The 248474-nt window shown below is 36.9% G+C and overlaps 1 protein-coding gene across 1 annotated transcript; it reads right to left on the reverse strand.

Annotated features, from left to right (window-relative positions):
• Positions 1-6100: 6100 nt before the first annotated feature.
• Positions 6101-235176, reverse strand: ADAMTS6 (ADAM metallopeptidase with thrombospondin type 1 motif 6). Its single transcript, XM_070411450.1, has 26 exons — positions 235094-235176; positions 226687-226825; positions 221967-222331; positions 211832-212000; positions 208132-208143; positions 207852-208042; positions 207262-207345; positions 206386-206531; positions 146313-146356; positions 141751-141856; positions 126017-126163; positions 116699-116840; positions 109975-110082; positions 98902-99047; positions 96724-96787; positions 76790-76892; positions 70104-70237; positions 67573-67699; positions 66310-66390; positions 60454-60617; positions 59940-60078; positions 41200-41329; positions 31846-32050; positions 26133-26309; positions 23158-23314; positions 6101-6737 (listed from the first exon to the last, which is right to left on the reverse strand). The coding sequence occupies exons 2-26, from the start codon at positions 226781-226783 to the stop codon at positions 6628-6630; spliced, it is 3348 nt and encodes a 1115-aa protein (XP_070267551.1). The 5' UTR covers positions 226784-226825; positions 235094-235176; the 3' UTR covers positions 6101-6627.
• Positions 235177-248474: the final 13298 nt, after the last annotated feature.

Consider the following 248474-nt stretch of genomic DNA (forward strand, 5'->3'; position numbering starts at 1 on the left):
CGCTAGTCATTTTGTCAGTGGACATAGAAACTTTCATAGTGAACACCACCACCTACCAAGACAGGAGGCCAAAGTTCTCCCTTTTCCTGACCCCTGAGGTCCCTCCCAAGGCCTTGGGCCCACTGCTTCCCAGGAAGAAGGACCCCATTTCCTCTGGCCTGGGGAGTTGGTGTCTCCCTGGTGGAGGAGCATCCTTCTTAACTTCCCTGTCCCACATGCAGACCAGGCAGCTCCCTTCGGAGTGCCAAAGAGGTGACGTCCCCCTCCTGGTTCTGTGGCCCTAGGCAGCTTAGCCTCTGTGAGCCTCAGTTTGGGCACCTGCAAATGGGGATTAATAGCATTGTCCTCACAGTTTTGTTGCCACCCATTCAATGAGAGAGCATATATTAAGTGCCTAGCACAGGGCTTTGCACAACCAGCACTCAGTAAATATTGGTTGTATGAATGAATGACCATGGCTGATGCCACTCGTAGACACAGAGGCCACACCTGGCCCTGAACTGGAAATTCCTGCTGCTACATTTGCTTGGGATTTTAGGGGCCTCATCTCACAATTACTGCTTACAATTGCCCTTGCTGGGAGACACAGATCAGGCCCCTCCAAGACTTTTATTGGCCTGGAGCTAGTAGAAGCCACCCCCTACTGAGACATTGACCAGAAGAAGGCATTTTGACTTCTGGGAGGTCTGGAGCTGGTGGGTTAACTTGCCCCTTCTCATGTGCAACTTCTCTGTAAGGCAAGGCATCCAAGCCAAGATCCAAGAAGAGACATCTTCTTTCTTTCTCCTCTTTCTCTCTCTTTAATTTTAGAGAGAATAAGGGAGAGACAGAGAGAGAGAGAGAGAGAGAGAGAGGGAAGGAGGTGGGGGCAGGGCAGAGAAAGGCACATTGATTGGCTGTTCCACTTATTTATGATTCATTGGTGATTCTTGTATGTATCCTGACCGGGGATCGAACACTCAACCTTGGCATATCGGGGGTGACACTCTAATTGACTGAGCCACCCGGCCAGGGCCAAGAAGAGACTTCTTGATTGAACGTCACAAGCCTTAAGGTCTTGGGCAGTGGAATCTGACTGGTCATGATGTTCTATCACCTGGGGAGCTTGTTCCTGCCTGGTGCTCCCAGGCCTTTGTGTAACTACAGTGTCGTTCCAGTGAACACAGGATGCTGCCGTGGACAGTAGCTGTCATCACCTCTGCAGCTCAAAGCTTCCAGTGGGCTAAGGAGAGCCATCCACCAAAAGACAATACAGGCCTAATCTTGGTTCCCTCTGAGAGTGAAGCCAGTCCTCGAACCTGTTCCATTTCTGGCCTCAGGTACTATCTATTTGAGGGTAAAACGAGGGCCAGGGAATGCCAGAAATAACCCCCTCAGGAAGCGATGGGAGAAAAGACCATTTTCCTTTTAAGTCCTAGCTTGAGGTTTTCAAGTCTGAGGCATAAAACCATTGTGAAACAGCTGTTCTTTAAAAAAAAAAACAACAACAACCTATGTTAGTTTATTCCACACATTCTAATCATACATACTAATGAGACAGAATTCCAAACACAGCTTCTCCGTCACTTTTTTATTCCATGGCTGATCTTTTCTCTTTCCTGTGACCACTTACTTAGAATCTTCCAGTCCTTGTGGGCTGTGACCATTGTTTTTCCTTCTTGAATTACACTTCTCCCCTCCTTTTAAAAGTAATGGAAGTTCGCCCTAGACAGTTGGGCTCAGTGATTAGAGTGTCAGCCACAGACAGAAGGGTCCTGGGTTTGATTCCTGGTCAAGAGCACATACCTCGGTTGCAGGTTCTGATCCCAGCCCTAGCCAGAGAGCATGCAGGAGGAAGCCAATCAATGTGTCTCTCTCACATCTATGTTTCTCTCTCTCTCTTCCCCTTCTCACTCCTTTCCAGTCTCTCTAAAAAAAGTCAATGGGAAAAAATATCCTTGGGTGAGGATTAAAAAACAAAGTAATGAATCTTATCCTAGTCAAATAAGTGCACACATTTTTTCTTGCCAAGATCAATACCCAACTTACTTGCTAATTTCCTTGAAAAAAAAGTCACCTGGCCTTTTGGAGCATAAAGTCTTAAGGGATGGTCTTAGTGCCCTCCAGAGAGTGGCAGACCTCCAGGGAGGGAGGGAGGTTGTTGTGGGGTCACTGCCCTAAGCAGGATAGTGCCCTTTAGTCATTTCAAAGAGGTGGCGGGGGCGGGGGGAGGGGGGGGATAAAACATTTAACTGAAAACTTGAAAACCACTGTAGGTGAAAAGATAGACTCAAATCTGCGGAATCTAAGCTAAGGCAGGCCTTGTTTCTTGGTATTCCCCCTCCCCACCCCTAGCAGAATTACTCTTTGAAAATGCAGTGGGAAGTTAAAACGGTGGGTCCCAGGGTCTTCTCATTCATTGAGCTTTCACAAAACTTCAGCCACTTTTGGCTTCCAGGATGACTTTGGGGAAATACTCCCCAAGATGACCTATCATCTCACCTGATTTCTTCTGATGTGTAAGATTGAATGTTTATGTATGAGGCTTGGGGGTAAAAGGATTAAAGCGCCATCATGCTCAGGTTTTCCGCATCTTCTTATGTAATCGATGGAGCTGTCGTTATGAAAGGACTCAAATAGCTAAGCAGCATATTGGCTGCTGAGTTTCCTTTGCATAAGACAGTGAGCCAGCTCAGCGAAGACTGCATGTCTGAAGGTGGGAAAGCACACCTCTCATGCTTCTATGCTCCCCTCGTTGACTATTAGTAGAAACCTTCAAGTATGCATTCTTCTGTTCGGCATGCATTCTTTATTTACATGGAAGGCAAAAAGGAGGGGGCAAAAGAGTTGTAATCCAAGTGACCGAAGGTATGTGGCTGTGGCCAATCTGGACTTCTCTAGTCTTAGAATAGCTGATTGATGGCATCTGACGATATAGCCCTGCCAAAAATATCCAAAGCCCTTGCATTTAGATATTACTGAAATACAAACAGGTGCAGCCTAGCCAGCATGGCTCAGTGGTTGAGCATCGACGTATGAACCAGGAGGTCATGGTTCAATTCCCGGTCAGGGCACATGCCTGGGTTGTGAACTCAATCCTCAGTGTGGGGCTTGCAGGAGGCAGCCAATCAATGATTCTCTCTCATCATTGATGTTTCTATCTCCCTCTTCCTTTCTATCTAAAATCAATAATAATAATAAATAGGTGCAATCTCTGGGGAAGGTGACAAGGACTCAATAAATTAACTCAATCCTGGATAACTACCTGGAAAACTAGGATAATGTAGCTGTGGTATTCCAAGGGATAGCTCCTGCAAGTTTGATACCAGCTGTTCAAGAAATTGCCCTAACCGGTTTGGCTCAGTGGATAGAGCATCAGCCTGAAGGGTCCCAGGTTCGATGACGGTCAAGAGCATGTACCTTGGCTGCGGGCACATCCCAGTAGGGGGTGTGTAGGAGGCAGCTGATCGATGTTTCTAACTCTCTATCCCTCCCCCTTCCTCTCTGTAAAAAATCAATAAAAAATATATTTAAAAAAAGAAAGAAATAGACAACTTCCATTGGAATCATTCTTACAAGCTGAATTTTTATTTTTACTAAATTATCTATGTTAATAAAAAATCTGTGCCTGGTGTGGAATTTCACTCCATCAAGTGTTACAATGACTTTTCATTTTCATTACAAGCAGGAGAATGAATGAAGGACAAGTGTTAGGAAACATGGCAATAAATTAGAATATAATTTACAAAAGCAAAAAAAAAATAAGTAACAGTGTACCACATTAATACTGAGTACAAAATAATAAGCAACAACTAATCACAATAATACAAAGGTAATTTCATTCTGTATTATTATTAAGAATACCTATGTGACATTCACTCAAATAAAAGATTCCTAATGAAACGAACTGATCGGGGAATCATATGTGTTTCAAGGGGTTTAATCAGTTGGGGATATTTCCCTTTCAGTTTTGAGTAGGCTTTTCTGCCAGTGGCAGATACTGCTCTCAGCCATGGGGTACCAGCTTCCTTGGGGTTCCCTAAGTAGTCTATAGAGCTCACTATTTTTGGAGGGCCTGCCATGGGGGCTCAGCTTCCACCGATGATCCTGCTGTTACTATTTAGGAAAAGAGCGTATGTAGCCACGCGGTTGACTACAGAGCAGCAGCGGTATTGTGGTGTGCTATGGAATGTGACATTTTTCCTCACTCGGATTTTAATTCAGGGCCTATCTGAAATGTTTAGTCCTGTTACGTTCTGTGCTTGGTTCCTTCTGAGAAGGTGACCTGTTGCTGGCCCTGGGAGCCCCCTGGTGCTGTGCACACCCCAGAGGGCACTGGCTGCCCTCCTCTTCCACAACCAGTCAGGGGTGCCTGGTGCCCGGGAGGATGGCCCTCGCAATGTTCGTTTCCAAGTGAGGTAAAAAAAAATAGCCCTTCATCAATAATGTAAGAAATCTGTTTAAATAAACATATGAGCTGATATTTATGTTGGAGAAAAGCAGATCCTGATGGCAAACCTGTGCCTAAAATGCCACAGAAACCACTCATCTTTTGGCTATTTCACCAGATTAGCACCAAGTTAACTGCTCTTTGCAAAGCACCACGGGAATTCAGTGCTGGGGCCTCTGGCCCTCCCTTTGCTGAATGGCTAAGACGGCACCTGGGCAGTATTCTGAGGCAGCATGGACAGGGGCCCTGGCAGCAACTCTCAAGTATTGTCAACAGCTCTCCCTGGAAAGCGCAGGGACATGAGCTGTGGGGTTGAGAAAGCAGGTGATGAGAGACAAATGAGCACGACTGAGTGTGCAGAACCCCATCCCACGCTGATTCTCCACAGCACAACTGAAATCTAGGTTCGTTTTTGGTGTCTGTGAGTTTCTCTTCCTTTCTGAAAGCACCTAATCACCCCCATCAAGTCATGGTCTAGGTCATACACCTGACGTGGAGTCTCAGAGCATAGTGATGGATGTAAGTCAGATATGCTCTTCAACTGCAAGTCGTATCTTTACAGAGTAGCCATTTGGCTGGAGTGTGAGGTGTCGGTGTAGCATGGTGGACACATGTGTAGGGCACAGAGCACATTCAACGGAACCTGCTGCAAGCTACAAGTGTTCAAGTACAAAATATTCATATAAACAAGTACCCTTTTTCTTCTTTCTTTCTTTCTTTTTAAATTTCACTGTCATGGGTTTTGATGAGCATGATGTGAAACTTGTGGATAGGGAATGTGTGAGCTAGTCAATTTAAATTAGGTGGATTTGATTCTAGAATTTGACCTGCTCAAGAAACTGGGTTTCACATTTAGTTGCTGTTCAGAATAACCATAAAAATATAAAATACTTGGTTGAGTGACTATTAAAATTAGGATTTATGATCTCTAGTCCTCATGAGTTTTTCTTCTTTGGTTGTTATCCCTTGCCTACTTTAAAACTCAGAGAAATAGCACGTTTACGTGCAAGCACACTCATCTTCCCACACACTCAAAAGCGCTCACACACACACACACACACACACACACACACACACACACTTGCTCCCATATAAATAAATGCCCTCCTGCCATATCAAAGAAGGGACATCTGGAACCCATCGTAACTGTCAGCAAAAGGGTCTGCCTGGTTGTTACTGAGCCAGTCTATCTTTTTTGCCTGGTATCGTCTCAGTAAGCTTAGTGTAGGTGCAGCCACCCAGTGGGGCAGAAGCCGTCCTGTGGCTGTAAACCCGAGTGAGTTGGAGTGACTCCTATTAAGAGCTGAGGCATCCCTATGTGATGGCAGCACAGGACCTGGTACTTGAGTCTCTACCATACCCCAGGTCTGGCTTCTGCATGACATTGAAATGTTTTTCTCTTAAAGTGTTAATGAGAATCTCAGCTTCACTTGCACAATGGCAGGCGGGCCACAGTCTTTTAGCACTGAATTTATAGAGCTGCACAGCTGCAGTAACTGAGGCACTGCTTTCAACTAAGTCCTTCACTGTCGTTCGGTTTAATGTAGTTTTATATATGGCTCACAGCAGTGTTCAGAAAAGGGGGATTATTCCTAAGGTAATTAAGTAGAAGGAAGAAAAAAAATCATACAAACTTTCATTAGTCTTGATTTATAATTGCTCCTTAAATTACAGGTTAAAGCCCAGTTTAGAATTTAAATGGTGGTGCTGTTGTAGTGAGATAAAGTATAGTAAATATTTTTTAAGCTATGATTTAAGATTTCTGAATCTTCTTTACTTCCATAGTTGACCAAATCATACCAGCTACATTTTTAAACAGTTTTAAATACAAATGGATTCAGTGTCATTGCTAAGTCTATAATAAAAATTATCTTAATGGTCCAAGGAGGTAAACAGGCTATTGGATTTACTCGAAAGAACACAAACGTTCCACAGTAAGCAAGTCTCCCTGTGTTGTTTGGATCTCTCCAATCTGGCATTCCCTCCTAAAACTGTGTCCAGCACTTTGGATCAATAAATCCTACTTCACAGAAGTTAAAATAATATTGAAATCCTGTCAGCTAGGGCTGACCAGTGGTTACGTTTTCCACAGGGTAATGCATCTGCAAGGACACCAATCCTCTTCCTCCGGGTGGCTCTCTGTGATGGACACGTTTCCAGGATGAAATGACAAGGCTCTCTCTCCGGCTTTCCGTGGGTCACTGTCCTTGGCAGGTCTTACAACATATCTGTCTGAAGTATGCTCGATTGCAGAACTGGAACTTGTACACCAGCGGGCAGTAAGCCACTTTGCTCACATCTTTGCACTCTAACGAATGGGGGCAGAAATGGAAAACAATTAGAGGTACATAAACAAGGACATAAACAAGCCAAGGAGCCCGGATGCTGGGCAAGGACCTCCCCTTGTGCCAATCCACCTTGGCTTTCGCATGCATGTGGTTTTTGTTTTTATTTTTAAGCATACCCGGTCTGGGACAGCCTACCAGAAACATTCTTTTGATAGATTTTAACACAAATTTAAAAAAAAAATGTGCAAGGCTTTTCTCCCAGACTTTTATAAGCATGGTGCATGCCCACTGTGTCTTGAAAGAATTACCATTTGTTTGGATAAGTGATCACTTTAGACAGCTTCGAAACATGAGTCATTTTTCTTACAGCGCTTTTATTGCTTCTTTCTCAAGGGTTATTTTATTCACAGTGCAAGGTTATCCAAAATCAAACATGAGTTGCATTGTTTGATACCAAAGTACACATGTCTCAAGAGAACCTCTGCATCTGTGAGGCGTGGGGCTGGGCCCGGGTGAATGAAAAGGATTGCTGACAGTGGCCTAGATTCAGCAACTACACTAGACAAAGAGGGAAACTTTGAGGGGTTGGCCTCAAATGGCAGCAGTCTGTGGGTTATGGAAACATGTAGAAATGTCTTTTTTTAATTTGGAAGTGAGACATGGCCTTCTTTTTTCCTATGTGTATTTTCTCCTCGGTGCTAGAATTGCCACAGCTGCAGCCTGCACTTCTTGCAGCCAGAAGGTGAATAAATGATTCTTTCTCCATCTCCCCTTGAGGCTGGTTGCAGAGGATGGGGCTGAGAGCCACCCCATACACACACACACACACATAACCCCACTGCTGCGAATAATGATATTCCTCTCCAGTCCTCTGGTCACTTTTATCTGGGGATTTTAAAATACTTTGTAAACCTAGTAATTAAATTTCCATATGCCTCCCAGAATCAAAGTTCCACCCTCATTTTTCCAGGTGGTTACACTGAAGCATCCTGGGTAAATTGTTGAAGGTAATTAGAATCAGGCAGAACACTGGGTCAGGTTTAGTGGAACAGAAGAGTGACTGGTTGTTGTTGTTTGCTTGGTTTTTTCCTGGCTTCAGAAATTTTCTAAAGTTCTAAGAGATCATGTCTATGGTACAGAGCCATGTGATAAGCATGGAAAATTAAATGCAAAGGAATGGGCAAGCTTACAGTTGTTATTATTGAAAACCAGGTAACAATCGTGTTGATCACACTTTCAAGGTTCTTTCAGTGAAAGACTTAACACTGTAAACTGTAAGCCCCAACCCTCTGGAAATATAAGCTCTGCTACCACTGAACTCGTACTCAAGATTCAATTTACAGAGAGAATACCAATGAGAAATTCAAATTAAAACTTTCCACCATAGGATTCTCAATAAATTTAAGTTTTGGCTGAAAGCAAGTAGCAGAGACACAAAAACTTTCTGTAAACTTTGCACTAAAATAGACAATTTAGTCAATATTTGGTCTATTGAGTTTGAATTTGAGGTGAAAAGATCCCCATGTATTTTAATTTGGAGGTCACTTGTTATTTTAGTGGGGTGTTTTTTTTTCTTTTCCTCTCTGTCATGACCTTTCAAAAGTACCCAAAGAAAGTTTAGACTAAGAATATTTTTTGTGGAAAAAAAGTTGTATCAGTGTAACCAAGAGGAGCATATTGTCAAGGTAGTGCAGTTATTAGAGTGGTGAGAAACGCTGGCACAATTCCCCTCATCTTTAGTTCCAAGTCACCATCCTCGTGGGCAGCCCGCCTGGGAGACTACTGCGCTCACTCTCTGCAATAGGGCTTCGTGAGCTGCTCAAAGTACCAAATACACTTTAGCATTGGCCTTCTTTGCCAAAATATAAAAATGATTTAGTTGATAATCAGATAGAAGAAGACTGGTTGTTTTAATAGTACAAGGAAATAAAATTAGAAGCCAGACTGCCTGGGTTTAATCCTAGTTTTATCATTTACTAACTTTATGGCTCTGAACAAACCACTTAACCTCTCTGTGCCCAAGTTTCCTCATTGTAAACAGGGGTGACAAGAGTGCCCACCCCCATCTGTAATAGGTAGAACCTGTGCTATCACCTAGTGCATGGAAAGCCCTCAGTAAGTGTAGAACAATGAATTACTGTTACTGTGACCACTGTTAGCTATTATCTCTTACTACCTGATGACTGTGAGTTGCGCTCAATGAGGATGCAACATTTAGATTGCTACTGAGAAAATGCTGTTCTACAGGCACACATCAGTTTGCAGACCAAACAAAGAAGAATATTTCCTGGGAATATATACAACTTTATTGGGAGATTCATTACTCCATTTTTGGAAGAGTTGTTGCACAAGAAACTTCACAGATTTTTTTTCTTTTAGATTTAGACTTTGGAATCTGATCCAATAATCTTACCTAATAATAGACAACGATGCTAATTGACCATACCTTCGCTACGCTAACCAGCCAATCAGGAGAGTATGCAAATTAGCCTAACAAAGATGGCGGTTAATTTGCATACATAGGCTCCAAGCGGTGGAGCGAAGCCTGACGGCCCTGGGGCGGAGCAGCGAGGTCTGACGGCTCCGGGGCCGGCTCTGGCCAGAGCCCCAGTCAGAGTGAAGGCCTGGGCCCCGGGTGCCGGAGGAAAACCGGTGCCAGCAGCCAGGGGAAAGGAAGGCCTATTGCACGAATCTCTTCGTGCAACAGGCCTCTAGTAGATAATAAATGCCCAGCCAGTGTGGCTCAGCAGTTGAGTGCTGACCCATGAACTAAGAGGTTGATGGTTCAATTTCTAGTCAGGGCACATGAATGGGGTGCAGGCCTAATCCCCAGTAGGGGTTGTGCAGGAGGCAGTCGATGGGTGTTTCTCTCACATTGATGTTTCTATCTCTCTGTCCCTTTCTCTTCCTCTCTCTAAAAGTCAACTTAAAAAACATATAAAAACAAAAATAGATACAGAGTCAAAGAAGCATCGAACAGACTGTCAAACTACAGTGGGAAGGCAGGGGAGGGTTGAGGGGGGGGATAAGAGATCAATCAAAGGACTTGTATGCATGCATATAAGCATAACCAATGGACGCAAGACACTGTTCGGCTGGGGGGGGGGGGGGGGGGGAGGGGCGGGGAGTGCCAAAGGGTAGGGGAGGCCAGGGGGAGGTCAATGGGGAAAAAAAGGAGACATATGTACTACTTTTTGTAATACTTTAAACAATAAAATAAAATTTAGACATAAACAAAAATAAAACACATCAAGCTAAAAAAATAATAATAAATGATGAATATAATAAAATATTCATAAATAGTTTTCCCCTCCAACTATTCCTCCATCCATCCATTAGGACCCTTGCAAATATAGATCCTGGGGAATCTGGTGTTTAGGTGGGTGCTGGAAATGAGAAGGCAGCCTGGGCATGCAGAGGCCCCGAGTCTTCTAGGCCAGGAGCAATGTCTAGCCTAGGGGTAGACTGGAGGCCAGCGGCCAGCGTGTCTCTCTCTGACCTTCCCAATACCTCTGTTCATTGGTTCCCAACTAATTTGATTGTGACTAACTTGATTGAAAGCAAGATGTCAGTTGGGTCCTGGGGGCAGGATCAAGCTTAGGGAGGTTGGAACTACTCATGAGTACCCAGGACCTGCCTGTACCAGCAGCACAAAACCGTGAGGAGCAGCAGATCTGGGGTCAGGCAGGCCTGGAGGTGAATTCCAGCACTGCCTCCTCCCAGTGGATTGGTTGTCCTAGGCCAAGTTACTTTACCTCTCTAAACCTCAGTCTGTTCATCTGTGAAACGGAGACAGTGATAAGACCTGCTCACGGGAAGTTGTGGGGCTTACGTGAGATTATACTTCTAAAGCACGGGCCATGGTGCTTAACACAGAGGAAGCACTCAGCTTACTGGCTCCTGTTATTATTGCCACGGACACATCTGCCTGTGTAACAACCACCTTGTATTAATTCTCTGGGATCCACCTCAAAATGTGCTCAGGCTCTGAGAAAGGGTTACACGTCAGCACACATGAGCAAATGAATGCAAAGATATTAAACAGAGAGCAGGTAAGTTATGATGGGTGGGGTGGGGGTGAGCCGGGGAGGATCCAGGGTTGGGGACTGCCAGCACTCGGACCATGGGCATTGATGAGATGCTGAAATGGTGACTCCTGGGCTGTAGAAGGACGTTCAGCCTCAGTGGAGTGTAGGGGGTTCCCACAAAGGAGGGAGTGCAAGGACCATCAAACTCCCACTTTTTGGTTTTGCCTTCTAGGGACTACCCAACTGGAAGAATCAGTCTTTGGATTGATGAAAACCTATTCACCGAAACTCAACTATTAACTGGTCTTTTATTCTCTTGGCCTTTTCACGCCACAAGAACTTAACCTAGTAATAATAACATTAAAAATAATTTGCCAAATGCCTCCTATGTGCCAAGCACTGCCTTAGTCCTTTTAAATATATAGAACATCAGCTTTGCACAGATGGAAAAACTGAAGCTCAAAAAGGTTAAGAAACTCATGCTGGGTCATACAGCTAGTTGGTCTAAGAACTGGGACCAGAACTCAGGCTTGTCTGATTCCAAAATCATCTATTTTGGCAGCATCTTAACGAAATAAAGGTTTCTGCCTGTCAGTGCTTCTGTGTTCTTGGCTGATACCACTGATGATAAGTCAACCTTTGGGTACACTGTCAGGAGGTTTGCTCTGCCACCTTAGAGAAGGGGAAATGTTTTTGAAAGAGGGTTCTAGGTCACAGGCATTCAGAATAGCCCAATACTTCTCTTCAGCTATTCCTTTTTCCCTAACTGTTGTAAAATTATGTGAGTGAAAGGTGATTTTAGACACACCAAGACATTTTAAGGCTCCATTATTACAGAAAGCTAAATGTAATCTTAACAATATTAGTACCAGTTTTAAATGATATGGGTACACTCAGCCCATCTGTCACTTTCCGAGCTTAGTTAGAGGATTGATTTGTTGAGCACTTGGAGTAACTCATTAACATTTGCTGATGTAGTTGAGGCCTTAATTATAAAACTTATCATTTACTAGTGTGTCACATCCTCAAAGACCACTGAAAACATGAAATAGTCATTTTACTCCATTGAGCCGCTACACAGCTTACAATGGTGCTAACACCATTCTGGAAGAGTTGTGCACAAATTAAAGCACAGTTTCCCACTGACCTCAAAACAACAACAGGAAAGTTCTGCTTTAATTTCTAAATGATCTTCAGTTGGCATTGATTTCTAGCTAATATCTAAAAAGTAAAAGTCTCTCTATACCCAAGTAATACATAATCTGAAAATAATTAATTAGACTAGGAGATCTATTGAAAGGAATCCTTTAGTTGAGGTAGAATCTTTTGTAATAAAATCTCTCTGTAATTGATATATTTTGAAGATTTGGTTTTTACTATCCTATTTTCTTCATACAATACACATATGTCTACTGCTTTTTAAGTAGTGGATTCTGAGCCAAGAGAGTCAAGGATGTTAAGATGAAGGAAGGAGCCCGATTTTCTCTTCTACTATCATCATGTACAGTTAAGTACTTGCCTTTTCTCGTGAGGCTGCTAGAAGGGTGAGAGGTCCTTACTGTGTGGTTTCTAGGAAATATTTTGATGCTCTAACTAGTCTCTCCTTTTTTTTTTTTTTTTTACATAATCATCCCAATCCAAAAATAAAGTTTCACTTTACCCAGGGCCAGAGACTTCTGGTGGGAATGACAACTTAAGAAGAAACCCTAAATTCTTCTTAGGGAGACTTGGGAATATATCCAGGAATAAAAGCCAGCCACTAGGCCCTGCAATGTGAACTAGAACCATTCCTAGAGTCTTAAGTAACTTGCCAGGTATCCTGGAGTGGGTCTCGATAGTAATCTGGGTTTTGGTAGAGTTGAATGATAAAAATTAGACAACCTGTTTCACAGGCAACACATGACTCTACTTATCATTGATATTCCAGTGGGTTTTTCCCCCCAGGTGCTTTACATTAATCTTTCAAAACCCTGGACCTAAAAGACATAATTTCAAAATACTCATACTGAACGGAGGCTTATGAATTTAGGATGCCGATAGATTCAGATTCATTGTGACTCTGATGGCTTGGCTTTGTCCAAGGAGTACAAGGACAACTCCCAAAATGCAGTGCTCTTGTATTTAATTCGTAAAACATTGCAAAGCCTGCCTAAATTGTATCCTTGGAGTGAGCTGGGATACACAGGGACATATCTTCCCATGACCCAGTTGGACCATTCAGCGTCTTTCTTTGGAGAATGTGTGCCCTCTGTAATTGTAAGTTGTTTATTATATTCAGAGAAAGAACACAGTGAGTAGAAGTCATGACATAAGCACCCAGGGATCTACCTTTGGATATCAACCTGTCCATGGAGATTCAGAGCTTGGTGAGAAGGGAGATAGCAAAGGCGTTGCCTGTGCATGTGTGGTATGGGTGGGGATGTGAACTCAGTGTACTTTTCTTAATAAAATTGTACTTGAGCCCTGGATATTTTACATATTCAGATGGGAAAAGGATGAAATAAGTTGTGCTTGGGAATTTGATATTATTTGTTGCAATGAAAACAGTACACTAACTTTTTATTCTCGAAGCAAGGTGATATCAACTACAGAACTTTATTCCTATTTCATCCTACTAGACTAAGCCTCTCCTTTTTCTTCGCTTTCTCAGATTCTTTTTACCCAGTCTCATTCCCTGGTTGCCACCTACATGTAACCTTGAAGTGGTATGACCCCAACACAAATCCAGAGTTCCCTCTAAACCAGACAGCCAGGATTGTGTACAAGAATGCTAAGGGGGATTATGAGCTCTTTAAAATGGCAAAGGAAAAAACAGGTCTACCTCACCTCCTTGAAATCAAAGTCTTCACTTTCACCATTCCTTTCACTGATTTTAATATATCAGATGCCATTTAAAAACCCAAATTCAGTAGATGTTTTGTCCTAGAAATTTTGTGAGATTTTCTGGAGCTTCCCAGGTTTTCTCAGAGTAATTTCCCTGAGGAGACTGAGACCCACCAAAGCCACCGTTAGACAGCTGGGCTGCGAAACCAATGCACACTAGCCACACCTTTCCTGGGTTGGTTACCAGCTCACAACGCGCCATAAATCATTACCTGGCAGCAATAAATACTAGATGACAGAGTGCCTTGTGCTACTGAGAAGCTGAAAAGACTCATCATATAAACTACAAGGGAACTTGAAACTGCATCAAGATGAATAAAATGGCATTTGGGGTAGAATTTCAGGTGAGCTGGAGTAGGCTAGTCCCAGCTGCCAGATGTACTTTAAAAAATTACTCTGAGTAGTATTTCAAATGCAGTGATACCCAGCATGCCTATAATTCACTCTCGGCAGCACCGCCGTGTTACCCTCGCCAGTGGCAGTCTGTCAAGATCAAGCCTATAGTGCTTTAACTCTCAGCTGAAGGCTTTCAGAAATAGAAAACTAAAGCAGATGTGGAACATGGCAGATTTTATCTCCCTTATTCCTCCTCCTATTTCCTTCCTACTATTTACTTTTCATTTTGTGATGCTACACTTCTGATTTTCTTTCTCTTACTATCTGCCTTTTGTTGCTTAACCTCCCTCCATTTCTTCAATTTCTCTCCATTATTTATTTTTTTATTGTTTTTTACTTTTTTAATTGAATTTATTGGGGTGACATTGGTTAATAAAGTTACATAGGTTTCAGGTGTACAATTCTGCAATACATCATCTGTATATTATATTGTGTGCTCACCACCCCAAGTCAAGTCTCCTTCCATCACCATTTATCCCCCCTTTGCCCTCTTCTACTCTCTCCATCCCCTCTTCCCTCTAGCAATCATCACACTATTGTCTGTGTCCATGAGTCTTTCTTTTTTTTTCTGAATCCCTTCACCCTTCTCACCCAGCCCCCAACTCCTGCCCCTCAAATTCCATTATTTTATGATGGCTTTGAGATACTAAGGTGCTTAATTTCCCTATAGATGCCTAAATTTCTTATCATAATTAAAAGTACCATGATTAATGAGTGAATTTGAAACTTGGGAGTCATACTGACCACCTCCATGTCTACTTGTGCATCGGGTTCTTTTTATTCTCCTTTCTATTCATTTTCTTTATTTTCAATTTGTTACCCTCCTTTTGACCCCTACTCTATCTGCCTTAATGCAAGACTTCATCATCTCTACCCTGGTATCTCAGAACAACTTTCTAACTCTTCTCCCACACAAGGCTGCCCTCTCTCAGCCCCTTGACACTCTTGCCATTCTAAGTGTATCATTCCCCAATTTCCTGTACTTGTTTCCTAGAACTTGTGGGCAGAGTGTCCTAACTTCCTTCTTCTGCATGCAGGACCCTCCAAAACTAAGTCCCCCCCCCCTCTCTTTGTAGCTTCATTTTCACGGCTGCTCATTGGCCAGCCCATGACAGCCATGTTGAGCATCCTCCACACCACCATGCCTGCATACTCTTGTCCTCTGCCAGGAATGCCCAGAATCTCAACATCTTCTTGGCAGACTGTTCCATACCTCCCAGTGCCCCGCTTAAGCTTGCCTTCTCCATGATACTCTGCTGATTACCCCGTCCTCTGTAGACTCCTGGTAGCTTCTTTCCCCCCCTGTAACACTACTGCCTATATGGTGATGATTATTTCTTTGCATGCTGCCACCCTTTCTAAACTGCGCTCCACTTGGACCTTGTCGTATTCCTTTCATAGTATCTTCCCCTGGCACACAGTAGGTATGTTTGCTATGTTTGATAAGTAAATTAATTAATGGTTAAATAAATGGATCATATTATCTAAAAACCTTTACCTTGAGGGATGGACAGATAGATAAAGCAAGTTCAGTAAAATGTTAATGCTAGAACCTAGATGGTGGGTGTTCAACTTGGCTGTGGGATACTTAAAGAGAATATATTTTCTGTAGTTTTGGGGTGAAATGCTCTGAAGATATCAATTAAATACAGCTGATCTAGTGTGTCAGTTAAGGTCACTGTTTCCTTGTTGATTTTCTGTCTGGACGATCTAGCCATTGATGCCAGTGGGGTGTGAAAATCCCTTACTCTAACTGTATTATTGTCAATCTCTCTTTTTCTGTCCATCAAAAAAAAATTTTTATGGATGCATTCTTTTTTATTATTATTATGCAATCTCAGGGTAGCTGTGGTCTACTGATAATCTCTCCAACCTTCCAGTTGGAACTTGGTACACTGGCCTCCCTCATGAGACTGTGGACTCCTTAAGGGCAGGAATTTTGGCTTTTGGTCTTTGTATACCAGTGTTTAACTTTGTATTTCTTTTTTTAAATACATTTTTTATTGTTGATAGTATTATAGATATCTCCCATTGTCATCTCCTCTTTCTCCCCTCCTCCCAGCCTCTCCCCACCCCCCAGGTCTTCACTACCTTATTGCCTATGTCCATGGGCTATGCATATAAGCATGTAAGTTCTTTGGTTTATCTCTTCTTGTCCCCCCAACCCACATCGAGGCATGTCAGAACACCATGCCTCCCTGCTTTGGGTCTTATTTTGTTGATCAATTAATTTTGTTCATTGGATTCCACAAATAAGTGAGATCATATGATATTTGCCTTTCTCGATTTGGCTTATTTCACTTAGCATAGTATTTTCCAGGTCCATCCATGCTGTCCCAAAGTATAAGAGATTCCTCTTTTTCACAGCTGCACAGTATTCCTTAGTGTAAATGCCCCAATACTTTTTTATCCATTCATCTACTGATGGGCACTTGGGTTGTTTTGCTTTACATATTTAGGTGCTCCTATGTTGGGTGCATAAATGTTTACAAGGGTTATATCCTCTTGTTGGATTGCTCCCTTTATCATTATGTAGTATCTTTCTTTGTCTTTTACTATAGCCTTCATTTAGAAGTCTATTTTGGCAGATATAAGTATTGCTATCTCAGAATTTTTTCCTTTCCATTTACATGCAATATCTTTTTCTCCCTTTACTTTTATCCTATGGGTATCTTTCATTCTGAGGTGGGTCTCTTGTTGACAGCATATATATGGGTCTTGTTTTCTTATTCATTCAGCTACTCTGTCTTTTAAATATATTTTATTGATTTTAAAATATATTTTATTGATTTTTTACAGAGAGGAAGGAAGATGGATAGAGAGTTAGAAACATCGATGAGAGAGAAACATTGATCAGCTGCCTCTTGCACACCCCCTACTGGGGATGTGCCCGCAACCAAGGTACATGCCCTTGACCGGAATCGAACCTGGGACCCTTCAGTCCGCAGGCTGACGCTCTATCCACTGAGCCAAACCGGTTAGGGTTACTCTGTCTTTTAATTCGAGCATTTAAATTATTTACATAAAGTGATTATTGATAGATACATATTTATTGCCATTTTATTCTTTTAACATGCCTTTCTTCTTCTTCTTCTTCTTCTTCTTCTTCTTCTTCTTCTTCTTCTTCAAGAAGGCCTTTTAATATTTCTTGTAATACTGGTTTGGTGGTAACAAACTCCTTTAGTTTTTTCCTAACTGGGAAACTCAATTTTTCTTTCAATTTTAAATGATAGCCTTTCTGGGTAGTCTTGGTTGTAGGTCCTTGCTTTTCATCACTTTGAATATTTAATGCCAATCTCTTCTGGCTTATGGATCTCCCATAATGGGGAAGCACTGGTCAGGTTCACAGGGAAATGGGGGGAATGTCCCTCACCCCAAAGCCACATCACTCAGTCACTGAGACCACCTGAGTCTGCTCAACCCTCTAGATCCCGGCCCAGGAAGCTGACTCCTCAGCAGGGAGTGAGCTCCATACTGTGGGATAAGAGGAAGTCCAAAGGGTGAGGGTATTGCTTTCCCCCAGGTTGATGCCATATGAAAGGGAGTGTTCTACCCAAGAGAGATGGCATCTGTGGTATGGGAGAATGACTCCACACAGGGGAAAGACAGTATTTTAGATTCCAAGAAATCTCCCTTATGCCTCCCCTGTCTTGCTTGAGGTAGAGTTAAACTAGTTTCTCAGTAGCCTCTAAGAGTCAAGGAAACCAAATTCTGCTGGGGAAATGGGGTCCTCTTCTACCCTCTTGCCTTAATCAGAATCTGATCCTTCCTAGACTACTGGACATTCCTCCCAACCTTCTCTTAGTAAGAGGCATTTTTGTCTCCCTGATCCAATTCTCAGAAACTATAGCAGGTCACTCTCCCATTTCTATCATGTAGCAGCCTCTTCTCTCTCAAAGCCATGTTATCTGCCCATTTTTATATCTATGAATGATAGTTTATGATTAAGCTCAACTGATTCCCAGGGTACACTGTGGGTTTTTCCAACTACACAAATGGCTGGCTCACAGAGCACTTAGTCTATGAAGCTTGCCTCTTTCAAAGGTTAAATAAAGTCATTGGTCCTTCATTTGAGCACTTTCAGCACGGTGTAAATCTCCACATAATACGTTCCACCACCACCCCTTTTTTCAAAGTTTATTCTCTATAAGACTATGAACTTATAAATGTATTTGAATTTTCCATAATGAATGGCAGCAGTAGGCCACAGCAAGCACTCAATAATTAGCTGCTGTTAAATAAACAGAGAGTTTCAGGTATTTAAATATATTCAATGTATGCTAATGGGAATCTAAAGAGATCACAAAACAAGTTATAACAGGCATATTGTTTGTACTTCAGTTCTGGTTTTGTAAAAAAGAGTGATCCTCTTTTAAACGTCAACAGCTTTAGGGGAATAACAATTCTGAGATTAGTCATACATTATAGAATTAATAAATTTGCTAAAAGTTTCCTCCTCTACCGAAAAGACTAAAAATATTGTCTTAACTGCTTATTTCAGATTAATATAATAAAAGGTTATTTGCCCAGGCAGATTAAATGACTATGAGATTATTCTCTAAATAATCCGAGTAACATCGCATTAGCATCTATCCATTTTAAGATAATTTCTTTAAGGCAGAAAGAAGTGAAGTTACAAATGATATTCTGCCAACTTGTCTAAAAAGAGCATTTCATCTTCAGCTGCAAAGCTTATGTGTAATAATTATTTACAATAGAGAAGCTTTTAGAGACTTATTAAAATGGCTGAAAATGAAGGGCTAAACATAACCTCAACATATATTATTGTGGGCATGTTAAAAGCCAGTTCTTTCAGCAATGATTAAGCCTTAATCTGTTGAATCAGGTTAATGGTAATGCCAGAAGTATGTCTACTTCATAACCAGAAGTTCTGTCTTCATATTAAATTACCCAATTTTAGAGAGTGAATTACAAATAGCATATAAATGTAGTTGAAACTGACATACCCTTGGACTCTGCCAAATTTGGGTTAAAATCCTGACTGTTACTTCTGAATCTTGTAATTTGGGCAAGTCACTATCTTTTTCTGTGCCTCAGTTTCCTCATCAGTAATACGCTCAGAAGGCTGTTGTCATAATTATGTAATATGCATACACGCACACACGCACGCACACACACACACACTCTCTCTCTCTCTCTCTCTCTCTCTCTCTCACAGGTATTTATGTATGAGATATATAAGATGGGTAATAAATATGAAGGGCCTACCATAATACCCAACAGAAACTGATTTAGTATTATAAATATATCCTCTCTTCCACCTTAATGTTTATCTTCCAACTCTGATAGAAAAACTGATTCCCAAATCCATGTGATTGATCACTAATAATTTACAATGGATAAAAGTTATTTGCAAAAAAAAAAAAAAAAAAAAAGGTTACTGGCTGCAGTCCTATAGAAGATATTTTTATTTAGATTATTTAGAGCCAGAGATTTTGCAAATTAACACTGTAACTTTGAACTAATGAAAGATTAGGCTATATTTCTTTGAGAGAGTTACACAAGAGGTATATTGTGTTGAGATTCTGATATAAAAACCAGATCATTTGTAAAGACACAACGTTTCTGCATTCTGTCATGCAAGATGATTGGTCTTTCTAAAATCAAATTCCTGTGGAACCATTAAAAAATAGGATTTAAAGAAAATCCTTCTAACTGAATAAAGCTGGTCAAAAGGAATATATCTCTTTTTAACAGGTTTATGAGAATATAATTTTCATTTGAAAAATATTAATGACTATATTTAGGGTAGTTATTTATTTGTTTTACTCTGTTTTTCAAGCAGAGCCCTAGAGCTGGGATTCCAACATAATTTAAATTCATGGCTTCAGATGTTCATGTGTATGTATTTGATCATGGCTCTATTTTCATATGAGAAGGCAGTCTGACTTTCCTCAATATGCCATATTTGTCTCTATACACCCCAGTTTCTGTTATAGTGCCTTGCACATAGTAGCATTCAGGAAATCTACACTAATAAAAGAGAAAAATGGTAATTAGCGTACGACCGCTACCCTTCCCATTGGCTAATCAGCATATCCTTATGCAAATTAACTGTCGGCCAAGATGGTGGCCGGCAGCCAGGCAGCTGGAAGCGAACATGAGGCTTGCTTGCTTCAGTGACTGCGGACTCCAACGTTCCCTGCCTGACTTGCCGGCCTCTGAGCTGGCAGTTTGAAACTTTGTAACAAATATAGCCGGCTGGGATCTCAGAGCTGAAGTTATACATTCTTTCGATTATAGAACAGCAAACAAACCAGCAGCGGAAGCCTCAGAGCTAGAGCCAGAGCTAAAGCTGGCCCAAAAGAAAAAAAAGAAAAAGAAAAAAAGGAGCGGTTGGGAGCTTCAGTCAAAACCGCCAGCCTGAAAGCAGCCCTCAGCCCCTCATCCAGACTGGCCAGGCACCCCAGTGGGGACCCCCACCCTGATCCAGGACACCCTTTAGGGCAAACGAGCCGGCCCCCAGGCCTCTATCCTATATAGTAAAAGGGTAATATGCCTCCCAGCATGCCGGGAGCCAGTCCATCCTTGCTGCTTGACACAGTCGCTGCAGAGAAGAAACATCTGCACAGCGTATGTTTCGGGGGACCTGGCGTATGTGGCATACTGTTCTTGATATGTTTGCTCCCCTTAGCGCTATGTGTTTTAACCAAGGTCACCTCTCTGAGAAAGGTTGTTTCCCCAGGTAGGGATTTTTCCCTGAAGTTAGGGAGGAGATAAAACCCCTTAACTAAGTGCCAGGTGGGTAGTTAATCATGCTTAAGCTACATAATCTTTACTCCCTGGAATGGAGATAAGAAATACCCTAACCTTTGGAATAGAAGTTGATAGGATTAAAATCAGCTTGTATAAATACGGATGTAACAAGACAATAAACATCAGATCCTCATCAGATCCTCATCAGCTCCTAACCAGAACTCTGACCAGAACTTTGGCTGGAGATCCTGGCTAGAGGTCCTGACTAGGCTGCTGATCAACTGAAGGCTGTCTTCGTGTCATTCCTTCTTCGCCGACTCTGTCCACACCTTTGGGGACCCCTGGACCCGCTGGGATTGGACCCCAGCACCAGCACCGGGATCAGCGGAGCCAAGAGGTCTCCTGGCACCAGATCAGCATGACAGGGTGCAGCGCCCAAACCCCCTGATCGACCTGCGGCTCTGTGTGTGACAGGGGGTGGCGCCCCAACCCCTCGCCCCCCTCCATGGGCCCTGCTCTGTCTGTGACGGGGTAGAGCCATAACCTCCCCATCGGCCCTGCCCTGAGTGTGACAGTGGTGGCGTCCCAACCCCCTGATCCGCCCTGCTCTGTGTGTGACAGGGGGCGGTGCCCTAACTCCCCTATCGGCCCTACTCTGTGCGTGACGGGGGAGCTCCTCAACCCCCTGATGGGCCCTGCTCTGTGCATGAGAGGGGGGAGCTCCCCAACCCCCTAATGGGTCCTGCTCTGTGCGTGACAGGGGACAGCGCCCCAACCCCCTGATTGGCCCTGCTCTGTGCATCACAGGGGGTGGTGCCACAACCTCCCCATTGACCCTGCCTTGAGTGTGATAGGGGGCAGTGCCCCAACCCCCCAATCAGCCCTACCCTGAGCATGACTGAGGGTGGCATCACAACCTCCCAATCCTCCCTGCTCTGTGCATGACAGGGGGCAGCGCCCCAATTCCCCAATCAGCCCTGCTCTGAGCCCGACCAGGGGCTGCACCTAGGGATTGGGCCTGCCCTCTGCCACCCAGGAGCAGGCCTAAGCCAGCAGGTCGTTATCTCCAGAGGAGTCCCAGACTGCGAGAGGGCACAGGCTGGGCTGAGGGACCCCCTTTCCCCCCCCCGAGTGCACAAATTTTTGTGCACCGGGCCTCTAGTTTCAAATAAATATCTAACTGAGTAAATAAAGTATAGTTAATTAAAGATAGAAGAAATTTTAGGATTTGGGTGGCTATCTGTTGTTAGTAAAGAAATTTCCCAATATATAACAAAGAGAAATTTCAGAGTCTAAAGACCTTTGCCCTTCTATTAAAAACTGCTATGTAATTATCTTTTCAACTTTCCTACAATGAGAAAATTAGCATTTGAAACATAAGTAGTTTCAAACATATGCTTTCATTATAAGTATAACAAGCATGACTTTTCATCTTCATGATGGCAGAGAGCCATAGTTACATCCAAACAGAAACATAAGTTTTCACTCTTAAGCATGGTTCATTAGAAACCATCTCTATATTTCTAGCACCAGGCGAACATAGAATGCTAGGTTGGACCTTAGAGATTATCCACTCCAATCTCATTATATAGATTAGTGTGGATGAAAAAGAGGCCACGTGCTAACCTGACAAGCTCAGGGAAGGCCTGCATGGCAATCTTGCAAACTCAAAGACCTAAAGTAACAAAGGGTGGTCTGAAAATAAAAACCTTTAATTAAAAAGCACTTATACTGGCTAGTCATGTCCTAGGCCAGTATCTCCCTTGACAAAGATGAACTTTGATCTTTACCTATTGTCTTGTTGTATCTAAGATAACATACCTGTGAAAAGTCAGGGTAATTTGCAGCTTCCCCTTTTCCAGACCCCTCAGGGCACAACCAAATGCACCTGGGCACCAGGACAGATACCACAAATTCCTACAGTTATTGTCATCATGCTAATAGTTGAGTGTTAACTATCCAGTAGGTGTCTATCATTTTACTTTGTTTCCAATCCCAGAGGACCACCCCCTCATTGTATCCAAACCCCCCTTCCCCCCTCTTGCTTTCTCCTGCTTCCCTAATCTATCACCAATGGATTTCATGTAACCCACTTAGGTCTCCACCTTTGATTGTAATGTATAAAACAAGGCGAAAAACTGCCATTCTCTGGGATTCTGCTTCCTGGAATTGCTGACAGTTTGGCTCAAATAAACTCACAAAAATTCTTTACAAGTGTGAATGTTTTTTACGTTAACCATAGTAAAATTAACTCCAGAAAGGTTAAATGACTTAAGAAGGTCATACAGTTAGGGAAAGTGTCAGGAAAAGACACAGCTTTCATAAATGCTCTATACAAACTGTTTTTATGGGGCTCTTCAAACACTGGGAATGCGTGAGTCACTAGAGACCCCAGGCCTCTTCTTGGGAAACCCACCTTCAGTGTTGGAAGTAGGGGTACCGTCACATTTACTTTCACACTGCTGCATCGATGAAGGCCGCACAGTTTCCGGACAGTCACTAGATGCCTGTCCAGTGTAGGAGAGACATTGCACAATCCGCATTTGCTGTCCAAGGCCACACTGAGCAGAACACTAAACCCAAAGACAGAGAGAAACAAAACGCTGATCTCAACAATTTTTCAGGAGGTAAAAAAGATACTATGTCAATTCAAATATCACATATATTTGCATTTAAAGCCCATATGTAGTTCATCTTGGAGAGGTGCATGATCAGGTCATTCTACTATTGAATTGGTCTGGAATCTCAAGGGTCATGTCACTACCCTAGAAAATGGAAGCAATATAGTTTCCAGAAGATAAGAGATAAAGATTTCTTGTACTAGTATTCCACAATTCCAAGCAGTGCTGGTGAACTCTAATAGGAGTATAATAAGAAAACTCTCATGATGAAGTAGAATAACCAGGCCAGTCCATCGTTATTGCTCACTATTTATTATAGGCTTGTGGGCAAACAACCTGATGGTCTACTTGTGTGCTCTGAATCTGTTCAAAGCATTAGTTCAGTGTAACAGCAGTGACTGCTGAGGCCTGGTGACATGGCCAGTTAAAAAAAAGAGGGAGAGTTTGCCCGGCCGGCATGGCTCAGTGGTTGAGCATCCACCCATGAACCAGGAGGTCATGGTTTGATTCCCAGTCAGAGCACATACCCAGGTTGTGGGCTCGATCCCCAGTGGAGGGCATGCAGGAGGCAGTTGATCAATGATTTTTCTCTCATCGTTGATGTTTCTATTTCTCTCTCTCCTGCTCCCTTCCTCTATGAAATCAATAAAAATATATTTTTTAAAAAGAGTTTAAATAAGTACCACAAATTTTCTAAGGTACTATTAGCCACACAAACCTGAGAAGCGGTCTGGGACAATTAGCATGTGTCCCTCTCCTTTTATGTCTATTCAGGAATTTTGTTATTTCAGAATTGAAGTTATTCTCTGAGCGGCTTAGTTTCAGCTGGGACTGATCAGCTGTCCAGGTTAAAGAAGGAAGCTTGATCTATTCCTCGATCTATTCTTTGGGCCTGCCATCCAGAATACCAGAAAGCCTGTGAGACTTGAGATCAAAGGGATGAGGAGCTAAAGGGTGCCAAGACAGGCCATTAGGATATTTACAAGGTAAACAAACCAAGGCCCTGTTGGTTTTATTTACAAAAACTCTCAAAGCACAAAGAGAACTTGCAAGGATATTCATAGACACTTTTACCTTTAAGGTTCTTAACACAGAACCACAAGTAACTGCACTGTAGAAATGTACTAGAGCATCTTTGCTTTTTTTTTTATACTGGTTAATTTCAATTTTAGGAAATTGAATTGAAAATATGGATGAGAAGAAAAGGATTCAAGGACATTTAAAAGAATATTCTCAAATTGATAACTGTAAATTTTAGGAAATCACTAACATGCAAACACTTTCAATGGGCCTTTATGTAACAGTGCACTGCAATGATGAATATATAAGGAAAGAAATTCCTACCTGGTTCAAATAAAAATTATGAGAGCATGTTTGTACTGATACTTTTTTTTTGCAAATATTTATTTTTATTTTATTTTTTTCTATCATTATTTATCCCCCCTATACCCTCTTCTATCTCTCACTCCCCCTGCCCCCAGCAATTACCATACTGTTGTCCATGTCCACAAGCTCACTCTCTCTTCTTTTTTCTTTTTTGTTCAATCCATCCATCCCTCCAACTCCCCATTCAGATTCATTAATAGTATAATATCAATTATATATTGTGACACTGTCTTACTTCTACAATGAAACACTTAATTGCATACAATGCTCATGTGTATTCCACTTGAGCACTTTGTAAATTAAACTAAATACTGTTATAGAAAACCGAATTATTAATTATTTGCTATACAAATGCAAATGTTAATTACTTTATGATCATACTTCCTTTATCCCCTCACAAGGCTGAGCAAGTATATTAATTTGCCTTAATGGAGACTGAAAATCTTTGCCTGCTCTCCAGTGTGATAGAAGAGGTCTATAGATACTGCTATACTCTAGCAACACTGAATTTTGGAATTTTGGCCAGAATTTTGGTAACAATTTCTATGAAATGCCATTTTTAATAAGTAATGGCAGTCCCAGAGCACAAAGAAAATGGTACCAGTGTAGTTATATGCCATTATGATTTATTTTGGTCTCAGATATTAAAAAATGATTCACTACAAGGTTAACTATAAAATCACAGGAAAAGAGCTTTGATAGTCTAGTAATTTAATTTCTGGAGTGTCATTTTTTAATGTAACCTAATAGATTTTCCTTTGTACACTAAAGAACAACAATACTTTAACTTTCCTTCTGTGCAAAATATCAAGTTGCTTTTAAAGGATTTAAGGTACCTTCAGCAAGATAACACAATTTAAAAATGAGAAAGAAAAAAAAAGAATTGGAGCATAGACTGGAAATGAGTATAATATAAAAACAGATACCAAAAGCCCTATACTTGCTCCCCAATTTATAATCTCCATCAGAAAAATCCATTGAAGAATAAGTATTAATGACATTTCAAAGACTGTCAATCAAAACCCCCATATCTTTTCTGTGAGGTTAAAAGAAGTTACTTTGCAAGTAGGAAAATTAAGACACTGGTGTTAACTGACTGGTTCTTAAATTAGTTGAGAGAGTTGGGATTAGAATTCAAAGTTTTGGTAGCTTGTTCAAATCTCTGGCCATCTAGACTATTTTGCTTTTAATTTTAAGTTAAAATGTCAGGAGTTGATAGAAGTGAGAAGTGTGTAGGTATGGAGAAACATAGCTAAGTGTGTCTATGGTGGCTGCTGCTGTTTGTGCATTGTTCCACACTCATATCTTACACCTCCATTTCGATATGTTGCTACCTGTGTCTCAAGGTGCTGCCTCAGGGAAGACCACAGTGCAACTGCCTTACCTGGCCCCAGTCTCCTGTCACCCAGCGAGCAGGAGGGCAGCGGCCCAAACTGCAGCGCATGCGGGTAGAGGGTTTGCTCTCCTGTGGACAGTATGCAGTTGACAACGTTTTAGAAAGGTCACTGCTCTTGCACAGAACAATCCGATGCTTGAATCCTGAACCACACTTGGGAGTGCACTGGGAAGAAAACAAATATTAATGAACAAAGACAGTCAAAGGATAGAGGAAAATTCCAAGAAAGTGTTTCTTAAAGTAAATATGTGTTAAGGTATAGCCAGTGATGGCGAACCTTTTGAGCTCGTCGTGTCAGCATTTTGAAAAACTCTAAATTAACTCTGGTGCTGTGTCACATATAGACATTTTTTGATATGTGCAACCATAGTAAAACAAAGACTTATATTTTTGATATTTATTTTATATATTTAAATTCCACTTAACAAAGAAAAATCAACCAAAAAAATGAGTTCGTGTGTCACCTCTGACACGCGTGTCATAGGTTCGCCATCACTGGGGTATACAGTACATGTACCCACTAAATTCTAGGCAAAGTCTTTCAGATATAAAAATTCCCTAAGTTTTTAAGCAGAAGTACTTTTATCTTTTTCCCTAAGGTCTTGAAGAGCTAAACCCAAAGTTTGCTTTTCTTGGCTAACTTATTTTCTTTTTTTATTGTGGGTAGGCTTATTCCTCGATTCCTCCCTAGCCTTGGCCACACTCAGCTGTGATAAGATTCTGCTAATTTCTGGAATGTGGAACTGTTGGTTTCCTATTTGCTGGGTGTAGTCTTCTGAAGAAAATTCCTATGTTATTAGTAGACCACAAGAACCTGTCTTTGTGAATTGAGTGAGAAGCTGATTTACATGAGTATTCTCACAGGGGGGTAGCTAAGAACACATGATGGTTTATTGCACAGAAAACTTCTGGACTTTTCCCTGTCCATCAGTTAAACATAATGAATTTTACTACTCTTTAGTTGAATTAGTCCATTTATACTAAGGAAAAAGGTGCTTCTTCCTAGGTCCGAAAGGCGATTATTTACCCCTTCTCCAGGCTAATCTGAGTCCTCTGTTCTTGAGTCACCTACTTAACACAGTGACTGGCTCAAGTCCTCCAGCTTTCTCCCCTGCACGTCTGAACACTTCCTTAAAATCTGTACTTTCTCTCAGCCACATGAGAACCTTACCTACGACATTTTGAACCTGTTTATAGATCTTTCACTTAAAAAAACAAAAACATTTTCACATCTTCTATAGGTCCTAGGCTGGGAGAAAGGGGGCATAAAATTGAATGACAGTCTTTTTTAAAATATTTTTTTTATTGATTTCAGAGAGGAAGGGGGAGAGAGAGAGAGAGAGAGAGAGAGAGAGAGAGAGAGAGAAACATCAATGCTGAGAATCATTGATCAGTTGCCTCCTGCACACCCCACACCAGGAATCGAGCCCCCAACCCGGGCATGTGCCCTGCTGGGAATCGAACTGTGACCTCCTGGTTAATAGGCTGACACCCACTGAGCCATGCCAGCCAAGCCATATCTGACAACCACTGAGCCACGCTAGCTGAGCCATACATATCATGAGAACTTAACATTTAAAATCTGACCAGATCATTTTTTTTCATCTCAGTAGGATATAAGAAGTGCTTTTTGTGAGAAATGCATTTATGGTTTTGTTTAATGTTCTATGATTAAGAAACAAAAACAAACTTTTCAGAAAAAGAAAAAAGTATTTGAAACTACACCAGGGAAAACAATTTGGCTGTCACATGTAAAGGGTAGAAATGCTAATGTTTTGGGGTTAGACTGAGTTCTGTCTGGAGAGGTGGGTTTCATTTACTTAGTTATGGGGCCAGAGTGGAACCTGGGAGAAATAAGGTGATATCACAGTTGCCTACAAAACAAAGCACAGACCTTTTTGAGTAGATCTCCCCACCCCCCACCTTCCATCCTTCTTAAGAAATGCTACCCAAAAGTAAGTCCTATAAAGTCAACTGATTATGATGCCGGTCATCACTTGTCCAAGAGTAACTCCAAGAAACAGAACTTTTTCAATGGGTGCTCTGTGAGTCTAAAGAAACCATCCTGATACATCAAAAGAAAGGTTTGGGATTGCTGGAGCACATCCACAGTATGCTTTTAAGTTACATGCCAAGAGAGGGAAAAACAGAAAACTATTTAAGTCCAACATAGCATGGGTGATCCCAATAGTGAGGCTAGATGATAGGGAATGGGAAAGCTGTGGCTTCATTAGCTTCACAAAAGGCTTCTGAAGAGCCATTTTCTACCAAGGTAATTTGGCCTTTTTTTTTTTTTTTTTTTTTTTTTTTTTTGTCATAAGCACCGGGTGGGTTTCACTGATGGAGAAAACAAAAAATGGTTCCTGGCCTTGCAACAATGGAAATTTTACATTAGAATGGCCAGCAATGAAAAGAGAAAGGTCAAAGGGTACATTCCTCTTCCTGCAACATGTTTCCACCAGTCGAACCTCACCCTTGTGATTAGCAGAGCTCAGAGAGCTGATAGTTGGACATGGGGAGAGGGCAGAAAAAGGAGGGAAGTTTTCATGGGCGTGTCAAAAGAATATGGTGTGAAATATTTGCAAAAGTTAACTGAAAGAGACTGAACATTGTCTGCCCCTCTGTCGGCTGGGGCCTCCTTTTTTCATTAGTGGGAGGTGTTCCATTCCTCTGGGAAGAACAGGCTCCTTGTTCTCACTTTGTTTTCCACTTAAAGCTCTTTACTTTCACTTATTTTTAACCCATCTAGGGAAGAGGTGGGTTTCCTGGTAACGTAAGGAAATGGAAGGGAGAGAGTGCACCCCTCTTGTGGAAAATAAACAGGACTGAATGGGGCAAAAGTCATCTTTCCTCCTGAATAAAGGATGATGATGATGGTACCGATGGTGAATCTTTGAGACAGTAATGGCAGCATTTCTTGACCAGTGCTTACCCTAGGATCATTTTCCTGCATTGTCTGTGGAGAGACATCGGCGGCTACTAATCCTTTATTCAAGGTGACTGTCCCAACACATACACTTGACACCTTCAGCACAACTTCTTTCCCCTAAACTTTGACTCAGCTATCTTAAAGAAGACAGCAGCAATGTGATTCAAAGCCCCTTTAGTTTACACATATCTCTTCAGGCAGCTCCTAAGAATGACTATGACTGGATAGATAAGAATCAAAATTCTAAAAGTAGGGTAACTACAACCAATATGAGGTTGAATTAGAAAGAAAACTTTAAAATGCTATTTGGAATGGAAATGTACATATATACATAAGCTATTTCTCAATGTAATTAAAAATATATAGAAATATGTAGGTCAAGAGACCAATGTGAAATGAGTCTGCACATGAGAAGGTTTTGGTGTTTTAGTGGTTGGTACAAACTTTTTTCTAGTTTCTGCATATGAACTTGTCAACTTTTTTCACTTTTTGTAGAAAAATGATGTGGCTGCCAGAACTCTCTATTAAAGCCTTCTTATTATCATCCATTTATTCTTTAAAACCAACCCTTTTCTTCAACCCTACATGGTCTTTGTGTTTCTGTTGTTTCTCTTCTCAGAAATACCTTCTCTAGTTTCCCAGTTCTCTTTCCTACTTCAAATCCTATATTCCCTCAACATTCAGCTCAATTCCCATCAACTAAAAAACCTTCCAATCCTACTGCAGGCCATTCTGACCTCCTCAGCTTTGAATTTCTATATCACTTATACATTTATACCAAATAATCCACCATTTTATTAACACTCTTTTATATTATTCTCCAGTTGTTAAATGGATATTTCTTCTTTTCCCAACCTTATGAATTCTTTTGTATTCTCCATAGTGACTAGACTAGTGTGTTTAGTAAAACTCAATAATATTTGCTGACTTGACCTGAAACCCTAAAACTGCTGCAATCATCAGGCCTCCCAATTATGATTTTATTCTCCAAAAACAAATTTGTCATCATTAATCAAAGACTACTGATGGACTTCTATATGGGTCTTGGATACTGAATTGAAGTACTAATTTGTACAACTCTGCAGAATGTCTATTCTTTATCAAAGGATGTTACCTTTCCAATTAATTTAGGAGTTAATCCAGCCACTGTTAGGGAACAGAAGAGTTCATACTATTTTTCATAACCACTGAGTGAATAATACCAAGAATATCTCTACATCTGATTGAAACACAAATAAAATTTAGGTGGGCAGAATGTAATTACTGAAGCTGGACTATGGCCAGGAAATTTGGGAGAACACTCCCAATCCCTGCCAAAGATTACACCAGGGGTGGGCAAACTTTTTGACTCGAGGGCCACAATGGGTTCTTTTTTTTTTTTTTTTTTAAATATATTTTATTGATTTTTTACAGAGAGGAAGGGAGAGGGATAGAGAGCCAGAAACATCGTTGAGAGAGAAACATCGATCAGCTGCCTCCTGCACGCCCCCCACTGGGGATGTGCCCGCAACCAAGGCACATGCCCTTGACCGGAATCGAACCCGGGACCCTTGAGTCCGCAGGCCGACGCTCTATCCACTGAGCCAAACCGGTTCTGGCCACAATGGGTTCTTAAACTGGACCGGAGGGCCGGAACAAAAGCATGGATGGAGTGTTTGTGTGAACTAATGTAAATTCAAAGTAAACATCATTACATAAAAGGGTACGGTCTTTTTTCTTTTTTTAGTTTTATTCATTTCAAACGGGCCGCATCCGGCCTGTGGGCCGTAGTTTGCCCACGGCTGGATTACACGGATAATCACAACTGGTCAAAATCTCCATTTCCACATCCCTCTGTGAGCCCCATACCTCTAGCAAACTAAGGCCACTCAAGCAGTAAGAGTCACAAGGGGAAAGTTACATCCAGAGGTTTCTAAATAGCAAATTTGTTATTTTTTGAGAAATTTATGAGGTCTATAGAAAACACCTAAAACAAGTACCATAATGTTTCTAGGAGGAAATGCATCCTGTTTTGCCAACCAGAAGAATGACCATTAGCCATATAACCAGGTACTCATCCTTCTTACCATTAACCAACACTACAGAAGGACTCAGCTTTCCTTTGGGAAATGTGGAGAATGGTATAGAGTGTATATGTCTATGTCTCCTGCAGAATAAGGAGTTAAGAATGAACTCTACCTCTTACCTCATTTTTCATGAGACTGTTTTTTTGAGACCTCTAGATTATATTAGGCTCTTTTCTATACATGGCTGCCAGAAAAACATTATTTTAGTCAGGTCTTCCCCAATGACCATTTACATGGAGGTACTGATAGAACCTAAATTTGACTTTTTGGTGTGTTACACCTCAGCTCCAGGTTTCTTCTCTTTGTATAATAAGTGATAATAAATTGACAAAGATTCATATCTGAGTTATGTAGTTAGGCCAGAAGATTACTTGGGAAAAAAGATGTCACTAATTCTGAGCCTATGAGGCTGTTTAAGGATAGTAAAAAAGAAAAACCACTTAGATGATATATATCTCACTATAATATTCTTTCAAAGTCACTTTAGCCTTATTTTGAATCAGACTGGTTTCTCATTGATTTCCCTGACCCCAAAAAACTTACTTCCTGATAAGCAGCAATAAAATATAACATGGCCAAATTCACTGTTTTATACCCCTGAATGATTGAGTTCTAAGATGCTCACATGCTCAGGTGTCCTTAATATGAAATGCTTTGGTGTTAATAGTTAAGACATCTCAAAACATACAGCTTCCGATTTCCTTACCTCTGACCAGTCCAAAGCCACCCACTGAGGCGGACATGGCAGGTTGTTGCAGGACTCTCTTTCAACGGGCCGGTGCGTTAAGCAAGCGCTGGAGTCCAGTGTCTTCTCCTCAGAAGGTCCCATCTTTCTGACGCAGAGCACTGCCCTTGTACGCATTCCACCGCCACAAGTCTTGCTACACTCCAACCAATCTCCAATGAACCACCTGCAGCAAGAAGTGGGAGAAACACAGAAGAGCATTTCCTCAGTGCAGCCAGAGATTTCCAGCTGAGTGAAGGCACTTTTGTCAGTGGACTACATCCTTTTCCTAGAACAGCTGACATTTCAGTGTTGTTGACGTCACAAATGACAAATGGAAGAACTTCTAAGGAAAAAATAACTCACTGTCAGTTGCCTCCTAAACTGTAGTGCATGGGTTTCAGAACAGGCAAAACTACATTCAAGTAAGTAATGCAGTATGTATTTTTTAACCTCTTTGATTCTTCTCCTTTTTTATCAATTTCTAAAATGAGGATAATGATACAATTGTGAGACTGTTATGAGGATTAAATAAGGCAATATATGAAGCTGCCAGTCACGTGTTATAAATGTTTAACGACTGGCTCTTCATAGGAGGAAGGGGATCCTGATTTGTTGCATTTGCCCTTTTTTTTATATGACCACTTTGAGTTACCACACAGACATAGTGAACATGAAAAGAGAAGACATGCTACTAATGGGGTTTCAGGAGACAGTGCTAGCTGGCCTCAGCACACCACAGAGAGCTTCTAACAGAGGGTCTGACCTACAACAGTAGCTGTTATTACTAATACATTGAGGTTGCTTCTTTCACAATTCAGGATTTTATGCTAAAACTTAGAGATTTGTTCTGATTCCCAGACATGAATGTCAGGCTCTGTAGGAGATAGAGGGGCTTCCCTTCCTTATGGTGGTAGAGGAGGCTCAGGTATCCACTCTGAAGGCATGACAGTCTTAAACACCTGCAGGAAGAGCAGAGCCCTGAGCCAGCTCTGTGAAAACATCAGCTCCTTGCTTTGACCCCTTTACTCCTAAAAATAACTTCTACACAGCTAAAGAGGGAAGAAACTGAAATATCTTAACAAGGTGAACATCTCCCATTAATGGGTATACCACTCCTTTTCCCTAAAGTCATCAGAGAACTTTGATATATATAACTTCAGGACGTGTGCGTGCGTGCGTGTGCGTGCGTGCGCGCGCGCGCGTGTGTGTGTGTGTGTGTGTGTGTATGTGTGTGTGCAAAACTTCCGCAGGACTCACTTTTGAGACACATTAATTGGTCCAAGGGGTGTGAATTATGATGCAAATCAGATCAATGACAATTTGGCTTTAGAATTTTTATATTTCAACTAGAGCAAAAGGGACCCCTTTCCTTTCTGGTCACAAAGGTAAGAGCTGCGGGTGGCCTTAAAGTGGAATTAGCTGGTTTGAAGGAATGCAGAGGAGCTAGAGTCCTAATGGTGTGTGCGCTCTTGATTCTAGCCATGCCTCAAGCTAGGTCCATTCCTGTAGTTCCCTGAGACTTGTCCTGTAAACCAGCAAACCCTCTTAAGTGCTAAAGCTAGCTGAAATTGAAGTTGTATTATTTCCAACCAGATTCCTGGCTGACATATTGTTGTATTTACTTTAATAAATATATGCTGAATGCCTACTGTGTTCAAGGCATTGTGCTTTGTTTTAGAGAAGAAGAACATAAAAACCTGTGTGAGGAAAATGGTTCTCCAAAGTCATGAAAACAGCAATGACGGAACGAGGACTTGATTCCCTATCAGTTGCTATTTCTACCGAATTTCACTTTTAACAACAGCTAAATAGTAGAATCTTGGTCACATTTTCTTCAATCCATGACTATAAATCATGCAACTATCATCAATGGATATGCTCATGCATTTGGGTGGGCAACTACCCAGAGAGGAGTCCGAACACTTAAGAACAAATTGCTCACTATTTTAGCAACCTTAGCTCATTGTGCCAGTTTTATATGTGGAAGATGGTACCTTAGTGAAGTCAGAGTATTAGGAGCCTAAATTTGAGCCTGCATTTAGCCAAATATGCCACAATGTCCTTTGTCTATTTTTTTTTTTTATTGCTTAAAGTATTACAAAGAGTATTACATATGTCTCCTTTTTTTTTTCTTTTTCCCCGCCCTTGACAATCCCCTGGCCTCCCCTACTCCCCAGTGTCTTATGTCCATTGGTTCCTTTGTCTATTATTATTTGAATTATCTTTACTTATAGAGGAAAACCAGCATTTAGAGGTATCATAATTAACCAGATTCTCAGCTTCTTGTCAAAATCCAAAAAATTTCAACCTAAAATTGATTTAAAGTATAATAATTTAATCTTAAATTTTAAAAATCTGATATTAACCTTTTTTTCCAAGTCATTTTCCAGAGAAGATTTAAAGTGGTTTTCATCTCCTTTCTGTTTTGTTTTGCACAGATGAACATGATCCCAAGATGTTAGTACCATTTTTGGTAAAGAGGAAAATGTGTACTGAGAATAATAACTTGCATGCCAGCCATAGTGAAACTCTGATTCAATTCGCAACAGTGATTTCATCACCAAGATTAGGGGATAAAACAGAAATGTGTATACTCAGCCACAAAATGTTCAGTCATACCACCTCCAGCCATGATCTCATTAGGTCTCATAATGTAAGAGGGATGGAGGCCCTCAAATTAAACACAGGTGCCCAGAATAACAGCAGTGATTCAGGGGGTGTTGCTGTTCTTTGTTGCACGAGCTCAGAGCTACCTCCGCCTTTTTATTCTTTGTCCTCTCCTTTATTGCCAACCATGTCTTAGCTGAGATGTGTCACTCCAGCTACATTTAACTTGGAATGTACGAAAGTAAAAGTATTAACCACCCTCCCCATTTCCCTTCTGACTGTAACTCTGATTTCAGGCGTCATAGTCAGTTCCTGTTGCATCTTTATTGCTCAGAAAATCATCCCTCCCCATGTCTCTCCGAAGGATTAAATCACACTCCAAGTATTTACATAGTTTTGCAACTTTACCACTGCATCTCCTGTTTCAGTTTCTCCACTCCCCTGTCCAGTTGAAGACAGACAGCTTTCTTCACCTGCATTCCCCATGTATTTGACCCTCGGATGACATCCCCCCTACTTCTTTTCCTTCTCTAGATTCGGTGGTAAAAATCTGAACACAAAAGTTCTCTCTGGGAATGTCACTCGCTGAACATTATCGTTATAGCCTGAACAATACTGGAGCTGTTTCTCCCTGAGCTGAAGACACGATGGTCAAACTGTCTTCATCCTCACAAGCTCCCTCATATCCATTAGACACTAATTAGTGGATTCATATTTGAGTGTCTGGAATAAAAGTGCTTGGTGCGGCCTATATAATTTAATTTGCAGTATCTGTACATTAATAGGTCAAATAATAATATTAATGGGAGGAGGAAATAAGAGAGACACTAGAAAAAAACTTTCCCCCAACTTTGGTTAACCAGAATATTTTAAAAGAAAGAACTCATCATAAAATCAGAATATTATTTTTGCTTTTTAACTTAAAGGGAAATGGCAGAGCACATAAAAATAAATTTATATTAGATATTTGGATTATGAGTGAAAGAGATTGAGAGGTTGAAATGCGTTTTGAGATTTTCCAACCTTTGTCCCAGAGTCAAGGGTCTAGTTATCAAAACTTTTTATAAATACCACATAGAAAAATGAAAAAGAATCTTCAGAATTTTACCGTAACATCTTTACTCAGAGAGGTTCAAGTATGTAACCTATTAACTACTTGTAAATAGTAAAACTTTCCTAGGTTTTAAAATAGTTTTTAGAACAATTTTCAAAACAAGAAGGTGGTAAAAAAAAAAAAAAAAAAGAAAAGAAAAGAAAAATTGCTCTTTCCTCAGCTAATTGGCAAGTGAATCTAATATTAAGCTCTATGCCCTAACCATTTTTCTAAATAAAAAAAAAAAAAATCAATGTAATAAACATCTCTGAAATTGTGGCAATTGAGAAGGTGTTGATGAAACAAAATTAGAAGTATTAAAATGCCAGCAGACATTTGATTTGTAACTTAGAAAGTTGGTGATGTCTGGTATAATGGGAAAAACATCACTAGAGATCAGCTACCCTCATCTATAAAATGATGGGAGTTGGCCTACATGATTTCTATAATTCTTCCTAGGTCTTAAATTTCTGAGTTTTATAGAGGACTCTGATGAATCTTTTTCTAAACTTAACCAATTATAATTGTCTATGGGTGAGGCACAATGAGTCAAATAATTGTTAAACATTCTACCATAAAAGATACTATTAAATTAAGCCTAGCCCCTTGGTAAAAATCTCTCCCCAGCCAGAGAATCCTTTAGCACTTTTGCTTATAACTCTCTAACTGCACTTTGCATATTTTGTCTTGTGCTATAATTATTTTTATATGAATTTGCCCAATTAGTTGTCCTTAGAAAAGGAACCATTTTGCCCAGTGTGCCTTCCACACTGACTTATCTAAAAACTGTCTTCTAATGCTTGGTCACAGTATTTCCACAATGTATAGCACTCCACTGTTTTCACCTTCCTGATTTTCTCAATTTAAAAACCAGTTTCATACTGGAATAAGATTCAGTATATAAGGATTCTTCACATGAGGTCATTTATAGAAATATTCTTGCTATTAAAAGACAACATGGTCAAAATTGAACTCTTGGCCTTTCTCTCTGGATTCCAACTCAGCATTACTTCTGATTTTTGGTGGAGCTTCAATCAATCATGCTTCTTATCAATCATATCTTTAATATCAACTCCTTTCCCCTTTTTCAATTATTTCAACCGCTGTCATGAATTCTACCATTTTTCACTCAATGTCTCTAGAATTCTTGTTTTCTTCCTGTCCCATGTCACCTCGCCATCTTCATTACTATACTCTTTCTTATAAAAGAATTGCTGCTCTGAGCATATTAATTTTTCCCAGCAAAGCTTCCTCTGGCTCTTCAAGATCTTCCAAATGAATTGTTGTTGTTGTTGTTGTTGTTGTTGTTGTTATTATTATTATTTCTCTACCAATGTCTTTTATCTAGTCTTTCTAGTCACCTGTCATTTTCTTTATACAACAAATCTTCAGCCTTCTATTTTTTAATACTCTACTTATAAACTCTCTAATGTGACTTAAAGACATTTAAAATATCTCATTATCTGAAAAGATACTTTTTGATTAGAAAAATACTATTTAGGATTTTAAGTGAATGGTATTGAAAAAACAATAATATTTGAAGATAAATAAGGATCCTTTTTTCAAAGTAGAAAAATACACTTTAGATAGATCAAAGTGTACATTAAAAATTTTTGAAAGTATAATCTTAGACTGGATAAGGCCTTCCTAAACATTGTATCAATGAAAGAAAGAAATTTGGGGGAGTTTTTCTATATAATATTTTAAAGCTCATAAATAAAAATAGATCATAACACTATGAATAATATGGAAAACATAAGACAAACCAGGAAAATTATTTGGAGCACAGAAAAAAGAGTGAATATTCTTAATACATTAAGAGCTCAGACAAATTAATAATAAAATAACACTTCAATAGGAAAATGGGATAGGCCATGAAGAGAAAAAGCAAAAAAGAAGTAATGGCCACTGGACATAATTTTTTAATGTTCAGACTCATCAGCAATTTGATATACTAAATAGAACAGCAGTTAGCTATCAAGGCTTTTTTTTCCTATAAAATAGTCATAGATAAGTTTTAAAGTAATAATATCCAGGGTTGTTCAGTTTAGGGAAATGACATTCTTATATACTATTAATGGGAGTATACATTCATATGTTTTTTCTAGAGAGCAATTTGACAATGTGTCTGAAGGACTAAATTATATTTCCATTTGAACCAGAAATTCTATTCTTATGCATGTAGCATAAGGGCATAATTACAGAGAGCAAAGTTTTAGTAGCAAAAATGCTTAATGCTATGGTTTTGTAAAGGATTAAAAGCTAGGATACAACCAAAATTGTTTAACAGTGGGAAGCTAATTTAAATAAACAATGACATATCTACTAAATGTGGTAGAAGATATTTAATGTTCAAAATAATGTTGAGAACTGGCTACTTATATAATAAAAGCGTAAGTGACCATTATGGCAGAATGACCAGAATGACCAGTCACTATAATGCGCACTGACAACCAGGGACCAGACGCTCAATGCAGGAGCTGCCCCTTGGTGGTCTGTGCTCTCCCATTGGGGGAAAACCACTCAGTCAGAAGCCAGCTCACAGCTGATAAGCACAGCAGCAGTGGTGGGAGCCGTGAACTGAGTGGTAAGGAGCAGTGAGCAGGCGGGTGGTAAGGAACGAGGGCCTACGCCGGCAGTTGGACATCTCTGAGGGGTCCTGGACTGAGAGAGGGTGCAGGCCACACTGAGGGATCCCCCCCACCATGCACGAATTTCGTGCACTGGGCCTCTAGTAAAGTATAATAAATATTATTATACATTTTGTTATATACATATGTCTATGCAGACATAGAAAAAAGTTGTGAAATATATACATCAAAGTATTAACAGTGGTATTATAAGTGTTTTTAATTTTTTTTACTTATCTGCATTTTAAAATCTTTGTTTTAATCTGTATTTAAAAAAAAACAACAAATACAATTACCACATCATCTGAAAAAAACAAAACACCTATCTCCTTTCTTCCACACTCATTTAAAGTCTTACTGAATTCAGCCCAGCTGGCGTGGCATGGCTCAGTGGTTGAGCATCGACCTATATGAACCAGGAGGTCATGGTTCAATTCCTGGTCAGGGCACATGCCCAGGTTGCAGACTCTATCCCCAGTGTGGGGCATGAAGGATTCATGCCAATCAATGATTCTCTTTCATCATTGATGTTTCTATCTTCCTCTCCCTTTCACTTTCTCTCTAAAATCAACAAAAAAATATTTTAAAAAAATTTTTAAAATAAAGTCTTACTGAATTCAATAGTCTTCCTATAATTTTTATCTCTATAATACCAATGTCTACTGGGAATCATATACAACAACCATTCTGAAGACTTAAGAGTTTTTTTTCACAGTCTGAATTCAAAGGAATAAAGAACAAATTTAAAAGAAACTAAGAAAAAATGAACTAACAAAGAGTAATATTTTAAGTGTTTAGTTCTTCCACCCCCAAAAAAACTCAGCCTAAATTTTCTTTTTCTCATATTCTCTTTACCTTTCTTTTTCAAATCCCATCCTCTCACCTTCAAATTTTAAAAAGTTAATAACTTTTTCAGAATTCAAAAAGAGAAAACCTAATTTTAATTATGTATGTTAATTCAAATATGCCAATTATCCTTAAAGTGTCACACACACTCACACACACACACACACACATCCTCATGTAATAGCCAAGCCTAAAATACATGGGATGGAATGACCAACCACTGAAATCTCAAAGGATGTTTGAATAGCATTTAAGCTTTAACAAATAAAAAATCTGAGGCCAAAATAGAACAGGTGTGACCAGACCCACTCAGATGCCTTAAATGGCTGATCAAATGCCAAACATAATACTTAAAATCCTGAGTGTCAGGGAATTAAGTTGATGGGTTGAGACTCATAATTATATGAAAATATGTTGAAGTTACTGAAAACTTCAAAATTTGGCCCAAGGTTTTTGAGCATCATTTTGTTTTATATAGTTTTTCACCTTGAAATAAACTTGTAATTGACAAAAGAGAGGGAAAGTGAAAAAAAAACACAACACAATATCTTGTCTTTACAATATGTATCATAGGTCATATTTATATATTTTCCCATGTCTGGATTTTAAGGAATAAACTACATAGTGATCAGATTTCATAAAGAAGAGATATGAAAATTTTAAATTCTTAAAATAAAAACTTATATCGCTCTAGACTCCCTGTGTCCTTAATCGGTAGCCACTGCCCTGAACAGTTTCAAGAGATGAGTTGTAGTGAATATCAAATATTCAGCAAATATTGAGTTTGGATAATGAAAGTTCATAAGGCATTACTGTTTTGGAACAAATATTGAGAACAAACATCTTGCTTTAACTATAATGGGACCTAATTTCTTATTCATTGTAAGTCCCAGGTTTTTGTAACTAATTGTAATCATTTCTAGAAAAAGAAATTACTTAGATCCTGGGGCATATAAATTCATTTGCTTACTCTCTCTTTCTTTATCAAGTTCATGTTGGAGTAATTAGTTAACCAGGAGGACAATAGTTACTCTGCAACAGGAATGCAATGCCATTCACACATGCTTTGTCTTGCAGTTGTCAAACAGGCAAAATCCCTATGAAGATCAGTATTTGCATGATCAACTCAGAATTCATGTCTTTTTTTTCACACAGTCACTGCCTTTTGCTCAAACAAGAAACCTTTGTGTTCTTACAGATTATAAAATGTGGCTCACTAACAGGACTCATATTTCTAAAATTTTAATTCTTTGAAAGTCATCGTTAAGATGAATGATTCTCTCCTTGTGCCTCCCTTTACAGTGAGCTATAATTGCTACATCAATCAGCAGAAAGAAGCTGAAGTACACCTCTGTGCCCTACACTCCAAAGATAGGATGCCTAGGATGACAGAACTTAAAACTGGGCCAGAAATTAAAGCACTGATATGCCAATGCAGAATATTTTTAAACCATGTTCAAAGTCTTTAGACCTTTAGAATAAATACCTGGAAAATATTGAACTGCACATTTTATCTACTATACTTTATTGAATCTCAGATGTTATTATTTTATGTACCATTAAGAAAGAAAAAAAATGCCCTAACCGGTTTGGCTCAGTGGATAGAGCATCGACCTGCGGACTCAAGGGTCCCAGGTTTGATTCCGGTCAAGGGCATGTGCTTTGGTTGCGGGCACATCCCCAGTGGGGAGTGTGCAGGAGGCAGCTGATTGATGTTTCTCTCTCATTGATGTTTCTAACTCTCTATCCCTTTCCCCTCCTCTCTGTAAAAAATCAATAAAATATATTTTAAAAAAGAAAAAAAATAATGCTGATTATTATTTTAAGACACAATCAGTTGCAAGATAAATCCTAATGTCAGAGATGTTAAAAATATGAAAGATTTGTGCTTTAGCAACTGATGAAATATAATTTCCAGCACTGTGCCAGGATCAACCACTGAAGTTCCTGCTTTAGAGGAGTTAACTGAATCCTGTGCGTAAATAAGCATCTTTGTTCATTGAAAGGCTCATCAAAATTCTACCCGCTGTGATGTTTTATCCCCTTTTCTCTGTTTAATTTAATCACATAATATGAATATATGTTTCCAAATGTGAACATCCAATGTTTTTCTTTTTGCACTTGAAGAAAATAATTCTCACTTCTTCTTTTACTTACTCAGGTGAGCAGGGCTCAATATTGCAGCGTCTTCGCTTTTCAGGTGGCTTAGTGTCAGGGTCACAGTAATTGTCCTGGACAATAGAGCTGTCATCCACTCTTTTGCAGACCACCTCCTGTTTTTGGAAACCTTGAGAAAAGGAGAACATAATGAATTGAAGAGTAGTTTACCTTCCAATAAGTTAGGTATGCACAGCTTTCCTCTGTGAGGAATCAACCTCACTGGATCGCTGCTGTCTTTCTGTTCCAAAAGCACTTGACTGCTTCTCTAAAAAGGGAGAGAAGTCCTGGTCATTATACTGCACATTTAGGCAAAATTATTGTTCTCATGTTTAGTAACATAACTGTTTTCAAGTTCAGAAAAGAAACTATTGGTGATTTTAAATAATTAGCAGTCCCATGTGTATAATCTTCTTCATGCTTTCCTTAAAAAAGAAAAAAAATCTTCATTTTCCCCAAATATCATCAGATAAAATGTGTGAATATCCATTTCAATGCAAAACAATGGTTGTATATCTATTTTAAAACAAAACAATAGGGGTGCATTTACTTTTTGATATTTGTAGGACAAATTCAATTAATTTAGTCTTTGTTAGGAGTGCATCACATTCACACATTTCATTCTTTTCTTCCATTTATATATTTGTTTTTCGAACAGCCCACAAAGTCTAGAATTTAAAGATCACAGAGAACTTTTGGACTACAACCCATTAATCTACTTTAACGGAGTTGGGCCCATTGATTATACCATTGTTAAACAGATGCATACATATTCCATAAAATCTGAACTTACAAAATACTTATCTCATTCTTAAAAACTCTTATAAATATTTGCCACAGCTAAAACATTCTCATTATAAAATATGTACAATTCTAAGTATGATTGTTATTTATTGGCAAAGACATCCAACCACAACTTGCTCACTTTGTGACATACAAAGACATACACAACACACACAGACACACTCTGATTTGTGAACATCCCTGGTCAATAGATTTTATGTAGGCTCGAAAAGAAGAATCAAAAGAAGCAAAGATAAGTCTATCAAAATGTCAGAGAAAAGGTCAAACGACAAGAAAAGATTTCAGTTGATATAGAGGTAGCAGGTTGCTCCTGGAATTGGAATAAAAGCAGACGAAGCTATCCCCCTACTCACCACTCTGTCTCAGTAACCAGGTAGGAGCATGAGCAGTACCTAGGAAATCACAGCTTCACACCTAGCTAGCCTCACACAAACCTCCAGTTTTGCCTTTTTTCTATTACTTTTAATAGTAGCCTAAAGAAAAGAGTTTAATAGCAAATTAAGAAAATCAATGTGAAATAGGATCGTTCAGTAAAGGAAACTGTCACCGAAAGAGCTGCACACCATATGCTCCCCACAGGTCCCTTAAAAGTCATGGACTTGTGAGGTGGGCGTACCTCCATCGTGTTTTGCACACTTTTAACCAAGTTGAATTTAAAGATAAGAAATCCCCTGATCAGGAAAACTGTTAAGTGCTGTCGTCTCTGGTGGCGATCAATTGAAGAAGGTGTATTTTATTGTTTGCACTGACCCCAGGCTCTCACTGATGACCTTCAACAAGTTTTTAGGCTCTCCTAAATTTAGAGGTTTAAAACACAGCCAAATGACTTACTGACAAAATATCTTAGAGTATGTGTTGTATTCATCCCCTCCCAACTCCTAAAATAGGCCAAACATCTCAGTTTATGGGATAACAGTTTGGAATTTTTTAACTATTAAACTTTAGATTTTTGGGGGAAGAATGATTCACATTCAGGCGTAGCTGTGATCCATTCACAGATGTTTCACAATAGTCATCAGATATCTCCCTGTTATGTCATTCCAGTGGGCAGATATCTAACTAAGTCCATCTGATCTACCTAGACAAAAATCTCAACCATTAGTCACAGGATTCAACTGCCAACTGCTACAGTGGCTCAGAATATCCATATACCCGGGTTCAAGTTCCTATCAGGGAGAGCAAGGGGTTATTTTTATTGGTTAGCATGGCTCTTTTTATTCCAGTCATTCAAACATGATTATACTTAGAGTAACATTTTTACCCAACATTTATAAATATGTTTAATAATAAATACAATGTGATTATACTTGCAAGAAGAAAGTTGGCATTCAACTTAGTATATTGCTTGTTTTTCAGAAAAGGATACTACAAAATGGAACTGATGTTGCTCTGTATCCATGGCAGTAACATTAATTCAGTTTCTTCAGGTTAAGATAAAAGTCTACTTCCTTTAAATCAATCCCAGACATGTTGTTTAGTTATAATTACATTAATTTTTAAAGTAGTCTTTAATGTAAAAGCAAGGCCTCTGTAATTTCTATCACAGATGAGATGTTAGCTATGAGAGGTGAAATTTGTATTCCATTTTAAGATAGATTTTAGCCATGTATTTGAAAATAGTTAGCTATATAACATTGTTAAAAATTTGGAAAATACACAAAACCAGAAAGAACAAAATAAAAATTATCCACAATTTTATATCTTTGTTGTAGACATTTCTTTTTAAGGCTATTTTGCATAAAATACTTTTGGAAAAAAATTAAGCACAAAATAGTTTCTGGTGGGATCCAGTGATTAGTTTAAAGTTATGTAGTACATAAACCAAAAATGCCAGTTAAATGTGGTCAGCAGGTTATTTATTCATTCATTCATTCACACAGAATAGTTATTAATACAAGGCCCTGTGCTTCTTGTGAGATACTTGACTAAGTGCTAAGAATTACAAATAGACTTAATTTTGGTCATGCCCTTTGAACTTCTTTATATATATATATTTTTTTTATTAATTTTTTACAGAGAGAAAGGGAGAGGGATAGAGAGTTAGAAACATCGATGAGAGAGAAACATCGATCAGCTGCCTCCCGCACACCCCCCACTGGGAATATGCCTGCAACCAAGGTACATGCCCTTGACCAGAATCGAACCTGGGACCCTTCAGTCCGCAGGCCAATGCTCTATCCACTGAGCCAAACCGGTTCGGGCCCCTCTGACTTCTTAAAAACTAAGAATTAGGGAATTTTGAGGCGCATTTCGGTTTCATAATTTTAGAATACTACCTTGAATAAATAGCTGAAATTACTCCATATTGTATGAAGACGCATTTTTCTTCACATTCATTTTTTATTAATTTTCTTCTAAAATGTTATATTAGACAGTGTGGTATTTCACACTCAAGAACTGACTATACTAGTAATCTATTCCAAATATTTCCACGACAATGAAATATCTCCCTCCAACAGCACAGAAGTCTCCTTCCAACTTTTACCCTCACACCTGGTGGGTTTACAGAATTTTTTTTCTTGTTAAGTGAATAGCAACAGGATAACTTTCTAAACCAATGTACCTAATTGGACAGATTTTTAATCACATACTTTTGGATTAAGAAAAATGCAGCATTTAACTTTAGAAAGTAGAAAATACAGATCAACTAGAAATAATATAAACTAAGTCAACAAGAGAAATGATTGAGTTTAGAATCTTTATATTACCAAGCCTCTTGTACACAGTTTCTAGTAATCTGTAAAACATTGCTAAGAAGTTTATTTAAATCCTGTTGGGTATAATTACATCCAGTTACACAAAGTCACTATGCTTTTAAATCTGAAGACTTAGGGTTTGTACCCAAAAACATAAAATGTCCACATGACCAGTCAATATACACCTAATTGAAAACAAAATTCTAGTGGCTTTTAGTGTCCATATCCCCTCGAGATATGCAGATGTTCTGCAGAATTTAATTAGCCAAATTTTAAACTGCACTAATTATATTTATCCTTAAATACCTAATGGTACTGGTAGCAAACTCTATACCTATTCTTTTGTTAAATGCAGTACCTCTTCTATGGTTAAAAAATTAATGGTTTCATATTATAAAATTTAAGTACAAAAATGCCATTAGCAATACAGGGCATACATTGGCAATACTTTAAAATCTCTAAAATGGGTATATCTTATGTAGAGACTTTTACTTTACTCATATTTAAAGAATCAAATATGATGGCTCTTAACATGGAAACATAAGCCTTACTTTCAGTCTGAAAATTTATATTTGTCAGATCTTATATTTAACTTTTTGCCAATAGCTAAAAGTTACAGATGATCCATTTGTCCATCAAAGGTTCTCTTGTCTAATGGGAGAAAGAAGTACTCAACTTGAATCACTGTTCTAAGCTACACATCAAGAAATGGCTTTAATATTTTAGAACAATTGAGTCCTGGATGAACTCCTTCACCTGTTGTACTTGCTCTAGGTTTATGCGATGGTTCCTGTGAAGAGCACGGTATCTTTGCTTAGCAGCCAAAGTCCTAGGGCCAAGCCCAAGTGAGAGACTACAGCTCCTGTTCATTTCTCACCTCCATTTCAGTCCCTCCTCTACTCCCCTTGTAAGCTGCTTAATGTCCTCATGTCCCATCTCTCTCTCTCTCTCTCTCTCTCTCTCTCTCTCTCTCTCTTAATTTTATAAATTCATGTATAATCATTTTAGCAATATGTTGCTTTTTTTCAGGGCAGTTCACCATTTTAAAGGTGGAAAGAGGGTACTCAATACATAGAAATTACCACTTGAATTTTACTAGAAAGAGTGACTGTGTTAAACCAAGAATGGTGTAGAGAAGGTTAAGGGCAGGAGGAAGATCTTCTGAGTCTTCTCAAATCTACTCATAACACCCAGATTTCAGTCCGAGACCATTGAATGGGCTGGTAAGTGAACAGTCAATAACCACATATGAGTGAGCCAGTAAGGGAGTAAAAGAGAGGTATACATGCATCCTTGGGATGAATGGGCTAACCAACATCTAGATAATTTAACCTAGAGGCATAGCACATCATATCATAGCAGTTTTCTGAAGAGGAAGTGGTGGGGAGAGAAGTTAATAAGTCAGAGTTTAGACTAAGAATGTGGTTGGTGGCTAAAGCAACAATTTGCTTAACCACAACACCCAAAGTAGCTAGCAACCAAGACAACACTACATTACCACAGTATACAGAGCATATGGCTAGCAATATTAACATAATCTAAGTCTTCAGGGCAGATATCATCCAAAGAGCAACAAATGCCACGAATAAAAAGTCTCTCTCCTCTGCCTTTCACTGCTGGAATCTGGCTGTTGTGCTGTGTGATTATTGGCCAGACACAAGCATTTTCAGGGCAGAGCAAAGCCCATCTGCCTTGGATCTAACAGCTGGCATCCAGGGTACCAATCAGCTCCACCCATATGCTTCCTGTTTCTGATGAGCCTCCTGCTAGTTTTTATTGTTCAAAGGTTTTCTTTCTCTGCCTTTTTAGTATCTTCCCTTCTGTCCTAGCAAAACTAGATGTCCCAAGGGAACAGGATTAAGAAAAGAAAAATGCTACTCTAAAAATACTGTATTTTTCTAGAGCCAACTGTGTTTACTGATGGTAAGGTAGGGTGGAGCACACATATACTGCATTTATTTGAAATCACACTATCCCTGGAGGGAATTACTACTACTCATTATATATGAACAGTAATCTTTTCCAGGGCAAGTGTCTAGCTTAATTTAACTCACTGGATTCCTACCATGTCTAAGGCATAGTTTATTCCTTATCATAAGGGGGGAAATAAGTGAGACAGTCTTGACCTCAATGAGATGACATTAAAATGAGGAGGCAAGATTAGGCAAGTACCATTATAATTATGGAAGTCACCTTAAAAAAATGCCCTTCCAGGTCTAATATTTCTTATTTAATTTTGTTTATTATTGCTGTCTGATTTCTCTTACAAGTTATATATAGCTTTTAAAATAAACTCATTTTGCTCAAGTAAGAAAAAATGGGTATAGTAATATCATAAGATTCTATAAAATTGGGATGATGATGCTAATCATTATAAAAGGCTTTCTTTTTTCCAAAAGTATTTTATGCATAATAACTTGTAAAGGTACATATGATATGGTTGTTAAAAATGATATTTTGGACAAAAATTTTGTCAAGTGAAACATGATCTGTGACACATACATCATTAATACAATAGGAATGAACTTAAACTTTGTTTTCAGTCTTACCCAAGTTTTTCAGCGAGTGAATTATGTATCTAGGCCCCAATCACATTAGGAAAAAATATAATCTCTAAAGCAACAGAAATGAGATGAAAGAGGAAAGAACACAGGGGAAATGTTTTAGATTAGCAGAGATTTCTTGCCTTCAGTTATAAATCTTAACATTAAGAGGAAATGCAAGCCACAATAGGCAGGGTAAAACAGTAAAAAATGTCAGGTTATCAGGTGCAATGTTCATATGTAAGACTTTTTACGAGAAGTTAGAAAGCTTAAGTTATATTGAAGATACCCAGGAGAATTCAATGAATTTTTTAAAAAGTGTATTATGAAAGAAAAGGTGTATTATGTAGGGAAAGCCATATGCTTAAGGAAAAATAGAAATAGAAATAATGATTATGGACAAATAAGTGAACAAGCATATTAACTTCCAGAAGTGTGAACCAGCCAAGAGCACGAGTGTGCCTGGAGGAGTTACTCCTCTCCAGGGCACGCTGCATGAGAACCGAGCCTGGTGTAATTGATGGCTACAAGAGGGTATGCTTTTAGGAGCTGTGATGTTCACAGATGCCCTGCTATAATGCCTGGTACAACTAATCCCCTATGTTAAAGGGTCTTCATCCTTCTCAACACTGAAAATGACTTGAAATAAGGGGATGGTAGGAGAGAGTCAATAGGGGAATGCCACCGTCAATGCAATGACAGACTATTGTCCAGTCTTACAAAAACTTTCTTTTTCAAAGATCAAGACAATAATAGGAAATAATAAATGAAGCTGAATGCAAATCTTTATTCCCTGAAAATTCAAGTCACTTTTTACAAGGGACTTGTATTATTAAATAGGTTTTATGCCTACATTTGGAATATACAGGAATCAAATGTAAAAGAACCCTCACAGCTTCAAGCAATGGTATATTATAAAACCTCACATGAAAATAACTTCCATAGGGATTTTTTTTTCTTAAAAACTAGTTACATAACGATTTTTTTCTAAGGGGGGGAATGATGATAAGTAAAGGGCTTTTAATTATTCAAACTAAAATTTCCATCTGTTATCTTTTACTTGACACTGAAAGTAACTTTCACATGGTAATTCCCAAATCAAGGAGAAGCAAACTTACTTATAGAATTCAACTTTTTTATGTCTTTAACACTTAATTTCAATCAAGTCTATTTTGAATCTTCAAAAACAATTGGATTGGTTTTCCTCCGTCTGCTTCACTTGGGATCCTCCACTTTGAGTTCCAGTCAAAGTCACAGTATAGATGTCTTTTATAAGCTGATAAGTGTTAGTCATTATTATTGTTATTATGTCTATAAAAGTCAAGTCTCAAAACCCTTCTTTGTTTGAAACACATTCTTTTATTCACTAATAGTGAACTGGCCACTTTTAGTGATGGTAAGTATGTTAGGTACTTAGAACCAGCAAAGAAATTTAAAAGGACGACTGTGAAAAGGCAAAGCATTTGCCTCTGTTTTATCTGGTACTTTGAGAGCTGTTCTCTTTCAGGCAGATAGTAGTACTGGCCTAAAGGTTGCATTCTATATTTTTGAATAATAATGGCTTTTAAAAAAAAGTTTAAATGCGTTATTTTTAGAATGACTTAGCTATACTTTTAAGTGTACATTATGTTTGTGTTGTATCGTTCTTGAGAACAATAAATTACATAACATGAACTTATAATGTTTCCCTAGAAACAATGTAGAAATAGCCAACATTTTAAAGGGGCTATAGTAATCTGCATGATAGATTCATTAAAATCATTGGAAAAAACATGTTATTAATAAATGAATAGTGTAGATTATTAAATAATCTCATTAGGGAGTAATCTGCAGAAAAGAATTTGCTATCAGGGGCTCTTTTAAATATATAGTTTATTTTCTCTTTCTCCTTTTTTTGTTTAAATCACCCACTAATCTTAAACTCTTAAACTGAACTAACAGAGACAAAGAAAGGAAACATTCAGGAAGGCACATCAGCAGGAATACTTAATACAGGTCTGAAGGAGAAATTACATATTACTTAAGACCTCTAGTTCCTTAACTAAAAAAAATCTGATTTTTAAACTCTGAACACCACTAGGACCCAGAATAAGCAAGTTATATGCTTTTTTCCCCCTCTTATGAAATGAAATTCAATGTCTACTGAAGTGAGGTGACTAATTTTTATCCAACTTTAATGACACTCATTTTACCCTAAATCAAGAGTTCTCAAACTTTCTTGGTTCACAGCATCCTTAGTGTCTCAGTAAATTTTTTACAGAACTAAGGCAGAAAAAAATACCAAAGAGTTTCACTTAATAATTAGTTAGGTCCAAACAACTTAATAGTAATAATCTGTGGCATACAACTGATGTGACCGTGTTGGCATTGAAAATGCCCAGTATTCTGCAGTGTCCTGGGGCTCCATGATGCAGTTTGAAAAATATGGCCCTAAATCAGAAGAATACAAAATAGCAGTTGTAAAACTATGTAAAGCATCTTAAAATCTGAAAAAGTAGAGACCAGTTCCAATATTTATAAGAATACTGGTGAATTAGGTGAAATCACAGATAGTAAAATAAAAAGAATATGTCTTAAAAAAAAAGAATATGTCTTACTTAGAAAGAATAAACACAGAAAGAATATCTTTTAAGTTTATATGCAATTCACACATATACACACACATTCAAGGCTTAAGATGACATCCAGGGGAACAAAAGAATAATAAATGAAAAAGCACTTATTTAAAATAAGCATCAAACATGCAAGAAAAATTAATTAGGCTAATTAAATATAAAAGTAATGATGATATTTTAAATGGTCAATGACAACTGATCAGAAACATTCTTGAATAATCCATAGTGTGTATATATAAGAAAAATCTTTATCTTCAAACAAAATCAAATTGGTTGTTACAGAATAATCATGGGGATGGAAAGTACAGTAGAGAAAATATAGTCAATAATATTCTAATAACTATGTATGGTGCCAGGCAAGTAGAAGATGTATCAGGATGACCACTGAGTAAGTTAAATAATGTCTAATCACTGGAGTGTATAGCTGAAACGAATATAACATTGTATGTCAGCTGTAATTGGAAAATAAAAAATAATTTAAATAAAATTTTAAAAGCTAAAACATTTAAAAAAATAAAACCTAAAACAAATTGCCTCTAAAAATAACCTGTCTCCTTCTTCCTCCTCCTCAATCTAAGCACAGATGTAACTTATCTCTTTTTGCCTTAGCTGTCCAGCAATGAATGTGTAGCAGAGAGATGCCTGTTTGTCAGCAGAAACCTGACCAAATTGAGGTAGTTTTTAAAAATTTTTCAATTACAGTTGCCATCCGATATTATTTTATATTAGTGGGTAGACATTTATGTAATTTACAAAGTAGCCCCCAATAAGTCTAGTACCCACCTGGCACTATACAATATTATTGACTACATTCCCTATGCTGGCTGTACTTTATAGCCCCATGACTTAATCCCTTCACCTTTTTCACTCAACCCCCTAAACCCCCTTCTATATAGGCAACCATCAGTTTGTTCTATTTATGAGCCTGTTTCTGTTTTGTTTGTTCATTTATTTTGTTCTTTAAATTCCACATTTTAGTGAAATCAGATGGTATTTGTCTTTCTCTGTCTGACTTATTTCACTTAGCATGATACCCTCTAGGTCCAACCATGTTGTCACAAATGGCAAGATTTCATCCTTTTTTATGGACGAGTTATATTCAATTGTATATATACCATATCTTTATCTAAGTATCTATTGATGGATACTTAGGTTGCTTCCATATCTTGACTAATGTAAATAATGCTGCAATGAACATAAGAATGCATATATCTTTTTGAATTACTGTTTTGGATTTCTTCAGGTAAATACCCAAAAGTAGACTTGCTGGTTTATAAAGTAGCTCTATTTTTAATATTTTTAGGAACCTCCATACTTTTTCCATAGTTTTTGCATCAATTTGCAATCCTACCAACAAGTGCAGAGGGTTCCCTTTTCTCCACATTCTCTCCAATATTTGTTGCTTGTTGATTTATTGATGATAGCCATTCTTTTTTGTTGTTAATCCTCACCGAAGGATATTTTTTCATTGATTTTTTAGGGAGAGTGGAAGAGGGAAAGACAGAGAGAAACATCAATGTGAGAGAAACACATTGATCAGTTGCCTCCTGCATGAGCCCTGACCAGGGCCTGGGCCAGGGAGGAGCCTGCAACTAAGGTACATGCCCTTGCCCGGAATTGAACTCGGGACCCTTTGGTCCACAGGTGGGTGCTCTATCCACTGAGCCAAAATGGCTAGGGCATGATAGTCATTCTGACAGGTGTGAGAGGATATCTCATTATTGTTTTAATTTGGTTATTAGTGACATCTAATGATTATTATAGCATCTTTTCATATAACTATTGGCCATCTGTATGTCCTCTTTGGAGAAATGTCTATTCAGGTCCTCTGTCCACTTTTTAATTGGACTGTTTGGGTGCTGTTGTTTTTTTTTGTGTTACCTTGTATGAGTTCTTTATAAATTTTGGATATTATTGGATGTATCATTGATGAATATCGTCTCCAAATTAGTAGGCTATCTTTTACTTTTATTCATGTTTTCCTGTACTGTGCAAAAAATTTTTTGGTTTGATATAGTCCCATTATTTTTTCTTGTTTCCCTTGCCCAAGGAGATATATCCTTAAAAAAATCACTAAGAGCAATGTTAGGGTTTATGCCCATGTTTTCTTCTAAGAATTTTATAGTTTCAGATCTTACATTTAAGTCTGTAATCCATTTTGAGTTTATTCTTGTATGTGGTATAAAAAAGTGGCCTAGTTTCATTTTTTTTTGCATGTATCTGTCCAGTTTTCCCAACATCATTTATTAAAGAAACTGTCTTTACCCCACTGTAAATTCTTGCCTTCTTTATCATATATTAATTGACCATATAGGTGTGGGTTTATTTCTGGGCTCTCTATTCTGTTCATCAATCCACATGTCTCTTTCATGCCAGCAATATGCTGTTTTGATTACATAGTCATGTAGTATAGTTTGATATCAGTAGCATGATACTTCCAACTATGTTCTTTCTCAAGATTTGCTGTAGCTATTTGGGATCTTCTGTGATTCCATATAAATTTTGAGTTATTTGTTCTAGTTCTATGAAAAATGCCATTGGTATTTTGATAGGGATTGAATTGAATCTATAGATTGCTTTGGGTAGCATAGACATTTTAAAATGTTAATTCTTCTTATCCATGAGCATGGTATATGCTTCCATTTATTTATATCTTCAATTTCTTTCTTTAGTGTCTTATAATTTTCCAAGTACAGATCCCTTATCTCCTTGGTTAAATTTATTCTTGGGTATTTTATTCTTTTTGATGCATTTGTACATGGGATTGCTTTCTTAATTTCTCTTTCTGATAGTTCATTATTGGTGTGTAAAATGCAACTAATTTATGAATATTAATTCTTTGTCCTGCTACTTTACTAACTTTATTTATCACTTCTAATAGTTTTATGGTGGATCTTTAAGGTTCTCTCTATATACAGTATCATGTCATCTACAAATAATGACAGTTTTACTTCCTCCTTTCCAATGTGGATGCCTATTATTTCTAATTCTTGTCTGATTTACGTGGCTAAAACTATGTTGAATAAAAGTGGTGAACATCCTTGTCTTTTTCCTGATCTTAAGGGAAATGCTTTTAGCTTTTCCCCACTAAGTATGATGTTGGTTGTGTTTGTCATATATGGTCTTTATTTTGTTGAGGTATGTTCCATCTTTTCCCACTTTGCTGACAGTTTTTTACCATAAATGAATGCTGAATTTTGTCAAATGCTTTTCATGCATCTGTTGATATGATCATGTAATTTTTACCCTTCACTTTGTTTATGTGGTGTATCATTTTAACTGATTTTCAGACATTGAACCAAACTTTCATCCCAGAAATAAATCCCACTTTATCATAGTGTATGATCTTTTTAATGTATTGCTGGACCTGGTTTGCTAATATATTGTTGCAGATTTTTGCATCTATCTTCATCAGGAATATTGGCCTATAATTTTCCTTTTTTTGTAATGTCTTTGTCTGGTTTTGGAATCAGGGTGATGCTGGCCTCATAAAATGAGCTTAGGAGTCTTCTGTTGTCTTCAATTTTTTGGGAATAGTTTGAAAAGGATAGGTATTAATTCTCCTTTATATGTTTGGTAAAATTCACCTGTGAAGACATTCAGGCCAAGACTTATGTTTGTTGAGAATTTTTGTAATTACTGATTCAATTTCATTAGTAGTAGTCTGTTCTGATTTTCTGTTTCTTCTTGATTCAGTCTTGAAAGATTGTATGTTTCAGGAAATTTATCCATTTCTTCCAAATTGTCTTGTTTGTTAGCATATAGTTGTTCACAGCATTTTCTTATAAATCTTTGTATGTCTGTAGTGTCAGTTGTCACTTTTCATTCATTTTTAATTTTATTTATTTGGGTCCTTTCTCTTTTTTTCTTGATGAGTCTGATTAAAGGTTTATCCAGCTTGTTTATCTTTTCAAAGGACCAGCTCTTGATTTCATTGATCTTTTGTATTTATTTTAGACTCTATTTTATTTATTTCTGCTCTGACCTTTATTATACCCTTCCTTCTAATCACTTTTGGGTTTGTTTGTTGTTATTTTTCTAGTTTCTTTAGGTGTAAGATTATATTGAGATTTTTCTTGTTTCTTGAGGTAGGCCTGTATTACTATGAATTTCCTCTCAGAACTGTTTCACTGTGTCCCACAGATTTTGGGTCATTGTGTTTTCATTTTCATTTGTCTCAAGGTATCTTTTGATTTCTTCCTTGATCTTGTTAACCCATTCATTGTTTAGTAGCATGTTATTCAGCCTCCATGCGTTTGTGTGTTTTTCAGTTTTCAAATTGAGTTCTTTGGTATACAATTTTTGTACTTCTACACAAAGAGGAAGAAAGAAAACCCTAGAAAAAAAACAATTTGGGAAAAGTAATCAGAAGTGTCAATAAAGTGAATCGCAGGACAAAGATTGTATATATTTTGAGTATAAACTTAAAACTACTACATGCAAAATGAATATGTATTTCTGTCCTTTCTTTGCACTACAAAGGAAGTATCCTTAAGGTTTCTTCAGTAGCAGAACAGGTGCAAAGTTAAATGCAACAAGTACAGCATCAACTCTTAATTAGTTGGCTTTGGAAGGTTTTGCTTTAAGCCTAAGGGTTGTATTAAATAAGAGAAGATGTTAATGAGGTAGTGTGGGTACAAGGGAATGATTTGAATAGTGTGAAATGAGAGTACATCCCGAAAGAGAGAAAATTATCATTAATACTGCTGCATTTTACAAAGATTCATCCCCTATCAAAAAAAACCAATATCCTAAAACAATAGAAGAATTTTTCTGATTAGAACTGTAAGTCACAAAGAGAAAAGAAGTTTTTTATTAGTTTTCATAGATATTGAGTTAAAACAGGGGTCATATGCATCTTACATTCTGACTTGTGGGTCTAAATTAAAGTTGAATATATATCCACTTACACATTTTAGCACCCTAAGTACCACAAAACTTGAAATTAGAAGAAAGAGCTTTCAAAATCTGTTTAGCACAGTTTCACTTGATATTAGCCAAAAGGCCAAGAAGTGATATTTAGCACAATTTTAGTGCATTTTAAAAACATTAACTAGAGGCTTATAAGTATCCATCAGGTAAAATATGACATGCAAATAAACTGAACTATAAAAAAGCTTTCCAAATGCATGTCCAAGGCCAATGCCCATACAAACAAATTATGAAATTAATTGGCATCCTGCCACCTTTTTCATTCCCTTCTCTGATGATCCTCTATACTTTCTCATTCCAAATACTTATACCCAAATCTCATTAACCACTACAGTCAACTAGTAACCAATTAATAAGAGATTTGAGTTAGAAATGGTCCCAGAGGTATCTGAATCTGAATGTAAATCATTTGAAAAATAAATAAACTTTCAATCAACCTCAAAGGCAGCTCTTCTCAACCTTAGCTGTGCATTAGAATTACCTAGGGAGCTTTTAAAAATCTGATGCCTAGGCCACACTCCTAAGGAATTGAATCAGAATATTTAAGGGTGATGCCAAACACAGAATTGTTTAAAGTTCTCCAGTAATTCCAATGTGCAGCCACAGTTGAGATCCATTGCTTTAGGGAAAGCATTTGAAACAATGAATTTTCAAGCTTAGTGAAGAAGCTATTTTTAAATGGGGATACATCATGTGGCTCTGTTGAGGTTGCCAACTAGTGAAAACACTCTGTTCAAGGTAAAGACCATTTTTATTTAAGAAAGAAAATGCTACATTTTAAAAATCACTAGAGACTCAATTTCTAATTCCTAATTTCAGCAAGTTACTTCACTTAAGTTTTACCTACAAAATATAAATAATAATATCAATGTCTACCTCATGGTGCTGCCAAGAATGACCAAATGAAACAGAGCACCAGAAAATGTTTTTCAAACTATAAAATTGTATTTATTATTACAGAGCTCAATTGTAGAACCATTTATCATTAAAAAGACTAGTTGTAATGTGGATTACAACTATAATGTAGATTATTACCTAAAAGATTTATCACTTCGTGTTAATAGACATTAGCTTGATAAAACCTATGTGTCTACCCAATGATTCTCAAAGTCTGGTTTCTGAACCAGTAGCAGCAGCATCACTGGAAACTTGTCAGAAATGCAAATTCTTGGAATCTATGCCAGACCCACCAAATCAGAACCTAGAGGCAGAACCTAGCAATCTTGTTTGAACAAACCCTCTAGGCAATGTTGATGCACACTAAAATCTGAGAACCCCATATCTAGGCAAACATTATTTAAAATGGAATATGTATGACTAAAATCAAAGGATGAATGTACAGTATTTGTTATTTGAAGCTTTAGAAGTCAGAGTGCAAAGGCATACTGGCATAAATTACTAGTAGATAAAAAAACACTCCTAAATCTTTGTATTTTAAAATAATACAATTCTTACTGCCCAGCCAACCTTTATCAATTGACACATTAATCATGAATACAATGGTAGTATATAAATTTGGGAGTCAGATAAACTACAGAGCATTCAATAGTTTGGATAAGAAATAAAAAAACAAAAACTCTATTTGAAGTAACAGTGGTTCAGAAAATAGCCAACTTTTAATTCATGGGCTTGAGTTTCACTCAGAGGAAGAGTTAAAACTGTATCCTAAAAATCACATTTATCCTGAAGACAATACCCCATAGCATGTCTATGTTTTCATTCAGGCTGAGGAAATGTTTCATCACTGACTCAGAGAAAAGATCATTACTTGGACTTAATCACCAGCAATGTTTCCTGAAGCATTAGATTTGTCATTGGGTCTGCTAAGCAACCGAAAAACAGTCTCAAAACTTCTTATCTTCAAAGATCTCACAAGAAAAAACTATCAATATTGCTCTCAAACACAAAGTCCAAAGGTCTTCCATTAATAAAACATGCAGGTTAGCAATAGGTAAGAACATTGAGGAGTCTTGTAAGATTGCAATAGAAAGTTCTTTGAGATCTTGTTTTCTCTTTTTCCATTTAAAAAGATTTTGACAGCCTTAAGACACATAACACCACCCTGGAAAGACTAGAGTGAAGTATACCAATTGAGAACTAACTTTAGTATTCATCCTTAGTTACTTAGTAAAAAAACTTCATAGAACCGACTTTTTCCTGGAAGATTCCTTAACAATAGATGAAGTTCCATTTACTACTACCAAGCAGATAACTGGTTCCCTCTTTGATCAAGATTTCCAAGTCTCAAAAGATTTCCTCAATCATATGCTTCCTGTATTTAAAGAACTTGGGGGTTAAAAATTGGGGGTATGTGTAAGTAGAATAACTCCAATAATTGATATTGGTATTCTATATCATAGGAAATATTTCCCACCTATTCAGAGTAAAGAAAACAAAAGAAAGAAGCTTGGTTTTACTTATCCGTGCTAACCAAAATTATACTGTGTCTTTGTGGCAATCCTTTAGCTCCACCTCATGAGAAAAACAGCAATTATAAGCTCTTATTTTCCACACTGGGAAGAACTAGAACAAATATATAATTCCCAAAATAATTCCTTTTGTTCATTCACTCATCTACAAATATTTATTGAGTGCCTAATATGTGCCATACATTGTTGTAGGTGCAAAAGAATCTAGAGAGATGCACAGACTTCAATGATGAGGGTGTGGATTCTATGTATCTAGAGTGCTAGGCTTTAAATTTCTCTGTCAACCAAGACCAGTGGTTCTCAAACTGACCAAGCATCAGAAGCACCTGGAAGGCTTGCTAAAACATAGATTGCTGTGCTCCATCCAGACAGTTTCTATTCAGTGGGTTTGAGATAGGGTCCCAAAATTAGCATTTCTAATAAATTCTCAAGTGATGTTGATGCTGCTGGTCTAGGGACCACACTTTGAGATCCACTTACCAAGACAAATGGGAGCTCTTCACACTAAGCCTGCCAACTTTCAAGTACTGTACATCTCTCTTCCAAAGAAGGCAATGACCCCATGAATGCTGTCACCATCACTTACAACTGAGCACAATTCCAATTCCCAGAACCACCTCAAATATCTCTGATTAGTAACTTCAGAGAGAAGAGAGAAGTATAAATAACAAAGAAAAGAAAGTTCTCTTTCCAGGGGCTTTTCGCCCTCCTTTTCTTTTGATTTATCACTTATCACAAGAAGTTACTTTTCTAATATGATTTCTCAATACAAGTGCTATGGAAAAGAATAACACTCATTTAGATTTTTCATATTTCTTTAAGAAAATCAAGGCTTTTCTTTCAAATTCACTCTTCATGACCTATTTCTCTCCTTTTTTTTGGACTATCCCCTTTTTGAACAAAAGAATCATAGGGTTAGAAGGAACATTGAGAATTCATTTCATCCCTCCTTGGCCTCAGACAAAACTATGTCTAAATCATCCCCAAATATAGCAATTTTTAGTACAAATAGACCCTAAGAATTTGCCATTCAACTTTCTGTCACATACTTGAAGATACACTTTCCCTCAGCCTTCTTTTCTCTAAGTTATCAACCTCAACACTTAGACTTTCCTCATTAGATTTCCTAAACTTTAAATGATTTTAATTCTTTTAAAATAAGTTTATCTCATCTTACCTAGGACCTGACTTATGTATGTACTGTTAAGGGGAAAGTATCGATTGAATAAAAAAGGAATTTAATTGGAAGAAATCTATATGTATAAATGCCACTAACGAATAATACAATGGCATTCACTTGAATAATTCATTTTAAATATCCTTTATTTTATAAAAACAGTAATGTCCTATACTTTTTATATCTTTACATTACAAATCACCAACCATTTCACACATAAAATGAATGGGAATTAGAAATTTTTAAAAATATGCCACAAATTACACATACCATGTTTCATGATACTTCACACAGAAAAAAACATTATTATTATTTGCTTTTTTATTTTGGACAGTGCTTACTACTGAATTTAGAGTTGTAGTTAATGATTTACTTCTGTATGAGTCCAAAAATACTAAATTTATTACATGAAATTCATTTCTGTGAAAATAATTTCTCTGATTCAATCCTTGCAAATCAGAGGTGCCAGAGATTCACTGAGTATAGGACAAGATTGGATAAAGATCACATTAAGTGATAGGTTTCCAAGAAGTTTAGGAAGGAAAAATTGGTAATACATTGGAATATGGGGTAAAATGAGATCATTCATTTTATTTCAATTTCTCCCATTCTAAATATAACTATTCAAAATTTAGTCTTTGCTTTCAGAATGGTGAGGCGCTTTAGTCTAGCGTAGGCCTGAAGGATAGGATTGTTTCTCTGCCTTTTGCAATCAAGGTGTACGGTGGAGGCGATGCATTTAGTCTCCAGAGAGAATGAAGATGCTGCTTGCACAGCACTTCTACTCACCAGTCCATGCAGCAGCAAAGGTGTTGGCTTTGAAGGAAGCCAACTGTCCTGCTCTCCCAGCCAGAGGTAAAGAATTGCATTGGTGGCCACTAGAGGGAGGAGGATTAGGAATAGAGTAAATTGTGGGGAAAAGGCACCCATGAAAAAAGCACATGGGACAACCAACACATCACCAACCACCGCCTAGCAGCTACCTCTCTGAGGGACTATACTAGGGATCAGCATACACCATTAACCCAGAGACCCAGACACCAGTAATGATTGTAGTATCCTGGTAAAGAGCCCCTTAACTTTGATGGCAGGAGAAGGGAGGTTGAGTACGATAATGGGGAACACACAAGCACACAAACACACAAGCACACGGACATACATTCTCATGCCCCATTACAAGAAGCTGTATCTGTGCCGCCTGATTCTTGCCCATTTTCTTATTTAAAACTCTTGCTGTTCTTTACCAAGAATGTGTTCACGAAAAGCAAATAGCCCACCTTCAAGTTAGTCTTGGGAGAAGCATCAGCAGAGACACTCATTGTGCCAAGATGTATTTTACCAACAAATCTGTACAAATTACATGAGGTTAAAAACAAATGGAATATAATATAATTAAAGCAAAGTTTCTTTTGCTAAATTACAGCTTGGAGCAAACCTGCAAGAAATGTTTCCAATTAGCTTCTTTTGCAAACATAAAGCATAGCTCACAACATGTTTTGCTTTCCATGCTGCCCTCTGGGTGGGCTGCCTAGTGGTTGTCTTACCTCCAGCACAAGTAGTGGAGCATTCTGACCAAGGCTGATGATTCCAGGTAAAGCCAATATCACTGTCTCCACTGCCAGTCCGAGTGATAGGAACATTGAACTTATACGTAATTCCCTCATACGTATCTTGATAAAGAACCTGCCATTGAAAACAACTGGTGAAGATAATTAAAATACAATGAGCCTTCATTCAGATACTTATTATTTCTTTTGAAGAAGATAATGCCATAAAATAAGCCTTATAAGAAATTTAAGATAACTTTTAGAACACATGCACTTATCTTGAATTTTCTCCTTCCATTTTCATAGGTAATTTAGAGCCATTTCTTTCATCTACCTTGTTTGGTTACAAAAATATTATTCAACCAAGCAATGAAATGGTCAAACATTCATATGGGAGAGCACTCTGGCTTTACCTTTACAAGGATTTTAAACACTTGGGCAAACCATTTCACCTTTATTTACCTAATTTATCTATAAAGCAGAGAAAATAAAGAGGCAAAGACACATTTACCATGACAACGAGATTTGTCGTGGTGGGACCTGGAGCTACCAAGGATTCTGGTTCATCAGTTGGTCTCTTGTAGCGAAAAGTTGTCCCAGCAGCATCAAACTTCTTAGGCCAGTCAATAGTCCAACCACAATTAAGATAGTATTCATCTGTTTCAGATTTTAAAGCTAAAAAAAAAAAAATCACAGTACACCTAAAAATATGAAACTTCATTTACCACAGTGTCACTGGTAAATAACTGCACTGAAGTATTCAATGAATATTCATTTCTATTTAGAGATGGAATTCTTGACTATTTTCTAAAGTAAAAATTAAAATGGTAATTTTCCATGTGAATGCCAAGAAGATATTAAGTATTTATGATGTCATTGAGAGAAAGGAATAAAATGTTACCTGGAGAAATAAACATATGGAACTAGCAAGGAAAAGTATGACAAGAGAAATAACTAGGAATGGGAGAGATGGAGGAAGCAGACTTTCCTGTCTAAATATTAAAAAGTAATTATATGAATATGGGGTGGGAGAAACTATAGTACTGGCACCCAGACAGACAACAACACAACCAAACAGTCAGTTAAGAAATAACAATCAATAAAGAAAAAAACAACAAAGCATCTTAAAGTATATGACAAAAGAAGCATCTTAAATTAGTTTTAAAGAAAGATAACAAGATATGAAACCAAGACAAAAGACTAGCCATTTGGCAAATATTAAATTCAGCATTATGATGATGATGATGATGATGATGATGATGATGAATTTATATTTTGTTTGTTATAAGTACCACAATTCCACTCTTAGGTACATATCCAAAAGAAATGAAAATAGGTACTCAAACAAATATTTGTACATACATGTTTATAGTAGCACTGTTCCCAATAACCAAAAGTGGAAACAACTCAATTGTCCATCAATGGATGAACGAATAAACAATTTGTGGTATACACAATACAATGAAATATTATTCAGCTATTAAAAGAAGTACTAATATATGTTTCAATAGTTATGAATTTCAAAAACATTATGCTAAGTGGAAAAGGCTAGACAAAAAAAGTCACATATTGTAAACTGCCATTTATATGAAACTAGAGGCCTGGTGCACAAAATTTGTGCAGGGGGTGGGGGGGATGTGTGTCCCTCAGCCCAACCTGCCCACTCTCCAATCTGGGACATCCCTCTCACAATCCAGGACTGCTGGCTCCCAACCGCTCGCCTGCCTGCCTGCCTGATTGCCCCTAACCACTCCCCTGCCAGCTGATCAACACATAACTGCTCCCCTGCCAGCCCGATTGCCCCTAACTGCCCTCCCTGCTGGCCCAGTCACCCCTAACTACCCTCCCTTGCCAGCTTGGTCACTCCCAACTTCCCTTCCCTGCAGGTCTGGTCACCCCCAACAGCCTTCCCCTGCAGGCCTAGTTGCCCCCAACTACCCTCCTCTGCAGGCCTGGTTCCCCCCAACTGCCCTCACCTGCTGGCCTGGTTCCCCACAACTGCCCTCCCCTGCAGGTTCAGTCACCCCTAATTGCCCTCCCCTGCTAGCCTGTTTGCCTTCAACTGCCCTCCCTTTCAGGTCTGGTTTCTCCCAACTGCCCTCCCCTGCCAGCCATCTTGTGGCAGCCATCTTTGACCACATGGGGGTGGCCATCCTGTGTGCTGGAGTGATGGTCAATTTGCATATTACCTCTTTTATTAGATAGAATATCCAGAATAGGTAAATCCAATAGAGACAGAAAGCAGATTGATGGTTACCAGGGGTTGAGGAATAGGGAGTAACTGCTTAATGGACACAAGGTTCTTTCTGGGGTGATGAAAATATTTTGGAATGTACCAAATGCCACTAAATTGTTAACTTTAAAATGGTTGAGTTCTATTTTATGTAAATTAAACCTCAATTAAAAAAATGGTTTAAAAAGAAAGAAATAATAAATGCCAGCTGGGTAAGTATTTGAAATTAAACAGTTGAATCATAAAATGCTGGGAGAAAACATGGCAGATCTTTTAAAAATTAACACTGGAATATAAAAAGCTTTTTTAAGTATGACAAAACCCACAGAAAATATAAAGGAAAGGATTAATAAATATGCATACATAACTTAAAGACCTATATTAAAAATGCATTAAAAACATTTAAAACTATTGACAGAAAAAGGTTATTGGCACTATGGATAAGAAAAAGTGGTGTGGTTCACATACACAATGGAATATTACTCCTTTTGTGACAGCATGGGTTGACCTAGAGAGTATCATGTTAAGTGAAATAAGGCAGTCAGACAAAGACAAGTACCATACAATTTCACGTATATGTGTAATCTAATGAACAAAATAAACTAACAAACAAAATAGAAACAGACGCATAGATACAGAGAACAGATTGACAGCGGTCAGAGGTGAGGGTGTTGGGAGACTGGGTGAAAAAGGTGAAGGGATTAAGTAAAGGAAAAAAATACCTCATAGACACAGACAACAGCATGGTGATTACCAGAGGAAAAAAGGGGTGGAGGGAAGGTAAAAAAGGGTATAGAGGGAATAAATGGTGATGGAAGGAGACTTGACTTGGTGTGGTAAACACACATCTATATAATACAATACACAGATGATGTATTATAGAATTGTACACCTGAAACTTAATAAGATATACTTTTATTTATTAATAAAATATAATTTTAATAACCAATGTTACCCAATAAATTCAATAAAAAAAATTTTTAAAGAGAAAAATACAGTGATGATTTTGATAATGATTTCATGATTTCATAATGACAAACATGGCAGTTTAAGTTTTTTGTTATTATTTTAGCTTCTTCTTTTACATCCATAACTCATTACCTAAGCCCATTTCTTCTAGGAATTACTTTTTCTACCTCTGTAATTTACCCAATAAATGTTCTCTTACAAAAAAAATTTTTTAATTTATTGGGCCAGATAAACAAGCAGCTCACCCTGGCCTGTGTTGCTCACTGGTAGGAATGTCGGCTCCAGCATCAAAGGGTCTAAGGTTCCATTCCTGGTCAAGGGTCCATACCTGGGTTGCAGGTTTCCTCAGGCCCAGGATGGGCGCATGTGAGAAGCAACCAATCGATGTGTCTTCTCACATCAATCTTCCTCTCTCTTTCTCCCTCCCTCCCTTCCACTCTCTCTAATGGGGAAAAACAAAAACAAAAACAGAAGCAGCCCCAAAAGACTACAAAGGTCATGGTGCAGTCTCTGCCTCTCTGAACCTCTACCACTTGCCCTTAACAGTACAGACCATTTTCATGCCCCCACTCCAATCTGACTGGTACATTTACTTGTATTTTCTTGACTTCAGATATGTTATGATGATTCATTTGTCAAAAACAAATCTAATTAACCTTTTAAGATGAGAACATGTCAACCAATTTTAAGGATTACTTAGACTTAAATTTTTCTTGTATTTAAAATTTTTTCTTTTCAATTCTTACAGTGGTTTTCTGTTTCATTTAAAATATCAGCCCTAACTGGTTTGGCCCAGTGGATAGAGCATCAGCCTGCACACTGAAAGGTCCCAGGTTCGATTTCAGTCAAGGGCATATACCTTGGTTGTGGGCACATCCCCAGTGGGAGGTGTGCAGGAGGCAGCTGATTGATGTTTCTCTCTCATCGATGTTTCTAACTCTCTATCCCTCTCCCTTCCTCTCTGTAAGAAATCAATAAAATATACTAAAAATAAAATAAAATATCAGAATTACTTATGTTATATAAGGATGTCTGAACCTGTATAATATGAGCTAGTAAAATAAAAAATAAAACCAGACCACCCCCCCTCCCCCAGCAGCTCTGTAGTCTCCTTCAATTTGAGCTCTCACTTTCCATTTACCCAACTATTCAGCTAACACATTTTTGCTGGTACCATAATATAGTTCAGAAAACACTGAGCATTTAAGAAGTACTGGATAATTTACTAGGGGAGGAGGATGTGGCATTATGGGCAGAGAATTATCAAAGGGAAAAAATTTAATGTTACAAGTCTTATTTTTGTTTTGAGTCTTGCTGATTCCAAAATTATGATGCAAAAATAAAGGGCTCTTCTTGAATAAAGGAAAAGTCTGATTATACTGGTGTTCTATCCAAAGATGTATTTTGGATGTCATCTTATTTTTTAAAGACTTAATGAAAAGGCAATGATATGTTAAAGGACATAAGAACTCATCCAGGCCTCACTAGGGGTCTCTGGAGAACCTAAATCTGTTTTAAAAGATCAAACATCAAATAAGTAGAATATCCACTTCTTTTCCTGTTGAAATAACTGGTACTAGATTTGCCCTTCAACTGTAAACAACTAGAAAACTCACAAAACATATGAATTAGCTGTTCTTAGTCATTGGCCAGGACAGGGCAGGGCTGTGATATATGCAAGAAGGAAAACAAGGTGAATTTGATCTTTTGATTTAAGAAATAATAATCTTTTCAACAAATGGTGTTATAGTAATTGAATATCCATATAAAAAAATTGAACCTCAACCCTTACTTTATACCTTATATAAAAACTCAAAATGGACCATATACCTAAATGTAAAAGCTAAAACTATAATTTCTTGAAGATAATATTTGCAACCTTGAGGTAGGCACAATTTCTAAGGTAGGACATGAAATCCCAAACAATAAAAAATTTAATAAATTAGATTTCATGCAAATTAAAAGACACCATTAAGGATAGAAAATAGATAAGCCAGTGACTGGGAGAAAGTATTCATAAAACATGTATTTGAACAAAGACTTGTATAGAATACATAAAGGACTCATAATTTAATAAAAAATTTTAAATAGGCAAAATAATTTTGAAAAGGAAGGGAGCATTTGGAACTCGTCTACATTATTGGTGGGAATATAAATAATACAACCATGTTAGAAAACAGTTTAGTAATTTCTTATAAAGTTAAACATGTACTTATCATATAACCTTACCATTTCACTCCTAGGCTTTTATCTATGAGAAATGAAAATATATGTCCACACAAAGTTTGTCTATAAATGTTCAAAGAAACTTTATTCATAATGGTCAAAGACTAAAAATGACCCAAATATTCTTAAGTGAGTGGATAAAAATATTATGATATATCCATACATTGGGATATTATTTAGTAATAAAAAAGAGTGAACTTCAGATACACTCAACAATACAGATGAATCTCAAAAACATTATGCTGAGTAAAAAAAGCCATACATAAGTATATACTGTATTATCCCATTATGTTATATTCCAGAAATATAATGAAATACATGTCAGATAAAAGATCAATGTTTGCCTGAGGCTAAGGCTAGGGGCATTTAACTGCAAAAGCAAATAAGAGAATGTTTTAGAGTCAGAAATGATCTATATTGTGCCTGTGTTATATATACATATAAATAATTGTCAGTACTCTTTGAACTGTATACTTATAATGGATATACTTTATTATATATAAATTATTCCCCAATAACATTGATTTTAAAAATCAAATAAGCAACTCAGTGAAGAGTAAGCTATAAACTACTAATTTTTGTGTTTAGTTCTTACATGTGGTCCTATAAGACTTGGAATTTCATTTTAGCATGAAAGTATTCCATCTCAAAGCAGTATGTCCATTTTTTCTTTTTCCATCACCATTTATCCCTTTATGCCCTCTTTCACCTCCATTCACCCCCTACCCCCACCCTCAATCACCACTCTGTTGTCCATGTCCATGAGTTCTCTATTTTTTCTTCTCAATCCCTCCGCACACACCCCCGCCCCAAGCTCCATAGCTGTCTGCCTACTCTCTCAGTCTGTCTCTATTTGGCAAAGCAGTATGTCTTTTCCTTCATGATATTGTGCTCTCCCTTCTCCTTAATTTTTGAAATCTACCAAAATATGCTACTCACCAATATAGGCAGGTGACACGGCAACTTCTCTGACTTCAATATTAACAGAACCTCTTGGTATCTGCACAACTGTCAGGTAGCCTGGACCACAGAAGACAGCCAGTGTAAGTAGATTCTGTAGCCTCAGTCAGAAAATGAGTGTTTAATAACCATTCAGTAATGAATTTCCTTATTCTACCATGCTTTCTTCGGCTTTTCACTTTACAAATTATGAAATATGGGCAAATTCCCCTTTGGGTTAATGAATACCTCTAGAGTATTTTTCTTTTCCTCTAAAATACCTTCAACATGTGCAATATTGGTTCATTTTATTTTCTCAACCGTAGCCCACACATCAATCTACTGTGGAAATTCATATCTTAAAGAAACATGGCAAAATGAAGTCAAGTAGAAAGGAAATAATATTTACTTAAAATATCTTACATAGGAACTTTCCTGTAATGTTGGAGGGCATGCAGACTGGTTCAGCCACTGTGGAAGACAGTATGGAGTTTCCTAAAAAGTTAAAAATGGAACTCCCATTTGACCTAGTAATCCCACTTCTAGGACTATATCCCAAGAAACCAGCAACACCAATCAGAAAGGATATATGCACCTCTATGTCCATAGCAGCACAGTTTACAATAGCTATTTGGAAACAGCCTAAGTGCCCATCAGCAGAAGAGTGGATTAAAAAACTGTGGTACATCTACACATGGAAGATTATGCTGCTATAAAAAAGAAGGAACTTTTACCATTTGCAACAGCATGGATGGAACTGGAGAGCATTATGCTAAATGAAATAAGCCAGTCGGAGAAAGATAAATATCACAAGATCTCACTCATACGTGGGATATAGTGATCAACATAACTTGATGAACAAGAATAGATCCAGAGACAAATGGCAGGGAAGGTGGTGGTGGTGGGGGGGGGTGGTGAGAGAGCAACCAAAGGACTTGTATGCATGCATATTAGCATAACCAATGTACATAGAAACTGGGGTGGTGGGGGCTTGCCCAGAGTGGGAATGGCTCGGGGGGTAGGGGGAGGGAGTCAACTGGGGTTAAAGAAGACATATGTAAAACTTTAGACAATAAAAAAAATAAAATAAATATCTTACATGAAGCCATATTTAATACTTTAAGAGGCTGAAAATAATTTTGGGGGAAAGCAATGTCTGCCTAAATAAAGAAATTTTAAAATAAGGGGTGGTGGTGGTGATCAAATATGTTGCCTATTCCAAGCACACAGAGGCATGAGGAAGAGTTCTCTCTACACACTCACCTCCTCCTCTGGGTGACGTCTCATTGAAGAACCCTTCAACAGCATCGCATGTGCTTCCATCCCCTCCACAGACTCGACATTTATCTTCCCTAACACTGGATTCCAAAATATTATCACAACCTACATGCTGCAAACAGAGAAGAATATTCAGTGTGTGAAAAAAAGGAATTCTTACTAAGCAAATAAATATAGCGTATTTATTTGCTTGTTTTTCCAGTAAAGGAAATCAAAAACAAGAAATATTTTCCTCTCTCCACTTTTACCTTCACTCTCCAATAAGTTCTAGCTAACATTTCTCAACACATAAGTTTAAAGAAAAAAAAATTCTGATTTCCCAGGAATGGATGTCTATATTTCTAACCTAGATTTAATTATTTATAGATACCATGCTTCAATTCTTAAAATATAATTTGTTAGCAATGGACTCTTACTTATACTCTTAGAATACATGCAAGAACTGAGAAAAATGGCATTTAGTCCTATACAAGGTTATAACAGCAAGAGTCTTGACTGGGCATGACATTTTGTCCTTTCGCAATCACTAGCCCTTTTGGATTATCCAATTGTTTGAGTCAAGGATTAGTTGTGGAATTCATGACTGGGTAAATCTTTAAAAATGAATACCTGTACCCACTAGCTGAATATAATTGCCATAAACTCTACCTTTCAGTCTTTCATTGAACCATAGAGATGTGGATTCTTAAACATTTTTGGTACAAATTTTGGAACTTAAATTTGTATATTTGACATTTAGCCATTGATACCAGGCATGTAATCTCTGAATATACTAGTAAGCTGTACCTGGGTTTTTATTATCTAAAAAGAATTTTAATATTGTCACAGAAATAACCTTTTCTTCAATACACACACACACACACACACACACACACACACACACACACACACTGGGCTATCAGATACATTTGGAGGCCAGTAGCCAGAAGGACAGAAGCTTTTGTAAGAAATTATGAGACTAAGTAAAATAGACAGTGTTTTTATATCTTCTTTCTTTCTGGGACTTAGCTTTGCACTTCTCTTTAAAATAAAACAAAAACATGCCGAAACCGGTTTGGCTCAGTGGATAGAGCGTCGGCCTGCGGACTGAAGGGTCCCAGGTTCGATTCCGGTCAAGGGCATGTACCTGGGTTGCGGGCACATCCCCAGTGGGAGATGTGCAGGAGGCAGCTGATCGATGTTTCTCTCTCATCGATGTTTCTAACTCTCTATCTCTCTCCCTTCCTCTCTGTAGAAAATCAATAAAATATATTTTAAAAAAATAATAAATAAATAAAACAAAAACAAGAAAAAAACCTATATAATAAAGAGCTAATATGCAAATGGTCATCACATCCTCACGCTGTCATGCCATAACAGCTCAGACACTCAACACTCGGGATAGAGGAATGGGGACCAGCCAGGCACAAATGAGCTCGCGAGAGAAGAATGGGGACCAGCCAGGCTGTGGCCTGGGAGAGGGACAAGCCACACACCCTGCAGTCCCGGGTGCCAACAGCTGGGGCTGTGGCCCGGGAGAGGGACAAGCCACCCGCCCCATGATCCTGGATGCCAGCAGCTGGGGCTGCGGCCTGGGAGAGGGACAAGCTGCATGCCCCATGGTCCCTGCAGTCCTGGGCGCCAGCTGCTGCACCTACTGCCCGGGAGAGAAACAATTCACATGCCCCACGGTCCCCATGGTCCCAGGCACCAGTGGCTGTGCCTGTGGCCCAGGAAAGGGACAAGCTGCATGCCCCGCAGTCCCAGGCATGGTCCCCGTGGTCCCAGGCACCAGTGGCTGTGCCTGTGGCCCAGGAGAGGGACAATCCGCATGCACAATGGTCCCTGCAGTTCCAGGAGCCAGCAGCTGTGCCTGTGCCTGTGGCCCGAGAGAGGGACAAGCCACCCGGCCCGCAGTCCTGGGTGCCAGTGCCTGTGCCTGCGGACCAGGAGAGGGACAAGCCACTGGCCTTGTGGTCCCAGGTGGCAGTGCCTGTGACCCAGGAGAGGGACAAGCCACCAGCCCCATGGTCCTGGGCACCTGCAGCTCTGGCCCGGGCAAAGTCACCTGCTCACGGTCCCCTGCGGCTGCAGCTGGCCCAGGCAAAGCTGGCCCAGGTCCTAGGTGCCTGCAGCCAGCCAGAAGGTGGGAAGCCCAGTCCCAGGTGCCTGTGACCAGCTGGAGGAGGGAATCCTGGGTCCCAGGTGAGGGGTGAGGCAGAGGTAGTTAGGAGCAATCAGGCCAGCAGGGGAGCAGTTAGGGGCGATCAGGCTGGTAGGGGAGTAGTTAGGGGCGATCAGGCAGGCAGAGGTGGTTAGGGGCGATCAGGCAGGCAGGCAGGCAGAGGGGCTAGGGGTGATCAGGCAGGCAGGCAAGTGAGCGGTTAGGAGCCAGCGGTCCCTGATTGTGAGAGGCAGTCGGACATCCCCCAAGGGGTCCTGGATTGGAGAGGGTGCAGGCTGGGCTGAGGGACCCCCCCCACACACACACACACATGAATTTCGTGCACCGGGCCTCTAGTGATCATTTAAGCAACCTTGCATTCTCCGTTGATACAGATATCCAGTGAATCCATATTGCACCGAGTCCCATCAATCACTGCGGGGGCACGTTCAGTGTAGAAGTTGTAGCCATCAGCCAAGCAGTTTAATGCACAAGGTTTCATTCCACCTGAACAAATGCAGTAAAAAAGAAATAAATGGATTGGTTCTCCTATGAGACAGTGATTCAATATTCCCCATAGCAAATGTACAATTCATATAGACATCATTCCCTGACTATATCCCTGGATGTGTAGGTTTCTTTCCTCTTTTGCTAAAATTTCGTGTTTATTTTCATTCCTTGTTCAACTTAATGAAGGTCCTGCTAAGTAGTTTTCAAGTTTAAAAATTTTAAGTGTTTCCAATATATGTTTACAATATCTTTTGGGTCAAAAGGGATCACTGTGGAGGTACCTGAATGTTGATGCAAATAAATGAAATAAAAACTGTTTTTAAAAAATGAACCAAGGAAATAAAGTTTAAGGAGGCTTGAAACTATTACCTTATATGACAAATCAGAATTTCTACAACATATGTAACTTGTTATGGAAGCTGATACAAAAACTCTCCTACTTTAGCAGGGACATGGAAGTTGTAAAATAAAACTATTTGTACCTGTTTTTAAACATATCATATTCCGTGAATATGGCTTTAGTGTGGAGATAAATTGTTATCAGATTAGCAAATCAAAGATAAAATTAATTATAGTTTTAAAATTGAATAGTTAAAATATCTAATATTATTTTGTGAACATATATAATAACTTGAGCATTTTCATTTTGTCACTGAAATTTGTATTTTTTAAGATTGATATAAAAGATAGGTATGAATAGTAGCCATTTAAAACAAGCAAAGTACATGTCATAATCTCATAATATATTTAAAAGTAGCAATAAATATGGATATATTTCATTGAAAACAGCGCATGAAAAAGTGACTTATAAATATGCAACTATTGATTAAAAATATGATGTAAGAAGAATACTTCCTGTTCAATCTTTCTTTTATGAAGTTTAAAACACTTTGGTCTTATTCTAATTATTCTGATAAAATTTCTCTTTGAAATAAAGCTGACTACTTATTATAAAGAAAATAAGGCAGAAAGATTGAAATGACACGCCTAAGGTAGACACAGGTTGCTGCAGAGTGAAGGTATGTGGAGTAAAAGAGAGAAGCCAACTGGGTGGTAAAGACAATGATAAGTGAGAGACAGAACATTCCATTAAAGGAGATCACTGTTATAGTTGACTGGAGGCCCGGTGCACAAAATTTCGTGCATTAGCGGGGAGGGTGTCCCTCAGCCCAGCTTGCACCCTCTGGCAGTCTGGGGATCCCTCACTCCTTACCGCCCACCTGCAGCAGAGGCGGGAGAGGCTACCGCCACCACCACTGCACTCACCAGCGGTGAGCCCAGCTTCTGGCTCAGCGGCACTCCCCCTGTGGACGCTCCTGCATTAAGCGTCTGCCCCCTGGTGATCAGTGCATGTCATAGTGACTGGTCATTCTGCCACTTGGTCAATTTGCATATTTGGGTTTTATTATATAGGATAGTTGTTGTGCAAGAAGGCTCAATATATTCACACACCCTATTTTTTCAAGAGAAGATGAAAACCTAGATTTTTAAAATATAACTTGTTCTTGGCAACTCAATCAACATTTTCAAAAATACTGTGAAGGTTAAAACACTTATGTAAGTAAAAACTGTTCTTGAACCACCAGTTTACAACCACTGGCCCAAGTTCATGTTTTCTCCCATTTTCTTTGTCTGTAGGCTATAAAACTCCTATAGGACTTATCAGGTTATTATTAAGCTTAGGGTAATGATATATTTTGCTGTCCTGAGCACAGAAATAATAAGTAATCAATAAAATAATTTCTTTCTGAACTGATAATCAAGGTATTTATAATCTATTTTTGTAAGATTCTCATGAATAAAATTGCTCTAAATTTCCATGAATATTACTGGGATTGTTTTCATTACTACCCACTATTGTTCTTTCCCCATTTATTATTGTAATGTTTTTAAAGTTAATGGAGCTTTTTATGTAATGGGCTTTTTAAAAAGAACACTAGCCTTTTATTGACTCAATTTTAATACTATATTAATTATGTAACATAGTATTTGATAGGCAAGACATGTAATTACTATGGTTGTATTCATAGAAATAAATTTCCTCCTTTTTCACTGCTCAAGATGTATTTAGCTCTCTCTGTTACAATGAGTTTTCAGAAGAGGTACTGCTATTATTTCAAGAAGGGATTTAGGATGATTCTCTAAATGGAAGGTCACATTACCAATTACCTTCATTTAAAGCTTATTATGAATTTAGTGTTAATTCATTCCACTCAATTACCTAGATGCTAATTATTAAATCCTCCTACAATAAGATAAAACAATACCAAATGTATATGAACTTAATAAAAGTGATTAAAAATACATGAAACAAAAAGTTAAAGTTATAAAAAAGAGAGTAAAGTCATATAATAGTTCAAGATTTTAACACACTTCTCTCAGTAATTGATAGAAGAGCAAGAGCAGAAAAAAAAACCCAGAAAAAATTAAAAATATTTGCATAACACTAGCCAACTTGACCTCGTGGATATCCATAGAACACTACTATATCCAACAACTGCAGAAAACACATCCTTTTCAAGTATAAAGAGAATATTCACCAACATGGAGAATAAGCTGTATCATAAAACAAATTTCAATTAATTTTAAGAATTTAAATCATACAGAGTATTCTCTAAGCACATTAGAATTAAACTACAAATTAATAACAAAAAATCTAGAATATATAAAATATTTTGAAATTCCACCAAAAAACTCTAGAACTGATCAATGAATTCAATAAAGTAGCAGGATACAAGAAGAAATAAAAATGACAGTTATAAATAACCTAAATAACCCATGGGTAAACAAGAAATCACAATGTAAATAGGATAATATTTTGAAATGAAGGAAATAAAAACACATCAACTTTGGGGAATGCAATAGAGCAAAATAAACCCATAATTAAAAGAAAAAAGACAGTAATAGAGAAAAGTGCTACAGCCAAGTCAATTCTCTGAAAAGATAATTAAAATTGATAAACCTCAAGTAAGACTGATCAAGTAAAAGAGAGAAATACATATTATAAATATCAGAAATCAAAGAGCATACATCACTCCAGATTTTACAGATATTAAACAGAATAATAACAGAATGTTATGATCAATTTTCTATCAATTAATTGGACAACATGGGTGTAACTTATCAATAAACTTATCAGACACAAATTTGAAAACTCACATAAGAATTAAAAATTCTGCATAATTCTTTTATCTGTTAAAGGAGCTGAATTTGTAATAATTTTTTGTACAAAGAAAATACCAAACATACATGCTTTTACTATTTTTCCAAGGAAAAAATAATACCAATGTTACAAGCTCTTTCAAAATAAATAAGAATTCTATTTCAGGAAGCCAGAGTAACTCTGATACCAAAACTTGTCAAAGACATAACAAAAATAAAATTTAGAAATCAGTTTCCCTTATGAACATAGACACAAATATACTTAATAAAATATTAGCTATTAAATTTAATAACATATAAAAAATAGTAAATCATTACCACATAGGGTTTATCCTGGGAATAAAAGGTTGGTTTGACATTATAAAATCTGCCAAGTAATTTATCATATTAACAGAATAAAGAAGAAAATCACATATAATCTCCAAATGCACAAATTGTATTGAAGGGCCAAGCCAGTGCATTAAGACAAGAAAATGAAATAAAAGGCAAAAAGATTGAAATAGACCGTCTCTATTCCAAATAATATGACTATTTAGCAAGAAAATCCTAAATAACAGAACACAAAATTAATATATAAAAATTAATTTTATTTTTATACACTAGAGTTAATAATTAAAAATGAAATTTTTAAAACTTTCATTTACAATAGTGTCAAAACACATAAATTACTCAGAAATAGGTTTAACAAAAGATGTACAACACCTTATACCTAAAACTACAAAACATAGCTAGAGACATTAAAAAAGACACAAATACATAGAGATATATACTATGTTCATAAATTGGAAAATTCAATATTTGAATTTGTCAGTTCTCCCTGTATTGATCTACAGATTCAACATGATAACAAGCATAAGCCCAGCATGTTTTTCTGTAGAAATTAACAACAAATTTTATAATTTATATGGAAATGCAAAGCATTTAGAATATCCAAATAACTCTTTTAAAAAAGATCAAAGTTGGAGGAACTTATGCTACCTGTGTCCAAGACTATACAATTACAATAATTAAGTCAGTGTGGTACTAATATGGAGTTGACAAATAGATTGATGAAACAAAATAGAGTACATAAATATACTACAAATACACACCATATCCCTAAATTGTTTTAGATTGTACATCTAAATTTAAAGATAAAAAACCTGGCTTTTAGAAGAAAAGATTAAAAAATACCATCTAGAGTTGAAGTAGACAAAGATTTCTAAAACAGGACACAGAACACAATAACCATAAAAGAAAAAAATTGAAAAATTAGAATTCATCAAAATTAAAATCCTATACTCATCTAAAATACCATTTAAAAAGTAACAGGAGAGCCACGGACTGTGAGAAAATATTCGTAAAACTTATCTGATAAGTGACTACCACTAGAGAATCTATAACAACAAAAGTGTAATATGCTAATTAAACTGGATAGCTGAATGACCTTCCGGATGTCCTTCCGGATGAAGATGGGGCTGTGAGAGCCGAGCCCCTTGCACGAATTTTGTGCATCAAGCCTCTAGTGAAAAGATAAAATACCAATTTGAAAATAGGCAAGAAATGTGAACACTTAACAAAAGAAGATACATAAATGGTCAATAGGCACATGAAAATGTGCTCAACATAATCAATAATCAGAAATGCAAATTAAAGCCCTAGCGGGTTTGGTTCAGTGGATAGAGCATTGGCCTGCGGACTGAAGGGTCCCGGGTTCGATTCCGGCCAAGGGCACATGCCCAGGTTGCGGGCTCAATCCCTAGTAAGGGGGTGTGCAGGAGGCAGCCGATCAATAGTTCTCTCTTATCATTGATGTTTCTATCTCTCTCTCTCCCCCTTCCTCTCTGAAATCAATAAAAATAGATTTTTAAAAAAAGAAATGCAAATTAAAGCTACAGTAAAATATCATTATACACCCACCAGGAGAAGACTGAAAACACCAAATATTGGCAAGGATATGGAACAAACAGAACTGACACATTGTTGGTGGGAGTTGTGACATGGTATAATAACTTTGGAAAAATATCTGGCAGTTTTTTTTTTTTTTAAATTAAACTCATACCTACCCTATTATTCAACAATTCTACTCCTAAGTATTTACCCAAGAGAAATGAAAACATATGCTCACAAAAAGATGAGTATGCAAATAATCACAGCAGCTGATTCATAACAACTGTAACTAGAAACACCCCAGGTGTCCATCAGTCACAGAATGGAAAAGCGAAATGGTTATAATACTGCTTAGCAATAAAAAGGAATGAACTGCTTATACATGCAATAATGCAGATGGATTTCAAAAACATTGGGCTTAAAGAAGCCTTGCACAAAAGAGAAAATATGACATAATTTCATTTATATGACGTTCTGGAATAGGCAAAGCTAATCTATGGTAAAAAAAAAAAAAAATCATAACAGTAGTTGCCTCTTAGAACAAACAGGTAGAGGCAGCTATGGACTGGGAAGGACTATGGAGGTAATGGTAATTTTCTATATCTCAGTAGAGTTTTACAGGTACATGCATTTGTTAAAACTCAGGGAAAGGACAGTTAAGATTTGTGCATTTCATTGTACATAATCTAACCTCAAAAGAAAAAAGTAAACAGTACTGAACTGAGGTTGATGTATGCATGCTTAATTACTTACAGGAAAGTATATTAATGACTACAATTTACTTTGAAATGCATTTTAAAAAAAGCATAGATTGATGAATGGACAGAAATGACTAGACATGTAATGAAAAATATATACTGAAATGTTAATGGTAGAATCTTGGTGGTGGATAAAAACATCACTGTAAAATTATTTCAATATTGTTCTATGTTGAAATTTTTTCAAAAATGTTAAAACAAGCAGAAATTTTGAATGTGCATTCAATCTTTCCAAGAGAAAATTTTAACAAAACTTAGTTTGTATTTTGGGAGTGTAAGCAAACTTTTTGTGCTTACTGAACAACTGGTGTTTGATACATGCCCAAATTAAAGAGCAAAAATGTTTCCCAACACTAAAAAAGAATTTTAAAAATCTATGGTAAGATCCTTAGCCTTTTCTCAAGAAAGAACACATTTTCCTGGCCTCTTTGAGTTGATTTATATTGTTATAATTTGTTTTTAGGGTGATAGCTCTAAATACTTCGTGATTATAAATGATTATAATGTAATGTCCACATACCTCAAGAAGTCAAGAACTCAAAAAAATGATTTCTGATCATTTGTACTAACATAAAGTTCATTACAGGGAAACTAAAACATGAGACCTTTACAGTATTATAAGTATTTTCCTGCTTTGATTTACAAACACTAATTTTTACTAGTATGTGTAGAAATGTGTGTGTCTTTGTATTATTTATATACTCTTTCATGTTTGCAAAGCTCTCAAGCATGATGAATGCTCTGCCAGGTTATACATTACCTCCAGTAAAGGGTTTCCAGTTATAATAATTTCCACGGAAAGGCATATTGTCAAAGTCTGCACACTGTTTCTCTCGAAAATCTCGGGCCCCCAAAGGACATGGCTAAAATAAAATAAAATCATAAATGGTACGATTGTTGAAAAATTCCAAAACCAAGGGACAGCGTCCCTAAAATTAAAATTGCCTGAACTCCATCACATTAGCTCACTGCCTTACTCTCTGGAACATGCTCTACTCTTTTACAAACAGCATTCAGACTGAAGTGTCTGAATTGTAATCTTAGCCACAGAAGAAATAACTGAAGTCATTTAAACAAAGTGAAGCGTTAGACAGTTTCCATATAACTTTACACTCAGATGCATGTCATAGTCCACTTTGCAATCCATCCATCAGGTATCTCCTTATAAGCACAAATAAAAACCAGGAGAAGAAATCAAAACACAAAATCTTTTTGGTAGCAGTGGTTGAGGTCCAGTTGCCACAGCTACTCCCAGCTCTTTATTTTAAGGAATCAAGAGGCAGATTTGTAACATGACATTCAGCACTATTAATTGTGGTTTGGATCCCGACTACTATAGCTGTTTACTGTCTAGCTCTGACAAAAACCGTATTTTAAGACATGGGATGAAATGGGCAAAATGCTAGGCCTCAAGTTTAAACACCTTCCAATTCAAGGAATGTGGACTTATTAGGATTTACATTTCAACTTTAACATCACAGAAAATAAAATACTAATTTGGTTCAAAACATGTACATGCGTTGAGTGGGAGACAGAGAAGGATGTTGGGAAGGTGAAGAGAGAATTATTTGTTTTTGAAATTTGGAATGCTTCTTCTACCTGGATTTTTTTACAGAGGAAAATCTTGCCAATCTAGCTAGGTCCAGATGCCGAATACCACAGGGCCATCCTAAATTCAATACTTAAGTTCATAAAGAATTAAAAGTATAACATCTCACAGTGTTTGAACAATATGACCTAATTTGATGTATCTTTTAGAGTTCTGCAGCTGTTGCACCTAAAACTTGAAGCTACTGATCGAGAAACACTCACTTTAAATATGGAAGAATGGAGCAAGTCATTAGATAAAATTATTAATTGTGAATAAATAATGGGTATGTTACAGACACTCTCAGATATCATTTTCAGGCTTTTTACCACCTTCCATGGGATCTCTACATTTACTGTATTTTATACATTTTTCTGATGTCAGTCCCTTGAAGCATGTGCAAAAATAATAGACCACAATGTGCAAATATTTGCATGGTCACCATTACTTTCTATATACTATGGTTCAAATTACTAGCATATCAAGTCCAAAGCCTCAGATTCTGGAAATAGTGAGAGCAGGTCTACATTCTGTTATGGGCCCAGAATTTTTTTTTTTTTAAATATATTTTATTGATTTTTTTACAGGGAGGAAGGGAGAGAGATAGAGAGTTAGAAACATTGATGAGAGAGAAACATCGATCAGCTGCCTCCTGCACATCTCCCACTGGGGATGTGCCCGCAACCCAGGTACATGCCCTTGACCGGAATCGAACCCCGGACCCTTCAGTCCGCAGGCCGACGCTCTATCCACTGAGCCAAACCGGTTTCGGCCGGGCCCAGAATTTAAAATATTTTTCTGCACATTAAAATATGACACTGCAATGCCAAACCTAATGATTCTGCTTGCCAAATGACCATTTTTACCTGTCTTTTCAAAAAAATGCAAACTAAGTATGAACCGTAGGCTACATAGTGCATCACACTGGAAAGATATGCTTCTGCTGTCTTGCTTCATAGTGTGCTACCGCTTTCCTTTCCTAGCCATTTCCAGGGAACCTCACACAAGGACTGGAGTTGTCAGTGGCCTTGCCGTGCAGCAAGGCTGGTTTTTAAGCAAATATTATCAATTTTTAAAAATACAAATAATTTTAACTATAGGTACAAGTTTTCACATAAAACTTAAGTATTTGTAAAGCACCAACTACCTAAAAATTCTCACAGCTTTCAAACGAGTTGGAGAAACAAGATACAAATAGACAAACCACAGCACTGTTGCAGGCAGTACTTATAGGACGGCATGATGCAGGTGCTGTATGAAGGCAAACGATCAATGTGTCATGTGACTAATCATAGGGAAACTTTTCCTCTGGAAGCAAACCTTGAGTGTATTTATAATTATAATAAAAGTATTATGAAAACTTAATCTTTGTAACATTATAAAATATTGTAAGAATTGAGCTGGTTAAGCAAAAGGACTTTCGGGGTAGGGGTGGGGGGGATTATTAAGAATAAAGCCAAGTAAAGCCATGGGGACAGGAAGGGAAAGGTCATATGTTGGGAATTAGCTGGAAAAAGGCCATCCTAGATGAAACAAACTGTATGGAAGCACGAGAGCAGATAACATTTCATAGAAAAGCACTGGTACATAAAAAAGCCTCAAGTTAACAAACTAAGGTTTCGTGAAGGCCATTCACTTAAGAATAAAAATCCTATTCCTAATTATCTTGTAGTGTCACTCCTAGCTAGAAGAGAAAGGGTCCAATAGGAGGATATTGGTGTTTCATGAAGCACTTGGATAATATGTTGTAAAAGTTCTGATCCACTCTTTTCCTGGAATAATCACTCCATATGTCAGCATGATAAAAATATTAGCAATGACAACAGCGACTGAGCATTTAGTGAGTACCTACTCTGGGGCACACTGTTCAGAGGTCTCAAGATCTATTATCTATTGAATCTCTGTCTACACTCTTATGAGGTGGTTGTCCTTAATAATCCCATTTTACAACAGAGTACTGAGTACAGAAAAGTTTGCTTAGTAATAGCTTCAGGATGCAAGGACACCTCCCTCATCTGAGTGGCACCTCCTCTGGACACTGTCTAAATGCTACAGTAACAGTGTGAGGCTTTAGCTGTTAAGATACACAAAGACCTAACAGGAGTAAGTTGGACTATGGACCTAATCTTGTCATTTCCAGCTGTAAGTTTCTTATCTTCTCCAAGCTACTTTTTTTTTTCTCATTTATAGAATAAGAGGGCCAATTCTTATAAAATAAGAATTTTGGAGTAAGACTAGCCTGGATTCGATTCTAACTTTGTCATTTGTTTAATTCATGGCCTTGAGCAATGTAATTCATTTTCCAACCCTCGTCTATAAACTAGTATTTATCTCCTAGTTGAAGATTCATGTAAAATGTCTAGCTCTGTACTTGGCACATGGTAGCTCTGAATAACTATTGGCAGCAGTGCTGGTTTGGGGTCAGGCATCCATAGACTATCCCTCATCGTTCCTGCTCTGCTCTATATATCAGGGGAACAGACTCTGCAAGCTCCATATCCCAGGCTTCTGTGCCAGCTGCCTTCTGGTTAGGTGCAGGCAACGAAAGGCACGCGTGGGAGAAGCCAGGGCATTTCTCTCATTTCCTATCTACCTCAGAAAGCATCTTAGGCAGGCGCAGAATCCTTCTGCGGCTCTAACTTCAGGAAACAAAAGCCCCACACCTCCACCCCATGCTATGCTTCCAGCTTCTGGACTCTGATAAAATTACCTCCTTCCTGGATCTTTCTGGTAGGAGTAGTGGCATCTTCCTGCTGACCCTGATCTATGGGCTTGCAAGCCTCTTCAGTTGCCAAGTAACCAAGTATGTGCACTAAATTCCCTCTATTTGAATATTCAGAATGACCTATATTATTATGGTTGGATCTTTACTGACACATACAACAATCAATAACGATGAAGAAGGAAGAGGAGAAATTGGTAGGTTGAATACAGGTATATTTCCATAGTTTATTGGTTAAGGGTACAGAGGTTGGCAAACTTTCTCTGCAAAGAGCAACATAGTAAATATTTTGATTTTTGTGTTCCATACAGTATTGGTTGTCACTATTCAACTGTGCCATTATAATGTGAAAGAAGCCATAAACATATATGTAAATGGCCATGGCTGTGTTCCAATAAAGTTTATTTACAAAAAGAGGCGAGGGACCAAATTTGGCCAAGGAAATAGATTTTGCCAACCCCTGCTTTAGGTGCTAACAGAATAGATACAATCTGTCTGGCAACATTTTGCAGAAGAACCAAACTTGATTATTAATTTTTGAGTCAATGCCAAATCATACATTTTTAAGAATTGATTTTAGAAGTAATATAATCTAATTTGTACACGCTGCTTAAATGTCCCCTATAATTATCCCCAAAGTGGTCACACAATCTGAATAAGCATCTACAGAAATATCAAGTACTTTTCAGACAGCTACAATTCTTATCAGGTTCTTCCTTACATTCAGCCAAAATCTGTCTTGCTCTTTTCTTCTGGATCCACACTGAGCAAATCTAACCCTTAACTGAAAGCTATCTAGACCTTAATGGGTTTCCTAAGGGCACATCACAACTCATCATTAGCCCTCTTAAAACAAGCACCAAGAACTGGCCTTTGTTTTGTTCAGCAAATGTATATAAAATGCTTACTATGTGTCACATATGATCTAGGCTCTGGATATGAGGCAATAGACAGAACAGATTAGGTCCCTGCTTTCATGGAGCTCATTGTAATGGAGTGAGAAAGAAGAAAAACAAAGCAGGTTAAGGAGACTGATAGTGAGGTGGAGGGAAGTTTTAAATAGTATAGTCAGAGAAATTCTCTCGGATAAGGTGGCATTGGAGCAGAGTTAAAAGAAACTAAGGGAGTGATTTATGTACACATCTGTGAAAAGAGTGCTCCAGGGAAACAGGAAATGCAAAGGCCCCGAGGCAAGAGTGTGTTTGGGATGTTCATCGAGGAGAATGGAAGATGGAAGGGTCTAGGGCAGCAGTTCTCAACCTATGGGTCGCGACCCCTTTGGGGGTCGAACGACCCTTTCACAGGGGTCGCCTAAGACCATCGGAAAACACATATATAATTACATATTGTTTTGTGATTAATCACTATGCTTTAATTATGTTCAATTTGTAACAATGAAATTGGGGGTCATCACAACATGAGGAACTGTATTAAAGGGTCGCGGCATTAGGAAGGTTGAGAACCACTGGTCTAGGGAACGGTAATAGACTTGGGGACTTGATCTCATGCTTTCTGGTTCTAGAATATATACAGCTAGTGTTCTGTTCTCCTGATTTCAATGTTTCCTTCACTGAATGCTCTGAATTTGTGTTGATTAGAAATAAGCTCAGTAGGAATTGTACATGCTGGTTCCAAAGAAAGTGATCAAAGAAGAGTTCATTTCTTAAGAAAAAATTACATAAAATATATTTTTTTAGTTTTTGTTTAAAAAGAATAGAGATTTTAAGGAGTAATGCTTTTTAAATTACTTAGGGATTATAAGTGCTGACACTATGCAGAAATCCTAACAGAGAACAATGGGCATAAGCAACAAATTCTTTCTGTGAAGCCTGACAGGTTTTCAGGCTCCTAGTGTTCACACTAATCAGCATCCTCTCCTTTTTAAAAGCGACCAGCAGGGCCCTGCATAAATCCAGAGAGCAAAGCTGCAGGTCTCAGCAACTTTTGATCTTAGCATTTTCAAAGAAATTTTAAAAATATTATCACTTTTATCTCCATTTCTCAGAAATCTATGTTAAGTTAGCACATTCTGCAGACTATCTTATGTTTCCAATTTTATTGATAGTTTAAAAGCATCTCCTTTTGACTTAATGCTATTTTATTGGTAGATAAATCTAAAAAAGAGTAATTCATTGGGGGCATAAAAGTTGCTATAGAAAGAAATCTTAGCTTCTGCTGACAAACTTTACAGGGGTATTTCTATGACTGGGGTTCTAATCATGGTTTTTGTCCTGAAGAATAGGGTGACCTTGGCAAGTCCAGAAATCCATGTGCGCCTTCTTGTTTTCATTTGCAAAACATACCCCAAAAGCCCATACCGTTAAGAGAAATACAACCCAAAATATTTTGCAAATGAGGAAAATGCTGAAAATCCTGTACTTTGCCTTATGGGTAATAAAGAGTGAGAAGCAGGCTGAGAATGAAAACTCTTTTTCCCTTTCCCTCCCCTCTCCTCTTCCTAGAGGAGAAAGGCAGGGGGAAGATACCAGGATTCCTATGACTCGGGGAAAATTGCAAAATAAGCAATATTGGCATTTTGTTCTTCTACATTCTTTATGTCTTTCTCACCTTCTGCCCCTTCTTTCCTTTCTCGCTTTCACATCAAATGCAGTTTTACTTCTCCACTATTATACTAGAACAACCTTCTACACTCCCCAAATTTAATTATCTTCTTCCTCTCCAGGATAGCAACATATTCTTAGCCAGTAATACCCCATTGGTTGGGGAAGCATGAGTGGAGTCTGGATTCCAACCCTTGCTTTGTTGAGCAAGCCATGCACCTGACATAGGACTAGGCATCTTTTTCTAAATTACACAGGAAAAAAAATGCCACATGGGTTTAAAAAGGCCTTTCTTCCACACCCTCTCTTACAAGTTGCCAACAAAATTCCAGATTTCCTAGCTTTCAGGAACTGCCTGATTATCTCATTAAAGTAATACATGAGGGCGTTTCCAATGTTAAATTTTGAGTTCAATGCAAATAGTGAATCATTGCAACCCCAGTTTTGATCCAACCTTCTTATCTCTTGTCCCCCATATAATTTCTGGGTTGGTTTTTTTTTTGTAGTTTCACTTTTCATTTACTTTTAAAGAAAAACAAAAGCCTGATAAACCTGCATGTTCCAAACTTGAATCTACCTGACATATTTGATACGATAATCTTCTATGCAAGTTTTCAAAATTAAAGTTAGTTCTAATGTACCTTGCAGAGACCACATTTAATTAAAATGCCATCTATCCATAACATAACCCTTTCCCCTAAGCCTATAAATATGTTAAGAAACAAACTTTCACTTGGTGGTTTTTTGAACATCTCTTTTAAGAACAAAATAAACAAACAAGCTCTCTTTTGTGTATAATCTAGTACTAATTTTCAAAATTTGATGCACACCATAAAATTTATACTTAAAGAAGAGTAATGACACTGGTCCTGTTATTTCTTTACACATATAATAGTATATTATGTACAATATTTATAAGGATAAAGTGGCTGATACTAATTTGTTTTCTGATTATAACTTGGGACACAGTTACAAACTGTTAGTTATAACTAATGGATCAACTCTGTACTTTGGCACCACACCTCTCCCTGGGGGGAAGGTTGGTAGTTTCAGGGTGCTCTCAGCTCTCTGATTGTGATGCAGGGTAAGGTTAGACCAGTGATGGCAAACCTATGACACGCGTGTCAGAGGTGACATGCAAACTCATTTTTTTGGTTGATTTTTCTTTGTTAAATGGCATTTAAATATCTAATCTAATAAAAGACAAAAAGGGTAATTAACCGTACCTCCGCTACGCTTCCCATTGGCTAATCAGGGCAATATGCAAAATAACTGCCAACAAAGATGGCGGCTAATTTGCATACTGCAGGCAGGGCGGGACAGCGCCATCCTGCCAGCCCCACTGCCATTCAGGCCTGCTATCTGCGACCCAGGTGGCAGGTGGCCCATATGGGACCCGACCCAGGGCTGGCGGGGGAACCGCAGTGATCTGCCACCGATCACACCCACAAACAGCCCTCCCGCGGGGATCTGGGGCTGGCGGGCACTAACGCACCGATTCGCAACCAGCCACAACCAAAAACGGCCCTCCCGCGGGGATACGGGGCTGGCGGGTGCTAATGCACCCATCTGCCACTGGCCACGCCCACAAACGGCCCTCCCACGGGGATCCCGGGTTGGCGGGTGCTAATGCACTGATCCACCACCGGCCACGCCCACAAACGGCCCTCCCACGGGGATCCCGGGTTGGCGGGCACTAAGCACCAATCTGCCACCGGCCACACCCACAAACGGCCCTCCAGCAGGGACCCAGGACTGGTGGGCGCTAAGCACCAATCCGCCACCGGCCACACCCACAAACAGCCCTTCCGCGGGGATACGGGGCTGGCGGGTGCTAATGCACCCATCTGCCACTGGCCACGCCCACAAACGGCCCTCCCGCGGGGATCCCGGGTTGGCAGGTGCTAATGCACTGATCCACCACCGGCCACGCCCACAAACGGCCCTCCCACGGGGATCCCAGGCTTGGGGGCGCTAAGCACCGATCCGCTACCGGTCACGCCCACAAATGGCCCTCCCGCAGGGATCCCGCGGTTGGGGACGCTAAGCACCGATCCGCCACCGGCCACGCCCACAAACGGCCCTCCCACAGGGATCCCAGGCTGGCGGGTGCTAAGCACTGATCTGCCACCGGCCACGCCCACAAACGGCCCTCCCGCGGGGATCCCGGGTTTGTGGGTGCTAATGCACCCATCTGCCACCGGCCACACCCACAAACCCACAAACGGCCCTCCCGCGGGGATCTGAGGCTGGCGGGTGTAATGCACCGATCCTCCACAGGCCACACCAAACAAGGTGCCTGTGTAAACTGTGAAACGCATGCCCTTAACGAAATTCAGGAGGTATTCACATTGCATGGAATGAAATGTTCACATTTCAAAATTCCGGACTATCCTTTATTAATGAATGCAAATACATGTGATCAATTGTATGAGCAACAAAGGGCAGAGGTTTTGATAAATTCTCTGAATGATGAACAGTTGGCAGCCTTTAAGACTATAACTTCAGCCATCGAAGATCAAACTGTACACCCCAAATGCTTTTTCTTAGGTGGTCCAGGTGGTAGTGGAAAAACATATCTGTATAAAGTTTTAACACAGTATATTAGAGGTCATGGTGGTACTGTTTTACCCACAGCACCTACAGGAATTGCTGCAAATTTACTTCTTGGTGGAAGAACCTTTCATTCCCAATATAAATTACCAATTCCATTAAATGAAACTTCAATTTCTAGACTTGATATAAAGAGTGAAGTTGCTAAAATCATTAAAAAGGCCCAACTTCTTATTATTGATGAATGCACCATGGCATCCAGTCATGCTATAAACGCCACAGATAGATTACTAAGAGAAATTATGAATTTGAATGTTGCATTTGGTGGGAAAGTTCTCCTTCTCAGAGGGGATTTTCAACAATGTCTCACTATTGTACTGCATGCTATGCGATCGGCCATAGTACAAACGAATTTAAAGTACTGCAATGTTTGGGGATGTTTCAGAAAGTTGTCTCTTACAACAAATATAAGATCAGAGGATTCTGCTTATAGTGAATGGTTAGTAAACCTTGGGGATGACAAACTTGATAGCAGTTTTCATTTAGGAATGGATATTATTGAAATCCCCCATGAAATGATTTGTAACGGATCTATTATTGAAGCCACCTTTGGAAATAGTGTATCTATAGATAATATTAAAAAAAATATCTAAATGTGCAATTCTTTGTCCAAAAAATGAGCATGTTAAAAACTTAAATGAAGAAATTTTGGATATACTTGATGGAGAGTTTCACACATATTTGAGTGATGATTCCATTGACTCAACAGATGATGCTGAAAAGGAAAATTTTCCCATCAAATTTCTCAATAATAGTATTACTTCTTCGGGAATGCTGTGTCATAAATTAAAATTGAAAGCGGGTGCAATCATCATGCTATTGAGAAATCCCAATAGTAAATGGGGTCTTTGTAATGGTACCAGATTTATTATCAAAAGATTACGACCTATCATTATCGAAGCTGAAGTATTAACCGGATCTGCAGAGGGAGAGGTTGTTCTGATTCCAAGAATTGATTTGTCCCCATCTAACACTGGTCTCCCATTTAAATTAATTCAATGACAGTTTCCTGTGATGCCAGCATTTGCAATGACTATTAATAAATCACAAGGACAAACTCTAGACAGAGTAGGAATATTCCTACCCGAACCCGTTTTCGCACATGGTCAATTATATGTTGCTTTCTCTCGAGTTCGAAGAGTGTGTGATGTTAAAGTTAAAGTTGTAAATACTTTATCCCAAGGGAAATTAGTCAAGCACTCTGAAAGTGTTTTTACTCTTAATGTGGTATACAGGGAGATATTAGAATAAGTTTAATCACTTTATCAGTCATTATTTGCATCAGTGTTGTTTTTATATCATGAGTTTGTTGTTGTTATATCATTTTATTATTGTTTATTTATTAATAAAATTATGTATTATTTTCATATACATTGTACTCATTTCCTTTTATCTCTCACACTTTTATTATAGAGAAAGGGCAAATAGCAATATTAAAATATTTCCTCTAATTAATTCCCTTTAATTAGATATTTAATTAAATATTTCCTCTAATTAATTCCCTTTCAATGTGCACGAATTTCAATGCGCACCGGGCCACTAGTATAAAATAAATATCAAAAATATAAATCTTTGTTTTACTATGGTTGCAAATATCAAAAAATTTCTATATGTGACACAGCACCAGAATTAAGTTAGGGTTTTTCAAAATGCTGACACGTCGAGCTCAAAAGGTTCGCCATCACTGGGTTAGACGGTCAGTGCTAGGAGAGCCCTAGAACAGTACTCAGAAATTCTACCTTACTGAATCCCTTCCATGGGACTAGCCTGTTCCTTCTTGAAAAAAGACGTGTCCTTCTTCTTTATAAAAGTGATTTGAGGATTTAATGCATGAAAGTAATTTTTCATCTATAGCACATAAATGTAAATAATACTTAATGTGTACTCTGTATTGAATACACATTAAGTATTAGGAGTAGCACTAGATAGCTTGCAAGTGTTCCTTCTTTTAATTCTCAAACAGCCCTGCAAGCTTGATATAATCACACTCCATCCATATAGGAGTTCCCCAAAGTTTCCTGAGGTTAGGTATCATGCCAAGGTCAAACAGCAACAAGTATTACAGTCAGGATTTAAGCTTAAGTCAATGGGAATACAAAGTCCATTCTTTTTCACTACAATCCTACCTCTAAATAAAGGCTATGCTTTTTCTGTGTACCACAACCAAGGCAATCATACCACTTAATGACCTTAAGCAATGGACTGAAGAAGAAAACAATTGCAGAATAACATACCTTTTAGCACAGCTTCACTGAGAAGAAACCCAGGTACCATACAATCTATGCTTAAATTCTAGAACAGACCACAGATGACCTGGAAAACTCACTTTGATTCTTTAATTTTTTATAGTTTTGATGCATAAAATAAAGGACGGAAGTGAAATGCTTAAGATGCATGAATAATATAACTTTCTATCTCAGCCAAAGTGAAACTTGAGTTTTTACCAGAAGTTCTATTCTAGTCACATTATCAGCAGATGCATAAAGACAAATAATACCAAACAGGACAAACACAAGGATTTTCTTGGTTTGGGAAATACCGAAGAAACACTGGGAAATTCTTTTAAAAAATGTAGAAAAGTCCTTTTCAAAGTAATAGTTCTTCTTTAGGTTTTGATATAAAATTTGGCTTATAAACTTAACATAGCCATCTTTTTCCTTCTTACAAAAAAATCAAGTTATCAAATAAGGTATTCACAGCACCTATAAATTCTATTGAAAATAGTTATACTATGTACACCCAATGGTTACCCTGTTAGAACATTTTGCATGATAGTTTTAAGTCATTAGAGTGAAAAATTGCTCAGGATGGCAGAAATGCCTGATTAATAGTGAAAATTTTGTATGCCAGTAAAAAGGAGATTTCATACAGATAATAATAAAAAATAAATTTTTGAGCCAATACCTTTCAGCATATAATGCACAGATCTAGAGGCTTTATTTCTGTTAGTTAGTTCCTACCTTTACACATTTATAGAAACTGTCAGGACCTTATCAATCATTTATCTCTATGTCCAAAGAGGGGAACTATGTCCTTAACCAATGAATTCTTAGCATCAGTACATCCATAAAATTCTGCTCTACAAACTCAAGTTCCACATGGCCATGCCTATGAGATTAGCTTATGATCTCAAATATTCTATTATATTTATGGTTTAATGGTAAGACCAAATTTCATCCAATTCTCCTATGTGTCTTTAATAAATGTTCCTAGTTTCTCAGTAGTTTTAAGATGAAAAGCATATTCATTTGTTTCTGCCATAGCTATTGTCTTTACCTCCTAGTCTGTCCTGGAGACAAACGTCACATCGCCGTGGTCGGCAAACCGCGGCTTGTGAGCCACATGCGGCTCTTTGGCCCCTTCAGTGTGGCTCTTCCACCAAATGCCACGTGCGGGCGCGCACGTACAGTGCGATGAAACTTCGTGGCCCATGCGCAGAAGTTGGTATTTTGTGGAAGAGCCACACTGAAGGGACCAAAGAGCCGCATGTGGCTCGCGAGCTGCAGTTTGCCGACCACTGGATGTGGATGTCAAAGAGAGAGTCCTTGTTTAGATTCTTTTGAAGGATTTTGAGCAAGAGCAGTGCTGATGCCCATCTAATAGATGCTGCTACAGATAATCAGCCTCAGTCTCGCGTGTGAATATTTTGGCCTCTAGATTGGTTATGTTGCTGTTGAGAGTGGTCAGGCCAATGTTGCAGCTGGATACCCTTTTCTGATCTATTTTAGCATGGAGATATTTGTCTTTACACGTTGCCTGTTCTATCTCTGTGGATCTCTTTCTTTGAAACTGGGGTAAGTGGGACAAGAACTAATGGTAACACTCACTATTCTCTTCCTACCATTCCAATACCTTTCTAATGTCTGTGGTGAGAATAAAATTAGGGAGAACGTGTGGCTATCTTTTTGTGCTTGCCACTTTGTTTGGTCTACATTCCTTCTAGGTTATAATTTCTCCTGTAATCTAGGCAAACAGAGTACTGTTTACTTTATGTGATTCAATCTGATTTACCACAGTGCAGGGATCCACATGGGAGGAGTATTAAATCTTCAAAATAGTAAAGTGTTGCCATGTGGATATAGCTCCTTTTGTCATAGCTACTAGACATTATGAATTCTAGAACTGATAGTGTTTGCATCTTTACTTGGGTCACTGGGAAACTCAGAGCAAAATTTGTGAACCACTTTGAGTAAGTAGAAGGATCTTTTGGTTCACATTTAAGATATTGGCCTTAGCTTTATATTATTTTCCTTTCCCTGTGATTTTCTAATTTATTCTGTTTTTCAGTTGTGATTTTAATGAAGTTAACTCAACTCCAGTATATGTGCTGCTGAAGTAAGCACAAGCTAACTCAACTCTAATCAGAGAATTAGAACTAATAATAATTATTATTATGTGTAAAAATACGAGAACTAAGCAGTAATCTATAATACCAGCTGGTTAATCACAGAAAGGAGATCAAGAGTGCTGTACTGTATTGGAGACTGTAAACTATGTGGAATGGGTTGCAAGATCTTAAAATAAATGCAAATAGGATGGATCAAATACATGAGGGCATAAATGAGAAAGCACTGGGCAAGCCTCAAAGATTCAGGGCACTAAATAAAGAGCCATGGCGATCCTACTGCTTGACCGCCTGACATCATCTCATCCTGGACACTAATTTGAAAATGCTTCCATGATGACTTGAATTCATCCTTTATATCACCTCTCTTTAAATCTCAAGAAAAGATCTTGGATCACAAATGACGGAGCCCAAAATGTTTATGCATTGTTTTCCATTTCTCGGCTGTCAAATTGATTTCAACTAATTGGAAAGTCTTCTCTCAGATCTTATTCATGGAGCCACTAAATATAATGTGCATAGCATTAAACTGTGTAAAACATGCACTAAGGCAGGCTGATCTGATAAAAGACAAATATACTCTGTTGAATCCCTTAAATTAGAGTAGCTTGTAACAGACATTGAGGCACTACAGAATAAAAGAACATTTAAGGCATTATACCTTTAGGAAAAAGTACAAAGGTTAACTTACAGGACACAAACATAAAAGCCCTATAATTCTATAGAAACACCATTCTATGTTAGCTGGAAAATACTGAAGTCTTGCTTGCATTATTTAATCTTAACTCTGATCAATCACCCTTCTGGTTTATTATTAAATTATCTGTCCTATACTGTAGTCTATAAAATAGAAAGTTTAACAACAGATTTTTAAAATTATAAGTTTCTGCTCTAATAGGATACACACATTTCTGAAAAATCTCTTTCTGCAAAATTGCAAATTAAAAATATCAAGCCTAAAGGAAAAATAGCATTAGGGGCAGACTAAAGACAAACTACCAACAATAAGAATTGTAAGAAAATATTAGCATAATTTTAAAAATACATGGCAGATTCCTAGCAAAGAAATGCTAGAGTAAACATAGGATTTTATCTTATTTAAAAGGTGAAAAAGTTAATAAGGAAGGGTTGAGCTTGCTAGGTTGTAAGGACAAGAGGCCAATGGACAAAAAAACAGGCAGAAACAATAATAAGTGCCGGAAGCCGGTCCATCCACTTTGCTGTGTGCATGTTTGTATTGATACCTTTTCTCATGTTATCCTTGCTTCTGCACGTACAGGAGAAGCCTTTAAAGATGTAAGTCAACATTTATTCCAATGTTTTTCCTACCTAGGAATACCAAGGGCACTTAAAACAGACAATGGGCCTGCCTATACCTCTAGAGCTTTTAAAAACTTATGCTCTACATTCGGCATTGCACATACTACAGGAATACCTTACAATCCTCAAGGCCAAGCTATAGTAGAAAGGGCTCACCAAACTTTAAAAACACAAATTAAAAAATTACAAGAAAATGAGTTTAAATATTCCTCTCCTCATCATGTTCTACAACATACTCTATTTGTAATTAATATACTAAATGTAGATTCTGAGGGAAATTCCCCGATGTACAGGCATTGGAACCCTGATCTAACTAAACCTAAAGTCCTCGTCAAATGGAGAGACTTGCTTACAGGAGCCTGGAAGGGACCTGATGTACTTTTAACCCGGGGGAGAGGATATGCTTGTATATTTCCACAGGACGCAGACTCACCTGTGTGGATTCCAGACCGTCTAGTCCGACCTTATGTCTCACCGCCCTCCGTTTCCACCTCACCCTAGCACACCTGACCAGTGCCCGTCTGCAGCAGATGTGCAGCCCTGAGCTGGAACAATCTGTCCATTGGGAGGATCACATGTGCCTCCATATGTCCCAGCTTTGCCCCACATCTTCTTTCCTTTTTCCTTTTTTTTTTTTTAAATCTAACTACTTGTTTGCTGGTATTTTGGCCTTTCTCCTTCTCTCCTGAACACAGCCTTTTCTAGAATCTCCCTACTCTACTGTTCCAGGAAGGACACCTCCCTTTTATGCCGTGACTAGGGGTGTCTGGTATATGTCCCATACATGGAGTTGTCTTGTACCAAGAGCCTGACATCCTGGGCTGAGAAAGCCCTGTCCCGGGACTCTCCTTTGTCCTGTATTAGCCCCTCTTACCCTCGTGTCAAGAGGGACCCTCTTCTTACAATCCAATTGACTATAGCTATTGCCTGAGCTCTCTGTTCATGCTGAGGTTGAAGCCTCATGGTGGCTGGTACCATGGATCTGTCTCTAGCCCAATGGCGTGAGCTGGGCCCTCCCTGGAGAAGAAACCTGGATTCCCCAAGATATGTGATTAATGTCAGGGCCCCACCAGCAGGTGAGGGGATCCCAAGGCAGTTGCTGGGCGTGGAGGCCATGGGGGCGTAGGCTACCAAGGAGACAGAACTGAACCTCACATCACCCTGCTTGGCCCCGGAGGATGGCTGGTTAGTCAAAGACGGGTAAGATTCCTCAGGGAGGAACAACCTAAGACAGGCACAGTCGCGGAGGGGCCGGCAGGAGAGAACTTGGGGGTCAACAAAGGTGGGGCACAGATCCTCACCCCCCCAACTATGCAGGGGCTTGAACACTCGCCCCTTCTGAGGGAGGTCTCCAGCCCCCATGGCTGCTTCCCGCTTCCCATGCCTAGCTCAGATCGGGACCCAGATAACAGAAAGAGACTTGGCCCAGCTCAGATCGGGACCCAGGTAAAGACAGAGACTGGCTGACAGCAGCTGCCCTCTCACTGCAACAGGACCTGTTTCCCATTTCTACCTTGGACCACAGGGAAAGGCGCAGACGAAGGAAAGGGCTGTGTCAGGATGCTGCCTTCTTCCCTTTCTTCTTCTTTTTTCTAAACACTTCTATGCCTTGTAGTTCTTCTGCTTTCTTTTCTTTTTCTCTCTACTACCCTCCATCCTCTATAACAGCTGACCCAGAGAACACAGCTTACTCCTCCTTGGACACCGACACCACCATCAAGCACGGCCCTGATGGACCCTTTGATGCAGCCCTTCAACTCACTAACACTTTGGGAAGCCCATTGCCAATGACGCTGCCTGCTAGCCAGATCAAGAAGGACAACCAAACCAACAACTTGAGGACAGCTGAAATCTCTTGACTGAAGAGGCCGGCAACCTCCTAAGGAACGGGGCTCCTTGTGCGCTTCATCCACTATGTTTATAGCTATGCTTATTGTCATTGCTTGCCAGTCTTTTTCCGAGGCTTAAACAGCCCAATCTGAGAGGTGGCCACTGATTTGCATGCGCTATCATTTAAAAAATAAAAAAGGGGGAATTTGCCGGAAGCCGGTCCATCCTTGCTGCTTGACACAGTCGCTGCAGGAAAGAAACATCTGCACAGCATATGTTTCAAGGGACCTGGCATATATAGCATATTGTTCTTAATATGTTTGCTCTCCTTAGTGCCATGTGTTTTAACGAAGGTCACCTCTCTGAGAAAGGTTGTTTCCCCAGGTAGGGATTTTTCCCTGAGGTTAGGGAAGGGATACAACCCCTTAATTAAGTGCCAGGCGGGTAGTTAAGCTACATAATCTTTACTCCCTGGAATGGAGATAAGAAACGCCCTAACCTTTGTAATAGAAATTGACAGGATTAAAATTGGCTGGTATAAATACAGATGTAACAAGACAATAAACATCAGATCCTCATCAGATCCTCATCAGATCCTAACCAGAACCTAGCCAGAGAACATGGCAAAAGATCCTGGACAGAACTTGGCTACAGAACTTCACTGGAGAACCTAGACAGAACATGGAAAAAGAACCTGGATAGAACCTGGCTAAAGAACCTGGTGACTGAACCTGGCTGAAGAACCTAGAGAGAGAACCTAGAGAGAGAACCAAGAGACAGGACTTGGCTGGAGATCCTAGACAGAACCTAGAGACAGAACCTAGCGAGAGAACATGGCACCAGAACTTGGCTACAGAACCTCTGGTTGGAGAACCTTGCTATGCTGATCAACTGACGTAGCCTCCATGTCATTCCTTCTTTGCCGACTCCGTCCACACCTTTGGGGACCCCTGGACCTGCTGGGGTTGGACCCCAGCAAATAAGGACTTGAACCACAGAGCATGTGACCAACTGAGCCAAAAGATGAATGTGGGATGAACAATCATCATGTCCAGCACAAATTTCCTCTAACTATATCAATGTAATTTGATTTCAGCTGGTGTATTGCTTAGTGGCACAAAATATGGAACAAAATAATTCAATCATTTATGAGTTAATTTATGTTGCAGAAACAAGGCTGTAATAGACAGATTATACCAAAACTTTAAATTATCAAAGTGTTTCTAGATTATGTTGAAAAAATTGAAATTAAAAGTGTCTTACCAAGCCAAGTCACTACTGAGGAGAATTGTCAGTATGGGGTGAAAATATGGGTAAAATAATAGGTTTGATAGATACTAAGTGCTCAATAAATGTTAGTAGCAGCTACTACTATTACTTCTGTTGCTACTATCTCTACCAATATAGTAGTCCCCCTTTTCTCTGATTTCAGTTACCCAATATCAACCACAGTCTGAAAATATTAAATGGAAAAATTCCAGAAGTAAACCATTCATAAGTTTTTAAAAGCATTTAAATTCCCTTTAAATTTAAATTCTGTTCTGAGTAATGTGATGAAATCTCACATAATTCCAACTCCATCCCTTTGTCCAGCATATCATCTCGCACCATCACAAGAAGAAAGGTGAGTACAGTACAATAAGATACTTTGAGAAAGCGATAATATTTATATAACTTTTATTGTAGTATATTGTTTTAACTATTCTTAGTTATTGTTGTTACTCTCTTACTGTGCTTAATTTATAAGTTAAACTTTATTATAGGTATGTATGTATGGGAGTGGGTGGAAGTACATATAGGGTTTGGTACAATCTGGGGTCTCAGGTATCCCCTGGTGTCTTAGAATGTATCCTGCTCAGATAAGGAGGCACTACTGCAAAGACAGAAACTTAAAGAGCTCTGACACAGACACCTGTGGCATAACCAATATCTATTACTCTTTACTTTCTTGCTAACAGAGTTCTGATTTTTGCTCAGGAATCTACCTCTCAAGGGAATGTGACCTTAACCCAATTAGAGGCATATCTGGATTAGACTAAACCAATTATAGTAATCCCATTCCTTTTGCCCATGACTGGTTTAAGAGTAGGCATGTGGCCTCATAACCAATAAAACATGAAGAAAGTTAGCTAAGAGAGCAGGGGAGGAGCTTTGGGGATATGACAAGAACATTTTCAGTTGAATATGGGGGCAAAAACCTGACAGTCGCAATTTTAGGAGAAAATGAGAAGAGGAATTAGATACAGTAAGTATAGACAACATTTTTGAGGAATTTTGTTACAAAGGAAGATAAGACGTGGGAAAATAACTGGCTGGCTTTTTGTTTTTTCAAGATAGGAGAAATAACAATAGGTTTGTATGCTTATGGAAAAATCTAGAAGACAAGATGCTGAAAAACTATCTACATAATTATGGCATAACCAAGAATTAAAATAGGTATAGGGTTAGAGAGTGAAGATAGCAGGTAACGGTCTGATGACATGAAAGTAAAAGCTGTGGTTTTGTGTTTTTTGTTTAATTTATCTTTATTGTTGAAAGTATTACAGATATCCACCCCTTTCCCCCTTTGACCCTCTCCACCCAGCCCCTGCCCCACTCCAGGCATTCATCACACTATTGTCTGTGTCTATGGGCTATGAATATATGCAAACATGTTCTTTGGTTAATCTCTTCCTGCCCCTCCCGCCCTTCTCTCTGAGATTCAACAGTCTGTTCCATGCCTCCATGTCTCTGGATCTATTTTGTTCATTAGATTCCACATATAAATGAGATCATGTGATACTTGTCCTTCGTTGACTGGCTTATTTCGTTTTTTTGTCTTTTTTTATCCTCACTGGAGGATATTTTTCCATTGATTTTTAGAGAGAGTAGAAGAGACAGGGAAAGACAGAGAGAAACATCAATGTGAGGGAAAACACATCAATTGGTTGCCTCCTATACAGGCCCTAACCAGGACCCAGGCTGGGGAGGAGCCTGCAACAGTGGTACATGCCCTTGACCAAAATTGAACTCAGGACCCTTCGGTCCGCAGGCCAACGCTCTATCCACTGAGCCAAACTGGCTAGGGCATCGCTTATTTCATTTTATCTGGAAGAAGTAATGAGAATATAAAGAAGATAGTCAACCTACTTTCAGACCCAGTCATTCAAGAGCCCAGGGAGAAAACCAACTTTGAAGAGCTGCAGAGGAAGCAGTATCTCCAGAGGAGAGCCCGTTTCCATTAGAACAAGGTGGAAGGAAGGAAAATTCAGAGAAGTCAGGAATTTTGCTGGTGGTGGATCATGAATTCCTGAGGGCACAGAAAAGTTTCAGCAGCTGGGCAGGGGCAGGAAACAGAAGAGGGGATATGCAGAGCCTATGGGATTAGATGTGGGAGTCTAGGGCTTCCTGCAGTGGCAAATATGCACTGGGATAAAGAGCATAGTAATTGTGCTGGACTCAAGAAACATAATGATGGTAGAGTTGTGAGTGTTCTGGGGACCAGGGCAGTTCAGGGGCACAGGGTATTTCCTCCTAGTGCTGGTGCTCTTCCTCTTGACTCCTGTTGATGGAACTCATGGACCTGAGGCTGGCTCCCTTCATCATTAACAACTTTATAAAAATGCATGTCACCATCACACATATGGATTTCTGATCAAAAAGCTTACAATTTTTAAAAAATCTCCCTGCTCTGGGGGAAATGTAATTTTTCATAGCAGAGTTGGGTTTTACTTACATCTGTGTTACAGGAGCGATACCGTTTCCTTTCCCCAAGGCAGTAGTTTCCATCTCCTGAAGGTCTGAAAACACATTTTGTTTAACATGTGAATATACTATATTTATCCACATAGAAAGCACATATATTGCATGATGAAAACATATTAACATTTACTTTACGAAAATACAAAATTGGACATTTTATTAGTTATTAAAAAATCATGCTGGGGACTGTTAGTAATAATGATTATGATTGTTGAATGTTAAAATTAAGGCGATTTACTATGAGTAACTTTACAAGACTGTTAATTGTCATGATTTACATTAAGAAAATGCAATTAAATCAATGTATTTTCTAATTATCATAGTAAACAGGTGATTGGTTCAATTTGAGATTCCAGCTTAAAATTCACTTATTTATAATGAAAAGCCACTTGAATCATTTCAACAAACCCATAATCCGATGCATTTTGCCCACCAAGTTGGAAATGAAAAGTTTGATTTTTTTCTCAGACTGGAAACAAGAGAGGACACTAAAAGACTCTCTGGAAATAGTTTCAGTTCCAAGTAAATAATGCAGAAATGAATTTCTATCTCATTTCAAATATTTAGTTTTAAAAAGTTAAATCTAAACATCAGATGGGTTTGCATTATATAAATGCTTTAAATAATACTCAAATTAATGAAAAAGTGAGATGTCAAATATTTTATTTCCATCAATTAATTTTTAAAGTATTAAACATTAGGTAGAGCCATACGCTATTATTTGAATGCTATTTTTGAAGGCTAACTTGTTCTTTTAAAAGAGGTCTGGTCATGCTCTTAAATATCTGGGTATATTATTGATTACTATAGGGTTTTATAATTTTGGTTATTATTCTACAATAGCCTACAGTTGAACTTAGGTTAATTATTCTGTACTTGTTTTAAAAATAGCAAAGTCTAAATTACAACTTTGTCTTACTAGAATCAATGGGATAATTTAAGTGACAATTTTGAATATGTTTTGAATGCCAGTGAATGGTGACTCTAAGCATGGAAAACAAATGGCCCAGCTTGAACCAGCTTGGGAGAAATGGGTCGGTCAGACAAAAACAAAGTAATGGGGATGGTGGTAGCATGGCTGGTTTACGCGTAAGTGACAGTGAGTGAGCCCAGATTAGCAGGAAGGTAAAAATAGCTAGAAAATGGGAGAATGGACACACAGCACTAATATCCAGGGAAACGATTTCAAGCTAAAAAGAGAAGAAAAGAGACATTCAGAGAGAGGAGCCAAAGAGAGGGATCCTGAGTTAAAAGGAGGAAGAAACAAATACAGACCATCTTTTACCCCAGAAGGAGGAATACAGCAGAATTGATGTATCATCACCTGGTTCTGCACCAAAATATGCATTGGGAAAGAAGGCCATCAACCTGAGCTCTAGCCAAAAATGTGAGCTGCTAAGGAGCAGTTCAGTCTCCAGAGGGGCAGGAAAGACCACGCAGAGGAACAGTCCACCTGCAAAGGGCAGTGGTGGGAGGGAGAAGCAATACCACAGCAAAGAATACTGATGGGACTGGCCTTCCGCCAGAGGGGCTCCGGCTGGAGAAAAAGATGGTGGGAGAGGAGCAGTCTGACCTGCATAAAACAGCCATGGGGAGAAAAGTGGTGGCAACTCCAGAAGATGATTAATGGGGGCATGTGAAAGGAAACTATTTTAACACATGGGCAGTATTCTTTTCATTGTGATTTGTGATGCGAATCAAGGCATTTCAACCCTTGAAGGGCTCTCATTGGTCCTTTTAATACTACTGTAGCAGTAATAATTTTATGTGACATGTGAAAAGACCTTAGGTTTCCTGGGAATAATGGTACTGTAGCTAAGACCAGACCTGGATTCATCCATAATTCAGTAGTTTTTGGAAAAGGAAATCTATCTGATTATTAGTAGATTAAGAATTCTGGCTCTACCTGGGGTAGATACACAATGCTTGTCTTTTTCCCCTTTCTTTTATTTTTAGTCACATAGGAAGGGGCGGGGAAGAAAAGGAAAGTCTGTCTAACAAGGCTCCTCCGCTCTCCTTGCCTCGTGCTTGTTCTGAAGACAAGCACTTGGCTCGGGAGTGAAACGTTTTTACAGATAACATGTGAAACCACAGCTTTGAATCATTTCCAACTGTGTCTTTTTGTTGGCTGCGGCTTACTTTAGCTACTTACGCTGGACTGTCACACTGTCTTAGAGATGAGGAGACGCCTCCCCCGCAGGTCCTGCTGCACTTTCCCCACAGTGACCAGGCACCCCAGCCCCCTTCTACGCTCTGGGGCGAAGTGCCAAAAGCAACACATTCTCCCTGATAGCACCACTGCAAGATTGCACAGAAAACACAGAATTAGCTTTTAGGCAGATACAGCTATCAGGACAGAAATATACAAAGTTCAGGCAATGACCAATTACAGGCATTCGCATTCTCCCAACAGATAACAGAGTTCTTTAACCGTGTTTACACATTGGTGATGGTGCGTGTGATTTGCAAATTATCTTTAGCTAGGCAATGATTGCAAAATCTCTAACATGTACCAGGAGTCTAAAAAACGAGTCTACTTCTCTTCCCTTATTTCACCTACTCCAGACTTTTCGTGTTTCTCATTAGGGAGACCTCAAAAGTCTTTTTTCGATATTCTAGTATTAAAAAATTTTCTTTATATTCCACTATTATTAGACTCATGGAATGATAACGCAATATGGAAAGTTCCCCAGTAAGGAATTTTTATGATGGTAATTGCTTTTTCTTTAAAAAAAAAAAAAAAGAAAGAAAGAAAGAAAAAGAAAAGGCTGGTTGAGGCTACAATAGTAAAAGAATGTGTTGTGGCATTTCATCTACATGAGTACTGCAGACATAATAAAAGTAATGCCAAGACACTAGGGACTGGGTACAAAAAAACCCTTATGTACACCAACCAGCCATGTGCATAGCCCCTGCGTGAACATGTGTGTTGGAATTCTTCTCAGCTTTACTCTCTGCAATAAACCACACATACTGCACATAAGTAGAAAGCCAGGAATAATTTATCGAGATGCAGACATCAAATAATCAGCTCATAACTCTAACATGATAAATCTTACTTGCAGAATATGGTAAAAAGGAAAGCCTTTTTTAAAAACAACAACAAGAAGAAGCATTTCTAGGCTTTTATCGGTGCATTTTGTGAATTGCCATTAATCGCTGACAAACCATACTGATGCTATGAAAGTCATTTGTTTACATGAATAACCACAGGCAACATTATTAGAGTTGAGTAACTGTCAGCAATGTTAGCTAGCTAAATAAAAATTCAACATTATATTAAAACATAGAAGGATTAGGACATGTGATGCTTAAAAGTAATCATTGTATAATACTAATTATATATATCCAGAATTTTTTCACTTTTCACCTTTTTCACTGCTACCAATGGCAAATGGAATAGCTTCTTACCTGGTTCCCCTACTTCCACTTTTTTCTATCTATAATCAATCTGTTCTCCAGTAAGCATTCAGAGAGATCTTTTTAAAAAACATATTATCGCATCATGTCTCTTTTTTTGCTTAAAAGACTCTGGTCAGCTGTGGCCTGTGGGAAACACCCCTGCCTCCTTCTCCAGCCTCACTCTCTCTCTCTCGGATTTCTCCAGACACACCAGATTTCCTTCCTTTCCTCCAACACTAAGCCCGTTCCCTCCATAAGGCACTTGCATCTGCTGGTTCTTCTGGGAATACTCTTCTCCCAATTCCTTATATTGCTGTGTTCTCATCATTCAGTCCCAGGCCAAGTGTCATCTCACCAGGGAACTCTTTCCTTGACCACCTTATCCCAAAGTGGAACCTCCAGGATGTAATTGTTTTAGTACACACTACTTTAAATTACCATGTTTATTTTTTGAATTACTTCATTATTGTCTGTCTCCTCTCGTTAGTAAGTAAAAACCTTAATGTGACAAGTGTGGCTATTTAAATTTAAATTAATTAAAAATTAGGTTCCTCAGACCGACTAGCTACATTCCAGGGCTTCATAGCCACATGTGTGGCAACGATGTTGGGCAGAACAGATCCAGCATGTCTGTCACCACAGAATGTGCCGGAAGCTGGTCCATCCTTGCTGCTTGACACAGTCGCTGCAGGGAAGAAACAGCTGCACAGCATATGTTTCAAGGGACCTGGCGTATATGGCATACTGTTCTTAATATGTTTGCTCCCCTTCTTGGCACTATGTGTTTTAACCAAGGTCATCTCTCCGAGAAAGGTTGTTTCCCCAGGTAGGGATTTTTCCCTGAAGTTAGGGAAGGAATAAAATCCCTTAACTAAATGCCAGGCGGGTAGTTAATCACTTTAACTACGGACAAACACGCTTAAGCTACATAATCTTTACTCCCTGGAATGGAGATAAGAAACGCCCTAACCTTTGGAATAGAAATTGATAGGATTAAAATCAACTGGTATAAATACAGATGTAACAAGACAATAAGACTCAGAACTTGGCTGGAGATCCTGACTAGAGAACCCAACTATGCTGGTCAACTGAACGCTGCCTCTGTGTCATTCCTTCTTCGCTGACTCCATCCACACCTTTGGGAACCCCTGGACCTGCTGGGGCTGGACCCCAACATATGGCGCCCAAACAGGGACCCTTAGGTAAGCGCCCCATTGCCCTAGGTAAGCCCCCTACACTCGGGATGGATAGGACTCCACCGTAGGAAGAGGGTGGATAGTCTTTGCCGACTCCGTCCACACCTTTGGGAACCCCTGGAACTGGATTCCCCTAAGTAAGCCCCCCGACCCTCATTGAGAACCCCCACACTCGGGATGGATAGGACTCCACCGTAGGAAGATGGTGGATAGTCTTCGCCGACTCCGTCCACACCTTTGGGAACCCTTGGACCTGCTGGGGCTGGACCCCAACAAGAATGTTCTATCTAGGACAGTGCTTAGCATGTAGTAGATAAGCAACAAAAATCCATTGACTGAAAGACAACGTTAGTTCAATTTTAGAATTCTGTGTTCTGTTTTGGTTGCTGCATGTCAGGAAGGAACTGGAAATACTGGAGGGTAAAGAGAGTCAAATTCACCTTTGTTTCCCTAGGAGTTAGCACTGAGTAAATGTTTTAGTAGTTGTGACAACATAAAAGACTTTTTAGAGAAGTGCTAAGCAATTATCATTTGTCCGTAAAAAAATTAGGCAAGAAGAATTCAAATTTTGGTTGGCTAGAAAGCAGAACATTCTGAGCCTTACCCTATTAGATATTAAAGTAAGACATTAAGAAAGATTATGAGTTTTGAGAATGAAAGCTACCATAAAAAAAACCCATCTGTCCAAAATGATGAAGCAGAGGTTGCTGGCTGCACTGATATAATACAGGATCAGCTCTGGGAGTAGGACTGCTGATAACGTACACTTGAGAGGGAGAGCATGTTCCAGCTGTCAGCTTATCGCTTACCTAATTGATCCTGAAGACCAATCATTTGTATAATGATATACCACCAATTGTGCTAGACCTTCACCTATATAAAAGTCACAACATTAGGCCAAATAATCTCTGGTTTTACATTTTTGTTATTAGAAGTACCTGAGTGTACGGACATCTATGCCTGTACCTATTTTTTCTTTGAGAATGACTGAGCAAAGTAGTATTGACCAGCGATGACTGATTTGAGCCATGGTTTCAATTAATGACAACACTTTAAAAAACTCCAACTCTTAAAATTTGTCTATTTTTTCAAGTTGGAAATCCAGCATTATTGGTTTCAAATAACATTAAAGCTTGATTTTACATTTTATAAAAGCACAGAGCTGCATCTAAAGCTCAAAAGAACGTAAGCATTCATGCGATCTAAGCACCTCATTTTTCAAATGAGAAAACCAGAGCCTATAGCAGGTTGACTTGCCCAAAGTCACTTACTGGCAGAAAGGAAGGAATTATCTGTCCAAAAATACACAAAAAATCAGTGTGTGGGGGGGAGAGGGAATCTATTGGAGGTGTAGAATTCTATATTTAAAAACATTAAATATTCCACTATACTTTACTAAACTGTTTTTACTACACAAAATACAAAATAACACTAGAGACTGAAAATAAAAAAATTCACTTAGCTATAAGTGAACAGCCACATGTTATTTCAGACCTCCTTGGGTACTCTTATAATTGGTACAGAAAAATCACTTTCTGCATTTTCAGGGGCTAAAGGAATTGTGAAAGCCATAAGGACACGAAAAGATGTAGGTTCCAAAGAATTTAATAACATTGTTATATGTTTCCTGGAGACTCACAAAGTGTAGGACAGGGAAAGAAGTCACACAAATGATTTTGTTTTCCTTTTAAAACCTATCCTTAAGGTAAAAGATAAATACAATATTCACCTTATAAAATGTTGCTCAATTCTCATGATTACTTAACATTTACACAGTATTTCATAATTGGTTTGCTAGAACCTTTTACTGCATAAATTCACCCGATTGATTATATCTATTCCATGAAATCTATACTAATAAAAGGGTAATATGCTAATTAGACCGGGAGATCTTCTGGGAGACCTTCCGGATATCCTTCCGGACAAAGTCATGGTGGCAGGGCCGAGGCAGAGGTGCTTAGGGGAGATGAGGCCAGGAGGGGAGGGCAGTTGGGGGTGAGCAGGCTGGCGGAGAGGGGGGGCAGTTGGGGGCAAGCAGACCAGCAGGGGGACAGTTGGGGGCAATCAGGCTGGCAAGGTGGGGGGGGGGGCAGTTGGGGGTGAGAAAGCCAGCAGGCAGAGTGGTTAGGGCGATCAGGCAGGCAGGCAGGTGAGCGGTTAGGAGACAGCGGGCCCGGATTGGGAGAGGCATGTCCCCCAAGGGGTCCCAGATTGGAGAGGGTGCAGGCCGGGCTGAGGGACACCCCTGCCCCCGTGCACGAATTTCCTACACCGGGCCACTAGTTATAACATAATAGACAATTATATCAGATAGTTAAATAACAAAGATTAATGGGTTAAAAAAGAAGAATTCATAATAATATAAGTATCATTCACCAATTGATAAGAGACTACTGTCTAGTTTAATAACTAATTAACAACATTGTTAGCTAGTTAACAAGTAAACAACTTCCATCTGTATAGGGACAACTTCACTCTGTGTGTAGTCTGTGTTATAGACCTGAGCTCTCATTCGAACAATATATTTGACTTAAAGCAAGTCATTTATTTATTTTCTTTAGTTTCCCTAACTATAAAATGGGGACTAACTTTAGTTTTTGATTCCAATATGGCTTGGATTAGGACAACTTTAGACATTATTTCTGTGCAGACATACCTTCAAAGAAGTTAAAAACACATCAAAGGACTTGTTTGATTTTTTTGTGTTTTGTTTAGTTTCCCCCCACCTCCTATTTATAGGAAGGGATCTCTGGAATTCTTGCTACTTCCCTTCTCTAGTAATTGTAAGTATCTTGATGTAGCACATGCTTTTAAGAGAAGAAACTTATCTGACTTAATAATAATTGCTTTAAGAAATCCATAGGAAACTTCATGTGGATAAAGTTATTTGATTACATGAATCAATATATACTGATTTAATATAAGTCACAAGTATAATTAGATTACACTAAGTAAAGCAACTTGAAGTATATAAATCCTATAAGCACATAAGGTGAAAATTTTGAGTGTTGTCTTTTCTATTTTTATCCTTTTTTTTTTTCTTGGCCTGAAGTTGCCAAACCTTTATAAGCTCTATTTTCAAACCTATAGAATTTTACTTCTTCTCTTAAAAGAGTGAAATCTTCATATGGGAATCTTTATTCTCTAAGATTATATCTAATCTAGTGATGTATTCTAAATATCAGTCATATTAATTCAGCCCAAATTATCCAGATATATAATTTTGCCTTCTTTTTGCTAATTCAAGTGTGTTTAACCAGGTTTAGAAAGGTAAAAGTGAAACTATCACATTCCAAGAATAAATTCTCAGATTGTTCAAGAATTCTTGCTTTTCACATTCCTTCAAAGTAAAACAAATATACTTTAAAATTATCTAGAAAGACAATATACTCCAGTGAAGCTTTAAAAATTTTCCTAAGAAACAATTATTAAACAACATCTCTTGCTGAATTTCATAATCCACATCAGGAAATTGTCTTCAAGCAAGATACATTATAAATTTAAAAATCTAACTTTGAGAATTTTTTAGAATTCCACAAAAATTTTTCAAGATGAGTATACTTTTAAAATATTTTTTTTTTTATTTTTAAATGTTGAAAACATACATATTTTTTAACTAGAGTCATTCTAGGATGTGATTATAGATCTTGTACCATAGCCAGCACTGGGTCAAGCCAGCATCTGGAATGAGAGACCTCTAAGGAAATCCTAAGATTTTAAAGGAAGGGATATTGGTGATTCAATATAGAATGTTCTTCCCAAGTCAGAAAAGCTAAAAGTTGGAGCACAGCACTATTAAAAGCCTTATCTTTTCACTCTGCAGGTGCAGGAATGCTGAAGCTTATTCCAGCCCAAATTCTAAATCAGAACTTGTCATCCCATGCTATTGAAATTTCTAAAGCAATTCAAGAGCCAGTTTGAAACCCAGTTGAAACACGTTATATTCTACTCTAAAGATCTAAGGCTGCAAATGTCCTATTATATAGCCAGTGCTTTAGAAGGGTCTATAATAATCCTAGTCTAAGCCAGCCCTATGTTTCCCACACAAAGATATTAGGAACCGATGTCATATGTATGTAAGTCTAAATGCTGGGCTATATCTCTAACTCAATCTTGTAGAATCATCAAATCAATCTTTTGGAAATAAACCAAGTATTCTAAACCTTCTTTGTGGTCACAATCAGAGTTTGCAAGGATTGGGTTTTCATTATCATTAATATCTTGTTCCATAACAATGCCCATACTGCTATCAAAGTTTTTACAGTCTAAATCTTTGTTTACTATTTCATCAAATATGGCATCCCTCCGATGCCTGTCCAAAGTGCTATTGCTGATGCCATGTCTAAAGAAAGTTTTTTGGGTTAAAGTTATATTGATTTATTTGTAAAAGTTTGATCCATGGACACACAGTACCAACTAGCGCACTGTCTGGGCTCATCAAATTTCCTCCTTTGGTTAATGCTACTGTCCCTAAGCACATCCATTCAGACCATATGGTTCTTATTCAATCCTTGAATGGCTTATTCAGGCAAACATCCAATGGCTGTAATAGCGATGTCAGACCCCCCAGGACTCACGCAAAGATCAGTTTTTAATTTTTTGGCCATATTTCTTACTCCATCTGCTAAATGTGCATGGAACAGTTCCCATACTTACATGGAACATTTGTGGAACTGCGCCTCGGGCAGGGATCCCATATCTTTTGCAGCCAGAGTTTGACAAGATCATTGTGGATCCAGTCCTCTGGATATGTCTATGCTATCACTTAAGCAATCCTTCTCCCCCCACCATTTAAAACAAATTATTCAAAAAACTATGAGCGGCTTTGGTTTTATCCTGCTGGCTAGACAGGATGTAGGTTCTTTCTTGTTTCTTCTGATGAGAGTAGTATTGAAATTTAGAGTTAAAACCAGAAGTCGTGTATATTTCATTCATGTTTCTAAGGCACACAAATTTATGCTTATACTCTCTGATGCTGGCTACTGCCAGTTAAGATAATCTGACAAAGAATTCTCTGCACCACAATCATCTAAGGTTGGCAAATAATAATCAAAATTGACGATGATGCTCTCGTAATATATACTAGTACCTTCCTTCTCCAGAAAACCATAAAAAGTTCACTGAGATATTATCTCATTTCATCCTCACAACATTTCTATGAAATAGGTAGAAATAGGTTACCTCTCATTTTAAAATGGAGATTAATTATTTTGCCAGTTGTAACACAATCATATATTCTTAGCTAATGTTCTGCCTACAGTGCCTTCCTATTGTGATTCCTGAGATAAGACACTGTTACAGGTAAGTGAAAATCCCACTTAGAATTAAAGGATATAATACATTGTGACTACCAATCTAAAGCTCAGTGACTCACTTTATTCCCATGACAATGAAAATTTGCTTTTTTCTTTTTTTTTTTTTTTTTTTTTTTTTGTTGTTTTTTTTTTTTTTTTGAATTTTGCAATTCTTCTTTATTTTTTTTTTTTAATTTTTTTTTTTTTCGCTTAAAGTATTACAAAGGGTATTACATAAGTGTCCTTTTTTCCCCCCCGCCCTTGACAAACCCCTACCCTCCCTTACCCCCCAGTGTCTTATGTCCATTAGTTATGCTTATATGCATGCATACAAGTCCTTCGGTTGATCTCTTACTCCCCTCCCTCCTGCCCCCCAACTCTCTCTGGCCTTCCCACTGCAGTTTGACAATCAGTTTGAGAAAATTTGCTTTTTTCTTTACAAAATTTCCTATCTAAAGGTAAAGTAAAATCAGAGGCAATATAGAGGGGCACAGTTTTCAACTTTGGAATTAGAAAGACCTGGGTTGGAATCTCAGCCCTGCTATTAAATTGCTGTGTAATCTTCGGCTTTCAAGTTTAAGTTTCCTCATCTATAAAATGGAGATAAATCAGTTTCTGCCTCATAGGATTTTGTCACTATTAAACAGAACAAATATGTGCCTGGCACAGTGTAAGTACTTTAAAAATATTCAGTATCACCATCATCATTATTGGTAATGCCAACTATTTTTTTAATTTAAAAAAATCTTTATTGTTGAAAGTATAACATAGGTTCTTTTTTCTCCCACTAACCTCTTCCAGCCTGCTATCAATGCCAACTATTTTTAGATGGCAAGAACACAGACTGGCCACACAAAGTTGACCTGACCAACTGAAAATTCCACTTTGATTTTTGTCCCTAGCTCTTTTTTTGCATGGTTGTTTTGATTTGAATCAAAATGCTGAGCTCTGGTTTAATTTCCAGATAGATATAACCCTAGAAGGAAAATCTGCAATTTGGCAACAATAAACACTTTTATTTTAAGGAGAGAAATAACTTAAATTGCCAACAACAAAATTTGCAAAAAGATATGACAAATGCAGTTACTAAAAAATAAAGAGCTGCTCAGCTCAAATGTGTAGTCCTTTGTGGGGTTTTTTCTCCTTAAAAATGTAGGTGGATCTAGTTCTTTAAAAACCTCTTCAAAAATTCAAAGTTAATGATAGGAAGATATTCAAGGTCTTCTCCTAGAGTGCTGTCCTTTTTCTCTCTAGGAGTCTACATGTGTTTGTTTTCCTTCATTCATTTTAAGAATTAGCACCATTCCTAAAGCTGTCTACTGACCTTTCATATCCCTGGAACAACAGTTAAGATTTTTGTTTGGCAGAATAATTTTAGATGGTAAAATCCAACATACTGACTTTATCAAACTAAACTCTAATGTTGGGAATATAAACGACCTCTTGGTACACAAGCTTTGCTACACTTACAAGGTCCTCAAAAAGTTTTTCATGAAGTCCAATATGTTCTGTTGAAGTACATCAGAAGCTGACAGGGTAAGGAGTCAGGTAAGGGATTCTTTTAACCAGATCATTGACATTTTTAAAATGTACATATCAGAATTACGTAGACTTCATTTGAAAAAAGGAGCTAGGGATCAAAAAGCTGACAACCAACCTAAACTAAAAATGTGAATCTTTAGAAATCAAATAGATTTTTCCCATTTTACTCACTTTTTATCTGTGCTCATTCTTATTTATACTTAGAAGAATTATAATTCCCTTCTATTTGTTTATCTAAATTTAAATTCAATACATTAGCTTTAATATTATTGAATGTCATCTAAATATTCCTCAAAATTATCTGCAATTTTCAAGAAATATGTCATGTCTATCACATATATACACAGTTGTAAGGTATGACATTTGAGGATCCTGCAATTAAGCACAGATGATAAGATATTAAACATGTGTTTACTGTGTAAATGATTGGCAGGGTTGAACTATGTGTTCTCAAATAGCCACTACTTGTGATTTACTCATTTGGAGTGATTATATAATTTATAGAATGCTTTAGGAGAGCTCTAAGGTATTTAAAAGAATGAATTTTTTATGTTGTATGTTAAGAAATAAAGTTGAATAAAAAGAGCCATCAGGCCTAGTGATAGTATTATTCCAAGCAAATAGAAACTGTGGCCCATGAACTGGATTATAAGAATAATAATCAATGGCAAATAAAGAAACAGATTCTCACTGTGACTTCCCCCCTTACAGTTATATATTTCTTCTAAGTACAGATTGATTTAAATTGCTACTTGTCGTTGACAAGAATTGTTGGTTCCAAAATAAACCTAGACTGTTGTTTCAAGAATGTGCTTCCTAATATTTTCTATTACTACAGTGAAAAAAAAAAAAAAAAGAAGGAATTTTTGGTAGTGTGCGAAGGTCTTTGTATTTTTATTGGCTACTTACATAGTCTCAAAAAAAGACCCTTAATCCTTTAAAAATGACCCAATCAATTCATACATTTAGCATAATTTACCAACATTTCCAAACGCAGCATGGAAAAGCCATCAACATGGCACTAGGTCATGGGTCCTGAATGAAGCCGTCAGCAAGGATTAATAAACTGTGACAGCTGCCCAAAAGCTTTCATTCTTTTTATTTAAACATCAGATTGCACGCTGAAATCCAGTGTAATCTTTGTTGAAACTAGCCCAACTAACATGGAAGAAGTCAGAACTGAGAACAGATGACACTAGTAGTTATTATTGTGAACTCAGTCCATAGCCATAAACTCTAGAATTTGCACGAGTAGAAATTCCTAAAGAACTTCAGGAATAGCATATAAATGATTCCTATCTGTTTCAATAATTTCTAATAATATTTTTGAAAACTATACTGATGAAACCAAAATTACTTCGTTCCAATTTCTATGCTCAATAAATTAAGTATTCTTCTACTATGAGCCCTTTCTCTCATATTGCAATTTAAAAGTGACTCCGGTTAAACTATAGTTATAAAATATTTGGGGGTCACATAATTTTCCAGAAAAAAAACACACAGACATATGACTAGGCAGGCTCTATCATGTAGAATTGTTATTAGACATTTTCTATATAAACATAACACCCACATATACTTACAGAAAGGTGAAACTGGCCCAGAAAATATTATTCACTGTAATTTTCTAAACAATGAATATTATTGATATAATGTTTTGACAACCCATTAGACTAGAAGTGTATTATTTTCTCAAGTACATTTTAATTAATATGCATGATTTCCTAACAATAGTAGCGGAATAGCAACATCAAACATTTATCAAATAGCTAATAAATCATTTGAGCTTACCCCCTTTTCAATAGTCGCAGTCTGACAAAATGTTCCCTCCGCTGCAGGAATACTGTTGGTGACACAGCGATTGCTTTGGCTGAGACACCAGAGCTCTCTACACACTTCCTAGGAAAGAAGGCAAAAGCAAATTGATCAGAAGTAAAGACTACAATCACGTCCCCTCTTCCATAAAATACACCGGCAGACACGCAGCATTGTTTGTTTCTTGCTGGTGTTGACACATCAAAGTGAGGATTTTGGAGGAGACTCTTACCGAAGGTGGGTTATCCACTGTGCAGAATCATGTAAATGTTTGTCTTTAAAACTCTCATTTTAGTGGATGAAATATATCTTAGATTTTAACATTGATTAAGATCTTTTAAAAATAATGTGCAGAAATGTCATTAATAGGGAAGAGTAGGGGGAAAGAATGAATATGTAGAAAGGGAATATATGCTTAATACTCTCAAGTATAGACAATAGAACAAACTTACCAATTACTAATAGAGTGGTGCTAGGTATTTGACTTCTTAGATCTACTGCAATATTCAAATAAAGATCATCTTAAGAAGGAAATAGAGACCATAGGAATAGGCAGGGAGTAATTTCTAAAATTCAAAGTTGCCTAAAGAACAATCTAGCAATATTGTTTGCAGTTCATCAATGTAGTCCACCACCTTCGTGAAAGGGAAATTTGGTTTTGAACAAGTGCTGCTATTTGTATAACAGGCATTTCTATAATTGAAATATTTCAGATGTTGTTTGGAGCTGCCTTCTTTATTATGGTTTTTTCATTGTCCTACATCATTATGGGAAAATTACAACACTTATTCTAATATCAGCAATATAAAATACCTCATTTGGTTCACACACTATCAGATTTTAAAATAAACTGTTCAACATCTATTCGAATAAAGTGTTTTAAATAAAAGCCAAAAAAGTTTACTTTGAAGAAACTGAAAAGTTTCAGTTTCTCTTTATATATGATCATCAACTAGCATCATTAATAATACTGCAAGTTTTTAATTTAAACTAGAACCACTGAGTATAAAATATCTTTTTTCAATAAAAAATATTAATCTGGAATGCAAAGATAAACTTATATATAACATTTATTCCTATTGTTATTATTCCCCAACTACTCTTTAAACTCTCAAAACTTAATTCTAAGAACTTATATCACATATCACAAGAAAAAAAAATTTTATAACCATGTATGATGATAGATGTGAACTAGACATTGTGATGATCATAGTACATCCAAATATTGAATCATTATATTGTATGCCTTAAACTAACATAGTATATGTCAATTTTATCTCGATTTAAAAAAATTTAAAAAGAACTTATGTCATGTTAACACAATTCAGAAATAAAGCGGTAACAGTGAATTAACTCAAAAGTTTCTAGAAAATAGGAATGCCCCATAGGGTAAAGCAAACTGAAGGAATCGCTTTGGGTCCTTCGAGCATGTTCCTCCAACCCCTCTCACCAGGCATTCCAGATTAATGTATTTTTATTGCTTTCTGCTGAAAGGTGATAAATGCATTCTGTGAGAAACCTAGCATTCTGCAAAATCATTTATGAACAAAAGAGGGCTTATGGGGGGGAAAGGAGTTAGAGGAGACCACTTATAACCTATATAACTTAGTAGCCACTAAACAAACAAAAACATCTACAGTCTAATTAAACATGTGGACACTTAAATCTCTGCTGCATTTGTTCCCAGCATCCCTAGCAGTTGGCTCCTTTGTAGCCTTAACCCTATGGCTTGTGATGCTTCCTTCTTAGAGAGAGAGGTCTTCGAGGGTATCTGCCTCTAACAGAGACCACTTTCATAAAAATTAAGACTTAGATTCAGAGTATAACTTCTTTCTATTGTATCTATATAAAATGACAGATGTTAACTAAACCCACTGTAGTAGTCATTTCACAATATATGTAAATCAAACCATTATGCTATACACCTTAAACTTACACAGTGATATATGTCTGTTATTTCTCAATCAAACTGGAAAAAAGAAAATATAAATAAAAGCTAAGAGGGAGCCGATTTCAGGTCAATGTATAAAAATATCTTCTAAAAGTCAGAGCTGAACAATGATGAAATAAAACCAAATCTCCCCTCACTGGAGGAGCTCCAGGATATACTTCATGCCCCATAGCAGCAATGTTTCAGGCAGGAAAATAAATGAAAGTAACTAACACTTTATCAGGGCATACTGTCAGCTACTGTTGTAGGCATATTTATATTTGTATCTCATTTAATCATCATGAAAATCTGTTTAGAAAGTGTGAGAAACTTTATAGTTTCAGAAAGATTTAGCAACTTGCTTCAATCCTAATTAAATCTAGATCGGAATCAGGCCTGGCTAATATCAATGTCCAAAATATCCCCAAACAACTAAGCTACTCTCTTAAATATATCAGAATTACCTGATATTCAGAAAATAACTCTGCAAAAAAACTGAACTAGAGCTGCTTTGATCAAAATAGAATAATTGAACTATTTTATAGTCAAAGACCCTTTCAAAACAAAAGAAATTAGAATTATATTCTCTAAAATTTCCATCCTTTTTACGTAATTATAGCTATAAATAATACTAAAAAATGGGGGGGGGGCCTTTTATTTACTTGAGAAAACGAAAATAAGCCATTCACATAAGGAGGAGAGAAATATCATAAAAGTGCAAAAACATTTTATATTTATTATATCATTAAGGAAATAAAATAGAATCTGAAGAGAAAATGGCATCTTTATTGCTAGATTTTTTTTATTTTTACGTTTTAAACAACTGTACAGATCATAAAAGTGATACAAATTTTCTGCCCTTGGAAATCCTAAACCCTATGCCATTTTGGGTCCTTGGCTGTGGATATGAAACATTCTCTTTGTCCTCATTACCCTATCAGTAACATCTCTCAGCAGCTGTTTGCAATAAAGGGTCTTGATGGCCAAGGGGGAGAGCAGAGCCCTGAAGAGGTCAAGAAGGAGCATCAATGATTAGAAAGGTTACTTATCATTGTATCACACAAAAGAAAATTGAAAACCAACATATGGTGACCCCATGGCCTGGCTCCAGGTGTTTAGTAGCCATCTGAAGAAAGAGAATAATGTACCCTTATTTCAGCTTTAAATAGGTTAATCCTGTTATGTGGGTAATTTAAGTGCAAGAGAGTTTAGAAGAGCAGTGTGTGTGTGTGTGTGTGTGTGTGTGTGTGTGTGTGTGTGTGTGTTAAAGAAAAACTAAAAACTAATTTGGATAAATAACTAATCATCAATTTGAAGGGGTTAAAAATGATTAAACGGTTAAAAAAAATACCTCTAAGAAGCAAACCCAGAGTGAAAACTACTGAGCTTTAAGTATACAAGTGATTATGAACCTATGATTTTTGGCTTGAATTTTAAGGGAAAATATAAATTAAATCAACTTCTTGTTCAAGTATATGTTTGATAAATATACATATTTGGACTCCAAAAGAATATTGAGGTGCTAAAATAAGTCCATGTCTTTTATTCTCTAAATCCATACCAGATCACACTGTAGAATAGTTACACCGTCTTACAATCTTCAAGCAAAGTGATTTTACAATCTCCCTCAGTGAAAAATTCCAATTTTAATCACTTGAAATTGTTCCTACTATCTAATCTACAACCTTCCAGCTGTAATAGTTAAGGCCACTGTGTTTTTTAATGCTCTTGGTAGAGGAGAACAATTTGTTAACCAGCAACCAAACTATAATAAATGTTCTGAAGTCTGAAGATGGTTTTGAGGCCAACATTTAGCTTTCTTTTTTACAGGATACTCAAATTTAATTTCTTTAAACTTCCCTTATATGTACTTCTAAGTATTTCATTGAGATTAAAGGATGAATCAGTGTGACCCTTAAAATATCTTCGTATGCTCCCAAACGTACAGATGGTTCAGATTCTCCTAAAACGCTACCAGCAAGCAGCTATACAGAGATGGTACCATGGATAACAGATATTCATAGAGGAAAGCAAACACGATTGAATGTCTGTCAGGTGCCAGGTAAATAAAAAGCACTTTGCATGCTTGTCATACCCTTTTGCTGTCTGAAGTTTGCAACAACAACTTGGCTGCCATTCACTGGAAAAGGTCTCTAAATAAAATCTACTGATGGTCAATTAGCTAATGGTAAGCAGTCTTGCTATTGAAAAATATTCCTTCAAAAATTATCCTGTTCCATTGTGAAACCATGTATTAGATCAAATGTTCCCATTTATGCTTCAGAATACATAGTCTATTAATAAAACATGGTTCCGTTCTACATTAAAGTAACAACAACCCACTGTTTGCATTTATGTGCTAACTCTTAAATTTATGTAAACAGTAACAAACGTCATAGATAATAATAATTCCCCATAAATCAAACAAAGCTATGTTGTCTATAAAATTTCTCTGGTTTTGTCCTGGGTCTTAAATCTAACTGTGATGAGCACTTTTCTCTCTTTTTAAAACTACTTCATTGAGATATGATTGACATACAAAAAACTGTACATATTTAATGGATGTAATTTGGTAAATTGGGAGAGAAAGTATACAATACACCCATGAAACCATCATCACAAACTAGGCCATAAAGATCTGTCACTTCCAAAAGTTTCTCCCACCCTTATTTATTATTTTGTGTGTATGAAAATTGATAAAAAATGTCCCCTGAAATAAAATACACCTGCTATCTTGATAACATATTTACTATATAACCCATTTTTATTTTTTACCTTGGAGTAGGTAAATCATATTCTGCATTTTTAGTTACCTTATCTATAAAACTTTATAAAATAATTACAATTTTAATCAAAGCAGTCTGAAGTATCTCATAAAAAAGACTATATAAATATCATTCATAAGCTATATATCATGTAGAGATTACTATATTATACAACTCTGCATATTGTGCTATACAGTTTTGTTCTTTGCATTTATAGCCATTACAATCTCCAAATACTTGTTTAAGATTGTAAATGTTAATATATTTTCATTTTCCAATTTTATTTGCTATCTATTATCTATAAATCCATAGAGAAGAAGACTCTAAAGCTGAATATAAGAAACATAACTGAAAATATACAATTTCTCATTTACTATTTATCTCCTTCATATCAATTAATCTGAAATAAATGAGATATACATATATAGAAATAGGCTAATCAGGACAATTTTTTTTAATTCATTGAAGAAAAAGTACATCCATATATCCTGTAGAACTGGTAATACAAATTATCTAATATAGGAATATATATGCAGAGTTAAACCCAATTTCCAATTGAAAAACTAAATATAAATTAACTATTTCACTTGCTAACACAGAAAAGAGAGACCATAAATAAGAATAATGAATTTCAACCTACTAAACTACAAGTACATACAAAGACTGAGATTAAAGTTTGGCTGATGTTTTCTGAGGGAAAAAGCAACTCAAGAAAAAAAGAAACTAAAACCACAAAGAAATAAGAATAGAAAACTCTACAGCAGAGAGAGACAAGAAAGGCCAATGTTTTACTCAAGACTGTTGCACACAATCTTTAAATCTAGTGCACAAAATCTGCTGTCAAAGCTGTCCATGAATCATAATAGGCTTTTCACCCAAGAGAGACTTTAAAAATCACTTTCCTTTGTACTGTACCTAGAGGATAATTGGTACAGTACAGTGCATATATTGTTTCATCTTAACTATGTGAAAACGTAATTCTTTTTATTATTGTTTTTTAAAAGGCATTTTAAACACTATTTGCATAAAAATAGGAATCAAGTCTTTAAACATTTCTTACTCCTGAATATTTTTGAATAACTTATTTAAATTTCTATTTTTTCTTTCAAAATGCTTGCCCAGCGGCATGGCTCAGTGGTTGAGCGTTGACCTATGCACCGGGAGATCACGGTTCGATTCCGTGGTCAGGGCACATGCCTGAGTTGTGGGCTTGATCCTTGGTGGGGAGGGTACAGGAGGCAGCCAATCAATGATTTTCTCTCATCATTGATGTTTCTAGCTCTCTCTCTCTCCCTTCCTCTCTGAAATAAATAAAAATACATTTTTAAAAAGATGCTTATAATGTGTACCGACTATAAACATGTCCCTATCCTAGACACCGAAATCTTTCTCTGTGAAACTCAAGAAGAATTTTGTATGCATTTTTCTGAGCTAGACACAGACTTCTTTAGGCAGTCATGGAGCGTCAACCATAATATCTTTTTTCCCGCAACAATTTTCCTTGTTTCTCTGTTTGGGTTCGCGTCATCTTGTCCCCACATGGTTGTTGTGTCAGAATGTGGGCAGTGGACTGAAGCAACTTGAAATGACTCAGTACTAGAAAATATAAAGTAAAGGCTCCTCCTAGCCAATATAAAAATGCCCTTAACACAATTATTAGAGTACCAGAAAAGGTGAGGGTGAGGGAGAGGTTTCAAAGCCATACCATTTCTTAAGATAAACCTCAGTTGACATCATAAACTCAGGACTTAAAGAAGAAATACAATAGAAATTATAAAAATTCTACCAGCATCTCTCAAGTCGTTTGAAAATTGTTTAATTTAGGATTATGCAAACATTTAGAAATAGATATTATACCAAGTTCAGAAAAAGAGCAATATCAAAGGAAATATTTGCATTAACAATGTTACCAGAGGTAAACTATATTCATCAAAACTCCATCCTAACATTTGTGTCATGAAAGATCACATAGAAACGACTAAACGTAAGGATTGAGACTTCTTACCCCAAATTTACATTGGCGGGATCCTGGTCCATACTGGTAACGACATTGTTCATCAGCATCGTACACCTGACCTGGGGCCACAGTTGGGTAAACAAATTCACGCTTGGGAGGCTCATTATTAAGGCAATTGCCACGGCCTGAACTGTTCAACATAAAGGATCAAAGAAAATTAGGTACACTGTGGACCATTTCAATCACAATTATGAAACCAGGTATTGAGCTCTTTGTTTTAATAACTTGATGCATGAAAAACAATACTTCCTACCAAGAAATAATCACATGGCAAAATAACTTTACTGAAACCTGAATAAGAGTTCCAATCTTTTTTCCAGCACCAAGACATAATAAAAGTATCTCAGACAACAATCTGAAAATGTCATGTTGGCCTTAAAACAGATTTAAACTAATTTCTGAAGGAATCAAAACAGAATTTCATGTTGCTGTAAGTTTCTTGTTTGATTTCAGTGAAAATATAACCACATCTGGTAGTAGAATTAAAAACATAAAATGTGGAAAATGAAAAAAAAATTGTGGTTGTAATCCTTAAAGACTTAATCTATATATTTCCATCTTGGGCAGAACAATAGATGACATGTCCAAAGGTTCTTGAAATATTTCAATAATAAATGGGCTGAATGACCAATGAGGCTAAGATCCAAAGTTCTCCTCTCAAGTATATTACAAGTGTTTAGTCTCTCAAAAATTTCATATTTCATTTAGGGTCATCAGAGTTAGGAAAGGGAATGTTCTCCTCTCTATATAATTTCTGCTTTTCAAAGTGTGCTTGCACTCAAACATAATATTTTAATTCAGTGGAACAAATAACATAAAGATTGCCAAAAACCAGACAGAATACCTTAGTTTAAAGAGCTTTATACTTTGCTAAATATAATTGTTCATTTTATTTAGTCAGTGTGCATAAAATAGGACAGATGCTTTTGTACTTTCATTTCACATGTAAGTTAGAATTTTTAAAGAATTCCTATGCCAACATTTAAAAATTTTTTCCAACATTCCTGTCAATTGTGCCAGCACTTGTGTTTTTTTCCCCCAAATCTTTTCCATCTGCTTTGCCAAAGGAAAATAATTTCACAAGTATAAGTTCTTCAACTATTATTTAAGACAGTACAAATTTTCATTTATAGATAAGTAAAAAAGAACCATGCATAATAATGAGTTTGATATTTGCTTAAAATTTTATCGCATTCTTAAAATGTAAAAGTTAATTTGCTATATACAAACATATTTGCACTGCAGCAAATTAATACCTTTTAAAAATTGAAACTTACTATTCATAAGGTGATAGATTAAAAGATCCAAGGCTGGTAGTGTGGGGGGATCCAAAGGACAGAATACTGTTTTCTTTACACATTTTTCCTTTCATTTATCACCTTCTTGATTAATTTTTAATCAATAAAAATATCTAGATGGAATATTAAACATGGTACTAATATGGAGGGATTTTACTATTGGCTATTACAATCAATTCACTTGTCACTGTTCAAGGTATCTATCTAACAGAACAACTTTTTTTTTCACCCAGCTACCCAGTTTTCATGACAGAATGCTTTTTATTTCTTGTTTTTTGTACTTTTAGAAATTGCCATGTATCTCAGTAAGATAATTATCTTTTATGAATTTTAAAAGCAAGTTCTTTTTATTTTATAATATAAAACATCTTTAATCGATATGGGTATACCAATTTTAGGCAAATGTAATTCTACTAGCAAATCCAAATTTTTATATTAAGGTTAATGATAAAAAGGTCAATGTGAAAAATATAATAAAAGAAGATGTACCATTTTGATAACATGCAATAGTCATTAGATTATTGGATTAGCTGCTTAATTCCTTAATTTTCTTTAAAATATCAGTTTCATCTCTGCAATAAAATTATAAAAGTCTTCGACTCCAGTCAAGAGCATGTACCTTGGTTGCAGGCACATCCCCAGTAGGGGGTGTGCAGGAGGCAGCTGATCAATGTTTCTCTCTCATCAATGTTTCTAACTCTCTATCCCTCTCCCTTCCTCTCTGTAAAAAATCAATAAAATATATATTTTTTAAAAAGTCTTGATGAAAGGAGTTAAATATGTAATAAAAATAAGTTATCAAGTTAAGTACTACTGTAAATCAATGGGCAAAATTTAAGTACTGAAGTATTTAAGTACAGGGTTTTACAGGTAAATATGTAAAACAAAAAGTATAATTATATATTCACCTAAGTATATAATATGTATTCACCTACATGGCACCAATTAAAAATCTATTTAAAAATTTATACATAATTACGTTTAGGAATACAGAAAATTAACCTAAAACATTTAGAGGAAGAATTATGTGGACCCCAAAAGTTTAAGCATAGATACGCTGAGGAAAAAATTCTTTCCTGATAGCGTACTGAAAATTGACTTAATCCAGGAGGAAGTGACAATAATTATTTCTTTAAAGTTCTTGTTCTTGGGTATTAATGGTCTTCCAATCATGGTTCCTGTTCTTTAAAAACACCAAATGCAGAGACCATTGCAAGGGCCTCCAGACAATGAAGAATGCCGTGCACTGTGGTCACTGTGGCCAAATTCTTCTGAGTCAGTGTATCCCAAACTGGATTTTTGTTTCAGTTCTTTGGAATAACCTATTCCTATGTATTAAAGTGGTCTCATTAAATATCTACAGAAGTCTTGTTCTCCTTTTCCAGTATGTTTTACAGAAGAATAAAATAACATCTATACTAATAAAAGGGTAATATGCTAATTAGACCGGGTCAACTGGACATCTTCTGGATGTCCGACTTCCTTCCGGACAAGCCACGGTGGCGGAGGCCAAGGCAGAGGCAGTTAGGGGCGATCAGGCCAGCAGGGAAGCAGTTAGGGGGTGGCCAGGCCGGCAGGGGGGGGGCAGTTAGGGGGCAACCAGGACAGCAGGGGGGAAGTTAAGGGGTGACCAGGCTGGCAGGGGGAAGTTTGGGGGCAACCAGGTCAGCAAGGGGGCAGTTAGGGGGTGACCAGGCCGGCAGGGGACCCAGTTAAGGCCAGCAAGCAGAGGCAGTTAGGGGCGATCAGGCAGGCAGGTAGAGTGGTTAGGGTTGATCAGGCAGGCCAGCAGGGGAGCAGTTAGGGGATGGCTAGGCCAGCAGGGCGGGGGGGGGGAGTTAGGAGGTGGCCAGGCCAGCAGGGGGGCAATTAGGAGGTGACCAAGTTGGCAGGGGGGCAGTTAGGGGATGACCAGGCAAGCAGGGGGCCAGTTAGGGGGTGATTAGGCTGGCAAGCAGAGGCAGTTAGGGGTGATCAGGTAGGCAGGCAGGCAAGTGATTAAAAGCCAGTGGTCCCGGATTGCAAGTTGGATGTCCCCCGAGGGGTCCCAGATTGGAGAGTGTGCAGGCCAGGCTTTGGGACACCCCCCCCCCCCCATCCCAACCCCGTGCACAAATTTCGTGTACTGGGCCTCTAGTATAAAATGAAATATAGATCCTTAAGAATGAACATGCATATTTAGGAACATGGCATCAACAAGGCCTTTTGAGATGGATTTGGTGATGTTTGTACAAATCACTAATGTTTGTAAGTCAAGTGTCATACCTATTTTTATTGGCTCCAGGAAAGCAAGTATGGGGAAAGGCTGATTTAAAGTGTTTCTATATACTGCATGGTTTCCTCCTAGTAACCATATCTGGTATATATTGTACAATAAAATCTTGCTTAAAGTATTTGGGGGATGGGGTCATTTTCATATTTTAATTCTTAACTGAGGGTTAAGTGACAAAAATACTTTTGCATACGGTTACTAACGCTTGTCTGCTACTTTCCTGTTAATTTCAAGTAGAGATTTATATTAATCCTGGAAGTGCTTTTCTTTCTTCCTTTATTTTTAAATTACCAAGTAGTATATCCCGATTACACCCCTATTGTCCCTCAGGAAGTAACTAATATTCTGATTGTTTAATAATAATTTCCTTCATTTTATTAGTAGTTTTACCTCCCAATATTCATCTGCCTGATTTTGGAGTCTGTACAATAGGAGTCATATTGTAGGTTTTCCTTTGTGACTTTATTCTTTCACTCGCTCAGTACTAGGAAAGTGGGATATATCTATATTGATGTGTATAACTATAGCCTGTCCATTCATATTGTTCTTTGACATTCCATTTAAGACTATGCCACAAATATCAAATGAGCATTTGAATTATTTCTAATTTCTGGAAATTGCAAATTATGCTGATATGAATATTTTTGTACAGGTCTCCTGGGACAAATATATTCTCTTTCTTAAAAATATTACAGATGAGATTTTTAAAATATTTTATAATTATTTCCTTTTAACAAAATGGAAGTTATGAGTAATTTTTATTTAATCCAGGGTTCTAGCTCATCAATTCAACCATACAAGTCTTATGATGGTGAACCTAGTATTATTTATGCTACTACTATCAAAATAATAACAGTGGTAATATTACATATAATATTTTCTCATCAAATAGCACTTTTAAACATAGTTTGTGTTTTAGTGACATATGAGAATTTTTCCACTCAGAAAACATAAACCTCACTCATCATTTAAAAAATGAAGGATACTGTTAGTAGTTTCCATCTGAGATGCTAATGCAACTTTCTATTGTTAAGTATAATATACATGTGTCCAGAGCAAAAGAATAAACATAAAAAGTAGAATTGTGATTATTTCCCTAGCAGCATATATTTCATAACTAAAAGCCCGATCCTAGTTAAAATATACAGCAATATAGATAACTATTGAATTCACAGATTCTGCTTTTGTTTATGCTTCTAAGACAAGGCCAAAAAAATTTGTATCAGTTTGAGAATATGCTTTTTCCTTGACTACGAAATTCTTAGTAAATCAAAGTATATTTACATTTCCAAAAATCCTTGCAGCATGATAGCAAAGTCATATTTTATGTATCCTACTTCTAATTTAGAGAAATCTTATTTACATAGCTCAAAAGTTAGCCTTGAAAATAGGAACATGAGCCAGAGTTGAGTCTTCAACTAAAATTTACAGACCCTTACATAAAATATGCACTCTTGGCTTTGTTTCCAGAAAACATAAGGACATACCCCTAATTGTAATTGTAGATTTATTTTTCACTTCAACAATTAAACGATAAAGTATAGACCTTCAGTCTATAGTACAATGGGTCAATCTAAAAAATAAATCTTTCTATATAACTCTATACATATCTTAACAGTCTCTGAACAACAACAACAAAAAGTTAACATAATAATGCCATCTGGTATTATTTTCCACAGAATTGTGCCCATATATCTAAATTAAGCAAAAATGAATTAAGTTGGTATCATCTACAAGTGAAGTTTCTTACCTACTGTGTTCTCATAAACTGCGCTACCAGTCTTCACAAAACTAACCATACATTCCATCCTAAAATGAGTTACTTTAAGTCAAACCTTTCTCTCTTGTCCTCTGGATGAGAGGGGTGCTTGAACAAAACTAAACTTGAAGCCTCCAATATGCAAACACAGTATCAATAACGGTTTATTAAGTTATGCTCTCTTTTTCTCCATACGTAATTAGAACTTATCGATGATATTTATGGATTTGAGTGAAGTCCCCCAAACGTGTCAGAAACACGGAAGGAAGGAGAAACCTGTTTTTCTAAGCTGTTCCATGGGTTCCATGTAAAAAAAGAGGTCCCATCTATAAAACTGTTTTTCGTCTAATAGATCATTGACGTTGACCTTCAAAGTAAATACTATAGAAGAAATATGAGTGCCTTAGTCATCCTGTTCACCTTATGTCACTTCTCTTGTAGCTCTACACTCACCTTTCTTCCTAGCTCACCTTCAAACGTAATGTTGCCTTTCCTTTTCAGCTTCCATCCTTTCTGTGAAAATGGATAATCTCTATTTAATCTGGAAACTGTAGGAGATTTTGCTATGGATGTTTGACAGTTCAAACAATATAACAGACTTTAATTTAAATAGAGCAAGTTGATTCACAGAGGCCTCAGAATTTTAAAAAACTATATGAAATTACTCTGTACTACCACTAAGTGGTGGAAAATATATGGGGGGAAAAAAAGAAAAAGAAAATACAAAAACCTGAACTAAATGACTTCTGGCTGCCTTCCACTGCCTGGTAAATTAGCCCAGTGTCATCAGTGAGAGTGAGCCATGATACCAGGTTCATCTTTCTCCACTTTCTAAGTCAATAAATAAATAAATAAGTCCCGCAGGCAGATAGGAAGGACACTACCTGCAAAGCCGTCGGCGAAAACATCAGAAGCTGGCATAACACGTCCATTCTAACGGAAATAGGTTCTTTATTACTTAATCAGGACGGCTTCTGGGCGATTCATGAACCACTTATTGAATCACCGAGTTTAAGAAATCTGAAAAAAAATATTGGGAGTTGGTAAACACCATCTCCTGATTGATCAGTAGCACGTAGTGTTTGACACGAGAGACTTTTTACTATATTGGCATTTAAAGGCCATGGAATGGTTTTCTGTTGAACATAGTGAATAGTGAATCTATAAATCATAGAAAGCTCATTGTTAAAATCCACCATCTTTGGCCTATACAGTTACTAAGTAGAGAAAGGTATGCATTTTGTTGGCTGGGCTACAGTTCCTAAACAATTCATCTTTACAGATTTCTTTTTCTTGAGAGGAGAAACTGAAATAAAATGTTATGAGTCTTTTTGAGCCAACTATAAAACATAAATGTAACCTCAATCCCTGATCAAAATATCACTGGATTTTAAAAAATATCACACATAGCTGCTAAAGCAATTAAGTCCATTGCATTAATAAAAAGGAACAAAGAAATTCAAGAAAGTTACTATTATGTCTTTGTGCTCCAGTGAACTGACCTTTTTAAAGGGCTTTGTATTTTAAAAATCTTTACTGCTTAGTCAGATTATGATCAAGGTTGTTTAGTTTATTATTAAAGGCGAGGGGGAGAGGGGGCAGGAAGCCAACCTTCCCCAAATTGCTACCCATTGTCTTTCACATCTGTCTCTCACAAATGGCTTTAATTTTGTGAGTATCTATCCCCAGGAGAATGCACAACAGAAATATTTTTATAAAATACAGGATAAATAAGCCCATTAGAACCCTGACAATACTAATCATGCTTACACATACGAAATGCAAAGAGGCAATAAGGCTTAAATAATGCTCTTTGTATTAATTATTTTAATTCAATGGGATACTTTCTTGCAATTAATAAGAATTTTACATTTCTCACCAAACCAGTGGTGATTTCTTAACTGTATTTTATCAGCAACTTTGGGATTTCCTTTTGGAGTATTTTAATAGCCTTAATACTATTTCAATTGGGTAGGTGCTGGCAAGAAATGAAACCTGGTCCTTGTATTTAGTATGCATACAGAGATGGTCTAGCAAAGGGCTGTGCAATAGAAACAGGAAAGAGGAGCAAAAAAAAAAAAAAAAAAAAAATGGTACTTGAAAAGAACAAGAGGAGGGAAGCCTTTGAAAATGCACAGGAATACTGAGCATGTTATATAGTTTGTCTTTCTGGTGACAGTTACTAAGATTCCATTATAAAAACATGAGCCAAGTCAAGAGAGAAATGGCAGATCTGGCTTGATTTCTGGGAAGAGCAGATTTTCAACAATGTTTAAATTTAGGTAATATGACCTCATTTAAAAAAAATCTTGGAAAATGATATTGCAAGTGCTTTGTGTTAAAAACAAAAACACAAAAAAACACTACCAAAAGATGTCAAACAAATTCTCTGTGGTCTATCTTTATAGCCCTTTACCCAGTTTTGGCACCAGGCAAGCACAGTGTTATAATGGTCTATTATTAAGATTAAAAACTGTTAGGTTATGCAGCACTACCTTCTAAGTGAATTCCTTCAACTTCATTATTATATTAGTTAATTCAAAAGAGCCCATTTTAAGCATTTATCCTTTAATCTTTGATTGAGTAAAGCACTGTATTAGGTATTTTTAAATCTCTTGTTGAAGCTTTTTAAAAAATAAGTATTTATAAGTTTTCAGAATATAATCAGACCATTCCCAGATATGAACCAAAACTTAAACGAACTTACAAGTAGGTTATCCTACATAACCTATCTGAATTTTTTAAAATGTTACACTATCATCATGTTAATGTGAAATCTGAAAGGACAATTTTTAAAAAGAATTTTTAAATCCTGTTTAAATAACCACCTGTGCTTTATGTATGACTCACCTTTTCACAGAGTATTTAATCTCTTCTCCCCAGGGGAAAAAAAATGGCACAAAATTATTGAAGGTAATGACAGAGCCATAGAGCTTAAAACCTTGATATCATTTAAAATAATATTTACCACTTGATGAATGTCTCTTAAGTGTTTTTAATACATTTTAGCATTATACATGATTATATACATAATAACCTGATGTTGTATGTATTATTAACTAAACTCACTTAAGAAATGAAGATCTGAAGATTATAAAGCTGAAGTAACACGCCCAAGGTCACAAAGTTAGAAAATGAGACCTAAGACTATTAGTTCAATACAAAGTTCAATACTGAAGCCCCGATGTGCAGGTGCAATGTGAAGAACACCTGCCTTCCTACTAGCTAATTTATATTCTTCACAGCTAAGTAACCAAACTCTTGAAATACACATTAAAAGAACAAGAAAGAAGGTCCTAAACTGTAGGAAAGGTGTGTTTCTTAATAAATTTTCAAGCCTGGCCAGTGTTGCTCAGTGGTTGAGCGTCGACCTATGAACCAGGAGATCACGTTTTGATCCCAGTAGGGGTCATGCAGGAGACAGCTGATCAATGATTCTCTCTCATCATTGATGTTTCTATCTCTTCCTCTCTGAAACCCATAAGAATATATTTAAAAATAAATTTTCAAAGACAAGTTTTCAATTTTTCATTTTTATTTCGTGGGTGTTTGATTTTTTGTTGTTGTTGTTTATTACTATTAGATACTAAGGCATTCTTATAGAACTCAGTTTTCTTTCACCAATAAAATGAAATGTATAATCACTGAATTAAAGTTTGACCTATGCTCTATTAAATTGTGTAAATCTACATTTTTTCTGACATTGCTTCCCATTTAGTGAACATTTCTAACACTTATATCATCAACTCCATTTAAATCCTTGCTTCAGTTCCTCTAATCTATTCTGTAAGTTCTGTTTGAGTATGAAGGAAAATATTTGCCACAATGATATATTAAAGTACTTTCGGAACCGCCTGAAATATCGCTGGGCCCTACAAAAGTTACTCATTATGCAAAGTTTGAAGCACTACATATTAGACTTCTAGCAATGGTTTACTTCTAGAGCAATTCATCATCACTCTCCAGAGATTACTTACTCTAGAAAGCTGGTGATATAGTCTCGACTGCAGGAAGACCAGGAAAAAGGATTGGTATTTGCAGTAATGTGAGCTGCCATAAGTTTTGCTGTTTCATGACCTTTCGTCCCACAAGGATTTCCAAGTCCATCATGGTTCATACCAAAACTGTTTTAACAAGGAAGAAACATAAGAAACATAAAAGAAGTAAGAAAAAATAAAACAAACCCCAATATATCCTTTATTTTCTTATTTGATCGTGTATTAGTTTTATTAACACATGCCTTCTATAAGAGTAGACTAGACCCTCTAAGGCAGTGGTTCTCAACCTTCCTAATGCCGTGACCCTTTAATACAGTTCCTCATGTTGTGGTGACCCCCAACCATAAAGTTATTTTCGTTGCTACTTCATAACTGTAATTTTGCTACTGTTATGAATCATAATGTAAATATCTGATATGCAGGATGTATTTTCATTGTTACAAATTGAACATAATTAAAGCATAGTGATTAATCACAAAAACAATATGTAATTATATATGTGTTTTCCAATGGTCTTAGGCGACCCCTGTGAAAGGGTTGTTCGACCCCCAAAGGGGTCGCGACCCACAGGTTGAGAACTGCTGCTCTAAGGAAATACAGGCTTAAAGTTAAAGAGACTAAGGAATAAATCAATGATACAATATATCTCCAAATCTCTTTAAATTTATCATATAATCTCAAATGTTATCTCTTCTTGAACAGATACAGATTATGTATTAATTCTCACTTTATAGATGAGAAAAACAAATTTAGTAAAAATACAAGACCTATTAATGATCACACAGTAAGTGTTGGAATTTTTAGCAGAACCTGCTTTTTAAGATGCTAGAGTTCATACTACTTCACTATGAATCAGAAAGGAATTATAAAAAGATGGTTTTGATCCATCGAGTCCTGGGTTATAGGCCAAACACAAAGTCCTTTTTCTTACTAATATAAATAAAAGAGAATTAAATACATAGGTAATTTGTTTTTATGAGTTTTCAAAAACACATTTTGAAAAGTCTTGACATATTGAATGATTATGAAGATAAAGTTTTTCTTTATTAACACCTCCCTTTATTTTTCAAAGCTTTTGTGTGTTTGTTTTCGGTGTCCTGTGGCCATGCTTAGTACCATCAATGTGATTTAAAAATATTTTTAATAATACACCAAAATTTTTCTGTAAAGGATATATACCCACTACATATAAATAAATTTTAGCCTTTCATCACAAGTAGCCAAAAGTTCAGAATGAATATTACTAAAAAAAATATGTCTCCATTGTGACATTCTAATAAATGATGTGTGTTCAAGGAAATAAATGATTTGTGTGACAAGAGTATAAAACAGATGAGGGTAGTTGCTAGGGAAAAAAATTGGACAGGTAATTGAGAAGACAATAAATGAAAGTAAATATTAATGCATTTGGCAGTATAGAGACATTGAAGATTTGTAAGCGCAGCTGATGATTTCTGAGTAGAAGAATAAGAACTTGATCTGTATTTTAGACAGGTCATTATAATAATTTTGTGCTGGAGACATTGGAGTGGGAAGAGACTGGAGCCAGGGGGAGCAGAAGGAAGATCATATCAATTGGAAAATGATGTGGGTATGAATTAGGGCACTGGATGGAGAGATGGGATTAGATTTGAGACATGTATAGAATGAATTGGCCTTTATAAATACAATATAAAAGAGCTACAATGAGGACATATAATAAGTTCATACATGGGGGATAGAAAGGAGTAACAAGTATTTCAGGCAGAGGAACTAACATAAGCAAAGGAAGAGAAGTGTATGAAAATGTCCAGAAACCCATGTTAAAATACCAAATAACTATTCAAGAACACAAATATTTCATTTTCCCACTTGACATCAACATACTGGAGTCAACCTAATTGAATGCTCTTCTAAGGACATGATGGTGGAATTTACAATTAGTTGAATTAGACATATATTCTGTCAAAACAATCAGCTACAACTTTACATAAAAGGCTCCTTTGTTCAAATTCTTAATCCAATAAACTTAATATTCTATATTTCTCTGAAAGGTTGGTGCTACTGTGTGAGTACTACTATAATTCTTGTCAAATGATAATAGCTTTAAAATATGGTTTCCTTTTAGCAGCAGTCTCTTAAATATCCCACAGTCATGCTAAGATAGGTGTAGGCAGGCACAGATGGTTTTAAGAAAGTCATTTTCGAGATCTTCAACTTCCTTATGTACTCTATTCTTTTAAAAAATCAAGTTCCTTCTTTTGAAATTAAATTTCTCCCGCTTACAAAAGAAAAACTTATCTTTCACCCATCCACAATTTTATAATAGTTCATAGCCTTGGAGGATAAAAATATGGATGGGCATCAAGAAAAGAGAAATGGAAAACATTTGGTGGCAGCTTTGAGAAAGAGAATGGTGTTAATGATTGAATAACATATCAGGTAGTTTCTTGCTTTCATCACATTTATAGGAGGATATAATCAAATTAACAGATGATAGACTGTAAAAATTATTTTCATGATAAATCACCATGGTTATGTTTTGACAAATAATTCAAAAGTAGTTCAATGAATTGATTGATATTTCTATAATAAACTCCTTTCATCTCATCTATTTACTTATATTAACAAAGCATTCATCATCTACAGAAACAAAATGAAGAAATTGAACTGATGCTGAAATCCTTCCTTATTTTATAGGAATACAAAGATAAATGCAATAATTTAAAAATATATCTAATTAAAGATACAGCTTCTTATAAAGACTTTGATTTTATATTTTATTTGCTTTTATATTTTATTACTTTTTAAATCTGTAATATGGATATGCCCCTCTGATCAATCATTAATAATGATTGCTATTTAATGAAAAAATAATCCAGGAAAAAAATTTTTTATGATTATAGGAATTTTTTTAATGTAATTGCTATATAGATATATTTTTATATGGAGATATTTTATATAATTAAACATACTTTTAAGCATAAAATATATGTATAAATATTTTGAAAATATAAAATATACCATTAGGGTAATAGTTTGGGAGGGAGAGAAGAAGCAAACATATTGAGTTAAAGGGAAAAAATGATTATGATTTTAACTATAAAATAAGAATGGGTTTGTGTATTTTTTAAAGGCATATGATAGTTTCCAAATTGCTATGGCATTCAGATTCAATTGGATATTTTTAAAAGACATATATAGCAATTTTATTTTCACATGCTAATATATACAGTATTCCAGAAATTCTATCTTTTGTAGTTACTTAGAAAAAAATAAAAATTTTTAGACATCAGCTGAAAAATATACAATAGGGTACATAGTTTTAAAAAATTCAGAAGTATAAGAGAGACAAGATTTTTTTTTTCTCTCCTGAGGAAACTATTGATGAAGAGTTTGGAAAGCAAAAAAGTGAAACTCATTAGTGATCAGAAAGAATAAATAAGAGGCCACTTTAAAACCATCACACTGACAAACACTGGAATGTTACCAAGGACTAAGTGTTGGCAGTAATGTAGAGAAACTGGGATCTTAGTTCACAGCATTTGTAATGTGGTCAGGGCAGCTGTTCCAGAGAGCAAGTCAGCAGTGCTTAGTCAGATTAAATAGGCAGATACATTATGACCCAGAAATCCTATTCTTGGATATATATCCCAGAAATATTCCCAAAGAGAATATGCATAAAGATGTTCATGACAGGATTATTTATGATAGCAAGGAGATAAAGACAATCTAGGTGTCTGTCACCAGGGAATGGATAAGTAAACTTTGGCAGATGCATATTATGGAATACTAAACAGAACTTGGAGTCAGCAAACAAGATAGATGTCTACACATAAGTATGGGTGGATCTTAAAAACAGTGAAAAATTAAGAGAAGGAACAATGTCTATAACACTATATCAAACATGTAAACAAAAATTACATACACACTCTCAAATAACAAAGAAAGGTCATGGAATTGTTCCAAATTAAAGACTAAAGAGACATAACTAAATGCAATGAAAACTGGATTGGAAGAGAAGGAAAGGAGGTTATAAAGAACATTTCTGGGACAATTGATAAAACTTGAATATGATTGTATATTAATGATAGAAGTATATCAATGTTAAATTTTCTAATTTGACAACTCTACTATGGTTATATAAGAGATTATCTTTTCACCTTAGGAAACAGATGCTGAAATATTTGGGAATAAGGGAAATGTCTACAACTTACTCTCAAATACCTAAGAAAAATTTCATGTACATATACAGAAAGAGATAGCAAATATTGCAAAATATTAACAGCTGAATCTGAGTGACGGACACATGGAAAGGCTTTTTATTATATCAATATTTCTATAAGTTTGAAATCATTTCAAACTTAAAAAGCTAAAAATGAATACATACATGTACAAAACAACCTGCAATATTTTACAAGGATATGTATGTACTCAAATATACATATCAAAATTGTTAGAGTAGTTATTTATGGGGGAAAACAAATGGCAGTGGGAATGGAAATATAGAAACAGAGCAGAAGGGTCCTTACTGGGACTGATAATGATATTGTGCCAAGAACTAAGGTTGGATGGATAGATGGACAGATGGATAGGTAGGTAGGAGGTAGAAAGAAAGAAAGATAGATAGATAGATAGATAGATAGATAGATAGATTTAAAATAAAGTCTGCTCTTTAGTTTCAAAAATACTGTTTTTTTTAAAAGAACAAGAGAGACAGGAGAGAGAGAGTGTAATAAACCTGGGGCCCACCCTGATGAGTGAACAGTAGTAACAAGAGAACACTCCCATGGTTGGTTTTATGTGTTTAATAAAACATTTCATATTACATAAAAGTAATGTTTCTCATGTGTGGAGGGTTTTAGGACCAGAGAGAGAGAGAAAGGTTAGAGAGAGAGAGGGGGAAGTTAAGAGAGACAGCTTTCCATGGGCCTCTTGTTATTCCTACGTTATGCTGGGTATATCAAGTCTGCAAGGCTTGCTCTTAACCCAGGCTATGTCTCAGGATAACTTTAAGAAATGAGGTAACATCACCCCCTGGATAAAGAGCAGGATTACGTACTAAAGTAGTCCCTCTTATCTGCCGTTTCAGTAATCTGCGGTCAACCACAATCCAAAAATCTATATATATAAAAGCCTAAGTGACTGGATGAACGAACAGACAACTGGATGACAGGCCAGTAGCTATGACGTGCACTGACCACCAGGGGCCAGACGCTCAATGTAGGAGTGCTGCTCAGCTAACAGACGGCTGCCAGACTCTGGGCTGACAGCTGATGAGTGCAGCTGTGGCTGCGTGAGCCTCTCCCGTGGACACTCCCCCTGCGTGCCCAGGCTGCGGTGGCAGGGGGGCCGGGATGAGCAGGAGCAGCGCCCAGCCTGGGCGTGGGCTCCTCCCTGGCCACTTGCCACTTAGCACACTACTTTGTGCTGTGCAGGATCAACGTGGACAGTGGGCTGGAGCCTGATGAGCTGGCAGGTAAGGCTGGGCTGCGGTGGCACAGAAGTCCACTGATCCCTGCAGGCCAGGCCGAGGTACCCCACCGGTGCACAAATCCATGCACCAGGCCTCTAGTATTAAATAAAAAAATCCAGCAATAAACAATTCATAAGTTTCAAACTGGATGCTGTACTGAGTGCTGTGAAGAAATTTTGCACCACCTATTCTGTCCCACCCTGGACATGAATAATCCCTTTGTCTATTGTATCTACTCTGTATATGCTACCCACTGATTAACCACTTAATAGCCATCTTGGCTATCAGCCTAGCAGTTTTGCTTTTGTTTTAATTCATGAATGAGAGTTAGATGTTCTTGAAGTAATTGACCAAGAGTTGGGAAATCATCCCTAAACAGTTTGGCTTAGTGGATAGAGCGTCGGCCTGCAGACTGAAGAGTCCCGGGTTCGATTCCTGGGTTGCAGGCTCAATCCCAGTGTAGGGCACGCACGAGGCAGCCGACCAATGATTCTCTCTCATTATTGATGTTTCTATCTTTCTCTCCCTCTCTCTTCCTCTCTGAAATCAATAAAAATATATTTTTAAATGATTAAGTAAGGTAATAAATATGGTGTTGAGATCTATAGCTATTATAAAAAAAAGAGTTGGAAAATTGATCAGGAGTAGGAAAAGAGCTAAATTAATAAAAAGGATGTGTTTCTTCAGGATAGGAGATGTTATTTTCATCATCACTGTAGTCACAATACACTCTAGGTTAGGTCAACAGAGCAGGTGCTTATTAAATCTCTGGTATGAAATTGTGCATGAGTGAAAGTCTTCCTATTGATGGACTATAAAACATGAGAGACAAAATCTAGAAAGCATTACATGAACATACCTCATTTGATGGTGAATAGTGTAATAAAAATATATAAAATCATATCAGTAATAAAAGTAGAAAGGGTAGCATTTGGGTCAAAATGAGTGGGATCACCACTCAGAGACAAAGGGGTTGCAATATACACTAAAGACTGTGCAATAAAGGTTATTCATTAAATGAAGATTCTGTGAGGAATTGAGAAATACAAATTGGCAATTATAAAATAGCCAGGGGGATGTAAAGTACAGCATAAGGAAAATAGTTAATAATATAACTATGTACGGTGCCAGGTGGGTACTAGACTTTTGGGGGGATCACTTCATAAGTTATATAAATTCCTAATCACTATTCTGTATACATGAAACTAATATAATATAAATTGATTTGAGAGAGAGAAGGGGGGAGAGAGAGAAAAAATACACTGATGTGAGAGAGAAACATTGATCAGTTGCCTCCCATACATGCCCCAATCGAAAGCACAACCTTTTGGTGTAAGGGATGATGCTCCAATCAACTAAGCTACATGGCCAGGACTGTAATTGACATTTAAAAAAAAAAAATTTAAGTTAAGCTTCTGTGACTCAGAATCTATCATATACATCAATCTGTTAACTTACATGCTTTTCCCAAATATTTTTCTATTGTACGTTAATTTTCTATGAAAATGATCTTTCTTTTAAAACTATGTTTAGCAAAACAAAATCTCCTTATATACATATGTGAAGAGATATATAAGGAAAGGTCATTTATTTTTTAGGATATATTGGAGGAAGCTCATTGGTGATTATATTTTACATCACTTAACCATATATTATTTAACCATTTTACTGTAAAAGTAACATAATGTATTTTGCACCACAAAATAATACCTTACTTTAAATTTTTATACACAATTCTTATTTGTTCTTTTGGAAGATCAGTAAAAATAAAAAAGAGTAAACACAGACTACTAAGTATAAAGTTAATATGCATTCAGTCTGGAGATTCTTTTTAAAATCACAATTGATGTTTTCAAACCAAACAAAGGATCTGTATAGCTAAGAAAAATCTTAAAATGCCTAATTCAACATTTTTATCTAAGCAATCTTAATTTTATCGTGTTGCTAATATATCAACATCATTTTTTCTTAAATAATCATGGTATTTAAACTGTCTTGCATTTTGTTAAATAACCGTTAGCACACAGAGCATGTACTTTTAAAACCAGTCACTAAAGGAAAAAAAATAGATGTTTATTCAGTTCTTGAATAACACATACACAATTATAGAATTAAAGAATAGTTTCTTGCCCAGCTGCCATGGCTCAGTGGTTGAGTGTCAATCTATGAGCCAGAGGTCACAATTCAATTCCCGGTCAGGACATATGCCCGGGCTGCAGGTTCAATCCCCAGTGAGGGGTGTGATCAATGATTCTCTTTCATCATTGATGTTTCTGTCTCTCTCTACCTCTCCCTTCCTCTCTGAAATCAATAAAAAAAAATTTAAAATATATTTTTAAAAGAATAGTTTCTTAATGTTTTAAACTTACTAAATTTCCCTTTAAAAAGTAACTTTAAAAAGTGATGACATAATTATAGTCTAAATTGTGACAACTATAAAATCTCAAAAATAAGCCTTCCCATTGCAGCAGAAAAATATAAGGGAATAAAGGGACATCTCTCTTAAAAACTATTTTCCATTTGTAATCTCTTTGATCTGTTCTTATTCATAACTGATCTTGGCTATGTATCACTTGTTACAATAAAGCAAAAAACAAAATTTAATGGATGTACTCAGAGCCTTCTATAACCACATCTGGCAAACATTTTTAGTTTTAATAGTTACCCAATAGGATAGTTATTACAATTTGCTTATGTGTTTTCTAAAACAGAATTTGGAACTCAGTTCTACCTTTGGACTTTATATACAATTTACTAAACTAAGTGAACTCAAGATTTTGGACTTATTTAGGAAGATATTTAATGAGGAGGGGTGTGCCTAATGAAATCTATACTCTTTGCAAACCTGTATAAAGCAAGTTCACATTTAGTATAAGCTTTTCCCTTGGGCAAGGGAAACAAAAGAAAAAATAAACAGATGGGATTACATCAAACTAAAAAGCTTCTGCACAGCAAAGAAAACAATCAACAAAATGGAAAGACAACCCACTGAAGGGGAGAACATACTCATCGATCTATCTGACAAGGGGTTAATATCCAAAATTTATAAAGAAATTATAAAACTCAACACCAAAAGAACCCCAAACAATCCAATTAAAATTGGGCAAAGGACCTGAACAGACTCTTCTCCAAAGAGAACATACAGATGGCCAATAGACATGTGAAAAGATACTCAACATGACTAATCAGCAGATAAATGCAAATTAAAACCACAATGAGATACCGCCTCACACCTGCTGGAATGGCTATCATCAATAAATCAACAAACAAGTGTTGGTGAGAATATGGAGAAAAGGGAACTCTTGTGCACTGCTGATGAGAATGCAGATTGGTGCAGCCACTGTGGTAAGCAGTATGGAGTTATCTCAAAAAGTTAAAAATGGAATTGCCTTATGACCCAGTGATGAATATATCCAAAGAAACCGAAAACGCTAATTCAAAAGGATATATGTACCCCTATATTAATTGCAGCATTATTTACAATAGCCAAGATTTGAAAACAGCCCAAGTACCCATCAATAGATGAGTGGATTAAAAAGCTGTGGTACAATTACACAATGGAATACTATTTGGCCGTAAGAAATAAGGAAATCTTACTCTTTACAACAGCATGGATGGACCTGGAGAGCATTATGCTAAGTGAAATAAGCCAGTCAGAGAAAGACAAGGACCATATGATTTCACTCATATGTGGAATCTGACGAACAAAATGAACTAACAAGCAAAATAGAGACAGCCATATAGAGAGTAGGCTGATAGCTGCCGGAGGATGGAAGTATGTGGGGAGGCGGCGGGGGGGAGGCTGGGTGAAAAAGGTGAAGGGATTAAGCAAAAAAGGAAAAACATGGACACAGACAATAGTATGGTGATGACCAGAGGGAAAGTGGAAATTAGGGGGAGGTAGAAGAGTGTAAATATAGGGGGGAATAAATGACGATGGAAGGAGATTGACTCAGGGTGGTGAACATATAATACAATATATAGATGATGAATTACGGAATTGTACAGCTGAGACTTACATAATTTTATTAACCAATATCACCCCAATAAATTCAATTAAAAATTAAAAATAAATTAAAAGGCCCAACTCATAAAAATAGAGAATAAATTGGAACTTGCCAGAGGCTGCAGTGTGAGTGAAATCATGAGATGCTGTTCAAAGTGTACAAACTTCCAGTTATAAGATAAGAAAGTTCTGTGAGAACATGAAGTAGTATGACTATATCTACTGTATCGTATACTTGAGAGTTGCTAAGAGAGTGAATGTTAAATGTTCTCACCACATACACACACAAAAAGGATAATTATATGATGTGATATATGTGTTAACTAACCTTATCATGGTAATCATTTTGCATACATGTATCAAATTATCATGTTGTACACGTAAACTTATACAATGCTATATGTCAATTATATCTCAATTAAGGTGGAAAAAAGGAATAAAGGAGAAAACACAAATTACAAATATCAGGAATGAAAGATGGAACATGATTATGTATACTATAGACATTTAAACATGTGTATGATAAATTTAACAACCTAGCTAAAATACTCTACCACTTTGAAAGACATAGCAATAAAAAGAATGAGTAAAAAAAAGAAAGACATAATTAACAAAAAAGACTCAAAAGACTTAGATAATGTTATTTTGTAACTAATAAGAAATTAACTTATTAATTAACAATGTTCCCACAAAGAAAATTCTTGACTCAGACGGCCTCATTAGTAAATTCTATCAAACATTTCGGAAAGACATTATGTCCACCTAATGCACACAAACTCGTCTAGAAACTAGAACAGTTCTTAATTCCACTTATAACACTAACTTTATTCAGATACTCAAACTAGACAAAGACATTAAAAGAAAAGTATAAATCAACCAATTTTTCTACAAAAATTGTGCTGAAATAACTGGATATTCATGAGAAAAAGAGGAATTTCAATCCTTATATCACGCCATACCAAAAAAAAAAAAAAAGAACACTAAAAACATAAACCAAAACTCACTGTAGATCTTAATATAAAAGCTAACAGTTGTGTTCACTTCAGCAGCACATATACCAAAAGCTAAAAGTCTAGAACTTCTAGACAAAAATAGAAAATCTTGAAGTAGGCAAAGATTTCTTAAGACACAAAACAACACAAATCATAAAAGAAAATTTTAAATTAGACTTTATAAAAATTCTGTTTTGCACAAGTCACCATTAAAAAAATGAATGGCAAGCAACAGACTTGGACAAAATAAATATTCACATTATGTATATATGATGACAACTTTTACCTAGAATATACTATTGTTAAGTCCTACAACTCAATAAGAAGAAAACATCTCAGTTTTGTTAAAAAATGGAAAAAGGATTTGAGTAGAATTCAAAGAAGATAATGAACGACAAATAAGCACATGAAAAGATGCTCATTATCAGAAAATCAAGGATCAACTACTTAAAACCACAATGAGATTAGTCTATCAGAAAATCAATGATCAACTACCTAAAACCACAATGAGATACCACTAAAATGCATAATAATGATTAAAATCACAAAGAGTTGGCAAGGATCTGAAGTAACCAAATGCTCATAGATTGCTAGTGGGAATGCAAAATGGTATATAGCCACTTTGAAAAACAGTTTATGCATTTGTTATAAAATGAAACTAACACATACCATACTACCAGCAATATCACCCAAGAGAAATGAAAGCTTATTTCCATACAAATCATTATACATGGATGTTCACAGAAGTCCTATCCATAATACTAAAACTAGAAACAACCTAAAATGGGATATGTGCTATGAAATACTATTCAGAAAAAAAAAACAACTACTAATATACACAACATGGATGAACCTCAGAAACAATGTGCTGAGGGAAGGAACCTAGACACAAAAGAGTAGCCACTACGTAAGTTCACTTAAATGAAACTACCAAAAAGACAAGTCTAATCTGTAATGATAGAAAGGAGATCTGTGCCAGGTAAGGGGGAGGGAGGGTGGAGATTGACTGTAAAAGGAAACACGGGGATTTTTTTAGTTAATGGAAATGTTGATATCTTGATGGTGGTGGGGATTACCTGGTTATATACATTTGTCAAAATTCATTGAACCATACACAAAATAGAAGCACATTCATTGTATTTAAATTATACTAAATAATGTTTTAAAATGTACTCATGGGAACGTAAACTCTTCCAGGAAATAGAATACTCCTTAACTCATTATATAAAACTAGCATTATTTTGATACCAAAACTAGGCAAAGGTATTAAAGTTCCAACTACTTTCGTGCATGTTTATTATTAACCTTCTATTATGAGAGCAAAGCACTGTTCAAGCATTTAAAGAGAGGTAGGGCCCCAGCCGGTTTGGCTCAGTGGATAGAGCGTCGGCCTGCAGTCCAAAGGGTCCCAGATTCGATAATTCTGGTCAAAGGCAGATACCTCGGATGTAGGCTCCTCCCTGGCCCAGGCCCTGGTCAGGGCATGTGCAGGATGCAACCTATGGATGTGTTTCTCTCACATCGATGTTTCTTTCTGTCTTTCCCTCTCTCTTCCACTCTCTCTCAAAATCAATTAAAAAGTATCTCAGGTGAGGATAAAAATAAATAAAGACAGGTACTTTAACCAGAAGAAGGGACATTTGGATGGAAGAAAACAGTAATTGGAGCTTCCTAGCACACATAATTTACTTTACAATTTTATCCTGAAGTCTTGGCACATTTCTCCTTTAAAAAAAAAAATCATCTCCTAGCCCAGCCGTGGGCAAACTACGGCCTGTGGGCCAGATCCGGCCTGTTTGAAATGAATAAAACTAAAAAAAAAAAAAGACCGTACCCTTTTATGTAATGATGTTTACTTTGAATTTATATTAGTTCACACAAACACTCTATCCATGCTTTTGTTCCGGCCCTCCGGTCCAGTTTAAGAACCCAATGTGGCCCTCGAGTCAAAAAGTTTGCCCACCCCTGTTAGCCAGTCTTCTATAGAAAGCATACCCCAATTGGTAAAACCAAACACTGACATTGATTTCTGAAAGCAAGACTGATATACCCCTGCAGCTTTCAATACAACTTTTAACACTTCTTTACACTTTCTCAAAATCAGGTTTATAGTTCACTCAATCACGATTAGTTAATAAATGAGTTGTCACATCTAAAAGATTTGTGGCCTTAAGACCTGTTCTTATTTGCAAAAGAAATCAGACATATACAATGGTAGAGGGAGCAGCCTAATGAACTCCCATCCACACATGGTGATGAGTATAAAATGCAACATGTTGCTATTCTTGCTTTATCTTTCTCTTTTCCCCCTTTCTTTTAAAAGTAAATCTCAGACATCATGTCACTTCAGTCCTGCAGACTTCAATGTGCATCCCTTAAAAATATGAATATTTTAAGATCTCTTTTTTTAACATTATTTTTGTACAGTAGGGATACATTAGATAGTTTTCTCAATATAACTAGAGGTCTGGTTGAGTTCTTGCCACCCCTCTTTAACACCATAATTTTTCAACTTCTGAAACTATGGCAACTACATAATTAATGAAAAAAATCTTTCAAAGAACATTCTTTTCTATACAGTTTCATTAAGTGCCTTTGGCTTATAGCCTACATTAGAGGTAGACATGCCATTTAAAAATAGCATAAACCTCAATTTTTCATTTGACAAGGAAACTAACTTCTTGTTTTCACAAAAGTATGGAGAAAAATAAAAGTAGTCATTAAGGCCCAGCCAAAGAAAAAAGTTATCCCGTAGCTGTTTAAAATGGATATTATGTCCCTACATGAGAAAACACTGGGTACAAAACCATATTCTACACAATTTTTTAAAAAGTAGACAGTTTTCACACAGTCTAATGACTTAGTAGGGGCACTTTTCAGTAATCAATGGTCAAATGTTGTTCACTGTGATGAATCTGCAGACTTCATCATCTCACTTAACATCCACCCTAAACAATACAAATTACAAAAAAAGTTCACTATACTTCATCTGCAAAGTATACTTGATGTTTATCATGGCTATTGCTTTGTTTCAGAAGAACAGAAAGCACTGTATTTTAATTATATGAATTGTGCCAGATTGACTTGCTGAGTTCCTCAAAGCTAAACCCTAAGATTTTAAAAGCAAGTGAAGGGCTCTTTTTTTTTTTTTTTTTAATATATTTTATTGATTTTTTACAGAGTGGAAGGGAGAGGGATAGAGAGTTGGAAACATCGATGAGAGAGGAACATCGATCAGTTGTCTCCTGCACACCCCCGCACTGGGGATGTGCCTGCAACCAAGGTACATGCCCTTGACTGGAATCGAACCTGGGACCTCTCAGTCCACAGGCCGACGCTCTATCCACTGAGCCAAACCGGTCAGGGAAAGTGAAGGGCTCTTAATCCATGAAATAGATTTTCCCTAACTGACCAAATACAATTTCACATATTGAAAAAGATAACATGTTAATCACATCCAGCCTACTTGTCTGAGGGAAAAGGGATAGTCACATAGTAATCAACTGGACATGAAAAGAAAGCTAATTTCTAGTTAGTCAAATAATATTTTTGAATGGAAGCATTTCTTCTGGCTCTTGTTATAAAGCATTCTGTGTATCCCCCCCCGACCACCACCCATTTCTAACGATCACTATCAAACAAGAATTAGCAGTGAAAAAAAAGTTATTCAAAGGAACATAAATCTTAAGAGGTATATTCTACTTCTTGCACATTCTTTTACAGAAGGTATAAACTATTTATCTTAGGAAAAATTTAAAGGAATTACCCATTAGACTAACAAAAAAATCTAGGGAGCCTGAGAGTAGTTCAGTTAGAATCTTAATAAAAGATACAGAGATAAACCCTCCAGTGGGCTATGTAAGTACATACAAGAAAAGGGGACTTACGTAGCATATGCTGGCGTTGACTAACTTGTAACTGCACGAAGGAGTAGTGCTTGCATACACACATTACTCATCCATGCTGTGTTGCTTGTCCTGACCTTTCGATTTAATTGAATCTAACAGAACCTATTACATTCAGTCTGGTTGCATAAGACTATGACAGTCATTAATGAGCTAAATTTGTAAGTGCGCTGAAGATAAACTGCCTGCATAAGAAGGGCTTTTCCCTTTTGTTCCCCTGCTGTTTATTGCAATGGAAACTAAAACACCAATATTTTTAGGACTTTACTAAAAGTGTAATACTGACTTTTCCCCATATCTGAAGCAATCCAGGTTTGAAACTTGCCTGTTACTTAAGATTACCCATAAATCAATACTAATTTGGTAAAATTTAAATTGCAATTTTCCAAATAATGCAACAGATTGACCCAATTTTACTCTCCTCTTTCAAGGAAAAAAAAAAAAAGGCTGAACTACAAATTTATCTCAGGAATGATCGCTAAGGCAAGTGTATAATAAACATTCATTTTTATTTGTTCTTTTTCCCCCACCCATTTCTCTACCCAAAAAAAGCAGACTGTAAAACTTAGATCATACAAATGTCAGGAGCTCTTGCAAATAGATTGCTTGCTTGACTTAAAAATGTTTGACTATCCTTTTAAAGTTTTCAAACTCCTCTCCCTTCACATGAGCAGGCTTTTACATTTACTACTGCCCGTTGTTTGGAGTAAAGAAAGAAGGGTTTTATTGCTGAGAGGTGGATAGGACAGTTTGGGGCCAGATATATTTAAAACAAATATTAAAAACTAGATCCTCTTAAAAAGTAGTAAGGATGATATCTCACTACTCTTGGAACACCATTTCTTTTTTTCTAATGACACACAAGTACACCTGAAAATACAAGTTACATAGCAATGATTGCACAAACTTTATGCCTGGAAAAGATGCTCACAAGCTGTATGAAGAGTGAAAACTCAAAGTAAATTTTATGGAAGTGGTGTCAATGATGATTTTAAAATATAAAGGTGTTGTCACTTGAGGAAAAGAAAGATCATTTCAACAATTTCACTTTGAGGAGCTGGGTGTTGAGTAGACCACGCTAAAACTAAATTACTGCACATGTACATATATCACAAAACTTAAGTGTGATGTATTCACCACTCGGAGGATACTAGTCATGAATCAGAAAGATTATTTAACAAGTCTCCAGTTCTTAAGATGATTTATCCCAGCACCCTAAATGATAACATTCTCTATTGAAATCAGACAAAAAGGCAGTAAAATATGGTTGAGCACATGTGTTCCGCACAGTAGTTATGAGTTGCTCAAAGGAGTGGAGCTCTAAAATTTATTTTGATTTTCTTAAACTCACTCACTTGTGACCAATCTCATGTGCAATGGTAAAAGCTGAACCCAGGCCAATGTCTTCATTAATGCTGCAGCTCCTTTCAGGCTCACACATTCCAGCCACAGAGGCCAAGCCTGAATAAACAGAAGGAGACACAAAGGGTCAAGCCAAGGTGTTTCAGTCTTAAAAAGCCCATACTTATAAATGCCTGGATTCTTTTTAATAACCTCCATGCACAGAAGGAGCAGTTGGCAAAAGGTTAACTTTCTAGTCATTTGCAAAATCACTGGGGGGAGTTTCACTTTGCCGGCTAGACATTAATATTTTTTGAACTGCAGTCAGTGCTGGAAAATGTCTAGACTAGGGGTTAGATTTATAAATTTTACTTCTGGTAACTTGGGACCACCTAGTAACTTGAGCCAGAAGAGGGAATTCAAGAAAGCATTTCTATTTTAACATTCTTTAGGCTGTAGAAAGCAAAATATATCCACATTATTTTTCTAAAGAGATCTGTTTAAGTTTAGTGGGTTCATAAAAATATACAAGCAACTTTTTAGTTACCAAAAAAAAGGGAATCCCAAATGGTTTTCTAAAATGACATTTTTATAAAAACAAAAATGAATGATTCAAAAGAGAAAAAGGAGAAATGTTAAAGACAGGAGGTTGTTGCATATTTTTAATCTTCTGAAATTAGTCCTGATACTAATGCAACAATTTCTTTAAGTGTTTTAATGGTTGGAAAGTCATTCAGATATTCAATTTAGTTCTCCCCTCTCCCATCCCCCTTCGATGCCTTAGAGTTATATTAATAAAGAAAAATTATGGTGTTAATTCACTGATTCTAGTGAAATGTTATGTTACTCAAAGTATTCTTCCTTTGGGAATGTTAGTATGTAAAATCTTTAATATTTACTTCCAAATGAATATCATGCTCTGTGAATTGGTATGTAACTTTAAAACAGTGCTTAGAAAAAATTATTTTTGTGCAGAAGATAAAATGTCATGTGTTGCAATGAAACAAATGCCAAATCATACTTAACACACATAAGGGTGAAAGTTATTTATAAGAAATTGAAGGAAAACCAGGAAACACTCTTTCTATGTTACTATCATCAGCCAAATATTAATAATTATCTTCCCAACGAAAGTGATTTGAATCCAATTTAATAAATATGTATCGAGTGCAATAAACAATGTTCTGTGCTGGTATAATTCCCCAGCTGCACTGATTTGGAACAGTAAAAGCCATTCAATTCATATTTTTACTGACAAGAAAGCTCTAGAACAGTGATGGCGAACCTATGACACGCGTGTCAGAGGTGACACATGAACTCATTTTTTTGGTTGATTTTTCTTTGTTAAATGGCATTTAAATATATAAAATAAATATCAAAAATATAAGTCTTTGTTTTACTATGGTTGCAAATATCAAAAAATTTCTATATGTGACATGGCACCAGAGTTAAGTTAGGGTTTTTCAAAATGCTGACATGCCGAGCTCAAAAGGTTCGCCATCACTGCTCTAGAGATTGTTTCTCTGGATCTTCTAATATGAAATATCCACATAATAACCACATTGGAACAGAGATGAGGTTAGTGCTGGATTTGCTAATAGACGGTTTACTTTTCCTACTTTTTGTGGAAAAGGCAGCAGTTTGGGAAGGGGTTAATTTCTGTTTCACAGAGTTATAAACACTAGTGTTACCCTTGTCCTGCCCTTCCATTCACTTAAAAGTCTTAGAACCTGAAGAAGAGGATGTGAAAAGAGACTAGTCAAACTCCACTGAAAGAAAGAAAGACAGAGAGAGAAAGAAAACAAACAAACAAACAAAAAGTTTGCAGTATATTAAATGGCTTCAAGCTATTGGGTTCAGCAAGTTCCATGACATGGGACGAAAATGCCACCCAAAACCCTTTCTGTTTCAAGCTTTATAAAATTTGGTTTTAAAATATATATATTAATAAGAATAATTATTGTTAAATTAACATTTCTTACATTTCCCAAAATACATTATTCTATGGCTAGCTTTTTGTTTGTTGTTTGGGATGTGCCATGTGCTGTATTTTTCACTGAGAATTTTCAATGACTCCCCAAGGTATATTTGTAAGCACTGTTTTACCTCTGCATCTGATATAAAATTGTTAACTCTACTAAAAGGACAACTTAAGAAAGAACATATTTTGGAAATAACTACTACTTGTTGAAAATATAAAGGTAAATCTTAACTAAAATGAAAGAATAATTTAAATGCTACTGTATTTTCACAACCCCCCACTATTTTCTGTATTCCTATAAAATCGAAGCTGTCAAAGTTCTTATGTGTGATTGTGTTAATAGGGGTTTGATTACTATTTGGGTCATTTAGATTTCCTCAGTTTGATGGCCACAGTTTGCACCCTTAAATCTACTTAGCTAGGTTAAAATTGGTTGTCAGAAGTACTAAGTAAGCAAGAGAATATACAAGTATCAGCACAAAACCAACATGAAAGTCACTAGCATGGCCATTCAAAAAGAAAAAACTGATCACTTATGTACTGATAATATATTTTCCACATAAGGTCAACGTGTGTGTGTGTGTGTGTGTGTGTGTGTGTGTGTATATATATATATGTATAATAATAACAGCTGTTCATTTTTATACTACTTCTTTACTACACACCTTTATATTTTCTTACTTACTTTAACAACGTCCCTGTATATATACATATATATATATACACACACACACACTATATATATATATATATAGTTTATTCAGTTTTCACTATGAGACAGTATAAAAATAATTTAGAATGATTTAAATTTTGAAAATTTTACGTTGAGCTTGAAAATGCATTGGCGTGTATTGATTCTAGAAATTAGTAAACTATAAAAATTTGAACACATTATTTTGAAAAATGTGAAAGGAGAGGGGGGTAGGAAAACACCTCAAATCTACTTTAATAAAAATGACAATAAAAGTTCTAAGCAGTGTTATTACTGGGAGAGTGTTCTTCAATGTCCCAATGAAGAACATATCTCAATGTAAATAATCTATCTTCAAAAAGCAGAACAGGATATGTATACATATACATACATACATTCTAGCTTGTACCTTCTTTGAGGCTTACTGTCTACTGTACTTAAAGTTGATTAAGCACTTGGTAAATGCTTACAGAATTTGAACAATAATAGAAAAGGTAAGTTAGTATAATCTTCACATTAAATAATAACAGCTGTTCATTTTTATACTACTTCTTTACTACACACCTTTATATTTTCTTACTTACTTTAACAACGTCCCTGTAGCAGAAGGACAGATCCTACTTCTATTTCATAGATAAAGAAATTGAGGGACAAGAGCTAAATAAACTATGAGAGGCAATGCACTGAAACTGTCAAAACCAGGCGTTCATGTAGGATTCAGGATCCCTTCCATTGGATTACATTGGTCTTGTTAACCTAAAATACTACAAATAAAATCTTTTTGATGAGAGCTCTTTCTGCATTATGCTTTTTAACTAGCAAACTTCTCCACTGTAATACTCATCCTTCGCTAATTGAGATTTCTTCTTTAACCATAAATCCTGAGGGAAATGAGGTAGGAGAAGACTGAAAGGCAGGTAAAATCATCAAGAGAAATTTTAATCTCCGAAGAGATGATTCACTGAACACCCCAGGAAGTTGGGTAATACTTTTTTTCCCCCACTCCTATTTTAATTTGATCTTAAAACATTCTTATGAGGCGCATAGGAGTAGATTTTAAAATTATTCCTTGACAGGTAAAAAGATTGAGATTTGTCATGGAGAAACTAGAGAATTCACCTTCAGTTGCTTAACTTCTGAGTCTTTTAAAAGTCTCTTGACACTAAAAAATTATCATTAAAAAAGTCCCCATTTCTTAACATAACTCTATTTGCTTAAAATTTATTTTACTTGAAGTTAATGTAGTTAACTTTTACCAGTATGAAGTTATGATCTGCAACAAAATGTGATTTTTTAAATTCTAGATTATTACAAAACTGTTTTTTAAAAAACAAATGATTTGGGGGGGCACACAAGAAATATAATTGTATCCTCTCTACTACTGTCTGTAATATTTTACAAAGTTGTTCTTTTTTGTTCAGGTACTAAAAATTTCCAATAATATCATAATTTGTGGGGATATAGTATTTCCATCAAATTGCACCACTCCCCCCACCCCACCCCCCCAAAAAAACCTGCTCTCAATGCTTCTTCCTTAAGTATCTCCAAAATGGTTTTTGCCTTTCCTTTCCTTGCCTGAAATTTAAAGATGCTGGCTGCTTTCATTTGCTCTCAAACTCCTTGGTATTTTTGGAAAATACATTACAGAAATGGATTATTTAAAAATGAGTGGCAACTTCTGATTTATCATTATTGTTTGATGATTTTTAATCATCTTCTAAGTTGTTTTTAATCATCATTCTACTTGTTTCCTAGTAGGTGACAAGGAAACAAGGTCAGGTTTAACAATTTATAGGAGTCATTTCAGATGTGTCAGAAAGGAAAATGACCAAATTAATAATAAAGAGCAAAGCCTCTGGACCAAAGAGACAATTTGAACTACCCTCCTTTTATAAAACACTTACCCAGTGTTCCACAGGGCTTATTTTTATAAGTGCAGATATCATATCTATAGAGGAGAGAAAAAAAGAGACGAAATTTGTAATCTGATCAAATTTTTTAAATGTTTTCATATATTCATCACACTTTTTTTTCTTGGAGCTTTGGTTGTCAGACCACAATCAGTGCAATTATGAGCAGCCAGCTGGAGTGTTGGCATTTTCAGCACTCGGGGACACTGCCGGCTGCTCTACACTCACAGCCTCTGGCTACAAGCCAGCAGGACACCTGCCAGCAAGAAAGAAAGGTTAAAGTGGGTTTTTGTAATTACAAGTTCCGTAAAATCATCTACCTTACTGTCTTGAAGCTAGAATAGCTTGTCTGCAGATTGCTACTGCTTCTACAAAAAGCAAACAGGTAGTTTTTTAATTCCCAATCTTTTTTGAACCTGCTGGAATATTTTCTTATTATAGCCACAGACGGTAGTTTATACTTCTGAGCTACAAGCACCATTTGGTGTTCATTCAACTTGAACAGGTGTTCTTATTTGATTAAATAAAAACCAGAGCAATAAAGCAATTGAAATAAAATTGATATCGCATAGTTTTCCTTGTTATATAACAGCAATTTTGCGTGGCTAAAATGCAAGTATTTTAAGAGATTTTTATAAACAGCTAAATAAATAGCTCACTAGGAAGCTTTCCTAATGTTGCTCAGACTTATTCGGACGCAGTGTTGCATTATAACGCAATATAAATGATGTCGCTCATAAAGTAACGTTGCATATTTTAAAATAGGTTGCATTTAGAATGCTAAATCAATATTGATGTAAACGTTTATTTTTAAGCATTTTAAAAATATTCTTTCAAACTTATTTTTAAAATATAATACATGTTTCTAAAGTGAGTATAAAAACTACATTTTAAAAGACTGAGTATTTTTATTTGCCTATGTTTTAGACTAGAAGTAAAAAGCTTTTTAGTTAAAAAAGAAAATTTCACAAACTGCAGGAAAATCCACGTTGTAAAAAGTTCTCATTTATTGTATATAATGGTTAGTCCACATTACTGGGGGGAACAGTTTAGTAATTAATCCCTTAGTCACTCGTCATCTTCATCTTGTTCAAACTCTACAAATGTTTCCTTACATTTGATCTTGTATAACTTTTCTATTTTGACCATTCACACACTCACACTCTCTCTTCCCTTGTAACTGGTAAACCAATAGGTTGTAGTATCTGGTACACTCTTGAGTGTAAGATATAGAGCGGGCACTTGTTGTATTTACCAAAGCATCAGAAAGTATATTCTGGGTGTCAAAATCAATTTATCTTACAATCATACTGTATAAATGCCTATGATGTTACATAGACACAACCCATACCAGCAGTGTTCAAGAAAATGTAAACAAAGACTTTTCATAAAGAGTAATGCAGATAAAAATGTTTAAGCAGAATCTATTTCCAAATCCTCAGCTTCCATGTGTCCTTTTCCTAAAACTGAACTGCCTGAGAATGCACCTGTAAACCACCAATTTACCTTTCGTCTTTGCCTTTCACAACTGCACTGCTTCTACTTTACAAAAAAAAAAAAAAAAAACAAACAAGGAACATACTTCTCACCCATCCCAATCCTTGTTATGGTATATTGCTCCTGGGTGTACAAGCCTCCGAAGCATAATGCAAAGGAATAATTCAAGAATTCATGGATCCTGGGGCATAATCTCTTACAAAGCAAGAAAATTGAAGGGTGTAATGCTTATTTCATCCTGGGAAGACTCTATTTCTTTATACCTCTCTGTCTGATTGCTTATAAGCCAGTCTATATATCCCTCTCGCAATTAGAACTCAGATGTGACATTGTCATGGAGTGTTTTAGCATTTTCATTTGAACTAAAAAATAAAGCCAGGCTTGTTATTGACAGACAATAGGTCTGACTTACCTAAGTAGTTTGGCAATGAGGACTGACTTAGCCAATTAGATTACATGGTGAACATTTTTCATGACTCAATGAAATAGGCAACTCCAAAGTTGTGACAACATTTATTTAAAGCGCATATACAACATATTGTATGTTTTAAACTAGTCTCTGAGCTACGTAAGCTTATGATTCAATAAGTATTTTTAGATATCAACTTTATAATGTGCAAAGTGGTACATCATTTTTCAAAATTATTTTAGGAGTCAAATAAAGCAAAATGTTTGAAGATCACAGACAAATACAACTTATATTTCCACCTCATAGCAGTCTTTTCTCACCTCCTCTCATGCTCTCATGCTGCCTACACCTTTTATGTTACACTTCTGATGAATATTATTTCATTCTATTATGACTGCCCAAAATACCTGCATAAAGGCTAAAGCCATCAACAAGTAATGCAGACTAAAGTATCTTAGACTAAGGTAATTCTATTTGCATTTTCCTCAGCTTTCCCCAATCCTCTGATGTACTTGCAGAATTCTCTACAGGATATTCTATAGGGAAAAGCCATGCCATTCCTTTTTGGCTTTTGTATTCAATTCAATTCACACTGTATCCTTCTGTATTCGATATTCAGAGAGAGCAATTATTGCTTTCTATGCATTACCTTTAATACCAAGCACCGAACAGCAACATTTTTACATTCATTTGTTCATATGTGGTTTTGCTGAGCACCTATCATATGCCCAGGTTTAGTGGCATATACTAGAGTCTAAACATAGATAAATAAGTTAGTTGTGTTCTATTTGGGAAAAGACACATAAGCAGGTGAGTTATAAAATATTGTGGAAAGATGATTAAATAAATGTTTAAAAAGTTAAACTTACACACAACAGAGTCAATACTCATTAGCCTCTATAATGATGATTATTGTCATAGTCAAGTTATATACAAAATGCTTTGGAAATACAGAGTAAGGAGTGGTTACACAATAGCAAACTAGGAAACAGATTCATTTAGGACATAACACAGATTTTTAAGACTTAGACAGATAAAATAAAAAGTAAAGGTATTCCAGGAAGAGAATGGAATAATCAAAGTAGCAGAGTCTGGGAAGGTTAAAATGTATGCAGGCAACTATGAGAAGCTGAAACATTGACTAGAGAGGCTGAAACATTGACTGTACAGGTCAATTATCAGACAATGAGTTGAGAGAGTTGGTGCTGGGGGGACAGATGACTAAGTACCTTGAATGCCAAACCAGATTTGTGTTTTTCTACCAGCAAAAACTTAGAAAATAGTTTGCAAAATGGGGGGGGGGGGGGGGGGGGAAGGTTTAAGTATATTTATATGAGTGTTCACATAAGTTTGTATTCAGATAAAAGTCTGGGAGAATTATGGTGGGGACCTAAGGAAGAGGTGGGAGAGTAGGGAGAACATAATGGTTTTTATTCTACTGTATACATTTCTATGTAACCAATATTAATCAGAACATGTTTTAGCTATGCCTGACTCTGACAATCAACACACACACAAAATAAATTGATAATTAGACTAATGAATGTTTAATAAATATTGAAAATGTGTTTTTCATTAAAGAAAGAAATTAGTGGTTTTCAGACTGGTCAATAGATTTCAGAGGCCTGCCCCCATTCTGCATGAATCAGACAAGGACCCACCAAACTTTGTAGGCTGCACACTTAGGTAAAGCCTCCAAGATTGTCTTGTGTGTCCACTCATTGGTTTGGAGGATCCTGGTGCCAGATGACAAATACAAGAGTAACAGAATTCTTTTTTTTTTCCTGCCCACTCTCCACACCCTTGAAGCAAATCAATCTCTAAAAAATCTTGACCAACCCAGATGTGTCAGGAGCTCTGAAAGTTAGGCCAGGCTACAAAGTACAGTGGAGTCCTAAGAAGTGATAGAAAAGCTGAAATATAATTTAAAAAGGTTCTCTGCTTTCTGAATTTTGATCACTATGGTACTTGTTTTGTTTTCTCTACATGAAAGAATAATAAAGGCCTCTGGGCAGATAAAAAAAGAACTAAGAAACATGATCTTAGGCAATCCACACAAAGATAGGTACCTAAAGGAAATCAGGGTTCTGCTTTTGGATGAGATGACTGCACACATTGTCATTCCCTTACCCTTAATTCATAATGTAGAACTGACTAAGATCAAAACCGCAGAGGCTGGTTGAGTATCTGTTACTATAGCAGTGGTACGCTTTTCTGCTGTACTTTCAACTCTAATTTCCTAATCATTTTTGGTTAGGCATGACTAACAAAAGAAACTGACCAAAACATGTAATTAAATTCCATTTTAAGGTCTGCAAAATATAGCACTACCTTACAATGATGAAATACCTGGATGGTTTCTTAAAACCTTTTCCAAAAACTACATTCCATTCTTATGTAAGAGCAACAGTCATTACAAAGAATCATTCCTTTCAGTGATTTAGTTTTAAAACGGAATGAATCAAAATCTAAACTTTGAGACTCATTCGTTTAACAGTGAGTCACAGACTTACTTCCAAACAGAATGTCCTAGGTACTGTGCTGTCTCATTTGTACTCTTAGAGATGGTGGTAAAAGCCGAGTGATGGTGACACAGCAATTTTCTGCTTTTCTTCTTTACATTCACTGAGGCACCGGAATTATGAAACTTACTTCATTTATAAAAGCACTTGTAATATAATAGTACAGGAAAAATTATTTTAGCCCAATATACGCAAGAGAGCCTACTTCCTAGCTGTCCTCACCCCAAATCCACATCCTTCTTGCATACAAAATACATTCATTCCATCGCAACAACCTTAACTCATCCCAATAAACTTAACTCAACCCACAGAAGTCTTCACTCATTCCAGAATTAACTCTAAAGTTGAGAGTCTCCTCTAAGTATCATCTAAATCAGATATGGGTGAGACTCTAGGTACAGTTCATTCTGAGGCAAAATTCCTTTTTATCAGTGAACCTGTAAAATCAGAAAAGCTATGTATTTCCAAAATGCAATGGTGGGACAAATATAGGATAGGATGGACATTCTCATTCCAAAGAGAAGAAATCAAAAGAAAGAAAGAGGTGATGGGTCCCAAGTAAATCTAAAACCTAGCATAGCAAATTCCATTAGATCTTAAAACTCTAGAATAATCCTCTTCGGCTGATGCTCTGCCCTCTGAACCCACTGAGGTAGCAGCATCACCACATGACTTTGTGGGTGGCCCACTCCTTCAGCTTGGCAGCATGCTGCCCACAGGGCTCTCCAAGGTGGAGGAAGACTTGTCTCCGAGGACACACACTCTGGGCCTGTGGTGAGAGCAGTAGCCCTGATGATCTCCGAATTGCCTTTGGGGTCCTACTTTCTTCTTTTGGAAAGTATAATGTATGTTCATAGCCTTCCCTTATTCCCTCCTATTTTCTCTCCTCTCGTCCCAGTTGGCTGTGTTTCTCCTGGTATAATTCCATCTCTATGGAAGGTTCTGTTCAGATGGCTGATTATTTCTACAGTTCATACCCACACTGATCTCCTTATCAAATACAGTCAGCCAGCCACACCCTTAGTGCTCTCTTCCGAACGTACTTCCTCATTTTTTGCAATATGAACAGGGTGAGATTTTCCAAATCTTTAAGTTCCAGTTCTTTTTGCTCAACATTCTCTCTTTCAATACATTTCTTCTTTTCACACTTTACTATAAGGGGTCAGGAGAAACCAACACTTTGCTTAGAAATCTCCTCAGCTCAATATCCAATTTCATCACTCACAAGTTCAACCTTCCACAAAACATTAGAACGTGGACATAATTGAGCCAAGTTCTTTGCCAGTTAGTAAGAACCACTTTTTCTCCATTATACAAAAAACATATTCCTAGTTTCTAACTGAGACATCACCAACCTGACCTTTATCACCCATATTTCTACCAACATTTTGTTCATGATTACTTGTGTATTCTATAAGATGGAAGCTTTCTCTACAGCACTCCTCTTTTCTCTCTGAGCTCTCACCAGAATTGCCTTTTTTAAAAAAATATATTTTATTGATTTTTCACAGAGAGGAAGGGAGAGGGATAGAGAGTTAGAAACATCGATGAGAGAGAAACATCGATCAGCTGCCTCCTGCACTCCTCCCACTGGGGATGTGCCTGCAACCAAGGTACATGCTCTTGACCGGAATCGAACCTGGGACCTCTCAGTCCACAGGCTGACGCTCTATCCACTGAGCCAAACCGGTTAGGGCCAGAATTGCCTTTAAAAAAAATTTTTTTTTATTGATTTCAGAGAGAAAGGGAGAGAGATAGAAACATCGATGATGAGAGAGAATCATTGATAAGCTGCCTCCTGCATGCCCACACTGGGGATGGAGCCCACAACCCGGGCATGTGCCCTGACCAGGAATCAAACCGTTACCTCCTAGTTCATAGGTCAACAATGCTCAACCTATGCCAGCCAGGCCAGAATTGCTTTTTTAAAGTACCTTCATAGCAATCGTGGCTTCTTCTAACATGCATTTTGAAATTCTTCCAGCCTCTACTCCTTATCAAGTTCCAAAAATTCCCATTTTTAGGTACTTGTTATAGCAGTACCCCACTCCTTAGTACCAATTGCTGAATTAGTCAGCTTGGGATTCTATAACAAAATACCATAGGTTGGTTGGCTCAAACCACAAACATCTATTTCTCATAGTTATGGAGGCTAGGAAGTCCAAGATCAACACACGGACAGATTTGGTGTCTGGTAACGGGCCTCTTCCTGAAACAATTTAAAGATTATCATTCATATTGTGGGGATCTCACCCGGCCCACTTCTCTAGCCTTAAATCCACCTCTGTTCCCTCTCTGCAAACTCAAGCCATATTTGTCTTCTTTCGATTCCTGAACATACCATGTTTCCTCTCATCTCATGAACTTTGACCTTGCTATTCCCTCCATCTGAAACACTTTTCTACCGATTCCACTCTCTTTGCTAGGTTACATACTACTCTTTGCACTGCTCAATGCACTTTCTCAAAGTCTTCCCTGACTAGATGAGGTCCCCTAACAAATACTGGTTGAGCTCCCTAAAATTTCCCTTCATAGCTCTTATCAGACTGGTAAGTTCATGTATGTGTCTTTCCCACTAGATTGCAAATTCTTTGACATTAGGGACTCGTCTATTTTGTACACTCCTGTATCCCAGGACCCAGTACAATGCCTGGAGCACAGTAGGTGTTCAGTGTCTATAGAATGAATTCCCTCTAAAAATGTTCTAGCCGTTTATGCTTCCATAAACCCATTTCCCAATACTTCTGTCAACAATAGTAAGAAAGTTATTTTAAAAGCATCAAAACTCAGTTAGATAATGAAGTTCCTGTGTGTTTGTCAGGAATGCAAAAATTATTTAAAGGTAGATTTATAATATAGGATTGCCTTGGTATGTAGATAATGAAATATGCTGGTTTCACGCAAAATTTATATACTAGCAGACTCATTCTTATTCATGGATTTAAAAATTAAACCACTTTTTCAACAAATATTTACTGAAAGCTTATCATGTGTTGGCATAAGGAAAAACATGAACAAGGCTAACATAACCCCTCATCTTAAGAAGCTTAGAAACTGCCGAAACCGGTTTGGCTCAGTGGATAGAGCGTCGGCCTGCGGACTGAAAGGTCCCAGGTTCGATTCCGGTCAAGGGCATGTACCTGGGTTGCGGGCACATCCCCAGTAGGAGATGTGCAGGAGGCAGCTGATCGATGTTTCTCTCTCATCGATGTTTCCAACTCTCTATCTCTCTCCCTTCCTCTCTGTAAAAAATCAATAAAATATATTAAAAAAAAAAAAAAAAAAAGAAGCTTAGAAACTTTTCTAAGATCAGTAAAGGTTCATCAGGCATTACCAAAAAGAGAAAATGTGTTCACACTTTCACACCACTGGAGTACAATTAATTGGACTGAACTTTGGTCATTTTGGAGTTATTTTTGTATCCTCCTTTTCCTTTGTTCTTTCACATGAAATGGATAATTTTTCTCAGTGTAGGTATATTTCACATCCTCTTAATTTCAACCCTATTTATAACTTCCTAATATATATCCTTAAGTATCTCTTGTTGAGTTTAATGCCAATAGCCTTTACCAACTGTGTATTAGAGAGAGTTTATTATTATAAATCAGAACTCTGCTCATGCCGTCCTCGCACCCAAAATTGCAACTGTCTCCAAAAGCCTAAACACGTTTGGCTGGAGTTCAAGATCCCCTCAAAACCCGGCTTACTCCTCCCCAGATATGTAACGGAAATGCTTTGTAAACAGTGAAAACTTGTTTGTCCTTTTATATTGTTTATAATAAAAGGACAGTTTATAGAAGTAACTTTACTTACTTTACTACATCTAAAAAAATGTTTCTAAATTTTTACTATAGCATCTTTTTAGTTTTACAGAACATGCAGACCACAACAGCTCTTTGCCTTCAAATAAAATACACAGCTTATTTTGTCTTCCTGCTCAAAAACCTCAAAACCAAAGAAGCTATTTAAAGGAAAAGCATAATATACATGTAGGGCATTGCTCAACAAGGAGAAGAATTTTTCTATTGTTAGTATATAGGTCTTTTAAACCTAGCCACAAACAACCAATGCTATGGCTTTGTTAGGCAGTATGTTGGTAGTTGATTTGCAAAGATGAATAATTTTTATTTATGGTCAGACAAACTACTTAAGAACATTGATTTTGAAATTCTGACTGCATTTTTGCATTTTTAAAATGCACACGAAGGAACTACAGTCAGAGAAAACACCACCACAGGACTTTATCATTTGTGATATATATGTAAAGCTAAAATTTAAAATAACAATATATTTAAACTTCAACATAATCATTTCTTTTTATTGATATTTACCACCAAATCAATGAACAAGCAACAGCTGTCAATTGTCCTCTAACGCCTGATCTAACTAAGAGAAAGTGGAGCGAGAGGTCATATGGACTCTTCCTCTGATTTAATGGAACATCACACTATACTGTCTTATTAACAGAATTGACTATAACTCCAATTAGACACATTTCCATAGGACTGATCATAGTCAGAATTTATTGATCAACTGTTAATTTTTCTCACTCAGAAAAGAAAAGAATTTTTTAATTCTTTAGTACCTAATGAGCCACTAAGTGATAAATGCCCTTTGAGTAGTTTGATGTTATCAACAAGGATCTACAGTGTTACCAAAGTCTTCACATGTCCCACAGTCACTTATTCTAACATTCTAAGTGTAAAATTTTCTCATATCTAATCTAAATCCTTCATGCTACAGGTTAAGTTGATTACTTTTTGTTTGACCTTCAGTGAAGATTAAGAACATCTGGTCTCCATCCTTTATGCATAAATTAAATACCTCTTCCCTTCTCTAGAATAATAATAATCTCTACTACTTAACATTTTTTCATTTAGGTTTCTTTTTCAACCCTTTAATCATCTTTGTGGTCCTCCTCTGAACTTTCTCCAAGTTCACCATGTCCTTCTTAGTGGTGGAGCCCAGAACTCAAAACAATGCTTTCATAAGGCTCTGACCAGTGACAAGTACAATGGGAAAATTATCAAGTTTCCTACATTCTTGATTCTTATTTGTGTGACCTTGTGCTGTGTTTGCTTTAACCACAACAGTACATTGTTAACTCATACTAATCTTATTATTCCCTTACTGCTAAGGGGATTTCCAACTCTACTTAAATATAGTCAGTTACTCATTTTTTGGATTTTTGCTATTTTTCCTCTCTAACCATACTGCATTACATTTGTCCCCGACTATATATATTTCATTATCCTATTTTCTACCCAATATTCCAATTTGCAAAATTATTTTAGTCTAAAAAAAAATAATGTGAACCTGGCTGGTGTGACTCAGTGGTTGAGCGTTGAACTATGAACCAGGAGGTCACGGTTCAATTCCTGGTCAGGGCATATGCCTGGGTTGTAGGCTCGATCCCCAGTAGGAGGCATGCAGGAGACAGTTGGTCAATGATTCTCTCTCATCATTGATGTTTCTATCTCTCCCTCTCCCTTCCTCTCTCTCTAAAATCAATAATAATATTTTTTTTAAATAATAATAATAATAAGATGAGCCCTGTATGGTATAGCTCAGTTGGTTGGGGCATTATCCTGTACACCAAAGGATTGTGGGTTTGATTACTGGTCAGGGCACAACCTAGATTGAGTATTAGATCTCTGGTCAGGGTGTGACAGGAGATTATCAATTGATGTTCCTCTCTCACATTAATGCTCTCTCTCTCTCTCTTCTTTATCCTTCTTGCAAAAAAAAAAAATCAATAAACATATCCTAGGGCAAGGATTAATAATAATAATGTGATATAAGGCATCGATGCCTCTTATCATATTTTTCTCCCATTCCAATTGCCAATAATTTATTAAGAATATTAGAACACTTAGTCATTACATGTCTACTAGTATAAGAAGGGTTTAAGTGTTCTAGAAAAACTGAGTGCCAGATTCATTACCCTCTGAAAAGGTATGATTATGATTGTGGAGGCCTTGCTAAATTTGCTCCTTCACTTTCAGGTCCCAGCCCAACATGAACAATCTCAAGGACTAGAGGGTGTAAGGTAGGAATAACCAAAATGCTTCCAAAACTTCATAGTCTCAAAGAGCTAGATTAAAAATTTTCCAATATATTGACCAGTTTTCTTTGCAGAAAACAATGAAAGCTTGTAGGATCACAGTATATTATAACTATTTGGGTTACCTTGCTCTACCAATTCTTCTATTCTGTTAATAACCAAATAAGATTTGTTTGAGTAAGTTTACTGATAAATATAAAAAAAAAGCATTTTAATAATAACCTGATTATATGTGAAGCTATGCCAGATAAAATACCAAGAAAGTTAAAAATGACCTGGTTTCCACTGTGTGGGAACTAGATGTTTAAACATTACTAACATGGACGTATATATAACCATACAAAATCCATCAAGTTATCTGTTGCTATCACACAGACATGAATTATATATCATACATACTTCAAGAGTAAATGCGCTTGAGAGATGGAAGACAAGGATCAGTACTTAACTGCCATGAAGAAAAAAGTAATCAGGTGTTCTATGCTCCCTATGAACAAAACTGTTCCAGCCAGCTTTTAAAAATATCTAGTGAAGTCTAATATCGCTCTCTACAAAGTGTAGAAGCAAAAGATGTTTATAAGTAAGAAAACAAGAAACAAAAGTTCTATTGTTTAATGGTAACCAAAAGAGGAATTGAAAATGATTAAACATATTAGAAAGATGGGCATACAGTCAGTGGTTTAATTCAGTGAAATTATTAGCCACAAAAGAAGCAAATAAAAGAGAATGTCTAAAATAAACAAATCAAAAAATTGTCATAAAATCATATTATTTAGAAATAGAGATAAATGCCAAGAAATAGTATCAGGGAAGGGATGGGGAAAGAGACGGTTGCTTATTACCCTAATAATATATTATTTTGGTGTTAAAAAAAAAATTCTGTTCTATGCAAGGTTGATTAAAACACAACCCATGGCCAAAAGAAATTTAGAATAGATTAGATGACAACAATATAAATAAATATTAATATAAGGCAGAGTATTCAATAATCATAGGAAGCTATTAATGGTTTTTCTTAGTTTAAAAATGTACAGGAGTTTCCAGGTACACTATATATAATTGCTATTCTCTTACAATTCATTTGTGTATACATGAAACTTAGGATCTCTCTTTTTTTTAATAGTTGATATTATTTTTATTACATGGGACATCATGGAAACCAGGATATCATTATATGTTAATAACAGTAACATTGGAAATGGAAAAGCAGTACATACATTTAATAACTACCTATGTTTCTATAGAAATTATACCGAGACATCCTTAACTTGGAGCAGAATATATATAATGCAATGGTTCTCCAATTTTAGCCTGCATCAGAATTACCCAGAGGACTTGTTAAAACGGATTGCTTAACTCAAACCCCACAGCTTCTGATTCAGCAGGTCTGCAGCAGGGTCCAATAATTTGTATTTCTAATAACTTTCCAGTTAATGCACAGGCTGCTAGTCCAGCAGTCAAACTTTGAGAAGCATTTATAGAGAAATTTTAAAAGTTCAAGTTCACTGCAATATTGTTTTTTGAAATACATAACATGTGTATGCTTAATAGACTTATGGTTCTTCAAAAACACCAGTCAGTTTTAACCGAGAGGCCAATTTGTGAACTGAATACATAAAATGTGTATGCCTAATATATCTATGGTTCTTCAAAAAGACAGTTTTAAATCAGAGGCCCATTTATGAACTGTAAAGAAAGAGATCAAAAGAAATTAGTGCCAGGGAGAAAATAGAAGCAATTCCTTTTATGTAGAAGACTCATCTTTTTTTTTTTAATTCTTTACTGTTTCAAGTATTACATATGAATCCCTTTTCTCCCATAGACCTCTCCCCACTCATTCCCACCCCCACCCCCAGCACATGCCCTCACTCCCCCTACTGACTGAGTCGATGGGTTATGCTTATATGCATGCATACAAGTTGGTTGGTTGATTTCTCACCACCCCTCTCCCCGCTCCACCCTCTCAGCTCCCCCACCCCTGCCCGACTTCCCCCTGGAAACTTAGCATCTCTTATCTTGATTCCACTTCCAATTAAAAAACAGGGTAACATTGCTATCATCAGTTGAAGAATGCTGTCTTTCAAATAATCTTAGTGAAAATCCAAATACTTCTCATAGCCTGAAAGACTCTAAATGATCTGGCCTTGCCTGCCTCTTCAGTACTATGTTCCTTCTCACTCATCATGAACTGACCACAATGAACTACTTTCCCAAACATGCAAGTCTTATTTCAACCTGAGGATTTTTCCCTAGATCTTCAAATGAATGATTGAAACTTACCCTATTGGTATATATCTGCATTCCATAATCAGTGCCATAGTAACAACAGGCTTAACATTATATTGTTATCTACAATGCATGTAGTGGCCTAAAACATTGCTTGTATTAAAGAATTGGCTTAAAATACATGATATTTGTATAAAATGTTAATAGTCCCCATAGAAATTTTCCCACTTAGACCTCACAACAACCATCATGGTATAGGAATCAAAAAAGTATTATTTTCATTCTATGCTTGAGTAAACTGAGATTTACAGAAGTTAAATAACTTACCTAAAACCATACGGTTAGTAAGTGCGATTCTAATCCACCAGTTTTGAAAAATAGTGTATTGCCCTTATCATTTGTTGAAGGTAACAAAAAGAAAACTTTTACTTTTGAAAGGGAGGAAATTTGAAGATTCTTGTCCCCAGTTTTTGAATCACTATGGAGCACTGTGTAAACATGAATTGTCACTATTCTTTAGTTACTAGTTAAATAAAATGACTATGATATGGCCATAGCCGGTTTGGCTCAGTGGATAGAGCATTGGCCTGCGAACCAAAGGGTCCTGGGCAAACAATCGATGTGCTTCTCTCACATCGATATTTCTCTCTGTCTTTCCCTCTCCCTTCCACTCTCTCTAAAAATCAATGGAAAAATATCCTTGGGTGAGGATTAAAAAAAAAAAATACTATGATATTTGCCAATAATTAACATTTGGAAAATGCTTAAATGGTCTTAGATTAAAAACTGTGATGTTACTCAAATTCCATATATGTATGTATTTATTCATTTATTCAGCAGATAACTAATGAGAACCTCCCACGTGCTGGGTACTGCTCTAGGTTCGGTGAATACAGCAGTGAACAAGATACATAAGGTTTCTATATCTTTGGCTCTTTACTTCTAAAGGGAGTTAGTTTCCTATGACAGATCTGAGTAATGTGAATTTTAATACTGTAAATATTAGAGCAAAAATATATGCAAAATAACTCAAAATCTCTATGGAAGAGTATTTAATCCTTTTCTTTCATTCAATTATTAAATGTTAAAAGTAATAAGTAATTAAATAATGTCAATTTACTTCTTTGGGAAAACCTAATAGGAAATATTAAGCCACTAAACATTTGATTTTATTCAACTAATTTATTTATAACTAGTTTACTATTTATTATGTATGTCAGACATTCTATCAAAATTCTTTTGAGCACCTATAATATACCAGTAAATATATACAAAAATATTCTAAATTTTAATAAAAATGTTTTATCTCTGTGAGATAATTCAGAAATTTTATGCTACATATGACTAATACATATATAATCTCACTGTCCTTTTTGGACTAGTTTCAAATGCAATATTAATAACTTCTTCCAAACATGTTCTAATTTTCTTGCCTTTTATCTCTTCTACCATCTTTCTATACAAATATGACAAAAGCAAGATTCACCTCATCCAGGAAGCATTTTCTGCTGACTCTTCCGTTGATCTCTCTTGAGCTCCAGATACACTTTAACTAACAGTTAATTACATATTACTCTATAATTTTTCACTGTTCCTTTTTCCATTTAATTTATCTTTCCAACTAGTTTGTAAGCCTACTGAGAGCAGAGGCAACGATTTCTACTACTTCTGTATCCTTCTTAACAAGGTTCCAGCATTGATTCCAGTTCTAGAACCATACCACCCCTCACCTACTTGTATAACCTGTTTTCTCAGCTTTAAAATGGGGGAAATAATAGTAACTACAGCTCCTAAAATTGTGGATAAACTTGAGTACATCATATATACTGTATATATTAACACAATAAGTTTTTAATAAAATGTTATCAATGCTCTAATTATTATTGCTTTTGTTAATATGAATAAATATTGGTGAACTGAGTAGATTAATCCCACCCAGTAGTTAATGGGAATTGGTCTTTTGCAATTATGTTTCATAATACTAGCAACTTCTTTTTCTTTCATCTCTTTATTAAAACTTAATCACAAATTCCAGATTGCACATCAGTAAACTGCACAACTTTGCAATAACAATAACTCTTTTACTAAAGATTATGAAGCAATTAACAATATCCTACTTTCTGTAGATTCCCACTTAATTAAAGGCACAAACCAGACACTGAAAGATGGTATTTGCAGTATTATAACGCGACTAATCGAAAGCTGGGAACTGCCTCACAGTTTATTCAGAATCTTCAACCAGGCTCTTCTTGGAGGCTGCTAACTAAGAAGTTTATTAGCCTAATGTAGTTAGGATAAATGAAGTGTCAGGAAAGATTTTGCGGCAAGTATGAAGGCCTATTAGGCTGGTAAATTTTCCCCATCTGCCAATTTAAAGAGTCCCCAACCTTTCTTCCAAAAACACTATTCTTTTAGTCTTGTGAGCACTGTAAAAGTAGTCAACTTTTTAAAAGAATAGTTATAAATCAAATTTGAAATCCCCAAAGTGCTCTTGCTGTTTGTTGGCCAAATCTAGTATATCTTCTAATTTTTTCCTCTCATTCCTTGCCACTTACATTGCTTCCAAGACTAAAAATGTTTCTAAGCAAAAATTCTAATGGCCATTCTTGTGGATTCATCACTATCCAAGGGTGTGTAGCAATGTGATGTGGTGATGTTCTGTCACAAACTCATCGTAATTGATGTGAATATCAACATGAGTAAAATGTGAAAATGAATCATTGTGTGAATACTTTTAAAATGTGATGACAATAATATGTTAAAACTGTACAAAGGCAAGGCAATAATCCAAGGTGGGGACTTTTTTTTAGACATGATTGTACTCTCACCAAAGAATCATCATGGCAAAAGGAAAATTGAACTGTGAGACCCACATCTGGTATTACTGAACCAAGAAAAAAAAAAGCTTGACCAAAGTAAAGACAGTCTTTTTCTCACTCAAATCAAATTCCTTCTCCAAATCCATCTTCAGCTGTCATGGCTCTTAGCCACTTCGGTTTCACAAATAGTGACCACTTTCAGATAAAACACAAAGCCACCTTGAATAAATAGCATTGGGTTTTACTCTACCCAGGGGAAATGGTAAAACAAAGAGTAAACAAGAGAAATCAAACACCCTCTCTAAAGTTTGGCCATGGTTCTATTTTAATTCCATTAATATTATCAGCATCATTTTAATTAAATTTTTAGAGTTTGTGTTAGTATTATAATAGGACTAAGAACGTGTTTAGTAAAATTAATAATGCAACTCTTCAGGTATGAGGTTATTTCAGAAAATATGTCTAGAATGCATCATTGCTGTCATAACATTGGATTATATTTCTTGTTTATTTTTTAAATTGCTTCCTTCCACCCTCTAATTTTATTGTTCATTCCTCACTCCTGCTATAACACAAGAACACACACATTTATACAGTAAACTGATGCGAAGAAATCATTCATGTTAGGAGATTTTTTTTTTATACCAGAGCTCTTACTTTTAGTAGATATATTTTTAGCTTACATTTAAATGATAAAAATTTACACCATTTCAGGTTTTGTCAATGCATTTCATGCATTCAAGTCATCAATATAGTTATTTTGCAAGCTTGGCAATCAGAAAAATACAAGGAATCACAAAAATATTAGATGAAGACACAGATATATCTAATAACCCACTAAAATATTAACAATTACAAATATTTTATCTTGAAAATAAAACATTTTTGTAGGTCTCTTACTAACTAGCTGTCCTCAAAAGAAGGAGCCCTGGTCTCGGCAAATAGGAGAACTGCCTGCCTCCCCTTAGTGGTCGTGGTGTAACACTTATGACTCTACAATCTGATCAAATGAAAACCACTATTCCTTCCCCCTTTGTTTAACTCAAAAGCATATTCCATAAGAATGGAAGGCATGTGATATGAAAGGAGGAGCCAAACAACAGGACCCCACCTCCCAGGGTCCAGACAGCAGCTGGCTAGCCCCAAGAGCCATGCTTTTCAGTTCTTGTTTTTGAGAAAATATTTTGCACCTTTTCTTGTTCAGCATTTAATATCTTTTGTTTATATGCATTTTCATCGCGGCCAAGGATCCCCTCTGTGTATGTCTCTTCAAATTAATTCAAGCCAATGGACACCATAGGAACATTTATCACTTTGTTCAAACTCTATCTTGCTGGGAAAGTGGAATTTATTAGGGATTTTAAGTTCCAACTAAATATTGTTGCAGCTGCTCCCTGAAGTTTTAGGATATGTTAAAATTGTGTGTTTTGGAGTATGAACATTGAAGGTGTTCGGCTTTCTACCTCTGCTTTCCTTCCATATCTCAACTCACTTTTACTTAGGTTTTTACTTTAAATGAAGATACCACATATTTTTCAGGAGTGATAAGATTCTTTAAGAAATTCGCCGAAACCGGTTTGGCTCAGTGGATAGAGCGTCGGCCTGCGGACTGAAGGGTCCCGGGTTCGATTCCGATCAAGGGCATGTACCTGGGTTGCAGGCACATCCCCAGTGGGAGATGTGCAGGAGGCAGCTGGTCGATGTTTCTCTCTCATCGATGTTTCTAACTTTCTATCTCTCTCCCTTCCTCTCTGTAAAAAATCAATAAAATATATTTAAAAAAAAAAAAAAAAAAAAGAAATAGCCTCTAGTGCAGACTGGCATCTGCGAACTGGTTTTGGCAAAGAGTTTGCCTTGGGATGTGAAGGAGTGAAGGTAAAGAAGAAGATGAGGGTCAAACAAATAATAAAAGCATCATTAACAAAATGTCTTGCACTTAAAATTATGTATAAATGACTGCATGTGTTATAATTATTTGGGAAGCAATTAGATAATATGAATTTGTAAAAAATTAATGAAATTGTGAATTTTAAGGCAATATTATATTTGTAATTCAAAAGTGTTCTTATTTCATTCACACATTAAGAGTTTGCCATTACAAAGCACTATGACCTAGTCCTTTAATCCAGAGACCTAAGAAAAATGGTGAATGTTGTGATAGTTCAGAGAAGAAAATATGTTCTTGAAGCAACTCCAAGTTTATCTATTTCATTTATAGAAGTTGCTAAAATATACCCTTAATGCTTTATCTCTTTTATAAAATGTCTCATATTTTTAATGTCTCATACTATGCTGGTCTAATGCCTCTCTAAATTGAGCTTTTAGAAAGTGTTGATCTTATCATCTCTCTACCATGTAAGCTCTCCTAAGAACTTAGTTAATTCTATGGGTCCTCAATAGCGATTTGCAAATAAAGAGTATAATGTATTTAACCAAATACAGTGGCATCAATCTATTATAGGACCATCTAGAAGTGATTCAGGAGGGCCATAAATATGAATCTCATCAAGAAAAAGTGGAAGCTGGCATTAAAAACAAAAACTACAGGCTAGAGAGAAAAAATTTAGTAAGAACAAGATGGCTTAAAATAGTTTATACAAACATGAAGTGAGTTTTGTTTGGATTCTAAATTTGCAGTGAATTTACAACCCATCCTGCTCCAACATTCCTCTTTATAAGATGTACAATTATGCTGAATGTCTCGGTATTCCAAAGACACTCAAATAGCCTCCTCTACCATCCACCTTAAAAGAAAACCGTTTAAATATATACATAAGTTTGGTACTCAAAGTTCAGTACCAATACCACTTCATAGAACCAGGCACCTCAGTTTCAACCTACAAACTCCCAAATTGTTTCCATTTCTACACCACTGCAACTAACAATCCTGCCAGATTGCACAAAACCATTCAGTGGTTTTGTCTGATGTGGAAAAAATCCATGAGGGACTAGGAGGTACCACCAAAATCATGCCAGGATAAAGATCTAAGTCGGTTTGGGCTAGAGATTGGTGCCTTAACCCAATGCATCACCTTACTTCCATGCTCTATCTTTTTGAGTGAGAATGATTTTTACCGTGGTAATTTTGTATTTGTCACTCTAAACAACTGTTCTGTATGAAGTAGTGGTAGTGTGCCTGAAGGAATCGTTCTGGTAGATTTTTGAAAGAACTCATTTTTATCATGTTAAAACTTTGGCTGCAGCCCAGCCGGCATGGCTCAGTGGTTGAACATCAAACTATGAACCAGGAGGTTATGGTTCAATTCCTGGTCAGGGCACATGCAGGAGTTGTGGACTCGATTCCTGAGGGTGTGTGTGTGGGGGCGGGGGGGGCGGGGGGGTAGGCAGCAGCCAATCAATGATGATCTCTCATCACTGATGTTTCTCTCTCTCTCCCTCTCCCTTCCTCTTTCTCAAATCAATTTTTTTTTATTTAAAAAACTTTGGCTGCATAATGATCAATATATTATAAAATGAGATGTGGCTGACTGAAGAAACACTAAACTAGCCTGTCAGGAGGTCTGAGTTCTAGTCCTGATACTACTAGCAACTAGTTACATTCCCTTTGACATGTCATCTCACTGTGCTATAATCTTCCCATACTGGCCTCCTCAACTTCACAACATTGCGAAGAAAGTCAGATGAAATATGCAACATAAACAGAAAGTATTTAATGAGCTTAATAAACAATCAAAGTTAATAAAATAACTTCATTTTTGCTTTTTTACCCAGAGAAAATTCTGTCATAAATATTATTAGTCCTCTAAAAATAATTATCTAAGACTAAGTACATATTTTTCTGAGACTATTTCCTAAAAAAATCAAATCTAGCAAAGTAAACACACTGCTCAAGATCATATTCTATAGATATTTATTATATGAATTCAACAATGGGAAATAGAGCTTAAAGAGAGTACTTCATTCTTTCAGATGAAAGTTATCATAATAACAGGAATTACTGAGCTCAATTCTTTCAATCATAATTTTCTTCTCTCTTGCTAAGCTTTTATTAACTTCAGGAGAGATTTCTGCATTCAGTGAAGGGAGAGACAAATAGAACTCAGTCTACAATTTTCACTTCAGGAGAGAAGCTTTTAAAACCAAATTGAGCTATCCTATTTCAGTAGAGAACTTTTTTAAAAAGGAAACTCATAAATCACTGAATAAAAAACAATTTGGTTCTGAATATTTGGCATCAAAGAATGTAGAAGCAATATGTAATAAACCCTGCTTATCTAAAATCCAACAGGTAATTAAAACAATTAGCATTTGCCCTGGCGGTGTGACTCAGTTGATTGGAGTGTCATCCCATGCACCAAAATGTTGCCGGTTTGATTCCAAATCAGGTCACATACCTAGTTGCATTTTCTATCCCTGGTGAGAGCACATACAGGAGGCAACCAATCAATGCTTTTCTCATCTCTCTCTCTCTCTCTCTCTCTCTCCCTGTCTCTCTTTAAAATCAGTAAAACACATCCTCAGATGAGGCTTAAAACAACAACTAGCATTTTTCCATGGTACTATATAACAGATGAAATTTATAAAGATGTATTCAAGACAATGCAAGAGCCTGTCAGGGTTTCTGATTAATCATATATTAAGTTATATACAGAGTAATGCTTATATTAGGTATTTATTGTGCTCTAGTTCTGTGAATACATACTAATACATGGATATAATATTTTCATTCTCATGTAAATAAAATACCTAATTATCTATCTTTTGGGGGAAAGAATACTATAGTATGTTACTGATATAATTTCAACAGAAACTCCTTCGAATGCTGGTTTTTCTATTTTCTTACTTTTAAGTCAATATGGTGAAACACTAAGATGGCTTAATCTATGGCCAACAGGTTGTAACTAGAGCTTCAACCACTTTTGTGCTAAAAAATATGTATATTTCCCTTAGGCCTAGACTGCAAACAACAAAATTTGGGAAATTTTAAAGTTAGCATTAGCAAAGTTAAAGAAAATTTTTAGCTTAAACATCAGTATTTAAAATCCTTATCTTTCCCCAAAAAAATATTTCCTGGCAAGATTATTTTTAATTCATTTCAGACCAATACTTATTCCTCTCTTTGGCACTGAGTGTTTGAACATCTTGGAAATGCATTTGAGCTTATTTTACTATTATTGACTCCTTTCATCAAATCTAAAAGGGGGTTATACATAATCCACTAAATGAAAACAGTTTTTGGAAGCATTACTTAGTGGACTTCTATGCTGTGTAACATATTCAATTAAGGGTAAGAGACTTTTAAATAATCTTTAGGGAAAACTACCTGCCAAACAACACAATGTTCATATTAAGAAAATTATCTTTGGGATTTATAATTTCAAATCAAAATAAATCATCAACTATTGAGAAAATGATTTTATGTCAAATAGAAATGTTAACATCATGAAAAGCTTGTACCTATCTATGAATCATTTAAAAATCGTCCCAAAATATTTCAATTTGATCTAAGCCATAACTTAAAGTTCTAAGCGCCAACAGAGAGCTACCTCTACTATCAATTATGAACTTAGCAAAGCTGAAGTGTAGAAAGTACACGGAGATGTGACCAGGACTCTGGTGTTCTGAATGCCTGTCGCCTTGCCAAACACAGTTCACCATCTAAGAAACCAAACTCTCTGTGTTTGGAAGGGGCATAAATAATCCTCAATTTGACTACAGGATATGGTTCTCTCTCTTCAAATATTGATGTGAAAGGCTTTTGGCTGCGTACAAGGACTATTTATCCCTGGAGAAACTGCAGCTGTGAGAGTTGACCTCAGCCTTCTAAGACCAAAAGATTCTGTCTGGGAAACAGACTTGCTGATTATCACAGTTAGCCAGAATAAAAGGCCTCAGTCTTCAGAGCTTCTTCACTGAATAACGGCGCTCTTTTAATGTCCTTAAAATCTCACGGAGTACCGCCACGTTGCACAACTCCGGAGGATCACACTCCGAGGATAATGGTGTGCCCTGGAGTCTGGAAATTTAGCCTGCTAGCACCATCATTAAAGCTCTCTTGCTCCCTGGCTAAGTTCCTAAACGTGGAATCCTGACTTATTTTGATACAGTCCACCTACTGTAGGTAAGCTGCTCAGATCAGACCACCTTACCAGTTTGGAGTTCTTGCCAGCCTGCTCAAGCTCTGCATCTCTTCTAACCTACAACATCTACTCCTGTCTTTTAAAAAGGCGCGGGGGAGGTGAGAGGGGGTAAGAGATCAACCAAAGGACTTGTATGCATGCATATGAGCACAACCAATGGACACAGACAGTAGAGGGGTGAGGGCATGTGCTGGGGGGGTGGGGGTGGAGACTTATGTAATACTTTAAACAATAAATAATTTTTTAAAAAAATAAATAAATAATAAATAAAATAAAAAGAGGTTTTGCTTGCTCAAATCAGAGACAGAGAAATTCTACTTAACTTCCATTAAAATCAAAATAATTGATCGTCCATGGGAAATAATACAATGTGACAAAAAGACCACTGGAACCAGGAGATCGACCATTTATTATATGCCTCAGATCACTCATCTATAGATCAGGGACAATAATATAACTGTTTTTAAACATGCCTTAGAATTATGATAATCACCAGAAAATATGCCAGAGTGCTCCCTGTCAGCTGAAATACAGTATGTACATTATGTGTAAATAAATAAATTTTAAAAAATATATTTTATTGATTTTTTACAGAGAGGAAGGGAGAGGGATAGAGAGTCAGAAACATAGATGTAGAGAAACATCGATCAGCTGCCTCCTGCATGCCCCGCACTGGGGATGTGCTCGCAACCAAGGTACATGCCCTTGACCGGAATCGAACCTGGAACCCCTCAGTCCGCAGGCCCACGCTCTATCCACTAAGCCAAACCGGTCAGGCTAAATAAGTAAATTTTTAATATAGAGGTCTTCTCAATATTAATTGAACACAGCATTGGTAAGTAAGTTATTTGGAACAGAATTTCTGAGGGTCTATTTGTCCAAAGGAACATATTTAGGTGTCTTTTTTAGATTATCATAATTTATGTAAAATTAGCTCACATCTGAATTAGAGAAGTATGCGATGTAACTTCTTACTACAAGATGGAATAAAGATTATTATATTATAATACACAAGAGTGTATTTGCCTGCCAACTGTTTCACTTAGGTATAGACATTTTAGCACTTTAGAAATTTAATACAATAAATCTCAAGTTTCAGGGAATGAGCATTCCTATATAAACAAATGCTAGCAGATAAGTTTCTGCTTCTGTTTTTGAACTTCATAGTCATCGAATGAAACCAAAAACATCCCCTTGGATGCCATTGGCACAAAGTAATCAACTAAATTTAAAAAAACAAAAATCTGTATGTTCCAGGTTTAATAAACCAGATCATTTCATCAGATCTCAGATAAACTTATTCTAAAACTAACTTGAAGAAAACACAACTAACTTCATAAATGCAATCTCCCCCCCAAAAAAGGGATACAACACCTTTAGTATTACATAAAGGTAGATGTGAGAATTATTATTCAGAGAACCCTACACCAATTAGTTTAAGTTACTATTGGTAATGGTAAAAGTATAAAAGTACTATCTCTATATTTTCTTATTATGTCTCCACAATTTCTGATTATGTTTTAAAATAGCCAAAGAGGAAGGAGAAGAGTTAAGGAATAAGAAAATGCTTAATACAGAAATTCTACCAAAATCTACCAATGAGATTTGAATCCATATAAGGAGTACATGAACCAAAAAGTTAGTCACCATGTCCCTAGCAGCTTAGTAAAATGATGCTTCATCCACTACTGATTATTTTGGCTTTGTGGATTACACTTCAAAAACTGTAACTCTGCTATGTAAGAATTGTGAGACTCTTGTCTATTAAACTAATGTGTCCGTTTTAATCTAGTTTCATCAAAATCCATGTTCCTAAAGTTATATTACTGATCCCATATTCTCACAAGCAGGTCACAGATTTAAAGTCCAGATTATTCTAAGTGTTAAATCAGTGCAACCTAAATTCAGTCCATCTGACTGCTGTTCTTACAGTCAATACCAGTTCTTGAGGCTAACACATGCCTGTCCCCAGCCACATTCAGTAGTAAAGCAGCTCTGTGCTATAAATACTGTAGCTTCTGGATGACTTTCAGGGAAAGGCCAAAGAAAATAAATTATAGTAGTCTATCCCAGAGGCAAAAAAAAAAAAAGGCATGAATAACAACCAAGACAGATTCTCTCCTTTTTAAGTTTCTATTCCAAGAAAAAGAATGGGGGTTGGAGGTGGGGGAAGGGGGAGAATCTCTTTTAATATAAACCAGTCAATGTATGAGCCAGGACAAGGGGATGGAGAATTATGCCTGACATCAGAATCCTCCAAAATATTACAAAGATCATTATGGAGCTGTACTAGAATTACTATTTCCATGAACAAATTAAATTAAAAACTAGAAACACTGAGTGATAATTCGCTATTATTCAATATTCAGCGTATGCAGAATAATGTTATAAATGAGTGATGTAACAGATTTAACTGTGTCTGAGGAGGTAGGGGAGACTCAGGTGAAGTCTCCGTATTAATCTTAAAAAATTAAAAAATAAATCTTTGAGTTGGAATAAGTTACCTTTAATAGTCCAACTCCAGAGGCTTAAACGAGAACTTTTATCAAGTAGACCTTGCCTTACCGTGGGGAATATTGCTAAAACTGTAATGTAAAACTAAAATGTATACATTAAGTCTAGCCTTTCCAGCGGTCATGACCTCCCCACGACATATGCCTCTCGCTAAGGACCTCCTTCCTCCCTCTCCAGAAGAGAAGAAGAAACACAAGAAGAGGCACCTGGTGCAGAGCCCAATTCCTACTTCATGGATGTGAAATGGCAGGACCCTGCAAAATCACCACCATCCTGAGCCATGCACCAAGGGTAGTTCTGTGCTCCACGGTCCTCTGTCAACTGACAGGGGGAAAAGCAAGGCTCCCAGAGGACGCTCCTTCAGAAGGAAGCAGCACTAAAAACACCCCGAATCAAGGTGAGTGGGATGGGAAGCACCATCCCACTAAACACATTTGGAAATAAAATAAAATGTATATAAATCTGATTTTCCCATAGTTACCACGTTAAGTTAGGTTTGGAGAATGTGCTTCCCAACTGCTGTCAGGTCTCAGGGGTCAGTCCTCTCAGTTGTATAGATAACCTTGCCCGAGATCACACCCCTCCTGGGGGCAGTTTACATCCAAGAATGTAAGGGTGCAAAGAACCACCCCCTTACTCCAACCTGGAACAGCTCCAAAAAGCCTCCCCATGGGCTTGGCGGAGGCCTTTGTTCTGACTGCATCACAGCCCTACTTCCCCTTCTGGCCAATCCCACTTCCCTCCCCACCGCCACAAGTATAAATCCCAAAAGTTTTCACAACCATCCCACATATTAATCCTGCTTCCTGGGGGACCAACCCGTAATTGTTGTAGATAAAGTAAACAGAATTATATATATAACCAACCACATAAAATTCTATTTAGGATCAGACTGTATCATATCCTATTGCAAATATTCTTTTTCTTAATTCAGGATTTATTTTTATTTTTTAAAACACAATCAAAGGATGAAAGTCTTCTTCTTTAAAGACCATTTTCAGAGGGAAGGTGGGGAGGGTGTGTGGGAGGGAGGTAATCAACCAAAGACTTTGTATGCATAGCCCATAGATACAGACAATAGGATGGTGAAAGCCTGGGGCAGGGGGCAGGCTGGAGGGGGTCAATGGGGCAAATAGGGGGACATATGTAATACTTTCAACAATAAAGATTTTTTTAAAAAAATTTTCAGGCCATTTTCATTCACCATGAAATTGAAATTCAGAAGGTTTAGAGGGCTATAATTTGAAAGGAAAGAGTTAATAAAGATAAAATGGAAGGACACTTAACTGTTTACAGTTGGTCCTAGTATGTTGGTCCTTTGCCTCTTTATTCTAATTTCACATTTCCCTGTAGTAAATGTGGTTATCAGAAATAAATTTAAGAGGTAGGACGCCTTTTACTTATTTAAGCTATCATTTCACCAATAACAGGATTTCTTTGGGATCATGTCATTCGAAGCACATCTGCTTTTAGATTGCAAAGACCAACTCAACTGAGCTGGAATGTATTCATCTTGAATGTTTTATCATTTGTTCTTCATGGTACCACTCAGTACATTTCACTGCCTCTTTCCTTTGCCTTCCTGTACGATAGAGACTAAACCCTGTGATACTCTCAGGCACGTCGCACAATTCTAAACAACAAGATGCAGGCAGAAGGCCCTGGTGAGGACTGCCTTTCTTTGTAGGGAGTGGGAGGAAATCTCACAAATATTGTATTTTTAATTCTTCTTTCTGCCTGGAAAGTACATATAAATGCCTGGAAATGTGGCAGCTGTATTGGGGCTGAAGCCACAAGAAACAGAATGAAAACTACACGCTATGTGTAGCAGAGTGGCGATGTAGAAAGAACCACTGCACCTGTTTTTAGACTGGCAACCTTCAGACTTCTTGCTAAAAAGAAAAAATAATTACTTAAACCAGTAAAGTACTTATTTGTATTTAGTTTTCCATTAAACTTCATTATTTAATCATCAGAAGCATGTCTTTTGTGCTAAGAGAAACTTCTTCTAACATGAAATTATACAAAGAATTTATCACCAAGGTTTTACATCCTGGGACTGAATAATATTTTTTTACACGCCTCCCTGAATTAAACTATGTGTTAATAAAGACCAGGGACTGAATCTCATTCACCAACTACTAGTATAATAACGAATAAAAGGAAGGAAGAAGGGACCAGAAGAAGGGAAGGAAATTGAGCTAGGGATAAAATAAGGTGATGCACAGCTATAAACTGGGTCTTTGAAACCTGTATTAGTTAGCGTAGTAATCTAATTTGATATAAAATAAGGGCTATCCTAGAAAGATGAATGGTTAACGTGTCTTTTGGATAACCCTTTCTAAAACTGCAAGTAGGGGGTTGCTAAGAAACATCATTTGTTGCTGACAAAACAAAAATCGATGTATAGATACTAAAAAAAGTCAATGTTTTGTCATGAAAATTCAAGCCTGATATAGTCTTGTCTAGTTGAAAACTCACCCCACTTATATGGTGATAAATTGCAAAGCTCTTATAAGAAAAATTATCTTTCAAATCTGAAAATCCATTCTAATTATGCCAAAAGATGAATAAACCAGATAATTATTTATAGTCCATATGTTATTATTGTAGTAATATATAGAAATGTTTTAAAATGTCTAAAAAATGGTAAGAAGGTTTTAAAATGTTTAAGTTAACTTTTCTTGAAACTTAAAGTGTGATGTTAAGGACACATTCCCCACTGCCCTGAAGCATGTGTACCTCATAGAAAAGGATTTGAACTTCAGTAACTGACTCAGAATGACTTGTCAAGATAACCATTTGAGTGAATGATGTACTCTCCTTAGATAACCACATGTAGCCCCTTGCCCTGTTTAAGATTAACATATGTGCATTGACGTAATTCATTGATAGCTACCTGAACTGCTGCAGGTGCGGTACAGGCTTTAAAAATGGGGGTCCTGACCAGCCAAGTGCTCGCCTGTCAAGACAGCCACAAAGGCACGTCCTTTTATCGGTCTGGCAAGCGACAGCCGCTCCACGGTCCTCTCTCTTCCAGATGACAGAAGAGCGGCTAACAGGGGTGGGCAAACTTTTTGACTCAAGGGCCACAATGGGTTCTTAAACTGGACCGGAGGGCCGGAACAAAAGCATGGATGGAGTGTTTGTGTGAACTAATATAAATTCAAAGTAAACATCATTACATAAAAGGGTACGGTCTTTTTTTTTTAGTTTTATTCATTTCAAATGGGCCGGATCCGGCCCACGGTCCGTAGTTTGCCCACGGCTGGCTCTAGTACCTCCCGATGAAGATGCGACTGAGCTCTCGGGTGAGGAATGCTGGCCCCCTGCATCCGGACCAGACCAGCCCAGCTGCCGGACCCCAGAGGACAGCACTACCGGGATCCCCATTAAGCCGGCACCTGCAGCATCAGGAACTTGTGTAAGTAACAAAGTGCTGCGTGATTTGCAACTGCCTATGTTTCATGTGGTGTAATTCCTCTGGCAGTTAATTGAATCATTTTGCATATGATTAAAATTAAAATTAAAACTTCTGGTCTTTTCGGCCCTAGGCCTGCCCTTGGTCCTGCTTGCATAGAGTAGCCTCTTCACTATTTGAATGTCCCACGCCTGCACAGTTAAAGTTTATCTAAAGGGACGCCTTGGATAAACACCCCAGATCCTTTCCGAGGATCTACTTGGGACAGTTATAATCTTACAGAGGTAGCTAGAGCAGGGTAGACCATGAGCTTTATTATTCTAAGCTAAATGATAGGTTGAACCAATGAAGTTTTTTATTTGACCTACAAAAATGGAGCTGTCAGATGGTTCAAACTAAGAAGTATAGAAATTCAGAGGAAAAAAAACTTTTTTTTTTTGGCTAAGCATTCAAATCTTCCTATGTTCTTAGTCAGCTGAGCCATTAATCATTGTTATGCTTCATTTAAAAAAATAAACACTATCCTCTGAATAAAGCAAATGTGAACTATGATTACAGCCAGCTCAGATTTTATAGAAAACAACTAATACATAAAAAAAGCTTAAGCCCTTAGCCTTATGATAGCTTATTAAGAATGAATATTAAAATTGTTTAGCATTTTATTTAATAAAATTAGTAGAATAAGGATATTAACTACTATAAATTAGGTATATTATTAAGCTATACAAATATGAGCTAAATGGCTTCTTTTTAGCCTAAAATTTTCCACATTGGCACATTTTCTCTCGCTATGATTAATTCTGCAATAAGATAGCAATTCTGGAAATCATCTCAACCAGCAAAAGTATAGAGTCAGCTCTGGTCGGTTGCTCAGTGGTTAGAGCATTGGCCCATGGATTGAAGGGTCGTGGGTTCAATTCTGGTCAAGGGCATATACCTCACTTGCAGGCTCAATCCCCAGCTCCAGTTGGGGTGCATTATGAAGGCAACCAATCCATGAGTCTCTCTCACATTGATGTTCTCTCTCTCTGCCTCGCCCCCTTTCTTCCATTTTCTCTAAAAATCAATGGGGGAAAAATATCCTTGGGTGAGGATTAACAACAACAAACAAAGTGTAGGATGGATGGTTAACGTGTCACTCAGATGTCACAACTGATAATAGAATTAACTTCTTAGGGAAATAAAGACTGCTCTTAACCAACATCTTCAAAGGGAGAGTGCTGTATAGAATTGAACCATGACCTCCTAGTTCATAGATCGATGCTCAACCACTGAGCCACGTGGGTTGGGCTCTACTATTTCTTTTTAAAAATATTCCTTGCTAAAGTTAGGTGATGAGTACATCTGTTCTATTTTTGCATGTGTTTGAATATTTGAATTTAAACATCCTCTTTTATTGGATATTTAAGTTATATCCAATATTCCTTTATTATAAATAATAAGGCGGTGAATATCCTTGTAAACAAATATTTAATGGCGTATCTATTTATGCCCTTGAAAGGGATTCCTAGAAATGCCCTTGATGGATCAAAAAGTATATAAATGTTTAATACTGTTGATTCATATTGTCAAAATGCCTTTCAGCATTGACAATCAGTATCTTTAATCAAGATCATAACAAGCATTGACTATTAACTTTTTGCTCCTAATAAGTACAAAATGATTAATGGGAAACAAAGATGATTTCACTGGATTTGTTATAGAAAGAAGAACAATAGTGCAAACCAGTTCATATTCGTTATTTGGAAATTGCACAATTTCAAAATTATCTCATGTAGGCCTTCCATGTACCTAAAATTCTATCTTAGAGTCATTCGTTGGTTTAAGGTATGGGGCAGTATATTTGAAAATTGGTGTTTATTGATCTCAGCATAGGTGTTCTATTTATTTTAATAAAAATATTTAGTGTTCAGAAACAAAACCTAAATTGTTCATCTGAATCTCAGTTTGAAGCTAGAAAAGTAGTTTTATACATTATTTATAATTACCCTTAAGCATGAAGTATATTCATATTCACTCCATATAAAGCATATTCAAAATAAAAGATAAAATGTATCGCATTGATTGGCCGATTCCTTCATTCCTCAATGATTAAACTATTATAACCAGGGACTCAATATCACATTTTAAAATTTTATAATTCTCTATCCAGTACAGGACTAGAATTTGATACTTTATACATGGCTACAGTGTGCCTTTTCAATCAAAGGTTTGAGATGCCTGATAGGTTGATAGTAAGGTCATTGTAAACTTCAGATTCATGGTCAGGTCAAGCCAACCTGATGTCTGAGTGATGGGACAGGGCACTGAATGGCATGAAGAAGTTTCTTGCTCTCCAAGGAGGTAATCATCAGCAGTTTTATGGCAGTGACGTTTATGGTCTCAGAGGGTGGTGAACAAACAGAGCATCAGTGACTCATTTCATGTGCACCTCATGTGGATTAAACTCATGGATTACCCTGGGAACTTCCACAGTGAGGACTGTTGGTTAATCTTCTGGCCAAAAATATATATATAGATTACCATACGCTACGCTGCCGTATACAAAAGACTATTCGGACTACTCCAGTGAATTGGAAAATCAGTGAACTTTTAAATAACATAGCACTCTCCTACTTTAGAATACCTATCTAAATTTTTAGACCAAAGAAGAAAATGAATAAATTACAGGGTATATACAATAACTATTCTAAAAGTATTACATTAAATACAACACACAACCCAATCCTTGTCACTCTTCCAACTACCACCCTTCTGTAAGCCTGCTGCCTTTAAAGGTTCTCCTAAACCTACTTTCTGACTCTGTGATTTGAGGTTAAGTTACTTAATTTCTCTGAACCTCAATCTCCTCATCTATAAAATAATAAAAATAGTAACAATCTATTAAGATTGTTCTAAGGGTTAAATTTGATAATGTAGTGCCTCTCATCCCAGGAATCCACAAACTCCTCCTGGTCAGGGTCTACTGACAATCTTTTTTAAAAATAAAGAACATAAATATGGTAAAACTAAACATATAAAGTGAATGAACGTCTTTTAAAAAGTATTACTATGTAATGTTAGTGCTTAGACATTTGTGTTCTGAATCACATTGTGCGCAAATAGTAGTACTTTTATTGTTATAAACTAATGAGAAACCAACAGAGGAATACTTACCTAAAAAAATGTTTTTGTGCCACATGAAGGCCAAATGAGGTCATAATGCTGTATAAGTGAAGGTTTCTAACAGTTTGAACAGAGAAAAATGATGGGCGAAGTCATCATACAGTGGTCTAGGCATGAACCTAGATAAACCTGTGTCATTGTGTCATATTCACTGTAAGAGGGCAATTTAGTTTCAATAACAGTTTTTGCCTCTATAGTAAAAGTGATGTGACTTTTATTGGTTTTGCACTTTTCTTGTTATTTATAATTAATTTTGTTTTATGATTCTATAAGCTATAAATAAATAATTTATACTTAGTTTTATATTTGTACATATTTAAATAACAATGATAATAAAAAGAATCTAATTTATTATTGGAGGGTCTGAGAATATTTTTTCATTAAAAGGAATCTGTACAGCCCTGACCAGTTTGGCTCAGTGGATAGAGTGTCGGCCTGCGGACTGAAGGGTGCCAGGTTCCAGGTCAAGGGCATGTACCTTGGTTGCAGGCTCATCCCCAGTAGGGGACATGCAGGAGGCAGCTGATCGATGTTTCTCTCTCATCGATGTTTCTGACTCTCTATCCCTCTCTCTTCCTCTCTGTAAAAAATGAATAAAATATATATTTTTTTAAAAAAGGAATCTGTACATTTCTCTTTTTGAAAATGAGATAACGTATACATAGTGCTTAGCCCAAGACAGCTCTTAGTAAAATGTAGTATCCATCCCTTTCCCTGTTCATATTTATGATTACATAGGTGTCTGGCATTTGGCTAAGTTTGTTTTTTCCTGTCCATGGTAATCGTTGGGAAAGGAATGGTCTGATGGGCATGATTTGATTTCAGTTTCAGGTTTTATACAAAAGAAATTAATCAAAGGGCAGATTTAGTAATCACTTTTGTGGCATCATTCAAGTGAAAAAATAAGTCACCTTTAATAGCCATTCTTTGAATTTTATCATTAGAAATGTATTCCTTTGGTTACATGAGAAGAAGCTATAAGGTGTTCAAGAGAACTATCAAAGCTTGGAATCACAAAGTTTCTTAGAAGCAAAAATAATTAGGGCCTAACAGATTACATAATAATGCTAGCCCTCTGGAACATTTTTGAAAGTGTACGTAGGAAGCCACTGGAAACAAACAGTTTTAATTATTTATTTATAACCTATTTCTTTCCAAAAAGAATTTAATGGAAGTATATTAACAAAACAACAGAAATATGACAAGTTTCATCATAGACCAGGTCTGCTGCAGAGAAAATATCACTTGATTTGGTGACTTGCTTAGTCAAGCATTTTTAACCTGTTTGAATTGCTCAGGATTCCTCCTGACTAAATAGCTCACAGTAGAAACTCTATCAATGTGTCAAAGACTAAGAGGAGAAAACAAGTAAAAAGGGCAGTGATAGAACAGGCTGCCGGAGATGTCAGTGAGCTGGTGAAACTAGGGTAGATTAGAGGATTAATGAATCAAATTACATACAGAGCTGCAGGACAGAAGCAAAGGGAGTTTTCAAAGCAAGATGTGAACAAAGACATGGTTAATATACTAGCACAGAGCAGGGCACAGTTTTCATGCGTTAACAGTATAAATTCATAGTCATTCGAGTCACTGAAAATAATGTATGCTGTTTCTTCTCTAATTCTACACATCCACCAGAAACTTAGGGATCTTTTTTTAATTACACAACTAAATACCCCCAAATAATAGAAACAATTTGTTAGGACATTATCAATAAGCTCGTGGATATTTTTGTTTTATCTTTACTATGACTTTTCCTCACAGCTTTAGTTATACCAGTTGTCAAAATCACAGCAAGAAAGAATCAGAGACACCACAGATGATTACATCCTGGTATTGTTCGCTTTGATGCCTTCATCAAATAATCTCTTTCATGTCTCTATGAGGTATAGTTCCAAATGTTTCAAAGTAATGGATCTCCTACCAGTTTATTATAAAATGGAATTATTCCTTGGGAAGGTTTTGGTTTTGCTTTTTTTTTTTTTTAATTCTAACATCAACTGGGTGTTTTCAGTTCCCTTAAAAAAAAAAAACTTTCTTATTTGAATATTCAATTTACACAAAGTTGCAAATCAAAAGTTGCACAAAGAACACTTATATACCTTTTACCCAGATTCACTTATTAACATTTTACCCTCTTCCCTCTATTATTTGTACCCATGCTCTCTACACACACATATAAAGTGTCTTGAACCATCTGATAGTAAGTTGCATACATCATGGCCATTTACGTCTAAAATTTCAGTGCATTTCCTAAGAAATTCATTTAAGAATATCCTCTTATATAACTACAAAGAATATCAACTTAGTAAATTTATACTAATATAATACTTTTACCTAATCTACTGTCCATATTTTAATCCTGTCAGTGGACCTAATAATGTCCTTTATAAAATTTATTTTTTCCTCCTCCAGTACAAGAAACCATCTAGGTTCGGTATTACATTTAGCCTTCATATCTCTTCAGTCTCTTTAAATGGGAACATTTCCATAGCCCTTCCTTGTCTTTTATGACTGACATTTTTAAAGGACACAGTCCTCCTTCCTTTCTTTTGATAAAGCATTCTTCATTTTGCATTTGTCTAGTGTGGTGAGGATGAAGGCAGGCATTCTTTACCAGAATATCACATCAGGAGACATACCAAGTCTATCTATCCTTCATTCATTCTGTAAACAAGCTGTTGCCTTATTTCTCCTCCTCATAATTACTGGGATTTTTTCCTCTCTTGCAACTTAACAAGCAGACTTAGAGTTGAAGTCAGTCAAATATCCTGCTCCTCATCAAAATTCCCCCTAGACTTAGCATCCATACATGACCCTTGCCTGACCTAATCTTTATCATGAGGATTTCCTAACTCCCGATCTCCTTTATACTTTCTCACCAGTCAGCCCTCAGTATTCTGCTATAAGCAAGAGCCTCTTGTTCTCTACTACTTACGGACTCATCAATTACTATTTTTCTAATGGCTTATAGTTAAATATTGTACTTAATTATTTTGATGTTTAATTGGCCCCAGATGTTTAATTAGCTCCTGTAAACCCCTTCAATCAGGCATTTGGGTTCTTGTTGCATGATACCATCCTTTTTTTGAGCACTGACCCTAAACTACTCCTGAAAAGAGCATTTCCCTGAGGAGTCTCTCAGTTCTCTTTTTCTGTGCAATGTTAGAACATTTCTAATTCTTAGAATTTAAAGATCACTTTTAACAGGTTCTAAAACTTTGGACTGGCCAACATTATAAAACTGCCTGGTGGTTTAAAATTTAAAAACTCTCCAAATGTTTCAGAATTTAAATGTCGTCATTATGAAGTGACTTTATGGCCATCTAAGACATGATAATCATGACATTTTAAAATGTAACATTTTATATTTTCTTCTAACTTCCCTAGAATCTCAGAATGTGAGTAGTATAATCTAACTATTCCCTGTCAACTCTGCCAAATTTCCTCAATATTTCAAATTGTTGATGCTTTTCTTTTTGTTGTTGTTTTCAAAATGTTCTCATATATCTATCATTTTATAGTCACATACTTAAATCCAATCTTGAAAATTAGTTCAAACATTAGAGCCAAAAGTATTTAATTAACTATCCTTTCTCCAGAGGACAAATAGGTAGTGAGATAAAGATAATGTCTTCTTTATGACACTCCTTGCTTAAAATATTACATTTATTGAATACTAGAAGCCCAGTGCATGAAATTTGTGCACAGGTAGGGTCCCTAGTGGCTGCCTCCCTTCCCGTGGTTGGCTGGCCGGCCCTGCCCCCAATGGGGTGGGGGGAGGGGGGGTGAAGGCTGATCGGGGCAGAGCCAGCCAGGGGGAGGGGCCACGGGAAGTTTTTGAGGTGGCCCCGCCCACTGGTCAAACTCCCGGTCAAACTCCTGGTTGAGGGGACAATTTGCTTATTATTAGGCTTTTATTATATAGGATATGGCCACTTTATAATTTGCAAGATTGCTTAAAGAAGTTTGGAGGGGAAAAATGTCATTTCAAATTTCTTTTGAACATCTCTGATGAATATATATGCAAAAATTCTCAATAAGATACTAGCAAATAAACAAACAAAAAAACCCAAGCACATTAAAAAGATCACGCATCAGACCAAGTAGGATTCATCTGTGGTGCAAGGATGGTACAATATACACAAATTAATAATCACATTAATGGAATGAAAGATAATAATCATATGACCACCTCAGTAGATGCAGAAAAAGCATCCGACACAGTTTAACATCCTTTCATTATAAAAGCTCTCAAAAAAGTGGGTATGGAAGGAACATACCTTGACAGAATAAAGGCCTATATAACAAAGATCAGCAACAAGACAAGGGTGCCCTGTCTACTCCTGTGCAACATACAGTTATAATGCAAGTCATTCTTGGAATATGTGCTTTTCAAACCAATATTTAGTAGCATATCTTTGGGTAAATATGACCTCTAGGAAATTTGAGGGTTTGCTTTTTTTTCATTGTATGTGCCAAATAATCTTTCAAAGTGAGGTTGATTTTAGATTTAAGCAGGTAAAAAAAAAAAAGTAGTCCTATTATTTTTAGTTAGCATTTATTTCTTCTTTGTTCATATAGCAGGAAAATTGTTTAGTTACAAGGGAGACTAAATCATTCCATATTGTGGCTCTCGAGAGGTCAGGTTAACAAAGAGCAAAAACTACATATGAAATGATGGGATGCGTCATCATTTGTGTGGCAGACTGCTTTCTCCAAAGATGGTCTTATAACATCTCCCATACACTCCTTTCACCAAAAGGTGGAATTTATGTTTCTCTCCCTTGAATCTTAGCAGGCTTGTGACCTCCAAGGGGAGGTTATGAAAGGATTTACACTTTCCACTTGTTTCTCTCAGGACATGGCATGTGAGCAGGCTGGCTGCCCTGAGACCTGCATGCTGAGAAAGCTCCCACTAGACCACATGGAGGAACCACATAAAGACAGATGCCCAGTCAGCCCCCAGCTGTTTCATCCCCTTTACCTGCTCTGGACACAGCCTAACTGTTACCTCATTAGAGAAGGAGCCAGCATTGCCCAGCTGAGCCCTTCCCAAATTCCTCACCCAGAGGATGTGTGAGCAATAATACAAATGATGGTTGTTGTTCTAAGCCACTGTTTGGAGTTGATTTGTTATGCAACTATGTGGCTAACTGTAATATGTAAGCATTCCAGACAGTGAATACTGAATAATAACCATGGACTGGGTTGAAGAAGAATGTCAGGTGAGGAATTAAAGGTGTGAAAGCTGTACTGAATGTCTCTTGTAATTCACATTCAAGTTTGTCAGGGCTCTCAGTTTCCTTCAAAGTTCATTCAATAATATCAATCTAATATAAAGTCCAAGCCACAAAGTCATGAAGGCATGTGGTAAAGCTAACTCTGGTCTGCTGAAAGAGTTAGCAGCAACATTAGGTCGGGCTATGATTCCAATAATTGGGCCTATCTACAAAGTTCCAGAGCCCTAGCTTCTGATTTTCCTATTTGAATCTAATAATATTATATATACTAAGTGTATCACTTAATAATTTATAAAATGCTTTTAGGTATCTGATTTCATTTGATCTTATAAATACTCCTATGGAATAGCGGAGTTTCATAGAAAGAAAACTGAGACTCAAAAAACCTACACTGGCCAGTGGCTCTGGTTGGAGTATCATCCCATACACCAGAAGGTTGAAGGCTCAAGCCCTGGTTGGGGTGCATACAGGAGGCAGTCTCTCTCTCTCTCTCTCTCTCTCTCACACACACACACACACACACACACACACACACACACACGAAAGAAAGAGAGAGAGAGAGAGAGAGAGAGAGAGAGAGAGAGAGAGAGAAGAGAGAGAAGAAGAAGAAGAAGAAGAAGAAGAAGAAGAAGAAGAAGGAGGAGGAGGAGGAGGAGGAGGAGGAGGAGGAGGAGGAGGAGGAGGAGGAGGAGGAGGAGGAGGAGGAGGAGAAGGGGAGGAGGAGGAGGAGGGGAGGAGAAAGAGGAGAAGGGGAGGAGGAGAAGGGGAGGAGGAGGAGGAGAAGGGGAGGAGGAGGAGGAGGGGAGGAGGAGGAGGAGGAGGAGGAGGAGAAGGAAGGAAGGAAGGAAGGAAGGAAGGAAGGAAGGAAGGAAGGAAGGCAGGCTACATAAATTGCTCAGAATTGTAGAGCTGGAGGAGGGAGAAAAGGTATTTAAATCAAGCAAGTATTAGAGTAGGCCTGCTACCCTGACCTGGGAGCCAAGACCTAACTATATGCATAGAACACACATGATAGATTAGACTCTACTTGTCACTGACCATGTGGTGTATACCATAAGTGTGCCACTCTCCAAGGAACAAAGACCCAGGCGTATAATAAATATTATACTCTTAAGTGTTACACTGTTTTGCTTTTAAAATACCCTCCTCTGAAAAACTTGCATTTTTTATTATTCTCTGGATAATCACTAAAGGCTATTCCAAGGACTTGTCTCAGGAGCCTTGTAATTTTTAAAATGTTAAACAAAGTAGGTGCTATTTCAAAGTCCAAAGGTTTGATTTAATGAATGCCAAGCATCTCAAATCCACAGGAATTTTTTTTTTTCACACAACAGTGCTGGATATCCTCCGAAAAGGGAAGTTAGTACATGGACTCAATGGAATTCTTGTTGAACTCCAAGAACTGCTTATCGGGATAGAAGAGGCTGGTTGCTGTCATGGCTCTTCAGTGTACCCAAACATTGACTATTTATAGAAAAAAACTAGCAATTTTTTTTTTATTCTTTGCCCTGTTCTTTGCCACTAACCACCCCTCCCCAACCACTGGAATAGTTCCATCTCCTTTTAACAACTTCCCATTAAACCTCATGAACCATATCCTGTACTTAATGGGCTGTTAATATTTTAAAGCTTCTGTAGTTCTACTGTAAATCCTTGGTCCCTTTTGCAACATTAAAAAGATATACCAAAAACAAATTCTTCCCACTAATGGTACAAAGAAACCACACAGTTTACATTTTGACCCTTAAACAATAAGTTGTACGATTACAATAGACACAATCATAACAGTATAACAGGCACGGTGATTATGACAGCGATATATCAGAAAACAACTAAGTATGGTTGGAAACATGCAGACAGTTCACTGGCTTCAAGCCACATACTTGTCACATTAGCCCACCAAAGGCCACAACGCACTTGCTTAATCACTGGAATGGCACTCCAGTGCTTAAAAAACAAATGCAATTAAGGTAATATGCCAAGAGAGTTTAAACTGATTAGTTATTTCCCTTTAGAAAATTTATAGAAACAAAAGTAATAAGGTAAACTAGTTATTGCAAGAAAGCAAACTAGAACTCTATAACCAGTTTGTCCCTCCGCCTTTCTTTGGAAAGCGAAGAAACAGTCTAGATGATGTCATTTCTAGTTTCTAGCCCCTAATTTTATCCTGTATGTGCCATTTTGATAATTCTTGCCAAGAATTGGACTCAGATAACACTCTTTAAGTAAAACATGTAAATTCAGAAAAAGAAACATGATGATAAAATGTACAGGGCTTAAACTGTCTTGATCATGAGAAGAAAAAAACCACACCACCCTCTGATTGGAACAAACATTTCCCCTGGTCACTTCTCACCTCACCTATGTCATCCTTGCCGTCAACCTCTCTCTCATTCCCCTTCCAACGCTCCAACCTCTTCTCAACAATTTGAGATTTCATATCAGAAAGTGTGAATTTTATATATACAGTTGACCCTTAAGCAACACAGGTTTGAACTACCTGAATTTTTTCGATAAGTACTTATGCTTTCCATGGAGGTTGGGAGTTCGTGGATGCACAGGGCCAACAGTATGCATTGATCTAGGCCAGTGATGGCGAACCTATGACACGCGTGTCAGAGGTGACACACAAACTCATTTTTTTGGTTGATTTTTCTTTGTTAAATGGCATTTAAATATATAAAATAAATACCAAAAATATAAGTCTTTGTTTTACTATGGTTGCAAATATCAAAAAATTTCTATATGTGACATGGCACCAGAGTTAAGTTAGGGTTTTTCAAAATGCTGACACACCGAGCTGAAAAGGTTTGCCATCACTGATGTAGGCCATTTTACATAGATAACTTGAGCATCTGAGGATTTTGGTATCTGCTAGGGGTCCTGGACTTAATTCTCCATGGATACCAGGGACAACTAAGTGTTGGGGGGATTAAAAGTTATACTTGGCCCTGGCGGGTTTGGCTCAGTGGATAGAGCGTCAGCCTATGGACTGAGGGTCCCAAGTTCAATTCCAGTCAAGGGCGCATGCCTGGGTTGCAGGCTCGATTCCCAGTGTGGGGAAGCCAATCAATGATTCCCTCTAATCATTGATGTTTCTCTCTCTCTCTCTCTCTCTCTCCCCCTCTCCCTCTCCCTTCCTCTCTGAAATCAATAAAAAAAATATATATTTTTTAAAAGTTATACTTGGATGTTTTACTGTGCAGGGGCCAATGCTCCTAACCCCACAGTTGTTCAAGGGTCAACTATGTGTGGAATATCAGCCTACCGTAAAGCCTAACTGGTGCTTTTGTTTAATGCTCCGCAATCACTCAAGAGTGATTTAACTTCAGTTGTATTTTATTTTTGTGTCATTGTTTAACCTTGACAGCCTTCCTGTTTTTTTTTCCTCTCTTATGTCCATTCAAGACTTATAGTATTTTCTTCTTGAATATTATATATATTATTATATGAATTACATATGTATAATTATATATATTAAATATGTGTGTGAATTACTAGTATGCCATCCCTCTACCACAATTATCAAGAGGGTTCATTATTTTCCTGTACATTTGATGAGAATATTACTAATTTCATAATCTATCTCTGGGAAATTTGGACAATTTTATTTTCAGAAGGTCCTTATATGAATTTGAAAGACTACTTTGGTTCCATAAGGTCATACATACCTTTTTATTTCATAATGTCTAAGTACTTTGATTAGATGCTAATCCCTTGCATTAGCCTAGTTCCTCTGCAGTAAAATGAAAAATTGGGCAAGGCAATTTTTAAGAGCCCTTTGATACTAAACTTCTACAAAGAGATGTTTAAAAGGATGAAGGTAGTACTTCCAAACAAAGAAAGACTGAAGCAGATGAATGCCCTGCACCTTCAAAGTCCCGGCTACACCGTGGGTCAGGTTCTTTCAAGCTTTTCAGTATGTTGCCAGTACTTTGCCTATGTGTGTGAATTGCAAGATAAAAAAGGATTTCTAGGAGAATCAAACTCTGGCTATGGATAACCTAAAAGAGTTACTCACCTAATATAACCCCACTCCTTGTGGTATCTTCACAAAAATGTTCTCCACTCAATAAGAACTTTCAAATTAGTTTGGAAGGTGCTTCAAAAACAGCACTTTTTAACTTCTCTCCACCATAATCCACAGCCTTTACCAAGTAATTCATTAGATAACTTCTTATATGCTCAAACATAAAGAATAGAATAATATCTTTTTTCATAAGAAAATCTTAATCTTTCATTGACTCTCATAGGAACTTTATTTTCTTCTGATGGGAGAAATATTGAACAGCAATTTGCTTAAAATCTCCTCTTGATATAAAAAAAGAAAAAAATACATGCTATTTTTCTGATTTCTTAAAGATATCATGTCTGTGCATTAGAGCAGAGTTAAAGTAATCAGGCATGAACACATATTCCAACTTCTGGAAAAATAGAAAATAACTGCTCAGTATCCTACACTCAAACATCACTTGGGTACTTTAAAAAATTTAAATCAACCCTTATTATATTCTTCTCAAAGACAACCTCAGTTCTTCATTTTTCCTCCGGTATTTTTTAATATAAAAATTCATTGCCCTAGATCCTTACATCTTACACTTTTCTGTAATCACTGCAGTACTTAACAAAATGATTTGTTTCCAGGTCACTTCCCAGCATTCTTTCCTCTCCACTCTTTCTTCATTTTCCATCCCTTCCTGCCTCCCTCCCTTTCTCTGTCTCCAAATATCACTTGTCAGAACGCTCAATGATTTTAATATCATCCTAATACCCTGGCCCCTCATTTACTTAACATCTTAAATTACAGTCATCTTGTCCTCCCTCTGTCTCAGCCACCTACTCCCATGATCATAACTAAGATCTTGTCATTACTCACTTCAAGCATTCAACTCTCTGACCACCATCTCCTGTCTTCTCAGTTTCTTACCACTCTTCACTGTTCCTCCCCACCTTCATGTAATTATTTCCCTCTTTACTACTAGGCTTAGATACCATAGTCAACATTATCATCACCCTGCTGCACGTCCCCTCTATGTCCCTTTCCCTTCTCTCCCTCCTATGTACCCACATGCAAAAACCCCAATCCTAGGAAAATCCAAAACTACACCTACCCTACACCTGCCCCCAACCAGTAAATGTGAGTGAAGAAAAAACATAACCATGACTACACTTTAATTGCAAGAAGTAACCTCAAGTAAGCCCTTGGCAATTCCCAACAATGCCCCTGCACTTCACTGGCCATTCTCATATTCATTATGATTATCTCACACTTCTCCTCTCCTCAATCTTCAATTTACCTCCTCCTCCTTATTTACTTGTTTCTTACTTCAGTGAGAAAGTAGAATCAATCAGAAGAAAACTTCCAGAAGCTCCCATACCAAATCTGACCAACTATAGTCTGATGCATGTACTCAGCCTCTCCTCCTACTACTATGAATTAATTATCCAGGCTCCTGTCCAAGGACACTACCTCATATACAGTACTGGAACCATCCCTTTAAGCCTTCTCAAGGGCATTCTAAGATACTTCCAAAAATCATTACTCTTCACAATCATTCTATGAGGTAGCTCATTATTGTAATCCCCATTTTAAAGGTGAGGAAAATTAAGTGCAAACAAGTAACTTGCCCAAACAAACACAGGAAAATGATAAAAACAAGGAAATGATCAAGATGTGATATATTGTGAGAGAATTTATATTTTTAAAAGTGAAAACAGGAATATCAAATATTAAAAGCTTTTAAGAAACAGGAAGTTAAACAGGAAGTTAAAAGGGATGGAATGATATTAGAATGACAAACACCAAAACAGAGTCCCACCTATCAATAAAGTTAGTACTTGAAAGAGTGGATTAGGCTGTAAAGTCATATGTAAGTACTTTTTCTGTGCAAGCACGCACGCACGTGCGCACACACACCACACATATTACTGAATCATATACACTTGATTATATATCATAAAACAATGCTCTCTAAGTATTTTAAGGCAATAATCTTATTACTCTTTCTTTGACGTTGCAAGTTATTTACATGTTACACTTTCGCAGACACATATCAACAATAATATATTCCTACACAAATAAATTTGGAGAAGAGGGTATACTATATACGCCCAATTTAGCAATAAGATTACAGAAGACTCATATTTGAGATATATGATATTTCAGTGATTGGAATATTATAGGTAAAAAAACAAAAACAAAAAATTATTCATGCAAAAAATATATATCAAATAACAAAATAAATGAAACTTAAAACCAACAAGTGAAGTCGCTGAAGACCATGATTAATTTAAATAATACCGATAAAGTATTTTCCTGAAAAACCTCACTCTTTGTAACTGAAAATGTTTAAGATTAATTTATAATTTCCTAATCACGTGTATCTCATCACTCTATTTACTGCTTAATTTTATGAATATCAAATTTTTGCAAACCTTTATAACTTGCTTAGTAGTGTTCTAATGAACAACCTTAACCTACACATAAAAAAATCAAAGTTTGTGAAATTACATTTACTTCTCTGTAGCACCAAAGGAAGAATTTGTCTTTTTGATCAATTTGTAGCATCTTAAAATGACCTTATAAAACCTAACAACAGGTCTCCATATCCCCTTAAAGAATCAGTGACAACAACTATAGGCAGCTCAGCAGGACATCCTCTCATATGACAATGGTTTCTCTAAAGGAACTCTGTGGTAGGCCTATATTTTTCTAAGTCTCTTTGCACTTTCAGGAAAGTGAATAAATGAAAACTTGGCATGATACCTATGCAAGATTGCAAACCTTAACATAAGCTGTCAGTCACAATTTTCCCAGGCAATTTTCTTCAGTAAGGCAATGTATTACTCAGGTTTTCCAGAAACATTTCCAATAGCAAGCACTGCAGGAATTATTTTTAATAAACTTTTTGGACTATTATCTATAAACATTCATTTGTAAAAGAAGATTAATATTTAAAATAAGCGATATTATTTATCACTCCTAATTGTCCAGTTATATTATATAAAGCAGTATTCCTCTTCATCTCTAAAGAATATTTTCATCTAATGTCTTCCATGTCTACTCCCACAAAAAATTGCATTTTTAATTTGATTTCATAAGGTAAAAGTCATCTTACAATAAATATATGTCCTTTTCTTGCACATTAGAGAAAAAAAATTAATATGGAATAAAGAAATACTCATTTCACAAGTTTAGTGGTCATTGAAAATTGTTATTTACTGGTGTTTTAGATTAGTCTTATTACTTCATTAAACAATTGTAATTTCCTTTTGCCTCCACTATACCAGGAGTCTATTATAATAATTCAATTAACAGATATATACTAACTGCTAAACTACAGAAAACAAATCAAACTAAATGTCTGTTTCTAACCAGATTAATTCATTATTTACATCTTCCAAAAACACCATCTGATGATTAAATAAAAAATAAACACACCTAACAGAAGAAAGGCACATTTACTACAGGAGTTCAATTAGGGCAAACAGACACATGAAGAAAATTAAAGTAGATTAAAATGTTAAAAATAAACAAAAAATGGAATAAAATATTTTAAAAACAAAGAAAAAGAGATATCAAAAACAGATGGGGCCCCAACTGGTTTGGCTTAGTGGCTAGAGCACCAACCTGCAGACCGAAGGGTCTCAGGTTCAATTCCAGTCAAGGGCACATACCCAGGTTGTGGGCTCGATCCCCAGTAAGGGGCATGCAGGAGGTAGCCAATCAATGATTCTCTCTCATCATTGATGTTTCTATCTCTCTCGTCTCCCCTCCTCTCTGAAATCAATAAACATATATTTATCCTATCTAATAAAAGAGAAACATGGTAATTAGCCGTACGGCCGCTACCCTTCCCATTGGCTAATCACTGAGATATGCAAATTAACTGCCAGCCAAGATGGCAGCCAGCAGCCAGGCAGCTTGAAGCGAACAGGGAGGTTTGCTTGCTTCAGTGACGGAGGAAGCCAGGTTCCCCGCCTGCCTTGCCGGCCTCTCAGCTGCTCTCTAAGAAACATTGTAACAAATATAGAAGCTAAACCAAACCCCAGAAACCTCCTTTCAGTCAGCCAGGCTTCAGCCAGCCGGACCGCAACATTGTATCAAATACAGAAGGTAAACAAAGGCTAGAAACCTGCTTTCAGCAGCGGAGGTCTCATATCTGGAGCCAAGCCTCAGAGCTAAAGCTAGCCCAAAATAGAAAAAAAAGAAAAGAAGGAGCGGTTGGAAGCTTCAGTCACCCACCAGCCTGAAAACGGCCCTCAGCCCCTCATCCAGACTGGCCAGGCACCCCAGTGGGGACCCCCATCCTGAAGGGGGTGTGACCAGATGCAAACAGCCATCATCCCCTCATCCAGGCTGGCCAGGCACCCCAGTGGGGACCCCCACCCTGATCCAGGACACCCTTCAGGGCAAACCAGTCGGCCCCCACCCGTGCACCAGGCCTCTATCCTATATAGTAAAAGAGTAATATGCCTCCCAGCACCAGGATCAGCAGAGCCGCGAGGCCTCCCGGCACCGGGATCAGCGTGACAGGGGGCAGGGCCCAAACCCTCTGATCACCCTGCGGCTCTGTGTGTGACAGGGGGCGGGGCCACAACCTCCCTATCCGCCCTGCTCTGTTCGTGACAAGGGAAGGTGCCCCAACCCCCTGATCAGCCCTGCTCTGTGCCTGATGAGGGGAGCTCCCCAACCCCCTGATCACCCTGCGGCTCTGTGTGTGACAGGGTGCGGCACCCCAACCCCCTGATCGGCCCTGCTCTGTGTGTGTCAGGGTGCGGTGCCCCAACCCCCCTGATGGGCCCTGCTCTGTGCGTGACAGGGGGTGGCGCCGCAACTCCCTATCAACCCTGCCTTCAGTATGACAGGGGGCGGTGCCCCAACCCCCGAATCGGCCCTACCCTGAGCGTGACTAGGGGTGGCATCGCAACCTCCCGATCTGCCCTGCTCTGTGCATGACAGGGGGTGGCGCCCCAACTCCCCAATCGGCCCTGCTCTGAGCCCGACCAGGGGCTGCACCTAGGGATTGGGCCTGCCCTCTGCCACCCGGGAGCGGGCCTAAGCCAGCAGGTCGTTATCTCCTGAGGGGTCCCAGACTGCAAGAGGGCACAGGCCGGGCTGAGGGACCCCTTTTCCCCCCCGAGTGCACAAATTTTTGTGCACCGGGCCTCTAGTCTATAATAATAAAAGCATAATATGCTAATTAGACCAAACGTCCAAAGCCAGGGCTGTGAGGGAAGCCCGGTCCCACGTACCAGAGGGAAGCCAGTGCCAGCAGCTGGGAGAAGGAACGCCTACTCTTGCATGAATTTCATGCATTGGGCCTCTAGTATATATATAAAAAGCTAGGGACACTTGAGAAAAAAACAGAGCATCTAAAAATGTATAATTTTAAAACAAAATCTCAGTGAATGAGTTAAATGGCAGATTATTCACAACAGAAGAGAGAGTTAGGATTTGTAGATATGAAAAAATTTCCCAGACTTCAACATAGAGTGACAAGTAATTGAAGATTATGAATTTTTAAAAATAAGATAAGGACATGAGGCTAAATAAGGTCAAACATACATACATCTGAAGAGATCCAGGAGAGCATAGAAAGAGTACAAGAGAGCCTATATTTGAAAATCTAATGCCTGATAAACTTCCACATTGGTGACAGATATTAATCCACAAATTAAGCAAGATAAATCTGAGAAATATATTCCTTAAGAGAAATTCAAAATGGCAGACACAGAGAACTTGAAAACAGCTAGAAAGATAAATCACAGAAACAATGACAATCACGCTAACTTCACACATCTTAACAGCAACAAGAGCCAAAGAGAATAAAATATTATTTTCAAAATGTTGAGAGAAAGCAATATCAACCTGCAACTGAGAACCCAGCAAAACTATCTTTCAAAAACTAGGTGGAGGGGGAAGATATCGCTAGGTCAACAATAAAGTTTACTAAAGACTTTCTATAAAGAAACTTCTAAAAAATGTTCTTTAGAAAAAAGAAAAATGATCCTGATATGCAAAAAATACAGTGAAAAAAACCTGGTGTATATGTAAATAAATAAAAACAGCTGTTGTTTATACAAAAATTGCAACAATTATGATAGCAGCAGTAGAGATCGTGTGATGGTGGTGGTGGTGTCTAGTTTGTGAAGTTAAAAAGAATTAGAAATAAAATGCAGAACACAATACCAGAAAAGTCAAGAGGAGTAGTAATACAGGTTTTAATGTGTTTGATTTGGTCATGAAAGTATAATACTGATTAACTTTACTTTTTAAGTATCCTTAACAAAATGTTAAGAATAACCATTAACAGGGGCAATAGGGTGTGGAAGACCTAGGGGCTGGGAGGAGGGCAGGTAAAGGGCGGGGGTTGGGGGAGAGAAATGGTAGATATCTGTAATACTATCAACAATAAAAAATATATTTAAAAAATAACCATTAAAAGAGTAAAAATGAAGTTTGTAGAGGGGGGAAAAGAATAACAAAAACAAATAAGCAAACAATTCAATCAATATATTTTGGTGATGGCTGCACAACTCTGAATATACTAAAAATCACTGAATTGTGTGCTTTAAATGGATGGACTGTACGGTGTGTGGATTGTATCTATACAAAATTGCTACCAAAATGAAAACCCTCGGTCCAAAAGGAAAAAGCTATGTTTTAGTTTCCTCTATAAGTGCACTGTTTGTTCCCTAAAAAATGGTACTGATTACAATGTGGCAGAAAAAACTGGCTTACAAAAAGCACAGACACAATAGTGGTGGAAAGAAGAGCTTACTAACAGCACAAATATTTTCTTGGATACAAAGAAACTCAAAGTTTAAAATAACAGTAGATAGGTAACCAAATTCTGATAAATGCAGGTATAAGTCAAAATGCCAGTATGACTCAGAACAATATTGGGGAAAAAAATTTTTTTTCCTTAATTTAAAGCTATACTTCTAGAAAGAAAGGGGGTAAGTTTTAAAAGTAAGAAAACGTATCTGATCAAAATTCCAATCACAATTAAGTTAATACAAAAAGTTTCATTACAAACTTCCTATAAGGCATTGTTTATGGAAAAGGAGAAGTCATATAACAGGTTCACTTCAAAAACCATGATTTGAAAATAGTTTCAACTGCTGCCTATTCTCCCACACTAAGGAAGTGTTGCTATTTTTAGTCACCTTTCATTTAATAAACATTCAGACTCGGGAATATAATCATTATTCTCCTCCAACTCTATGGAAAATTAAAAGTACTTACATGCCAAAGGAGAAAAGGCCAAGCAGATTTAAAGGGCTTCAAGGAGCACTCGCCTGCTAAGCACCAACATGATCCCCTCATTCACATGCTACACCCAAGTCAGGTATACAGTATGCTTACTTTATTTCTGGAAATTATTAAGCAACCCATTTTACACATTTGAATTTTCCTAAGGACCCAGCTACGCAGCAAAGTACCATGCTATCTGGCCATCCTGATGATTTCTAGAGAGCTTAGGTGGGAGGAGTCCCAAGGGCAAGTACTGTCTATTCTGAACTGACAGGTGCACGAAAAGGAGGAAATCAAAGCCTTCTTCCTAACCAAAATACTAAAGAAAAAACTGAAGAAGTGAGGAACTTCCATGGGAAAAGAGAAAAATAAAGTGACCATGAAATTAAAAATAAGTTTACTGTATATAAAATATCATTTACTGCCATACTACTGAATGACTAATCAGAATTAAGCAACCCTAAGTAACAGAACAAGATAAAAATTAAATCATTAAATTGGACATGTTTGTTTAAACCAATAAAATAGAAAGCTGGTAATACATTTAACATAGAAAGTGCATAATTCTGTCTGAATAATCAAAAGTTTGTATAAACAAAATTAGAAACTATTATGTACTATGTACTCCAATCATGTCTTATTTTATAGGTAGTATTTTAAAAAATTAGGTATTCTATCAGCTGCCAATCAATAATTAAGGTGTTACCATAGTGCGTTACATGAAGTCACAAGATTATAGTTACTAATTTGTCTTAAGTGTAACAAAATTTTGTGTATTTCACATATTTCATTATAAATATCAGTTGATAACTTCAACTATTGCTATAATAGATAACTTCAAGTATCATTATCAACATTAATTCTGTGTTTCTGAATGAAGGCAGAATTAATTTAAGTAACTTAAAATTATCTTGGCTAAAAGGAGATGAAAAATTAAGAATTAATCACCTTATAGAATTGCACCCCTGAAACCTATATAATTTTATTAACTGATGTCACCCCAATAAATTCAATTTAAAAAAAGAATTAACCACCTTTGAAAGGGCTGAGGCATGAAGCTGAAACAAGAACTGGTTCAAAATCTGTATACAAAAGATTAGACATACTCCTTCAAAACTAGAAAACGCCCCCCTCCACACCCAACCTCCAGTTTTGTTCTCTGAAGAAAGGAAACTAAAGAGGTTCAGTTTCGAGGACACCTTAACCAGTAAAAGGCAAAGGTGAAGCCCAAGCTTGACAAGAGTAGCAATAAGTTTAACTGAAACCATCTGGCTTTAAGAACACTTACAATTAGGTTAAAAAAAAAAAACTGTTGGGTTATTTTCTGGAGAAACTGATGGTCTCACATAAAAGATCCAATGACATATTTGCTTCCCCAGAAAAAAAGCCAACCAACAGCCAATCTCCCAAAAGGAAATCCTCCATCAACAAGCCCTCACCAATGTAAATAAGGCTCCCAATGAGCAGTTTGTCCATATGAACAGCTAGCCAAAGCACCTCAAAGAAAAAGTAAAAATAAACCAAGAAAAAGAGTGCATGTGTATGGACTTGTAGCAAATATTCTCATATAAGCCAAACTCTTTCCCACCTCATTTACTAGTACTTACTAGTATTTATTATTTACACTGCTGTTTCCTATGCTTAAAACACATGCCTCCTCCTCCAATATGGCTGACTGCTCATCCTTCAGAGCTTTTAAATAAAGTTACTTTATCAGAGAGACTTTCTACCCTATGTACGTATCACACATTAAAAGTATGTATTTCTTTGGGTTTTTTAGTAATCTATTTCTCTCTCTAGAGTGAAAGCTAGGGACTTAAACTTGTATCTGTCTTCACTGTTATATGATCCCAACAACTTACACATAGTAAGCACTCAATAAATAAGGTATTACCACAGCACATTACATTGAAGCTCTCAATGAATGAATATAAATGCAGCTCTTATGGTATTTCTTGGAGGAGAACATTTTTATATGCCTCAAAATTATTTTTAATAGCTTTCCTATTCCTTTTTCCAGTCTTTCCACTGAAGCCTAAACAGCCTTATATAAATCTCTTAGTCTTTGCTTTCCATTTATCAATAAAATAGAAAAACAATTTATTCTTTTAATTAACTTCCGAAAAGTTACTGTACCATTTTAAGTGAATCTTTCAGGTCCCCAAATCTATTTGAAAAGTTAAAATCCAGAACTCAAGAGAAATGGACTAGTAGGCAAGATCCCCTAAATACTTGGCATAATTTGCAAGATTTGTAATTCATCTTCTTCTCACTTAATAGTGTTTTTAGGATGTATGGCTTGTTAATTTAGCTCATGTAATATGTAAACTAACCATCAGGAGATAGGACCAAAGATATGGGAGATTATCAAACAAAAAATATCAATGTAAAGCAAAGAAACAGAGGAAATGCTTTTGAAAAATCTATCTATATATAAACTTCCCCAAAATAAGTTATTAATTTCTTCAGATTAATTTCCTTAATTTCCTCTTTTGCCTTTTTGTATAACAGGCAAAAATACTGTAATTGCCATAAAGGGAACCTCTGAAAAAAGAAAAGCTGTAGAAAGCAAGTTTAAAGGAGAGATGGGGAATTTGGTTGGTGGCATATTAAGTTTGAGATGCATGGAGATGTCAATTAGACAACTCAATGTACAAATATAGAGTTTAGAAGAGGGGTCAGGGCTACAGATGTATATTTGGATATAAATGGTGCTTAAAGTTATATATATGTTAGAGGCCCAATGCACGAAATTTGTGCTAGAGTAGGCCTTCCTTCCCTCCAGTCACCAGCAGGCACCCGGGACCCAAGCTTCCCTCACAGCCCCGGCTTCAACCAGAAGGATGTCTGGTCTAATTAGCATATTATGCTTTTATTATTATAGATAATGGTGATATAGATGGGAAAAGATTTGACTCTAAAGCCAACTTTCCACTATGCAACAATATCTATTGAATAAATACTTGAATAATTAATATACTCCTCAGAATGACTATTTGATTTTGTATGAAGTTAAATGTTCATCTTTAACTTTTTATATAAATGTAATAAAGAATTTGAATTGATAGTTAAAAATCATCCCACAAAGAAAACTTCAGGTCCAGATGTCTTCACTTGTGAATTCTATAAAACATTTGTGGAAGGAATAACACTGATTCTACATGAACCTTTGCAGAAAATTGGAAAGGAGGAAATATTCTTCAACTCATTCTGTGAGATCAACATTACTGTAATGCCAAAACCAGACAAAGACATTATAAGAAAACTACAGAGCACTATCCCTCATAAAGGTAGATTGAAAAAGATATGAACAAAATTTTGGCAAATCATATCTAACAATATACTAAAAGGAAACACATTATGACCAAATCCAAGAATGCAAGGTTGGTATAACATTCTAAATCAATCAAGGCAATTCACTGTATTAGTAAACTAACAAAAGAAAAACCATATGATCATCTCAATAGATGCAGAAAAAACATTTGACAAAAGTCAACAGCCATTCCTCATACAGACTCAGCAAACTAGGAATAGAAGAGAACTTTGTCAGCCTGATAAAAAGCATTTACAAAAACTCCACAGGAAACATCACACTTAATCTTGAAAGATGGAATGCTTTCCCACTAAGATCAAGAACAAGACAAGGATATCTGCTATCACCATCTTTATTCCACATTGTACTAGACCAGCGGTTCTCAACTTGTGGGTCGCGACCCCTTTGGCGGTCGAACAACCCTTTCACAGGAGTCGCCTAAGATCATCCTGCATATCAGATATTTACATTACGATTCATAACAGTAGCAACATTACAGTTATGAAGTAGCAACGAAAATAATTTTATGGTTGGGTCACAACATGAGGAACTGTATTTAAAGGGCCAGAAGGTTGAGAACCATTGTACTAGACATTCTAGCCAGTGAAATAAGGCCAAAAATAAATAAATAAGTTCAGAATGAAAAAAAGTAAAACTATCTTTAATATCAGGAAACATGGTCATCTTTGTAGAAAATCCATTGGAATCTTTTAAAAAGCTATTAAAATTAATAAATGAACTTAGCAAGGTTGCAGGATAAAAAATCAACTGTTTTTTATATACTAGTGATGAACAATTATAAAATAAAATTTCAAAAACAATACTATGTACAATAACATAAAAAATAAAAAAAGGTCAGAAATCCACAAAATAGGGCTGAGTAAAATTAGAGACGTAAATAAAGAGCTACTCCTTGTTTACAGGTGGGGAGAATCTGCATTGTGAAGAGGTCAGTTCACTAGATCCAGCACAAACTCAACAGAAGTAGATTACATAAAGTAAGGAACACCAGGAGAGAGATCATTGGGGGCCATCTTAGAAGTCTGCCTGCCACAGTGACCAATATTATTAATGTATCCACACATTATTTTTGTTGAACACCCCTATAATTCCTCTAAAGAGACTCTAGAGACAAACTACATGGTTTGTTTAAATCCTAGGTCTTCTAATTAATGTGTGATCTTGTCAATCATTTAATTCACCAGAACCTCAGTTTCCTCATCAAAAAAAAGGAGACAGTAACAGAACTTATCTCATAAAGTTATTATCCTATATAATAAAAGCCTAATATGCTAAGTGTCTGATCGTTCATTCGACTGTTCGACCAGTCACTATGACGTACACTGACCACCAGGGGCAGACGCTCCAACCGGTAGGTTAGCTTGCTGCTGGGGTCTGGTTGATGGGGACTGGGTGAGACAGGCCGGACACGGACACGCAATGGAGCCCTCCCACTGTCTCTCCTCAGCCCCTATCATGCACCAGTGGGATCCCTCAGCCTGACCTGCACCCTCTCCCAATCCGGGACCCCTCAGGGGATGTCGGAGAGCCAGTTTCAGCCCAATCCCCGCAGGCCAGGCCGAGGGACCCCACCAGTGCACGAATCCATGCACTGGGCCTCTAGTGAGGTTATAATGATCAAATATATGTAAAGCAATTACATATTTGTCATATAATAAGCAACTGCATAAATACACTCATAAAACCATTATAAATACTAAACTTATTCCTCAAAGTTAAGTGTTTACTACAACACATCCTTCTTTGATTTAACTATTTAATGATGCTGTTAGAAACAAAGCACAATTTTAAGGTGTGTACAAACATATTTACTAAATCGCATGTATTTACTCAACCTTAGGCACTAAAGTATTTTCTTATTCCCATTTGTAATTAAAGTTTAACAAGCAAACATAGATAATGCCTGGGATGACCATAATTCTGTTTTACCTGGTTCTAGTTTGTACCTGTTGTATAGATATGTCAATGGTACTCTCTTTCACTCTTAAAAGTATCCTAGATAAGACAAGAAATTATGGTGCCCAAGTCTGTCATGATCATAGATTGGAATGGAAACATCTAGATAAATATATCTAGATGGAGCCAGTGACCAACCGAAAAGAAAACAAAAAAGAAGGGTGAGGGTAATGGATAAGAATGACAGAGCCAGAGTGGTAAGAGAATAATAAATTCTTCACAATGTCCAAATACCAAAATGAATTCATCCATAATCTGAATTCAAGATTCCTCTGTGGCCTGTAAACCTAGCATAGTCTTAAAAACTTAGTAATAGCTTATAAAAATTTTAACTGGCATTTCCTTAAGGATTAAAAAAAACAACCATAAATGAATACCAAATAAATGTCAATGTACCATATTTAATTTTCCTTTCCTTTTTTTAATACGTAATCATGAAGCCAATATATAATTCTGATATTTTTTTAAAAATAAGAAAACTTGTTTAAATCTATACATTACAGGTCAAGTTTTAGAAAGAAACCATTTTTTATAGCTATTTTTAATCTCCCATCTAAAAACATTAGTTCACTTTGGAAAGTATAATCCCTTTAAATTCCAGCAGCATCAAAGCAAATAGTCATGATCTCTTAAGAGGATAAATATGCTCATTTTAATTAAATGACTAAATTATGTAAGTTGGTATGCAATTTTTGCTTCTGTATTTTGAGATGTAGTTATAGGTCCTATGTATTTTATTAATGAAAAACTGAAAGGGCAATATAATTAGGGCAGAGTATCCTACTAACATATGAATTTCTTAAAGATTTGTATCTTGAATTTTCAAGAATTTAGGCTAATAAAAGGAATGAAGTTCTGGTATATGCTACAACCTGAATGAACCTTGAAAACACTATGCAAAGAAGCCAGTCACAAAGTCTGCATATTATATAATTCCATTCATACGAAAAGTCTAGATTAGGCAAACCTATAGAGACAAAAAGTAAATTAGTGATTGGCTAAAACTGGAGCTAGGGTGGGGTAGAGGAAGGGAATGGGGATGACTTCCTTTGGGAATGATGAAAATGTTCTAAAATTAATTATGTTGATGGGTGCACAACTCTGTGAATACACTAACTTCCATTGAATAGTGTACTATAACTTGAGTAATTTGTATGGCCTGTGAGTTTTATCTCAATAAAGCTATTATAAAAAAAAAAGAATTTAGGTTATAATTCCTATCTGAAATATATACTATTACATATTACTATCATAAAAATAGAAAACATTATTCCAATGCTAGATAGTAGACAAAGCCAGGAAATGTATGCGTTAGTGTGTTCATGTTAATTGCTCAACATTGCTGCAAGTACACTTTATGCTACTAAATTCCTAGTGATTTTCAGACTACAAGTGGATTTCTTTAATATTTTTGCACAAAAATAAAATTTAAAATTGGCTTAACTTTAAATTTGTGGAGGATATTTCCTGAATTCATGTGGAAATATAAATAGTTTTAAAATAATCTGTCAAATAGCAAATTTTTATTCCTAAATAGCTATTAATTTAGTTTCTCAATACAAAGGATAATCTGAGTTTTGTATCAAGTGTAACATTTTAAGTGTATACATACAGTCCTATTTTATCCTCTTAAATTCTGTTTCCAGAGTTTCAAGTACAAAAATATTAATCATTTCTTGACCTAGTTATACAGTGTCACATTCTATTATTTTTAAAAAGTTATTATCAAGATGATTTAGGTAAACACTAGTAATCATGAAATATTTAAATAAATCTAGTCTATATAAGCAATCAATATGTTACTGCTACTGATATTTCAACTAAAAAAAAATCACAAAAATAAAAGGCCGATTTCATTATTCCACCATTAGTGTTTATTTATTTCATATGGCCATATTTCCATAGATGTATACATTATGGCACTAACTCTGGTATTCAGAGCTACGATGTCAGTTAGTTGATATACCATAGAGAAGTATTCATACATCACTTTAGAAAGTGACATGAAACTGCTCTTTGGTATGGCAAAGTGTTAAGATTCAGTAAAGCTAGCAGAGTGACATCAGCAAGATGATGAAATAGAAGATACCAACCTTCATTCCCCCACAAAAACAATTAGGCTGCAATCGACAAATGAAAAGAACCCTGGGAGGAGGGCCCTAGAGTGCAAGTAAGCACCTACCTACAGCAACATAATGGAGCAAAAATGGAGAATAACTACACAGAAGGGATCACTGGGGAGGTCGGCTTAGTGGAGATATCTGACGACAACTAGGAACAAAGAAAAAGGGTGGGAACCACAAAATAGAGACCATCGGGGTCCTCAGTGGCCTGCTCAGAGGGCCTCAACAGCCCTCACGACAGCTGCAAGTTCCGCAGCTGCAGCTTCCACAGGAGAGGACCCCATAGGGTTCCCCAGCTTCCACAGCATGGGCCCCAGCAGCCTGCTCCACAGAGGACACTGGCTGCTTTCCCATCAGGCAGCCCATAGCCATCACTGTGGTGGTGCCCTGGGGCGAGGGCTGCCAGCACCTTCCAAACCTGAGCACACCTGAGTCCAGAGCCACAGTAGCTCCGCTGACTCCTGCACTCCAAACCTCGGCTCCAAGGCCACTCTGCATTCATCCATGCTCCAGACTCCAGCCTCATGGCTGCTCCACACATGCCCACACCTCACAAACCAGAGCCAACACCATTGCAGAATAGCCCGTATCGTGGGCCCAAATGCTGCCGCTGCTCCGTGCGTGCACATGCGTCAGACTCTGTCTTCATAGCCACTTGGTACGTACCGCATTTCACACGCCATCATCACTGCAGGGTAACCTGTACACCAGCTCCTAGAGCTGCTGTCACACTGCAGGCACTGGCACTCTGTCCCCGGCTCCACCACTGCTCCACGGGTGTCTGCAAGCTGGACCTGGCACCAAGAGGAATCTCCTCCCCAGCTGCATATCACATACCCCATTGGGAGGAAAAGAGACCAGGTGGTCCAACCAACCTTCACTGCTGCTGCAGACAACTGCAGCCTGGGCCACTGAGAACCCCTGAAATCTCCCAACATTAACTTCAGCTGATGGAGATGCATGGAGACTACCCTGCTGGCAGTTTTGAGTTTCCTCAAAAATTTAAAAGTAGAACTGCCATGTGATTTAGCAATCCCACTTATAGGTAACATATCCGGAGGAAGTGAAATCAATAAATTAGTACCTGGAAGAGATGTCTGCATTCAGAGTTCATTGCAGCACTATTCACTACAGCCAAGATATGAAAACACCCTAAGTGTCCATCAACAGATGAATGGATAAAGAACATGTGGTGTACTTATGACCCAACAATTCTACTTCTGGTATTCCAAAAAACCCAAAACACTCATTCAAAAGAACTCCTAATTGGTAGTCACAAAATAGTCATGTGATATAAAGTCTAGCATAGGAAATATAGTCAATAATATTGTAATAACTGTGTATTGTGCCAGGTGGGTACTGGAAATATCAAGGGGAAGACTTTGTAAAATATATCATTGTCTAACCACTATGCTGTACACCTGAAACTAATACAAAATAATTCTGAATATAAACTGCAATTGAAAAATAAAATTTAAATAAAATTACAATTGTGGCCCTAGCTGGTTTGGCTCCATGGATAGAGTGTCGTCCTGCAGACCAAAGGACCGGGTTCGATTTCGGTCAAGGGTACGTACCTTGGTTGCAGGCTCCTCCCTGACCCAGGCCCTGTGTAGAAGGCAACCAATCGATGTGTTTCTCTCACATCGATGTTTCTCTCTGTCTTTCCCTCTCTCTTCCACTCTCCCTAAAAATCAATGGAAAAATATCCTCGAGTGAGGATTAACAAAAACAAAACAAAAATAAACAAAAACTGCATTTGTGGTAGACAACCTCTGGGAAAAAAAAGAAATGTGTAATATACAGTATATACATAATAAAATATTATTCAGTTATAACAAGAAGAAAGTCTTATCATTTGCAACAACATGGATGAACCAGAAGGGCATTATGCTAAATGAAATACACCAAAGAGAGTAAGTCAAATACTCTCTGATCTCACTTATATGTGGAATCTTAAAAAAAACAAGAACAAAACAAACAAAACAAAACAAAAAAAAACCTCATAGAAACTGAGAATAGAATGATAGTAGCCCAAGGTTGGGGGTGGGGGAAATGTTAATCAAAGAATACACACTTTTAGTTATAGGATGAATAAATTCTGAGGATCTAATAGACAGTATGACTATAGTGACTATAGTTAATAATTCTGTATGTATACTTGAACTTTGCTAAATTAGTAGATGTTAAACAGTCTCACCCCCAAAAAAGAAATAAGAAACAAGGTAACTATGAGGTGATAGTGTGTTAATTAACTTGATTATGGTAATCAGCACAAAATGTATATGCATATCAATTCATCATGTTGCATACTTTAAATATACACAATTGTATTTGTCAATTATACCTCAATTATTTTTAAAAAGATTAGATAAAGTTAGCTGATGTAGCCCTAACTGGTTTGGCTCAGTGGATAGAGCGTTGGCCTGCAGACTGAAAGGTCCCAGGTTCGATTCCGGTCAAGGGCATGTACCTTGGTTGTGGGCACAGCCCCAGTGGGGAGTGTGCAGGAGGCAGCTGATCGATGTTTCTCTCTCATTGATGTTTCTAACTCTCTATCCCTCTCCCTTCCTCTCTGTAAAAAATCAATAAAATATATTTTTTAAAAAGTTAGCTGATGTATAACACTTATTTTATATATATATACTTATGTATAAAAATAAGTGTATATAAAAATTTAAATATATATATAAAGTTTTAAATGCTCTTTGGTGTTCATTCAATATTTTTGATACCATGTAAAATAACAAAATTTTTTTTACTTTAGTTTCTTTCTGTCTAGTCACAGTGATCTGATAACTTTGTAGCACAGTTTATTTTACATTTTTATCAGTAAAATAAAACAATGAAATTTTATTTGCTAAGAGGAGATAACATCTTGAGCTTTTCTACTCTTTTCCAAAAGTAACTAGTATTATTACCTAAGTAACTATAGTTCCAAATGGTTTTCTGCTTAAAACATTTAAATCCCTAGGACAAAATTAGGCCTAGTGGAGATAAACATATCCATTAATTTTTCTTTGGAATTCTCGATAGATACATTATACATTCTCCCTAGTGAGCCGCCATTTCAAGCAAACATAAATCACTATCGTACCTCTAAATGGTGGAGTCCTAGCCCTGAATATGTTAATAAGTGAGTTACATAAAACAGTTTTCAACATTACTATAAAATTGTCTATGGAATTCTCATAATTACTTTTACTAAAAGTAGTAGTATGATTTAAACATATTCAATTTCACAAATCAAACATTTATAAGGGAGAGTCAAGCACTGGTAAAACCTCCAAATAACACAACAAAATAACTAAATATTAGAGATGACAGCCATCTCCTTTGGCTAAGTCACTCTGTGGCCCTAATAATTCAAAATTACTTGTAGACTTTTAAATAAAGTAAAAGTTAGTTTGAGACTTCAATAACAATTCAAATCCATTCTATACTGCCCAAAGGGACATATTTCTAACCTCCACTACGTAACCAATATAAAATGACATGAGATATCAACCCGTTAAAATACTGTCCTATTAAATCCTGAGATCATTTCTAGTGCTGGTCTGACCATTTCGAGACAAGTTTACAAAGAAAATTTTATGTACAAATCTCAGGCATCAAAAAAAGCACTAAAAGTTCTTATTGAAGCAAAGGTCTCTGCAGAGGATCAAAAAATATCTGGGCCAATTCAGAGTAACAAGTCAGACAGCCAAATGTAGCCAGTGTAAAGACAGAGTGGCTAACTGCCCAGATGTACTTCACTCCTCAAATACTTACAAATGTGTACTGCTGCTGTAACTCCTGTCACTTGATGCAAAAGTTACAAATCCAATGCAGATACAATAATAAAAATGTGAGCATCAAGAGCCACTGGGCATTGTCTTTGTGATGAGGTAGGACTTTATAAATATAAATACAGCAGCCAATGTAAATATCTGTAATCATTTTCCTAACCATATTAATAGACATTTTCCTCTAGTAATTTCATTGACATTAATGATATCTGTATATATTTTTACACAAAGCTTTCTATATTTGCACAATTTCTAAAATATTTTAACTCCTCAAATATATGTGGGAATCATTCCAGATCACAAGATGCCGAGGAATTGCAGGATTTATCAAACTGATGTATCAACACATATGAATATAAAACTGTGCCATTTTGTTTTTATTCAACAAGCATGTCATAAATTATTCTGTTTTATGATGTCAGGTAGATGAAGGCAATTAAAGTAAGTCTAACTGTTAAAAAAAATAAACTCAGAAACTTTACAACTCTAAGAGAAATTTTTTTTTAAGCTAAATTCACTCAAGATTCTGGGTCTAAAGATTCTAATCCCATATTCTTTCTACTCCCTCCATAGTGTTTGATCTAGAGTCATGAGCACACCAGATGAAGTATATGTTAAATACCTCCTTGCAAATTAAAAGAAACAATCAAAATAACAAGGGCTATTGCATTTAGCCAAGACAGAACAATGCTTCCACTTTGTTTATTGTTCTTTGTTATTACTTATTGTTTTCAATATTAAATGCTGATTAGAGGTCAAAAGACAAACTTATCTTAAAATGATTTAAGCATACTTCTAGTCAATCATAACTCAAGTATAAAAAATCCAAGACAGCATAATATAATCAAAATAGACAGAAACACCAGGGTTTGAGTCCTGTTTTTTCACTTATTAGCTGAATGATCTTGAGCAACTTCAGTATTTTGAACCAGTCTCCCCATTTCTTACATGGGGAAAATAATAACAATATCTACCTCACAGAGTTGTTGGAAAGTAAGGAATAAAATGGATCTGAAACCAGTTTTGTAAAACTGGTTAAGAAATAGATGCAATCATTGGGTTACCAGCAAATAATGTTTGCCTGAGAGACAAGCTATTCAACATATAGTATAATAAAGCTTCATATATATATATATATATATATATATATATGTAAAGCATATCTTAATTTAAATAGTTTTAATTAAATAAACATTCATCTAAGTAAACGGTGTAACTACCGATGTCCACTCTTTTAACTCTTGGAGTTAAGAATAATTAATATATTTTATAACCAAGAGTGATGACATTTTTAGTTTTAAAATATATTTTTCTCATACTTTTAAAAATCTTGCATTTAGTATGTTCAATTCACAAAGCAAACATGTGCTTTCCAATTAAACCCTATGAACAGACCTTAGTAGAAGGTAAGATATTTATTAAATTTCTACCTCAACTAAATCTTCCTTTTTCTTATTTGATGCAAACACAATAACAGTGTAATATATTCTTTCTCAGTGGTGAATAATAAGTTACCATTTTACTTTCTCTATATTCATTGCCTAAATAAGGCTTTAGATAGAACCAAATATAGTTACAAAATCAAACACAACAATCAAAGGTAAAATACTTGCAACAAACCATACCTAGTCATAAGAACCGCATTATCGTGGTGGGCAATCCCATTTTCTGGAATGATGTTTCCATCAGTTTGGTGGGAGAGAATGGATTTCTGCCATTTACAGAAGCTATTGAGGGACTTGTCTGCATGGTGGTTTATCTCCAAGTTTGGCTGCAATACAACATGCATACCAGAAATGTTCCAAACAAATTACTAAGGTCAGTTGTTAAAACTTTTGAAGACTAAAGTGGGGCTATAATTAGAAGCAGTGGTTTCTAGGAATACTCTCTTGCCAATTTTTATCTCTGTAATATCTGACCTAGAGCTAATTTAGTGTACTATTAAACAAACATTCTTTCTAGTTCTAGCTTTAAGATAATGTGAATATGTGTGATTATCAGCATATAAAATCAACCAAAACCACTATTAGAAGGTCTGTTGTGCAAATGTTTATTTTTATACTGAAACACACAGCTAATATACATATATAGCTCTAACATGACATAAGAGGTATATTCTTGGAAACTTTAAGTATGCTAAATGTGCCCTAGCCGGTTTGGCTCAGTGGATAGAGCGTCGGCCTGGGGACCAAAAGGTCCCAGGTTCGATTCCGGTCAAGGGCACATGCCCGGGTTGTGGGCTCAATCCCCAGTGGGGGACGTGCAGAGGCAGCCGATCCATGATTCTCTCTCATTGTGGATGTTTCTATCTCTCTCTCCCTCTTCCTTCCTCTCTGAAATCAATAAAAATATATTTTTTAAAAAATTTGCTAAATGCTTAGTGCTGAAAATCATATTCAACTAGAACTTCCTAAGAGGAGCAATAATACAATATATTATTTTATAATACATAATTCTATAGCCTGTCAAGATTTTAGATTTATAAACTAACTCATTCTTACCTGATCATCCGTGAGAACAATTAAGCGGACCACTATAATATTCACAACGTTTCCTATGCTGGAATCACGGTAAAGTTTGGCAACCTGACCTCCAGAAAATAAGAAAAGACACAAAGTCAGACAAAAATCATAGGGTGATTAATATTTTTATAAAGTGGCAAAATAATTTTTCATGAATTTAGCTACTATGTATAAAAAAAGTTTTCTTTCATCCCATGTCACTTAAAGCAATACCCTCCAGATGCCTCGGTAAAAGGTCCAAGTCTACCTCAAGAAATATTTTCTCCTAAAGATGAATGACAACACAGTGATTAAGAGGATGAGCTGATGTGTCAAGGTAAAGAAAACCTCTTAAACAAGATTTAATATGACCTAATTAATTAAAAAGTCATATTATCTGAAAATAATAAGATCACCTTTAAATGCATTTTCTATGGAACTGAAACATTAGTAGATCATGTCTTTTTCATTTTAGAGGAATAAATTCTTAAAATCATTATTTCCCAATAAAAATCTATGACCTTAGTAAAAAAAAAAAACGCACGACAAAACTATTAAATTAAAATATTATGTAGAGGGATCAAACTTACAATATTCATTACACTCAAAATGTAATGTTCAATGTCTTTGCGGCCATGATAGGACACCATCATTTTGTCTGCCACGACTAATGTCTCCACAAAGCGCTCAGTGCTTGTAGATCTCTTCTGTCTGTGTGTGCCATTAATTGGTGGTGCAGAAGGAAAGGGAGATGTGTCATTCAGCCACCAAGGGTTGCCACCTACGAGATCTACAACAGAAACAATTAACTAGTTCAGATAGGCTCATTAATTACATTTATTTATTTATAGGTCTTTCCTTTAGACATGCTTCTCATAAATTCTCTAACGTATTAAGATTTTTCAAAGTGAGGGGAGGGGATGAGGAAATTCAGTAGTGAGAAAATTAAACTCTTTAAAGTTTTCAAAATAATTATATAAAAAAAATCTAACATTCAATTGCTTATGAAAACAAAATAAATCTAATGAATTACTTAATAAAAATATTTTATTAATATTCAACTGCTCGTAAGAACAAAATAACCCAAATGAACTTCTTAATAAAAAGAATTTTCAAATAATCATTTCACATTATTCCAGTAAGTGATTACATCATAATACTTTTAAATTTAGAATAGGTATTTTAAAAAATCATTTAAGGTTGTTTAAAAAGCAACTAGAGCACTAATTTTCTAAACAGCCTAAGGCAGTTCTGATGAAGAACATTAATGTTGCAAAAGTCTATTCCTAAGATGAGCATTTATTTTTAAAGTAAGATGCTTTTATTAAACTATCTTAATTACAGCAATTCTAGTACACTAGCTACCTCAATTCTAAAAAGCTGTGAATAAATTTTTCACTTAATTTTGCAGTCTACAACTATTTATACTGACAGAATACCCAGAGTATTTCTTTTCCAAAACCTAGAGGTAGAGGGCATTAGAATGATTCCAGCATGACTCACTTTAAACTACATCTCAATGTGGACTGTGGTTGACCCATGGTTTTCTAGACATTTGGTTCTTCAGCGCACAGGAAATCTGTTAGTGCTATGGCATTTGTAAATACTTGCCTCATTTATATTCATTTTCACTTAATAAACTTGAGCAGGTACAAGTCCTCTGCATATCTCACTTATATTTCCTTATAGACAGAAAATCTTTCGACCCTCCACTTATTGAAAAATTTAGTAAGAAAAATTAGATTAATTTATATACTTGACAGAAAGTGGTACTTTCTCTATCTTTCTAATTTCTTTAACCTTTCCTTTTAAATATGACTTTGGGAGAAGTTATAAATTTTAAAAAATAAGATGAATATGACCACGAGAAGAATCAGTCAAATATTTTTGAAACTCAGTAAGTTAATGTCTTGAACTAAGCTATTGAAATAGTGTCATAATTAAGATCAGTAGTTCTTAACCAGACATTTCCCAAACTTAGTGAATACAAAACACTTTTTTCCCAATAACATCTAATGACATTCTCACAGAACTTAAGGGACTGCTACCATATTCCCATTATTGGGAAGCCAGTGAAGTGTGTGAAGGTGTGTAGTACAGCCAGATCTAGGTGACAGAAAGACAAAGTTGGAGACAGAAAGACCAGTTAGAAGCAATTACAGTGTACTAGGCAAGAGACAATGAGGGTATGAACTAAATCAACTGGTGCTAGGGGTGGTAGAAATGGCTATTGAATGGAACAGATTAAAAGTAAGGACCATTTATGAAACAGTCTCAGTAATGCAGGGGGAGAGATTGTAGAAGAAAATCTTCCCCCAAAAGGGCAGAATTTCATGATGGCAATTTGACTCATGACTAAATCATCTAAAATAATAAAAGCATAATATGCTAATTGGACCAGACATCCTTCCAGACGACCTTCCGGATGAAGCCAGGACTGTGAGGGAAGCCTGGGTCCTGGGTGCCAGAGGGAAGTCGGTGCAGGCAGCCAGGGAAGGAAGGCCTACTCTTGCACAAATTTCGTGCATCGGGCCTCTAGTTAAAAAATAATGATCTGCCTGAGTAAGACCACTTAATGAGATAGGCACTTCAAAAGGGGATGATTTGCACTGGCCAGTTTGGCTCAGTGAATAGAGCATCGGCCTGCAGACTCAATGATCCTGAGTTCAATTCCAGTCAAGGGCACTTACCTCGGTTGCAGGCTTGATCCCTGGCCATGGTCAGGGCATGTGCAGGAGGCAACCAATCAATGTGTCTCTCACATTGATGTTTCTCTCTCTCTCTCTCCCCCTCCCTTCCACTCTCTCTAAAATTCAATGGGAAAATATCCTTGGTTTAGGATTAACAACAAAAGAGGATAATTTTACTATTAAAAAATTATAATAAACAACTAAATATTTTAATCCTCATTTTTACAAAATTATAGATAGTTGTACTTATAGCCTAACTTTCTTAAACATAAGATAAAATAAACTACTTCCATAATGTTTAGATTCCTTACTTAATACAAAGACCAATTAAACATTTTTTTTAGTATTTACTATGAAATTTTATTTCATGCCCTAAGTGGATTCACTTGAAGTGGCCTTTTTCTAGTACTAATTATTCTGACCAACAAAGGACCTCCCATAATTAAAAGCCTCAGAGATTACTCAAGAAGAGAGAATGCAGAATAAGAACAGTCAGTTGAGGAAAGAACTTTAAAGAACACTTATACTTGAAGCAGAAAATAAGGAGCCCATGAAGGACACAAAAGAAACAAAAGGGTGATGCATGCACTAATTGCAAGGCAATCCACTCTGTTTTTTACAAATCTACGTATTGAACCCACCCCATTTTTCATTAAAAGTACTTGTTGGAGAATTCTTCTCTGCATTAAGCTGAAATCTGCCTTTGAAATACGATGCCCCTAGTTTCAGCTACTATAACTACACAGAAGAACAAATTTAGTCATATATATGTGTGTGTGTGTGTATATATGCGTGTGTGTGTGTGTGTGTGTGTTTTCTTTTAATGCTAGAAACAGTTACCCCAATAATGATAGCTACAATTTAACTGAGTAACTAATGTGTGATAAAAGGAGTACTCAGAGAGGTTGGGTAATTTGTCCAAAGCTACACCAAAGCCCATGTTCTTTCTAGTATGCTATGCCATGTCCTCTATTTCTCTAAGTTTTCTAATCTTTAGACTTAACAGCCTTCCAATTCCCTAGCTCTAGTCTTGCTCTTCTTTAATTCAGTCTCTAGATGGCTGCCAGAGTAATCTTTATGAAATCCAGATCTGCCCATGTGATTCCTACTGCATAAAACCTTTCAATGGTTTTCCAGCACACTTAGGATAAACAAACTCCCTAACGTCGTTTATAAGGCCTTTGTGATTTGATTTGGCCTCTTCTAATTTCTCCAGTTTCATCACTCACTACCACACCCCCAACTACTAAAAATCTCACCCCTATTTTTCCAACCCATATTCTAATATCCAGTTATATGAACTGTCAATTCCTGGAACATGACATTCTCTCTTCAGATTCAGAACCTTTGTAAATGCTGTTTCCTCTATATGGAATGCTACCAACTGCTCCCTCTACCTTTGCCAGCTACCCTGTCTTACCCCTTGGGCCTCAGTTTAGAAGTCACTTCTTCCATGAAGCCTTCTTTGGCCACTGAAGTTTAGGTGTGTTGCTCCTTCTATATATGTTTACATCCTCGAATACTACCTTAAAACTCTTCAAGTCTTATTCAAGTGTCTAGATTCCTGTCGCTAGCATAAAAATATCAAGCTAAGCAAACAGCACCGAGTGCTATGGAAAACCTGTGCATGAGAACTATAACTACTACCTGGATGAAATAAGGTGGGCTTCTTTCCCCTTCAAAGAAAAACTAAGAAAATTTTACACAGATTTCTATTTCAAAGTGATTCCAAGATTGACTTAACACTACTGATAGGTGACATTTTTAAAGAGGACTCTGGACATTATCATTTTAATTACTCAAATTATTATTTGCTTATTATTATTAACCTTGCCAGAAGAAACAGAATGGCAACACAATACAGTATGTCGCTCACTCACCAGAAACCCCACAATGGGAGTGATCATACATATGCCGTTGCTGAAGGGTAGACTTTTTGTAAATTACATGGGGATGGCCATTTTCATAACTAAACTGTTTGGAATCCTCTGTGGTATTCTTTAATGGTTCAATAAAATACTCTTCATCTTCTGTTGCAATAACACCATGCTAACAGAAAAAGAAACAAAGAATTTGCCAAGAAGAAGCATTTGAATATCATCATTACCAAAAGTTAAAAATAAACGGATACCTCCCCAAAAAGGTTAAAACACATGTTAATAAAAATTAAGTAAATTGTCCATACTCAGCAAAACATTATATAAATTTTCCTTTCCTTTAAAAAGGATGTTTAAGTACCTCTACATGTTATGCCCTATACAAAGCATGACACATACATTATTTCCTCCAATCCTCCTAACAACTCTATGAGGTCGCAGAGATCTCTATGTGCTCACGAAGACTTATTTCCTTTCCAAATTTTGCACACTTAACTACCTCCTCTGTGTTTAGGTATAACTTTGTAAATCAGCTTGGCCAATAGAAAATGGGCAGTGTTGTACATGACCTATAGGCCAAGCCCCTGAAAACCTCCCCAGCAGAATTCCCCACTCTCTGTCCAGAAAAAAAAAAAAAAAAAAAAGAAGACCTAGGGAAGGTGGAAACCAAAAGAGAAAGAACCTTGGTCCCTGAAGGACCTCATGGAAAGCTGTTGAACATAGACGCTGATACAAGGGAGAAATAAACTTTTATTGTGATAACTGACATTTTAAAGTTTATGTTTCACCAATTAGTATGTCCTTAATTAATATACCTGCCATATATCACTGTTTTGCCAATGAAGTAACAGGCTCAAAGGTTAAGAACTTGCTCAATATTATACAGAGGCAAGTGAAGGAGCTGGAAGACACACAAAACTCTGCTCTTATTCACAGTATTAATTGCCTTACACCTAGTTATTGAGCCAAGTCCTACTCAGCTCAGTCACTTCTCTTTAAAACTTTCTCTAGCTCAAATGGAGTAGCTTCCCCCACCCTCCGAGTTCCAACAGAGCTTATTATTTATTTTTAATTTATTTATTTTTAATTAATTCCACACTGCTTTGCTACATCTCAACTCCTGGAGCTGTGTTTCAATGTATTATAGCTTTTCAACTGCATGTGTTATCTTCCCAAGTATGCTAGATGCTTTCTTAAGGCAAAGGGTTCTATCTCCTACTTCTCTGTATCAGTTACAGCCACAGAAAGTGTCCCACATGTATTACACGAAATAAAAAATTGCTAATTAAAAGAAATGAGATAGTAAAAGTTATCTGCATCAGAAATAGACGTTCCATCCCTGTCTAATAGTATTTTCCTAAGTGTGGCACATGAGAGGACTGCTCTTAATCCGGCTAATTTACCCTGTAACACTGGATAAAACACAAACTCCCCGGGTATTTCCTCAGCTGGAAAATGAAAGGGTTGGTGTAAATTAGTGGTTTTAAAACAGCACTCTGGGGAGCCCTAAGGGTTCCATGGAAGTGCCCTCAGGGGACTGCCCCAGACAACAAAGAGAGACCTACACAGCTTGGAGTCCTGGGTTTAGGAATCAGCTGTGCTTTTATTCATCTATATATGAAGTTTCCACATAACATTTCACTTGAGAAAAGGGTTTTGCTTCTTTAAAAAGAAGGGGGAGAAGCTGAAAGCCTCTGGTCCTGATAATCTCTGAAGCCCCTTTAAATCTAAGCCTCTATGATTCTGTTTAAGGAAATTCATGTTGCGTATAATATGCTTGGAAAGAAAGATAAGGCACAGTCAGAACTGCTCTAACGTAGAGATGAAGTTGGCAGCCACCTGTACGAAGTGAGCGAAGGAATGTAAAAAAAAAACAAAAAACACCAAAACAAAACGGCCCTTAGTCACTTCATATTATTTTCACCATTGTCTGCTTTACTTTAAAAATATTAGTCTCTAAATTAAATGCAAATACTGACAGGAATAGCCTAATCTGACATTAACAAACGCTAATACCTGAGCATGGATTACTTTACCAGGAAGGTTAGCAGTGTGACAGTAAACTGAACACGGTTCCTGCGGGAAGGAGGGGATGCATGAGAAGTCTTGGTAAGAGGACAGGGTAGAAAGTGGGGTCTAGAGTACTGCCCTGAAAGGGTAGAAAGTGGAGTCTAGAGTACTGCCCTGAAAGGGTAGAAAGTGGGGTCTAGAGTACTAAAGTCATCCTAGACTGTGGGCAAGTCACTCAAGCCAAGAATCTCAGGTTGCTGGGAAAAGAGAGTCACAAGCCTTATAAGCAGATACAGTCTCTAATTTCAAGAATGGAAAGACTCCAGAAGAAAATCCAGAGATTTTGTGTGTTAAGTACCCTGTAAGATATTCACACATATCATCTCATTTCATCATTGTTATTTTTTACATTTCATCTTAATAGCTCTTTGAAGTAAGTACTACTCTGTGCAGATGACAAGCGGAGACTGAGCAAAGTTAAGTAACAAACTCACTTGATAGACTTTGGAGCTGGACTCTTAGCCACTGTACTGTAATTCCCTTATCCTCTGAGGGTGGTTTGTGACTTTATTCACTCACCAACTATGTTCGAATGCCTATGATAGGGCAGGTACTGTTCTAGATGGTGGGGATACAATAAAGAACAAAACAAAGTTCCAACTCTATCATGGAGCTTACATTCTGGTGGGAGGAGCTAGAAAAAAAGGAATTCATTCATTAGATAAATAAATGATCGATCAGGTAGTGATAAATGTTAACACGAAAAATAAAGCAGTGTAAGAGAATAGAAAGTAATTAGAAGTGAGGGAATTACACAAACTATTTAGGATGGTCAGAGTCATCCTCTCCAATAAGGTGACATTGGAACAGAAATGTGAGTAAAGTGATCAGGGTTGTAGTTTAGTCAAATAAATTCCATGAAGGGAACTGAAGGTGGGTTTGGAGGGAAGTGAAGACATGGATTGGGTGGACAATGAAAAGGGTCATGTTGGGCATAAAAGGGCTGTCTCTTAGAGTTGAGATACTAGAGACAGTACTGGAAAGATAGAAGAATGGAACCCTTGAAATTGAGACTATGGCAAGTTGCAGATTAAATTCAACTTTGCTACTCTGGGCCTATAACCTTGCAGCCTCATTTAGCCAGAGGAAAGTACACCAAGATGCCAGCTGGTCTCACTTGAATTTCATCATCATAATCTCAACTGTGTCCTTAACGCTTCATGGCAATTATACTATGTTTCTCTGATTTTATTCAGTATGCTGCTCTTCTGGGTAAATATTTCATACTTTCTCCTCTCTTCTTAATACCCTAACACCTCATTTTTCCATCTCCTGTTCCAATAAACAACATGGCACAACCTCCTGCAAAGTCCTACAACAACAAACACCCCCACCTACCTAAATCTCATCCATATAATCTATTTTATATCCTGTTATTATGGATGAGCTGCATGTTCTCCTAGCTACGGACAATTATTGTATTTATGCAGATGAGTCCATCCCTTCTGTATCTATCAAGAACATCACTCCAGAAACTTCCCTTTTCTCTATAATCATTCCTATCAAACAAAACAAAACAAAACAAAACCTCTCACCCCAACTTGTGCCTGCAGCAACTGACATTGCTTGCTTTTCTAAAATCATTATCTGTATAGTCCTTTCTCCCATTCCTTCTTAAACCTTTGCCAACAGGTTTTTGCCTCTTTTCCAAACCCCACCATGACTTCACCATAACTGCTTTAGTCAAAGTCACCAACAACCTCCTCATTGATAAATTCAGTGGTTAGTTTTCAGTCCTACTCTTATTTTGACATTTTTCTCTTGAAATACTTTCTTACTTGGCTTCTAGAATATTTGTCTGGTTGTCCTTTAATTTCTTATTCTACTGTTCTTTGCTGGTCTCCTCCTTATCTTTCTGACCTCTTTAACCCATTGGAGTACCCAAAGATTCAGCCCTTAAACCTCTGCTTTATTCTATCTATTCTCCTCACCTAAGCAATTCCATGTAATCTGTCTCTGTCATCTATATATTGATGACTCCCAAATTTGTAAGTTCATAATTCACATCTCTCTTCTGCATATCCAATATGCAATATAACTTCTCAAATTTAACATGTTCAACTGAACTTCTGATATGTACCAACCCCCAAACTATTCTTTCTATAACTTTTCCATCTCAATTAATGCCTGAGTCTTTCTCATGCCATTTGATGACTGCTATATTTTTCCAGTTGTTCAGGCCTCAAGCTTGGAGTTATCATTAATTTTACCCTCGTTGTGTCCTCCAAAATCTAACATCTGGCCTCCAGTTCCCTTTCTAACTTCACCTTCCATTATTCTTCCTCTCTTTCACTTAGCTCTGGCCACGGTATTCTTGCTTTTCCTCAACACTCTAAGATCAGACCTTTGTACTTAAAGATTTCCACCTGGAAAAATTATCCCTAAGATGTCAGCATTCCCTTCCTCATTTCCCTTAAAGTTTTTTTAAAATATATTTTTGTTGATTTCAGAGAGGAAGGGAGAGGGAGAGAGAGATAGAAACATCAATGATGAGAGGGAATCATTGATTGGCTGCCTCCTACACATCCCCCACTGGGGATCGAGCCTGCAACCCTGGCATGTGCCCTGACGGGGAATTGAACCGTGACCTTCTGCTTCATAGGTTGATGCTCAACCACTAAGCACACTGGCCAGACTCCCTTCATGTTTTTACTCAATATTTTTCCACCTCAGAACTTACCATTACACAGCACACTGTGATTTTTTTTTTATTTATCTTATTGTGTATCTATTCCATTAGAATGCAAGTTAAATGATGATAGGGACTTTTGTTTTGTTCACTGTCATACTCATAGCACCTAGAGTAGTGCCTATTAAATGACAGGTATTTATAAGTATTTCATGCAGAGATAAATGAGTAATGGAAAAAGTAGAAAGGCAACTGTGGCTATAACAAAATGAATAGAAAGTCTACTGGGGTCACTGGTCTTTTCTAACTAGCTATATAGTCTTCAGTATCTTCAGAGAGATGAAAGAAAATCATGTTTCATGAAACAAACACAATATATAAAGAAAGGAACAACCAAGACAGGAAGCCTTCTTGAAAATTAGAAATATGACTGCTGTAATTTTTAAATCAATTAAAGGGAAAAAAAAAAGAACGCAAAATTGGGGAAATCTCATTGAACAAAAGAGAAAAAAGATGAAAAAGAGAGATAAGAGAAGCAGAAAACCAATCACAGAAGGGTAAGGAGAGAAACAAGAAAAGAAAATTTTTAAGAAAACATTTTTTAATTTCTCTAACCTAGAAGAAGGCCTTTAAATTGAAAGCACCCATCAAACACCAAGGAGAGATCAGGAAAGAAGACCCACAGCTTACCACATGATTATAAAATTCTTGAAACAGGAAGGAAAAGATCACTTTCACTGAAGAAAAAATTTTAAGGAAAAAAAAAAAAACAAGTATATGTATGCCACCCAAAATGAACCAATGTCATTTTTTAGATCTTTAAGTCTTTTCCTAAGATATAAAACCATATAAATAAATTTAATGCCCCATATTTCCCTTTCCTGATTACACCATCCATGGTTCTGAAGGAAAATGATTTTGAACTTAGACTCTCACATTCAGCTAAATTTATTAACCAAACATGAGGACAACATAAAGTCACTTTCAAATAGGCAAGGACTCTGAAATTTTACTTCCCAGGCACCTTTTTTGAGGTAACTACTTGAAGATGTTCTCTAACAAAGCCAGAATGTAAACACAGAAAGAGGAAGATGTGTTACTAGCCTAGAAAAAAATAAATCCCAAGATGAGAGATGTGTAGTGACTCAAAAAATTAAGTAACCAGTAAACTCCAAGAAAAGTATTTCCAAAGAAGAATGAAATATACAGGGTAGGGCAAAAGTAGGTTTACAGTTGTTTGTATGGAAAATAATACAATAATTAAATAATAATACAAGAATAAATGCTGTGTTTTGTGTACTCACAACTGTAAACCTACTTTTAACCCACCCTGTATATCACACAATAGATATAAGAACTAAAAAACTGAATATTAATCACTGTGTTAAAACAATCATATTTTTTTTTCCTCAATAAGACAAAAAAAAAATAGAAACTTCAGAAAAACAAGACCTAGATAAGAAAGCCGTAGTCCTAAACTGTGACATTACTTAAAACAGCTGATAGACTATAATGTTAGAAATCTTTTCTTTTGAATGGTACAAGGGCTGTAACACAAACTATGGATAAGGAAATATGATTAGAAACAAACACTATTGATCTCTACATTGAAAACTATTTTTTATAAACAGTTAAAAACAGAATTGGTTACAAGGGGCCTTTGAAAAGTAGGCTCTTTTTTTTGTTTTTACTATATTTTTATTGATTTCAGAGAGGAAGGGAGAGAGAGATAGAAATATCAATGATGAAAGAGAATCACTGAGGTCCCAGGTTCGATTCCGGTCAGGTTTGATTCTTGTTTGCGGGCACATCCCCAGTGGGGGGTGTGCAGGAGGCAGCTGATTGATGTTTCTCTCTCATCGATGTTTCTAGCTCTCTATCCCTCTCCCTTTTTCTCTGTAAAAAATCAATAAAATATATTTTAAAAAAAAAAGAAAGAGAATCACTGATGGGCTGCCTCCTGCATGCCCCCTCCTGGGGATCAAGCCCACAACCCTGGCACATACCCTAGACCAGAATCAAACCCAGGACCCTTCAGTCCAGAGGCTGACGCTCTATCCACTGAGCAAAACCTGCTAGAAAAAAAGTAGGATTTTTTTTTTTAAAACTTCTACACATATTCATTTGCTTAAAAATATAACATGATACAAAATAAGAATGAAGACAAGGATTACTAAGACTGGTGGGTAAAAGTGTGATGAGGAATAGGATATTTACAGAGACCCCCAGTATCTGTTCACAAATTCCTTATCAGCTGCCAAGAGGTAAACAGTAACTCCAGTGGACAAACATGACAGACCTCACCTTAATCAAGTAATTAAAGCTAGTCAACATAGACCATGCAGTTTCAATAGGAAGCAGAGTAAAAAAGAAAGGTGTTAATAAAGAGAGGGAACGAGAACAAGAGACAGAAAGTCTCATTGAGGATGAAGAATAATCAGGTGGCCCTGGCTGGTGTGGCTCAGTTTGTTGGTGCATCCCGTGTACCAAAAGGTCGAAGGTTCAATTCTCAGTCAGGTTTTGGATTCGATCCAGATCAGGGTACATACAGTAGGAACTGATTAATGTTTCTCTCTCCCTTTCTCTCTCTATTTCAACTTCCTAAAATATTATAAAATATCTACTATCTAATATATGGTCTTATTAGATGCTAGGGAAGAAAAATTTAATAAAATACAAATCCTCTAAATTTTCTTACCAAATTTATTTTATCTTCAAATTTATTTTATCTTCTCCATTCTCAGTGCCATCATTTTGTAAAGGCCTTCATTATCTCCTAAATGTTCTAACTCATCTTCACACCTCCAATCACTCCTGTCCCCTCAAATTTCACAATGGAATTAGTGTGTGTTTCTTTCTAAATCTCAAATTTGTTCCTTTCACCACCCTGTTAAAACTATCAATGGCACAATTAATGTTAATGCCAAATTTAGAGGGCTTGATCAATGACTGAGAATGGTACTTTTCTATCATATTTAACAGCAAATGTCATTTAAACATATGAAAGCTTTTAAAACACATATCTACTTTGGATAATTTATTTTTATTCAAAAAGATACATCTATTGTGTATATAAAGCCTAACACTGTATACAGAGAAACTAGTGATAAAAGTACTCAATGTTTCTATTTATAGGAATTAACCCCAAATCTCAAAATCTAATCATTTTGACCCACTAACAACTATAGAAAATAGACAATCTGAGCAAATTCTTATTTATACCTATAATGAAAATTTTCCTAAACTGTGTGGTTCCTAATACTCCTTTCAAATTTAGGACTTAACTCCAACTTTAATTATGTATTTTTTATATTAACCTAGGAATAAGAATATGAATGTGATAGAATATAGAAAAAAACAGTTTCTGAAAGTATGACTTGAGCATCAAGATGTTTGTGCTCTTGCCTAGACAGTTTGGCTCAGTGGATAGAGCGTCAGCCTGCAGACTGAAGGGTCTCGGGTTTAATTCCGGTCAAGGGCAAGCACCTCAGTTGCAGGCTCCCAGCCCTGGTCAGGGGGCTTGTGGGAGGCAACCAATCAATGTGTCTCTCACACATCGGTGTTTCTCTCTGTCTCTCCCACTTCCCTGCACTCTCTAAAAATCAACGGAGAAAAAATATCCTTGGTTGAGGATTTTAAAAAAAAAAAAAGTTTGTGCTCTTGGCAGATCCCTCATATCAGTGGAACAGACCCAGGGACACCCCTTCTTCCAGCCTCGCACCACTCACCACCTTCGGAACCAACTCAGGCCATCCTCTCAGCCTCTGAGACCAGCCAATGCCGTTTTTTAACCTAAACTCCTTATTGCCGAACAACGTGAGCTCCCAAATTCGTCAGAATTATTCCACCCAGATGGAGACTGCCCTCAGCCACTTGGCCAACCTGCACCTTCAGGCCTCCTACACCTACCTCTCTCTGGGCTTCTATTTCGACCACCATGTGGCTCTGAAGGGCAGGGCCCCTTTCGCAAAACCAGCTCCGTGGCCGAGTTTTTTTCCAGGACGTGCTGAAGCCGACAAAGATGAGTGGAACAAAACTCAGGACGCCATGGAAGCCGCCCTGGTCTTGGAGAGGAACCTGAACCAGGTCCTTCAGGAGCTGCAGGCCCTGGGTTCTACCGCGCAGACCCTCCTCTCTGTGACTTCCTGCAGAACCACTTCCGGGATGAGGAGGTGAAGCTCATCAAGAAGATGGGCAACCACCTGACTCACCTCCACAGTCTGGCCAGCCCGCAGGCTGGGCTGGGCAGGGCAGGTATCTTTTCAAAAGGCTCACCCTCAGGCACCGCTGGGAGCCTTTGAGGGGCCCCTCTGCATCCCCTGGTGTCTGGCTTTTGCCTGAGCCTCTCCCTGAAACCACTAGCCATCCTTTTAACCACCCTGGAGCCCTTTCCCATGCACTGGACCAAATGGAAATAATAAAGCTTTTTGCAGTCCCCCCCAAAAAAATTGTGCTTTTACACAAATAGAGCTTTAATGGAACATCTACATTAGCCTGAATATGATAAAATCAGTAGTGGAAATATGGGAATATGCTTTGTTTTGCAACCTTGAACTGTGTATTTACCATTAGACTAGAATGGACTCAGATGCCCAGGATAGACCCTACACTCTTGAAATCTAAGTAAAATAAGATTTATAATCAATCTTCAGATAAATGCAGCAAAATTTTATTTAATAAAGAGATATTGGTATAAAAGATTTTGCTTCAAGAATTTATGACCACCCTGGCCAGTCTGGTTCACTTAATTGGAGCATTTGTCCCATACACTGAAGGTTGGTGGGTTAGATTCCTGGTCAGGGTACATGCTCACATTTTGGGTTTGCTCCCTGATCAGGGCATGTACAGGAAAGCAAACGATCAAAGGCAATCTTTCACATCGATGTTTTTCTCTCTCTCTCTCTCTCTCTCTCTCTCTCTCTCTCTCTCTCTTTCTCTCTCTCTCTCCCTCCTCTTTAAAATCAATTTTTTAAAAAAATTTTTTAAAGAATTTATAACCATAAGTAGGTCACACATAATTAAGCTATGCTGACAACCAGAGAAAGACATTATAGAAAGAAACCTAAAGAGGCAATCAGTGTCGTAGTTTCCTGAAATAATACACGCACATACATGCACACATAACCTTAAACTCTTCACCAATGATTGGGTTTTGTTTATGCATAAAAGATATCTTATTTGAACAGAAAAAAAAACCTTAAATCTAAAATTAAACCTGAGGTTTCATTCATTTTTCTACTAACAATATAGGGTTTTTAATATTGCTCTAACTTTGAAAACTCAATACAGATATTATCAAAAAGACTATCAAAAGAAAAGGCAGCAGAAATAACAAAAATATTTAGATGTTGTATATACATATTTATTAATCTGAGGAAAGACATTTACATTGAGACTTTATATCCCCATAAGAAATTTAAAATTATAACATCTACTTACCAACCCAATACAGTTGCTTAAAGCCACTTTGGTTGTACTATGTTGATCTTCCAAGTATCCTGTGTAGTGACAGTTGTCTAAAAAATCATGTTTCCACTGAGGCCCATCTTTCCCCCAGTATTCTACGGTAAAATGTTTGGACACAAAATCCGTGTTGAGAGTCAAGTTTAGGTGAAAGTGCTTGCCATAGGCTGAAAGTTTAAAAAATAACTTAGATGCTGCCTGCTGTGGATCGATAGGGTCCATACTCCGTCTTCTCCTCGAGTGTTTATCATTTTTCACAGTAAAGCTGAGGAAAGCTCCATTTTGGTCAACCCTTATTGGAATAGTTAGCTGGTAGTGTTCTAGGTAAGTCAGGAATTCCTCTTCGTAATCATAAAGCAGAGTATCCAGAAAAAAACACATGGAAGAAAAGATAATTTAACAGAACAACAAAGTAGCAGTGTAAATAACAACTATATCAGCTAAAACTATGAACCATCATGGGTGAGTTATGGGAAAAAATGTTATAGTATACAAAAATAAAAGAGTAAAAGTTTCAAATCTAAAGATGAATTAAGTTTCAATTATTTAATTCCTCAAAATAATATTACTTTAAAAGACTATTTTTATTTTTACAATTTAATTTTTGAAAACATGAATTCTAAGGGGAAATTACACAGGAAATATGAATATTTTATACTGAAAGTTAAAACAGTGAAAAACACACATATGTAAAAGAATAGAATTTAGCTCAGATAAAATGTTTGTGAAAGTTATCCAAAGAGTTTATAAAGAATCTCAACAGGACCGGGAAGATGGCGGCATAGGTAAACACCGGAGACTGCCGCCGTGGACAACCACTTCAAAAATACAACTAAAAGTCGGAGCGGACATCAACCAGAACCACAGGAAGGCTGGCTGAGGAGAGTCTCTTCAACTAGAAGCAAAAACAGCAGCATTCCGATGCTCAGCAGAGGCGCAGTGTGGAAAATTTAAAGGTACGGCGGTGCGGTGGCGAGGGTGCGCGCGCAAAGCGGGCTGGCGGCTGAGGGCGCGATTGTCGTTTTCAATCAGGAGTGAGCCTCAGACTCTGGGCTACAGATCCGGGCGAGTCTCTAGGGACCCAGACTCAAACGGGAGAAGCGGGACTGTCTGGCTACGGCCCCTCCGAGGTTTGCAGCGGTTGTTGGGACAGAGAGGCAGAGCCCCTGGGGACGGACTGAGAGCGGCCATAGCTGCTCCCTCCCTCCGCCCTGTTGAGCCCGCCCCGCCCAGGCCCTGCGCACAACCATTTGCCGACCGCCTCAGGCAAAGGCTGGAATAACGCCTCCCCAGAAGACAGACGTTTTCCACAGCTGATTCCTACAGCCAGTCGGCCTGGTGGTCAAATCCCTCTAGTGTTAACTACAACAATTAAGGCTTGGCTAGAACAAGACTGCGCACAGAGACCACAAGGGGGGGCACCAAGAAAGCATATAAGATGCGGAGACAAAAAAACATGACAGAAATGGAAGATATGGAGCTAAGAATCGCAATTTTGAGGGCTTGCCATAAATTTGTGCAGAGCCTCACGAAAACTAATGAGACCCTCGATGCTACAATAAAGAAATTAGAAAGTAAGCATACACTGACTGAAATAAAGAATATTATACCCAATAGCAGACCAGAGGAGCACAAGAATCAAACCAAAGATTCGACAAAAAACACCCAATTGGAAAAGCAAAATGAAAAAAGAATCCGAAAGTGTGAAGATAGTGTAAGGAGCCTCTGGGACAGCTTTAAGCGGTCTAATATCAGAATTATTGGAGTGCCAGAAGATGAGAGACAGCAAGATATTGAAAACCTATTTCAAGAAATAATGGCAGAAAACTTCCCCCACCTGGAGAAAGAAATGGACTTACAGGTCCAAGAAGCGCAGAGAACCCCAAACAAAAGGAATCCAAAGAGGACCACACCAAGACACATCATCATTAAAATGCCAAGAGCAAAAGACAAAGAGAAAATCTTAAAAGCAGCAAGAGAAAGAGGCTCAATTACCTACAAGGGAATACCCATACGACTGTCAGCTGATTTCTCAACAGAAACTTTGCAGGCCAGAAGGGAATGGCAAGAAATTTTCAAAGTGCTGAATACCAAGAACCTACAACCAAGATTACTTTATCCAGCAAAGCTATCATTCAGAATTGAAGGTCAGATAAAGAGCTTCACAGATAAGGAAAAACTAAAGGAGTTCATCACCGCCAAACCAGTATTATATGAAATGCTGAAAGGTATCCTTTAAGAAGAGGAAGAAGAAGAAAAAGGTAAAGATACAAATTAGGAACAACAAATATGCATCTATCAACAAATGAATCTAAGAATCAAGTGAATAAATAACCTGATGTACAGAATGAACTGGTGATTATAATGAATCAGGGACATAGAAAGGGAATGGACTGACTATTCTTAGGGGAAAAGGGGTGTGGGAGATGCGGGAAGTGACTGGACAAAAATCATGCACCTATGGATGAACTCAGCGGGTGGGGAGTGAGGGTGGAGGGTGGGGTAGGAGCTGGAAGGAGGGGAGTTATGGGGGGAAAAAAGAGGAACAAATGTAATAATCTGAACAATAAAGATTTAATAAAAAAAAAAAAAAAAGAATCTCAACAGCCTTGAAGGCATTTTTTTAAAAATAAATTATCAGCTAGCCACTTTGTGAAACAGTCTGGCAATTCCTCCAAAATTAAACATGGAACTACCATCTGACCCAACAATTCCACTGCTAGGTATACACCCAGAAAAATGAAAACACATATCCACACAAAAACTTGTACCTGAATGTTTATGGCAGCATTGTCCATAATAGCCAAAAGGAAGAAATAACCCAAATGCCCATCAAATGATGAATAAATGAGTAAAATGTAGTATATTCACTTACATAATGAAATATTATTCTGCAATAAAGGGATATAGTGCTGTGACATGAACGAGTCTTCATAATAACTGCCTTCATAATTAAAGTTCATTATCTAACATTATAAAAATATGCTAAGTGAAAGAAACCAGTCACAAAAGATTATATGTTATATGATTTCACTTATATGGAAATATCCAGAATAGGCAAATCTCTAGAGACAGAAGTAGATTAGAGGTTGCCTAGGGCTAGGGGTGTAGAATGGTTTAGAGGGAATTTATGAGTGACTATTAATGGGTACAGGTTTCTTTTTAGGGTGATAAAAATGTTCTCAAATTGATTGTAGTTATGGTTATACAACTCTGTGAATATACTGTAAACCATTTGAATTGTATACTGTAAATGGGTAAGTTATATGGTATACCTATTATATCTAACTAAAGCTGTTTTAAAAGGTATCAGAATGACAAAAAATTCAGAGGACTATTAAATAATATTTTCCTCACTTAGGTGTACTAAACATCACCAATCTACCTTCTTAACTACATCTTCCTTCAGTGGGGTTTACTACCAAGGAAAACCAAATGGCTGCCTGATGCCTTACTGTCTCTACATGGAGCTCACTCACAAATATAAACTCCCATGAAACCATGACCAAATGGAAATAATTTGAAAGATAATATTTATTTTATTTCTCATGAATAAAAGTTCATACCAAATGCTATGGCTTTATTGATCTACTTTGAGATCCACATTTTGTATGTATGGATTTCTAGACATCAATCTATAATAGCCTTGAAAATCTGGTTTCTCAGCACCAAAAAAATGATCTGTTACTATACATTCATGGAAGGGGATTACAAAAGGTCTGCTCTCTCTAATTCTATAAGGATTGGACTGGCTCATGGAAAACAAAATGACATTTCTTCCTGGGATCTTTCTGTTAAGATATTTCCTATGATACAAAGTTCAATTCTATGAATGAAAATCAGAGGACTCTACCTTCTTACCCAGGTTCTAGATCTTAGATCAGAATTCTTAAGTTAGAAAAAGCACTTTTTCACTAAGGGTCCATATTATAAAAATCTCATATCAGAACTAGAGGCCCAGTGCACGAAAATCATGCACTTGAGGCGGGGGGGTGGGGGCACCGGGGGGGGTCCCTCAGTCCGACCTGAGCCCTTTCGCAGTCCAGGAGTCCTTGGGGGATGTCCCACTGACAGCTTAGTACTGCCGCGAAGGCGGGAGAGGCTCCCACCACCGCCGCTGCACTTGCCAGCCATGAGCCCGGCTTCTGGCTGAGTGGCGCTCTCCCTGTGGGAGCACACTGACCACCAGGGGATAGCTCCTGTGTTGAGCGTCTGCCCCCTGGTGGTCAGTGCGCATCATAGAAACCGGTTGTTCTGCCTTTTGGTCAATTTGCATAGTAGCCTTTTATTATATAGGAGGATGTGTCTAGTTTCTTGCTCTTTCATAGTATAAACCTTTGGGTTCCATTTGAACATGACTTTACCTGTACACTCTAGCAATGAATGAACCTATCAATGTTTCGGATTCAGAAGAAGATGCCTGGTCTATATCTTTTGAAAAAGACCAGTCAACTCTAAAATCCACTGGATATTAAATACCAGTGAAACAAGTTAAACAGACTTTCAGAGGCCTTAACATTTATGAAATGTGCACTGAACTGACACTGTAGGCCTCTGCTCCTATCACTACATATCCCAAAGAAAATGTTCACCCAAACTAAATATTCAGTTCCTTTGATAGTTCAGCTGGTAGAGTGCAGGACTGTAGTTGATTAATAGCAATATTTTTTGTCAGTTTCAAAAGCAGGAATCCTACCTTGTGAACTGTATGAGAGCCGGTGGTCACTATGAAATTCCGATGAAGCCATGATGAGGCTCAAAATCCAGGTCAACGTCTTCCACAAAATTTCCATAATTTAGCAAACTGGATGATTTTTTGGAGGGTTACCTATGTGCTAGAGAGTCAATACCATAGCAAATTAGTTATTAGATGGTCCACTGTTTAACAGGTACTTTTTCCCAACATCCTGTACTTTCTTCTATATTTGGATTCATTTTCTCAATCCAAAATGAAAAATTAATGATGGTAAAATGTTCATAAGCAAAAGCATTAGGCTGATTAGTTACTAAAGTATGGCCATTTTTTAACATAGAAAAACAGGAAAATTTTAAGTTAACTGAAAAATACCCTGAACAGACAGATCTATATTGCCGAATGCTTGCCAAAGGACATGTACTATGAAATAACTTAATATAGTTAAATTAGGCCATTGTTGTTCTTTATAGTCTAAATAAAATTCACAAGACTAAACACAGAGTTAGAAACCAAAATGTTTAGCAGGATAATGTCAAAGCTATTTAATAATCAAAGAACAAATCTGAAGAGAAATAAAAATTCTTTTAAAAAAGTACTTTGAAGATAACAATGTATGGGTACAGTGACTAACCTCCTTTTGATAAAAAATAAAAAGTAGGCTGACTTCACAATCCAAGTTAATTTTATGAAAATGTTAAACAGGATGTGATCCCATTCCTTTACATGCTTTTTAGAACACTCAAATCCACAGATTGATGTGTTGCTTTATGAAGCACCTATCCTTCTTTTCTTACAGACTAGATTTACAAACACACGGTGACATTTAGCCGCTGTCTGAATGCTCAGACAATAACATAAACTAAACTTCTGAAAAGTTTAACCATATTTGCTGCAACCCTTGACTTTATCTGGAAGTCTTGTATGACTTATAAGGCAACACATACAAGCCAACGTCAACTACCTAGAATCTAACTGAAAGGAAACGAAATTCATTTTCTGAAAAGAAAATAATTTTTAAAAATTCATTTCAGGTATCACAACAGATTTTATGTCTTATCTCATGGACTTTCTCTTCAACTTATAACTTCACTCAGAGTCCATGAATTTACATTTTATACAGAAAACTAGTGTACTTGGCTACCTGATTTCCCAACAAAGGAATCGGAAACTATCTCACTAACAGCACAATAGTGACCAAAAAAGGATAAAAAACTAAAAAGTAGTTTTAGTACTCCAAATCAATACGGTTTGGTGCAGAAGCAAGCAGTCCTCACTTACATGGTTTAACAGTTACAACTGTGCATATAACTGTGTGACAGTCAGTGTCTGATACTCAAAATACTATGCCTGAGCTAGGAGCAAAAGGTTAAATTGCTCTTAATAAGATAGCTTCCTACAGCCTGGCTAGTCTGGTTCAGTGGTTAAGTGTTGACCTATGAACCAGGAAGTCAAGGTTCAATTCCCCATCAGGGCATATGCGTGGGTTGCAGGCTTGATCCCCAGTGTGGATCGAGCTCCCATCCTCTCTAAAATCAATAAAAACATCTATTTTTTAAAAAATATAGCTTACTATAAATATAGAGAAATACACAAAAGATGTTAGAGATTTTCATCCCAGGTCTCTAATATACGGGCTTATCATAATAAATGGTAACATATTTGTTGGTTTAAAAAATGAATGAGTAAATAAATGAATAAATAAATGGTTGTCACAATCACTTTAGACATATAAAAGGATATTTGTAGTCCATTGGAAAATTATGTGCAATACTTTATTTCCTAGGATGCTAGAAATATCGGCTTTATAACATATAAAACAATCACAACCATTTAAAATTCTTTGTGTCTGTCTCTACAAGTTATTAAACTGCTAAACTTTGGAAAAATTAATTCATTAATCAACAAATATTGTCTTATTATATTTTCAAAAGGATATTATAATATTTTCCTTTGAAAAGATTAAGACAGAATCATTGCTTATAATCTAAGTAACAAAGAAAAAATTCAAGGCAGACTGACATATGCCCTAACGCAGTTATGAAAAGGTGTTACAAATCAGATGAGGGAGATGACTTCTGAATCAGAGAAAGATGAGTCAAGGAAAATTTATTTAAAAAGTAGCCTTTGAGGTAGGTCCTAGAAGATGAACAGAATTTCACAAGTCAAATTGCTGGGGGCAATCATTATAAAGAAATAGATTCCACAGAGTCCAAATGGTAAGACAAAAATGGAAAATAGTATTAATAATAATAGTAAGTTTGATTCTTATGCAGAAGACTAATAGGTAACATCTAGAAAAGTAGTTTAAGGTCAGATCAAAAATAAGGAGAATTTTAAATATATTACACTTCTCTGAATATTCACAACAATCTTATACAGGAGGATTAGTGTCCCCGTGTGAGGCACACTCCAATAATAGTGCTTCCTGATATCCACGCCTTTGTGTAACGCCCTTCCCTTGAGTAATCTGCTCCTAACCACTTGAAGACCTTAATGTGGAGGGGATGTCACTTCCATGATTCGATTACACAAGATTCTAACTTCCACCTTACTGGTAGGCTCTCTTCCTTGTTGAATTGATGAAGCAAGCTGCCATATGGAGCTGCTCCCATGGCAAGGAACTGAGAGCAACTTTCAGATAACCACTGGCAAGGAAACGAGGCTCTCGGTGCAATAGCCTGCAAGAAACTGAATCCTGCCCGCTAATATGTAAGCTTAGAAGCAGATCCCTTCCCGGTTGAGCCTTCTGTGGTAACCCCAGTCCTTGCCAACACCTTCATTGTGCTTCATGAGATAGCCTGAATACAAGGTGTGTAGCTCAGCCATGCCCAGACTCCTGAACCACAGAAACTCTGAGATAATAAATGTGTGCAATTTTAAGCCACTAAGTTTGGGGGGGGGGGGGGGGGAGGTTGGTTATTTTTGTTTGTTTGCAGCAATTGCAATGTACAGATAAAGAAATTGAAGCTCATAGTGGTCACAGAATATAGCTAGAAAAAAAGCAGAGCCCAGAGTCATACACTGGGCTACTTGGATGTAAAGTCTAAATTCTTTCTATTACATCACACTTCTAGTTTAAGGCACCCTAACTTAAATATTCAATAGCAGTTGCATACAACCAGTATCAAATAAGATATTCATGAATAGTATAGGTTAATTAATGTGAACAGTTTTAAGCAACCTTATACGCAATTGTTTCATTTCAAAATTATGTACTTCTACAGTGATTTAGGCAAGGCAGCAGGCACTACATAGTCTTTCTTGGGCAAACATCTATAAAGAGATTAAGTCATACCATTATTCAATATCAGTAATGAAAATAATCCAATTCTCTTGACTCCCAACCTACTTAAATACAATCTCGAACTCCATAACAGTTGTTTCATTAACAGCTTCCATTCTTCATTTGTTTTCTTTTTTTTTTTTTCAGATCAATTGAGTGCTTCCATAATAATGTCCAACATTAAATGAATCCCTCCTACACTTTAAAAGTAATCTTCTTTTAACGTGCTAATATATAACTAACACATTTCAATTAGTTTTCTAGTAGTGGTGATAGATTTGTACTGAATCATTCATCCTTTTTTCTCCTATTTTCTCGGACTCTAAAACTAATGACAAACTTATACAAACTAATGACAAACTTATACAAACTAGTGACAAACAATATAGTTAGCTGGTCTCATTTCTTAGAGTTAACTCCTTTCCCCCTTGAGAAATCTCCTGCTCTTCACAGTTTTGTAACCTCCACTTTTACCATTACTAACACTGTCCTGTATACACCCAAGTTAAGTAAGCCATAGCATTGAGAGGAAAAATATGTAACTACTTGGCCAGAAGTAGACTAACACTGGATTTAAGGATTTGTAGTGAAAAGGGCATTGGTGCATGGCAGAAAGAGCAGAAGCTTTGAGGTTAAACAAACCAGAGCTACAGTCTTGGTTCCACCACTAGCTATCTGGCACATGGACACTCAATAAATTTGGTTTTTCTCTCTCCTTTATTCACTCCAGCCCTCGCCCCCCACTTTTTTTCAAGCCTCCAGTGCCAGTGAAGAAAATTAATAATAAGTAAATGAGTTGGCTCAAGCTCAACTAATATCAACAACAAACATATCTGACCATATTCAGTCAACTCACAATAAAAATGAATGGGCTAGGGGGGGCTGGGAGAGGAAATCCACAAATCCCTGGGAGCAGGAAAGAAACTACAAATCAGGGGGGTACTCCTCTGATTTAGGTACTCTACCTGCAGATACTCTCTAGCCCTAGCTGGTCCTCCAACAGAACTCTGTGCCCTGGTACCTAGGGATCTCCTTAGAGACAGGGCTCTTCTTGCCAAGGCTGAGGATCACAGGTGTCTTCCAGCCACTCCATGAGTGAGACAAGCTAAACAGCTGTGGGGCTCTCAGAGCTCCCCGATAGCATCAGCCACGACCCCCTGGATCATGCACCAGGCCCGGCATGGCCTGTGCTGATAGGGGTTGTGCTGGTGGCTATGGTCCGTCCTCTCCTCATTGCACTTACTACCAAATGCCACCTCTGCCGAAAATACCGCACCAGCTACCAGCACTGCCCACTACCTGAGACAAGAGACAAGAAGGGGATCTGTCCAGAGATGAGTGAAAATGAGGATGAGGATGGCTTCATCAAGGTCAATTGCATTCAGTCTAGGGCCTGAGGGCTGGGGACACAGGGTAGCAGGAACCATTTCAACTTCTGATCCTGGATCTTTGGGAACCCCTTGCCCCCTGACAGCTTAAGACTTGTGAATACTACATGGGAGGCACAAACTTCAGGGGAGGTGGCTAGGGTTTAAGGGTTGACCAGGGGTTGAGCAATCCTTCCTTCCCTAACAATAGCCACCAAAGTGACAGTGACCCTCTCTTGCTCAATAACCTTCAAGGGCTCCCTGCTATTCTCAGGATAAAACCAATCTAGGGCCTAAACTATGGAAATAAGGCCTCTGTCAGCCTCTTGGTTTCCTTTCTTGCCTTTCCCTGGTATGCTCCCTACTTAACTAATTATTATTTTATACCAGATGATAACATTTTAGCAGATAAATATCAGAGTGCCAAGTTTCTTACAGAATTTTTTTTCCATCAACAAAGTGGGTAATCTTTAACAAAATAGTTAAAAAACATTTTTCTTTTTCATGAATGAGTTAACTTACTTTCTGACACCTGCTGGAGAAGTTAATCTGCATATCACCAACAACTATGTAGAGACACTAACAGATATAGTTTCCAAAATTCAGACTAACATTAAAGCATTACATAATTGTCCAGAAATTATAATGCATTAACTCTACATTGTATAGCAGAAGCATTATCATGGAAAAGCACAAAGGCTTTGAGTCCTGGCTTGACTCCAAGTTATTTAAACTCTCTGGATCTGTTATCTCATCTATAAAACTGTGATAATGGTACCTACCTAACAAAGACTCGTTGAGAGATTAAATTAGATTACATGTGATGTGAAGTGTCCTCGCACTTCACTTTAATGGCTAAACAAATATTAGCCCCTCCCCCCTTCTCCTGGTTATCTGACTCATCACTTTTCAAAGACCTTCCTTGAAAAATAGTTTTATGTTCCTCCTTCCCTCAGAAATGTGGACTAGTTGGAAATGATGATAGAATCAATCAACTGCATTGTATTGTCTTTTGAACAGTAAAGAATTTAGGTCATGATAACCAGGCTTACAATACTCTAAATATGAAAACAAGATTCAAAACTTTTCATTTTATTTCAAATATGCTTTTTTCCTAATACAAATGCACCAAACAGTGAAGTTAAGGGATCATTTACCTGCATCCATGGATCAAAGCTACTCTAGCTAAACAGAAATAAGAGCAGATAACGTGCACTACAGTAACTGCCTCAGTAGTCTGCCCTGGTTGGAGGGTACTTGTCTTTTTTGCTCTATCATCTTTACTTCCCACTCAAGTGATCTGGAGTAGCCAAGGTAATAATTTCCTCTCCTGAACTATTATTATGGAGCTAAAAGAACATGTATAACATCCTTCTCAGCTTCTTTCATCCATCTTAACCCTGGTTATTTATTTTAAGACTGATCTGGTCTTCACAGAGGAAGTAGCAATACTGTGCTCCCTTCAGGTGTTCAGTTTTTATATGTGAAAATTAACATTTCATTTTCCATTTAGTCTCTCAAGAAATATTTATTGTCATATACTATATGCCAACGACACCACTAGCCTATAAGTACAAAGGTTTCCAGATCATTTATCAACTTTGTAAGACTGGTTTCCAAGGAAAGGTATAATCAAGATGTATCTATCAAGAAAAGTAAATGATCCAAAAGCAAAAATACAAAACATCAGTCTACACAAGGCAGGCCCTAAATTATGTAATGTCCCAAATTACTTTTTTTTTCCAAATGGCAAGTTGGATATACATTATCTGTTATAACTTCTCTCCTGAAAACAAACACCTTTTTCTCTTGAGGTTAACTCAAAGTGTCGATAATCAGCTATGTCCTTTGGTATAACCAAGAGAGCGATCAACCTCTTGCCCGTTTTCTTCTTCCCCCCAGAAATGTTCCACAAATGTGCCATTTACTCTCCTAACATATTAACTCTCTTTAATCACTCACAAAAGTCACACATAGGATAAGATTTGGCATATATACCCATCCTAAACCACTAGTAGCTACTAGTGGTTGCTAAGGAAATAAAGAGGAAGTGGTAAGAGTAGACAAGAATAGGAATTAATCTCACACGTATTGGTCCAGACAGGGTAAGTATTAAAATATTTCAGGTTTTGAGGTTAGAGATTTTTCCCCTTGAGAATCATAAAAATATTAATATCAAAACATAGATTTCATTGGCTGCCATTTGTGGCAAATGAATGAATTTGATTTGTTTGAAACCAACTATTTGCTTCTATACACTATTCTTCAAAAACTCCAAAACACCAATGATCACATTTAAGCACTAAATTAATATAAGCCAGAATTGCTGTTACCACTTTGATTAAACACAGGAAAACAATTATCTCCAAAATTAATTTTCTCAATTTCCTTCAACTACACCAGTTTTATTTTGCATTTCCTTCCCTGCATTAATTTGGAGACCTGTCATTCCCACACCTAAGTTTGAGTCTAATCAACATAAGCTAAAAAGAGAAAGAAAAACAAAAGAAAGAAAATTAGTCCAAGATATTTAAACATAAAAGAATATGCTGAAAATCACACTCCAGTGTCTTTCTTCAAAAATCCAAACCACCAATCCAAACCTAAAAGTTCCAAGCAATGGTTCAGTTTCCCCTTTCCTTTCCCCCCCCCCACCCCCGCCCCCGCCCAGTTCTGTACACCCTCATGCCCCTTCCCCCAACCCCACTTCGCCCAGACAGAGGGTAACAGTCTGAGCTGCCCTGGTTGAGTTGATCCTAAAGTTAACATTCAGCAGCCCATTTCCAGACAGCAGCGCTAAATCTATTTGGATAAAACGCGTGTGACCCAGACAGTTGGCATTTGGCCCAAACGCGTTGCACCGGCAGCTCAAATAAAAACAAGAGTAAGAAACTCACTCTCTTGTTCCCTCTCAGTGCGCTTTCTCACTCTCTCGCTCTCTTTTCTTCTAGTACAACAAGGAAAGAAATTACTAAAGACAGGAATTATAGTACACATTATCAGAAGGCAGCTTTCCAATAACCCCTCCAGCACTCACCTCCCCCCCCCCTCCAAATCCCTAAACTTTGATCCATGTACCATATAAACAGACATACCCCGATATTCAAGGCTCCGGAGGGATATGAGTCTAGCACGTCCCAAGTGGCCAAAAGTAAATCAAAAACACACGCTTCCATCTCTTTGATTAGCCTATTAAGAGCTTAACATATCCTAGAGCATCGGGGCTCCAGCTAGCACATTAATTCTGCCCTCTGAGCCCAGGCATAAACTATGCACTTGTCTGGCTACTTAAGACACTGACATGAAACCATAAAATGCAGGTTTTTCTTTAAGAAAACTGGAAATCAGTTTAAATACACATCATTATTACTTTCCTGATTACTATTTGGTGATGAGTTAAAAGACCACAATAATTATAAGTAAGTCATATTTCACAAAACATATTCTATTCTTATAATAAACGTATATATTTTTGCATCATAAAATACTTGCAAGACCCAGAATTCTCCAACCCCCGAGTAGTCTGGAGTTAAAAAGATTTCTATCTGCAAAATGAGTTCAGTTAAGCTCACCCATTGCCATTAAAACACATACACACATACACACATACACACACACACACACACACACACACACACACACAGAGCGAGAGAGAGAAAAAGGTTTTCTACCCGTTATTCGGAAGACAAGCAAACCACACGCTTTAATTTAAAAAAAAAAAAAAAGGTTTCATTGAATATTGTGAAGTCTTCCTTACCGTTTTCATCTTCAAATTCTGATAAAAAGTAAGTTTCAAACAATAGAGATTGCACTGGACGACTCACGTACTCCCTTCTCCTCTCTTAACTTTTTTTTTTCTGCCCCCCTTTGCAAAGCCACAGCAGTCAGTTAGTTATTCTGCAGCCAGAATAAAACCCTATAGCCTGGCTAACCCGGGTTTTAGAGAACGGACTTTGCGATTTGGCAGAAAAAGAGATGCCTTCAATACAACCAGGTTATCATCCTGAGATGCTGCCTTTGCAAACCCCCTTTTTCTCCCGCACTCGCCCCCCACCCGGCCAAAAAAAAAAAAGGAGAGAGAGAGAGAAAGAAAAAAAAAGAAAGGAAAGGGAAAAAGAAAGGAAGGGAGAAAAAAAGACTTATTGGGGGTGGAAAGGGTGCCCTTTCTTCCTGGACAGCTTAGTGCCTTTGCTATGCAAATAACATGTGAAGAGCATCAAAAGGTATCAGGAGAAAAGAAGACAAGAGGAGCAAAGTTTTGTTGAAGTAGGTCTCACTACCGGCCCCCAGCCAACTTTGAATTGCAGCAGAATATTGGCAGCTTTTCCTCGGAGGCAGAGCACTGACGTCAGTGTGCAGATGTGCCGGCGTCGGGTGCGCATGTGTCCTGGGCCGTCACGTGGAGGGGGAGGGGAGGTAGAGGTACAATCGGGGTAACCAACTACCAGCCATTCAGAAGGGCTTAGACAATGTCAACTTTTCCACCCTGTGAATGAGAGAAATCCTGGCCCTTCTAACCTCAATCCCCTACCCCACTCCGCCTCTTTTCCTCCTCCTCCTCTAACCTCTTTTAGAAATTCTAGCCTGGTTTGTGATTAGTTGTTTCTTGGAAAAAGGAAGGGGGAGGGAGAGGATGAATGACTTTAGAGACTAACTCATGTCACTGTTAGGCTCTCTGGTGTCCTCTTCCTTGTATGTTTAAATCCACACAACAAAAATACTAAAAATTGCACATAAACAGTACCTTTGAAGACACTTACAGCAAGTTCACATCAGTGACAGATTTCAAGACTCCGTAACCACATGTGCACAAAATGCCTCTCTCAAAAAGACATCTCTACGAGCTATATTGCCCCAGCAAGGGAGTATAGACGAAAGTAAACTAAGACCAGCACATTTTCCATCCGATTACCGACTTCAGGTTATGTGGGGTTTTAAAAGGAAAGGAAAAAAAAAAAGTGGGGGAGGAGGGAGCGGGGGAAGAGAAAGAAGCTTGCATTATTTCCAGATGAGGGTGAGACTGGATGGTGTTTTAAAGTGCAACCGGGGAAAGCTACAAGTGGAATGTATTTTTTTTAATTCAGTACATTGAATGAAACCTCAATGACGGCCCAAAAGAAAATAAATCCAAAGTCAGACCCCCAGAAAAGAGGGGGGCGGAGGGGGAGCGAAGACAGGAACCTTGCTGTGATCTAAAGATAAACAAACAAAACCTCAGAACTGGTTCTTCAAGCTTCCCAGTCCCACCCTCCCGCCTGCCACCCCCTACACACCAGAAGCCAGTCCGTACTTTAAGGATAAAACACCACTACAACGTAGCACTTTCACTTTCATTTGCTGGGAGAAAGCCACTGGCATAAAACTGTGGGGGAAATGCCCAAATATGTTTTCCACGTCCTAAGCAAGCAAACAAAGTCTGGCACACTAATCGGAAACAGGAGAGGGGAAAAAAAAAGTGAAAATAGCTCAGGACAAATGTTGTCTTTCAGCGGTGGAATCTGCTGCATCATTTATCTGTTTCTGCCGTTGAGTGCAGGATAGGAAGAGGTTTAAGAGTTTCCAAGGTTGGGGGTGGGGGTGGAGGAATTGACGCCTTGAAATTCCAGTCGGTAGTTAACGCCAAGTCAATTTCCGATGGCCAGAACCAGAAAAGGGAATTGGACCGGAGGGAAGGGGGTGGGGAGGAGGACCTTTCTGAAAACAGGCGCTTAAGTTTCAAGCTTCTGCTAACATTATTGCTCATTTGATTTTTTTTTTTTTTCTTCCTACACCGGAGGTAGTAGGTGTAATTCTTCTGGTGAATACATGAATAGTTGGCTAAAAGAAGGCATGAATCAGACTGAGAACGTCCAAGAATTCTTTTTTGAGGGTTGAAAGGGGAAAGCATCTGTCCACAGTCAATAGTCCTCATCTTGACCTTAAATCAGTAGTATTTGGCTCAATGCCATTGAAAACGTAGAAATACGTTCTGTGGCTGGCATTCACAGTTTTAAATAAAGATGGTTCATATAGAAATATAGATATTTGCATTAGCACACAAGAGGTGGCTGATCTCCTAGCAATAATTATAAACGTCAAAAATAAGAAGAGTAGCCACAGAGCTGTTTTTGCATCAAACCCATCCTTTAAATTGTTGTGGACTTGGTCCTTAATTTTTCAAAAACTGGTGGTGGATAAACACAGCCATCACAGAAAACTAAACTTAAGGTGTGAATAGTAATCATTTCTATAAGCTATTTGAAAAATTTTTACTCTCAACTAAGACAAACTGCCCTAGGAAGTAGCAATATTGTAAAGGAAAGGAGCTTATCCAGTGAGAAGTGGACTTTGACTAATTACTTATTCAAAGAGTGCCATCCTGCGTCTAAACAGAGTAATGAAAATTTCCCAAAAGATTCCTTTTCTCCTCCAAATGACTGTGAATTTAAAAAAACAGTATTAGTAAGGGTGAAAAATTATTAGCGAAAGAAATGGATCCATGTGTATGTGTGTGTTTGCATTTTAATTGCATTACAGAGAATTCCAACACATACAAAAGTAGAAAACTCCAATGTATCCACCACCCAGTTTCAACAAACAAGTTTTGTGGCACACACATTCAAGTAAAATAAAAGGACTAAAAAATAAATAACCATTACTACATCACTACTACTCTTAGAAAAATAATTCCTTAATTTCATCAGATTTCAGATTTTCTCAATTGCAAAAAAGGATTTTTTTAAAAACTTCCCTTTATTGGCATCAGGATCCATATATTGCATTAGGTTGATCTCTTGTTTCTTTTTAAAATTTTGTTGTTGTTTTAATCCTCAGCTGAGGATATTTTTCCACTGATTTTTAGCGAGCGTGGAAGAGAGAAGGAAGGACAGAGAGAAATACTGATGTGAGAGAAGCACATATATTAGTTGCCTCCTGCGTGAGCCCTGACCAGGGCCGGGGTTGGGGAGAATCCTGCAACCAAGGCACCTGCCCTTGACCAGAATCGAACCCTTTGGTGTTCAGGCTCATGCTCTATCCACTAAACCAAACTGGTTAGGGGCCTTGTCTTTTTTTAAAAAACTTTTTATTGAAGTATAAAAAGCATACAGAAAAGTGCATAAATATAAAACTTGATGAAAGTGTTCAATCCAATAAATTTTCACAAAGTGAGTGTGCCCATGTAACTATGTAACTCTTTTCATCTATTTCAATCTATCAGTTCTCCCTCATTTATTCTTTACCCTGAAATATAAATGCTAAATTAATAACTTGCCATCTTCATACTACATATAGCACTTTCATGTGTATGGAAATGTTTTAGTGTAATATCCAGGCATTAGTTCTTAATTTAATCATATGAAACAAATTTAAATTTAACCCTGAATGAATTTCAGTTGCAGTAGAAATTCTTTAAAATTATTTTAACAACCAATCCTTTACTCTTCAAAAACTTTTTCCTATAGCTTTCCTTTTCTCTGTTGAATTAAGAAATGAAGACAGAGTAGAGTTGATCACAAATCCCCTATTTATACCTACAAAAAGCTATGTGAGTGGTCCTTAGAAGCCTAATAAAACTAAGTGAATAGAGCCCTTTCAGGAAGTAAAGATGGAATAAATGGAAATTTGAGAGGAAGCAATTTGTATGTATGTATGTATATATGTATGTACACATGTATATATTAATGTATGTATGTATGTACACATGTATATATTAATGTATGTATGTATTTCAGAGACTGAAAAATAGAAGCAATGTCAGAAAAGTTTGAGAGCCAATGAATCGGGACTAAGAAACTTTTAAAGGTAAAAAAAGTAGACTTCTAACTTATAATTTTTAATACATAAGCACGCAAATTTAACTTAATTTTTAAATAAAAACTAAGGCATTTCTTAAAATTAGACTATAGTTGTATTTTAAGAAAAAGAGATGAAGAATTCTGATTTTATGCTTGCTTGGAATTATTAAATTGGAGCAGGTGACTATCTCTAAAGATAATAAATTTTGAATTCTACATCCCAGATATTAAAATCAGATTCAAGCCCTGACTGAGTAGCTCAGTTAGTTAGAACATCATCTCAATATGCCAAGGTTATGGTTTTGATCCCCAGTCAGGACACATACAAGAATCAACCAATGAATGCATAAATTAAGTGGAACAACAGATCAATGTTTCTTTCTCTCTAAAATAAATTTTTAAAAATTAAAATTAAATTAAAAAATAGATTCAACACATTAAAACCAAAGTTTATACACTTTCTACACATACATTTTATTCTTTCAGTGAGGTTTGAATTTGATATAGTGAAAACAAATTTTTTTAACCTTTTGAAGGATTATTGTAGCATTTCTTAAGATGCGAAAGCTCAAAGCATAGAGAAAAAAATTGATAAATTTAACTTAAATTAAAAAGTTAAAAACCACTAAAAAGTAAAATATAAGCTAGAGATTAGGAGAATTTGCAACACATGTAAGTGAAATATAATAAATATCTAGAATATTGAAAGAACTATCACGAATCTATAAGACTGTCAACATAAGAAACTAAGAAACGTATCCACTTACCTGTAGAGTATTTTTACGAGTTTCGTTGAGCCAAACTGGCGACAATTGCCAGGGAGCAAATCTCAATGAATTGAGAAAATGCTCCGGAGAATGGGAGTTTTGCAGCTTATTTTATACATTAGAATAAAAGGAGAAGACGTAAGAAGTGTTATATGAAATCCATTGGTGGTAGATTAGGGAGGCGGGAGAAAGCAAAGCGTGGAAATCTCTGGGATTGGATAGAAAGCGAAATGGAGAGACACGCACTTCTTTTACATTGGTGGATACAGTATTAGTTAATAATTGACCTTTACAGCCCATAGAAATGGTATGCGTGGCCTGAGATAGCAATGAGAGATTCTGTGGTCTTGTGCTCTAGTGCAGGTCTGGAAAAGAAGATTACTCTGACATTTCAAAAGTATGTTGTCTTAGACGCAAAAGGACAATTGAAAGGCTCACTTAGGTAAAGATTGACCTTTGTCAAGGAAGCTACAGGCTTAGGACATGACTACCCACCGTGTCTGGTCTTTAGCTAGGAATTTGCATGTTCAGACCATTTCATTTGGTTACTTTTGGTTTCTGAGTTTGTAAGTCCCGCTACATAGGCCTCCCCTGAGCTAGTCAGGTTTGGTAGCTGGCCTCTATTTCATCCTCGAGAGAGAGAGAGGCCAAAAAAATTAAAAATAGGAAAATGACATGAATAGAAAAGTCACAGGAGAAAAAAAAGCTAATGACCAATAAATGACTAAAGGAGTGTTCAATCTTGCTAGCAATCATTGAAATGGAAATGCTTCTCTTTCATTAGAGTGCTAAGACTGTGAAAATTTAATAATATCAAGTGTTTGGGAGAATAGAGCAAACTGGACATCGGATATAATATTGATGGAAGCACAAATTAAGTGCAAACACCATGGAGAGCAATTTGGCAATATCTAATAAAGAGGAAGATGTGCTAGTCTTTAACCTGGCCTTGCATTTTTAAGTATATAATCTTAAGAAGTTCTTGCACATGGGAATCCCCATTTATAATTACAACAACACAATTTGTTGCAGTGAATAATTGGAAACCACCTAAATGATTACCAATGGGAAAATAAATTGTAATATATTCCTACAATAGAATTTTACATGATAAATGATGAACTATATAAAGGTATTAATGTGGATAAATTATATAACATTGAGTTGAAATGCTACAATAGGACACATTACAATTCATATTGGGGTAGGATGTATATAATATACCATTTATATAAATTTTTAATGCTTCACCAAATACATATCTCAAACTTACAAAAATGTGCACAGGAAGGACATGAGATCTTAAAAATCACAGCTACCTGGGAGGTGGGCAAGAGAAACAAATGGGGTTAAGGACGAGCACAAGGTGGACATCAACTAAATCTGTAAAATTTTGTTTGAAAAACAGAACCAGAATTATTATTTTTAAATGTTTAACATCTGCTCATTCAGTGTATTTAGTGTAAATGGTGTCGACTTAAGAAACGTCCAAACACGCAGAGAATTTTTATGAGTTTATTTGAGCCAAAACTGATGCCAATTGCTGGGAAACAAGATCTCCAATGCTCCAGAGAATAACAGTTTTAGCTTTTCAAATTAAAGGGGGGAGTAAGGAAGGTGGGAGAAAGCAAAGATGAGATTACAGACTAGTTAACATGATTATGTGCTCTTTTGAGTGTGGTTGCTGAAGGATCTGCAGAAGCATTTCAAAAAATGTGTCAACCTAGCAGTATAGAAACAATGGACAGGCTTGCTTAAGGCAAAGATAAAACTTTAACTAAAGAAGTTACAGGCCTGGAGCATGACTACCCTATGACCTGCCCAGTTAGGAATTTACGATCACATCATCCTGTGAGTTTACTTTCCATAGAATCCCTATTTTGTCCCATATTTTAATCTCTGTGTAGTTGGAATTAATACAATTTTACAAAAATGAAAAAAAAATATTACTGTTGTCTTAGCCGGTTTGGCTCAATTGATAAAGTGTCAGCCTATGTACTAAAGGGTCCAGGGTTCGTTTCCAGTCAAGGGCACATTCCCAGGTTGTGGGCTCAATCCCCAGTAGGGGGCATGCAGGAGGTAGACAATCAGTGATTCTCTCTCATCACTGATGTTTCTATCTCTCTCTCCCTCTCCTTTTGTCTCTGAAATCAATAAAAATATATTTTAAAAAATAAGATTACTGTAATTTGTTATTACAATTTATCTGGAAATTTCAGAAAGACTTTCATACTTTAAATTTGCAATTATCAATATAATGATATATTATGGATGAGCAAAGCTAACTGAAATTCTGTATATGATTTATCATATTTCAGTCTTTCATTTACCACAGAGAGTGACAAAAAAATAGTTTCATTTTAACCTCTCTTCCCTTATCTATTTTCTTTTTAGAGTGGTATAATCAATGGTTTATTACTACATTATAAAAATATCTAACATTCAAAAAGAAGGAAGAGCCCTAACCGGTTTGGCTCAGTGGATAGAGCCTCGGCCTGTGGACTGAAGGGTCCCAGGTTTGATTCCAGTCAAGAGCATGTACCTTGGCTGCAGGCACATCCCTGGTGGAGGGTGTGCAGGAGGCAGCTGATCTATGTTGTTTCTCTCTCATCGATGTTTCTAACTCTCTATCCCTCTCCCTTCCTCTCTGTAAAAAAATCAATAAAATATATTTTTTTAAAAAGAAGGATGAGAAAATGAAGTTAAAGCTTCGTTTAAGGGTACAGCAAAGACCCTGACATACTACTAATAATCACCTACTCTTTAGCATTGTGCAAAGGACTAAGAAGTATAAAAAAATAAGACAAAGTTCCTTGCCTCCATACATTTACGAATTGGAAGCAAAATTAAAGTGTGATGAGGGAAAATGCAATAAGTTATATAATTTAGCAACATACATTGAAGTGTTGTGGGATTCAAATAATAGAGGCCTCAGTGAAGTCTAAATGATTTTTCTGACATCCATGTTGCCAATCTCTCTTCGTCAATTTTGTGGTTCTTATTTGAGCTCCCAGCAACATTCAATTTAGTTGATTACTCCCAACTTCTTGGAATGCTGTGTTTTCTTCCCTTGGGTTCTGTGACACTACTCTTCCTAGTTCCCCTCCTATCCCAATGTTCCTTCTTCCTTCTCTACTCAGTCACTAGGTTGTGTGTTCGATACCTGGTCAGCACACATACAAGAATCAACCATTGAATGTACAAATAAGCGGAACAACAAATCAATGTTTCTCTCCCCCTTTCTCTCTCTCTAAAACCAATCAATAAAAATAAACTAAAATAAAAATAATAAAATGCCCAGGGGTGGGTTCTGATATCCATTCTATTCTCTGTCAACTGATTTTTCCTTTGATTAATGTATCCTTTTCACAGCTTTGAAGAACATCTATATGCCAATGACTCCTATATCTAAATGTCTGCTTAAGTGTGTGTAATATGCAACATAACTTCACATGACCTAAACAGAATTCAACCTGTTTCTCCATCTTTTCCATTTGGTAAACGCAATCCCAATTCACCAAGTCCCTAGCCACTGTACCTTCTTCAGTTCACTTTTTAGTTTTCTTAACATGTGTTTTATAAATACTGAGCAAACTTTTTAGCTGTATGTAGCAGGAGGGAGAAGTGTGTCTATTCCAGTTTTAGTTGGAAACTAGAATTCGTCTCTGCTATGGTCTGAATGTTTGTACCCCCAATACATATATTGAATTCCTAATGCCTAATGTAATGGGTATTAGGAGGTGGGGCTTTAGAACGGTGCTTAGGTTGTTAGGTGGAACCCTTAGAACTTGGATTAGTGTTCTTATAAAAGAGACCCTAAGCAATCCCTCACGCTGTACACGATTGGAGTGAGAAGGCAACAGCTATGAACCAGGAAGAAGGCCCTCACCTGACTACGCGGGCACCCTGATCTCAGACTTCCAGCCTCCAGAACTGTGAGAAATAAACTTCCGTTGTTTACAAGTTACCAAGTTGGGATTATTTTGTTATAGAAGCCCAAACAGTCTAACAAACTCTCTCTCCTTTATTTTTACATTTTCAAGAAATTTATTTTTTATTGTTAAGTATCTCTAAAGTCATTTTATCAATATAATTTTGAGATGTAGATCTACTTATTAATTTTTTGGGCACTCTATATACGTTTCATATTTGAGTTCTTTGTTGACTATAGATAGTAAATACTTTCTCCAATTCTATAGTTTTCTTCTCTAAATGAGTTTTCCTTTTTTATAAACAGAAATTCTTTTTAAAAAAATTTTTTTAAATATATAGTCCATTTTACCAACGGCATATTTCACAGACCTAGAACGAACTCTCCAAAAATTCATCTGGAATAAAAAAAGACCCCGAATAGCTGCAGCGATCCTGAGAAAGAACAAAGTAGGTCGGATCTCAATACCAGATATCAAGTTGTATTACAAAGCCACTGTTCTCAAAACTGCCTGGTACTGGCACAAGAACAGATATATAGATCAATGGAATAGAATAGAGAGCCCAGAAATCGGCCCGAATCAATATGCTCAATTAATATTTGACAAAGGAGGCAAGAACATACATTGGAGTCAAGATAGTCTCTTCAATAAATGGTGTTGGGAAAATTGGACAGATACATGCAAGAAAATGAAACTAGACCACCAACTTACACCATACACAAAAATAAACTCAAAATGGATAAAGGACTTAAATGTAACACGGGAAACCATAAAAATTCTAGAAGAATTCAAAGGCAACAAAATCTCAGACATATGCCGAAGCAACTTCTTCACCGATACAGATCCTAGGGCATTGGAAACTAAAGAGAAAATAAACAAATGGAACTACATCAAAATAAAAAGCTTCTGCACAGCAAAAGAAACCATCAACAAAACAACAAGAAAGCCCACTACATGGGAGAACATATTTGCCAATGTTATCACTGATAAGGGTTTAATCTCCAACATTTATAGGGAACTCATACAACTCAACAAAAGGAAGATAAACAATCCAATCAAAAAATGGGCAAAGGACCTAAATAGACACCTTTCAAAAGAGGACATTCAGAAAGCCAAGAGACATATGAAAACATGCTCAAAGTCACTAATCATACGAGAGATGCAAATCAAAACAGCAATGAGGTACCATCTCACACCTGTCAGAATGGCTATCATCAACAAATCAACAAATGACAAGTGCTGGAGAGGATGTGGAGAAAAAGGAACCCTCGTGCACTGCTGGTGGGAATGCAGACTGGTGCAGCCACTATGGAAGACAGTATGGAGTTTCCTCAAAAAAACTAAAAATGGAACTCCCATTTGACCCTGTGATCCCACTTCTAGGAACATATCCCAAGAAAACAGAAACACCAATCAGAAAGGATCTATGCACCCCTATGTTCATAGCAGCACAATTCACCATAGCTAAGATCTGGAAACAGCCTAAGTGCCCATCAGTAGATGAATGGATTAGAAAACTGTGGTACATCTACACGATGGAATACTATGCTGCTGTTAAAAAGAAGGAACTCTTACCATTTGCCACAGCATGGATGGAACTGGAGAGCATTATGCTAAGTGAAATAAGCCAGTCAATGAAGGAAAAATACCACATGATCTCACCCATTTATGGATAATAAAGACCATAATAAACTTTTGAACAAAAATAGATACAGAGGCAGGGCTGCCTCGATCAGACTGTCGAACTACAGCGGGAAGGCCAGGGAGGGTTGGGGGGCAGGAGCGGGGGGCGGTAAGAGATCAACCGAAGGACTTGTATGCATGCATATAAGCATAACCAATGGACATAAGACACTGGGGGGTAGGGGAGGCCAGGGAATTGTCAAGGGCGGGGGAAAAAAAAAAGGAGACATATGTAATACTTCTTTGTAATACTTTAAGCAATAAAAAAAAATAAAGCCAAAAATAAAATAAAATAAAATAAATATATAGTCCATTTTAACATTTTTCTATTTTATGTTTAGGGAACTTTGTAGTCTCTTAAAGAGATTTTTTTGCTCACTTTTTAAAAAATATTTTTTCATTGATTTTGAGAGGGAGAAAGAGAGAGAGAGAGAGGGAGAGAGAGAGAGATAGAGATCAGTGTAAGAGAGAAACATGATTAGTTGCCCCCTGTATGCACCCTGAATGGGAACCAAACCTGAAACCTGAGCATTGCCCTGACCTTTTGGTGCACGGGATGATGCTCAACCAACTGAGCCAGGACTTTGCTTACTTTTTATAATTCTTTTCCTTACAAAAAAGCAAAACCCAAACAAACAATAAACCCATTGGTTTCTTTATAATATGTAACTGTCCTAGAGCGAAAACAACCTTTTCCCTGCTGCCATTACACAGTAAGAATGCATATCATGCTCCATAATCAAAACAAACATGTTATATCCTAAAATAAGCAAAAAAAATTAGATAGAAAATCCTATCTCACCTTCAAAACACCATAAACATTTCCCACAAGTTAGCTTCCTACCAAATATTTATTCTTTACCTCTGCAATACTGATACCTAAAGATACATTACAACTTATATGTGCATATGATAATGATGTGGAAAATAATGGAACCAGAAATGTTAATAGGGATGTACAACCATAAAAAAAACACACAGGATAAGACTAAACAAGGTCCCATTCAACTGGTTTAAATTTTCAACCAAATAGAGATTTAAATTCTTCTAAATCAATCCATGTGCACACATTAACCAATAACAAAGTTAAATATGTTTAGTGGCAAGCTAAAACAAATATTTGTTTTTAGGTTAGGCTAACATCACCATCTGGTGTGGGAAAGCTAGACTGTGGTATTCTTTTCAGGCATTTTGCATTATCATATTTAAGAACTGGTAAAATAAAAACAAATTCTAAGTCTTAATAGATTTCAGTGATTTCCTTAAATCCATGACAAGTGAAAATACATATAGATCCTCAGAACTTGAAACATTTTCTCCAACATACTCAAAACCACAAAAAAGTTCAAGGATGGAAGCTTAGATGGAGTACAAATCAAGACTAATTCTACTGCAATTTACTTTGTTTATGATTGAGCTCAAAAGTGGGCAAATCATCTTGCTAAGAAGCCTGGGTTAATGAATTAAAGCAGCGGTTCTCAACCTGTGGGTCACGACCCCTTTGGGGGTTGAATGACCCTTTCACAGGGGTCGCCTAGGACCATCGGAAAACACATATATAATTACATATTGTTTTTGTGATTAATCACTATGCTGTAATTATGATCAATTTGTAACAATGAAATTGGGGGTCAACACAACATGAGGAACTGTATTAAAGGGTCGCGGCATTAGGAAGGTTGAGAATCACTGAATTAAAGTAAGATGAAATAATAGTTTTCTTTAGAGCCTTATACAGGACACTGTAGTAAAAAATGATCCTAATCTGGAGATTTATCAGTAAATTGTGAAATGAAGACTTGCCAAATAAATCAAGTTGTTTATTGCCTTTATCTCTTTCTTTCTGTAATTTTTAACACAGAGAGGTACACGGACAATCACACTACCTGTTCTGTAGAATTATTGTCAGGCTTATTCTGCCAGAACCATTTCTTCTTTCTGCAGTAACTGAAATGAATAAAAAGTTGCTTATTTCTTTGACTCCCAACTGGAGTATTCTAGGAAGATCAATGTCATCTTCCTATAAAAAAACTTCGATTCATTAAAATATAGTAGTATTTGTATTTTCTATAGAAGAGACATGATATACTTGGAATATTACTTGCTTACTTTTAAAAAGTGCTTAAGGTTATCAAGAAACTTGGATGACAAATGGTTGAAAGCATTTTTAAGTGTAAAAGTACACAATAAGTCCTCTTAGAAAACGAAGGGTACTGTAACCATGTAGAAACTTCCTTTCTTTAATATGACCTTTCTTCCTTTTTTTATTTAAACTGGCCTCACTAGCACTCTGACTCACCTGCCTCCTTCTCCCTTGCATGTCCTCTCCCTTAATCATTAAGCCCTCAGGGCAATGAGGTTCTGATCAGCATCAAATAATCTTAGAAACAAAGCCTCGGAACTGTTGGCCAGAGATAGTTTCCATCAAACTAGCCATAACATCTAGGCCTCAGTTATGTTTCAGCTCCAGGGCCAAAAAAGTGACAAAAGCAGATAAAGCGATGCCATGGCTGACATCAGGACCAAATGCCATGATCAACTACCCTGTACCCTAGCACCAACCAATCAGTAGAGACCACAACCCTAACTCCCTTAATCACCTGATTAATGATTCCCCCCACCACCACCCCTTATAACCCATCCCCTAGAAGCCATTGGGGAGCCAGGTCCTCGAGCATTATCTCACTGTGGGCATGGGCCACTTCCTCAAGTAAAACCCTTTCTTTGCTGCAAGTTCCTGTGCATGTCTTTCTTTTTTTTAAATTTATCTTTATTGTTGAAAGTTATTACATATGCCTGGGTTGCGGGTTCGGTCCCTGGGAGGGAGCGGGGAGGGGGGCGAGCAGGAGGCAGCCAATCAATGATTCCCTCTCATCATTGATGTTTCTAGCTCTCTCTTTTTCTGAAATAAAACAACAACAAAAAAGAGCCTATATGGTTTCGGGGACTGATACTGTGTAAGCCACTAAGAGAGCTTTCTT

This window comes from Myotis yumanensis, unplaced genomic scaffold, assembly GCF_028538775.1.
Source record: "Myotis yumanensis isolate MYYU_CA2020_CCGP unplaced genomic scaffold, mMyoYum1.0.hap1 SCAF_4, whole genome shotgun sequence".
NCBI lineage: Eukaryota > Metazoa > Chordata > Mammalia > Chiroptera > Vespertilionidae > Myotis > Myotis yumanensis.

Excerpts from the sequence above, each read along its gene's own strand:
- ADAMTS6 (XM_070411450.1), bottom strand. The coding sequence starts at position 226,783 with ATGGAAATTTTGTGGAAGACGTTGACCTGGATTTTGAGCCTCATCATG. Across the intron at positions 146,357-206,385 it reads AATGCGGTTCTTATGACTAG|ATATGATATCTGCACTTATA; the intron begins GTATGGTTTGTT and ends TCTCCTCTATAG. Across the intron at positions 67,700-70,103 it reads GTATCAACGGAGAATGCAAG|CATGTAGGTTGTGATAATAT; the intron begins GTTGCTTAAATG and ends CTCTGTTTGCAG.